The 246,286-nt window shown below is 40.4% G+C and overlaps 6 protein-coding genes across 26 annotated transcripts; 3 read left to right on the top strand and 3 right to left on the bottom strand.

The window, feature by feature from the left end:
* Positions 1–14,019: 14,019 nt before the first annotated feature.
* On the bottom strand, positions 14,020–131,185 carry LIN52 (lin-52 DREAM MuvB core complex component). Of its 4 annotated transcripts, XR_011258354.1 has the most exons (7): positions 130,791–131,170; positions 125,624–125,698; positions 124,418–124,455; positions 119,680–119,746; positions 117,098–117,181; positions 32,817–33,626; positions 30,058–30,716 (listed from the first exon to the last, which is right to left on the bottom strand). XR_011258354.1 is itself a non-coding variant. In XM_069597058.1 (6 exons), the coding sequence occupies exons 1-6, from the start codon at positions 130,894–130,896 to the stop codon at positions 16,003–16,005; spliced, it is 426 nt and encodes a 141-aa protein (XP_069453159.1). In that variant the 5' UTR covers positions 130,897–131,185; the 3' UTR covers positions 14,020–16,002. The 4 variants fall into 4 exon arrangements, 3 of the variants coding, with proteins under 3 accessions (XP_069453159.1, XP_069453158.1, XP_069453160.1); XM_069597058.1 differs by lacking the exons at positions 30,058–30,716; positions 32,817–33,626 and adding an exon at positions 14,020–16,058 and having other exon boundaries at positions 130,791–131,185; XM_069597057.1 differs by lacking the exons at positions 30,058–30,716; positions 32,817–33,626 and adding an exon at positions 85,918–87,286 and having other exon boundaries at positions 117,144–117,181; positions 130,791–130,989.
* Positions 131,104–151,750, top strand: ALDH6A1 (aldehyde dehydrogenase 6 family member A1). 2 transcript variants are annotated; one of them, XM_069597035.1, is made up of 12 exons: positions 131,104–131,463; positions 139,201–139,260; positions 140,846–140,920; positions 141,092–141,253; positions 141,482–141,560; positions 141,951–142,253; positions 143,634–143,755; positions 145,125–145,314; positions 145,511–145,692; positions 147,005–147,184; positions 147,451–147,549; positions 149,441–151,750. In XM_069597035.1, exons 1-12 carry the CDS (start codon positions 131,410–131,412, stop codon positions 149,543–149,545), a joined length of 1,611 nt encoding a protein of 536 aa, XP_069453136.1. In that variant the 5' UTR covers positions 131,104–131,409; the 3' UTR covers positions 149,546–151,750. The 2 variants fall into 2 exon arrangements, with proteins under 2 accessions (XP_069453136.1, XP_069453138.1); XM_069597037.1 differs by lacking the exon at positions 131,104–131,463 and adding an exon at positions 134,726–135,987.
* Positions 146,212–181,955, bottom strand: BBOF1 (basal body orientation factor 1). Its single transcript, XM_069597038.1, has 12 exons — positions 181,083–181,955; positions 178,599–178,827; positions 173,837–173,902; positions 170,858–171,001; positions 164,349–164,429; positions 163,557–163,627; positions 162,323–162,467; positions 160,788–161,281; positions 158,551–158,652; positions 152,441–152,515; positions 152,177–152,291; positions 146,212–147,690 (listed from the first exon to the last, which is right to left on the bottom strand). Exons 1-12 carry the CDS (start codon positions 181,154–181,156, stop codon positions 147,679–147,681), a joined length of 1,608 nt encoding a protein of 535 aa, XP_069453139.1. The 5' UTR covers positions 181,157–181,955; the 3' UTR covers positions 146,212–147,678.
* ENTPD5 (ectonucleoside triphosphate diphosphohydrolase 5 (inactive)) lies at positions 181,346–213,347 on the top strand. Of its 14 annotated transcripts, none has more exons than XM_069597046.1 (17): positions 181,346–181,413; positions 183,520–183,587; positions 188,346–188,411; positions 200,124–200,196; positions 201,784–202,063; positions 202,684–202,763; positions 203,919–204,062; positions 204,263–204,338; positions 204,602–204,637; positions 204,979–205,067; positions 205,375–205,454; positions 206,153–206,214; positions 207,153–207,254; positions 207,953–208,093; positions 208,825–208,881; positions 209,590–209,705; positions 212,495–213,347. In XM_069597046.1, the coding sequence occupies exons 5-17, from the start codon at positions 201,847–201,849 to the stop codon at positions 212,579–212,581; spliced, it is 1,287 nt and encodes a 428-aa protein (XP_069453147.1). In that variant the 5' UTR covers positions 181,346–181,413; positions 183,520–183,587; positions 188,346–188,411; positions 200,124–200,196; positions 201,784–201,846; the 3' UTR covers positions 212,582–213,347. The 14 variants fall into 14 exon arrangements, with proteins under 14 accessions (XP_069453147.1, XP_069453153.1, XP_069453150.1 ...); XM_069597052.1 differs by having other exon boundaries at positions 201,781–202,063; XM_069597049.1 differs by having other exon boundaries at positions 199,931–200,196.
* Positions 213,348–216,413: 3,066 nt separating this feature from the next.
* COQ6 (coenzyme Q6, monooxygenase) lies at positions 216,414–230,177 on the bottom strand. Of its 4 annotated transcripts, none has more exons than XR_011258353.1 (12): positions 229,907–230,143; positions 223,918–224,052; positions 222,551–222,609; positions 222,122–222,245; positions 219,930–220,060; positions 219,126–219,233; positions 218,973–219,035; positions 218,676–218,783; positions 217,504–217,706; positions 217,314–217,421; positions 216,979–217,145; positions 216,414–216,546 (listed from the first exon to the last, which is right to left on the bottom strand). XR_011258353.1 is itself a non-coding variant. In XM_069597040.1 (12 exons), exons 1-12 carry the CDS (start codon positions 230,070–230,072, stop codon positions 216,480–216,482), a joined length of 1,347 nt encoding a protein of 448 aa, XP_069453141.1. In that variant the 5' UTR covers positions 230,073–230,177; the 3' UTR covers positions 216,414–216,479. The 4 variants fall into 4 exon arrangements, 3 of the variants coding, with proteins under 3 accessions (XP_069453141.1, XP_069453140.1, XP_069453142.1); XM_069597040.1 differs by having other exon boundaries at positions 216,979–217,045; positions 217,314–217,429; positions 229,907–230,177; XM_069597039.1 differs by having other exon boundaries at positions 217,314–217,429; positions 229,907–230,160.
* Positions 230,178–230,275: 98 nt separating this feature from the next.
* Positions 230,276–243,472, top strand: FAM161B (FAM161 centrosomal protein B). Its single transcript, XM_069597026.1, has 9 exons — positions 230,276–230,483; positions 233,224–233,543; positions 234,500–235,053; positions 236,797–237,143; positions 237,609–237,736; positions 239,574–239,738; positions 239,956–240,055; positions 241,444–241,586; positions 242,264–243,472. Exons 1-9 carry the CDS (start codon positions 230,280–230,282, stop codon positions 242,400–242,402), a joined length of 2,100 nt encoding a protein of 699 aa, XP_069453127.1. The 5' UTR covers positions 230,276–230,279; the 3' UTR covers positions 242,403–243,472.
* Positions 243,473–246,286: the final 2,814 nt, after the last annotated feature.

Below are 246,286 nucleotides of genomic sequence, written 5' to 3'. Positions count from 1 at the left end.
GCCTGGCAGGCCTTCACCGGCACAATCTCATTTAATCCTCACAGAGGCCCGAGAAGATCTAACAAAGTTATTCTCTCTCTCTTTTTTTTTTTTAGTGATGGAAACTGTGGCTCACCGAAGCGAAGTCACTTCCTGGGGTCACAGAGCCCAGAGGGGCAGGGCCAGGATTGTCGGAAGTGGAGCTGCCCGCCCACCCAGGCCTGAACTCTGGGCTTGACCTGGCCTGCAGTCTGCCCAGCTCTGGGCCCAGCCCTCGCCTTGGCTCCAGCGAACGCCAGGAGCTTGTCACTTGGCCCTGCTACCCGCTGTTCCTTTGCCGTGGCCTTCCCCTGCCCGGTCACACGGCTCCCGCTGCCCCACGTCCCCGCAGACATCCCTCCGGCCTCCAGGCTCTACACCTCCCTCTCACGACGCGCGGTCCACCCCGCCGCCCAGGAGGTGCCCGGGGCCTCGGTGCCGGGGGGCAGCGGTGGGCAGAGGGCCCCCGTGCTACGCAGTGGGGGGGCAGGCGTGGTGCACCGCGCTGATCCTAACCAAGTTTGCCAGCCGGGCCTTTCTCAGGGATCCCACACAATGGTCTGCTTTGTGCCCACCTGCCGATAATGCTTAATTAGGCGAGGAGTTGATTAATTTGAGGTAATTGACAGCTAATTAGAGGCCCACAGGCTCATTAACTTGACATCTTGTCTTCGTGAATTGGCTGAGCAGGGTCAGGTGATGGAAGCCGTTGCTTTCTCCCTCCCCGGCCCCCCAGTAGGCCAAGGTGATCACCTGGGGGCCTGGGCGGACCCTGCTGGTCAGGTGCGACAGTCCCAAGGCCAAGGGTGCAGGAAACTGCACCGTTTCTTGGTGGAAGAGGAAGGGTCACAGGGAGAGCTGTGTGCCTTGACCCCAGGGAGGAGGGAGTGAGCGGGGCTGGAGGGCTCAGGGCACAGGGGCAAAGGCGCTGGAGAGAGGCGGGTGTCTACCCACACGGGGAGGGGAGCCCACAGTGTCAGGGGAGGGGTTTGGGGAAGCATTTAGTTCCCAAGAAGCACCGACTTTGAAGTGAGACGGTCCGGGGGTTACACCCCAGCTCTGCTACTAACCAGCTAGGTGACCATGCACAAGTTAGTGATCTCTAAGTCTCAGGCTGCTCATCTGGAAGATGGGAGTCATGATAGTAGCTACCTCACGAGAGGGTGGCAAAGAGTCCACGAGGTGTGAGTCACTGAAGCAAAAGACTTTAGGCCGGTACCTGGGGGGTGGGTGAATGCTGGGGTAAATGCCAACCACTTCTGGCAGCAAGCAGTGAGAAAAAAAGAGAAAAATAAAAAAAAGGAGTGAGAAGGAGAGGTAGGTGGGGTGGGCTGTGTGGAGGCAATGGAGCCCCCTTGCAAGAGGAGCCACTGTTACTCTGCAGGAAACCTGTATGCCTGATAACAGCACTGCTAAGGGGGTGGGGAGAAGACCACTTTAGGGGGCAGTACAGAAACATATTACATTATATATCAAGTGAAAGATACTCAGTATAGTAAATATTAAATATATGTACATATACATATATATAATATTGAGGCTTCCCCAGTGGCTCAGTGGTAAAGAATCTGCCTGCAATGCAGAAGACACAGGAGACATGGATTTGATCCCAGGGTCAGGAAGATCCCCTGGAGGAGGGAATTGGCAACCTACTCCAGTATTCTTGCTGGGAAAAATCCCATGGACAGAGAAGGCTGGTGGGCTATACAATCCATGGGGTCACAAGGAGTTGGACATGACTGAAGCGACTGAATACACACATTCATACACAATATTAAAATTTAAAATGCACGTGGCCTTTGAGCAAGCACTTCCCTCCCTAGACATCTAGTCTAAGGATACATTTGTACAGTCACAAAGATTTAAATACAACAATATTTGTTCATCACATCGTTTGTAGTAGAAGAAGATTAGAAGCAACCTAAATGTCCATCACAGGCACTTGTTAAATAAATTATGGCACATCCATAGAGTGGGATAATATATAGCTGTGAAAACTGTATGTACCAGTCTGAACAAGATCCAAGGTAAATTAAGTGGGAAAATAAGATGTCAGACAGGTTCTAGCTCCCACAAGCTGATAACCAGTAGCTTGAGGCTGGGAAGAAAATGTGGTTTTCAAAATGTGCTTATTTATTTATTGGCCATGCTACACAGTTGCAGGGTGTTAGTTCCTCAACCAGTGATTGAACCCACACCCTTGACAGTGAAAACATGGAGTCCTAACCACTGGACCACCAGAGAATTCCCTGGAAAAAAAATTTTGACCCCATCCCTTGGCATGTGGGATCTTAGTTCCCCGACCAGGGATCAAACCCTGGGATCAGCCCCATGTCTCCTGCAGTGGAAGTGTGGGGACTTCACCACAGGACTGCCAGGGAAGCCCCTTCCTGGATTTTAAGTTTTGTTTATTTTTAATTTAAATAGAAGAGCTACATGTGGCTAATGGCTATGTATTTGGATGGCACAGAAATCTCTTCAAGGAACCAAACAACCCAGCATTTCCAACCTTCATCTAAGGGAAGACCAAACCCAGAGAGACTGCCATCAACACCACTGAGAACTCCAGTTACCTGCGGTAGAAGCCTCTTTGTCCAGGGTGGATGCTGCTGGAAAACTTGGTTAGAGAGAGAACTGGAGGACTTTTCTAGCAGAACCGGAACCGTCCTGGATGAAAGCGTGTCAGGGATGCCTGTAGCTTACCTGGATGCCAGCTCTTTTAGGGAAGATCACCTGAATAACCACGTATCAGAAAGCACATCTTTGGCTTTGAGCTCAGGGTCACTTCCAGCTGGGAAGAGTTTAATAATGCCGTAGGTGATTGGAGGCAATGGATTTGGGCATCCACTTGGCAGCGGCACCCTGAAAGCCTAAGATGTGTCAGGGTCTGGTGCAACAGCGATGCACAGACCAGGTCCTGGCCCTGGAGCAGCCCACAGTCTCTGGACTGAATCCACAGACAGGGCTGTAGAGCAGCAGTTCCCAACCTTTTTGGCACTGAGTTCATGGAAGACAGTTTTTCCATGGACCAGGGTGGAGCCAAGGAGTGCTTTCAGCATAATTTAAACACATACATTTATTGTGAACTTTATTTCTATTTTTATTACATAAGCTCCCCCTCAGATCATCGGGCATTAGATCCCAGAGGTTGGGGTCCTGTGCCATAGACAATGATGCTCCTTCACAAAAGAGCCCAAGCAACGAGGTGTCAGGGACCCTAGGAACTTGATTGACAGCCTTCCCCTGTCTCAAAGGCGCAGATGAGGCTTCCAGACCACAGCCTCAAAGCCCTATGCTCAGCTGCTGGTGGAGCGTCGAAGGCAGCTGCCAAAGGAACACTTTGACCATCTTCTATCATTCCTTATGCCTCCATAGCCCAGAAGTCAGATAATTCGCCTGTGTTATTGCACAAATCACCTCCCTAGGGCTAGGGTAACTTTCATCAGTTTTCCTTTAGAGGCTCAGATGACCCTAAATTCATTTGTTTAAATTGAGTTTACACACAGTAAAGCACATAACTATTAAAATGTACAGCTTGATGAGTGTTCACACACACACATGGTCACACATCTACTCCTATGCAACCACTACTCAGATCAAAATAGAGAATATTTCCAACACCCTAGAAGGTTCCTCATAACCCTTCCCAGTCAATACCCCAGGTAACCACTATTCTGACCTCTCCCACCGTAAGTTAGTTTTACCAGTTCTAGAACTTCATACAAGTAGAATCATACACTATGCACTTCTGTGCCTGCCTTAATTGGGTCCTCATTCTCGTTGGCAAGAACCATCTATGTGATTCTGTGAGGCAATACAGTACTTTGTTCTTATCATCAGTGGCATTCCATTATAGGGATATATGACGATTTATTCATTCTCCTACTGATGGACATTCAGGTGTCTGCCAGTTTTTGACTCACGTGAAGAAAGTTGCTGCCAACATTCTTGCACATCTTTTGGTGCAAGAAAGCACTCACTTCTGTTGGGTGTATCCTGAGAGTGGAGTTAGCAAAGCCTGTGTTTTCCTGAAGGTCACAGGACTTGGTGACTCCAGTTTCCCAGCAGTGGGAAACCTTTGAGGTAGGGGTAGGGAGTCAGCTTTGAGAGTTCTCTTGAGAAACTGTGCCCTCACTGGCTGTGGAGAGGACAGAAGCTCATATCAGAAAAGAAGGAATTCCCTGACGGTCCAGTGGTTAGGGCTCCACACTTCCACTGCAGAGAGCACAGTTTTGATCCTTGGTTGGGGAAATAAGATCCCGTGGCATGTCCCCCCCCGCCCCAAAAAAAAGGAGGGGGAGGAGGCAGGGAGAGAGTCAAGCAAAGAATCACAACATGGTTTTCAAATCAAGGCCATATGATAATGACATCAGAAATGTGTCTACATGAATGAAGGCTGGGAAGACAGCGGAGCCTAGGGAAACAGAAGCCTTTGGTTTGTAAGGTGGAGAAGGTATAAGGAAGAGGGAAGAAGAAGTAAAGTTCCCAGGGTTTTTTGGTTTAATTTACCCCATAGAAAATAAAATTTTTTAAATTTCTTATCTTCTTGGTAACCCAAATATCATGCCTGCTTCAAACAGACTATAAACTCAGTATTTGCCTCCAAGGATGTTTCCAGCCTTGCAGAAGCCTCCCTTTAGCTCTTGACATGAGTAACCACTCTTTTGATTTCTACCATCGTAGATTTGTTTGTGCCTATTTTAAACTTTATTTACACATATTCTGACAGTTTATGTCAACTTTTACCAGGCTTTTATTATGCATCAAACACATTGCTAATACTATCAAATGGTACCTCATTTGATCCTTCCAACAATTTGTTCCCCCTTTAACTGGAGAGAAAACCAAGTTCAACAAGGCTAAGACTCCTACCCAAGGCCACAAACCTATCAAGAAGCAGAGCCTGGATTCAAACTTGAGTCAACACCCATCACATTAGCGGGACTGTCCCTTGTCCTGGGAAACCCCAGAGTCCCAAGCAAACTGGATGGTTAGCCACCCTAGTTCAAACTCGACTGGAGTCTTAATCATCAGCCTGGGATCTCTTCCTTTGGCTTAAAATTTCACCAGACACTGTACGTGTTGTTAGCACAATCTCATGGGGGAATGTTTTGTCTCAAAAAACCTCTGTGATATCAGAATTTTACTTGGTTTTGTTTGTTTCTTTCTTTCCTTTTTTGTGGGGGGGGGGCGGTTACTCCATTTTGAAGAAAGAGATTTCATTGAAAGTAAATCTGAGTTGGGTAAAAATAAAATTATTCATATTCAAAGAGAATTCTAGGACTTCCCTGGCGGTCCAGTGGTGAAGACTCTTGCACTTCTGGTCCAGGGAGCGCAGGTTTGATCCCTGGTTGGGGGACTAAGATCCCACATGCTGTGCAGCGGAGCAAAAGGAAAAACAACAGTCAGAGGATTCTAGCATTTCAATCTCCCAAAGACGGTTTTATTGCTTTGCCCAGTATCCATGCACTGGAAAATAATTTAAGACAGTCCCTGATTTCAAGAAGTTTATCTTTTCTCTGGGCAGTGAAGAGTAAAACTTAGGGAATAAAATTGGAGGGTAACAAACAATAATAATAATCACCAATATCTGAGTGCTTACTGTGTACCAGAGGCCTTACCTCTTCTATCTCATTTAATCTTCACAAGACAGCTGTGACATATATAACTCCAGTTATACCCATTTGAGGGAGGGAAGGAAGACTTGGTGAGGCTAAGTGATTTGCTCAAGGGGAAAAAAAACCTCATTGAATTGTATGCATATAGCCTTAAGATTTTTGTCCTTAATATAAGCGAATTATACCTCCAAGCTGTGTTTATTGAATGGGAAACAGTTGAAGATGGGGGACATTTTTCTTTCCTCTGCTCTTGAATATCCTATTCCCAATCATTCTGGGCAAAGTGGAAAAATGTGTCTTGGCTTGTCTCATTTCAGTCATCATTCAGGTCAGAATGGCACTGCTAGCCTCAGTGACAAGTGCAAATAAGCACAGCTCCTGGCTGTGAAGTCAGAGCCCAGCTTTGCAGGAGACACAGGAGCGGTCACAGGTCAACCTGCCTGGCCCCCACGCTGCACACAGCGTTGGCCCATCTTCTTGCTGTAGTCAGTCCTGCCAGGAACACACAAGGGAACCCATCTCCTGAGTCCTCAAGGCCCGCTTCTCAGTTTCCCCAGCACCCCCAGACCTCATCCCCTCTCAGCCCACCTGACCCTGCCACCCACCCATCTCTGCTCTTCGTGTTTGTGGTCCCCCACCCAGAGGTGCCTTCATCATCCCTTCTTGACATGTCGACTTTCATTTTCCTAGGGCGAATCTCATTTGACAATCTCCTGCCCATATTTCTAAGCTCTCTGGGTCTTGCCGTGCTATTTCTCTGTCCTCTCTGGGATTTGTAACACCAATCATCTGTAGGTTTCATTAACATGCTGTTTACCCCTGTCTTTCAGATCATTAATGAAGATGCAGAGTGAGACACCAATTCTCCCGGCCCCCACCATGTGCCCCCTCCCCTGCCTGGCGCTGCTAGAATCATTATCCTTCCTGGTGTGACAGGGTCAGAACCAAACCAATTTGCATCAATCTTTGGTGATGTTGTGAAGTGTCGCCTGCCCTGCAATCCTCACGTTGTAACAAGGGCTTCAGCTGTCTGTTCTGGAGTGCTCCTCCTCTCCTTCAGAGGGCTATTAGGTCTGGCCCACACAGCTGAAAGCCCCAGCGCTAACGGAACGCTTAGGCAGGGTTCACAGCTGCACGAGGCTGACATTTTCCCTTTGTTTTGCATCCCAAGATAGACAGAAAGTAGCCCCTCTTTTGGGAAACAGGATGGACAAGTGTACATACCGGCAAAGTGGAGGAGGACGTGGGTGTGGCAGGCACAACATTTTTCATTCTCATCATGACATCTATTTCTGCTGAAGGAAAATGAGGAGCAAGGCTCCTTTGGACACTCCAAGGCTTAGTCAGGTGCCTGGGCTTGTACAGTCCGGCTGCCAGAGGCTGGGATGAGTGAGTCATTTCTCAGAGACAAAGTCTGTTCTTCTCCATGATTTTTAAAAGGTAATTAGTTAATTAGGCTTTGCTGGGTCTTAGTTGCAGCATGCAGGATCTCTGATCTTTGTTGTGGTACGTGGGATCTAGTTCCTTGACCAGGGATTGAGCTTGGGCCCCCCTGTTTCTGGAGCACAGAATCTTAGCCACTGGATGGACCATCAGGGAAGTCCCTCTCTACGATTTTTCTATATCCTCTGGCCCTGATGCTTTCATCTTTTATCAATTCCATGACTCTGAATCTCATCTTGTAGAGAAACTGACTTTATGTACACACTTGTCTGCCCATAAAGGTGAGAACCACCTCCTACACATCCCTTGAGTCCCTCAGATCCCACCTTGCAGAAAGATTTCATTCCCTTTCTCAATGGAGCAGTACCTCGGTCTGCTGTGAACATGGGTGTCACTCCAGACTCTTTCCTGACCCACACCTACTCATCTGACTCCTAAATCATCTTTTTTTTATGTTCTCTCCCAATTGGGAACAGGAAAGTGAACAGAAAGAAAGCAGTGAACGAAACGCTCACAAACGCAACATCTGAAGTAGTGTTTTGTGTGCCCCAGAAATGGGAAAATTCAGCTTAAAGGGTCTACAACAAAATTAGATCAGATGTAGTTTTCTCAGTGTAAGAAGGGACTGAAGAAAAAATCATTTTGCAGTTCTGATCAAACACCTATTGAGTGAAGCTCTTTCTGTTCCAAAGCAAAAGCTCTGTGGTGTAATGAGAGGGGATGGGGTCATGGGACAGGGATGGGTCATGGCACAGAGCTGGTTAGGGAAAACGTCGTTCTACACACTCTAAATGTGATGGAGTGGACAGTCTAGGGCAGGACTGGATGCTCGGTAGGTGCCTAGTAAATACTTAGAGGTTTACAAATCGACATTTTCAAAAACAAGATTTAATATAACTACCATAAAGAAATCTCATTAATGAATTGAGTGTGTGTGTGTGTATACATGTGCACACATGCTTGTTAGTAGCCTGAACTGATAAGGCATTTTAAACTGTACACCCAGCTCTAGAGGTTTTTTCCTTCCTATACTATGGAAACAATACAAGCTTCTGGGAAGGAGTTTGGAAAACAGAGAAGAAAATGAAAATTACTCATAACCCTCCAACCAGACAGCAAGCACTGTTACCAACCTCGGTCTATTTTCTTCCCCCACACACTCAATACCATGCCACATTTATAATTTTATATCATGCTATTTCACTTCTTTGGATGAATCATTTCTCCCATGATACCATAACATCTTTGCAAACCTACTAAGTGGCTGCCAACTAGTTCATTATGTGAACAGACCATACATACTTGATAGAGACAGGTTTGAGGGATCTTCGGGCCAGCTGGTTTGGGTGAGCAAGGCTGGTGACAGTCAGCAGTTAATGTTGATGGAGGTGGCGGCAGCAGAGACAGAGGAGGGGGTCAGGAGCCAAGGAAGACGTACTCGGGGCTTGCTTTCCCACACGCCCCCCGTCCCTCAGACACCACTTCAGGCTCTGACCCCCACATACCCTCCTGGCCCTGCCCGCGGCTTCTCATTTCCACTGTCTCGAGTCACTGACTTTTCCAACTTGACTCTTCTCAGCTGCTCCTTTGTGTGGAGCCGCTGGCTTGGGCCAGCTTGCGTGCATCTGGGAAGGCCCTGGGATGTGACCTTTAGCCCTGCTTGACCCTGAGGCCTCGGGCCATGCAGTCAGGCCAGGCTGTTTGCTCTCTATAGACTCCCAGAGGCTGCTGGGGAGCTCAGGCCCAAGAGGACCTGGCTCAGCTCTGGGTAGGGAGCCTCTGGAGAAAGGGCGGTAGAATGGGGGCAGAGGCGACAAGGACGGAGCAGAATGGGGAGGAGCACCCCTGTGCGGTGACTAGAGTCCCACGGCTGCTTAGTTTACATTCGGCCCACCAAGCCTGGTGAGACATGGGACTCAGGGCTTATGCCAGGCTCAGCATCCGCTCGGAAATCCGCCAGGGTCACAAAGAATACCCTCCCCTCCCTTGCTTATCGGCAACATCTGGTCCTTAGGGGCCACTGTCTGTGCAGTCAACAGTGGTATTTCCTGCAGGAACACGCTGGCACAGGCTTTTTCAGAGAGCTGAAGGATGGAGCAGGAGAGGTGTGAACCATCTGTTCTCCCGAAGAGTTGAGAAGTGGGTTTTCAGCTTAGCTGGCTATTCAAGGTAATCAAAAGTAATCATATTTCCCCCGCAAGAATGATCACTTTTTTTTCTAAAAAAAGTATTTCTTTGGTTGTGCCAGATCTTAGTTCCTTAGTTGTGGGATGTAAACTCTTCGTGGCGGCATGCGGGATCTAGTTCCCCAACCTGGGATCGAACCCAGGGACCACCTGCATTGGTAGCAGGGATTCTTAGCTAGTGGACCACCAGGGAAGTCCCAGGATGATCAATTTCTAACATCTACAGGTATAATAAAAAAATTAAACATGGGTAAGATGTGCCATGCACTGTTCTAAATACTCACAGGTACTAATTTAGTCTCCACAATAATCCGAGGAGTTAGGTGCACTGGACCCATTACATAAATGAGTAAATGGAGACACAGACAGCTTAAGCAATTTACCCAAAGCGACATAGACAGCAGATGGCAGAAATAAAACTTGGACCCAGGCAACCTGACATCCACGTCTTGCCCTTATCCATGATGCTAGCCTGCTTCTTTAAAATGGAAGCGGTCCCGAGGACACTGAGGCTCAGAAAGAAGTGACTTGATAAGCTCATTTTTCCTCTCTCAAATCCAAGCTCTTACTATACTTTATTTATTTTTTTTCCCAAGAATTTATGCATGAATAATTTTATTAGGGAAAAAGCTCCTATGTAACATTTGGTTATGAATTTAGGATTTCCTCCAGTTGTTAATTCGATAAATAATAGAAGTTGATTGAATATTTTTTTTTAATTTTAAAATCTTTAATTCTTACATGCATTCCCAAACATGAACCCCCCTCCCACCTCCCTCCCCATAACATCTCTCTGGGTCATCCCCATGCACCAGCCCCAAGCATGCTGTATCCTGCGTCAGACATAGACTGGCGATTTAATTCTTACATGATAGTATACATGTTAGAATGCCATTCTCCCAAATCATCCCACCCTCTCCCTCTCCCTCTGAGTCCAAAAGTCCGTTATACACATCTGTGTCTTTTAGACCAGCAACAAGGCTGTGAACACTGAGCATCATAGCAGATCATTCCTTCAACAGATTCTTATTAAGTATCTATTATGTGCCAGATGCTGTTCTCAGTTCTGTTTATAGCCAAAGAAACTATAGGAGACTGAACAAATCTGCATCAATCCTTTGACATCTCTCAAAAGTTAAATAGTCAAATCATCTCATTACCTGTTTCTGGGATAGAAACAATGGGGAAAAACAACAAAGCAACTTTGATTCTTTGAGTTTTCTGGCTCCTTGGATTCTAGATAATTCAATGTTTTCTGGTTTTGGAGGTCACTTTCAGAAGCATGAAGTATAGATCAAAACAGAACGCAGAGGGCAGGATAAAGATGAAAACGTGTGTGAGTCCAACTCAACTCAGAGCTTGAGTTTAATTGAGATTCCAACTGCCACTCTGCCCCACATTCCTTTGTCCCTGACCAAGTTCATGGCTGTATCACCCCCCAGTAATCCCTGTAATGGGCTGCAGTCCTGGGGGAACTGTTTCTGGTTATTAAATGGCCAACCTCTGAGCCACATGGAGTATGGCCAGTCGTGGCTTCCTGCCCTGGCAGCCGATGGGCCACTTTCCTGTTTTAAAAACCAGAGACCTTCCACCAGAGCGAATGGGGATAGCAGGCGGGAGTGGGGAAACAGGCAATGGTTGCTGGAAGGGAAGGCCCCTTCCAGGTCTTGAGCTGAGAGTGGAATGGTAACTAACTTGCATAAGGCTTCAACATTCTGGGAACGGTGCCAGTTATAGCTGCCCATGAGGCCACCATTGAGAAGGGATGAGAAGCCCAAATGGGGACCAAAGGCAGAAGGTGGGGAATAAACAGGGCAGAATGGGCATCACCTGAGGGTCAGGAGTTCTCAGTGCTTGAGACCCCAGTTCAGGGACCAGGCAGGCCCCACGGCTGTTCTCTCAAAGGCAACTCCCTCTGTGAAGCCCCAGTGTCTGCTTCTAGGAGCTGGGGAAACTGTGGCAGCTGCTCGTTTAGAGCCCCTATCCCCTCCCTGTGCCCCCTCCCCTTGAATCTGTCTTCTGGCTAGAGTTGTGTGAAGCGGAAGACAATTTGGGGCTTATTAGTGTCCCAGGGAGACATGTAACTTGTGTTGCTGGGACCCAAACAGCAAGAGTCTTAGCGGCAAACTCCAGCCGAGAAAAGACTGAGGAATTGTCTCACCTAATTACGGGGAATGGCCCTCTTTGTGTTTGTGATTCGGTACGGTTGTCCGATCGCTTTTGATCGCTTTTCTCCGTTTGCTGGCTCAGGCTATGCTGGAATTGTGCTAATTAGAAGAGAAATGGACAGAGTGATCCTGTCAGCCCTGGTTACTGGTGGGGACAAAGCGGAATATTATTCTGAGGCAGTGTTTTGTGAGGGTCCTTCTTCCAGCTCTCATTAGGAGGAAGGGGCCACAGGAGGGGAAGGTTCCAAATGCCTGGCCTGGCTAATGGAGCATTGGGGTGTTCATGTACTAATTAACAGGCTCTGCCAGCGCTTGGGAGCCTCCCCCATGCACCTGGTGCCACCTGAAGCCCCCAACCAGCCCTGCTCGGGAAGAAAGTTTGGGCAAAGGGTGGGAAGGCTGGTGGCCTTTCAGAGTCAGGTTCATATCCTTAAAGTGCCCTGAAGCCTAAATAGATAGGAAAAGTCAGTTACTGGCCAGTCAGAGCTTCACGCACCAGGAGAGACCGCTGATTGCCCACCCTTTGGGGGTGGAGGGTACAAGGTCCTCCTATGAAATGAAGCCCATGCAAGGCAAGGTAGTCCGGTAGCTCTCAGAGTAGGAAAAAAACAGACACTGTAGAACATAACCAAATGCTTGGAGATGGAGTTTGTGCAGAAGTTGAAAGCTGGTAAGAAACCCTGTCACCTGACCCCCTGGGACCATCCACCTTGGCCCACTGCCTGTGTCCTCCCTTCCTGCGCCACATTACCTCCCCGTGATGCCTGAATCCTGCTGGAAACAGAAGAGACTGGAGCATCCCTCTGGAAATGCACTTTCTTGGCTTTATCATAAAGCCTCAATGGAAGTCCAAATACCCTGCAGAAGCCCCACGGGCAACGGAAAGACTTTCACCAGCTCCATTTCCGCTGCTCAGAAGGCAGAGGGCCAAAAACAAGGAGCAATTAGCAACTGTTCGTTAAAAAAATACAACACAATGAAAATAGGTAACAAAAAGATAAAGAAAAATTCATCACAGCATTTTGATAGCAATGCAGTTGATATCCTTGAACTTCTACCGCTCCAACAAAGGAAAGAAAGTCAAGCAAATCAGCTGTGGCCTGAAGCCTCAGAGACTGAAGACAGCAAGCAGCAATGAGACTCTTAGTGGGAAAAGAGTATTTGAAAATAAATGTCTCCAGGCACCAATGCTATGCTTCTGCTCACAGCCAAGAGATGCGAGGCATGGATGGTGTTTGGAACAGCAAAAGGAAAGGGAAAACAAATCTGTAGGCAAATAATCATTTATGAGAAAAATCATCTCTGAAGATTTAAAGCAACATATTTGTCACGCTGTACCTTTTCAGTCGGTCAATCAGCCATGCTTTTCTTTTTTTAAAAAATAATTTATTTTTAGTTGTGCTAGGCCTCCATTGCTCCGGGGGCCTTTCTCTAGCCGCGGCAAGTAGGGGCTACCTTTGAGTTGCGGTTCGAGGGCTTCTCATTGCGGTGGCTTCAGCGGTTGTGGCTCCCAGGCTCTAGAGCGCAGGCTCAGCAGCTGCAGTACATGGTGTTAGCTGCTCTGACGCAGATGGTATCTGCATAGACCAGGGATCCCACCCATGTCTCCTGCATTGGCAGGCAGATTCTCTACCACTGAGCCACCAGGGAAGCCCCAGTCCTGCTTTTCTAGATCAGAGAAATTGACTGTCCACCCAGATGTATTCTTGGGAATCAGTGATGAACCAATGATGCAAAGCAACTTGCTTTCCTTAAAAGGGAATGTTTTCTCTAAAAGGGCATGCTCTGGTCTGGAGCAGGTAAACCATCAATGAGTGAGAGCGGTAGTACTGGTTAAATCAGTACTTCTGTTTTTGAACAGAGTTGTAAAGGAAGGTATAATAAGGGTTTATGGCAGGTGGCAGAGAAATATTTGCTTTTGATATGTCATGTTTAACTGGAAGCATGCAAACAAACAGGTCATGAACCTCCAGTTCAAAGAAGCCACTGAAGAGAACTTAGATGTGTGGGAGACAGCCACAGTCTCGGGGAGCAGATAAATTAGTGGGGCTAATAAGAGTCATAAGGATGGCATGACTCTCACAGCATTTATGATATACATAAATTTATGATATATATAAATGCTGTGAGAACGCAGGGGGAAGGGTTATGCCCAGTTGGATCATGGGGTTTTACAGGAAGAACAGGCTGATGGGCAGGGAAAGGATCCAAGGCTTCTAGGAACTCAATGGCATCCACAAAGGCATGTAAGTGAAGGAACTGGGAACTGTTCAGATTAACTGGGATAGAGGCTTCATGTATTGGAGAGAAAGGAAACCAAACTGGAGGGTTATTTAGGGTTACATGTAGAGAGTTTTAAATGCCAGGAGGACGGATCTAGACTTTACTAGCAGACGGGAGTATGAAACAATGAGTGGGTGGCTGGTAGCTGGAGACCACGTGGTAGATGATCACAAAGCCCCACAGCGCCCAGCGTGGTATTAAAGGGAAGACGGTGGGTCGTCTGCTGTTATAGCTGTCCTTTCTGATGAGGTCTGTGCTTTAAATATGCAAGTTGGCCTTTTGAGGAAAAACTCACTCTCCTAATAAAAGGTGAATATTTATTATGATGACACAGAAACCACCATACACAAAGTACAATCCTCTAACACCCTAAAATACATACATGCGCACATTATACATAAATTTATATTATCAATATAAAAATACATCAATAACATTTCTAAGGACAGCAAATACAAAACCAATAAATATTGCAATTCTAAAACATCTACGTATATTAAGTGCTGGTGGATAAGATGACAGTAAAAGGAAGAGGCCAAAGCAGACCCCAAAACCAGTTTACAGACTGGAGTTGGTTTCAGGGAGGTACCCCAATGTTCTCCATCTATTTCTCAATTTCCCTAAGCACTTACAAGTGCCTGACACCATCAACTCTCAAAAAACAGAGCAAAGTTAGAATCTGACATTGTGGCATAATTTTTTTGCACAGCCCTCCTTCCTTCTCTCTCCCCATCTTTTTTACATTCTTTAACCGCATTTAAGACAAAGGAATGTCAATGATAAGCTTTACTTAAAATCAACACCTCTATAGCCTAACCTTATATATCGCATCCAAACAGAATGTTTGCCTTCTCATACTCTCTTTTAATGTCTTGTGTTAAATTCCACCCACCCTAATCAATAAGTAAAACTGCATGGATGGTCAAAGGAAGCAAATGAAAGAAAAACCCAACCTTAATTCTAGCATGGGAAACAAGGCACAAGTGTCAGAAAATGGCCAATGGACCAGCTATTAAACTGAGCAGTGCTGTGCCCTAGCCAGACAGTCAGCATCCAGACCTTGACCACAATATCCCTAGTGTCTAAACACTAACACACTACTGCCACATGGATCTTCTTTTCATAAAGTTTATGAAAGCCCATGAACTTCTCAAAATAACAGAAGCTGGGGGCTAACTTACAAGACAAAATAAGGAGAATACTTATAATCAATTTTAAACATGGGCTAGATTTTCAGGTCTTAATATAGATAATGGACAAAGAGCTCCATAAGAATTGTAGAGTCAAGAAATTCTTTCTCTTGTGTGTGTGTATTTCTGTTATATGAGTGAACTATTTAATCTGTGCTATGAGATGGGATAGCGGGGCAGGCAAAACATGGCCACCATTCCACAGCACATTCCCTTAAGGTCAATCACAATTTCTAGTTTTTAATCAAATGGGAACTCCTGCACTCAATCCCCTTCTCCTATCTTTCAGGCCATAACTACTTTCTCACTTGAATCTGTAACAGATTAAGCAGAACTCAAAAGTCCTTTCCATCATCTTTAAGCTAGTCTTGATATCTAGAACCCAATGCAACCCTGCATGCGCCTTTCACTGCAAGCTAATCCCAGGAGGGACTTGGTACATAGGGATCCCGCTCTCTGGAGTCAGACACATGGTGGGGCCTTGGAGGTGGGGAACAGAAGGCATTGGGGGATGCAACTACCATGAGAGGTGCAGAATTTCAAAAGCATTTCTCTAGCTGGGGATTCCTGGAACCTAGTATACACTGGTGGGTTTGCAGGTCAAACTGCACCCTGATCTGAATCTAACTGGTCCAGAATCTAACTGGCCTCTGGTCTCCTAGCATCATAAATACTTCCTAAGAGATGAAGTACAATTCAAAGGAACTCATCCAATCAACATGTCTCAACTGACTTTGCCATCACTGAATCAAATCAACTGTAAGATCCTGGAGCTCCTGAATCACTTCTGGAAATGAGAAAGCAGGACTTTGACCTTTAAGAATGATATGCTCTCTGGTGTCACCAGCATCCGAGGTTGAGACGGTCAAAGTCTGGAAGCTGATGGAATAACTGCACCGATCCTTGGGTAGAACAGATTCTTCTCTTGCTGCCGAACATCCTCAGAGGCGCAGAGTGCCAGAAGCAGGGGAGAGGGTGAATTCTGGAGTGCACCCTCCGGCCTCTGGTCAGGAAGCAGTGAGGTGTGCATCTTCAGAGCTGCACTGGGAAGGACGCATGGTTCCAGGCCCCAGGACATCCTGTCCACAAGCAGCTGCTACTTCTTGGGCTTCTCTAGAATGTTGAGGAATTTCCCCCGTGTCATCTCTCTGGCTGGAATCACAAAGTACATGAAAGGTCAATGAACACCTAAACTCTGAAAAAGAGTTCACAGGAAGACTTGAGAATGCACAATGACATAAATTGTATACAAAGTTGCTATCCTAACAGATTCCATCCCTACTAACTTCCAAAAAGAGGGAAACACAAACCACTCTTGACAACTATAGTAATTACCAACACTATCCTGAAGTTGGTAATTACTATAAGGTGCAGGCCAACTGGGGAAAATCTTTATCATTTACCCTGTTAAAAAAAATCACCAGGGAGCTCCCCCCAAATCCCCCTCTCCCTCAAGAATGTAACCTAAGACTCATGTTCACTGTCTCAGGAGGTTTGCTTCTGGAGGCTAAAATCCAACCAAGATCACAGTCTTTTCTAGATCGTTGGTCTCTGGACATTTATAATCTCAAATCAAAATTAGAGATCATTTACCCCATCTCTCAGGAGTGGTAGTCCCTGGACACTGTAATATAACAAGGTTTATATTCCCTCAGTGCAGTTCATCTGTGGATGGAGTAATAAAGTAGGGTTTATAGAGCTTTGGTCTTCTCTCTCTTGGCATTGTCAGTCCTTAGATATTTAATATAGCCAGGCAAGGTTTATGTGTCTTTCTCTGACTTTCAGTACCATCAATCTTTGAATGCTGTAGTTACAAGAGGGTTTATACAGCTACTTTCCTACATATGAGGCTCTGAAAATGAAAGTAAAACATTTCTCAATTACAAGACCCACTCCAGAAGCCCCCAGTTTTAGCTCGGTCAAGCAAATTCTCAAAAATCATATGTGGCATAATCCCCTTCATCCTTATCCCTATGTCTCTTAAATGGATCCTCTTTTTATGTCTCTTAAATGGATGTAACCATGCTGAAAGTTTTCTATAGCTGGCCGTGGAGGTCGGAAGTCTGGAACCACACAGTGGACACACAGCAGGCTGCAGTGCCCTCTGGCCTCCCAGGGACATGTCTCCATCTTGGCCAAAGGAGAGAGATGACTAGGGAGGCACATGCTGAAGGACCTTTACCCTAGGCTCCGTGCTTTCCTTCCCAGCAGAGCAAATGCTGCTAGATGACAGGTGCCCACTTCCCACCCCTACCACCCATATTGAATAGCTCTTGGTTTAGTTCTACAAGAAATAAATAAAACAGTACAAACTTTGTAACCACAGGAAAGTTTTAGGTAACTGTAGTCTACTCATTCCCCATCTTTCTCAGGTTCAAAGCTCCAACAAAGGAAAAGGAAATCCCATTAACTAGGAATGGAAGCCCCAGTGCTGGGTCTTATCTCATGTGCCCACAACCCTACCCTGGCCAAAATCAAACTGACCATTCCTTCAGTGGGTTTATGCCGAACTTCATACATACAAAGTTCCTGTGAGACTTGCAATTACTTGTTGATATGATTGTCTTCCTTCATGGAAATGTAAGAACTGAGGGCAGAGGTAGTATTTTACTATTGTTTATATCCCCAGCACCTAGCACAGCACTGAACCCAGTATCTGCTGATAAATGCTGGCTAGATGACTGATGATACACAAAAGAACTAGAACCAAGTAGGCACACAGTAAAGTCAGTTTCCTTCCTTTTCACAGACAAACAGTAAGACTTGTTAAGTGACCCTCACTGCTCCACTCTCTACATTGTGGGACTCTTTTAAAATTTACCTTGCTTGTTTGGCAGGAAAAGTCATTTCCCTTGATGAAAGTAATACCAGATTTATGGAGAGATCCAGGCACAGGACTAACTACTCTAGTGGAAATCCAAACAAGTGTTTTCTTGACCAAGGGAGGCAGCATGGACTTCTTTCAGAGAATACAGGCTCTGAATTAAGTTCCAACTCTAGTATTTGGCAGCTGGATGACACCTTGAATTGGGTAGGATCTCTGAGCCTCAGTTTCCTCATCTGTAAAATGAGTAGCATATTATTGCCACCTACTCTGCATTCTTGGGTATTCAGCCATGATCACGCTTAGTGCAGTGGTAGTATTATTAACACATCACCTTTCAGAGGAAGTTGGCAGTCTGCTTCTTCCCCTGTATGCAGTATTTCCTGAGTGAATAAGTGAGGGGATTGTGATAAGGCAGACTAGCAATCTCAAACATCCCAATTCTTGGAATCTTCCCCTCAGCCTGATCCTGTAGGAAATGACTACTTATACTTTTGTTCAGAGTGGGTCTCATCATTTATTCTTCCTTGGATAGGTTTTCTGTCTATTCTCCAGTGCTTACTAATGACCTTAAACACAGCATCCAATGATCCTGCAGCACGGCTAGAAGCAGGTGCTTTAGAAATCAGACTTGGGTAATAAAACAAACTCAGTGGGTAGAACTGAGCCTTATTCCAAAAATCCTAGGCTCAGAGCACTGTACTGATCTTACTAATTACTTCTGCCTCTTGCACTTCATATAACCCAATTCTTTACTGTTTTTTCCCCAAATGGGAAAATGACCAATATTTTAAGACCTAAAATTCTACAAGATCCAATCTATTCGAGGGATCAAAAGGATTTAAACAGAGAAATAAACAGATATTCCAAAGTCTCTCAGTGGCAAGCTCTCCTTGAATTTAACCAATCCTTTTTAACAACCCCCTTTCCACTCAATCATTCCTCCCCCTTCAACCTAATCTAAGTACACAGAGCTGCAGCAAAACCACCGTAAAAGTAGAAGTAATTCAAAAGACATCATCTTCTACATGGGAGGGGAGAAAGTTTTCCTACTCGCTGGTCCTATATAGGAGATATACGAATTCCTGACATAGCTGCTCCCTAAAAGAGGGCTGTACCCTATAAATCACACCCTAAGCACCAACCCCTTTCTGTGCACAGAGAAATTGCTGTGGGTCAGCGGCTGCTCCAGAGCACGTGCCCGCCTGTTCTCTTGTCATCAGCGATGTTAACATCTCTGATTAATTCATATACCCCTGGTTTTATTCCTCATCTCTTTATCCTTGGCTATCCTGTTCTACTGCAGTATGAAGATTCTTACCGACCTGCTACAGTAATCACTGCCCGCTAACCGCACCCCCCAAACCTAGTGAAATTGTTTAGTGATGCCAACCGCGCTTTTAATTTGCAAGACAGCAGACACAGAGGTAATTTATACCAACATCTGTTCATTTTTGACTTCTGAAACAAACTCGCACATGCTGCTACAAAATCCCATTAGGAGTAGAGAGAGAGCCTTCTGCTACTATTCCGTATTCCTCTTATACACACACACGCACACACCTTCCAGTACGATTTTATATGTAAATATATTTTACTACTCCCACCAAGGATCTCAAATCCCGTTGGGGAAAAAACTTTAGAGAAGACGACAGCTTGCTGACAGAGGAGATGAAGGTATTTCTAGGTCCTCCTGCCTAGTTCCATCCCTTCTTCTCAGTATAATCCTTGCATTAATAGTCAGGGTAAGATTATCCGCTCCTCAGCTTGGCAATTCTGATTTCTGCCTTCTCTCCTGCTTCTTTTTCCCCCACAATGTTTCAGAAGACTGTCCTGGGGACAATAAAATTGCTAGAATTTTATCTGGAGTCAACACCATTTCTTAACTATCTTCTAGTTCCAGATTAATTCTCTAGGATTATAAGACTCAACAGAAAGGCAACACTGCTACCACAGTCTAATCACTAAGCCAAGAGGGATGCATTGGTCCTTAGCCACCACAGTATATGCTGTGCAGAAGAGAAGCACGACCTCCACATCAAGTTGTGATTTATGGGCCCTGCTAGGCTGGGCACAGACCATAAACTGAGAAAGCCACAATCAAGACTCTCACCAAAGGGTGAACATGTGAACTGCTGCGGAGTGAGCGACAGGGGACAACGTGTACACATTTAAAGACAACAAATGGATAAACTAAAATCAACTTCCAGGTTGATGTCGGTTCTATTACCCTTTCACAGGTTCCCTAGGGCTGTCAGGTTCGTGGCAGTTGTAAATACCTGGGTACACGTTAGGAGAGGTCAGGGCTGAAGGGAGGGCTCCATCCTGCTTGCGGTGAAGGTGGTGTGTGCTTGAATGTAATCTCTTCTCTAGACTCTCCAATTCTTCCAGCCTACACTCAGCCTTGCCTCTGGCTCCCTTTCCACAATGACTATCCCCAAACTGCCTTCTCTGCAATAAATTTTCTGGTGGCTGGTTGAAAAAGATTTCAGTGGTACAGATTGATTTCTCACCGGTGAGGGGATGAGGGATTACCAGAGGCACCCTGGTTAACGAGACTGGGTGCACAAGCTCTCACGAGACCAGCCCTCTCTGCCAGGGCTCTGCACCTTTCACCCATGACATATGGGTTTCATTACGGAAAGATTTTCCAGATTATAACTTTGAGGCAATTGCCTGATAAAATTCTGCTTGGCTTTAAGACAGGAAACAATCGAAAGATTAAGTAACTTTTAATGAAATGGAAGAAACTCACAGCATTTGGTTTTCAGTTCTAATGCAAACTACTTTAAATATTTCTGTGCCTCAATATAATTAAAAATATTAGTGAGGTGGAAGAGAGTTACTTTTCACTGGTTCTCTCACATCCTGAAGAGCAACAATAGACTGTTCAGGAGACTCTAATATGAGTGGCCAGGAAACAAAGGGGACAGCATAGTGTTGTGAAAAGAGCAGGGCTTTTATTTGTTTTAATTTTTTGGCTGCACCATGCAGCTTTCGGGACTAGTTCCCTGACCAGGGACTGAACCCAGGCTCCCAGCAGTGCAAGCATGGAGTCCTAACCATTGGACTGCCAGGGAATTCCCAACAGCAGGGTTTTTAGCATTCGCCAGGCTAGGATTCAAAATCCCAGCTCCCATACTGAGCCTGAGCCACCGTGGGCAAGTCGCCAGAGTCATCTCTCTGTGTTTCAAACACCTCATCTGTTCAAGGTGGGGTTAATACAAGGGTCACACAGGCATTTGGTAAATGCTAGCTACTATATGACTCTTTCTTTCATCTCAAACAGGAAGTTTATTTAAGCTACAAGATGCTTAATGGGAAAATTATCAAGGATTCATTTCTCTTAGAGCAATTTATCCCTGCTTTAAGACAGATTGCCCTACACATAACAGCTAATGTACAAAAAAGTTAAAAACCACCTTGGGTTTTACAGTGATAAAGTGAAAAATATTTAAAAAATTCTCCAATTGAACAGGAGAATTGTATGCAAGGATTTTTGTTTGTTTTCTGTTAAACAGTAAGAGCAAAATAACTTACTGGAATATGAAAGACAAGGGCTGAATGAGCACGCCACTGATGGAGGATAGGAGGGGGACTGTCACAGAACCAGAATTCTGCTCCAGTTGTTGTCCATCAAAACATAATATTGTATATATATATATATTTTTAAAGGGGGTGGGTAATATGCTCATCTACATCACCAGTTAATTGAAGTACAGTAAAGAGTGAGGAAGGCATACAGGAAAAAATAGAAAAAGCCATTCTGTAGCAGTGAGGACGTGGGAGAACCGAACTGCAGTCTTCTAGCTGAGCATGTCTTCTTGGTCTGAGGGAACTGACTTCTGGAGTAAAGAGCAAGTTCCCTTCAAAGCAGACACCTCCTGTCTGCTGCTGGAACACACCGACTACATCTTGGCTAGTACAGTATGGATTTCTCTGTTCTTTCGTGTACTCCTTTCTCACTTCTCTATTGCACTTCAAGTAACTGGTGATGTACAAGAGCATATTCCTTTAAAACAAAAAAAAAAAACCCTAAATGACCAATGTTAGGTTTTGTTTTGTTTTTTCAATGTTATGTTTTGATTGACAACAAACGGGGCAGAATTCTGGTTCTGTGACAGTCCCCCCTTCCTCCTCAGTGGCGTGCTCATTCAGCTCTTGTCTTTCCTATTCCTGTAAGTTATTTTGCTCTTACAGTGTGTCTGCTTCATGAATTGGCTGCCCATTAAATCGGAATCTAATCTACCTGATTGACAAACCCTATCTTTCATAGTAAACCTTCATCAGTTAACTAAGCAGTATATGCTTAATCTGTGTGCCACAGAACTGTCCTGCCCTGCCACCTTCAAATTAACACGATGACTGTTCTTAGTTTTCATTAATATGATGACTCCTTCCTTGGGCATCCATCGGCCACAAGGAACAATGGCATCTCCTCAGCTGCCATGTCACAAAAGAGGGACCAGGTCAGTCCCGACTGAGCATACAGGCAGCACCAGGAGTGGCAAAAACGGGAAGAACTATTTATTTTTTAAAAGATCTCGAACGTGAAAGGAAACACAACTGTCTTGCATTTGTGTAACAGGTTTACTCTGGAGGCTCAAACCTGGGTACTAGTTGGGGCAGCAACCTTCCTTAACTGTATGAGCAGCTCCTTCTAGTAAAAAGGAGCACATAAAACCCTAGTTAGTTTGGTTTAAATCAATGTGTTAAATGGTTATCTATTTAACTAGATTTATAGAAGATACTTTGTGGAAATGATGTGCCATTGGTTTTGATTACAGTTTTGACTTTTCTTTAACATATTTTTTGGTTGACAGTGTTCTAACAATGAAGAGGGACCTGGTAGTCATCAGTGTGCACTGTGCAGGAGAGAAGCATGAAGGCGGTGGATCAACAGCTTAGTCATGTAGAGACCCAACCTACAAGGTTCTAGGTATGAGGGAAAATTCACATAAACGAGAAGTGGCCTTGGAGACAGTTAGCTAGCAGTTCACGGGTATCTTGGTACATCAGAGGAGAACAAAGGAAACCGATGTGATTCATAGAGCCGACGTCTCTCTCACAGGAATGGGGAGGGGAGGGTTTCCTGTCACTCTGGCATAGAGCTGGCATACAGCAGAGCAGTGCCCGAGCAGGCTGTGAGGCTGAGATACCTCACCATGCTCCAGTCAGACCTCCATACAAAACCTACCACTAAGTGATCGATAATTCAAGTCAAGGACTAAGTACTTTATAATGCCTCTGATGGGAGAGCAGCAAGGGCTGGGGCCACTGTCAAGAACAGAAGGTGCTATGAACTGGGCATGAAGTCCCTGGATGAGAAGGGCTCCTGGGACCTCATTAGAACACTGGTGGCCCTCAGAAAATGGTAGAATTGTAATAAAGTCCACAGACCATCCTCAATCAACTCATGGGAGAGTCAACCCAAGTAACAGTATGTGGTAGAAATCTCTCTTTTCTCTATATAAAAGCAGCCTTTGAAAGCAGACAGAGGCCTTTGCCCAAAATTCCCTGGGCATAAGCATTTCAAAATGACAATGAAATACATATCTAAGCAAAGAAGAGCCTGGGTGCCTCTGTGACCAAACTTATCATTGACTATGAAAATCTTCATCCTAAGAATTCTCAAAAAATTCTTTTGGGGGCACAATTTCCAGATTCTGTTTCTATAGAGTGTTCTGTCTCTCTAACAGGACTTTTTCTTCCAAAAAGGGTGGCTTGGGTAAGAAGCGTGTTCTCTCCACTGAATTCAGAAAAAGATAATTTTATGTCAAACCTTTTTTTTTTTTCCAACTCAATAAGGGTCATTTCCAGAGACTGTTTTATCTAAGAAGTATTGTAAAAAAGAAAAGCCAGGACTCAACATATAGGTAAACGCATTTGGACAGCTCCAATATGGAAAATAATTTTAATACCTTTTCACAACGGAGGAAAAAAAAGACAGAAATATCCAGCCAACAGATTTATTCTCAGAATATAAAACATCAGGCAGGAACATAAAATATGGGAAGTGTCAGCCATGATGCCTGGAGATTGAAAGCAGAAGTAGAAGAATCTTAATTGTCAGGTATTTGAAAAATGTATTCAAGCAAAAGCCTGTGTTTCTCCATCAACTCTCCCTGTACTGCCCTCTTTCAAAAGCAAAACAAGACAAGATTTCAAATATTCAATCCTTTTTATCGTCCTTCTCCCTACTAAACAATAAACCAAAACAACAAGCGGCCCCAAAGACCCGTGTTCAAGAAATGAGACCTAACAACTTCTTGTTTGTGGTGTTTCCCCTCCAGAGGGCCCACAGGCCTATTTCACTTGGTTCCCTTTCCAAGGGCGAACTCCACTGAGTAAAAGGCAATGAGATCAAAACAATGGATTAATACTCTTGGGGCAAACTTTTATTAAATGCTCATAAATTTTCACAGAACATTCACACTTCAGGGCCTGTATTTAATATAGATTGTGGTGAAACACTTACTATGACCAAAGGCTAGTAGATTCACACAGCCTTAATTTCCTCATTCATAAAGTAAGTATAGCAATAATAATCTATCATGTAAAGGTTAAGAAAGAGTGACTAGTCAAAGTGACTTCATCAGGACACAAAATATTTTGCCCCAAGTTAGAGTAATTTATTCACAGGCAATATCCCACTCTCAGGAAAATCGGACCAGGATCCCAGCGTAGATAAATTTCAAAGGGCTTGGACATTAAGAAACTTTCCTACTCATCCCCACCTCAGGGTGCTGGCAGTAGCAAATGTCTACAGAGGATGCAGGCCCCAGTCTTCCTGACCCCCAGGCCAGGGAAAGAGTTACATCTTCACACTGCGAGGCCAATAAAAACCTCTCTTGATTATAATTTAGATAAGAACCACTGGATTGAATAATAATGTCTGAAACTCCCCTAGCTGTTTCACCTTGAGACGTCCATCACTGGGTTAAACATGATGCTAATTGCATTTGGATTGATTAATTTCTCTCACTCCTGTCTATTCGAATAACGCTTAACAAAATAATCATAGCACCCAGAGCCAAATCTTTTCCGTCAAAGGAATGAAGCCATCAGAACAGGCAGAGATGAAAGAAATGAAGATGACCCGTAATTACTGCTACGGTGATATCATTACCATATTATACAAAATGAGTGTGGGGGGAGGGGGAGGAGGGAGGAGGGGCTGATATTATTTATATTTTTTAATGGAACGCTACCATCTAAGAATACAGATTTAACATCAAGTGGGACACATAGAAATATAGAACTTTAAAAAAATACAAATCTTGCTCATGAAATTGCAAAATCCAACAAACACTGAGGTCCAAGATACATCAAGTGTCTTGGGCTGTGAGCAGGTATTATTCACGCCACTATTTTTTCACCGCAATAACACTTTGTGTATGACTTACATGGAGATTTAAGATGCTGTCTTCATACCACAGCACTTCTGTAGTTACTGGAGAATTTTTCTTTAAGCCAGGGGATAATGTAATTTTATTTTAATTTTGTTAGAGGTGGCCTTGTTTGTAGAATTAGAATCTTGAGTTTTAACTGCAGGTAGTTTCAGTTTAAGACACCAAAGAAAATGTCTATGTATCTTCATGCATGGTTCATAGGATGGTAGTATGGACTTAACTCACCAGCAAGGAAAAATATATTTCCCTACTTCCTTGTTGTTTGATAGGACTTTTTAATATATTATATATGATACAGAAAAACTTACGATAGCAAAGGATTTGAACTTTAGGTCTGAATCTATCACTTATTAGATAGTGATCTCAGGTAATTATGTAGCCTCTCTATGCCTCAGTTTCTTCATCTGTAAAATGGGGGTTTAGTACCTACCTGAGTCAGTTGTTATAAGACTTAAGATGGTACATTTAGGTGCTCACTAAGTGCTGGTAAAAGAAAAAACTTCCCCCTAAAATTTAATGGCTATTTACAGAACCTCGCATGTTTTGGTTATTTCATTTAGTGAAGTTATTTCAAATATACACTATAAAATACCTTGAATATAGATTTTAACAAATATTTGTGAAATAAATAAATAGGATACTTAGAAGGGGCATCATTTTAATAGGCTAGAAATATCTGGGGGATATTTTTGTTACAGTATTTTAAACAGAGAACCATAATTAAATTGAAAACAATAAAAAGATACTGAAATTGTTTTACTTAACTTAGACGAGAAGACATGTTTTTCTATTTTCTTACATAAAAAATACTCCCACAGAAAATAAGCACATGTATTTTGATTACATGTATTTGTAGTCATTCAGTAGTAAATGTAAACAGGAAAAAAAAGACAACAAAACATTGTATTTCTGCCAGTGAAAACAAGAGATTAAACCATTTACAATGTTAACTCGGTGTTCTCTGCTTTTTTTCTGGTAAAGAGAGACAATGTATACAGTAAAAAGGATTTCTCTTGTCTGGCTTTGGAATTAGATGGGTCTAGCCTTGATTCAAATCCCAGCTCCCCATTTACAAGTTTTAAGATCTTGAGCAAATTATTTTTCTGAGCATCAATTCTCTCATTCATAAAATGGGAATTATAAAATAGACACTGCAGAGTCTTGTGAGACAAAATGAGGTAAGAAAAGCCTTTATATTGTCTGGCACATAGTAGGAAAGTCTATAAATGGCAATGTTACTCATTTTTTTAATGTCCAATCTCAGTTCAAATGTCACCTTTTAAGGAGGCCTTCCGTGGCCACCTTATCCAAAGTGAGTACTCTTGGTTACTCTCTTTCATGTCAACACATTTACTTCCTTCACAGCACTTACCAAAATTTGAAATTAACTTTATTTACCTTCATGCTCCATGAAGTTCTATGGAGACTCCTCTATCTTGTTCGGTAACCAGAACAATACCAGGCACATGGTAGGTGGTCAGCTATATATATCTACTGAAATAATCTATTCATATATGAGGAAAGAGGAACTCTACTTCCATTTCAACTCTTAATTCAACACTGTGTATAAGAAATTTTGCCCCAGTAAAATTACCTATGTTTTTTATACCCTTTAACTCAGCAATTTTACTTCTAGGTAGCTATCCAAAGGTAAACCAACAAAAGTATTAAATAGGGTATTCATATTCCTATTCATTCCAGCACTATCTGCAATAATTGAAGACTGGAAACAACCCAAATGTCCATCTTACAGAGGGGACTCCTTATTATAGAGTACTGTTCAGCTGTAAAAATGAAGAAGAGACTATACATTGCTATGGAGCCATCTCCAGAACATGTTGCTCTGGAAATATGCAGGAAAAAACCAAGGTGTGTATAGTAGATTACCTTATGTGGAAAATTAGGACATGGGGAAATACATAGGTATATTTACTTACATTTTCAAAAGAAGTAATGGAAAGATAAAGTTTAGTATTACTTTTTACTAATAAAGATGGTTACCTAGGAGAGGAAAAAGACCAGAGGGCAGGACAGAGGTAGAAGCAGACACTTTGTACTTTATTTTATACATTTTACTTTTGGACACTATATAAATATTTTATACATTAAAAAAATTCATTAGGGACTTCCCTAGTGGTCCAGCAGTTAAGATCCTGTGCTTCCACTGCTGGGGGCACAGGTTAGTTTTCTGGTCAGGGAATGAGATCCACAAGCCATGTGGCATGGCCAAAAAAAAAAAAAAAATCATTAAATAGAAAAAAAGCAATCTCTAAAAATGGAAATAAATTAGAAATAACTCGAATCTCTGAAATTTGGCATAACCACACAGTGCAAGTTTAAATAATTCTAAAAGAAATATTCTGACTATATCCCTACAAGTAGATATCCTAAAGATACAAATGAGGCACAAAGAAATCTTAAATTGCAGGCTTCCCTGGTGGCTCAGCATTCAGAAAACTAAGATCATGGCATCCGGTCCCATCACTTCATGGGAAATAGATGGGGAAACAGTGGAAACAGTGGCTGACTTTATTTTTCTGGGCTCCAAAATAACTGCAGATGGTGATTGCAGCAATGAAATTAAAAGACGCTACTCCTTGGAAGGAAACTCATGACCAACCTAGACAGCATATTAAAAAGCAGAGACATTACTTTGCCAACAAAGGTCCGTCTAGTCAAGGCTATGGTTTTTCCAGTAGTCATGTATGGATGTGAGAGTTGGACTATAAAGAAAGCTGAGCGTCGAAGAATTGATGCTTTTGAACTGTGGCGTTGCAGAAGACTCTTGATTGTCCCTTGAACTTCAAGGAGATCCAACCAGTCCATCCTAAAAGAGATCAGTCCTGGGTATTCACTGGAAGGACTGATGTTGAAGCTGAAACTCCAATACTTTGGCCACCTGATGTGAAGAGCTGACTCATTGGAAAAGAACCTGATGTTGGGAAAGATTGAGGGCAGGAAGAAAAGGGGATGACAGAGGATGAGATGGTTGGATGGCATCACCAACTCAATGGACATGGGTTTGGGTGAATTCTGGGAGTTGGTGATGGACAGGGAGGCCTGGTGTGCTGCAGTTCATGGGGTCGAAAAGAGTCGGACGCAACTGAATTGAACTGAACTGGTGGCTCAGTGGTAAAGAATCCACCTGCCAATGCAGGAGACATGGGTTCAATTCTTGATCCAGGAAGATCCGACATGCTATGGAGCAACTAAGCCTGTTCACCACAACTATTGAGCCTCGGAGCTGCAACTACTAAGACGACATGCCCTAGAGCCCGTGCTCTGCAACAAGAGAAGCCACCGCAATGAGAAGCCCGCACATTTCAAAAAAATCAAAGTCAAAAATGTTATAAAAGCAAGAATCTACAGAAGAAAGTATAACTGAATCGCTTCGCTATACACTTGAAACTAACACACTGTATGTTAATCAACCATACTTCAATATAATTAAAAATTTTAAAAATCAATTAATACCCTTAAACATTTTAAATCTGAACTAGGCATATTAGTAGGAATACAACTTCTTCTTTTAAAAAACAAAACAACACTCATTTACCAACTCTGTCCATGGAAAAGGCCCAGAAGCCTGACAGTTCAGTGCTAATGAATACTATATTAATACTTAGATTTCTACTAAAAGGAACCAAGGTTACTTGGAGATATGGATGAGATTCTAAGTCTGAAGAAGTAAATGAACACAGAATATCTTGACGTGCTAAAAGGAAGGAAGTTACCAAATATTACTAAAGTCACGTCAAACAACACAGGAGTCAACAAAAAGGGGTGTCCACTAACTAAAGATGGGACAGTTCTGACTGTCAGAAAGAATAATTATTATAGTAGTTAGAAATATGTTAAATATAAATACCTACAATGTTTCTTAAAAGTCCTTAGTTATTTCAACTCATGTTCTGAAAATCAGTAAGTAAAAGAGGGGAAAAACCAATCTTTTTTTCCTGCCTTTACTCTCTGGACTATATTTCAGGAAAACCAAATAGCTTCTGATGATAACTACCATTTTTATTTTACCACCTAAACCCAATGATCCTCATTGAAACTGGAGCAAATGAAGGTCTTATGCTTTCTGATATGCAGCAATAGCAAGTACATGTATGAACCATACTTTCCAAAAAGACTGATTCCAAAATCACTTCATTCTCTAACTCTACTAGACTGCATGAAATTTGGGAGAAAAAAAGGAAAGTGTGAAATGCTACAACTAGGATAAAACTCATCCAAATTTAAAATGCAGGAGATCTTCCCAGACAAACAACCTAGTTTCTTCAACAATTAAATAGCACTGGCGGGGTTGGGGGAGCTCTAGAAGAACAGGGAGTGCCTATTTATAGAGAAGATTAAGAGGCTGAAGTCTGATGTCAACCATATGCAAATGTGCAGACCTTCTCCAGATACCAACTCACACAAACCAATTGTGAAAAACAGTTTTTAGCCAAACTGGACAAGGATTATGTTATTAAGGAATTATTATTTTATTTTGTTTAGTGTAATAATTGTGTGTGTTTTTAAAAGGGCTTCTTGGTTAGAGATACATACTTAAAGTACTTAGGAATGCCATGGCACTAGGATTTGCTTTGAAATACTCCAGCCAACAACACAACAACAACAAAAGTGTGATATAAGAGGGCAGTCATAAAACAAGAATAGCAGAAAGCTGACGGAAGTTGGGGATGGGTATGTGGAATTCATTATAGCATTCTCACTACTTTAGTAACGTTTGCAAAATCTTCATAATAAAAAGCAAACTTCACCAACTGCTTTTCTGGAAATATAGCCTTTTCTCATTATCACTGCATATCATAATACAATGAAGAGTAGGCCAGGGAACAGAGATGACGACAATTAATTATACAGAGGGCTTGGAAATGGATAGACAGAAAAAGCTTGAGAAAGGGGGTGAGTTTTTATGTCATGAATGTTTATTTCCATCATTAAATTCCTTGGATGAGGAACAAATTACACATGACCAAACAATCAAAAGCAGATAACATTTTTTAAAGTCCACCAAATCTTCCTCAGGTTAAGCCTAATGATACGAACCTGCTGCCTTCTAACCTTTCTTAATTATTTAAGGAGCCACACTGACAAATCTAAGAGCACAATTTTCAATTTATTCATAAAATAGCTACAAGTGCAGCTCTCTTGCTCAACATTTTGCTCCTACAAAATTCTTTGGGAGGTAGAAAGAATAAGTCCTTGGTTACTCATTTATTGAATTCTGAATTGAAACTTTTTGATTTGAAAAAGCTTTAGGGTCACTACAGCAGAAATTAACATAGTATTGTAAATCAACTACACTTCAATAAAATAAAAACAAAGCTTTAGGGTCAGTAGTAAGAGTAACTTTAAGGTCTAGACCAGTCCAATAGCTAACAAGTTACAAAAATGAATAGCTTAATCTAAACATTCATTAGAGTGTTTGTTAGTGGCCAAGTCATATCTGAGTGTTTGGGACCCATGGACTATATAGACCATCAGGCTCCTCTGTCCATGGAATTCTCTAGGCAAGAATACTGGAGTGGGTTGCCATTTCCTTCTCTAGGGGATCTTCCCAACCTAGGGATTGAACCCAGGTCTCATGTATTGCAAGCAGATTCTTTACTGTCTGAGCCACCAGGGAAGCCTATTCACTGCTGCTGCTGCTAAGTCGCTTCAGTTGTGTCCAACTCTGTGCGACCCCATAGACAGCAGCCCACCAGGCTCCCCCGTCCCTGGGATTCTCCAGGCAAGAACACTGGAGTGGGCTGCCATTTCCTTCTCCAGTGCATGAAAGTGAAAAGTGAAAGGAAAGTCGCTCAGTCGTGTCTGACTCTTCACGACCCCATGGACCGCAGCCTACAAGGCTCCTCTGTCCATGGGATTTTCCAGGCAAGAGTACTGGAGTGGGGTGCCATCGCCTTCTCTGGCTTATTCTAGTCCAGCTAAATTTCAGCTAGTCTGCCCTCACACCATCAACAGCTGTGAATATAAATGATGACCTCCCTAATCCTACTTTAATTGGATCACTCTTACTTCACAGATGATGATTTATCCAATTTAAAACAAACTACTTGTTCTGATAATTTGATTTTAACTGTTTGCAATGTAGTTTCATATATGTATGGTTCATGTTCTCAACTTGACCAGACAATAAATTCATCAGTGGAAGAGACTTTTAAAGATATTTTCCCTAAATGACTTGTAAAAAATACCCAATACATAGTATTTGCTTCCCTGATAACCCAGTTGGTAAAGAATCCACCTGCAATGCAGGAGACCTGGGTTCAATTCTTGGGTTAAGAAGATCCCCTGGAGAAGGGAAAGGCTACCCACTTCAGTATTCTGGCCTGGAGAATTCCATGGGGTCGCAAAGAATCGGACACGACCAAGCGAATTTCACGGATAATATTCATGCAGCAAGGCTTAAAAATCTTTTTCCTTTAAAATCATATAGTAGTACAAATGTACAACAATTACTGTTTTTACTTGATTATGAATTTAAAAAAACATTATTTATTTATTTGGCTGCATCAGGTCTTAAGTTGTGGCAAGCAGGATCTCTGATCTTCACTGCAGCATGAGGGATCTTTAGTTGTGGTGCACGGGCTTAGTATATCCATGGCATGCAGGATCTTAGTTCCCCAATTAGGAATCGAACCTGAGTCCCCTACATTACAAAGTGGATTCTTGGCCACTGGACCACCAGGAAAACCCCTGAATTTCTTACAAAAGAAGATTACATCAAGGTGAGAACTTGATTGTATGATGTGTCTACCTAGGCAGTCATGTTAAAGGGACCTGGGACCTTTAACCAGAGTGCTTGCACCTGGACTAACATCTCTCTGAGCAACAGAATACAAAGAAACAATAATGGACTGAAAACAATTGCAGGAGTGCACAGCTGGGGCAGTTATGAACAAGAGGATACAAAAAGGACCTGGGACCAAGTGCCATTTCTGAGGGGCTGAGAGCAAAAGCAGGGTATTGTGCAGGATCCCTGCACACAGCGTCACCAGGGAGTGGGCAGATCACCTAAGCTATGCCTCCTGCCCAGTCCACAGACCTGCCCCTGCTGTTATCCCCTTTAAGGACCCAAGCAGTTCCTCTGGGGAGAGAGCAAGAGTACCTGCTCCTTGCTTCCCCCCGACCTCGTGCTACAGCACAGCCCTAATGACGCCCTGACTAGAATTCTTATCTGGCCTTGTATCAATTTCTGTTGATTAAAGGGGTCAAAGGCCCAGGTCCCTAACAATATGGTAGTTTTTAGTTTACTTGTGAGTTGAAATTACAGCTAGTTAACCTTCTGTGTTTTTCAAATATCCAGTTTTGATATTTCTGAAAAATCTTATTTACATTTGTGAATTAGAACATAAAAATATCCTCAGCCAGAAAATTACATTATACTGTGTATAGTAGTCCACTTCATGGAAACTCCAGAGTTTAATCTATATATAATAACTATATATATAGTTTAATATATAGATTATATATAACTATATACAGAGTTTAATCTATATATAGTTAACATAATAAGCATGTTGTTTAATCACTCAGTTGTGTCTGACTCTTTTGTGACTCCATGGACTATAGTCCACCAGGCTCCTCTGTCCATGGGATTTCCCAGGCAAGAATACTGGAGTGGGTTTGCCATTTCCTTCTCCAAGGAATCTTCCCAACCCAGGGATCGAACCCACGTCTCCTGCATTTGAAGGTGGATTCTTTACCACTGATCCACCAGGGAAGCCCTATAGTAAGCATATACTGAATGAAAAAACACTCTTTCATTGACAATCCAGGTGATAATTTAAGATTTTAAAAACAACTTATGTGTGATCAACATGGCAAAATATAAGGGGAAATCTGGTTAGACAGTATATAAACATTTACTATAATGTTTAATAATTAAATTTAAAACAGATTTTTCATTTACTTTATTTGCACTCAAGCAAATAAGGAAGTGAAAGAGAAAAGACGCATTTTATAGGTACTAGACCACTGCCACAAAAATCAAAGGTCAGAGTTCTAAACTTGTTTCCTCAACTAATCAACAAGTTCTTATGACATGCTCATTATTATCATTTTTTTAAGATTATTTGTTAACTTTTGGCTGTGTTGGGTCATCCTTGCTGTGTGCAGGCTGTCTCTGGTTGTAGGGCTACTCTTCCTTGCGGTGTGACGGCTTCTCACGGCAGTGACTTCTCTCGTCTCAGCTCATGAGCTCTAGGGTGTGTGGGCTTCAGTAGTTGTGGCAGCTCTTTTGTAGTAAGTCGGCTCTTCTCCTTATGTGGCCAAAGGATTGGAGCTTCAGTTTCAGCACCAGTCCTTCCAATGAATATTCAAGACTGATTTCCTTTAGGATGGACTGGTTGGATCTCCTTGCAGTCCAAGGGACTCTCAAGAGTCTCCTCCAACACCACAGTTCAAAAGCATCAATTCCTCGGCGCTCAGCTTTCTTTATGGTCCAACTCTCACATCCATTGATGATTACTGGAAAAACCATAGCTTTGATTAGACAGACCTTTGTCGGCAAAGTAATGTCTCTGCTTTTTAATATTCTGTCTAGGTTTGTCATAGCTTTTCTTCTAAGGAGCAAGCATCTTTTAATTTCATGGGTGCAGCCACCATCTACAGTGATTTTGGAGCCCAAGAAAATAAAATATGTCACTGTTTCCATTGTTTCCCCATCTATTTTTGCCATGAAGTGACAGGACTGGATGCCATTGATCTTAGTTTTCTAAATGTGATTCTGATGCAAGCTCAAAGTTTGAGGACCACTAACCTATCTTACCTGGGATTCCCCGGTGGCTCAGTGATAAAGAATCTGCCTGTCTAATGCAGGAGATACCAGAGATGCAGGTTCGATACCTGGGTCTGGAAGATCCCCTGAAGAAATGGCAACCCACTCAAGTATTCTTGCCAGAAAAACTCCATGGACAGAAGAGCCTGGTGGACCGCAGCCCATGGGATTGCAAAGAATCAGACACAACTGAATACAACAGCAACCTATCTTACCCAGGCTCTTTGATTTTGTCTCCAGTTCTAATTCATTACTAAAAGAATTATTAATAAAATTTTAATTGGTTAAAATTATGATCATAAAGCATACTTCTTACCATAAAACTAAATGCAGAAAAGTGACACTATCTTCTCTATGAGCCACAAAGGGAAAAATTAAAATTCAGCCAAGGATTAGAATTTTTTATCAAAACTTCAGCTAAATTTCTAGTGCCATGCATTATACTTAGTGTTAAGGTTATAATACAATCCTTAAATTTGAGAATCTGACAGAAGACAGACTGGAAAATAAGTAATTATCAAGTAATGTCATCCAAGCTATAAAAGGAGTATACAATACATTACAGAGACAGACATGGGGTCAATCAAAGCTGCAGAAGGTTTGGGTTGGATGGACAGGAAAAGCTTTAGAAAAGGAGTGATATTTGAACTGATCCTTTAGGAATACAGTATCTAGGAACAACTTGGCAAACTAAGGACAGCTCTTTTTAAATGCTTTCCACTAAGCCACTGGGGTAAAAATGCAAGTGAACATTATGAAATAAATCTTAGAATAAATTCTAAGTACTTTCTTAATTCCCAAGACCGTTTGGGATTTCTTGTGGCTACCAAAGTAGTAAAAGAAATGGCCCTGCTTTAAGAAATTAAACAAGTCACAAATTTGATCTATGCAAATCTGGCAGAAACAAACCAATTATAACTATTCACCATATTTGGTTAAGCAAAAGTCGTGACCATCAACAACCAAACCACAATTAAGTCAAGTGATTTGTTCCCAAGTTGAGTTTTAAGACTGATGTTTTCACAAGATTTTTGAAAAAATGGAAACATTTACTATGCATTTATTTTAAAAGTTTTATTTGGTAAAGTTTTTTTTGGCTGATTTTAGTTCCCTGATCAAAGTTCGAACCTGGGCCGTCACTAACAAGATTGTGAAGTCCTAACCATTGGATCGCCAGGGAATTCCCTTAAAATTTATTAAAAATTTTTTTTGCAGCTTTGCTGAGGTATAGTTGACAAATACAACTGTAAGATATTTTAAGCACAGTACATTGTGAAAGAATTCCTCCCCACCAAATTAACTAACAGATATTGTTGTTTAGTTGCTACGTCATGTTGGACTCTTTGTGACTCCATGGACTGTAGACTGCCAGGCTTCTCTGTCCATGGGATTTTCCAGGCAAGAATACTGGAGTGGGTTGTCATTTCCTTCTCCTCTCTTTAAAGTTTTAAACGTTTTTATTTCTTATTCAAAAGACATAATTTATGAAATCCAGGGTGGAGGATACTACCTTAATGAGTTAAAAATTCTGTGCTTCTAAGATCAATCTGAACTAATTCCACCTAAAAACCACATTTTAGATTAGTCTTTTCCTCTCTATTCATGTTGGTTCTAATAAACTAGCATTCCTTTAACCAAACAAACCTAACACTTATTTTTTTAGACAGTAGAGAAGCATGCTAAAAAGTTTATTTTAAATAAAGACTATTTATTAAGTCCCTCGTAATCTAGTTCTGATTTGATTGAGGAGTATTATTTCTAATAAATCCAGAGTTGAGTCAAAGGCCAGAAGACAATGTGAATAAAACACTTAAATATTTCTAACATTAATCACATTCTTTGAATTACCTTCTTAATGATTGCCCAAGTTCAGCTTGAGTTACTGGGTACATTCACTTCATCTGTATAATCAATGATGTATCTATCTCTGAGGTTAAATGTCAATAAAGAAATGAATCTCTATGTGCCAGAAGCATTCTATTCTTTCAAAGTTTTACTCTATGCAAAAACAAAATAAGAATATATAACCAAGGTTAAAAATAACAACAAAACATGGGACTTCTTTGGTGCTCTAAGAGGTGAGGAGTTTGCTTTCCAATACAGGGGACGCGAGTTTGACTCCTGGTTGGGGGACTAAGATTCCACATGCCATTGTGCAACTAAGTCCATGAGGCGCTACTTCTGAGCCCACACTCTCTAGAGCCCATGCTCCATAACGAGAGAAACCTACATGCTGCAACTAGTGAAAAAACTCATGCGCAGCAAGAAAGACCTGGCACAGGAAAAACAAAGAAACAAAAAAGAGGGTATGACCTATTGCTGTCAGTTAGCCATTATAGTCAGCCAACTGCAAACAGATTCACAAAATGCTATTCTCCATCCTAGCTCAAGATATGAAATATCCAACTCTAGAGTCCTTTGAAATGGAATCCAATACTGAGAATAATGAAATCAAAAAGACTTATATAAGTTTTTGCTTACTCAGTTTCTGAGTGACTCAAGAATACAAAGGAGAGATCAATAAATTGTTAAGTTATCTCTAAGTTTAAGCAAAATTTTAGATATTACTGGACTATAAAGAAGGCTGAATGCTGAAGAATCGATGCTTTGAACTGTGTTGTTGGAGAAGACTCTTGAGAGTCCCTTGGACTGCAAAGAGATCAAACTAGTCAATCCTAAAGGAAATCAGTCCTGAATATTCATTGGAAGGACTGATGCTAAACCTGAAACTCCAGTACTTTGGCCACCTGACTTGAAGAACTGACTTATTGGAAAAGACCCTGATGCAGGGAAAGATTGAAGGCAGGAGAAGAAGGGGACAACAGAGGATAAGATTGTATCACCATTGTCAGCTGAGGATGATATCACTGACTCGATGGACATGAGTTTGAGCAAGCTCCAGGAGTTGGTGATGGACAGGGAAGGTTAGTGTGCTGCAGTCCATGTGGTCGCAGAGTCGGACATGACTGAATGACCGAACTGAACTGAACTGATTTACATATTGGGTGATATATATTGTACTTACACCTAGTTAGGAGAGATGATATGGGGTGGGAGGTGGGAGGGGGTTTCATGTTTGGGAACTCAAGTACACCAGTGGTGGATTCATGTCAATGTATGGCAAAACCAATACAGTACTGTAAAGTAAAATAAAGTAAAAAAAATAATAATAAAATAAAAGTTACTTGAAAAAAAAAGTATATCCAGAGTCCAGTGCAAAACTTACACAAACACATCCCACATCAAAAGAAAGTTTAAAATGATGGCACAAAAACTTGCACATGAATGTTCATAGCTGCATTTTCATAATAGCCAAAAAGTGGACATACCCAAATGTCCACCAACTGATGAATAATGTGACATAGCCATATAATGGAATATTATTTGGCAATAAAAAGGAATGAGATCCAGAGGCAAAAAGTAGGTTAACAATCACTTGGGGCTGAATGGAGAGAGGCACTGCGGGAATGGGAGTAACAGCTAATGGTTATGTGGCTTCTTTTTAGGGTGATGGAAATATTCCAAAATTAGACTGTCACAGCAGTTGCATACTTCTGTGAATATACTATTAGGTTGTACAAAAGTAATTGTGGTTTTGGACTATGAATTTTAAATCATTATAACTAGGCTCAAACATGTCTTTATTAATCAAAATAGGAACCATTATAATCAACACATTCTTGCCAATGAGAAATAAATTTGTTCATTACTGTAGCATAAAAATCCATGCTTTGAGAGTCAATGAACTCTTGGAAAGAATTTTCTGCATTCTGCTGGTTGTGGAAGCATTTTCTCTGCAAAAAGTTTTGAGATGCTTAAAGAAGTACGTGGTAGTCAGTTGCTGAGAGGTCAGGTGAATATGCTGGATGAGGAAAAACTTCATAGCCCAATTTGTTCAACTTTTGAAGTGTTGGTTGTATGATGTTGGGCTCTTTCTGTTGACCAAAGCCGGCTGTAGGCACTGCAATTTTTGGTGCATCTTGTCAATTTGATGAGCATACTTCTTAGACATAATGGTTTTGCCAGGATTCAGAAAGCTGTAGTGGATCAGATGGGCAGCGAGTCCACCAAACAGTGACCATGACCTTTTTTTGGTGCAGGTTTGGCTTTCGGAAGTGCTTTGGAACTTCTTTTCTGTCCAACCACTGAGCTGGTTGTTGCCTGTTATTGTATAAAATCTACTTTTCATCTCACATTAAAATCTGATTGAGAAACTGTTCATTGTCGCGTAGAATAAGAGAACACAACACTTTTAAACGACGATTTTTTTTTTTTAAATTTCCAGTCAGCTCATGAGGCATACATTTACCAAGCTTTTTCACCTTTCAAGTTTGCTCCAAGTGCCAAATGACCATAGAATTGATGTTGAGTTCTTTGGCAACTTCTCCTGTAGGTTTAAGAGGATCAGCTTTGATGATCCTCTCGGATGTGGTCAACTTCTGATGGCCAGCCACTACACTCCTCATCTTCAAGGCTCTCATCTCCTTTGCAAAATGTCTTGAACCACCACTGCGCTGAACATTCATTAGCAGTTCCTGGGCCAAATGCGCTGTTGATGTTGTGAGTTGTCTTTGCTGCTTTATCACCCATTTTAAACTTGAATAAGAAAACTGCTTGATGTAGTAGAAAACCTTTTGTATATACATATATACATAAATAGTATGTATAATACATATACTTTAGAAAACTTATGAATTTTGGCCCAACTAAAAAAATCTATAACATTTTGATTCCATTTAGTTGACTTAGTATAACAGAATGCTAGATTTCTAATTAAAAAAATAGATATGCAACAAGCAGCAAAGGTTTGCTGTATAGCACATGGAACTATAGTCAATACCTTACAATAATCTGTAATGGAAAATAATCTGAAAAATAATATATGTGTATGTGTATGACTGAATCACCGAGGCATGCACCTGAAACACTGTAAGTCAACTACACTTCAGTAAAATATATATATTAAGAAAAGAAAAAGAAAACTGCTCGAATTTGCTATTTGTCTAACATCTTTTCCCTAGTCTAAAATAAATAGAAAATAAACAGCAAGTGATAAGTCAGCAAAAAAACACAAAGCGAGAAATATATATTAAAATGATGTATAACATAACTACATTTATTTAGAATGTATTTCAATATCAAAGGCCAAATTGCAACAATGTAAAAATTAAAATTACTTTTGTGCCAACCTAATAAAAACTCACTGTACACTTCAAATGGACGAATTTTACAGTCTGTGTAAAATATCTCAATAATGCTGTTTTCATTAAAATCAGTGGTGTGTAAGATTTGCAAAAATTAAATTCAGAAGTATAAAAAGCCCCTTGAATTCAAGTGAAACTCATGATAAAGAGACTCCACACAGTGAAGAAACAAGGTAACAGAAACTGGGTTTCTCTACTAAAGGCTCCGGCATCCAGTTTTTACCTCTACCCTGAGGCACAAAGGAAAATAACCCTTTCCTCCTGGCTTTGTTCTTGGTAAAGAACTGACTGAAAATCTAACCAATAATTGTTCCTGATTTTTAAAAATCAAATATACTTCAAGAAAAAATATACTTCATTAAATTCAACTGTTTAATTTCAGATTAATATCAGAATTTGTATTTATGATGTACTTTTGAAAGCAAAGACACTGTATATATTTTGAATTAAAATGGTACTTGGATTACTTATATATTATGAATAACTATTTGAAAAATATTCCTTTTGTTTAATGACTAAATATTCATCCCAGGAAGTCAGAATGCAATTAAATTTAATGTAAGTACATTAGATTAATGCAAATGCATTAAATGCAGAAATATTTAACAAAGCTATATATTTAAATCTATTAAAATTCATGGACTGAAAGATTAAGATTTCTATGAAAACTAAGCAATCCTCAGTACATGTAAATAACTGGTTAAATGCAACAACTACATTAGCAATCCTAACACAGATCAAGAACAATGTAGATAATTTCATTTACACAAAAGCATTTAATTGTAGACTTTTCATGTGCCTACTACTGTGCTAGTCTCTCAAGGTAAGAAGAATACTGATTTTTTAAATCTAAGGAATCTAGAAAAATGGTACTGATGAATCTATTTGCAGGGCAGGATTGGAGATGCAAATGTGGATAATGGACTTCACACACAATGGACATTCTAGTGGAAAGAGGGTGGGGCAAATTGAGAGAGCAGCATCGAAATACATACATTACCATGTGTAAAATAGACAGCTAGTGGGAAGTTGCTGTATAACAGAGGGAGCTCAGCCTGCTGCTCTGTGACAACCTAGATGGGTAGAATCAGAGGGTGGTGGTGGGACGAAGGCTCAAGAGGCAGAGGATATGTGTATACTTATGGTTGATTCACATTATTGTACAGCAGAAACCAACACAACATTGTAAAGTAATTATCCTCCAAATAAAAATTTTAAAAATAAATTTAAAAAAGAAATCAATAAAAAAGGTAAGTAACACAAAGATATACTGCTTAGCATAGGAAATTATATACATTATAACAACCTACATTGGAATATAATCTACAAAAATATTGCATCACTATGCTGTACACCTGAAGCTAACACAATACTATAAATCAACTATACTTCAATAAATAAATAATAGTAAGCAAACAAAAATGTTTAAATTCATTTTGTTCTTTTGGTCATGCCATGTGGCATGTGGGATCTTAGTTCTCTGACCAGGGGCTGAACCTGCATTCCCTGTGTTGGAAACACAGTCTTAACCACTGGATCACCAGGGAAGTCAACTGGTTCATTCAATATGTATTTATTAAATACAACTTCATACAGGATTAGTAACGCTCACTTTTTTGCAGTCTCATCTTTTGAAGAGATTAAAAAATTCAGAAAATCAGTACACGAGTGATGTGTATAGCATAATTTCTCACAGAGATCGTAAAAGTCTCCATAATTGTCTCACTACTTACTTTGCTGCCCTTCAGTCCTGTGTAGCCATTTGAGTAGGATCATTTTCTGATCTGAACACATCCTTACATTCTTACTATATCTGCAAAGCAAAGTTCTTACTTGTTCTAATTAGTGCCATCTTTCCTTGGTACTGACTTGATGTTACACTTCTCACCTCTTGCTCAAAAAGAACTGTAACCTATTCCACACTTTACTAGAACCTGCTCAGCCCTAAATTCCACCTAACTGGGCATCACTGTAATGTTAACATGTTTATTCTACATCGTTCAAAATTTAGAGCACCCAGTGAAGAGTCTGTGCTGAACCACAATAGCTAACATTTCTTAACGGTGATTATATGTTGGGTGCTATTCAAAGCACTTAACCCATTATTATTTAAAATCATCACAATATCCTATAAATGGGTGCCATTTACCATTCCCATTTTACAAATGAGGCACAGTCAGTCAGTCAGTTCAGTCGCTCAGTCGTGTTCAACTCCCTGGGACCCCATGAATTGTAGCACACCAGGCCTCCCTGTTCATCATCATCTCCCGGAATTCACTCAGACTCATGTCCATCGAGTCACTGATGCCATCCAGCCATCTCATCCTCTCTCGTCCCCTTTTCCTCCTGCCCCCAATTCCTCCCAGCATCAGAGTCTTTTTCAATGAATCAACTCTTCGCATGAGGTGGCCAAAGTACTGGAGTTTCAGCTTTAGCATCATTCCTTCCAAAGAAATCCCAGGGTTGATCTCCTTCAGAGTGGACTGGTTGGATCTCCTTGCAGTCCAAGGGACTCTCAAGAGTCTTCTCCAACACCACAGTTCAAAAGCATCAATTCTACGGCGCTCAGCTTTCTTCACAGTCCAACTCTCACATCCATACGTGACCACTGGAAAAACCATAGCCTTGACTAGACGGACCTTTGTTGGCAAAGTAATGTCTCTGTTTTACAATATGCTATCTAGGTTGGTCATAACTTTTCTTCCAAGGAGTAAGAGTCTTTTAATTTCATGGCTGCAGTCACCACCTGCAGTGATTTTGGAGCCCCCAAAAATAAAGTCTGACACTGTTTCCCCATCTCTTTCCCATGAAGTGATGGGACCGGATGCCATGATCTTCGTTTTCTAAATGCTGAGCTTTAGGCCAACTTTTTCGCTCTCCTCTTTCACTTTCATCAAGAGGCTTTTTAGCTCCTCTTCACTTTCTGCCATAAGGGTGGTGTCATCTGCATATCTGAGGTTATTGATATTTCTCCTGGCAATCTTGATTCCAGCTTGCGCTTCATCCAGTCCAGCGTTTCTCATGATGTACTCTGCATATAAGTTAAATAAGCAGGGTGACAATATACAGCCTTGAGGTACTCCTTTTCCTATTTGGAACCAGTCTGTTGTTCCATGTCCAGTTCTAACTGTTGCTTCCTGACCTGCATACAGATTTCTCAAGAGGCAGGTCAGGTGGTCTGGTATTCCCATCTCTTGCAGAATTGTCCACAGTTTATTGTGATCCACACAGTCAAAGGCTTTGGCATAGTCAATAAAACAGAAATAGATGTTTTTCTGGAACTCTCTTGCTTTTTCCATGATCCAGCGGATGTTGGCAATTTGATCTCTGGTTCCTCTGCCTTTTCTAAAACCAGCTTGAACATCAGGAAGTTCACGGTTCATGTATTGCTGAAGCCTGGCTTGGAGAATTTTGAGCATTACTTTACTAGCGTATGAGATGAGTGCAATTGTGCCATAGTTTGAGCATTCTTTGGCATTGCCTTTCTTTGGGATTGGAATGAAAACTGACCTTTTTCGGTCCTGTGGCCATTGCTGCGTTTTCCAAATTTGCTAACATACTGAGTGCAGCACTTTCACAGCATCATCTTTTGGGATCTGAAATAGCTCCACTGGAATTCCATCACCTCCACTAGCTTTGTTCATAGTGATGCTTCCTAAGGCCCACTTGACTTCACATTCCAGGATGTCTGGCTCTAGATGAGTGATCACACCATCGTGATTATCTGGGTCTTGAAGATCTTTTCTGTACAGTTCTTCTGTGTATTCTTGCCACCTCTTCTTAATATCTTCTGCTTCTGTTAGGTCCAAACCATTTCTGTCCTTTATCGAGCCCATCTTTGCATGAAATGTTCCCTTGGTATCTCTAATTTCCTTGAAGAGATCTCTAGTGTTTCCCATTCTGTTGTTTTCCTCTATTTCTTTGCATTGATCGCTGAGGAAGGCTTTCTTATCTCTTCTTGCTATTCTTTGGAACTCTGCATTCAGATGCTTATATCTTTCCTTTTCTCCTTTGCTTTTCGCTTCTCTTCTTTTCACAGCTATTTCTAAGGCCTCCCCAGACAGCCATTTTACTTTTTTGCATTTCTTTTCCATGGGGATGGTCTCGATCCCTGTCTCCTGTACAATGTCACGAACCTCCGTCCATAGTTCACCAGGCACTCTATCTATCAGATCTAGGCCCTTAAATCTATTTTTCACTTCCACTGTGACCTAAATCAAATCCCTTATGATTATACAGTGGAAGTGAGCTTATGGTATGTACTATTAATTATTCATTTTTATTATCAAGTCTTATGTTATCAAAAAGAAAAACTTCACCACTCTGTAACTTTTCAATCTCTTCTGTATTTAATCAGAAAGACAATGGAACATTTAAACTCCAAAGTAACTTCTAAAATGTTAAACAGGATACTTTAGAGTTTATCTCACCGAAAATTACTTTTTTCTTTTGCTTTGAGGTTCGTAATTTGGCAAGAAAAGCGCTATAAATTCTGACAGGTAATCAAATCAATTTATATTCACCACAGATAAGCACAAAAAAGAAAAGCTCATCAGTAATTACACTTGAAAATCTGTAGAAGATATAAAAATTCTAAAAATGTGAAATGGGCTGATCTTAGTGTAATTTAGATGAAAAATACTTAAATTTTCTGAGGAGTGTTAATTGGCCGTATTACCTAGCTTTTCACAAGAGGGCAGCAAGAAGCTTTCTAATGTAATGAAAGTCCTAGTTGAAAGGTACAATGGAATTTCAAACTATTACATAATAGCTACATATATAAATATACACATACAATTTCAAGTTTTGTATTTTATAGTTTGGGAAAAATGTATAAAAATCTCAAGAACACAAAGTTTTCTGGAGGTTCTTTAAGCTATTCACCTATCTTTATCAAAACTTATTAAGTTATCAAGGCAAATAACCTATAACATAAAAACTTGATTCTCTCCTACAAAGACTAATTTTGATAATACAGAAGATATTTTAAGAATGTTTATAGTAGACCAAAATAAACAACCATTAAGACAACGTATGACAAGTGCCATAGACGGGAAAAGATTAAGTATTAATACTACAGGAGTCCAAAGATGGAAACAGCACTAGTAAGGACTAAAAATTCACAGCATTAAGCTTGAGTTGGGTTTCAAGTGTGAAGGAGATGTGCACAAGTGGAAAGGAGGGGCCAAGGCACTCCATACAGCAGCCAAGAAATGGACAAAGTCACATGGTGCTTTGGGAAAAAGAAATGAGGTACCATCTTCAGAAATACTCACAACTGAAGATTCAAAGGAAAGCATACAGCCTAGAAGCACAGGTTCCCAAAAGTCAGAGAAATGTACAAAAATTAATGAGGCTAGAAAAGGCTGTTGGACAAATCTAAAATCAGATATTTAATTTTAAAGAAACTGTGCAGGACAGGAGGGACACATGATTTGCTAACTGAAAAACCTGAGGTTTTTGGTTGATTTTCGAGTTCATTTTGAGATAATCCAGGAGATGCAAATGCTAACCAAGAAATAAAAATCTTAGTTTCTATTATTAGATGCAGATTCCAGATCAAAGGAAACAATACTGCTCAGGGATCAGTCCACAAATAGAGTGCTGTATTCAATTTTCATTGCTATAAGAAAAATGTTGGTGACCTGGAAGCTATACTAAAAGAAAAAAAGGAAATCAGAGTAGTATCTCAAAACTGCCACAACAGGAAGTTAAAGACTGGTTTTATTTATCTTTCCCCTTCAAATCTCCTTTATCTTCTGTACCTCAGTTCTAGGCAATGGGAGCAAATGTACCAAGTCACCCACATTAGAAACCTGGGAAGGTCATGCTGGATCCATTCACTCCCATCTTCAACTTGTCACCAGATCTTGCTCAGTCTCTAACTCAAAAGTCTCATTTCAGTCACATTTATTGCCTCACCACTGCTTTAGGTTTTCTCCATCTCATCCCTGCATTATTACTGATAACTTAACTGATCTCCCAATCTCAACTTTACTCTCTTACAAAATCACTCGCCACATGACAGCTAAAGTAACTTTTCTATAGCCAAATCTAACCATATTATTCCTGGTTTAAAAAGAAATATTCAGTTACTTCCAACAATCTTCAGAATAGTCCTTAAGTCCTCCTTCATGTTTACAAGGTCCCTGTCTACCTCTTTATTTCTTTGTTCATCAGATTTTTACTAAGCATTTATTAACATTATATGTTAGGTAATATGGATACAATGATGACTAATTCAGAACAGGTACTGTCACTCATGGAGCTTGGTCATGGACACTGTCATTTCCTGCTAGTCTCTTAGCACTCCAGGTACACAGGGACACTGGCATTTCCTTAAGTGTACCATTTGAATTCATACCTCTGTGCCTAGGTACATTATTCAAATTACTTAGGCCGGCCCACAATTTCTTCTGTATTCCTATATTGCTTTATATCCATTTGGCAAATTTTTAAGCACTCTTCAAGACTCAGATTCAAGTGTCTCTCTTCTGTGAAACCACACACAGGCAGAGTTGTTTATTCCCTTCTTCATGTCAGCCATGAACCACAAACTTCTTTTACACTGAACTATAATTATTTAATTACATGCATGTCATTCCCTGGGAGATGACTTACTCACAGATGTCTACTTTATTTTTGAGGCCCTAGAATGGCTCAGAGGTTAAAGCGTCTGCCTGGAATGCGGGAGACCAGGGTTCAATCCCTGGGTTGGGAAGATCCCCTGGAGAAGGAAATGGCAACCCACTCCAGTACTCTTGCCTGGAGAATTCCATGGAGGGAGGAGCCTGGTAGGCTATAGTCCATGGGGTCACAAAGAGTCAGACACGACTGAGCGATTTCACTTCACTCACTTAGAATCCAACAGTGTCCAAAGCATAGAGCATAGCAAAAGCTCAACTGATAACTGTGAACAGAATCCTTAATTCTTAACTGTTGAAAAGAATAGAGATCACCTAATTCTAAACAGTATCTGGTAATATTCTTGAGCTGGTTGCGGAGCTCTGCCTGAGAGTTCCCCATGATGGGAAACTTGCTACTTCTTAAGAGTCCATTTAATTTCTGGACATTTGGAAAGTACATCCTTTAATACTGTGGCAAAAACAAAGCTAAAAAACCTCTAACTTTTCCCCATTGTTCCTAACTCTGTCCTCTGGAACAGGACGTGGATAAATGCCCTTGTTTAGACAATGCAGACTAAATGGGATTTAATGAACCTAATCAAAAGTAAGGAAAAATAGGTGTATTATTTGTTGTTGTTTTAGGAAAGACTATGACAGCTGTTCCTTGAATACTTTAAGAGCAATAAAACTAACACCTTATCTTTCTTGACACTAAGGTTCTGTTCAAACCCAAGAGGTTTATAGAAATTGTGCCATTCTTTTGTACTTGCAGATATTCAGTAATTCTTCAGATGAAACACACAATAAGGAGAAACAGCATGTGATTCTATAGCCAAACATGGATGATCCATTAAGAAGACAACTGACAGCTCAACTCTCTCTCCAGGAACATTTGTCACCTATGCCTTTATCCTTCAGGGATTTGAGTTGAATGACATTTGCTGTAGGTTGATAATTAGTTTTTCTTTCTTTCTTTTTCATTTTTTTTTTAAAGCATAGGAAGCCAACGTTGGCTTCTTCCCCATGAGAGACACTAGCCTGAGTGGTTTTGGAAATATACGCCTTGATCAGATTTGCACTATGGCTCCTGGATACATGAGCCATCCGAGCAACACCTGCTCTCCTGACAGGTCATCAGGGACTGACAGGAAAAGGATCCATCAATTCCATTCTCTCCAGAGAGATCACCCAGACCTAGTGTTAATGTACAGTTCAATGACATGTTAAAAAGTAAAATTCCACCCACCAAAGCCTACCAGTTACCAGAGATCAATATTTAAAATGAAGACCCTAATAATGGAAATTAGCATAAAATTTATTTTTTTTCCCCAACTGGACTGTAATCCAACTAAATACTCAGAAAAGTACCACATATATCAAGGGGAGAAAGATGGAAAGGAGTGAAACTCCTAATTAAATTGTGTCACCAATTTATTGCTAAGGGTGTGAGTTTTGGGTTCTATTTCTTATGATGGGATAGAAATATAATTGCTTCCTACCCTAAAACTGTGAATTACTTATTTTGGATTATAGTAAGTTTGGGCATGTGTTTTTATAACACAAAAACTGAAAATATGTAAGCAATCATATTTTCATTCAAAGTAATTAGCTTCCTTTTCATCAGCAAACGGAAGTATAGATCCTTTATATTTGGCCTATTCATATACATTTCCTGTTTTGGTTCCCACTTATTTTCCTATTAAACATTACTTAGCTTTCTCTCTCTAAATGTTACAAGATAGTCTCTGTCCTTTCTACTACATATTTCATCTATTTTTAGTGATTAAGCTATTTTTTAAAAAAACTGAAGTTATACATGTACATATCTCAAAAAATTAAATAAAATTCTATAAAGTTTGTTATGAAAACCTGTAGTCCTCAGTGGGAACCATTTTTACGCTATTTAGCTGATTATATTACCCTTGTTTTACATAACTGAATAATATGCTTGTATTACTATTTCTTGATTTTTCAATTTGGGGCACTATCTATAGAATTCTCCCAATATAGAAAGTGATGATTGACTTCCTTTTCCCATCCTTCCACCTTAACTCCTCACAATACAAGCATCTATCTCCTACCTTCTGAAAGTTATATACTGTACTTCACTTAGATCAACATTTACTTTCTACCTTATGATTATATGAAAGCTACTTAAAGCTAAGCCATAAAATCAACTATGATTACCTTTCCTTTCTTGCATATTTTTTGTTTTCTCTGAGTTTTTAAGGCTGCTTCGTTTTCTGTATATTTATCTCAAGTTCAACCACAGACTCTATCACTGCCTGTTGTTGCAATCTTAAGATATTGAGATGTATCACGTAATTTATCAATTTCATCTTCCTGAAGAAGTCTCCAAGACGACCAGACCTCTAGGCCTGGTGCACAGCAACCACCCTCGATTCCTCCTCTCTCATCAGTTTTCTGTGTCTTCTGTCACTTTCTTTCTTGGCTTATTCCCTTGTTTGGCTGGTGCATGACTTCCAATACTGCGTAAGAATTTTGGGGAGGTCGGTTTTTTTATATCTTCCATATGGAAAAATGTCTTTATTTCATAAACTTTTCATTTGATTTGGTATTCAAAGTTGAAAATAATTTTCTCTCAGAATTTTGAAGATATTGCCCCAATGGTCTCTAATGTTGAAGACACTGACTTCTACCCCTTTGTATACAACCTGCTTTTTGTCTTCTCTAGAAGCTTTTAGGATTTTCTCTTTTCCCTCAGAGTTCTGAAATCATGAAATGATGTCCCCTGGGTTATTTTCATCTATTTTGGTGGTACCTGTCACAACCTTTCAGACCAGAAATGTATTGTCCTTCAATTTGGGGAAAATTATTTTTGAAGTACTTCATTAGCAATTTCCTTTGTCTTTTTCTTTCTAGAATTTTTATTATTCAGATTTTGGGCTCTGATAGATTGGTTATCTTTTCTCTTTCATTCATGTATTCTTGCTCTATTTTTTGAAGATCTCCTTAACTTTAACTCCAAAAATTCTTGGGTTTTTCATTTCTATCATATTTTTAAATTTCCATGAGCTCTTTCCTAGTCTCTGTATGGTCCTTTTAATAGCATTTGTTCTTACTACATTTGCAATATCTTATCTGTCTGAGAATATTAATTAGACAGATACAGTTCAGTTCAGTCGCTCAGTCATGTCCGACTCTTTGAGACCCTATGAATCGCAGCACGCCAGGCCTCCCTGTCTATCACCAACTCCCAGAGTTCACTCAGATTCACGTCCATTGAGTCAGTGATGCCATCCAGCCATTTCATCCTCTGTCATCCCCTTCTCCTCCTGCCCCCAATCCCTCCCAGCATCAGAGTCTTTTCCAATGAGTCAACTCTTCGCATGAGGTGGCCAAAGTACTGGAGTTTCAGCTCTAGCATCATTCCTTCCAAAGAAATCCCAGGGTTGATCTCCTTCAGAATGGACTGATTGGATCTCCTCGCAGTCCAAGGGACACTCAAGAGTCTTCTCCAACACCACAGTTCAAAAGCATCAATTCTTCGGCGCTCAGCCTTCTTCACAGTCCAACTCTCACATCCATACATGACCACTGGAAAAACCATAGCCTTGACTAGACAGACCTTAGTCGGCAAAGTAATGTCTCTGCTTTTGAATATGCTATCTAGGTTGGTCATAACTTTTCTTCCAAGGAGTAAGCGTCTTTTAATTTCATGGCTGCAGTCACCACCTGCAGTGATTTTGGAGCCCCCCAAAATAAAGTCTGACACTGTTTCCACTGTTTCCCCATCTATTTGCCATGAAGTGATGGGACCGGATGCCATGATCTTCGTTTTCTGAATGTTGAGCTTTAAGCCAACTTTTTCGCTCTCCTCTTTCACTTTCATCAAGAGGCTTTTTAGTTTCTCTTCACTTTCTGCCATAAGGGTGGTATCATCTGCATATCTGAGGTTATTGATACTTCTCCCAGCAATCTTGATTTCAGCTTGTGTTTCTTCCAGTCCAGCATTTCTCATGATGTACTCTGCATATAAGTTAAATAAGCAGGGTGACAATATACAGCCTTGACATTCTCCTTTTCCTATCTGGTTCTCTTAGTTGATTTTTTCCATTTGCGGTCTCAGGTCTTTTTTAAAAATGTTAGGGGCTTTTCTCCAATGTTGATAATCTTTCCTTGTTTTTTCACATGTAAGAACAAAAAACTAAAAAGCTGCTTGAAAAGTCTGAGTGTAGGAGTTGGGCATGTCAACTGAGCTTCAGTGCAGTGTGACCAGACTTTTTAGTTGTAGAACTTTTGATATCAGTGCTTTTATTCTTCTTGGGCTGGTCAGATTTCCCAGCAGTCTCTTCTAACCATCAGACTGAAGGGTGAAAGCCTGGCTGTGGAGGGGGTGGGGAACCTCAGCCTACATTGGGCATAGGAGAACCTCCATCCTTGGTTGGTTCTAGTTGAGGAACCACTTTGTTTTATCATCTCTAGAAAATAAAGCTTTTACCTGCTGTGGGGTAGAATAAAGCAGGTGACGTAGGCATTGGACTCCTTCTTAATCAGACTTTAATTAATCGCCATATTTAAACTATCCCTCTCTCCACCTGGTACCAATCTTTAGCCCCTTGGAATATTGTGAAGTGTAGACTGGCTTCATTTCTGGCTTTTCTCACTTTAGAATTGTTTTTTTAGGTCTCCTAGGTTCACATGCCTACCAGCTCCCAAAATTTTGCTGTTGTTGACCTCTATTCTCTTTATGGGATTGCATCTTTTTTTGGAGGGTTTGGGAGGGGAAGGACAACAAATGTGTGCATTAAAACCATTATTAACCTATAAGCACTCTTTCCACTATTTATTTTCCACTATAGATACTTCCAGTTTTCTCCATGATTCCAACTGTTTTGTCAAGCTCCCCACTCCTACCTCAGTTCTGTCTTTACATTCCTAGTGTTAGTTACAGTCCTTCTAAAGAGCAAGGATAGCTTCTGAAAAAGTAGCAATGAAGACGAAATGGGGAAGTATCCATTTGACGGCTATGTTTCTGTTTCTCATTTGTAAATAAAAGATTCCATCTATTCAACAGGCTTTTGGACACTATTTGTTTGTAATATACAAAAGTAACATAAAGTATGGTCCCAGACAGCAAGGTTCTTACAATTCAGCTGGGACAACAAGCATCAATAATAATTGGTTGCTAAAGGAAGTCACTCAATATGTCAGCAAATTTGGAAAACTCAGCAGTGGCCACAGGACTGGAAAAGGTCAGTTTTCATTCCAATCCCAAAGAAAGGCAATGCCAAAGAATGCTCAAACTACTGCCCAATTGCACTCATCTCACATGCTAGTAAAGTAATGATCAAAATTCTCCAAGCCAGGCTTCAGCAATACGTGAACCGTGAACTCCCTGACGTTCAAGCTGGTTTTAGAAAAGGCAGAGGAACCAGAGATCAAACTGCCAACATCCGCTGGATCATGGAAAAAGCAAGAGAGTTCCAGAAAAACATCTATTTCTGTTTTATTGACTATGCCAAAGCCTTTGACTGTGTGGATCACAATAAACTGGACAATTCTGCAAGAGATGGGAATACCAGACCACCTGACCTGCCTCTTGAGAAATCTGTATGCAGGTCAGGAAGCAACAGTTAGAACTGGACATGGAACAACAGACTGGTTCCAAATAGAAAAAGGAGTACCTCAAGGCTGTATATTGTCACCCTGCTTATTTAACTTCTATGCAGAGTACATCATGAGAAACGCTGGACTGGATGAAGCGCAAGCTGGAATCAAGACTGCCAAGAGAAATATCAATAACCTCAGATATGTAGATGACAGACACCACCCTTATGGCAGAAAGTGAAGAGGAGCTAAAAAGCCTCTTGATGAAAGTGAAAGAGGAGAGCGAAAAAGTTGGCTTAAAGCTCAACATTCAGAAAACGAAGATCGTGGCATCCGGTCCCATCACTTCATGGCAAATAGATAGGGAAACAGTGGAAACAGTGTCAGACTTTATTTTGGGGGGCTCCAAAATCACTGCAGGTGGCGACTGCAGCCATGAAATTAAAAGACGCTTACTCCTTGGAAGAAAAGTTATGACCAACCTAGATAGCATATTCAAAAGCAGAGACATTACTTTGCCGACTAAGGTCTGTCTAGTCAAGGCTATGGTTTTTCCAGTGGTCATGTATGGATGTGAGAGTTGGACTGTGAAGAAGGCTGAGCGCCGAAGAATTGATGCTTTTGAACTGTGGTGTTGGAGAAGACTCTTGAGAGTCCCTTGGACTGCAAGGAGATCCAACCAGTCCATTCTGAAGGAGATCAACCCTGGGATTTCTTTGGAAGGAATGATGCTAGAGCTGAAACTCCAGTACTTTGGCCACCTCATGCGAAGAGTTGACTCATTGGAAAAGACTCTGATGCTGGGAGGGATTGGGGGCAGGAGGAGAAGGGGATGACAGAGGATGAGATGGCTGGATGGCATCACAGACTCGATGGACGAGGAAGGCCTGGCGTGCTGCGATTCATGTGGTCGCAAAGAGTAGGACATGACTGAGCGACTGAACTGAACTGAAAGGAGGTCAAGAACAGGAGGGCTCAATGTGGCTAGAAACAACTGGGAGAGAATTCTAAGAACTCAAGAAAAATGAAATGATTAGAAGATAATCATAAAAGAAATTAGGAAAATTCAAAGTGGTTAAAAGGTTAAAAGTCATCTTCTGTTCACATTCATGATTTGTCTTCCAATTACTATTAGATTCTTTTGGGGGGGAAAGTTTGTTAAAACCTATTGATAAATATTCATTAAACGCCTTTGTAAAAGGTAGCCAACAGGACATTTATAGCTAGGTGAATCATTGGCTCACATGGCACTGTCTAGGTGGTAAGCGCTACCCAGCCAACTGCAAAAATTACAGGTGTACTCTACTTTGAGAGAAATTAATATCTATGAACTGTGGTGTTGGAGAAGACTCATGAGAGTCCCTTGGACTACAAGGAGATCCAACCAGTCCATTCTGAAGGAGATCGGTCCTGGGTGTTCTTTGGAAGGAATGATGCTAAAGCTGAAAACTCCAGTACTTTGGCCACCTCATGAGAAGAGTTGACTCATTGGAAAAGACTGATGCTGGGAGGGATTGGGGCCAGGAAGAAAAGGGGACGACAGAGGATGAGATGGCTGGATGGCATCACTGACTCGATGGACGTGAGTTTGAGTGAATTGCGGGAGTTGGTGATAGACAGGGAGGCCTGGCGTGTTGCGATTCATAGAGTCACAAAGAGTCAGTGCGATTCATGAGGCTGCAAAGAGTAGGACATGACTGAGCGACTGAACTGAAGTGAAGAACACAAAAACTATTCATGAGGCAAAATGAAATCATTTAGTTTGTTAGATTTAACTCTCCACAAAGCTTTCACTCTCCATGCCAGTTATTCACTTACTGCCGCTAGGCTCCTAACTCCCCTTCTTTGCCCTGCTTTGTAATACTGGTGCTGGACTCTAGCAGGCTACATGCTTCCTGTCAGGTGGTTTGATATTCAGCTTGCCAACAGAGGTGAGAGACTGCAAGAAGGAACTTTTCTTCCTTATTATGCTCAGTCACTCAGTCGTGTGCGACTCTTTGCAGCCCCATGGACTGTAGTCTGCTGGGCTTCTCTGTCCATGGAATTTTCCAGGCAAGAATACTGGAGCAGATTGCCACTTCCTACTCTAAGGGATCTTCCCGACCCAGGGATCGAACTCATTCCTCATGCATTTTGTGCACTGGCAGGCAGATTCTTTACCACTAGTGCCACCAGGGAAGCCACTTCCTTCTTGTAATGTGTGGTTTTTCTGTGCAGGACAAGCAGGTTGGCATGGAGGCGGGGGGTGTCCCAGAAATATTCATCTTGCTAATGGCTGCCCTCAGTTCAGTGCCCCCAAGCTAAGATTCTTCACCACCTCCTGGGCAGCTGCTTCTGCATTCACCAGCAGGGTACCCTCTGGCAGTAGGCAGAAGGTCCTTTCCTCAGAGGGCTGAATCTCTGCCTTGAGGACATCTCTCTAAGTTCTTCTATGTTCACTATCCTTGCACCTGGGGTAAGAGGGCAATGGAGGTAGAGTAGGAGTTTTCTTGCTCACCTTAGTCTTCTTTTACCCCTTTAAGTGAACTACCTTTCAACTAGTTAATAATTCGTTATTTAAAAATTTCCCTATTCAAATTACTCCTCACTAGATTCTGGCTGATACAATTACCCCAAAAGACCAAATAAACAGAATGCATATGATGCCAAGCAAAGCGAAGTGAAGTGAAGTGAAGTGAAGTTGCTCAGTTGTGTCTGACTCTGCGACCCCATGGACTGTAGCCTATCAGGCTCCTCAGTTCATGGAATTTTCCAGGCTAGAGTACTGGAGTGGGTTGCCATTTCCTTCTCCATGGGATCTTCCTGACCCAGGGATGGAACCCAGGTCTCCTGCATTGCGGGCAGACACTTTACCGTCTGAGCCACCTGCTGTTACAAATCTAGAGACATTCCCCAACATCAATTCTGAGCAGTTCAGTTCAGTTCATTCGCTCAGTCGTGTCCGACTCTTTGCGACCCCATGAATCGCAGCACACCAGGCCTCCCTGTCCATCATCATCTCCCGGAGTTCACTCAGACTCACGTCCATCAAGACAACCATAAATATAAGGTTCCCCAAACCATGAGTACCAAGCGCTGAAGAGCAAGAGTAAAGAACAAACTATTGCAGAAAAACTTTTGGATTTTGTTGTGATAAAATTACAAGATTAGTGGCTGACAAGAACCCAATAGATGAAAGAACCTGATTATAAGAAAGCATTTAATACTGCTTCTCCTGGCATCTTCCTTGCAAAATTAATTAAAACTAGCCAGGATATATGAGTCTCATGAATTGAAAACTGGCCTCAAGACCGCAAGGAGTGATTATAAACTGCTTTAAATCACATTGAGGAAAGTGTCTGGTAGAATGTCTGGAGAGTATTAGATTGGTTATAATCCAGTATTTCCATTAGTGCTTGGGAAACTAAAGAGTAAGTTAATTAATACTTAGTAGACTAGAAGGGATTTGTATAAACCAGTATGGCCTAAAGTCTAAAAGATTTAGAAAAGTGAGAAAGATGTACAAAAGGTAAACTCTTTCTCTTTACTATGAATAATTAATATAAAAAATAAATTTCACTTAGTGATCTCAAGACCTCCATACGCATATGGGCTATATGAAGTTAACAGTGAAGAGACAAAGATTTTTATCTGAGCTAACAACAGCAGCCACCTTGGGGGACCTAATTCCTTTCCTTCTATAGAGGTTATAAACTCAGAGAGAGAAGAGTGTTTGGATCTATAAACAGTCCTTCGCACAGCTATTCTCATCCAGCAGTTAAGAATACCAGAACTTCCTTTATATGTGGATTTGTACATTTACAAATACACAGAGCGACTTTCCTGGTGGCCCAGTGGTCTCTGTCTTCATCTCCTGTTTTACTCAGCTGTGCACCAAATGTGGCATACCTCAGGCCTTTGCATTTACTGCTGCTTAGGCCCAGACTCAATCACCACCCTCACCCCCACCTACTCCCTCCTTAAAGACTATTTAGGATTACTTTCTCTGATCCTGTCTGAGATAAGTAACTTTCCCTAGTGCTCTCTAATAAAGTGTTATCTCAAGACCAGAATGTTCTTCTTTATAACCCTGTGCTCAGCAGAGTACATCTACATAGTAGGTACAAAATAATCATACTGAATGATTAAGAGGAAAAAAAAGAAAAAAAACCCAGCCCTTTCAGTTACTATTAACTTAGAAATTCTTAAACATGGATCAGTACTCTGATACTTGAACTGCGTTTAACTCTGATTATGTATCTCACTTTAGGAAGATATGTATCTCATTGCCTTAAAACCAGCCAGTGGTTTTTAACTTTTCGGGGGTCACAGACTGGCAGACGTAGCTGTCTACTCATAACCATTGCCCCCATTTTTGTTATTAAAATCCTGGTTTTATTCAGGTACAGGGTGATCATGTGCTTAGGGGAGACTGGGTTCCTTCCCAGTCCCCAAGGGTGAACCATTACTGGTCCATCCAAACCAATCGTGCTAACAGATTCTCCTGACAGAAATTCGTTAAGGCACAGGAATGTGACTAATGCCATTCAGCAGCATGTGAGGGGAAATATCCTTCAAAGCTTCTGGGGTGTTTCTCAGTGATAAGACTGGGGGCCAGAGGGACATAATTCCCTTTTCTACCTTAGGATACTATTGTTGGTGCGCACGTATATGCTAAGTCACTTCAGTCATGTTCAGCTCTTCATGACCCCATGGACAGCAGCTCCTCTGTCCATGGGATTTTCTAGCCAAGAATACTGGAGTGGGTTGCCATGCCCTCCTCTAGGCGATCTTGCAGACCCAGGGATTCAAACCAGTGTCTCCTATGTCTCCTGTACTGGCAGACAGGTTCTCTACCACTAGTACCACCTAGGAAGCCCCTATTGTTGGTACATGTCAAAAACTGTAGTAGCCATCTAGTAAATATGATGGAAGCCAAACTTAGAAGGAATCCAACACATCAAAGATGGCACAGCAGAAAGATGGAATGAACAGTGGTCTCATGCTAATGATGAGTCAGTGAACTAACCAACCATAAAAGTGACGCATCTCTGGAGTTCTTGTTACACAGAACACCTTTATCCTTTAAACCATTGTAATTGGGTTTTCTGTAATTTGCAGACAAAAGCAACCTGACTCACAGTACGTTGGTTTGCTGGGGCTGTGGTAACCAACTACCACACAAAGAGTGGCTTAACTACTGTCTCACAGTTCTGAAGGCTGGACGTCCCTGATCAAGGGGGCAGCAGGGTAGCTTCCTTCAGAGGGCTGCGAGGAAAGGGTCTGCTCCAGGCCTTTCTCCTTAGTTTTTAGATGGCTGTCACCTCCCTGTGTTTCTTCACATCATCTTCTCTCTATATATGTCTGTCTCTGTTTAAATTTCCCCCCTTTATAAGGACACTAATCAAACTGGATTAGGACCTACCCTAGGGATCTCATTTTAACTTGATTACCTCTGTAAAGATCCTGTGTTCAAGTAAATTCATACTTGGAGATACTGAACAGAGGATGAGATGGTAGGATGGCATCACTGACTCAGTGGATATGAGTTTGAGCAGACTCTGGGAGTTGGTGATGGACAGGGAAACCTGGCGTGCTGCATTCCCTGGGGTCACAAAGAGTTGGACATGACTGAATGACTACTGAACTGAACTGAGATACTAGAGGTTTTAGGACTCTGGTGCACCTTTTTTAGCAGAAGACAATTCAACCCATAATGGAGATTTTTTTAAAAATCTAGTGAAAGTCATGGATACTTTCTGCAGAAAAATATACATGTATATGTGCACACATCCAATTTTGTTTATAATTTCAGGAGATTCGTGGACTCTTAGGTTAAAATCCACAGCTAAAGTATCTTCCTGAACAAGAGAGACACTTGAGCATTACCTACACACACACAGAAGCTTAAATCAGTAACTGCCTAAGTAGCAACATTATACTGCAGGTAATTCTAAGGGTACTGTGCTATGTATGGTCATCAAGGGGTATCATTGAGGAATTGGTTCCAGGACCCCCTTAGGACACCAAAATACATGGATGCTCAAGCTTTTATATAAAATGGTTTAGTATCTGCATAAAACCTATGCACATTCTCTTGTATACTTTAAGTCACCTCTAGATATAAATATCTAATATAGTATGAATGCTATGTAAATAGTTGTGAATACAATATAAATACTATATAAACAGTTGCAGCAAATTCAAGTTTTACTTTCTAGAACTTCCTAGAAAAAATTTAAAAAAAATATTTTCAATCTGTGGTTGATTGAATCTGCACATATGGAACCCAGGGATATGGAGGGCTGATCGTATACATAAAAGAGGAAAGAAATAATTTATTAAATGAAGATTACGCTAAGATCACCAGAAAGCTTTAGAAAAGGGAGTTATCAAGATAGTCTTCTCTTAAAGGCATAAAGTCAATAACGTTCTTTATTTTACTTGAAAATTTTGGGCATAATTTGGGTGAGACTGTTTTACCTCAGAATTCCTAGCATTAAATTATTCTTACAGGGACTTCCCTAGAAGTCCAGTGGTTAGGACTTCACCTTTCACTGTTAAGGGCATTTCTTTTAAGAAAAAAGAAATATTTCTTATAATTAACTGAAAATATATAATATACACTGAAAAGTATTAGTACAAAGAGAAAATACACTTAATTTACATTAATCTGTTAATATTATATAAGTCTTAAAACCTAAAATAGTTGAGATCTAACCACCAGGAATGAAGAGCCTTTAAATGCTCACTTCTATGGCCCAACAAGCCTGTGTTGTCAGTAAGGTTGGAAGGAACGCTGGGGCCAAACAAACTGGCAGGAAGCAAAGGTGAGAGAGAAATGGAAGGAAAACTGTAATCATTTGGGTACAGTATCAATGTAATTTCCAATGTGTGAAGAGCTAAAAAATTCTGAAACTTTGTGCTATTTGGCTTTGGGGAACAGCATTCAAAATCATTAAGGGCCATTTGTAAACTGTAGCAATCAGGTTAAATAAGTTTGATTTCTGTTCTCTAGAGATGGTGGTGTTGTTCAGCAGCTAAGTCATGCCTGACTCTTTGTGACCCAACGGACTGCAGCACACCAGGCTTCCCTGTCCTTCACCATCTCCCGGAGCTTGCTCAAACTCATGTCCATTGAGATGGTGATGTCATTCAACCATCTCATCCTCTGTAGCGCCCTTCTCCTCCTGCGCTCAATCTTTCCCAGCATCAGGTGGCCAAAGTATTGGAGCTTCAGCTTCAGCATCAGTCATGCCAACACCGAAGCTTAGTAATGGTAAGAACGGGCTTCCCTGGTGGCTCAGTGGTAAAGAATCCGCCTGCCAATACAGACAATGCAAGTTTGATCCCTGAGTCGGGAAGATCCCCTGGAGAAGGAAATGGCAACCCACTCTAGTATTCTTGCCTAGGAAATCCCCTGGGCAGAAGAGCCTGGTGGGCTAGTCCATGGGGCTGCAAAAGAGACATGAATTAGCAGCTAAACAACAACAACAATGATAAGAACAGCAAACAGACATTTTCCTTCCTCTTTACCATTACAAATTGGTGCTAAACTAAGTTAAATTATAAGGTGAAGTGTCTTAAGAACAAATCATTGAAAACTTGATCATTAAGATACCTCTGAAGTTGAAACAAAGAACTGGGAACATTTGCGAAACCACATGGCAAATGACACACAAAATCCTTAATTACTGAGTCTAAGAAGTTATACACTTTTTCTTCCATAGGAAATCCTAAGTTATGGAACTCACACTGAGTGATAACAAAAACTAACTCTGCCTGAGGGAACAGGGAGACATTATAAGGAGAGGGTGGGCTTTGAAATGGCCTTAAAGGATATGTAGTTTTCCAGATAAAACTGGAAAAACCAGGTTGATGTTAGAGTCTTTCTGTGAAGGCTCAAGGAATGTGAATTTTATCTTATAAGACCCAAGGAGCCAAAGAACAAAGAATAAGTAGAAGTATGACATGACTGGCTTTGTTTTTTAAGAAGTATCTGCAATAGTAGCAGATACTTTTTCACCACTGACCGTGGCAACTAACAAGGTCACACACCTAACAGATGCTCAATTAATAGTTGTTGACTGATTGACTGAAGCCTTAGGAAAGGGTTATCAGAACTGAAGACTGACACGTAAATAAGGGTTAGTCCAAAAAGGCAATCCTGGGTAGTCACATAAAGAAACAGCAGTATTTAAGGCTTAATGTTTGTTTTTTGTTATTGCTCAAAATGGGGTAAGTATTATGATCTGTAACCAAATAATGCCAATTCTTTTTCCACATTAAGATGACTTTATCTGGCTTAAAATAGGAGGACAAAGCAAATCAATAACCTTATCTAGAGGAAGAAATAAAGCCAAGTAAAATCGCATCTAAAACATTAATGTTTATTTCAGTCTGTAAGCCTTTTTTTTTTTTTTTGGCTTGTCTGTACAGTCTCCAATCATCCCTGAGATACAAGCGACTGGGCTCTTCTGGACCCACCAGTTAAGGGGAGGGAACATTTATCTACCGTCAATTCACGGGACACTAATCTCCTTCCCACTCCTCTGATTACAAGCAAGCAGGATGCTAGAGGAAAAGCCTCAACTGAAGCTTTAAAAATAAATAAATAAACCCAGCCCCTTCTGCTCCAGGAATACAGAAAAGACTGGCATTAATACAAGAGAAAGTGATCTACCCAAACAAAAGCCAATCTGAAGGAGGCACCAGCGCCTCAAGCTAGCCTGGCATTATTGCTAGGAAGAGGGCACCCTTGTTAAAAATGTATATTTTAATTTTCTGTATTGCAAAAGGCCCCAATTTGCCCAGGGATCTAGCTAAGCTGCCATTTTCTACTACGACAGAGTCTAATCTTTATTTAATGGATTTAGCATCTATCTTCACTAGAGTGGTCTCTAAGGAAAAGGGGAGGGGAGAATGAAGGGGCAGAAAAGAGATGCTCAGATCCCCCTCCCCCTTTCATCCATCCGGCACTCATGTTTGTGTTCAAAATTCAATTACCTCCTTATTGATACTTCACAGAGATATTTAAGCTGCAAACATGAAGCCCTGATTTCCCAAGGGGCCATGCCCCTCTCTATTTCACTGCTCTGCTTCCCCCTGGGTGAATTCCTGAGGCGTCCATATTAATAGGTAATCAGTCACAATTCATTTATTAAACAGCAAGCAAGGTTTATCAGCCTGCCCTGATTAGCCCGAAGAAACCACTGAATTCCTAATTTATTTATGGAAATGTAAGTGTCTTTTTGAATTCCATTCAGGAGCTGCAGGAGCGCTGTGGTCTTAGCACACTGCAGTCTTACCGGCAGCACGAGCTGTGCCTTCAGGACCACGGCCGCTGGCCATCAGAAGGCAAAGAGCCAGGGACATACACGCAGAGACTCTTCTCTTGGCCACGGGATTTGGATCCACGTAATCCTTGGATTAGTACTTATTTGATTGCTTTCTGTTTACATAAAAGAGTTGGAATTGTTGTCACTAGGCAGCCATTACAATCCACCATAACAAAAATCAATCCCTGGGACGCTGCTTGTTGATTGGCAGAAAAATGGCCCTTAATGGAGTAGAACTGAGGACCTCAGTGAGCTAAAAGACAATCCTTCTTCTCAGAGTTAAAACCAACACCAGACTGGAATACAAACCAAAACCACTAAAGTAATACTTCTTGAACATTCCTTTTAGATTAGTAGCTAAACCAGATCCTATTTTAATTTTGCGCTGTTCTAGGCTGCAGTGACAAAACAGCTTTGTGTGTAATCTCCACAATTCTAATCAATTAGCAATTCATACAAAATTGCCCATTACTAATTAAAAGGCCAATACAGATTAAATAAAGCTCTTACGAGTAGCATTAAAACCCACGCTAACTGTCCCAATAGGTGCAATTAGAAAAGACACTGTTTATGGGACATGAGCAGATTATATAAACTAGACTTGTTTTCTGCTAGAATTATAGGACTGTTTCTTCTGAAAAATAATTTTAAAAATTTAAAATGTAAAAAATGTAGCCAGTGTTTCAATGCCAATGAAGAAGGCTGTTAATGCTATCTTTCTATGGGTTACCCACAGCCAATATTTTCAAATCCTGCTCTGCTTTCTTCACATAGTTCACTATGATTAAGAGCAACCTCCCCACATAATCTGCTCTATGAAGTGAAAGGCAAACCATAATCATGAGAACAATATCAAATTCCGACTGACAGACATTCTACAATGTACCTGACCAGTATTCCTTAAAACTGCCAAGGTCATCAACAACAAAAAATCTGATAAACTGTCATAGCCAAGAGGAACCAACGAAGAGATATGATGAAATGTAATTATGACATCCTAGAGGAGACCCTGGAACAGAAAAATATTAGGGAAAAGCTAGGGAAATCTGAATTAAAGTATGGGGAAAAGTGAAAAAGGAAAGTTCATTACTTGTAATAAATGTACCACAATAACCATAATAGGGAAAACTAGGTATGGGCTAATGGGAACTGTCTTTTATGATTTTCATATCTAAAACTGCTCTAAACTTTTAAATTAATTAAAAAAACAGAAATTGGCAACTTATAAACTAAATTAGAAAGTGGCTAAAACATAAGTAACTTTTATATTTTTATAAGAGAAAATTTTAAAAGATCATTTTTCATTAATAATATCTTTGAAATATAAACACATTAATAAATTAAAATTTTTCATATACATTTATTTGTTTCTACTTGACAGAAATGGCAAAAATATATTTAGTATATATTTAGCTATTAAACATATTCTCCAGAAAATGTCATCTCCATTCAAGATGTTAATAACTATTATAATTACAATGGGAAACTCCCCCCTGCCCCTCCCATACAAATACACAAAAAAGAAAAAGGTAAACCAGTTGTAATATTAAACTAAAATATAATTAGGAGACTATTTGTAAAGAAAATCAATATTCCCTCAGTTCAATATTAACACTCTTCAGATTGTGTTGATGTTCCTCTCCTTGAGTTTGAACCATCAAGAAATGACTTGCATGTGCTTTGGCTAGAGATGAAACACAAGGTCAAGTCAAAAGCACTAGCTCTCCCCACTCTCAAATAAATAATCGTATGCAATAGGATTCTGTTAATAATTCTAAAGTGAAACATAATAAAATTTTCTTTAAAGGTCCAAGGTCTTTATTTCAACTGTCCAACACCTAAAAATACTATGTGTGGCTCGGACTTCTATCATACTTGGAGAAAAGCAAAAAATGCATCATGGCAGGCATGTTTGTAAGAACTGCCTCAGAGTCAGAGAATTTGAGTCACAGCTCTTGGGCTATCCTAGACATTTGTGGACTATAAAATGAGGTCATGGTCCAACTTATTCAACTCTAGTTGTCAGGCTTTGGATACTATGCACTTAAAGCACTTAGCATAGTATTATTATTAGCTATTTATATACCCTGGAGATTCAATGTTTCTCAGTAGGTACCTGATGACTCTAGGCAGAAAACCTGAGAAAACAAAAAGTTAACTGAAGAATCTAAACACAACCCATCTGTTGAATCCACTAATACAGCACCCTTGAAAAGTCAATGCTCCTACTTGACCTACTTAACAACCTATATGGAAGACAAAGCAACTATTTATTACCTATATGGCATGGATGAGAAAAAGGAAAAATTAGGCAGGTAAGTGATTCACTCAAGGTCAATAGATAATATAAGCAAAGCCAAGACTTGAATACTTCTGACTCCAAATGTCTCCCATTCTACACCACAGGCATGTTTTGTCCCCTGGCAGATAACTCTGACTTCTCTGGCATATCACTCTGAAGTGAAGTGAAGTGAAGTGCAGTCGCTCAGTCATGTCCAACTCTTTGCGACCCCGTGGACTGTAGCCTACCAGGCTTCTCTGTCCATGGGATTCTCCAGGCAAGAGTACTGGAGTGGGTTGCCATTTCCTTCTCCAGGGGATCTTCCCAACCTAGGGATTGAACCCAGGTCTCCCGCATTGCGGGCAGACGCTTTAACCTCTGAGCCACCAGCTTAGGCAGGCATATCACTCTAACCCATGTCAAATTCCTTACAACAAAACCCCCTGTAATGTCACAAGATTTCCTAAACCCCGACGCTTTCTTCAGGCACTACAATGTTAAGGAAATTTCAAAATAAAAAAAGAACTACTCAAATAGCATTCTATTTGTATTAAATTATCAACACAAACAGATTGGTCAATCACTTTAATTTTTCTTTTAATTTATGCTCATGTACAACCTAATTTCCTCACCAATAAATTTCACTGACATCTCTGTCCAAAGCAGTATGTTATCTCACTCCTGACATACGCATTTCCAAATATAAGACAGAATAAAGACAGGCTCAAATCCTTCCTGAATACTCTGTCCATTATTACCCCAAAAAAGAATTAGTATATTAAGCAACATCTTATCACAAGCTATCATTCTAGTGCTTTAGGTGGGAAAATATGTCTTATAGATTTATGGACTCTAAATGTTTTGTTTCATTCAAAACAGTAATACATGAAACACATACAGAAAAAATATTAAAGTGTTCTTTCTGATGTTTGTCCCAACGTGTGACCCTTTATCAGTCCTACTAAAAAAGTTTCCAAGAGTTATCCCCTATGTACCCACATTTTAACTAAAAACTTTAAAGGGAACACTGCCATCTACTGAACCACATTCATCACCATTCTCTATTACAGTGATACCTAATTTAATGGCTCTTTGGGACCAAAAATTTTAATACTAAGGATGTTTATGTTTAAAGTAAACTTTTCTATGTCCCGGCTATTATAAACAGTGCTGCAGTGAACACTGGGGTACACGTGTCTCTTTCAATTCTGATTTCCTCGGTGTGTCTGCCCAGCAGTGGGACTGCTGGGTCATAAGGCAGTTCTATTTGCAATTTTTTAAGGAATCTCCACACTGTTCTCCATAGTGGCTGTACTAGTTTGCATTCCCACCAACAGTGTAAGAGGGTTCCCTTTTCTCCACACCCTCTCCAGCATTTATTGCTTGTAGACTTTTGGATCGCCGCCGTTCTGGCTGGTGTGAAATGGTACCTCATTGTGGTTTTGATTTGCATTTCTCTGACAATGAGTGATGTTGAGCATCTTTTCATGTGTTTGTTAGCCATCCGTATGTCTTCTTTGGAGAAATGTCTATTTAGTTCTTTGGCCCATTTTTTGATTGGCTCATTTATTTTCCTGGACTTAAGCTGCATAAGTTGCTTGTATATTTTTGAGATTAGATGTTCATCAGCAGATGAATGGGTAAGAAAGCTGTGGTACATATACACAATGGAGTATTACTCAGCCATTAAAAAGAATACATTTGAATCAGTTCTAATGAGGTGGATGCAACTGGAGCCGATTATACAGAGTGAAGTAAGCCAGAAAGAAAAACACCAATACAGTATACTAACACATATATATGGAATTTAGAAAGATGGCAATGATAACCCTCTATGTGAGACAGCAAAAGAGACACAGATGCACAGAATGGACTTTTAGACTCTGAGGGAGAGGGAGAGGGTGGGATGATTTGGGAGAATGGCATTGAAACATGTATACTATCAGGTAAGAAACGAATTGCCAGTCTATGTTCAATACAGTATACAGGATGCTTGGGGCTGGTGCACGAGGATGATCCAGAGAGATGATACGGGGTAGGAGGTGGGAGGGGGGTTCAGGATTGGGAACTCATGTACACCCGTGGCTGATTCAATGTATGGCAAAACCAATACAGTATTGTAAAGCAAACTAAAGTAAAACAACAACAACAACAACAACAAAAAAAAAACCCAGCTCACCAAAGAAAAAGTAAACTTTTAAGGCATAAAAAGTTGTATACATTCACAGCTACCCTGACAAAGATGCCCCAGGAAACAATTCCTATTACTCTCATCTAATATATAAGGCCTGCTCTAAGCAATACTTTGAAATCTGGGGGGTTGGTTCCCTTCCTCTTCAACATCCTTTTTCCTACCTGACTGGAAAACTACTAATGCTTGATACTCTTTCATGAGCTTCCCATATGAAACCATATGGATGTGAGAGCTATCATTTCCATTTAAGGATAGACTGGCAATAAGACTTGAGTGAATTAGTTTCAATTTTTATCTTACTCACTAATTTTAAATTAAGAAAATTTAAGTATAATATATATATAGAAAAAAGAACAAATCTTAAGAATACATATGAGGAATTTCACAAAATGAACACATCTGTGTAGGAACCACATACATATGAATATACAGAGAACTACTGCCAGCAGCCCAGAAGACTCTCTCCTCATGCCTATTCCAGCCATCACTATAACCCAAATGCAACCATTATTTTTATTTATATCACCATTAATGATCTTTGCTTGTTTTTGAACTTTATATAAATGATATAGTATAATATATATTGTTTTGTGTCAAGTTTTATTTACTCAAGGTTAAGTTTCTGATGCCAAAGAATGCTCAAACTACCGCACAACTGCACTCATCTCACATGCTAGTAAAGTAATGCTCAAAATTCTCCAGGCAAGACTTCAGCAATACGTGAACCGTGAACTTACAGATGTTCAAGCTGGTTTTAGAAAAGGGAGAAGAACCAGAGATCAAACTGCCAACAACCACTGGATCATCGAAAAAGCAAGAGAGTTCCAGAAAAACATCTGCTTTATTGACTATGCCAAAGCCTTTGATTGTGTGGATCATAATAAACTGTGGAAAATTCTGAAAGAGATGGGCATACCAGACCACCTGACCTGCCTCTTGAGAAATCTGTATGCAGGTCAGGCAGGAAGCAACAGTTAGAATTGGACATGGAACAACAGACTGGTTCCAAATAAGAAAAGGAGGACATCAAGGCTGTATATTGTCACCCTGCTTATTTAACTTATATGCAGAGTCATGCGAAATGCTGGACTGGATGAAGCACAAGCTGGAATCAAGATTGCCGAGAGAAATATCAATAACATCAGATATGCAGATGACACCACTCTTAGGGCAGAAAGTGAAGAAGATTTAAAGAGCCACTTGATGAAAGTGAAAGAGGAGAGTGGAAAAAGTTGGCTAAAAGCTCAACATTTAGAAAACGAAGATCATGGCATCCCGTCCCATCACTTCATGGCAAATAGATGGGGAAACAGTGTAAACAGTGGCTGATTTTACTTTTGGGGGCTACAAAATCACTGCAGATGGTGACTGCAGCCATGAAATTAAGACTCTTACTCCTTAGAAGGAAAGTTATGACCACCAACCTAGACAGTGTGTTAAAAAGCGGAGATATTACTTTGCCAGCAAAGGTCCGTCTAGTCAAGGCTATGGTTTTTTCCAGTAGTCATGTATGGCTGTGAGAGGTGGATGATAAAGAAAGCTGAGAGCCGAAGAATTGATGCTTTTGAACTGTGGTGCTGGAGGAGACTCTTGAGAGTCCCTTGGACTGCAAGGAGATCCAACCAGTCCATCCTAGAGGAGATCAGTCCTGAGTGTTCATTGGAAGGACTGATGCTGAAACTGAAACTCCAATACTTTGGCCACCTGATGTGAACAGTTGACTCATTTGAAAAGACCCTGATGCTGGAAAAGATTGAAGGCAAAAGGAGAAGGGGACGGCAGAGGATGAGATGGTTGGATGGCATCACCAACTCAATGGACATGAGTTTGAGTAGACTCCAGGGGTTGGTGATGGACAGGGAGGCCTGGCGTGCTGTGGTCATGGTGTCACAAAGAGTCGGACACGACTGAGCGACTGAACTGAACTGAAGTTTCTGAGACTCATTCATGTTGGTTGCTTCATACAGCGAGAGTTTGTTCATTTTCAAAGCTGTGTAGTATCCTTCAGGGCTTCTGGGGTAGCTCGACTGGTAAAGAATCTGCCTGAAATGCAGGAGATTCCAGTTCGATTCCTGGGTCAGGAAGATCCCCAGGAGAAGGGATAGGCTACCCTCTCCAGTATTCCTGGGCTTCCCCAGTGGCTCAGATGGTAAAGAATCAGCCTGCAATGTGGGAGACCTGGGTTCTATCCCTGGGTTGGAAAGATCCCCTGGAAGAGGGCATGGCAACCCACTCCAGTATTCTTGCCTGGAGAATCCCCATGGACAGAGGAGCCTGGTGGGCTACAGTCCATTGTGTCACAAAGCGTCAGACACAAATGAGCGACTAAGCACACACAGCACATAGTATCCTAGAAATATGCCCTAATTTATCTACTGATTATCATCACAGAATTTTTGGACTGTTATAGTTTGGGTCTAATATGACTCATTCGAGTATTTTCATATGCATCTTTTGTTATACAATTTCTGGGATATATATCTAGCACTGGAATTATTAAGTTATAGGCTATTAAGTATAATCAGCCTTAGAAGACACTGCCTAACAGCTTTCCAAAATGTTGTACTGAAAGTCACATGCCATTTAAAGTCTCATACATTTCTCAGCCAGTCTTTCAATTATAAACTGTCCCCATTTACAAGAATCTGAGACACTTGGAAGCAAGTAGAGAGTACTTTGGGGAAGGGAGGTCAGAGTTTCTGAACTCATAATCTGAGACCTTCCCAGACTCTCAGTTTCCTGTGGAAGACTATAACCTATAGTTCAGGATCCCTAGAAGCCTATTTTGAGAACAGAAGAGTCTGTCTCCCATGTAACTGTACCCCAATATCAATTTATCAGGTTTCTCCTATCCAGGTTCTCCTAAACACTCTTTGAACTCTGATCAATAACCTCAAACTCCCAGATAAAGATACTATATGTTTCTGAGCACAAGCTAAGTTGTCTTAGTTAGAATTTAGACATTTTTCCTTCCTATCAGATTATATGGAATGCATTTTGAAGTAAAGAGGTTTCAGAAAATAAAAGAAGAACAAAAAAACCTAACAATATTACTGGAATTGAATTGGAATTACTATAATGGGAATCTCTCCTCCAAGATTTCCCCTATTTATTGTGACAAAGACTTGTCAATAATGTAAGAATCCCATGCCTAACTTCATTCATGTACCGATCAGTCCTGGTGCAGTCTTATCTCATCATGATGTCTCAACTTAAAGGCAAAAAGGAGACAGCTGCCAGAATATTTTAATACCTATGAATTTAGAGAATTGCTCTATGTCAGTCTAATCATGTTGTAGAGTTATAAAAATATCTGCTACAAAAGTGGTGCTATAAGGATGAGTCCTTATGTAGCTGAGGGTAATAAAACACTGCCCAGCCCTGGGTCACAGTCTGCCAAACCAGAGCCGATGCACATCAGCGCGGCTGTGAATTTTTAAAACTGTTCTGGCTAATCTTTTTGAAGGACTCCTGTTTGTTTATTTAAATAAGAATTAGCTGCAATAGTAACCAACTGCTTCAGGGCTTCAACAATGAGCTGTGCCTAATGAAAATTCAGAATTAATCACTGCATGTCACGAGGAGGTTAACATTTAATATGTAGACTTTTTAAAAAAGGAAAAAAAATCAGTATTTTTTAAAAATTAAGGATCTTTGAGACTCTGATAGGCAGTAAACCCATTCAGCATAGAAAGTAGAAATAATCAAAATCATCGCCTAGGTACAGGTCAAACTCAGCTCACTCCAGAAATGCTTGACGGTGACTACTTACCTCTCTTTGTTGCCACTTCACAGGCTTAACGGGGTAAACCCGGAGAGGCTGCTACATGGTTTGGTGGCCAAATTATAATGTAAGGTTATTCTGCCTCCCTAACTGTTTGACTACTAGACAAATAAGGCAAATAGTTTGTTGAGTTGCTAAGTCGTGTCTGACTCTTTGTGACTCAGTGGACTGCAGCACTCCAGGCTGCCCTGTCCCTGATGCCTTTTTACTATACCAGCACACTGCAAGCAAGGGAAATGATATGAGAAAGAAGGATCTGTGCAGGTTAATCAAACAGTAACTGCTGCATGGAATGCTACATTTCACATGAAATCTCACAGTGAGATGGAAACCAATTTGCCAAAGATGATATACAGTGTTTCTTTCACTCCAGTTTAAATGTCATTATTTAAAAAAGACTCTACCCAACCACCTTCAGCCCACTATGATCTCTCATTGTTGAATTCCTGTGGTAGTCAAGTGGCACTTAGTGTACGCTCTCTTGTACACATTTGTCTTGCCATCCTAATCAGATTATAAGCACCTTGAGAGGAGTTTATGCTTTGTTTTTGACAACCAAACTTGAGAACACTGTTTTTCACAGCTGGTCAGTTTATTTATTATGATAATATCTAAATCCTAAGAAATAGATGTGAACCCTTGGTAAGGTCAGGATATTAAAATAAATACCAAGGATGATCAGGCTATTTCAAATCTACTTTGGGAAAGAATGAAGGGAAGAGTAGAGGCCAGATTCATTGATGAATTGAAGAAAGTGGAATACAAAATCGAGATGCAGCTGAGCTTTGAACAATATAGGGGTTAGGGTCAAAAATTTGTGTATAACTTCACATCGGGCCACCAGCATCTGCAGTTCCGTATCTGCATTCAACCAGATATGGATTATGTGGTATACTATACAGTGTGCGTACTCAGTCATGTCCAGCTCTTTTTTGTGACCCCATGGACTGTAGCCTGCCAGGCTCCTCTGTCCATGGGATTTCCAAGGCAAGAATACTGGACTGCGTTGCCATTTCCTTTTCCAGGGGATCTTCCAGACCCAGCGATCAAACCCACATTGCTTGAGTCTCCTGCCTTGGTAGGAGGGTTCCTTACCACTAGCGCCACCCGGGAAGCCTTTACAAGGTATGTAGTACTATAGTACGTATTTACTGAAACAAACTAACTGACGGTATAAGTAGACTCACACGGTTTGAACCTGTGTTGTTTAAGGACCAACAACACTTCAAAAAAGACCGTTCAGTTAGGAGTAGGCCTGAAATGGACTTCTTTACATCCTTTTGGGCTTCCTCGACTGGTTTCATTTCTGTGTTTTCTTCTTTTTCTCATACAATTCATTTTAAAATTGATAATACAATCCACATACCATAAAATTCACCCCTTAAATTGTGCTAAAATACCGATAACATACATTTTACTATCCTAACCATTTTTACATTTCAGTGGCATTAAGTATATTCATGTTATTGTGCAACCAGTGTCCAGACCTTCTTTGAGTAAAACTGAATAAATTACATTTAATTAAATCCCCATCTAAATAATAACCTCCCATTCTCCCCTCCCCCAGCTCCTGGCAATCGTAGTTCTACTTTCTGTCTCTATGAATCTGACTACTCTGTCAGTTTCTAAATAAGACTCTACCCAACCACCTCCAGGCCACTATGATCTCTCACTTCAATGAACTCCTGTGGTATGAAAGTGGCACTTACTACATGCTCGCTTGTACACATCTGTCTTGCCATCCTAATCAGATTAATCAGCACCTTGAAAGGAGTTTATGTTTTATTTTTGTTTTCATATAAGTGGGCACCTTATATAAGTAGAATCGCACATATTTTTCTTTTTGTGACTCACTTATCTCACTTAGCATGTCCTCAAGTTCATCTGTGTTGTAGTATATATCAAAAGTTTCTTCCTTTTAAAGGCTAAATAATATTCCACTCTATGAATACACCACATTTTGTTTATCCATTCATCCATCAATAGACACTCAGGTTGTTCCCACCTTTTGGCAATTACAAATAATGCTGCTATGAACATGTATGTACAAATATCTCTTCCAGTCCTTGCTTTTAATTCTTTGGGGTATTTGCCCAGAATTGGAATTGCTGGGTCATGCAATTAATTCTTTTTTTTTTTTTTTTTTAGGAACCACCATACTGTTTTCCATAATGGCTGAACAATTTTTACAGTCTCACCAACAATGCAAAAGGGTTCCAATTTTTCCCCATCCTCACCAATACGTGTTACTGTCCATCTTTTTATTATAGTCATCTTAGTGGGTGTAAAGTAGTATCTCTTGGTTGTGATTTGCATTTCCCTAATGATTAATGATGTTTAGCATGTTTGCATATGCTTATTGGCCACCTGTGTATCTTCTCTGGAGAAATGTCAATTAAATCCTTTGCCCACTTTAAAAATGGGACTGTCTTTTATTATTGTGCTGTAAGAAGTCTTTATATATTCTGGATATCAAACAATACAGAAATGATTTGCAAAAATCTCTCATTCTGTGTGCTGTCTTTTTATTTTCTTGATGGTATCTTTGAAACATAAAACTCCAATTTATTATTTTCTTTTTCAGTTTATGCTTTTGGTATCATATCTAAGAAATACTGCCTGGACTAAGACAACAAAGATTTATGCCTATGTTTTCTTTTAAGAGTATTATAGTTTTAGCTCTTACGTTTAGGTCCATAATCCATTTTTGAATTAACATTTGTATATGGTGTAAGGTAGGGGGTTTAACTTGAGGTTTTTGCATGTGGATATCCCATTTTCCCAGCACCATTTGTTAAAGAGACCATGTAGTTTTCCCCACTGAATGATCTGGCACCCTTGTCAAAAACTGACTATAAATGTGAGGATTTATTTCTGGACTTTCAGTTCTATTCCAGTGATCAATATAGCTAACCTTACGCCAGTACTATACCTCTTGATTATTTGTAGTTCTGTACTAAGTTTTGAGACTGAGAAGTGTGAGACTTCACTTTCGTTCTTTTTCAACATAATTTAGCTCTTCTGGGTCTCTTGTATTTCCATGTGAATTTTAAGATTTACTTGTTAATTTCTGCAAAACCAGCTTCATTCTTGACCTAAATAAAGTACAAGGGTAGTTCCTGTATGGAAGGATCCATAATCCTCCCAAGGTTAATCATGCAAACTGGAATATAACGGGATCTCCTCTGTTTACACTCACCTAACACCAAAGTTAATGTAGGTGGGAACAACCTATACTGGCATAGACTCAATTTACACAATGGTGCTGAACAATGAAAACAGAATCCAATATAATTTCTAATGGTAGAATTCTTAACTAAAGAAAATAATCATTAGATCTCATCTGTGGCCAAAAACCATTTATTTCCTTCTAACAGTGCCACAAAAATTCCAGAGAGAATGAGACTGCTACCTTAAACACAAGGCTAAATAATGCCATTACAAAAAAAACTCTGAATTTTTCTATGCTTTATATTTAAAGAGGAAAACAAGTTATTCCGAACAACTCAGTATCTAAATTCAAGTCTTTTAATACCTGTGACATTTCAACCGTGAAAGCATGAAAGTCAATATAACACTGGTGTTTACCTGCAATTTTGTTGAGGAACTACTCTCAACACACTGAAGGAGCAAAGTCATTCAGCTACTGAGTGAGCCTAGCAGCCCACTCACCACCTGCATCTTACCATGACACTGACATTCCCTAGTGGTACTCATTTACATAATAAAAATAACACTATTGGAAACCAGAAAGGACTAAAAGCTTCCACAAATTTGGAATAAAGGATGGATGGAATACTTCTCTTGGGGCTGGCTCAGACCTGGAAATGAATAGTTCCATCACATATCCAGAGGCGTGTAGAAATGTTAACAGAAAGTCCACCAGCTTTTATTGAAACATTCTTCAGTACACAGAGAGAGGAAAACAGAACTTTAATGAAAGCTGATAAGGCACTGAGAATGATACTGGAAAATGGAACTCATGAGCACAATGTGATTTAGGAGAAATGTAAAGGGTTCATAAACAGGAAGGATTAGTAAGTCATAACAAGAAATTGTTGAACATAGATAAAATTGACTTACACTAAAATAAAATGCCTTTATAAACATAAATCATGACAGAGAAAAGGTAAGCTCCTATTAGACAATTAGATATTTGTCATGTCCAAATTATGTAAGTGTGGGGAACTGAGTGGTGAAAAACTCAGATGCTCACATATCCTTATAGAGTTTACAGAGTTTAAGATCAGGCTGACTTATCTACTGGGTAGTAACTGTGCAGACTTTATGGAAAAATTATGTTTGCCCTATTAATCTGAGAGCCTCCGGACATAAAAAGAACTCCCTTCCAAATACCAATATGCTAATAAAAAAACCTCAGATACAAGGCAATGTTTTTTTGGACTGGTTTTATAAATACTTTATGCCAGAAACAGAGAAGTATCTAATTTCTAAAAAGCTGGAATTTCAGTTCTCCCCATCATGGACAATGTGCAAGGTTGTCCTTAATGACTATAGTTTACAACTCTAAGTCAAGGTGATGCTCCTTGCACTTAATGCTTCTGACTTTTCAAGTGGAGTGTAAAATACAAGCTCAAGGTATATGACTTTGCTATACTTTCACTGGCATCATAAAGTGATGTGAACAAAGATTTCAAATTTGGTAACGTCCAGCTTTAGAAGAGGTACACCCTTAATTATGTAAGAAATATCATGGAATCTCTTACTGGAGATTGGGTGATCCAAAAGGGTAAATGTTTATTTGTGTGCCTTATGAAAGACGGCAGTGTATGACTTCAAGGAGATTACTGTCACAGGTAATAAAGAGAACAGCACTAATGCTGACAAGACAAGAGGGTGGTAAAGGTTTGGTGGGCAAACATAAAAGTGACATGGAAGAATCAGAAGAGCAAGAAGACTTAGAGATGATTTTGCAAAGAATGACAAAGAGGATGACATCGAAGATGTAGAAGAAATCTGGGAGGGGGGGGTTTCATAAATTTAATCATAAAGTTCCTCCATGAGTGTCCTACCCTGAAAGCAACAAGTTGACTCTAATTTACCACAGAAATGCCAGATGCTCATTTTACAGGCAGATTTCATAAGCTTTATATTTAATGAGAAATTGTTCGCAAGGGAAGATTCTCTCAGATGCTGAGAAAAACCAGCAGAAGCATCCTAGGAGAAATTGACTGAAATAATTTGACAGTCAAAAGATAAATTGAACAGTTAAAAATATTCATGGTAAATTCTTTGTTGAAAGGTCAAACACATCTGCTGAAATGTATTCATATTCATTCCATTTCTTTCAGAGTAAGATAACACAGTACTTAAAAGACACAAAACAGTGTATAAAATCAGAATGATGTTCTGTTACACTGTAGGTATTATTCACAAAGCTGTTTGTTGCAAGTCGGTCATTTATAGTACAAAGAATTTTACCTATTTCGAATCTCACCTCACTCGTATTGTCTGTAATAAGAAATTCTGTTCCAAACTTGCCTAATTTGCTTAATAGATTCACAATCGTCCGGTAGCTTAGGGAAACCCCTAATTTAACTTGATCAGAAAACTGAAATGTTATCAAGAGAAGTGGACACGGGTTCAAATGTCAGCGAACTTTTCATGTAAAGGGCTAGACAGTTAATATGCTAGGTTTTGTGGGCCACATTCAGTCTGTCTCATACTCTTCCAGTTTTTGTTTTATTTTTATAATTCTTTAGAAATGTAAAAATGATTCTTGGTTCACAGGGAATACACAATTAGCCAACATTTAGAGTAGTGCCACTGGATGCAACTGCCCTATGTCTATGCCGTCCAAAGTGGTAGATACCAGCTGCTCTTGGTAAATGCTTACCAAGAGCATTTACTAAGGAATGCAACTGAGCAGTTACATTCTAAATTTTGTTTAACTTTAAGTAATTTAACTTTAAACAGTCACATGCAGCTAGTGGCTACCATTTTGAACAGCACAGGTCTAGAGGATCTCCAACAGCACACAGGAGCCCCAGAAATCACTGGATACCTATGTCTCCCAAGAATCTACTGAAGAAGACTTGGACAATACATAAGCTGGGTATCAACAGTAATTGTTACTAATAATGGCCTCCAAGTATTAAGCATTGTATAACAATTCAAATGACTAACATCAAGGAGGAAAAATACGGTGTAAGAAATTTGAAACAAAACTCGTTGGCACTTCACAATTTATTAGAATGACATCTCTTCCATACTTGGGCAAATCAGAACTTTGAAGTGTTGACAGAATTAATCTAAAGAGCTTTGAGTTTAAAAGACCTACACTGTTCTACTTTTGATGGAAATGAAAATTTTTACCACTCAATTTGCATAGATTCTATTGAAGATGGATGTAACTAAAATTAGGTTTCTGTTAGCCTGAGAAGACAACTGATTTCTCCCATCACTGCCCTGAAATGCTCCTAGAAAATTGCTTTGCTTCATTCATAGCACTGCCACTCCCAGCAAGGGCCCTAAAGTTCATGAGGCCCAAACTTCCTTTGTTAGCCAAGCTGTTACACAAGAAACCTAAGTCCTCATTTTCACGTGCTGACAACATTTTCCAAGTCCATTACTGCATTCATAACTTGATTCTTGGAACTTGTGAGGTAGAAAATTAGGGGAGAAAACACTCATTCAACTTCAGAGGAAGCCTCCAGTCAATGCCTTAGACAACATCTACTAAAGGCTATTTGTTTTCCCCACCTATCTGGGACAGAACACGTCTCATTTAACTAAGCAAAGAATTTAAAACAAACAGTTCAGTCACTCAGTCGTGTCCTACTCTTTGCGACCCCATGAATCGCAGCACACCAGGCCTCTCTGTCCATCATCGTCTCCCGGAGTTCACTCAGACTCATGTCCATCGAGTCCGTGATGCCATCCAGCCATCTCATCCTCTGTCGTCCCCTTCTCCTCCTGCCCCCAATCTCTCCCAGCATCAGAGTCTTTTCCAATGAGTCAACTCTTCGCATGAGGTGGCCAAAATACTGGAGCTTCAGCTTTAGCATCATTCCTTCCAAAGAAATCCCAGGGTTGATCTCCTTCAGAATGGACTGGCAGGGTGCAAATCATTACATTATGTCCAGCTGATGATCGATGACTAGACTCACACCATTCCTCCAAAAAAGTCTGGCCTCTAATATTTCTAATTTAAAACAGTCCTGCAAGTAAAGGCAACATTCCTGAAGAGGGGAAATCACTTCATGTAAAATCGTAGATTGAACCATGGAACACAAGCGCAATCAATTAGTAAGCACAATCAATCAGTAAGTGCAACCAATTGGTTCAGTATTCACTCATAGGTCCAAGTCAAACTGTCTACAAAGAGTCCAGCATTAGGACTTCCCTGGGGGTCCAATGATTAAGAACCTATCTGTCAACGCAGGGGACAAGGGTTCGATCCCTGGTCTGGGACGATTCTACATGCCGTGGGGCAACTAACCCCAAGCACCACAACTACTAAGCCCATGCACCCTGCAGCTCATGTTCCACAATGAGAAGCTACTACAATGAGAAGCCTGTGCGCCACCACTAGCGTAACCCCTGCTCGCCTCAACGAGAGAAAAGTCGGCACAGCAACAAAGCCCTAGCACAGCCAAAAATAAATGAATTTTTTTTAATAAAAGAGCACAGTATAGGTATACCCACACTATGAAATTCCATGAAGCAACTGAGAAACAATGAGGTAGATCTATCTGTACTGCTGTGGAAAGATATCCAAGATAATTGTGAGGAGGAAAAAACAAGTTATAAAACATGTATACGTATTATGATCTCATCTGTGTGGGGGAACATATGTAAACTTCATTAATACATAGAAATGTCTCGAAATGTTCATGGAGAAACCATTGATGGTTAACTTGAATAAGTTCAGCAGGTTAAGGTCTTTACTTTTCACTTCATATCCTCCCTGGAGAAGGAAATAGCAACCCACTCCGTACTGCCTGGAGAATTCCATGGACAGAGGAACTTGGTGGGCTGCAGTCCATGGGGTCACAAAGAGTCAGACACAACTGAGTGACTAACACTTTCATATCCTCCCATACTGTGAAAAAAATTTTTTTTAAATCAAGAGCCTGAATTACTTGTATAAGTTTAAAATGTTTTTTTAAAAGTTTGGTGACATCTCTGCAGTGCTTCCCCAAAAGACTTCTTTACTACTGGAGTGTTGATAATTTGAATGAAAACTCATGTCAAAGCTGTTCCTTTTGTACCTAAAGCCACTATAACATTCCTAAAATTGCCTCGGTCAATAACCTTCTATAGCAGGAAGGAGAGAAAAAAAAAAAGACAACATTATTATGAAACTGGAAAAAAAAAAGGCACACTCCATATAGGGCCTTGGTAGGACAAGACAATCCACAAGTGCCAATCAGCTGTAGGCTATAAAGATCCCAGGAGAATCATCACATTTCAATTACCATCACTAACATTACTTATTATTTGGCCTGCTCCAGTCCCTAAGGAAGCCAGCTTGTGATGACAATACCCAGCCTCTTCTTGTAAAACAATTCATTAGGCAAAGCAGAACAGCTGGGGCAGCCACGTGCGCGTACTTAAAGCACCACCCCACTGGGACCTCTGGCCCAGATTTCCCTTTTGGTGAGGGACAGCCACCACCCTTGTGACAGCTGTAGAGTCCTCCAGGGACACTTCAGGTTTAATCAGTACTTCCCGCAGTGGAGAGGGCCATTTGATTTCTAACATAAACTAATGGCACCCCGCTCTCAGCAGGTTACACCAGACATCAGATAAGAGGCTTTAGGGCATTTTTATCTTGTTCTAATGCTCCAGAGTTAATGAGGCAGCAAAAGATACTGTCATAGAGCCCCAGCGTAGCTATATTATCCAATAAACAGACTCTTCCCAAGACAGGTTTAATATGGATCGAGGAGGTAAAGAAGGTTGCCTTAACACCGATGCCACTGAGAGGATGAGAATCCAGGCACCAGAAGTAGGCCAAAATCATGCACACTCTGCAGTAGACAGTGCTGCAAGGAAAGCAAGGAGTTGTCTCTAAACATGAAGAGTTAAAATGCTGATTTTTACCATCTTAAGCAGCATAAGTCTAATAGCTTTATCTGGCATTTGGGGCCAAGATTTCAAAAAATGCTTCTAAATGAATCTATTTATGTATTTTGCCAAAAAGTATTCTTAGGAGTTAAGATTATTTTTTAAACTAGCAATATAGTCATTATGAAAATAGCTTATTACATTAATATCACATTTATTATAATAATATTACATTAACCACGTAATATATTAATAAAGGGTATTATAGGCTGTTTTTTTTTTTACTGGCTATAAAGCAAATTCTATTATGTTAAACAGTAATATCCCCAGAATCTACATAATATCAAGCTTTAGAAATAATTCAATCAAAAAAAGAAATAATTCAATCATTCATTCAATAATAGTGATAGCCTATTATAATCAAGGCTATGTAAGGCACAGTGAAAATAGCAATTAGCCCTTGGATTCCCTAGTCCAGGTTAACTATATAAAACAAAATTTTACTTAACCTTTTTTTTGTTGTTGTATCTTAGAATCCTGGTAAATATATGGAAAGTGTTTCTCTTCATAACTAGAAATATCTACTCAGAACCTGCTGAATGCACATAAATATTAAAAGCTGACTATTAAAAAATGGTCAGTATTAAATGCTGACCATTTCTTGAGTGATTTCCCTCCTAAAGATTAAAGAAAAGTTGAGATCTTCTATTTAGTTCCTTGGAAACCACCCCTCAGAAAGACAAAAAGGTCTGCAAGATCTCTTAGAAAGACTTGCTGGGCATGCGTTCACTCATTTCTAGAATATCAAACATACAGTAAAGAAAACAGAATCACTCTCTAAACTTTGATTATAATTTACACAAGATAATCAACAAATTATAAGAATGAAGTCCAATTCACAGATTAACATCCATCCATACAAAAAAAGTGATTCTGAGCTTTTTCTATATAACCATCACCTTGCGTTCTTCTACATCTACTGACCAATCATCATTCTTCTACAGGTCTCTTGTTTCCTGTGGCAGAGAATGTTGGTTGCTTATTCCAATACTTCTCCCTTTCCTTCTTATTAAAAGAACCCCAATTTTTACTTTGAATCTGCCTGCAATTCAGGAGACCCCGGTTTGATTCCTGGGTTGGGAAGATCCGCTGGAGAAGGGATAGGCTACCCACTCCAGTATTCCTGCGCTTCCCTGGTGGCTCAGCTGGTAAAGAATCCGCCTGCTATGCGGGAGACCTGCGTTCGATCCCTGGGTTGGGAAGATCCCCTGAAGAAGGGAAAGGCTACCCACTCCAGTATTCTGTCCTGGAGAATTCCATGGACTGTATAGTCCATGGGGTTGAAAAGAGTCAGACGTGACTTTCACTTTCATTCTTTCCATTATTACCCAGCAAAATTTCAGCCCAGGATAAAAGAGTACATTTTTTGCAGCTAGTCACATCAGTTAGTTCAAATACTAAATTCTGTGGGATTTCCAGGAAGGCTGCTTAAGAGGGAAGGAGATAGTTGTATGATACTCCTTCTTGTCTTTCTCGCTTCTCACATTCTTCTGGCCTACAGCTCAAGCCCAATGGCTAGATCTCTAGCAATCATCTTTGACCATGAGGAAGTGAAGTCGCTCAGTCATGTCCGACTCTTTGTGACTCCATGGACTGTAGCCCACCAGGCTCCTTCATCCATGGAATTTTCTAGGATGGAAGCCAGAATTTCCTATAGGATGGAAGCCAGGTACTAATAAAGTGGAGTGAAAAGAAAGAAGCCTTAGTTTTATGTAGCTGAACTTCATCCTAACAAATAGACTTGATATCCACAATCTTTTAGCCTATAACCCTGATAGCTAAGTCATTCATTTCAGTGATGCCTTAATGGTACTTTGGCAAACAAAGCTGAAGTTTTATAATGCATACTCCACTTCCACCCTAAATTGTATTCTCCTGGTCACAGTGGCGTAAAATTTGGACATTGTTTTTACTTTTATGTCTCTCCAGTTTTTTACTACAATTTCATATCTAGTTCCCCCTCCCCACAAATATCTCTTGTAAGTCCCCTCCTTTGCATTCACACCATCCCATCTAGTATAAGCAGTTACTGCATTCCTGAACTGCAACAGCTTCCTAGCTGGTCTCTCAGCCCCATCACCACACCCTTCAATTCTCTATGGAGGTGACTGCTAGACTTTTGAAAATGATTCCTCAGGCTTTCCATAGTTTAGATACTTCTCACTTTTCCAACCACAGTCCTCGTATCCCCAGATTGCTTCTCAGTCCAAGTGACTTCTTTCTTACCATATACTACAAATATTAGCCATTAACTTCTACTTAAGTTTCATCTCTTCCAAGAAGTATTCCTTGAATTCTTATCTCACTTTTTCCTCTTTAGGAGTTTCCTTCGGACAGGGAAGAATCATGTGACATGAACGTGGTGTGAAAAAGGCCAAGCCATGCAGAGCTATAACACGAATGTAAAGATTTGTTGTTGTTGTTGTTTTTTATTTTATTCCAAGAGCAGTGAAAAGTCATTGATGGGTTTTAAGAAGAGAATAAGGCCATGTAATTTGTGTTTAAAAAATATTACTCTGACTGTGGAGTAAGGTAGTTATTGGAGAAAAGATCAATTCTACAGCTAATTCTGCTAGGAGAAGGGGAAAATACCAGAAACAGATTAAAGAAGCTGGATAAAGCAGGCTTAATGTAGATGAAGAACTTGAAACTCAATATTCTAGAGGAAAATGATAAGTCAGTTGAGTAAATACATGTTCATTATAGAAAAAGAAAAACTAATGTTTTTTTAAAAAGCTGGTGTGCAGAACTTAGTATTAAATGTTCTTCTATCAAGAATGTATTGGCATTTATAGTACCTTAACTTTCATTGAATCTTGGTTAAAAAAAGAAAGCTACACAAAATTTTGAGACAATTGAGAAATTCTGAATGTGGAAGGATATGAGGTATTTTGCAATTACTGTTAATTTTTCTTGGGTGTGATAACAGGAAACTGTCCTTATTCTTAGGAAATGAATCCTGAAGTATTTAGGGGTAAAGTGCCTGATGTCAGAAACTTATTTCAAAATAGTTCAAGGAGAGGGGAAAAAAAACCATACACACATATACACATCGATATTCATATCTACGGCTATGGTGAGCTCATGGATGCTTAAAATTTTTTCATGATGAACCAGTGGAGGAAAAGAAGACAGTGTAATTTCTTCTTAAGCTAGTGGACAGGGGCTTTTTTTCCAATATATTCATGATATTGACATTCATTTATTTGCTAATTTGAAATAAGTTATTTTTAACTTACATCTCTAAGGAAGTCTGGGATCTTAAAATGTAAACCACCACAGGATAGTCACCTAAGAATTATTCTTTCTACAAACAGTTAACAGATCAATCATGCTCCAGCCCTCCCTTTAGTTTCAAGCCTGGCTACTCCTGGATTCCTGATTAAGGAAAGGGAGGAAGACACTGCTTGTGCTTTTTCAAGTGGAAGACAGTTACTGAACCATGCTATCCAGTGCCTATGTTTACTAAACATTTAAGATAATGTTACCAATCCCTGCTGTGGACCCCCTTCAGAGAATGGCAGGTATACAACTTATTATTCAAGTAATCTTTTATTGTGTTGCTCTCTTCTTTGTTAATATCATTATGTTCCAACACTGAGATTGTTGGCTAATTAAAACCCTTGTTTTTACCGAACTTGACAGCTGACAGCAGCAGAAATAGAAGCAGACAACCATAAACTATTTTCTCTTCAACCAGGAGAAAAATGCTTCCTCTGCAAAGTTCCAGGAAGAACTTTAGAATTCTACACCTATAAAACTAAGTATTTTCAGGAAGGAGCTACTGTTAGCAATAATAAGCCTTTCAACCTGAGCTATCAGAAAGCTTATTTCTATGGTCAGATCTAGCTAGACATCTCATTCTTCCTTTGACTAACTGGGCAGGCATAGGAATGAAGCTCCTTATCTTAGTCCAAACTCAATGTGTTTATAGTCAGACTCTACAAAATGGATAAAAGATAAAATAAAAAATAAAGGTCAACAGCAAAATGGATGTCAAACACCTCCAATATTGCATTCACCAAAGAAAATAATTCTTTACACTCATAAAACAAAATAGGATGTTACAGCACCAAGTTGGGCTTCCCTGGTGGCTCAGACAGTAAAGAATCTACCTGGAATGCAGGAGACTCTGATTCAATCCCTGGGTAGGAGAGATCCCCTGGAGAAGGGAATGGCAACCCACTCTAGTATTCTTGCCTGGAGAATGGGCCTGGTGGGCCACAGTCCATGGGGCTGCAAAGAGTCTGACATGACTGAGCGACTAAGCACAGCACACAACACCAAGTTAAGGGGATAACTGGAAGTTTTGTTTGGTCAGTTGTTTTGGGTTATTGTGAGTGTGTTTGTTAAGTTGAAATGAGTAAGCCATATACTAGATGTTTTCCCAAACTAGAATTAGTTAACAATGTAACTTCACAAGCTTATTCCATGAAGAACACGGCTTGGCATGATGAGAAAGACAAAAATGAGTGGTAAAGGGTCTTTGTTCTAAAGGAGGGCAAGTTCACTAATAGTAACTAAAGGGTCTGAGTAGCTTATTCCTCTCACTCAAAGATGTTTCTTCCTATTGAGTAAGAAGAAACCCTATCATGGCAAGAGGACAGAGAAAGAATTAAACCCACAAATAATTTCAAATTTCATTTCAGCCATAGTTTTCTCTAACCATACTTTCCCCCTATGCTGCTGCTGCTAAGTCGCGTCAGTAGTGTCCAACTCTGTGTGACCCCCGGCAGACAACCAGGCTCCTCTGCCCCTGGGATTCTCCAGGCAAGAATATTGGAGTGGTCTGTCATTGGTTTCCTTCTCCAATGCATGAAAGTGAAAAGTGAAAATGAAGTTGTTCGGTTGTATCCAACTCTTCACGATCCCATGGACTGTAGCCTACCAGACTCCTCCGTCCATGGGATTTTCCAGGCAAGAGTAATGGAGTGGGTTGCCATTGTCTTCAGCTTCTGGAAAAAAGCCAAATAATTACGTATAGCATCTCCTTTAATCTTCCTCTCCCACTTGCTGGTAGAAAGATAGCAAAAAGAATGCAAGCAGAAGGAAGAGAAATTAAAGGCGATAAAAGTTATCAACAAGATAACGTTCCATATTATTTGGGCTCATGGGCTGACTGGAGCTTGAGCTTTATTATGCATCTTATCCTCTCTTTGTTAAACTGTACTGTCACCTGCTACTCAAAGTTTCATAGAAGGTTCAGGATATGCAAGGACAGTTTTATTTTTGAGGGATCTGCTCAAATATAAAAAAGAAAAGTATATGTTTGAGTCTCCATCTATTTTAAAAGAGCTTCGCTTAACTTCAGTTTCTTTTCACAACTGCTATAACAAAGAAAACACTACAGCGTTCCTGAAGGGTCTTTGAAGACAGGAATATGAAGAATTCCTCTCTATTTTAAGACTTCCTCTCTCACAGCAAATGGTCACAGGCACACCACTTTAAGCCATCAAGAAGGAACCATCAACAGTTGAGTATTAAGACATGGCAGATGTAGTCATCATCCAGATTCTGGCTAGTCTCACTCTTGGAGGGGAATGAATGTTCTAAGAGAGAAACCCCATGTTTTAACTCAAAGTAAAGGAAAATGGAAAGATGAAAAAAGACCCAAGTTTAATTATCAGTAGTGACAGAAAAAGAAAAGCACATTAAATGCATTGTGTAAAATGAAGTTAGAAAGGATTTTTCATACCGTACCCAAAAATAAGTGCACTTGCACTTAGTAAATAAACATTGTCCATGTTCTATTTTCAACACACAGTTTTATCTAACACAAAGTCATTTCACCTTAAACAAACACACAAACATACAAACAAACAAACAAGAGAGGCCAAGATCCAATATCAATTCCTACCCCACCATTCCTACCTAATCTGCCAGCAAGTTAATGCAAATCAAAGCAAGCACTTCACTGCTGCTGGTAGTGAAGCCGGTTCCCTTCCCAAGAGAGGCCTGTAAAACAGGACAGTCACTGACAGCAGTACAATTACTGACACAGATACAGACTTTATGGACATGTTTATCTCTGCTGTAAATCCACACTCTCTCTCCACTCCGATTCACGAGTCATAAAGAAATTGCAGATAATGAAAAAGTTGGGGAAATTTACAGCATGTCGGAAACCTCAGACAGCCAGAAGAAATTAAAGAGCTGACTAGGGATAAATCACACAGGTACAATTAAAACTTCCCACATACCTCCTTCATTTCCAAACTGAGGCACAATCCAATGGAGCTGATGAAAAGTTGAGGTCATGACTCCTCAGGCTGTAATCATTTCTTAACTAACTGCATGTTAAAAATTAGCCAATTCACAGGACGCGTGTAAATGCTTTCTTGCTGCTTGCTACCTTGATTCCCTTCACTCTCCACTGGAAGCACCCACACAGCAATTCCGTCTGTAAACAGGCCAAACTGCAACAAGCAATAAATGGAAAGGTGATGTCCCCTCTCCCACTGCCATCTCTGCAGGTGCAGGACATCTTTTACCATCGCCACTGTGGACTGAGCATTAAAATGAGAAAGTGGAGCTACAATGGGTGAATGAAATTGGAGTTTTCTTCTTCCCCTATAAATAATCATTCTGAAGGTTTCATTTGATTTCTTTTCAACATTCCAAAAGAGATTTTAAAGGATCATTATGTTTGATACTAGAAAAAGAATTACTTCTGGTGATACTTGCTTGTCAATAGACTCAACCAAAGCTCTATACTCTTTATGTAACCACCTCTGCATAAGCTTCAAAGTGGTCTAGTTTTAGCTTTACCACTCCCTCGACTACCCAGCTCTTTGCTTTTATATTTGCCTAATGACAAAGGTTATAAGAGGGGAGGGAAAAACAAAACAAAAAGCTGAAACAAAACCAAATCTCCAAACTTTATCAGAATCTAGAAGTCTTAATTAATGTTTAACTCTTATTCCAATAAAGTAAATCAGAAAAATACCAAAGACAAGAAATAATGTCTGTTTCTTAAATAATAAGCTTAACAGATCTAGTACTGAAGACTAGAATACTGTGAGTTAATTGCTGGCCTCTCTATTCTATAAGCCTATAAAATTCTCTGTGAAGGAAAAAATGACTTTATCACATGCTATACTCTTCTACTTTCCCCAAATTACTTACATGAAACTAGCAGGTTTTAAAAACACCAACCTAAACACAACATCTGTCTGGAAAGCAGAAGCAAAGAACACAGATTTACTAGCTAACTTCTACATAACTGAATGATTCAAGAGTGTCAACAAAGTTATACACAAGTCAATACTCATCTCTGTGCATCTCTATGGGACGAAGCCCTACCAAATTAGCTCCAATATGATTTTGAAATTCTGAGCCCTGTCAAGAAATGAAGGTTAACAGATCTTTTTAGAGATATGGAGGATGCAATTGACAAGGTTTCGATTTTGTTCCTGTTTGACCCCTTGATGATTTGAGATCCATTTTACACTTCAGAGAACCCAAATGTCATTTTCAATTTATATATTAAGATTTTATTCTCTATGGAATAAAAATAATTCTAAGATAATACTAAGACTTTCAACCCAGATATCACTACCATACAAAACTTAGGTCATATCTAGCTCAGAGATCTCAATTCTAGCCAGTCAGTAAGCATTAGACATGGTTTCTGATTAGCTTTTGCTTACAATGATCAGTTCCTTTAGTTCGTTGTCAGATTGGTGTCCAGTACCAATTAAGAATTACTAAATACAGGCCGAATTTTATTTAAAAGCTCCTAAGAGGCAAATAATATTTTATCAAATGAGTATTTGAATGAAACCAAGAAACATATCTATTGTTACTACTCTATGAGGCAACAGTACCCCTGGATTAAAAATCAGAAGACCTGGATTCTAGGTCCAGCTTGGCAAATAACTAAGTGTGTGACTGAACAAATCATTGAAGTTCTTTGAATCTCAGTTACCTCATTTATTCAAATGGGAGTAACAGAAGAATAGTAAAAAGATTTAAATGAGAAAGTACACGTAAGAAACATGGCAGGCTAGGGACTTCTCTGGTGGTCTAGTGGTTAAAAATCTGTCTTCCAGTGCAGGGGATGCGGGTTTGATTCCTGGTTGGGAAACTAAGATCCGACATGCATGGGACAACTAAGCCCTCAGGCAACAACCACGGGGCCTGCAAGCCACAACTAAGACCCAATGCAGCCATATACATTTTTAAAAATAGAAATAGCAGGCTCAAAAATGTTACTTGCCTTTCCCTCTTCATGAGACATGGTTCAAATTTCTGGTTCTGTCCCCAATGAGCTGTGTGGTTTTCCCTAGGCAAGTGACCAGTATCTTTAGGCCTCTGTTTTTGCATCTGCAACATTAGAGGGTTGAGACTCAACGATCTCTAAGATTCCCTTTCAACTCTAACAAGCTATGATTACCAATCCTGTCACTAAATTCCTGGATGATCGAGGTCTAAGTCACTTCATTTCTTTCGACCTCAGTTTCCTCACCTTTAAATGGGAAACTTGTAAGAGGAGGAAAAACAAGCTGCCAGTAAACATAACTTTACTTATTAGCAATCAAAGAAATACATATAAAAAACAATGAAATAACTTTGGGCAGCCTGTGTATTGGAGCTCAGGGCTGTGTTCCTGTGTTGCTGGAGAATTTGCATGGTATGTCTTGCTCTGGAACTTGTTGGCTCTTGGGTGGTGCTTGGTTTCAGTGTAGGTATGGAGGTGTTTGATGAGCTCCTGTCAATTAATGTTCCCTGGAGTCAGGAGTTCTCCGGTTTTCTCAGGGTTTGGACTTAAGCCTCCTGCTTCTGGTTTTCAGTCTTATTTTTACAGTAGTCTCAAGACTTCTCCTTCTATACAGCACCGCTGATAAAACAGGAGGGAGGGGGGTTCAGGATGGGGAACACGTGTATACCTGTGGCGGATTCATGTTGATGTATGGCAGAACCAATACAGTACTGTGAAGTAATTAACCTCCATTAAAATAAATAAATTTATATTAGAAAAAACAATGAAACAAAATTTTTCACCTATAAAATGGGCAAGTACTAAAAAGTTTCATGATATCTAGAGTTGGCTCTTTGTGTGTGTATGTGTTAGTCACTCATCCATCTCCGACTCTTTGCGACCCCATGGACTGTAGTCTGTCAGGCTCCTCCTGTCCACGGAATTCTCTGAGCAAGAATACTGGAGTGGGGTAGCCAATCCCTTCTCCAGAGGATCTTCCCAACCCAGGGATCAAACCTGGGTCTCCGCACTGCAGGCAGATTCTTTACCGTCTGAGTCACCAGGGAAAACCAGAGTTGGCTGTAAGATATAGGAATACAAGTACTTTCATTTACTGTTCTTAGAAATATGATTTGGACAAGTCTTTCCAGAGGTCACTTTGGCAAAATGTAAAAGATTTTAATGTGCCATTCACTTTATCTAGAGTAAAGGATGCTTATCACAGCATGATTTACTTTTAGTAAAGCACTGGAAACAGCCTAAATGTCCATTAAGAAAGAATTAATGAAAAAACAGAAAGAATTAACGAAATACATTATGTGTGACATGAAAGTCACTCAGTCATGCCCAACTCTTTGCAACCCCATAGACTATAGAGTCCATGGAATTCTCTACACCAGAATACTGGAATGGGTAGCCTTCTCCAGGGGATCTTCCCAACCCAGGGATCGAACCCAGCTCTCCCACAATGCAGGCAGATTCTTTACCAGCTGAGCCATATTATAACGGTATTCTTCACAGTCACAAAACTGATGATTTTGCTGTTTTCATGGGTACTGAAAGAAGTTCACAATGCACTAAGTCAAAAAGGCAGGTTGTAGAACAGAAATAGCACGACACCATGTATGTTTGAAAAAAATATGTATGTATATGCGTGCATGTGTGTGTGTGTAATACCTCTTAGCAAGAAATGTTTGCAGGATTTGGAGAAGTGTTCATCAAAAAGTTAAAAGCGATTACTATTTTAGGATGCTGTGATTTGGGGTGATTTTTACTTTCTTTATATCTTCTACAATGAATATGTACTGTTTTATAATAGAAAAAAATAAGAAAGTTCATATTTAACTTTTAAAATGGATATTACAAAAAAGATTCTATGACTGTTTAACAATTCTTTTCAATTACTAAGCAGTATCCCTGTTCTTATAGTCCATGACATAAACCATGTACACAGTTGCAACTTTACACCACAATCTGGCTGCTTACCTAGATATACTAAGCACTTCTCACATACCATTTCTAATCTTCTCTACAATGCTGTAAGACCAATTTCACTCTAAAGAAAACCTAGCAGAGCTTTTACATTTTAGAAGTTGTTTTCCCCCACATTAGATGTTATTTTGAAAAGATACTCCAAACTGAGATCTTTAAGGCCAGAAAATTCTCTTTACTTTAAAAAAGAGTGTAAATACAAACAGATTTTATTCTTGGTTATCCTTTAAATCTCAATTAGAAGCACTCCTGCATACAGGAATTCTAAACTGACATTAGGAATATTCTCAAGATTGCTGAAACCACGGGAGGCACCATTGTTTGTAACCAAGTACACTGGACAATGAGGGGTGAGATTTGGACTGGTTATTTGCTGCAGGATGGCCTGCATAAGCAAACAAGAAACCAGAGTACTTAAAAATAAAAAATGTCTAAATCATGTTAAAGTTTTTGGATGCCATCCAGCATTAACTAAAAGCATATTAAAGGACTTACCTGGTGGCAGAGTGGATAAGAATCCACCTGCCAATGCAGGGGACAAGGGCTGGATCCCTGGTTTGGGAAGATTTCACATGCTGTGAAGCAACTAAAGCTGGTGCGCCACAACTAAGCCCATGTGCTGCACCTAAGGAAACCTGTGTGCCTAGAGCCTGTGCTCTGCAACAAGAGAAGTCACCGCGATGTGAAGTCCGTGCACCAAAAAGAGGAGCAGCCCCCGCTCACTGCAACTAGAGAAAGCCTAAGCACAGCAATGAACAATCAGCACAACCGAAAATAAATAAGCAATATTTTAAAAACCTAATTAATTACTCTTCATTTCTTGACATATAAAGTGGAGAGAGAAAGAAAAGAAATGTCTGTGATCTAAACATAGAGGCACTCTCTCACCTTCCCACCAGTGAAGAAATCTGCATCTCTCTTTCCTCTTGTTATGATCCAGTCATATGATCAATCTAAGACCGGTGCACCTGTGCTCTAAACCCTAACACTTCAAGCCCTCTCAGGGACCTTGCTTACTCTTTATCCCTTTTCACCTCTCTCTGCCATCTTTTCATCTTTGCCACTAGAATTTAAACACATCTAAGTCCACTGTCCTAAAGTAAACAAGAAACTTTGACCACTTCTTCCTCTTGCGAATACCCTTTCTTCCTCTTAATAGCCAAACTCCTATTTCCATCTCCTATTTCACTGGTTCCTCCCTCACCCTTGCATTCAACAGCCTACACAATGGAGAATTCACACCCAAAGCCAAACCTCATGTCAAAAATCCAACTCAATAAAGATCTAAATGTAAGACATGACACCATAAAACTCTTAGAAAAGAACATAGGTGAAACATTCTTTGACATAAATCGTAGCAATATTTTCTGAGATTACTCTCCCAGGGCAAAAGAAATAAAAACAAAAATAAATAAATGGGACCTAATAATACTTTAAAACTTTTGCACAGTAAACTATCAACAAAATAAATAGACAAGCTATGAAATGGGAGAAAATATTGCAAAAGATGCAACTGACAAGGGCTTAATTTCCAAAACATGCAGATAGCTCATACAACTCAACAGCAGAGAAACAAACAACCTAATTGAAAGTGGACTGTTGTTGCTGTTTAGTTGATAAGTTGCATCTCTTTTGCGACCCCATGGACTGTAGCCCGCCAGGCTCCCTCGTCCACAGGATTTCCTAGGCAAGAATACTGAAGTGGGTTGCCATTTCCTTCTCCAGAGGATCTTTCCTTCCCAGGCATGGAATCTGTGTCTCCTGCATTGCAGGTGGGTTCTTTACCGCTGAGCCACCAGGGAAGCCCCCCAAATGGGCAGAAGACCTGATAAACATTTTTCCAAAGGAGACAAAGAGACAGACAACAGGCACATGAAAGACACTCAACATTGCTAATTATTAGAGAAATGCAAATCAAAACTACAACGAGGTATCACCTCACACCAGATGGAATGGCTATCATCAAAAAGTCTACAAATAATAAATGCTGGAGAGGATGTATAGAAAAGGAAACCCTACACACTGTAAGTGGGAATGTAAATTGGTTCAGCCACTATGGAAAACAGTGTGTGCTGTGCTTAGCTGCTTAGTCATGTCCGACTCTGTGACCACATGGACTGCAGCCCGCCAATTTCCTCTGTCCATGGGTATTCTCCAGGCAAGAATACTGGAGTGGATTGCCTTGCCCTCCTCCAGGGGATCTTCCCAACCCAGGGGCCAAACCCAGGTCTCCCGCACTGCAGGCGGATTATTTACTGACTGAGCTAGCAGGGAAGCCCCAAAATACTGGAGTGGGTAGTCTATCCCTTCTCCAGGGGATCTTCCTGACGCAAGAATCAAACTATGGTCTCCTGCACTGCAGGTGGATTCTTTACCAGATGAGCTATCAGGGAAGTCCATGGAAAATAGTATAGAGGTTCCTTAAAAAACTAAAAATAGAGCTACCATATATCAGGAATCCCATGCCTCGGTATATATCCAGAAAAAAACAAAAACTCTAATTCAAAAAGATACATGCACTTTAATGTTTACAGCAGCACTATTTATAACAGTCAAGACATGGAAGCAACCCCAGTGCCCATAATATATATGTGTGTAATGCAATATTAATCAGACATAAAAAATAAGAAATATTGTCATTTGCAGCAACATGGATGGACCTAGAGAATGTTATCCAAGTGAAGTCAGAGAAAGACAAAAAGTGCACGATAGCACTCATTTGTGGAATCTAAAAATTAATGCAAATGAATCTGTATAAAAAACAGAAACAGACTCATAGACATAGAAGACAAACTTGTGGCTACCACCAAAGGGGAGGGAGGGAGGGGGAAATTAGGAGTCTGTGATTAACAGATACAAACTACTATATAAAAGAGATAAGAAACAAGGATTTATAGTATGGCACATAAAACTAGACAGTATCTTATAACAACCTATAATGAAATATACTCTGAAAAAAAAACAAAACAAAACCCTGAATCACTATTAGTTTTGGTACACCCCAAACTAATACAATTATATCAACTGTATCAATTGATACAATTGTATCAATTATACTTCAAATAAAAAAAAAATAACAAACTCATTGTCTTCCCTTACAAACTCATTCCTCCACTACTGTTCTTTCTAAAAAAGCTTTAGTGACAGATTGTAGCATCCTTTTGTCTCATCCTCAGAAAAGACTTCCTTCTCTGATCACCCCTTACAGATCAGAAGAGGTCTCACAGAGATTTGTTGTTACGGAATCTTATACTTCTTCACAGCACTCATCACAACCCTCTCACCACAGATTATTTCTGTTAACTGTCTGATGTGTGTCTTCCTCATGACTGCTTCGCTTACTGATGCAGCCTCAATTTTTATCACAGTGATTGGCTCATTTTAGTTACTTTAAATTACTTTTGTTGAAGAGACCCTTAAGAGAAGAGGGGAAAAACTTCAATCAATTGATTGACAGATCAGTCCTTAGTGAGGTATAATTCATATAGGATGAACTGCACATACTTGAGGTGTCCAGTCTGGTAAGATTTTCTTTTTAATATATTTGGTTGCATCGGGTCTTAGTTGCAGCACACGGACGCTGGCTCTAGGGCTCAGGGGTTGCAGCACGCAGGCTGTTTAGTTGTGGCACGTGTCCAGTTTGGAAGGGAAGACAAATGCTTTCACCACTACTGAGGCAAACCCTTCTGAGTCCTATGACTGATGAGAATTTTGTAGTCTGATTGGTGGGAGCAGGCACTATTACTGGCCCTGTGGTGCCAGCCAGTGTTCCTTCCTGTAATCCTTTCGAGGGGCTCTCTCCTCAGCCTCATGTATAACCGCTTCCTCACAAGACTGCACTGGCGAGTACTCAGCTAATTCCTTTAGCAGAGCCCTCTGTGGATCTCCAGGGTTCTCTCCATGCTGCCCTCGCCCCTCTGGTACTCTATCCTCTGGCCTCTTGCTGCCTTGGTCTCTCCAGACTCCTAGCTCTGTTTCTTCAACACGGGGAGTCTGCTGCTTTCTGCCTGAGCTCCCCCTCCCAGCACTGCAGCCTGGAAACTGTCTCAAAACAGTAAACTGAGACAGTCACAGTGCTGACCTCCTTTACTTCCTAACTCTCAGGGATCACTGTCTTTTATTGCCTGACATCCAGTGTGCTAAAAACCACTGTTTGTATCTTTTGTAGTTTTTTAAAAAACTGTCTCAGGTGGGAAGGTGAAGCTAGTCCCTGATATTTCATCTCAGTCAAAAGCAAAAGTGCTTCCATTGTTGTCTGCGTGCCACTAACTTACACGCCCAGAGGAGAAATCTAGGAGTCATCCTTGACACCCTCTCCCTCCCCACCTCTGTTGATCTTCTATAGCCAATCAATCAAGATTTATTCTTTGTCCTAAATTGCTCTCAAATTCAAGGACATCGCTCCTTGTTCACTATCAGCATCCTAGTTCAAGGCACTGTGGTCTTTTTTTTCCAATTTATTTGGCTACATGGCATGCGGAATATTCATTGTATCATGTGGGGTCTTTCATTGCGGTACATGGACTCCATGCACTGTGTGTGTCTCATGGGTTCCAGAGTGCACAGGTCAGTAGTTTGAGCATGCATGCTTGGTTGCCCTGAGGCATGCGAGATCTTTGACCAGGGGTCAAACCTGCGTCCCCTGCATTGCAAGACAGATTCTCAGCCAATGGACCACGACGAAAGTCCCAGCACCACAGTCTGGGTGACCATAGACTATTGCAATGACCTCCTACTTGGTCTCCCTAGTTCTTCTCACGTCCCCATCCAAACCAGTCTCTACACGGCCAAAACCTGAATATTCCTTGCCTATGCCCTCCATTGACTTGTCAGAGATCTTAGAATATCATCCAATATCCTTAATATAACCAAGAAGTCTTACATGATTCAGTCTTTTTTTTTAAATATTTAATTATCTATTTGGCTGCTCTGGGTCTTAGCTGTGGCATGTGGGATCCAGTTCCCTGATCAGGGATCGAAGTTGGGCCCCTGCATTGGGAGCTCGAAGTCTTAGCCACTGGACCACCAGGGAAGTCCCCATGATTCAGCCTTTGTCAAGAATTAAATACTATGCCTTAAAATACTGAATTTTAATGCTGTAAGGATCTGAGAGGTCTTTTAGTCCAACAGCTTCATTTTTCAACTGAAGAAACTGATGCTCAGTGTCACACAGCTAAATTCCTGATAAAGGTGCACTAGGCAGTAATAAAGTTTAAGATTTATCGACAGCTTTCTAGGTGTCAAATATCATACTATGCATTTTTAAAAACTGAATCGAATCTGCATTTTTTAAAGTGAGTTTTCAAAGTGTACAATTCAATGGCATTTAGTAAATTCACAATATTTTTCAACTACCACCTATATAAGTTATAAAACATTTTTATCACCCACCAAAAAATCCTTCACCCATTACTCAGATAGCCCCCATTTCCTCTTTCTCTTGCCCCTGGCAATCACCAATCTCCCTTCTGTCTCTATGAATTTACATACCTAGGATGGTTCATATAAGTGGAATAATATAATATGTGATTGTTCATGTCTGGCTTCCTTTATTGAATATAATGTTTTTGAGATTCACCCATGTTGTGAGACTTGCACCGTAAAGAAGACTAAGCACCAAAGAACTGATGCTTTTGAACTGTGGTGCTGGAGAAGACTCTTGTGAGTCCCTTGGAGATCAAACTAGTCAATCCCTTAGGAAACCAATCCTGAATATTCACTGAAGGACTGATGCTGAAGCACTAATACTTTGGCCACCTGATGCAAAGAGCTGACTTGCTAAAAAATGGGACAAGAGGGAGGGGACTTAGGTATACCTATGACTGATTCATATTGATGTTTGGCAGAAACCAATACAATACTGTGAAGCAATTATCCTTCAATTAAAAATTTAATTTAAAAAAGAAAAATCTAACTTGCCTCCCATGTTACCACTTTTTTTATTACTACCCCACTGTCTACCATGTTGGCAAAGTGAGTCTTTTAAGAAAATACATATGATTATACACTTACTATGCTTAAAATTTCTCATATGCTGCCCATGATGATAACAACAGTTAATAGCTTTTAAGCACTTATTAAGTACTAATATACTACGTGAAGATTTTATAAATAACATTGTATTAAATTATCAAAACAATATTCTAAGGTAACATCTCAAAGTGAATGGTCAGGAAGACCTTGAGGATCCTGGGGATCACTAAGCCCCTTTCAGAGGGTCCATGAGTTCAAAATTACATGTACGATACTAAGATGGCTTTTTCACTTATTCTCTCAGAAGTGAACATTGAAGTTATCTAGAGCCTACCTAACAAAAGGTATCATAACATACTGAAAGAAGCAGCAGATATGAAAACTTAGCTCTTTATCAATCCAAACATTAAGGGTACTTGAAAAATGTAAGAACTGCCATTCTTATCAATATTTTTTGTTTGGAAAATAGTTACTCTTCATAATAATATTTATATTAACATGTAATGGGTTTGTTCCTATTTTTAAACTAGTAAGTTATTTTTTAATTTTGTTTTAAATTCTGAATTAAATTCAGAAATTAAATATACATAAAATACACATATAATCCACATAAACAAGAGCTTTTAGGTGATCAACATTAACTTCTAAGAGTGGAAAGGAGTCCTGACACCAAAAAGTTTGAGAACCACTATTCTAAGATTTTCATCTCCATTTCACAAATGAAGGAATCAGGGCTAAGAAAGTCAAGTTACTGCCTAAGTGGTAGATCAAGATTCATAATAAGGCTGTAATAAAGCCTTCAAAACCCAAGCTCTTAATTACTATTTTGTCTCTTCCTATTAATATTAGCTATTTATCACCTGGCTCCTATCCACTTATCTTCAGGTAATTGTTCTTTCCCTTATGTTATCTTCAGGTCATCAATTTCCCCACTAGCCTGAGTTTCATCAGACAGAGATATTTCTTAAGCTATACTGCAATTCCTATAAGTTAATATACTACAAGATTCAAAAATTAGAATCAAGATTGCAGGGAGAAATATCAATAACCTCAGATACACAGATGACACTACCCTTATGGCAGAAAGCAAAGAATAGCTAAAGAGCCTCTTGAAAGTAAAAGAGAAGAGTGAAAAAGTTAGCTTAAAACTCAACATTCAAAAAAATAAGATCACGGCATCTGGTCCCCATCACTTCATGGCAAATAGATGGGGAAACAGTAGAAACAGTGACAGACTTTATTTTTCTGGGCTCCAAAATCACTGCAGATGGTGACTGCAGCCATGAAATTATAAGAAACCTGCTCCTTGGAAGAAAAGCTATAACCAATCTAGACAGCATATTAAAAAGCAGAGACATTACTTTGCCAACAAAGGTCCGTCCAGTCAAAGCTATGGTTTTTCCAGTAGTCATGTATGGATGTGAGAGCTGGACTATAAAAAAAGCTGAGTGCCAAAGAACTGATACTTTTGAATTGTGGTGTTGGAGAAGACTCTTCATTGTCCCTTGAAATACAAGGAGATCAAACCAGTCCATCCTAAAGGAAATCAGTCCTGAATATTCATTGGAAGGACTGATGCTGAAGCTGAAACTCCAACAATACTCTGGCCACCTGATGCAAAGAAGTAACTCTGTGGAAAAGATCCTGATGCTGGGTAAGACTGAAGGCGGGATGAGAAAGGGACGACAGAGGATGAGATGGTTAGATGGCATCACCGACTCGATGGATGTGAGTTTGAGCAAGCTCCAGGAGTTGGTGATGGACAGGGAAGCCTGGTGTGCTGCAGTCTATGGGGTTGCCGAGAGTCGGACACGAGTGAACAATTGAAGTGAATTGAACTGAATATACTATAATAAGGTAGTATACTCTTCCAAAGCTTTCTTTAAACCAGACAAACACGTTTTGCATCCTACCAATTATACATAAGATATAATTCCTTGGTTCTGGTACCTTAAGAGTTTTGTCTTAAAAACAAGTCTCCCAAAATGTCCAGTTACCAACAATTAACTAGTCTTCCAGTGGACATGTTTGAACCATGAAATCCATCCATAAAGTCACTGCTCACGTGTTCATTAGGTACAATGTACTCATTTCTACAAAGCGTCTATGAACTGAAAAACTATGCTAAACAGTAAGCCACTAAAGATCATGTACAGTACTAAGGCTGATTTCCTAAACCATCACAGCAAAGATGCCCAAACAAGCTCTTTTTTCCGCAGGCACTTTCTTCTTCATGCTGCCTTTCCTTTCTAGTTGACTGGGGAAGTGAACACATTGATTTTCACAAGATGTAGCTCCAGTCCTCATGAAGTTGCTTCGTCTTTTTTAACACCTAAAACTATTCCTCAGAAGAAGCCTATCTAGCAGGCTCAACTGTTTCTAAACATAATCCACTGCACAAGGTGGATTTCTCACTCCAGGGCAAATTGTTAGGTCTATAAGCACAGCACTTAACTAAGTCATTAATAATCTATCTGAAATCAATGGCTCCCGGGTAATTCCCTGTGGTTTTCCCATCCCATCCAAACAACTTTTCTCTGTTCTAACAATTGTCTATTGCTTAGATCTTCTGTTTCCATTTTATATTACTCACTCTGTATTTCTTATACCACTAGCCATACTGGTGTCCAAACACATACAAAAAGATCTGTCCTCTGTTTTTATAATTAAGGGATGGAAATTTTAGTAACTAATACGAAACTAGGAAAGTTATGACCTACCTAGACCAACCTAGACAGCATGTTAAAAAGCAGAGACATTACTTTGCCAACAAAGGTCCGTCTAGTCAAGGCTATTGTTTTTCCAATAGTCATGTATGGATGTGAGAGTTGGACTATAAAGAAAGCTGAGCGCCGAAGAACTGATGCTTTTAAACTGTGGTGTTGGAGAAGACTCTTGAGAGTCTCTTGGACTGCCAGGCGATCCAACAAGTCCATCCTAAAGGAAATCAGTCCTGAATACTCACTGGAAGGACTGATGTTGAAGCTGAAACTCCAATACTTTGGCCACTTGATGTGAAGAGAGCTGACTCACTTGAAAAGACCCTGATGCTGGAGGAGGAGAAGGGGACGACAGAGGATGAGATGATTGGATGGCATCACCAACACAATGGACGTGAGTTTGAGTAAATTCTGGGAGTTGGTGATAAATAGGGAGGCCTGGCGTGCTGCAGTCTGTGGGGTCGCAAAGAGTTGGACACAACTTAGCGAGTGAACTGAACTGAATATGAAACTATAATCTTCCTTATTCTTTCTATTCCTATTCTAAAATATGTATCAACTGTGTATCAATATGTATCAAAATATGCATCAACTGTGTTATTAGTTCATTATGCAAGTTCTTTTCTTATGTAATGCCCAAGTTAGTCAACAAAGAAAACAGTTGAAGATGCTTCAACAGGCCTCCTTAGTGGTCTAGTAGTTAAGATTTCGTGCTCCCAAGGCACGGGGCACAGGCTCATTCCCTGGTAGGGGAACCAAGAGCCCAGATGCGACACAGTGAGGGGAAAAAAAGTGCTTTGTCTTTTCTAGGAAAGTAGTTTCCAAGGATCTGCAAATGACAAAATGGTAATATACATAAAAATGCATCACTCAACAAGGGTGTCAGAAAAGTTACACATCAAATCAGAAAATCAGTGAGTTGAGGAAAACATACCTTCATTGTCTCAATGTGAATTTTTTCATTCAATACCAATAATGATATTCTGATATTTCCATGGAGGAGAAGTGGGAGAAGAAATCAACCACCTCTAGTTACGGAAATAATTTACTATTTATTTCTAAAATACTAAAGCTGTGACATTATTACAACCTAAATTAAAATGACAGAGGTAGCATTAACACAAAAGGAAAATATTGCCAAACTAAAATTCAAAAACAGCAAATGACTGCTAAAGACAATGACATCCATGAATGTCATAATCAAAATGTTGAGCAAAAGAAGCCAGCCACAAAAAATATATAGTTGGCGATTCCACTTAAAGTTCAAAAACAAGCAAAATTCCTTTATATTGTAAGTCATAACAGTGCTTGACTTTGAGCCAAGGGCAGGTAGTGACTGAGAGGGGCATGAAGGAGGTATTATATATTGGAAAGGTTCTATTTTTTCATCTGTTCAAGGTCACAGTTATATGGGAGTGTTGTTTTATGAAAATCCATTGAGCTGTACATAATCTGTGTACTTTTCTCCATGTACACCTTCCATTTTTAAAAATGTATTCAAGAACAAAAAATTATAGAACAGTGGAATATTTTTATATCCTGAATCTAAAGTTTCATTTTAGTTCTTTTTGTATTTAGTATCCAAAACTTTAACCTGGCAAACTCAACTATTCTCTCAAAGGATTTCTTCACTATTATCCAACCAATTTTAAATGTATTCTCCTACAACAGTCAATCAAATGTAACAGTTCTTCCTTTAAAAATACCGTTCTTTTTTCTATTTCTCAAGTCTTTTTCAGTTACACCAAACACTGGTAACTTTGGCCAAGCTTTTAATTTAGACTTAATGGTTAGAGATTAAGACTTCTAGATACCATAAGTCATTATTTTTCTAGACTTCCCACAGCAAAGTACTCTATCATCACCTATAAATTCTCATGTAACATCACCACCCTCCCAGATCATATTTCCAACACAAAACAGTGTTGAGAATTAAGAAAAAAAGAAAAGGAACTGATATTACATTAAAACAAAACAACAACAACAAAAAACTCTTCATTTTGTTGAAATCTCTAGAGTATCAAAAATGAAAGAGTCAAACAAAAATATCAGGAAGTGTCAGTTTACTTCCCCAGAAGCAGAAACAGTCATTCTTATACCCAAAGCCTGGAAAGAAACTCAACATGCACGCATACCTAATAACTGCAATTATTCAGTCTTTCTCTCCTCTTTGTCATAACAAAACCATATACAGTATTTCAAGCCAAAGGGAAGAAAAATTATCAGGACCATTTTACTTCTCAAACAGCTGCAATTCCATTTAAGACTAATAGACACTCTACATGGTGCTTTGCTCCTACTGAGCAGCTTATGACTTGAGTTCAGTTCTTCAGCTACAAAGAAGAAAGGCTGAAAACATAAAGCTGAACAAAATCTTGGCCAATGTTTGCTTCTGAAAAGATGCCTCTTTCACAAACTGAATCATCTCTTGCCACTGACTCAAGAGCTTACCACTCCTTTTGTTACCCAACTTCTACTTCTGGAAGGCTGTGGTAAGGATGGGAAATGAAGTATTAATATCATTAACTTTTACTTTGCTATTCATCACTTGCTTAAAATGATCAATTTTTGTTAATGGATCTAGTAATTTTTATTTAGAAAGCAAATAACTCTTTTCTTTAATGGAAAAGAGTTTAAAATTTTAACCGTGCAGGAAATTAAGAACACAGATCTTTCAAGAAACTAAAATTTTGTTTCTAGAATGGCACATAATTTTTCTTTTTTTTAAGATAGCTTTTCCCTACTCAGAACAAAATGTGGTCACTGTTGATGATTTAGAAATTTCGGAAAAAACTTTTAAAAAAATCACTCAAGACAGCCATCAAAACATACTAGTATTAATTTCTCATTTAAATGCTTTCTTCTCTGCAATCACCCTCTGTGGTTTTTTTTTTTTCAGTCTAACTTTATTGAGACATTTGATGGCTAAGTTGAAGACATCTCTTAGTAAATGTCGCATTACACTCGAAAATATGTGAGTTATTTTCAAATATCTTTTGATATTGATTTCTAACATAATCCACAGTGATAAGAGAACAGACTCTGTATGGTTTCAATACCTTTATAGACTATGAAATTTTTGTGCCTTGTTTTATGTCCCTGGATATGTTCCAGTGCCTTTTAGTTTACAGTCTATGGGAACTTGAATAGAATTTGTATCCTACTGTTGTGTGAAAATTGTATAAATCTTAATTATGTTGAATTGGTTCACAGTGTTTTCCAGGTCTACTATATTCTTCTGCTTCTCTGTATATTCGTTCTATTAATTTTGAGAGTTTGATATTAAAATTCCAACCAAAAATCTTAATTTATCTACTTAAAAAACAACTGTAATATATAGTGGGAACTAATGTAACTTTGCTCTGTATTTTCCAAGTCTCCCGTAATGTGTTATCATACTTTCATAATTTAAAAGACAAAAACTAAAAAAAAAAAATACTAGTATTTTTCCTTCCAGTCATGTCTACTACACCCATGCTCTCAAAACAAGGAAAAAAACTGATGACTTTGTGTCCTGCAATTTTTCACTTGCATTTTCACTTGTAATTATCTTTACATATAATGAGCATTTTTCTGTCCTTAAATGCTCTTTATTGCTTTAACATGATTTTTACTGGCGACATTGTCATCTACTATACAAATATAGAATACTATACAAATATAGAATACAGTATCTACTGTACTGGGTTATTCACTGCTAAACTTTAAATTCTTTGACTATGTACATCCCTTTACCTATCACACATTTTGTAGAACTATGCAGAATACTACTTTGAAACAAACCTCAAAAAAATTAATTTAAGCCCTGCATGCTTACCTCTATCTTTCCCTTCCCCACCCCAAAGTCAGAAGAGAATGAAACACCACAAGCATTTTATGGTAAAATCCTCTTTGTGAGTAAAACCACTGCAGAGGCAATGTTGGGTTTATGAAATAACTCGACTAATGGATAAAAGATATGAATGCTTATAAGCCTTAAAGGTAATTTGAGGCTCTGTGTATCCTAATTTGTTAACCAAGGGAAAAATGAGAAATAATGGCATGTATTTTTCCCCATTATCATAATACATTTTTGAAAACAAAATACTTAAGGCTAAATTGACAATTTCTAATTATGAGGAATATCTCTGATCCCTTCAAAGTGGGATTTCTGGATTTTATACTGTATTACTACCTAAATAGGATGAAATGCTAATGACTATGGCGAGATGGTATGGTAATGCAGAAAACAAAGATAAGTTTCATTTGGTATTTGAAAAATGCAGATTACAATATTGCCCATAAAGTCCTTTTGAATCAAGTTTGCTAGCTTAATTTTTCACGTTAGAATAAGTTAAATTTATATTTTCTGCAATTTCTAGTGCTTGTAAATGGAGAGGGTCAAGAAACATGAAAAAGTTCATTATCACAAGTGAAGAAAAACAAACATTAACACAAGGTATTAATATTCTGCCCATAAAGTTAGCAATGATTTTTGAAAAATGATATTTGGTGTTAGCAAGGGGGTAAGGGTAGGAAATACTTTTCTGGAAGACAATTTTGGCAGTATGCTGCTGCTAAGTTGCTTTAGTCGTGTCCAACTCTGTGGGACCCCATAGACAGCAGCCCACCAGGCTCCCCCGTCCCTGGGATTCTCCAGGCAAGAACACTGGAGTGGGTTGCCATTTCCTTCTCCAATGCATGAAAGTGAAAAGTGAAAGTGAAGTCGCTCAGTCGTGTCCGACTGTTCGTGACCCCATGGACTGCAGCCTACCAGGCTCCTCCGCCCGTGGGACTTTCCAGTCAAGAGTACTTCCCTCTTAATTAGAGATCCCACAGTTCTCCAACTACATGTAAAATGCAATCTTCACTCACAGGAAGACTTAACCCTGATGCAGACACAATCAAAACTTTGCTATTAATTAATAGATGCATCAAATAATTTCCTGGGCTCCAAAATCACTGTGAATAGTGATTGCAGCCATGAAATTAAAAGATGCTTGCTCCTTGGAAGGAAAGTTATGACAAACCTAGACAGTGTATCAAAAAGCAGACATCACTTTGCTGACAAAGGTTCGTAGTCAAAGCTATGGTTCTTCCAGTAGTCATGTATAGATGTGAGAGCTCGACCACAAAGAAGGCTGAGTGCTAAAGAATGAATGCTTTCGAACTGTGGTGTTGGAGAAGACTGTTGAGAGTCCCTTGGACCGCAAGGAGATCAAACCAGTCAATTCTAAACGAAATCAACCCTGAATATTCATTGGCAGGACTGATGCTAAACCTGAAGCTCCAATACTTTGGCCACCTGACGCGAAGAGCTGACTCACTGGAAAAGACTGATGCTGGGAAAGATTGAAGGTAAAAGGAAAAGGGGGCAGCAGAGGATGAAATGATTAGATAGCATCATCAATTCAATGGACATGAATCTGAGCAAACTCTGGGAGATAGTGAAGGACAGGGAAGTCTGACATGCTGCAAATCCATGGGTCTGCAAAGAGTCAGACACAACTTAGTGACTGAAAAACAACAACAACAAAATAGACGCATCAACATCAAATATTTTGGGCCAATTGCCATTATTCAAGTTTAAACTGTTGATATTTTTTTCCAGTTAACAAAGATTTGGATGTCTATCATATACAAAGAACATAACAGTTTCCTTCATAGCTCTAGGTAGCTAACCGAATGGAAAAGCACTACTATGCAAGAAAACTATGCAAAACTAATCTATTCAATTGAGAGGTGTAATGATCTGCCAAAGGTTATAGAGACCCCAAAAACCCATTCTGAAGTTATGGATGTCTTATTTCACACATGTATTTCCCTGAGAAAACAAATAACTAAAACATTACTTGTTACCTAAGTAATGTAACTAACCTAGGCAAAAGCATTGTTTTCATCCTATTAATAACACTAACCTATACAAACAGCTTTTACTTATTTCTAAAACAATTAAGATGCCCATCTACTAAGTGAAAGTGAAGTCTCTCAGTCATGTCCAACTCTTTGCAACCCCATGGATTGTAGCCTACCAGGCTCCTCTGTCCATGGGATTTTCCAGGCAAGAGTACTGGAGTGGGTTGCCATTTCCATCTCCAGGGATCTTCCCAACCCAGGGTTCGAACTCAGGTCTCCTGCATCCCAGGCAGACACTTCACCCTCTGAGCTACCCGGGAAGCCCACCTACTAGGAAATAATACGTAAAAGAGGTGACTTTTTAGTTTAACCAAATCTTTCTTCTCTTTCTGACTTCCCTGTCCTTAAGCAGGCTCAAAACATCATGGTAAACTCTAATTACAGTTTACTCCCCAAGATTCATCGAGACAGTTTACCCATCTAGTACTGAAAATGATATACCTGAAACATCTATAGTTGGTACGCTTCTTTCCATTAACACTGCCACTATTCATTCAAGCCCTCAATCGTTCTTGGTGGACTCACAGTCCTTGCTAGCTTCCAGCCTCCTGTCTCTATGATTACATTCTATCCTATGCATTTTGCCTCTTAAAGGTGCATGACTTCCCTACTCAGAAATCTTCACTGGTAGAATTTTTAATGAAGCAGAAAAATGCTTAAGGTAGAAAGAATGGGAGGGGGAGCACAGACAAAAACTTAAAGCGTCTGTCTACAATGTGAGAGACCTGGGTTTGATCCCTGGGTTGGGAAGATTCCCTGGAGAAGGAATTGGCAACCCACTCCAGTACTCTTGCCTTGAAAATCCCATGGATGGAGGAGCTTGGTTCAGGCTACTATCCACAGGGTCGCAAAGAGTCGGACACAACTGAGTGACCTGACTTTCACTTGACTTTCATACATACAGTATAGCCTCAGTTATGTTAAAAAGCATGCCTGTGTATACATATGGGTCCAAGTAGAAATGTAAACTACACACACCCCTACACAAATAGAAAAGGGAGGGCCAGGACGAGGAAATACATCAACAGTGGCCATCTCTTACTGGTAAGGCTGTGGTTATCTTTACTTTCTTCTTTATCTTTACAGTAAACAAATTTGTGGCAAATGGTCTTTTAGTAAATAAAGTATCTCTACAAACCATCTATAACAAAAATTAGTTAACGTCACAGTCATTAAAATACATTTTAAAGAAATTTCACATGCTCTCCATTACCTATGAGTCTAATTCCTCATCCCTCAGCCCAGCTCCTATTTCCCTCCATTTAGTTCTTATGAGCCCTAATATAAACTGGTCTTCTTAAAGACCGTATTAAATCACTCACACTGTTCCTTAAGCATAACTGTTCTTTCAAACTCTGCTTGCTTTAGATATTCATTCCACCTGGAATATGGTCCGTTTCCATTTCCACATCAAAAACCTGTGTTCTTTAAAAAGTTTATCTTCAATGATCCAGAAATAGTAAATACTACCACACCCCTTTCCCTGATCCACAGCCGACCATACTAATGGACTTCTCTGAATCAAGACTCCTCAAAATTCTCAGCTCAACAGCCCTAGGAAATCCTCACTAATCAATCTGTGTTGACATACAATATGAAACTTATCTGCCATTTCTGTAGCAATCAAATGTAATTGCCACTTCTCCCCTATCCCCAGCGTTCTTAGTACTCTTACAGAGCTACCTCCTCTACCTTCCATTAAGAATCATTTACTTAACTGTCTTATCTCCATTTTCTACTAGATTTTAATCTACACAGGGCAGTAATTATGTCTTATTCATCTCCATATCCCCTACAGAGCCTTGTAGGAAGTAGGCACTCAAACAGTTGCTAAATTGAACACTTTCTTCTTTTGCTATTATCTCATCACTCAAAATGGCTAAGCACTTGAAAACTTTATTTTAAAACAAGCTATCCTTGAAAATCTAGGTTTATTTCATCAATTTTAGCTTACATTCCTACTTTAATAAGGCACTGTTTGATACCACTTGATAACCAGGAGAGTTGAAGGACAGAAGAAGACAATCTGAGATGAGAGAGCTGAAGCCATTTTGAGGGTCTTAGATCCAGGTATGGAAGTTACTGAATTAAATTACCACATTTTTGGTTTTTTTCTACCAATCTCCTTAATCAAAAGTAAAATGTTATTTCTGACAACAGGGAAACTGAGCATCAAAAATACACACTGCTTAAGAAAAGAATCTTTTTTTAAATACGGAGAGATGAAAAGGAAAAACAAAAAGCTAAAACTCAAGTAAGGCATCAACAAAGTTAGGCATCAACAAAGTTAGGCATCAACAAAGTTAGGCATCAACAAAGTTAGGCAAGTAGTCCAGTAAAGTCATAAGAATTTGTATCTCCATAAGAAACCCAGTTTATGAGATAAGGGTAGAGAAAAAGCCAGAAGTACAGTAAGACTCATGCTGCCATCTAGCGGTTAAAGGCTAGTGAAAAATCATTTTTCTCCTTAATCAATCAAGTACAATTAATTTAACTTTTAACTATTATAGATAGAAGTACAGGAATTATAAAGTAAGTTTGATATCAGGCCACAAAGAAGACCACCTAGGGTATAAGAATCCCAGTTATTCTCTCCCTGCCCTTCTTCATGGATTAAAATAAGAAATTATCAAAGGTAACAGTTCTTTTTCGATGATCCAATGGATGTCGGCAATTTGATTTCTGGTTCCTCTGCCTTTTCTAAATCCAGCTTGAACTTCTGGAAATTCACGGTTCACATACTGTTGAAGCCTGCCTTGGAGAATTTTGAGCATTACTTTGCTAGCATGTGAGATAAGTGCAAATGTGCAGTAGTTTGAACATTCCTAAAGAGATGGGAATACCAGACCACCTTACCAGCCTTCTGAGAAATCTGTATGCAGGTCAAGAAGCAACAGTTAGAACTGGACATGGCACAACAGACTGGTTCCAAATTGGGAAAGGAGTACGTCAAGGCTGTATATTGTCACCCTGCTTATTTAACTTATATGCAGAGTACATCAATCGAAATGTCGGGCTGGATGAAGCACAACCTGGAATCAAGATTCCCAGGAGAAATATCAATAACCTCAGATACGCAGATGACACCACCCTTACGGTAGAAAGTGAAGAAGAACTGAAGAGCCTCTTGATGAAAGTGAAAGAGGAGAGTGAAAGAGCTGGCTTAAAACTCAATATTCAAAAAACTAAGATCGTGGCATCTGGTCCCATCACTTCATGGCAAATAGATGGGGAAACAATGGAAACAGTGACAGACTTTATTTTCTTGGGCTCCAAGATCACTGTGGATGGTGACTGCAGCCATGCAATTAAAAGACGCTTGCTCCTTGGGAGAAAAGCTATGACAAACCTGCTGCTACTGCTAAGTCGCTTCAGTCGTGTCTGACTCTGCGACCCCATAGACGGCAGCCCGCCAGGCTCCCCGTCCCTGGGATTCTCCAGGCAAGAACACTGAAATGGGTTGCCATTTCCTTCTCCAATGCATGCAAGTGAAAAGTGAAAGTGAAGTCGCTCAGTTGTGTTCGACTGTTAGAGACCCCATGGACTGTGGCCCACCAGGCTCCTCCATCCATGGGATTTTCCAGGCAAGAGTGCTGGAGTGGGGTGCCATTGTCTTCTCCGATGACAAACCTAGGCAGTATATTAAAAAGCAGAGACGTTACTTTGCCAACAAAGGTCCATCTAGTCAAAGCTATGGTTTTTCCAGTAGTCATGTATGGATGTGAGTGTTGGATAGCACCAAAGAATTGATGCTTTTGAACTGTGGTGTTGGAGAAGACTCTTGAGAGTCCCTTGGACTACAAGGAAAACAAACCAGTCCATCCTAAGGGAGATTAGTCCTGAATATTCATTGGAAGGACTGATGCTGAAGCTGAAATTCCAATACTTTGGCCACCTGATGTGAAGAGCTGACTCATCTGAAAAGACCCTGAGGCTGGGAAAGATTGAAGGCGGGAGGAAAAGGGGACGACAGAGGATGAGATCGTTGGATGGCATCACCGACTCAATGGATAGGAGTTTGGATAAACTCTAGGAGTTGGTGATGGACAGGGAGGCCTGGTGTGCTGTGGTCCATGGGGTTGGAAAGAGTCTGACACAACTGAGCAAATGAACTGAACTTTGTGTGTGAAGTCACTTCAGTCATGTTCAACCCTTTGTGACCCTATGGACTGCGTGTGTCTGTGTGTGTGTGTCTGTGTGTGTGTGTGTGTGTATGAAGTCGCTTCAGTCATGTTTGACTCTCTGCGACCCTATGGACTGTAGTCTGCTTGTGCACAAACCTGTGTGTGTATGTGCATGTGTGTGTGTATGCGTGTGTGTTAAGTTGCCTCAGTCATGTTCGATTCTTTGAGACCCTAAGGACTGTAGTCTGCCCCCGGGGTTCCTCTGTCCATGGAATTCTCCAGGTAAGAATACTGGAGTGGATTCCCATGCCCTTCTCCATCCACCAAAAAACGTTGCATCATCGATTTCCCTGGCAGTCCAGTGGTTAGGGCTCTGTGCTTCCACTGCATGGGGCACAGATGTGATCCCTGATTGGGGAACTAGGATCCCATATCCCACAATGCATGGTCAAAAAATAAAGAAAAGAAAGAAAGAAAAGCTGCACCAAATAATCTGTAGTGCAAAAACAACTTCATCAGTGCAGACTACCAGAATGAAGTACCAGGTTTGAATGGGGAAGTCTCAATCTTATTTTACCATTAATGTTACTTTTAAAACTGGTAACTGATTAAATTTAGCCTAAGCACAGTCCTGGATTTAGAAAAGGCAGAAGGAATTTCAAAAAAAATCTACTTCTGCTTCACTGACTATGCTAAAGCCTTTGACTGTGTGGATCACAACAAACTGTGGAATATTCTTAATGAGATGGGAATACCAGACCACATTACTTGCCTCCTGAGAAACCTGTACACAGGACAAGAAGCAACAGTTAAAACTGGACATGGAACAACAGACTGGTTCAAAATTGGCAAAGGAGTATGTCAAGGCTATATATTATCACTCTGCTTATTTAACTTATATGCAGAGTACATCATGTGAAATGCTGGGCTGGATGAATCACAAGCTGGAATCAAGACTGCCGGGAGAAATATCAACAACCTCAGATATGCAGATGACACTACTTTTAATGGTAGAAAGTGAAGAGGAACTAAAGAGCCTCTTGATGAAGGTGAAAGAGGAGAGTCAAAAAGCTGGCTTAAAACTCAATATTCAAAAAATGAAGATCATGGCATCCAGTCCTATCACTTTGTGGCAAATAGATGGGGAAAACGTGGAAACTGTCAGATTTCATTTTCTTTGCCTCCAAGATCAATGCAGATGGTGATTGCAGCCATGAAATTAAAAGACACCTGCTCCTTGGAAGAAAAGCTATGACAAACCTAGACAGTGTATTAAAAAGCAGAGACATTACTTTGCCAACAAAGGTCCATATAGTCAAAGCTATGGTTTTTCCAGTAGTCATGTATGGATGTCAGAGTTGGACTATAAAGAAGGCTGGGTGTCGAAGAATTGATGCTTTTGAACTGTGGTGCTGGAGAACACTCTTGAGAGTCCCTTGGATGACAAGGAGAGCAAACCAGTCAATCCTAAAGGAAATCAACCTTAAATAATCATTGGAAGGACTGGTGATGAAGCTGAAGCTCCAATACCTTAGCCACAAGATGCAAAGAGTTGACTCATTGGAAAAGACCCTGATGCTGGGAAAGACTGAGGACAAGAAGAGAAGTGAGTGACACAGGATGAGATGGTTCAATGGCATCACTGACTCAGTGACATGAGTTTGAGCAAACTCCAGGAGATAGTGAAGGGCAGGGAAGCCTGGTGTGCTGCAGTTCATGAGTTGGACACGACTTAGCGATTGAACAACAACAAGAATCCTTCCTGAAATAGCTAAATGAACATACAGGATTAGCAGAAGCAACTACTTGTAGTAAAATAAGCTAAATTTCTTAAAGCTTTTTAGACAGTAATATACTCAATGTGGTCTTCTTTACTTAACAATTTTTTAGCCAGTCTTTCCTGTATAGTACAAGGTAATTTCAAACCAGTACAAGTAAATGAATATAAATCAAACTGAGATTTCTATTATATGGTTTATGGTGAAGTGTAATTAAGAACAAATGCATCAAATTCAACCTCTTCATGATAAAAACACTCAATAAACTAAGAATAAAAGATAATATCCTCAGGCAATTCCCCAGTGGTCTAATGTTTAGGACTCTATGATTCTCCCAAGGGCCTGGGTTCAATTGCTGCTTGGGGAACTAAGATCCTACAAGCTGAATGGTATGCCCTCTCCAGCACCCTGCCTCCCAAAAAAGATAACATCCTCAAACTGACGAAGGGCATGTACAAAAAACCCAATATCATACTTAATGTTTTCTCCCTAAGATCAAGAGGAAGACAAGGATGTCCATTCTTGCCACTTCTATTCAACACCATAGTGGAATTTCTAGCTAGGGCAATTAGATAAAAATGAAATAAGAAGAAAGAAAAGGAAAGAAAGGAAAGAAAAGGAAGGAATGAAAAAAGAGAGAAAGAAAAGACATCCAGATTGGAAATGAAGAAGTAAAATATCTCTATTTGCATATGACAATTACTTAGAAAATCTTAAGTAATCTACTAAAATACAATTAGAAATAATAATTAAGTTCAGTAAACTTGCAGGATATAATATCAATATACAAAAATTGATTGTATTTCTCTACAGTAGCAATGTGCAAACTGAAAATGAAATTAGAAAAACAATTCCATTTATAATAGCATCAAAAATTTAAAACACTTAGGAATAAATTTTAACAAATGAAACACAAAACTTATACTTTGCAAACTACAAAATACTGTTCAAAGAAATGGAAGGAGGCTTGAATAAACAGAAAGATATACCACATTCATGAATGACCTTAATTTCATTAAGATGGGAATACTCTCCCTGAAACTGATCTACAGATTCAATGCAATTCCTACTCAAATGTCATCTTACCTTGTTGCAACAACTGACAAGTTAACATTCCTATGGAAATTTGTGAGACCCAGAACATAAGAAAAAAAAAAGAGAAAAATCTTGAAACAGAAAAACAAAGTTGGAAAACTCACAAATCCAAATTTCAAAACTTATTACAAAGTTACAGTAATCAAAACAGTGAGGTACTGCTGTAAGCATAGATATACAAGTCAGTAGAATAGAACTGAGAGTCCAGAAGTAAAACTTCATGGTTATGGTCAATTGATTTTTTACAAAAATGCCAATACAATTCAGTGGGAAAGGATAGTCTTTTCAACAAATGGTGCTGAAACAACTGGATATCCATACTCAAAAGAATTAATTTGCATCCCTACCCTCATACCATATATAAAAAATTAACTTAAAATGGATCAAATACCTAACTATAAGAGCTAAAGAATAAAACTCTTAGAAGAAAACACAGGTATAAATCTTTATAATTAGGCAATAGTTTCTTAGGTATGACATCAAAACACAATCAACCAAAGAAATAACTGATAAATTGGACTTCATTAAAATTAAATTTCTGTGTCTCAAAAAATACCATAAGAAAGAAGATAACTCACAACTGTAAGAAAACCCTCTACAAATTACATATCAAAAAAGCAACCTGTTTCTAGAATACATAAAGAACTCTTAAAACTCAATAATTTTTTTTAAAAAATTCAATTTTTAACTGGGCAAAGGACCTGAATACAGTTCTCTAAAAAAGACATACAACAAGTCAATAGGTACATGAAAATATGCTCAACATCACTAGTTATTAGGAAAAATGCAAATCCAAACCACAGTGAAATATCACTCTCCATAATACATCCACTAGGACAGATTTTGTAATAATTTTTAAAAAATAAATAGTAAATATTGGCAAGGTGTTGAGAAATTGTAACATTCATACCCTACTGATGGGAATGTAAAATGGTGCAGCCAGTAAGGAAAATATTCTGACAGTTCCTCAAAAGATTAGATATAGAGTTACCATATGACCCAGAAATTCCATTCCTAGTCATAAACTAAAGAGGATGAAAACATATGTCCACATAAAAACTAGTACATGAATGTTCACAGCAGCATTATTCATACTAGCCAAATAAAGGAAATAACCCAAGTGTCCACTAACTAGTGGATAAATATAATGTAAATAACTAGTAGATAAATACACTTAAACAGTGGAATATTACTCAATTCCAAAAAGAAATGAAGTCATGATACATGCTACAACACAGATGAACATTGAAAATACTATGATAAGTGAAAGAAACCAGTCACAAAAGACACATAATATGATTTCATTTATATGACATGTCTACATGAGATATTCATAGAGACAGGAAGTATACTAGTAGTGGCCTAGGCCTATGGAGTTTAGCGGAAAATGAGGAGTGCCTGCTAACGAGTATAGGATTTCTTTGAGGGGTGACGAAAATGTTTTAAAATTGATTGTGGTAATGGCTGCACATCTCTGAAAATACTAAAAATCACTGAATTGTACACTATAAATAAGTGAATTGTAGGGTATGTGAGTTACATCTCAGTAAAGCTGTCATTGGACTTCCCCGGTGGCTCAGACGGTAAAGCGTCTGCCTACAATGCGGAAGACCTGGGTTCAATCCCTGGGACAGGAAGATCCTCTGGAGAAGGCAATGGCAACCCACTCCAGTACTCTTGCCTGGAAAATCTCATGGATGGAGGAGCCTGGTAGGCTGCCATAGTCCATGGGGTTGTAAAGAGTCGGACACGACTGAGCGACTTCACTCACTCACTCAAAGCTGTCATAAAAAAAGAAAAAGGAAGAAATGAATCAGAACTCCAAGCTTTAGCTCTAGTTTCAAATGGCATGATCTGCTGCTTTCCCAATCTTCACATTCCATTTAAAATTATTTTGAATATCACCGGCAAGCAGGTCATCCACATAATTACTAAAATGTTTGCAGCCTTCAAAGACAGGGGTAAAATTTTTTTTATAGGACAAAAACTGTTGAGAATCAATATTCAATAAGATTTATGACAGTTCAATGGGTCTGAGGAATAAAATAAGAGATGTGCTGCTGCAACTTACATGACTAAATCATGACCACTGCCCAGGTCATAATAACGCTGGAGTAGGGGTCAGATAGAAGGAAAAATCAAACCATTATCAACAAGCTTCACACTATATTTACTATGTGTGGTTGATCATCCACTGTCATAAAAGAAAAATTTCAGACATTATGAGATCTTCAAATGTTACTATTCATCATTAAAACACAAACTATCCAGGAAAAGAACAATTTCCAGAAGCTCCACGTTTTCATTTTTAAGTGAATGGGTTTCATTAAAAAAAAAATCTGTTCATTTCGTCGAAAGGCATCAAGAAGTTGCATCATTCAGTCATCCAATCAGCAAATACATACTGCACAGCTACCATATGGCAGGTACTCTGTGGGTTACGAAGACAGCTCCAAAATATGATTCTTACCTTCAAGAGCTACAATTAATCTAAGAGATAAGACACAAACCAAAAGTCTTCCAGAATGGTAAAAGTGACAAAAAATGAAACAAATGAACTGCTCTAGGAGCTATCTCGGAGGTCAGAAAAGTGAGTTTACTTTCTAGATCAAGTTTGAAAAGGAAAGGCTGATGAAAGAGGTAGATTCTGGCTAAATAATGAAGGACAAATAAAATTCCTATATTAGAAATAGGTCAAGGAGGGCTTCCTGAGAAAAGGAGCAACATGAATCAAATTAAGAAGATGGGGAAGTGTCCCAGGAAGAGAATTTCCAATGCAGATGATGCATGGTATTCTGTATGGGAGCAGTAAGAAGGCTAGACATTAGGCTCAGCCCAGAGTAAGGGGATTTTGAAAGCCATGTTAAGGAATCTGAATTTTATTGTATGGGTAATGAAATACTACTAATGACTTAAGAGTAAAGGACAAACAGAAAGCAAACACTACTTTAGAAAAATTAACCTCATATTGGTAAACAAGATGGACTGATATGAGGTAGCTGAGACACAAGGAGGGCAGTTAGAAGGTGACTACAATAGTTTTGGTAAGACAAGGACACAGAACTCAGACAGAAGTAACAGAAATGGAATTCTTCATACATTAAAGGTAGTTTTTTTATAATTCTATATATTTCATGGGAATTTCACGTAAATTAACTGCCCATATAAAGTCTGAGGGCCCCAATCATGAAAAGCTATAAATACTTATAGAAAACATTATTGCATTCTAAAACCTGCACACCAAAAGGGTTATCTGAGATATAATCATGTGCTAAATCAAGAGGCAGGGTTGATCTTCCAAAAGATACAATCTAGTCACTATTAGCCCTAGAAGGCTCACATTTTTTCTATACTAACACTTAACAATGCTCCAGGGAAGTGACAAACAATCATGTTTTGAGGACAAATTTTTTTTGCGTTTTTTTTCTTTTCATCATCTTTATCAGTTACAGATATTTGCATGAAAACAGGATCAGGGTCCTTGGGGATTCATCAGTTCGTACTGCTTATTTTTCATCCATGTCATCCTCTCAATTAATGCAGGAAGGAGGATTGAGATATCGAAACACCAGATTAGGGTGTCAAGTAAATGTCAACCCCTAGAGTAGATGAATAATCTGTAAGGACAAAAAGGATCTTGTTTTTATGCAAATATCCTATACACAATAAAACAAAGAGGTTATAGCCAAGAAATCCACTACATATCAATGTGATTCTTACCAATTCTAAATCAAAAAACTATTTTCTGCATGTCAACTAATTATTATGATCAGGGAAAATGACAATCAGTAGCAAAGCACTGCTACAGAAATTGAAAGAAAAATGTATTTTGAACTAGAAAATAATTTTGAGAAATCTCAGCTGTGCTCATAGAACTCATCTGGCAGAAACAAGCATTTCTACTGCAGAATTTTGGTTCCCTGCTTAAGGTCACTGAGTTAGGTGACTTCAAACCCCTACCTCCAAAAGCCTTAAGTTTTAGAAATATAAATAATTAATAATAATGATGATCTTAGCCGTGTGGAATAAAAACTGAAACAAACCATACCAAGTTTCTGTTTTTGTGCAAAGACATTAAAATACATTTACTGATGCTCAGAGAACCAACTCATTATCCTAAACTGATAAAGAATCATTTATCCAGTAAGAACAGCATTCAAGGTAATAAATAATGAAGAGTTGGTTAAGATAAAGTTCTTCACAGAAAAATCCTAGCTAATAAGAAGGAATGATAGAATTAGTATAATACCATTTCACAGCCTATAATAAAATAGTGAATCTAGGCAGTTTTCAATGGCTGTTAAAACTCTGGTTGTAAGGCTGATAGAGAATTTTATGAGTAACAGATCAGGCAAACAATACCTTTATCAATGAATTAATCTTAACATCACAAAGAGAGACAAGCAGACAGGATGTACCCTTCTGAAGGATGTGTACAACACCATTTATGAAATATTCTTGTCAAAATAAAAATAAAAATCAATCCTGTGTCTGTATGAGCTTCTAAATTTAATTACTGGGAAATAAAAAGGGATAGATGGACATATTAACCACTACCACAGGGATAAAAGCAACAAAATCCAGAGTGGGGAAAATTCCACAGAAAAAGTAACAATAATAAATGGCAAAGGAAAATAATAGGGAGGTGGAACTATGCCAGATTAAAAGAAACTTAAAGTGAAAGTGAAGTCGCTCAGTCGTGTCCGACTCTTTGCGACCCCATGGACTGTAGCCTACCAGGCTCCTCCCTCCATGGGATTCTCCTGGCAAGAGTACTGGAGTGGGTTGCTATTTCCTTCTCCAGGGGACCTTCCCGACCCAGGGATCGAACCAGGGTCTCCCACATTCCAGGCAGACACTTTAACCTCTGAGCCACCAGGGAAGCTTAAGAGACTTATTAATCAAATATAGTACCTTACTTAAATCCTGATTCAAACCAACCAACTATATAAAGACAATTACGAGTGAACCAGGGAAATATGAATTCTGATTGGCTATCTGATATTAAACAAGTCTGTTAAAATTCTTTAGGCATAATTAATGGAATCACAATTATACTTAAGAAAAAAAAGGAAAGAAAGTCCTTGTCTTTTGGACTCACATATGAAGTTATTTAGTAGTGAGACAATACGATGCCTGAGATTTGCTTTAATTATGTAGGTTGGCAGAGGCTGAAACAGATTGGCCAGATGCTAACTATAAAACCAAATCATCAGTATATAAGGTCAATATTCTACTTTCTCTCCTTTGGTATATGTTTGAAATTTTTCATAATAAAAAGTAGAGAAAAAACTACTTCATTATCTTTCTCAGCAGGAAGATAGGAAAAGAAAAACTAATCAGAGGGAATATAGTAATTTCATCTACAACTAACTAGAGACAACACTGTTGATAAATACATTCAGTAATATAGCATCTTTCTGATATAATAAAGTTTTGAAAAAATTTTATTCCATAAGAAAAACTGACATAGATAAAGCGATCACTGTGATCATTACAGCATGTATTATCCAGAGCTAGAAACAGAATCAAGTTCTACACTGTATAAGTCTCATATTTATGAATTTAATAATCATGGGGTTTTCATTATAAACCCTTGAGGTCTATGATATACATGGTAAAGAGTAATTCTGCCAAGACAAGCTTCAATCATGAGAAATAAATGACTAGTATACAGAGGAGTCAGGCACATCGCAGACCACCTAGCAACCATGTCTCAGAGCAGCCTGTGGCTCTCTGCTCCTTGATCCATGAAGTGATTTTAAAATGTTTTCTTGGGAAACAAACATCAACTGCTAATGATAGTAATGGAAATAAAGAAAACAAAAACAGGACTAAGGAAGTGCTATTAGCCAAAAATTGGTAGTTTTAAATTAAATTTTAAAGTGAAATGTTGAATTGGTAGTAAAATCAATGATGTGGACAAATCCACTGCATGTTCTATAAACAAGAGAAACAATTTGTTAAACTGCTGTTGGGAATTATATTAATCAGTACAAAACAGTTTTGAAGAAAGTTATAAGCTATAGTAGTCTCTCAAAATTGTGCATTTATCAAGGTCTCAGGAAGTACCTACCCAATGAGAATGAAGTTCTAACACTCTACATTGAGTATTTCTTTCAATTACAAAGTGAAAATCTATAATTCCTTTTCTAGTTTTATAATAAACAGAGTATGGAAAGAAATATAGTTAAAAATCATTTTAAACTGAAAGACTGGAGAGTAGACAGCAATACAGAATTTTAAAAGCATTTCTCGTACTGGCAGATTACATTTTTGGTGTGTTACAATACCCTTCCTTTGGGGAAGCAATCCTCCTCAAATGCATTCTACATGATCTGAGTCAGACTTAGGGTTCCAACCTGCATGTGCATCCCGCCCCCAGGCTGGCCCATCTCAGTGCTCTATGCTACTTGGCTAAAGGACTGGTTCCAGGAAAGGTATGTAAGCCAAGATGGAATAGTCAGAGGCCTCCCAAGGACCTTTTCTGGGCAATTTTCAGAAAACATCTTCTTCCTTTGGGGATTACAAGATTTAAAGACATATAAACTGGAGCTCCTATTGGTCACCTGCCTGAGTGCAAGGTCAAAGAATAATAATAATGCATGAGTGAAGCAGAACTCTGAAATGTAAAACAAAAGCAAGAACAAGAGCACATTCCTAAGACATAACTAAGCGTCATGAATCTGGGGAGGGATGGACTGGGAGTTTGGGGTTAGCAGATGCAAACTATTACATTTAGAATGGATAAACAAGGTCCTATTATATAGCACACGGGACTATATTGAACATCCTGTGATAAACCATAATGAAAAAGAATATAAAAGAGAATGTATATAACTGAGTCACTTTGCTGTACAGCAGAAATTAACACAACACTGTAAATCAACTCTACGTCAATAAAAAGTCAGTCAGTAAGAGTCAAGGATCAAGATATGCTCAAAACTATTTCTACTCCTAGAATTTTGATGTATGTGAATAAAATCCTTTTGCTTAAGCTAGTTTGATTTGACATTCTATCACTTAAAACTCAAAGAGTTTCCAATATACTTTCACTGTACAGAGAAAAATAACTTGCAACCTAGTAAACTCAGTAATTATTCCAGCACACTCTATTGTAAAAGGCTTACTTCATGGATTACAGTGGCTTCTTACCTTTCAGTTCAGTTCAGTTCAGTCACTCAGTCATGTCTGACTCTTTGCGACCCCATGAATCACTTTAGAACACCTAACAAAGATACTTCCTGAATTATGCCCGAACGCATCATGAAATACACAGCATGGCCCCTAAATAAATGTGATCTGGGTACTCACACTCATCCAGCCCCAACTGATAGGCCAGGTTTTGAAGGCCTCGTACCTTCTCCATCAGGTTAGCTGTGGTGAGGCTCCCCAGTTCTGAAACAGAATCATTCATTTGAATACCATTTCTCTCCTTCTTTCTAGTAACAACTCACATGGGTTGCAAACCCTTGCTATAAAAGTTTTCAAACTTAATTACTATTGAGTAAATAGAAAATGGATCCATATCTCTTCTTATCCAATAACTCACTCTAAACACACAGACATACAAATCAGTGAATTTTTCCACCACTGCAAATGCCTCATATGAACTTACCCACTTAACAAGAAGAGAGTTAGCATAAATACAATAGCAATTATGTGTTTTATCCTAAGGATCCTTTTATAACATTCGCTTTGCTATCATACAAAATGAATACACTACTAAAATATGGAACCTTGTGATTGGACACAGCATTGAGAAAGCCTACAGACAGATCTTTGACTTGCAGTATGGACCCCATCTCCACCATCATTCACAAGTCCTCACTGGTCCAGCTGGTACCTCCCAGGTGAAAAGAAGGTAAGTGTGAAAGTCACTCAGTCATGTCCGACTCTTTGCAACCCTATGGACTATACAGTTCATGGAATTGGCCAGGCCAGAATACTGGAGTGGGTAGCTGTTCCCAACCTAGGTAGATCTTCCCAACACAGGGATTGAACCCAGGTTTCCCACATTACAGGCAGATTCTTTACTTGCTGACCACCAGGGAAGCCCAAGAATATAGGAGTGGGTAACCTATCCCTTCTCCAGGGGATATTCCCGATGTACCCAGGAACAACCGGGATCTCCTACATTGCAGGCGGATTCTTCACCAGCTGAGCTACCAGGGAAGCCCTTCCCAGGTGCATAGTGATAAAGAATCTGCCAGCCAGTACTGGAGACCCAGGAGAGGTGTGTTCAATCCCTAGGTCAGGAAGATCCTCTGGAGTAGAAAATGGCAACCTGCTCCAATATTCTTGACTGGAAAATCCCATTGACAGAGGAGCCTGGCAGGCTACAGTTCACGGGGTCTCAAAGAGTTATACATGACTGAGCACACATACACAATATTTCAATTAACAATAAAATAGCAATAAAACACTAAATAAAATAGCGATAAAAAGTAAATAAGTAAGAGTCAAGGATCAAGATATGCTCAAAGCTATTTCTACTTCTAGAATTTTTATTTATGTGAATAATACCCTTTTGCTTAAGCTAGTTTGATTTGACATTCTATCACTTAAATCTCTTAACAGTTTCCAATATACTTGCACTGTACAGAGAAAAATAACTCATAACCTAGTAAACTCAGTAATTATTCCAGCACACTCTATCATAAAAGGCATACTTTGTTAAGAAAAAAAAAGACTAAATATTAATCCAAACTTTTCCTTCAAATCAAATGCCTATAAAAATTGCTAAAGTTTACCAGAAAAGAAGATAGTAGACTTAAAGTAAAAACTTACTTTCCAAGATTTTCATTTAAATAGCACCCAATTACTTTTAGGTTTAAGACATAGGTCAATTTGCATAAAACATAATACTCTGATCCTTTACTAAAACTTTGAGGTTTCCTTAGAAAATACATGCTGATGGAATATTATATAAATGTCTGTTTGGAACATTAAAGCAATGAACCTGAGATGCCCTTGAGACTTAATTTTCCCCTGGCTGGAGGAGGGGATCTGCTTTTAAGTATTTCACGCAGAACAATGAATTACTTCTGAGATCAAATAGAGGTGTTATTTTCTGCAACTTATCATGCCACAATTATTATCTATATCTGGCATAAGTAGACTTTCTCGATCTGTTCAGCTGCTTAAATAGCTTAAGAATCCTGGATTTTCTACCTTAACTTCAGTCTATTACTTCACCACCATCATGAATCTTACCACTAGAAGGACGATAAAAAATTAAATAAAGAAGGGCAAAATCAAGGAAAATTAATGTTTTTTAATTTAAATTTCTACTTTGGGTTGAGTTCCAAGTCATTTATCAAATATTCACTACTTACAGTATTCTTTGTTGGAGAAATTGATGAGACAGAAAGAACTAAAAGACAGAGTCTTAACCCACTCCGGGGTTGTCAATTAATAGTACTGGCAACAATAGATGGCAGTAAATCCTAAATAAGCCACTTGAGTTATAGCAGTAACAGACTAGTCTTAAAAAGATCAGAGTTTAAATTTTAACTCTTTCTAATAAAACTTGGTTTAAGTTAACCTCTGAAACTTAGATATCATACTTAACTCAAAGAACCTTTATGAGAATTAGAATGAGAAAATTTACATGAGAGCTTTTGATTAACTCTGAGCATCATACAAAATAAAGTCAATATTATAGGAACTTAGCAGCAGCAGCAATCATTATGATTGAGTCTTGAATTGGTAAGATTTCTGCACATGAAAAAGTAGAGAAGGGCATTTAGATATGAAAATCATGAGTATGATGGCTAAATAGGCAATTTGAAGCCAAGAATACTTGTAAGGGAATAGTGAGAGAAAAACTGTTAAGGTGGTACGTGGAGGAACAAATATCAGGCCAAAAGTTAAAGGTCACCAGCACTGCTTACCTTTCAACATGTCGATGTCATCACGTTCTATTTCAGCCATCCATTTGGGTGGAGAGCTAGTAATAGGCTGTCAGAAAATAATACATCCATTCAGACAAATGCAAAGTATGAAGAGACCCTATTCTTCTTTCTTATAAGAAAAAGAGCTTTTCACATAGCTGTCTGACTCTGTAACTCCATGGCCTATAGCATACCAACCAGGCTCCTCTGTCCATGGAATAATCCAGGCAAGAATACTGGAATGGATAGCTATTCCCTTCTCCAGGGGAGCTTCTCAACCCAGGGATCAAACCTGGGTCTTCCACATTGCAGGCCGATTCATTACCACCTGAGCCACCAGGGAAACCCTTGAAAACACTGGAAAATTGTAATTTCAAATACCTAGACTTCTCCAGGTTCAGATATGGCCTACAGAGAACCCTTACAAAACAATACTCTTCAATCTTTAAAAGCTGGTTTTAAAGAAATGATCTTAGAAAATTAGGTCTGACTACTGTTACTGCTATATGTATAACAGATTGGTATAGTCGTGAAAGAAACTACTGGAAATTCACGACTAGTGAAAGCCTCTAACTGAACTGTTTGAAACAATAATCAGGAAGTAACATTTGCTGACAGAGAAGATTTTCAAAGAAAAACAAAGAATGAGAAAATCTTCAATCTGAAGAAGAGAATACTGGAATACTCATCACTTAAAATTTCATTTTATTGTAAATGTTATAGAGAACTTTAGAATTTTAAGTTTCTTCTCATTCCTGATAATGAACTTACAAAATATGAAAGAGAGCTCATTCTTAGAACTGCTTTGGCATACCAGCCTTCAATCCAGGCTACACATGAGAACCAGCTGTATAACTTTAAAAATATAAAATAACTAGGCCATAACCCAGATGCACTGATTCAGAATATCAGAGTGTAGGAGAGGGTCCAGTGGGAAGAACTGAGCAAGGGCATTACGTATTTATTTTTTAAAAGCTCCACAGTTGGTATATGAACAATTCTGATGAGATTTCCCTTCAACTTTGAGCCCTTTTCCTTTTCCTTTTCTTAAACTGAAGTATAACTGACACATACCATTATATTAGTTTTGGGTGTACAGCATAAAAACTCAGTATTTGTGCATATTGGGAAATGACTGCCACAAGAAGTCTAGTTGACATTCATCACCATATATGGCTACAAAAGTTTTTTTCTTGTAATAGGTGAGCTACCAGGGAAGCCCTAAGATCTCTTAGCAACTTTCAAACAGGCAATACAGTATTATTAACTACAGTTATATTATTAACTGTAGTTACCATGCCGTATATTCTATCTCCAGGACTCATTTATGCTTTTCTTTTTCAAAAAATTCACTTTTACTTGGTACTATGTGATAAGTAAAACACTTTACATGCATCATGTCATTTACTTTCCAAATAAACCCTATGAAAAAAGTATTATTACCCTCCTCATTTCACAAATTAAAAAAACAACAGATGTTTAGGAAGATTATAAATCACTCGCCTCAAGTCATAGAGCTACTGGAACCATGATTCAAAACCCATGAAGTCTGAGTTCCAAAACCACTACTCTACCTTCCCTTGAAGGTTTTAGGTCAAATTCACTACTTTTACCCCTAATAGGGAATCAGAATATTCCAGGAGATCTTAACCTGAGGCCCTGGGATGGCCCTGAACCCATAGAAACAAAACTCAATACGTATGTCCATACTTCTAGGGAAAAGGTATAGATATTTCATCAGATTTTCAAAATACACCATGCTCTAATAAAAGTTTTAAAAACCACTTATTTATGTTTACAACTCAAAGTAGTTAGTTGTAACAAATATAATTAACTAAAAATTCAGTATGAATGAGAATTTACGAAAACTAAATCTATTTACTCTACTAGACAAAAGCTGATCTAATACTAGCTACTGTGTATTGCTTATTAGTTCTTGGTACTATGCAAAGCATTTTACATCCATTATGCCATTTTATACTAAGAAGCCTATGAGATAGTATTAGATGAGAAAACTAAGGCTGAAAGATGTTAGGAAGCTTGCTCAGGTCACAGATAGTGAAATAACAGATTCAAGATTCAAATCCAAGTGTATCTGCCTTTAAAACCCTATGCTATCCTTCACCCCATGCTCAGGCCTTCCTGGATGTTAAAGTCACACACTCCAGCTTTCATACAACCCTACCTTCTGGAAAAATAGAAGCTACAAAAAAGTCCCTTTGAACAAATATGTTCATGTTACCTGAAAGCCACAGGCCTTAATGTTTAACTCAGTATCTTTAACCCTAAGTTAACCTTTAACCTAATGAGTAGAGAATGTAAAGCATATGGTAAGGTACTAAGAGAGTTAATTACAAATCCCTAATCTGTTAATAGAAACAGCATGAGCTTTGGAATCAGACAGATCTCTGCTCAAATCCTAGCCTGTCACTCACTAGGACTTGGGCAAGTAACTTAACTTCTAAGCTTCTCTGCTAGTCAGTGCTTCTAACTTTGGGCACAAACGCTTCTGCTGCTGCTGCTGCTAAGTCGCTTCAGTCATGTCCAACTCTGTGCGACCCCATAGACGGCAGCCCACCAGGCTCCCCCGTCCCTGGGATTCGCCAGCCAAGAACACTGGAGTGGGTCGCCATTTCCTTCTCCAATGCATGAAAGTGAAAAGTGAAAGTGAAGTCGCTCAGTCGTGTCTGACTCTTCGTGACCCCATGGACTGCAGCCTACCAGGCTCCTCCATCCATGGGATTTTCCAGGCAAGAGTACTGGAGTGGGTTGCCATTGCCTTCTCCGACAAACGCTTCTAAGTATGTATAATAAGAATGGATGCTAGTAAGTAGACTTACGGGTTGAAAGCCTGGTTTTGCCATTTATAGCCTATAATCTTGGGTAAACTGCTTAACATCTTTGTGCCTATCTGTCTGTAAAATATGGATAATAATAGTACCTATATGTCATATGGGTTTGTTTGTTTGTTTGTTTCCTGGCCACATCACACAGCTTGCAGGATATTAGTTTCCCAACCAGGGATTGAATCTAGGGCCAGGACCGTGACAGCACTGAGTCCTAACAACTGGACTGCCAGGGAAATCCCCCTCATATGGTTTCAGTTCAGTACAGTTCAGTCCACTCACTCGGTCGTGTCCAGCTCTTTGCGACCCCATGAATCGCAGCATGCCAGGCCTCCCTGTCCATCATCAACTCCCGGAATTCACTCAGACTCACATCCACTGAGTCGGTGATGCCATCCAACCATCTTATCCTCTGTCGTCCCCTCTTCCTCCTGCCCTCAATCCCTCCAAGCATCAGAGTCTTTTCCAATGAGTCAACTCTTCGCATGAGGAGGCCACAGTACTGGAGTTTCAGCTTTAGCATCATTCCTTTTCCAAATGAACTTTTCCAAAGTTCATTTTCCAAAGTTCATTTCCAAAGAACACCCAGGGCTGATCTCCTTTAGAATGGACTGGTTGGATCTCCTTGCGGTCCAAGGGACTCTCAAGAGTATTTTCCAACACCACAGTTCAAAACCATCAATTCTTCAGTGCTCAGCTTTCTTCACAGTCCAACTCTCGCATCCATACATGACCACTGGAAAAACCATAGCCTTGACTAGACGGATCTTTGTTGGCAAAGTAATGTCTCTGCTTTTCAATATGCTATCTAGGCTGGTCATAACTTTTCTTCCAAGGAGTAAGCGTCTTTTAATTTCATGGCTGTAGTCACCATCTGCAGTGATTTTGGAGCCCCCAAAAATAAAGTATGACACTGTTTCCACTGTTTCCCCATCGATTTCCCATGAAGTGATGGGACCAGATGCCATGATCTTCGTTTTCTGAATGTTGAGCTTTAAGCCAACTTTTTCACTCTCCTCTTTCACTCTCATCAAGAGGCTTTTTAGTTCCTCTTCACTTTCTGCCCATAAGGGTGGTGTCATCTGCATATCTGAGGTTATTGGTATTTCTCCCGGCAATCTTGATTCCAGCTTGTGCTTCTTCCAGCCCAGCGTTTCTCATGATGTACTCTGCACAGAAGTTAAATAAGCAGGTTGACAATATACAGCCTTGACGTACTCCTTTTCCTATTTGGAACCAGTCTGTTGTTCCATGTCCAGTTGTAACTGTTGCTTCCTGACCTGCATATAGGTTTCTCATATGGTTTGGTAAAGACTAAATAATGTACGTAAAGTGCTTAGAACAGTGCCTGGCATATGGTACGCACCATGTACATGCTAGCTAACATCATAACCATCCTATCTTCCTGGTTGTGGGAATACGTAAGAGAACATATCTAGAGCATCCAGCACAATGGCTGCTGCCCCAGGAAATGGAAAAGCTGTAGCTCTAATGAACATCTTTCTTTAGTTTCCGATGAGCCACTGAGAAACTTCAAAATCCTTCAAGGAGGTATAAGTTAAAGTCATAATGCATCACATAAACAAAAGAGAAACACTTCAAAATCATAGTTTGGGCCAAAAGAATATTGGCGCTACGTTAAATATTTCAATTGCTTTACCTTAAAATCTTTTAAGCTGAGAGAAGAGGCAAATAGCCAAAGGTCAAAATATCAAAATAGAGCATTAACATCATTAACATGATGATGATATAAACAGACTTTCAGGGTTGCAGTTACAAAATACTATGAAGGCAATAACATTATTCTTGACAATAAAGAAATTAAAAGATACTTGAGATTTTACCCAGAAGCAAAAAATTGGAAAAACTTCATTATGTGAGATATTACTTACACTTTTGAAGGAAGCTGCAAATTCAGCAACACCTGGTACTAAAAAGAAAAAACAGAACATTAATCATTCAATATTGGCTACTATGTAAGGAAATGGGCACTTCCATACACAGTCATCCTCTTTCATGTGCACAAAGATATACATTGTGAAATCATTTATACTATCAAAACTTGTATATTATTAGGTTTTCAAATAGGGTATGAGTTCATAAGCTATAGTAAATCTAGACAATAAAATTTAAAAATGAAGTAAATCTATACCTATCAACATGGGAAGATCCACTGATAAATTACTAGGCATTAAATTAAGTTAAGCTGTAGATCACTAATACAGCTCAGTTCAGTTTAGTTCAGTCGCTCAGTCGTGTCTGACTCTTTGCGACCCATGAATTGCAGCACGCCCGGCCTCCCTGTCCATCACCAACTCCCAGAGTTCACTCAGACTCATGTCCATTGAGTCTGTGATGCCATCCAGCCATCTCATCCTCTGTCGTCCCCTTCTCCTCCTGCCCCCAATCCCTCCCAGCATCAGAGTCTTTTCCAATGAGTCAAATTTTCGCATGAGGTGGCCAAAGCACTAGAGTTTCAGCTTTAGCATCATTCCTTCCAAAGAACACCCAGGACTGATCTGCTATACAACCCCATAACAAAACAAAGCAAAAAAAACCTCTATATACTTTAAAATATTTATTTGCTTACTTGTGTAAGCATTAAAAAAAAATACACAATTTCTGTACTGAACTACAACAGCAGTTAACTTTATCAGCACTTAAAGGACGCAAGGAATTACTTGATACATTTCACACTGTCTGAGTTATTACAGATATAGCTTTTAAAAATAATTCTTTTGAGTGGGAGGTGGGAGGGGGGTTCATGTTTGGGAACTCATGTACACCGGTGGTAGATTCATGTCAATGTATGGCAAAACCAATACAGTATTGTAAAGTAAAATACAGTAAAAATAAAAATTAAAATAAACAAATAAATAATTCTTTTTTAAAGGTTCTCTATCATTTTCTGAGTCACACTGTGCTCTGAAAGAACTGAACTACTAAACAGCTATTCTTACTACCAGACCACAGAATTCAGTCTTTTCCTCTGAAATAAAATTTTAATCATTACAGTTAAATGATAACTCTTCAAAAATGTTCCTCAAAGTAGCACTGGTTTTCCCATTGATTTTGATATCAAGAAACCAAAAACTTACATTGTTCTGGCCAAAGGTCTGGTGAAGCCCTGTCAAGTTTTTCAAAACTTAGCAAAGATGCTTCTAGATCTGCCCCTAGAACAAAACACCCAGATAAGCCAAGAAGGAACAAAACACATTATTTTACATGTTATGACATATCAATCTCAAAGAACATAAACTGGAACACTCACTCACCTGGAAGTCTAGAGATCTGAGTTCTATGATTACTGATGCTACTGTGCCATGATGTTACACAAACAAATGATTTCCTTACTCTCCCCGTCTTTAAAAAGGGAAACAATATTTTAGTAGGGTGTTGGGAAAAATGAATGTTCAAAACCACCTGTATCTTTACTCGTGTGTGTGTGTGTGAGTGTCTGTGTGTGTATTAAGTCGTTCAGTTGTGTCCAACTCTTTGTGACGCTATGGACTGTAGCCCCCTCAGGCTCCTCTGTCCGAGGAACTCTCCAGACAAGAATACTGGAGTGGGTTGCCATTCCCTATTCCAGGGAATCTTCCAGACCCAGGGTTCAAACCCTGGTCTCCTACATTGCAGGAGGATTTTTTTTACCACATGAACCACCAGGGAAGCCCATCTTTACTCATACTCAGACTCTCCTTCCAGTCACTGAAGTCCCTGCTATCAGAAAAAACAAACTCCTCTGCTCAGGCTCTGGATTCCACTGGATTTCTCTTGCTTTGTCAAAGACATCATAGTGAATAATCTATTGCACAACCAGTTTCTACCCTCTCTACCGGCTCATACTCAACAAGTAAGTCTGCTCTGGAATTTACCTTCTTTGAAGAAACTCTTGACCCCATGACTTCCTCACTACTTCATAGCAAAAGTTTTTTAGCTGTCCATCCTGTTGTCTCCTCTTCCTTACCTCACAGTCTTTCTTTAGCCTACCACAAACAGGCTTCTACCCCTACATGCATGGAAACAGCTGTCACAGAGGTCACTGATGACCTGTGTTGCTAAACCCAGTGGTCACTTCTTTGTTCTTTCTTATATGACCCCTCTGCAGCATCCAATCACTGACTACTCTCCTTCAAACACTCCAGCTTCTACAAAAGCACTATGCTGGTTCTTCCCCTTCCTCACGGATTCCTTCAGTCTCCCCTTCCACTCAGGGCCCACCGTAGGCTGGCTTCACTCTCGATTGAAAGTCTCCCAAGGAAATCTCATCTAGTCCCATACCCTTTACCACCATTTATTTGCCAAGGACTCCATACTTCTCTTTCCAGCCCCAATATTTTCCCGAACTTCAGCGCTGTATATCTAAGTGGCTATGTGACATCTCTATGTGTGAAAAACTTTTTAATCCCCATCTTCTCCATCTCAGTAAACAGCACCACCATCAACTCCAGTTCTCAATCCAAGAACCCAGGGGTCATCCTTCATGCCTCCCTTTCTTTCATCCTTCCATTACCAATCTATTCGTAAATCCAGTAGTTTCTATCTAAACCACACTCTGAAATTTCATTAATTAAGCAAGAAACTATCGTTTCTCTCCTGTACCACTTCAATAGGCTCTTACCATCTCCCTGCTCCCATTCTTACCCCTCCCCATCCCTACTCTCAAACCTACTTTCCAAAAAAGTTAAATGTCAATCAGTTCAAGCCACTCTCCAGCTTAAAAGACTTCTTCCCAGCTAAATTCATGAATGCATATCTATTGTGACCTATAAAATCCTATATGACCCAGCCCCTGCCTAATTTTTTGACACCATTTCTTTTCCACTCTTGCCCTGGAACACAGAAGGTGTTTAATATTAACAACAACAGTTAACATTTGTTAAGTACATTACTTTGTGCTCAGTATACATATTAGCTGCATAAATTAGCTAATTTAATGATATAAACAGTGGTTCCTAACATGTTCTGGGTAAGCCAAATTTTTGAAAATCTGAAAAAAAAAGCTATGAACCCAGAAAATGTACATATTTATAAAATCTTTCAACATGTCCTTTTTTCTAACCAAAATTTCCTCCCAAGAGTCTAAGGAACTCCCAAGTTCACATCAGGATTATCTACAATAGCCAAGACATGGGAACAACCTAACTGTTCACTGATGGATAAAGTTTGAACATACACACACACACACACACACACACACACACACACACACAAATGGAATATTATTCAGCCATATATAAATGAGGAAATCCTGTCATTTGTGACAACCTATATGGACGTTGAAGGCATTATGATAAATGAAATAAAACAAATAAAATACAGCCTCACTTATGAGTGCAATCTAAAATAAGCAAACAGGCAAACTCACAGAAAAAGAGATCATACTCATGGTTATGAGAAGTGGGGGTAACAAGGGGGGTAATTAGAGGAAAGTGGTCAAAAGGTACAAACTTTAGGTTACAAGGTAAGTAAGTATTAGGGGTGTAATGATGACTATAGCTAACACTGCTATATGACAGACAGGAAAGTTAAGAGTAAATCCTAAGTGTGTTCATCAAAAGGAGAAAAATTTTTGCCTTTATTCTTCTTTCCTTTTTACTGTACTGCTGTGAGAAGAGGGACGTTAGCTGAACCAATCTATTTACTCTAAGGAAATTTCCATTGGCATTCTAATTGGTAAAGAACTAAACTCTAAAAAACTGCCTTAACTAGATATGTGAAACACAAAATCCCAATTTTCAAACTTCCAAGGAATGCTACTTATGGAAAGTTCAAGCATAACAAAAATAAACTTATTGAGGGTAGGATTCAATAACCAACAAGCATGACCTTATGATACCACAGTCTAGGGTATAACTTGACTCTACTGTGTTATTCTCATACATTAAGTAACAAATGACTTTAGATTTCAATTTTCTTCTTTTCAAGGAGGTCCCAGCAAATTAAGCATTGAAAAGAGAAAGAGTGGAAAGATCTAAACTTTTTTTCATAGCAAGATAATTTTAATTAAATCTTATAGACAGAAACAGGTGGAACTCTAAAAATAGAAGTGAGAGAGCTAGGCAGTAGTATATTTTAGGATAAGACATTTATTTAGATGCAAAATTTAAGTTCACAGTGCTCAACCTGTTTTTGTCAGATTAAAAAGATTAGAGGGAAAAGGATAAAGCTATGCAAAAGATGAGCATGAAAACTTTTAAAGTCAAGTGTGCAAATAGAGTGAGAGTGGACATGGTTAAAAGGCAAAAGGAAAAAAAAAACATTTCCAATATTCTTCCTGGCCAAAGGAAGGAAAAGAAATTGAGAGAAGACAGGGAAAATCAAATATAAGGAACAAAAATATAAAGACAACTTAGTTATAAACTAAAAATTTTCATAGCCATTACTTCTATCACTTGGTTGATTTTTTTCCAACTGTGGTAAAATATACATAAAACATACCATCTTAGCCAGTATTAAGTGTACAGTTCAGGGGCATTAAGTACATTTACACTGCTTTGCAACCATCATCACCATCCATTGCTACAACTTTTTCATGTTCCCTATCTGAAAGTCTATACCCATTAAATAAATAACAACTCCACATTCCCTTGGCTAACTTTTTAAATGCTCTTTATTTTTTTCCTGGCCAAAAAAAAGAAAAAGACATTTCATTTTTAACAAGAGAGCACTCAGGCAGGATCAAGAATCTCTTTTGACTTTCAATACCCATAATTTCTTATACAGTATATGGTTGCTTGTCGTTGTTTAGTAGCTAAATCATGTCCAACTCTTTGCGACCCCATGGATGGTAGCCTGCCAGGCTCCTCTGTCCATGGGATCTCCCAGGCAAGAATACTGGAGCGTGTTGCCATCTCCTTCTCCAGGGGATATTCCTGACTCAGGGACCCATGTCTCCTGCATTGGCAGGCAGATTCTTTACTGCTGAGCCACCAGGGGAGCCCCATACAGTATGTACCCATGCTCAAAAACCTTAAAATATTATTTAAGCATATATCTAATCATTCTTTCAATAAACATGAATTGAAGACCTACTGCTTGCCAGTAGGCGAGGCACTGTGTTAAGCCCTGAGACCCAACTACCAACGAAACAGACTTAGAATTTTCAATCTGGACTGAAAGGGGCAAACTTGACATAATAAACTGTTCTGTCTATGAAGGTACTGAGAAAGTGAGTGGTGAAGAGGGGCAAGTTCAGCTCCTGTGCTCTGTGAAAGCCTCTCTGGGAGGTGACATTTAAATGAGACCTGAAACTGCCAAAGTGTTTACATGTTTGATTAATCTTCTTCTCTCCCAATGCACCTAGTAAAACGCCTTTCATAAAGCAGGATCTCAATATAGCTTTTCTGGCCACAAGTTCCTCATTCCTGAAATGAACTTTCAAGATTCCTTCCAAACACAAAAGGAGAGAAAACTACATATCAGTGAAATGGACGTGGAGATGGAATAGTCGAAGCAAAAACAGTTCAGAAATGACTGCAAAACTTTAATCCTAAAACAGAACGGAGAGCAAAAGCCTGGGAGTATACCAAAACCACTCAATTGCTATCTGAGATGAGTTGCATCTTCGACAACATATAAGCAGAAATCGTTCAATCACTCAGCCTTAAGAAACAATTCATAAAGCAGAAACAAGAGAGGTAGAGACGTGTACATGACTACGCTAAAAAGCTCAGTTCTATTTTCCTCGGGACTCTCACAGTTAGGGACCCGAGAGGGTCTCCTGCTTCTGTAGCTGCCAGGGCAACGGTCCCAATCTAAGGAGACGGGAGAGAATTATTTTTCTCTTGTGGTTCAATCCCAGGATGAGGTCAGCCACTAACCCTAGCTAGCGCTTAAGAGAATCAAAAAATCGTTCCAGATGCTCAAAGAGAAAAGAACTGACCTTTTTCAGTGAGGCGCCCGGAGGAGAAAGCTACACTAAGGCGCCTCCTTTCCTCATCAGTATCTCTTCCTCGGCCATCAGTCTCACCCAAATGAGGCTAAAGGAGGACAAGGGCGACCCTCGTCCTTTTGCCCAGAAAAGGTCCCAAGCGGGCGCCCTCCTCCATCTGCCTGGTACACTGAGAAGAAACCAGGCACCTCTGGAGCCGCTGTGAAGAACCGGCGAGCTTAAGAAGCAGCCACATCGCTTAGAAAAGAAGTGGAAGGGAAAGGATAGGAGCCCATGAAAGAAATGTAAATTCGAGTGGTAGATGGAAACGGAAGTTCCCAGGAGAGCGCAGAAGGATGTAGCAGGCGAAAGGTCTCTAAGCCGGTTCTTACCGTCCGTGGGAGACGCCATCTTCCAACCCATGTCACGTGACGTGGCCAACTGTCGGCGGGAAAGCTTGGATCCGTAAGCCACGCCCCCAAAGAGAAACCCTTCCATCAAACCCTGGAGCCCGGTTCGTCTCCCCGCCCCTATAGGGACAATCTTTACATAGGCCCGCCCCCCGGTGCTAGCCACATCTCCCCTCGCGCAGTGGATGAGGCGGAGCTACTGCAAAAATTCTTGCATGAACTTATTTACTTCCCTCAGTGAGTGGGCGGGGCCGCGGTTGTGCCTTTGGCCAATCGCAGTTCCGGGTTCGGGGGCGTCTTCCTCATGTGCTCGATATAGAACATCGCGAGTCGCGCCGTGCCTTCCCTACCCCTCCGCCAACAGAATTTGTTGAGGTAGCGCAGGGCGAGAACGCTATCACTTCTGACCAATCGTATTCCCCCAGGGCTGGGACTGAGGGGCGGAGTCAGGCGTTAGGGCGAGTAATTGGCTAGGGGAGATTGTCCTTTCCGCCAGTGAGGAGGTGCGGCAGGATGGAGGGGCGAGGCCTGGCCGCAGTAGAGCTTCTGGACAGTCTCAGACCGTAGAGGTGCGGGGCCTGAGAAGAGGCAACCCAGAGCCATGGCGGTGGTGGCGGCGGCGGCGGCGGCGGCATTGCGGGCCCGAATCCTCCAGGCGAGTGAGGGTAGCGCCAAGGGGTTGCGAAGCTCGAAATTCGTCCTTTCCATCCGCTCTCGGAACCATCCCCTTCATGGCTGACCCTTCTCTGTGCCCATCGGACCTGTGCGGCCCTGTCCCACACCTCACTCAGTACCCGCCTTCGTTGGATTCAGCCCTGGCCCTTTTATTCTTGAGCCTCCCCCCTTTTATGGCTCTGGCCCACTCTCCTCTTCGAGGCTTGCCCGATCCCTGCCGACACTCTCTTGCCCCACCTCTGTCGGTCTGCCCAACGTCTTCCCTTTCACCTCTGCGCCAGCCACCTCTCTGCCCTAGAAACTCCCCTTCTGGTCACCTCTCTTAGCATTGGGCCGAGAACCTCCAAATTGTCCCCTTCCCCCACCCTTCTTCACGGTTTGCAATCCGAGGTAAAGGCCGGGGGGCGAGGGGCAGGAAGCACACGAGGGGCGAGGGTCAGTGAATGAACTTTGAATCCCCTTCTCGGAATGTTCACTCCGTTTTCCCAAAAGCAGTCATTTGCTGAGCTGTTTTCCCCAGCTACGGCTCTTTGCATGTTCCACAGGCTGTGGACTGTTGTGCCTTTGCTTGCCAAGACTTTGTTTAACTTTCTGGCAGAGTTACAGTGTTTTGTTGGCGTTGAATAAGGACACATAGTTAATGATCCCAGTTTGTTCCAGGCACGTGCAAAGAATTAAACATCTCTAAAATAGGTGATAGAAAATGGGAACCAAGGAAGACAAGAAGTGTAAGTTCCAAGTTCCCACCCCAGAGTCAGCTTGTGCTGTGCTGTGCTTAGTCGCTCAGCAGTGTTCCACTGTCCTATCCCATGGACTGTAGCCTGCCAGGCCCCTTTGTCCATGGGGATTTTCCAGGCAAGAATACTGGAGTGAGTTGCCATGCCCTCTTCCAGGGGATCTTCCCAATGCAGAGATCGAACCCAGGTCTGCCGCATTGCAGGTGGATTCTTTACCGTCTGAGCTAGCAGCGAAGCCCCAACTCAGCTCTGCCCCTGGGGTTGGAGTGGGGTGGGGGTGTTCAGGTCTTCTCTGAAGTTAGCCTAAGGACAAGTGGTTGAGCTACAGGAGCTACATGCCTGAGGCCTGTAGCTGTTTCCAGCTGTTCATAGCCTTTCCCCGTTGTTCAAGCCTAGCAAGGACTTATAATATTATGAGGCAACATTATCGAACCTGCAAGAAACAGCTTTGTTTTTCTTACTCATGTTCAGCTTGGGAACTTCTTCCTCTGTATTTCTGGGCTTATAGATAACATTGGTATTTATCAGGTTCAGTGAGTTCTACTCCAGAGACTATGCATTTTTAAGATTCTTAGCAGAGTCTGCAAAGGTTCCTGTTTAAATATGCTATTTAATGGGACAGTGTGAATGGGTTGGAAGGATTTGTCAAATGATCTGTCCTAACTCATATTTCTTGCTGTAATCCTGGTTCTGTTTTTCTAGGTTTTGTTTTGTAGTCAGAAAACAAAATTTCCACCCTATATTTTCCATTACCAACTTCTCCTGGAAATCTTTTATTAAATTGGCTTTTTTCCCTTTGCCTTTCCACCATCACAAGTCATTGAGAGACTTAAAAAACTATATTGTCCTTTGTATCAAGGAAAAGAATCTCCTTCCCCAAGTGCTTTATTTTGGAAATAAGCACTTTTTTCTGATTCATTTGCAGAAACTTCTGCATTGACCTGAAAAAGAACAGAGATAATAATTCTAAGCCAATTAGGAGTTACTGTAACATGATAGTTTGAGAGTAGTCTAGAGTCTGGCAATCCAGATATTATCACTCCCATTTAAAGAAAACTAGTCTTAATATGACTCAGTGACTTTCTTCAGTGATACAGTGGAAAGAACACAGGCTTCACAATCATACTTGGATTCTATTCCAGCTCCACCACTTCCTAGTTTTGAGAATATTTGTGAAGATTAGAATTAATGAAGTAAGTTGTTGTTGTTGTTCAGTCGCTAAGTCGTGTCTGACTCTCTGTGACCCCATGGACTGCAGCATGCCAGGCTTTCCTGTCCTTCACCACCTCCCAGAGTTTGCTCAAACTCGTGTCCATTAAGTCAGTGATGCCATTTAACCATTTCATCCTGTCCTCTCCTCCTGCCTTCAGTCTTTCCCAGCATCAGAGTTTTTTCCAATGAGTTGGCTCTTCACATCAGGTGGCCAAAGTATTGAAACTTCAGTTTCAGCATCAGTCGTTCCAATGAATATTCAATACTGATTTCCTTTAGGATTGACTGGAGTTTGATCTCCTTGCAGTCCAAGGGACTCAAAGGAGTCTTCTCCAACACCACAGTTTTAAGGCATCAATTCTTCAGCGCTCAGCATTTGTTATTGCCCAACTGTCACATCCATACATGACTACTATAGCTTTGACTAGATGGACCTATGTCAGCATAGTAGTGTCTCTGCTTTTTAATACGCTGTCTAGGTTTGTCATACCTTTTCTTCCAAGGAGCAAGCATCTTTTAATTTCATGGCTGCAGTCACCTGTCCACAGTGATTTTGGAGCACAAGAAAATAAAGTCTCACTGTTTCCATTTTTTTCCCCATCTATTTGCTATGAAGTGATAGGACCAGATGCCATCTTCTTAGTTTTTTGAATGTTAGTTTTAGGCTAGCTTTTTCACTCTCTTTCACTTTCATTAAGAGGCTCTTTAGTTCCTCTCTACTTTCTGCCATTAAGGTGGTATCATCTGTGTATCTGAGGTTGTTGATATTTCTCCCAGCAATCTTAAAGGTCATCCAAGGTTTCCCACCTAGTAACTCTTGAGAAGACTCTTAGAGAGTCCCTTGGACTGCAAGGAGATCCAACCAATCCATTCTGAAGGAGATAAGCCCTGGGATTTCTTTGGAAGGAATGATGCTAAAGCTGAAACTCCAGTACTTTGGCCACCTCATGCGAAGAGTTGACTCATTGGGAAAGACTCTGATGCTGGGAGGGATTGGGGGCAGGAGGAGAAGGGGACGACAGAGGATGAGATGGCTGGACGGCATCACTGACTCGATGGACATGAGTCTGAGTGAACTCTGGTAGTTGGTGATGGACAGGGAGGCCTGGTGTGCTGCGATTCATGGGGTCGCAAAGAGTCGGACACGACTGAGCGACTGAACTGAACTGATGTTGCTGAGAATTCAGGACTTAAGTCTAAGCCTCTCTTTCTGTGTCAGACACTGGCCCAAACTTTGGGAAAGGAGAGATGAGTAAAATATTCACTGAAAGCTTTCCTATTGCAATGCAATAAGTGCCAAACAGTAAGACTGCACACAGTACTGCAGGAACCTATGGAAAGAGCCCCAAACTCAACCTGTGCAATTCTAGAAAAGCTTCCAAAAGGAGTTGATCTCTGTTTGAGTACTGCAAGAGTAGTACTTTAGCCAGAGGCCTTTAGCCAAAGAAGGGAGTTCCTGTCAAGGAAAATAGCAAGTGTGAAATAAACATCTAGAGAACAAGAAGTTCGATGTGACTGGACACAGGATAGTTCTTTTCAGTAACGGTACTAATGATTGTGTCTTGGAAAATGAAGAAAAGACTAAATGACTATCATTTAGTCAAAAACTAAATGATTATGTTTTATTATGCCCTCTCAACAGCAGGGAGGCTATGTGCATGTGGCAGAATGAAATCAAGTGGCCTAGAATGCGCTCCTTGGCTGATCTGTACATTTTCTGCCCTATAAGAGAGTTTGCGTGTGTGTTAAGTCACTTCAGCCATGTCCAGCGTTTTGCGAACCTATGAACTGTAGCCCCCCAGGCTCCCCTGTCCATGGGATTCTCCAGGCAAGAATACTGGAGTGGGTCGCCATGCCCTGCTCCAAGGAATCTTCCCAAGCCAGGGATTGAACCCATGTCTCTTAAGTCTCCTGCATTGGCAGGCGAGTTCGTTACCATTAGCACCATCTGAGAAGCCAATAAGAGAGTTTACATAAAACAAAATTAATATCCCACAATTGCTTGGGTGTATGCTTTCATTTTGCAGAATATTACTGAGTACTTACTCTAGTCCAGGAATGCTACCAGGTGATGAGGACACAACTCTCTAGTGTTCTAAGGGAAGACAGACTTAATAATGCTGTTCTCTAGTGTGATAAGAGAACTAGAGGAATTCAGGTGTTTTATGAACCCCAGAATCAGGTACTTAGCCTCGACTTGATATTGAGATTTAAAAACTCTGCTACTGTACCACTCACTCACAGGAGTTAACCTTGTTTTTTCTACTTCAGAGGAAACTAAAACCATTAGATGAGAACGTCCTCAACTTCCTACTAGCAAGCCTACAGAACTGAGCCGTACCTGTACCCAAAGTGATAGGGAGCTCAAGAATAGACGTGAGCCAAGCAAATGGGATGAAACAACTCCAGGCAAGAGGGAGCAGCACGTGCAAGGGCAGTGTGAGCACAAAACATGTGGTGAATGCCCGGAGCATAGAGAGAGCAAGGAGGAGAGCAGCACACTAGGAAACTAGAGAAGTGAGGATACTATGTAGAATCTTCTAAGCAACACCGAGGTGAGTCTATCCCAAGGACAATGGAAAGCCATTGGTGGGTTTTAAACAAAGGAATGATCTGACCAAGTTTGTGTTTTAAAAAGACCCTTTGGCTCTGGAGTGGAAACAAGAATAAGAGGTTTAAGATTGAAGGCTGAGAGACCTGTTAGGAATCATTACCTGTTCAGAAACCCAGGTAAGAGACAATGATGGTGTAGAATGGGAAGAGGAAACAAGAAAAGGGTTGCATTCCCAAGACTTCTGGGAGGACAGATTGCCAGGACTTGTTTGATTCACTGAGAAGAGAGGGAGAGAAGTTAGGGTGACATTTAAGTTTCTGGTTGGGCACCTAGGTGGATATTAGCCCCATTCACTGAAAGGTGGGTTGTAGGAAACAGAGCTGATTGATAGGACGATGAGGAAGTCAGCTTTTTCCAACATGGACCTAAATAATATCCAAGTAGAGATGTGGTGAAGACAGTTATGTAAGTATTACCTGATGAGGATTCTGGTGAAAAATTAAAGATTTGGGCATCACCAGGATCTAGCTAATTAAGCCATTGGAGTTAATGAAATCACCCAAGGAGAGTTGGGACCTCTCCTTGTCCAGAAACTCAAGCAGTTAGAGGCCAGGTATGGGAGAAGCAATCAATGAAGAAGGCAGAGAAAATGTGGCCCAAGAGATAGAAAAGATACCAGGGCATCACAGAATATAAGCGGAAAGGGGATTTGGGACAGAAGGTCTGGTTAACTCTTCACCTCTGCTGAGAGGTCAAGTACAAGAAGGACTGGGAAGAGTCCACGGTCTGGAGGAAGTCTCTGGTGTTCTGGTGTTCCGTCATAAAGGTAGGAGTTGATTGAGGAGCTAGTGGGAGATGAAGAAATAACGGTAATTCATATATAGAACCCTTTCTATTGGATGGAGAGAGGTTTTAAGATACAGGAAAGAAAGGATAATTGGTGGAAGGGTCTGAGGCAGGAGGAACAGTTGATTTCAGAGCACAGATTCAGAGATTAGCCTTAAATTGGAAGACATACTTCTTCAGTCAGACATTGACTGTGTACCTCTGTCTCCCAGTTACTCTGTCTTTATGAACCTTGGTAGCTGCCTTCTCTGTAAGAGGTAAAAGGAAAAGATGATGAGTATTGGTCAGTTTGGTAGGCTTGCTAGTAGGAAGTTGAGGAAGTTTCCATCTCGTGATTTCTGTTTCCCCTGAAGTAGAAAAAATAAGATCAGCTCAGTGAGAGGGAAAGGAACAGAGTTGAAAATTTTAAGAAAATTGGTATGTTTTGAAACAGCAAGGAATGTGAGCAAATAATATTTATAGTAATACAATAATAGCAGTGTTTAATGAGTACCAACTACCTGCTAATCTGTTTTTCATACCTGAACAGTCTTGATCTAGTAATGTTATAAAGTAGGTAAATAAGATGCAGTACCTGTCCCTGTGGAATTTATAATCTTGGGGTAAAAAACAAGTACCTAGGCTATTACAACACATGCAAATAAACTCGATAGGGAAATACTGACTGCTAGGTGTCCCAGGAACGGGGGAGCCTGGTGGGCCGCCGTCTCTGGGGTCACACAGAGTCGGACACGACTGAAGTGACTTAGCAGGTATACAGAAAAATACACGTAACCAAGTCTGGTGTGGGGAACAACAGGCAATATAGCTTTTGAACACCTGTTGTATACCCGGTACTATGTTGGTATTGGGAATGTGGCTATAAGACATGGTGGTCTCCAGGAGGGTGTTGCTGGTTTGAAATAGCTTTTGTGGTGAAAGGAGAAGCCGCAGACTAGGCATTTTGACAGACTACTGGCCCAAAGGACCAGCAGCTTTTCCTCTGGATAGTGCTGTCAGCACACAAACAAGTTCTTGTACGTTATGCATCCCTAAACTCTTTGGTTAACATGGTCTCTCTTCAGATAAGGTAATAGGTTATTAGACTGCACCTTCCTTTTATATTCCAGTCTTGAGTATTTTAGTTTGCTCACTTCGATTAGACTTCTGTCTTTCTTAAATCAACTTCCTTAGCATATATACAAACTTTTTTTGAGAGTGACTTTATTTTAACTGATCCCGCCACCCTAACCATTTGCTGATTAAATTCTATTAAATATAACACATAGGTTATATGGCATTAGGGGTATGTGGCATTTTAAAAACCAGCTTTATTAAAATAAGTTGATCTAAGATAAAGTGTATAATTTAATGTTTAAATATTTGTATACACCTGTGAAAACATCACAATCAAGATAATGAATGTATTAATTGCCCCAAAGTTTCCCTCTGACCTTCATCTTTTCTTCCACCATCATCTCTAGGTAACCACTAATCTGCTTTCTGACACTATGGTTTACATTTTCTAGTTTTATATAGGTACTCTTCTTAAGTCTAACTTCTTTTACTCAGTATAATAATTATAATTATCCATGTTGCATTATCAATAGTTGATTCCTTTTCATTGCTGAGTAGTATTCTAATATCTGAATATACCGTACTAGTTTCCCTATTCACCCAGCCAACCTTTAAGTTGCTCCCAAATTTTACACTATTACCAGCAAAACTACTATGAACACTCATGTTTAAGTATTTGTATGGGCATATTATACATATATTTGACACTTGGTTATATACTGTCTTATAGTCAACACCTATTGTGTTAGACACCATCTTAGTGAAGTGAAGTTGCTCAGTCGTGTCCGACTCTGCAATCCCATGGACTGTAGCTCACCAGGCTCCTTCCATCCATGGAATTTTCTAGGCAAGAGTACTGGAGTGGGTTGCCATTTCCTTCTCCAGGGGAATCTTCCCGACCTGGGGATCGAACCCTGGTCTCCCGCATTGCAGGCAGACGCTTTACTGTCTGAGCCACCAGGGAATCCCACCTTAGGTGTTTTCTTATTTTTAGATTTAAGGTGACTACATTTATCAGGCCAAAACTAGAAAAATACAGTCTAATGACCAAAAAACATCTTTTTTAGATCAGGACTATCCTAGAAATTGAACACGTGATGGTTATGAGTTTTTGTTCTGTCATAGTTTGCTGTGTCCCACAGCCTCACAGCTTTTCTCTTTAAAGACTATATGACCCTTGAGAGCAAACACCGAGTCCTTCTTCATATACTCATGGTAACTAGTAGAATACTGAGCAGATAGTGGCCATTCACTAAGTTTTTAGTAATTTTCTGCTCTCATTTATCAAAATAATCCTTCTTTTACTTCCCAGGTCTCTTCCAAGGTGAATTCCAGTTGGCAGCCAGCATCCTCCTTCTCTTCATCTTCAGTGGTGAGTTTATTTGGTAATAAAGGTTGACTTCTGAAAAGGAATCCAGTACAGTTTGGGAATATTTTCTTTACATCATGGTGATCAGAGTTTATCTGAAATTTTCTATCTTGATTTTCTTATCTTGTATTATGTCTGTTATGTTGTAAGCACTTCCAGTATTGCAAAGTGATCTTTATGACTCTGATTTTTTTTTAATAATTTTATTTATTGGGGGCTTTGCTGGTCTTCATTGCCACACAGTCTTTTCTCTAGTGCAGCCAGTAGGGGCACCTCTCCAGTTGCAGGGTGCAGGCTTCTTATTGCCATGGTTTCTCTTATTGAGGAGCACGGACTTTAGGCACTCAGGCTTCGTAGTTGTGGCACAAGGGCCCAGTAGTTGCGGCTCCCAGGCTCTAGAGTGCAGGTTCAATAGTTGTGGCACACAGGCTTAGTTGCTCCATGGCGTGTGGGATCTTCCTAGACCAGGGATCAAACCCATGTCTCTTGCATTGGCAGGTGGATTCTTTACCCCTGAGCTACCATGACTATGACTTTTAATGCCTATGTAATATTCTATCAAGTAGATACTGTGTGAATTAACTAATAATTTTCACAAATAATGTTTAAATTTATTCCTTTTTTTTCAGTATTATAAAACTAACATTTATTTATATCTTTTTTGGTTATTTTTGCTTCTTTTATATTATTTCCCTTCTGAACTGGGATTACTGTGTCAAAAGATACAAACATTTTCATGACTTCTACAGGTTTTCTTGACCCTGCCTCAAAGGTTGTCTTCTTTACAACCTTTAGAGTTGTTTTTACAGACCTACTGTCTGTTATCCATTTGCAATAACTAAACCTGATCTGTAAGGACTGGTGCTCAAAATCCTGTTTAGGTAGAAGCATGCACATATTATAACATAGTAGTCTTTCACCTTTTTTGGCCTACAGACCACATTTGAAAATTTAATGGAAACAAGCTGCTTCTTAGAAAAGCTACACATAGAAATGTTTTTAAAAATATTTTGATCATAAAGATAAGGCACGCTCATGGTAATGTGCCAGAAAGTCAGCTGGGCCAACAAATCATAATAGTTAACATTTGTTAACACAGAGTCTGCTGCTTTTTTAGTATAAGCTTGTCCGTGACATAGGTTTCCTTGGTGGCTCAGATGGTAAAGAATCTGCCTGTAGTGCAGGAGACCCGGGTTCAGTCCTTGGGTCAGGAAGATCCCCTGGAGAAGGGAATGGCTACCCACTCTAGTGTTCTTGCCTGAAGAATTCCATGGACAGAGGAGTTTGGTGGGCTACAGTCCATGGAGTTGACTTTCACTTTCTCAGTGACATATGTTTTTTATGAAGTTCCACTGTATGATTACAGGGAATTTTCCATTTACAGAGAGATCATAGTATTGAGAGGTTCCGCCCTATCTTAATATCTCTACAGAAGAGTATATTGTGTATCTCTTTCCTAGTGGTGACATAGCTAGAAAGCAGAAAATTCAGTTATCAACCCCAGTTCTTTTCTCCTTGTGAAAGAGAAAGAGAGAAGTAAAGCAGTTAACTAATAAAAAGTATTGTGTTTATTTTTTTTCTCCCCCAGCCAACTGTGAAACTCTTCATTGATGGGAAATTTGTTGAATCCAAAAGTGACAAATGGATCGACATCCACAATCCCGTAAGGAAAGCTGCTTTGGGGCCTAAACTCACTAGCCTAGAATTCTGGGAACACAGTGGGAAAAATAAGGACCTGGGTCTCTATTGTGAAGCACGTATCACTACCCCTGTGACTAAATGAAGAGGGTGGGGCGGGGACAAAGGATGATTGATGTGCTGCCTTTTCCATCAGGCCACCAATGAGGTCATTGGTCGGGTCCCTCAGTCCACCAAGGCTGAAATGGAGGCAGCAGTTTCTTCCTGCAAACGTACTTTTCCCGCCTGGGCAGACACTTCAATATTAAGCCGTCAGCAGGTCCTGCTCCGCTATCAACAACTCATTAAAGAAAACTTGGTAAGAAAGCTGAATGGTATAATTTCCCAAAGTGTTATTTAGGTGCTACTTGTCACTCTCATAGAGGCCCTGTTTGCTGCCCTCCCTAACTGTACAATCCAGAGAGACATAGATCATGGCTTTCTCCCTCCAACAACTTCTCCTTGACTTTTCTTCTTTTCTGGCTGCCTGAGAACTAAAGGGAGGCACATCCTTGTGTTGGTTTCTATTTGTGTGTTTTCTCTCTAGAAAGAAGTTGCCAGGTTGATCACGCTGGAACAAGGGAAGACCCTGGCAGATGCTGAAGGAGATGTTTTTCGAGGCCTCCGTAAGCAGGGAGTCCCTCTAGGGGAGTTCAGGGACACTGGGAAGAAGCAAAGGAAGATAAGGGTCCCCCAGAGTGGGGGACTTCCGCTTCCTTTATGTAGGTTTTGCTATCCCATGATATCCTAATACTTGTGGGAAATGACAGTACCTGGGTATCTGTGCTGTTGGCTTACTTCGTTATTGCACTCCAATAATCTTCCAGTTGGTTTATGCATTTCACTGCCTTCTTTCCATTCAGATGATCTCGCTTCATGCAACATCTTCACATAGCGAATCAGTACTTTTTCCACCTGTCATTGGCCTTGCCACTCAGGGCTGACTAGAGCATGACGAAGCTAAGTACTGGGCAGTGTGAAGAGTTGCTCGCCTGACTGCTGCTTCTCTGTTCCAGAGGTGGTTGAGCATGCCTGCAGTGTGACGTCCCTCATGCTGGGGGAGACCATGCCATCCATCACCAAAGACATGGACCTTTATTCCTACCGTCTGCCTCTGGGGGTGTGCGCAGGCATTGCTCCGTTCAATTTTCCTGCCATGATCCCCCTTTGGATGTTTCCCATGGCCATGGTGTGTGGAAATACCTTCCTGATGAAACCATCAGAGCGAGTCCCTGGAGCAACTATGCTTCTCGCCAAACTGTTTCAGGACTCTGGTGCCCCTGATGGAACACTGAATATCATCCATGGACAACATGAAGGTACCTGCCCCTCTGGACCTGGCACTTAATCTGGCTACCAAACCAAGGTGTTGAGTCAGTGATGGGGTGTTTTAGGGATAAAGGGATTTACTAATAATAAGTAACCTCCGTTTTTGAAGAAAATGTTTGTTGACTGTTTTGCCATCTCTGTGCTAAGGTAACTAAATGGGGAGTAGCAGTGCTTCTTGCCCTACAGAATATATTAGGACAAAGAACTGTGGTTGGGGCAAGATAGGTAAAATTAAAGAGTAAGTTTTCATTTCAATACTGAAGGGACTTAACATTATTTAACTCAGAATTTATAGACCACAGAGGTACCGAAGTCCTTCTGATTCATATAATAATGGCTAATACTTAAAAAGTGCTTCCTTGTTTCAAGCACTGTTCCAATGCCTTCCATCTGTTCTCTCATTTAATCTTTACAATCACTCTTTCAGGTAGGTACTATTATCTTCCCATTTTACAGATGAGAAAATTGGGGCATAATGAAATCAGCTGATTTTGCCCAAAGTCTTGTTGCTGGAAACTGTCACAAGTTGCGATGTGTATATTTAAACAGGCCAACCAGGGACTTCCCTGGTGGTCCAGTGGCTAAGACTCTGAGCTCCCAGTGCAGGGGGCCCAGGTTCGATCCCTGGTCAGGGAGCTAGATCCCACATGCTACAACTAAGACCCAGAGCAGCCAAATAAATAAATAAAATTTTATTTAAAAAAATAAAATAAAATTCACAGGCCAACCATGGTTTTTACTTTTAAATACTGTGCTCTATTGCCTCTCATATGAGGGCACAGTAATATCTGAGAGTTCCAATACAAGTGACAGTTGAGGAAATATCATATTCGTAAAAGACAAAAGGAGGAGTCGAGTATTGAAAGGCTTTTATTTTGAAGGAAAATAGGAGCTGTAGCCTTCAGAGTTTTTTTTAATATAAATTTATTTATTTTAATTGGAGACTAATTACTTTACAATATTGTATTGGGTAGCCTTCAGAGTTAAAGTAAAAATTCTGGACTAGCAATTGGGAAAAACGATGAAAGAGAACACGTTAAATAGAATTTGTAGTTTAAAGAATTTAAGAGAGGGACTTCTCTCGCGGTCCCATGGTTAAGACTCCACACTTCCACTGGAGGAGGGGGCACAGGTTCAGTCCCAGGTTGGGGAACTAAGATCCAATTAATGGTGCTTCCTGACCAAAAAAAAAAAAAAAAACCGAAAGAATTTAAGAGAACAAGGGCAGAACTCTAAAAGGGGATTCCAGGGCAAGAAAACAAAAGTATGAAACTTCTCTTTCATAGCAGTGCGAAAAGGACAAATTTGCTATTCTGAGAAGCCCATAGCCCTTTCTTCCTTTGTGATACTCATTTATTTTCTTCTTAAAGCTGTAAATTTTATTTGCGATCATCCGGATATCAAAGCAATCAGCTTTGTGGGATCCAACCAGGCAGGAGAGTACATCTTCGAGCGAGGGTCAAGACATGGCAAGAGAGTTCAAGCCAATATGGTGACTTCTTATTCCTTTTTCCCCCAAATTCTGTTGTATGTATTAAAATTACCTGGAAAAAGCCCTTCAGCAGAGGAACCACTCATCTCACCCTAATGCCAGTGTTTCTTTATTCACAGTTCATCCTGGTTATCTTCCCTTTAACCGCAAACCTTGTGATGAGTTTTATTCTCAGTCACTTTAATTACCTTTTAGTTTATCCAGGTAATCTCGGTGATAAAGTCACATTTCTCCTTAAGAAAGATATTCAGATTCTTTGGGCTTCAGCCCAAAATTCTGTTTCTGGCCCTATTTCTTCCTTCATCCCGTGCTTTCAGCTAGCCCTCATCCTTCCTGCCTTTAAGGCAAATCCTAACTACTAATGTTAAAGATGTGATCTTCCCTAAGAGTCCAGGCTATTTAAGGCACTGTGGTGGTGGTGGTTTAGTAAAGAGCCAGATATCCCTGTATGATATCTGAGTGTGGTTTACTTGACTGCACAGTTTTTTTGTCCCTTAGTGACTAGATCCTTGCCAAATACTTTGTGGTCATTTGATACTAAATATAATGTCCAGTTGCCATTCTTACTGTTCCACTAATAGCAGAAAGGGGAGCCACCTATCCACAGGCTTAGAAACTATTCATGATATGCCCGTTTATTTCTTTTCATGGCTGGATGTGTTTTGGCCAATTTGATTTATGCCCCTACATATTTCATCGATGTGTTTTGTATCTAACATTAATGCTCTGTGTAATGTGATATAGTTAAGTAGCAGACAAGGTATCTATTCAAGTATTCAACTATAGTATATCTGTAAATATATGGAAAATGACCCTGTGTCATCCTACATAGAAATTTATGAGGCTGTGTATCTAGAAGCAAGTCAATTAGGGTAACTTCTTTCTACAAATTATCTGTCAGGAGGTCTCCCTCCTGTTTTGCCTTTCAGCTGGCTACTGGAAACCCTTTGTTTACATTGCTCTTCATATAACTGGAAACCCTAACAAACAACAGATTCTTTCCTACCTAACTTAGAAAAGAGAAGGGAGTTCTCCTTGGTTCCTAGATGAAGTGTTTGTCAATCTGAATGTGATTGAGACAGTATTTTGTTTGGGGTGGGTTTGTTTTTTTTTAAATAATAGTTTTGATCTAAATAAACACCTGTCAGCTTTTCAGCTGAGAAAGTGAAGAGAAAGTAACTCAGAGACTTACTCAGTGTTGCCAGGACTTAAACAATATCAAAGTGATAATAAATCTCCTTTCAAAGCAGCATAGGATAAATTCTCAAGTCCTTTTCTTAAATTCTCATCTGAAAACTTAGATTCTTTAGTTTATTAGCCTAATTGTATTTTACCAAGGAAGATTCATGTACTTTCTGTATTTCCTTAGGGAGCCAAGAACCATGGAGTAGTCATGCCAGATGCGAATAAGGAAAATACCCTGAACCAGTTGGTTGGGGCAGCATTTGGAGCTGCTGGTCAGCGCTGCATGGCTCTTTCAACAGCAATCCTTGTGGGAGAAGCTAAGAAGTGGCTGCCAGAGCTGGTAGAACGTGCCAAAAAACTAAGAGTCAATGCAGGTAACCAATTTTTAGACTTTGCAACTCTGGCACTAAGCTCTGGGTTTTGCATTGGCCTTGTCCAGTGGGAGCGGTCATGTTTATTCTTACCACTGTCTCTCTTTGTACTGGACTACTTGTCATTCAGATTCATCTTTAATTATCACTCATCGTTTATGTTCATAAAGACCTTAAATACTTCTGTGTTGTTTTACAGGAGACCAGCCTGGAGCTGATCTTGGCCCTCTGATCACTCCCCAGGCAAAAGAGCGTGTCTGTAACCTGATTGATAGTGGAACAAAGGAAGGAGCTTCCATCCTTCTTGACGGGCGAAGTATTAAAGTCAAAGGTTATGAAAATGGGAACTTTGTTGGGCCAACCATCATTTCAAATGTCAAGGTGAACAACTGTGAATTATTTAGTTCACAAACATATGAGCTGAAGGCACCACTGGAGACAATGGAATCTCATTCCTCTAATTTATAAATGAAGACATTTAATGACTAGAGACCTCATCTCTTGCCAGAATTACTCAATTATTTTATCATTAAGTCCGAATGAGTCACCCCTCCTGACTCCCAACCTCTTTCCACTATATCAGTGGTTGGAAAACTTCCGTTAAGGGATAAAAAGTAAATATTTTTGGCTTTGCAGAGATAAATAGCCTCTGTCACAAATACAGTATATCAACCACCCAGTGTTTATTGAGCCCCCCCAGTACTGGCTCAGCAGTAAAGAATCCACCTGCAATGAAGGAGACCCAGGTTGAATCCTTGGGTTGGGAAGAGCCTCTGGAGGAAGAATGGCAGCCCACTCTAGTATTCTTGCCTGAAGAATTCCATGGACAGATGGACCTGGCAGGGTAGAGTCCATGGGGTTGCAAAGAGTCGGACACGACTGAGTGACTGACACTTTCACTTCACTTTCAATGTTTATTGAATACGTGCATCTTCACCAGAAAGCAATGAAAGAAAAAGAACTGGTTTCAATTTTTATTTATCAAAACTCTGAAAGTTGCTTATCTAAAATTAATGACTACATTGAGGGTTGTTTTTTTTTAAGTTCATATATCGTCACTATTCCTATTATAATCCTGAATAATCAAGAGTTGAATCTAAGTATAATAGAAATTGAGATTTTTTTGCCACAGAATCACTGAGGAAAAATCCACTTATCCAGCTACAAACACAGCTACAGTGGTGAAAGATGTTTTGAATGTTTAATGTGACCTGATACCAAAATAAAAATGGACAGACTCATTTAGGAGGCAAAGGAATGAAGAAGAAGGGATTATTTATGTTACAGAAAACTTACCACAGGATTTCTTTAAATAGAAAAATTCTCATTATGTTTTTAATGTATATTTGATTTCTAAAATGAATTTTCAAGTAGCTTTTCAGTAACATAACAGTTGTGTAAACAAGTAATACAGGCATAAATCAAGAAGCTAGTGATGGGTCATGAGATCAAAAAATACAGTGCATAAAGGAAAGGAGTGTAGTTATGTCGTTATAGAAATACGAGTTTCAAGTTACTTATGATTGGTAGCTTGGAAGATGGAGCATGGAAAGAAAGGACTTTTTTTTTTTTACAGGTGATTTGAAATGAAAAGAGATCACTAACCTAAAAATTGTGCATGTAAGCTGTGGGTAATAAAATACCAAATACGCAAAAAATACTGACTACTTTTCCGATGCATCACTCTTGGCAGCCAAACATGACCTGTTACAAGGAGGAGATTTTTGGCCCAGTTCTTGTAGTTCTGGAAACAGACACTTTGGATGAAGCCATCAAGATTGTAAATGACAACCCATATGGAAATGGAACAGCCATCTTCACCACCAATGGAGCCACTGCTCGGAAATATTCCCACTTGGTGGATGTTGGGCAGGTTTGTGAACAGAATTTTTAGGAGATTCTTGCAGCCATTTACAGTTTCCTGTGTAAGGGGAGAAGGTAAACAGGGGTCAGTCACTGCTCTCTGCTCTCCCTTGATGCCCCATTTCTTCCTCAGGAATAAAAGTTCATGGGATGGAGGATCAGGTGGAAGGTGGGTAGTTAAATTGGTCTCTCTGATGCCCAGCACTTGTGCTTCTAAACGGAGAGTTCCTTCGCGGAGTCTTTCTTAGTGGTTGATGTGGCTTTGTTCTGCTTTAGGTTGGGGTGAATGTGCCCATTCCAGTGCCTTTGCCAATGTTCTCATTCACCGGCTCTCGCGCTTCCTTCAGGGGAGACACCAATTTCTATGGCAAACAGGTAACTTCAAGTTTTAAAAAAATATTTTTCCTCTAAGAAACTCTCTTGAACATATTCAGGAACAAGGATTCTGCAAGAAAGGAACTGCCTGCAGCTTCTGTGAGGTTATATGTTGTTCAGCAGTACTTGTCAGTAGGTTCCCTAGAAAAGATATAAAAGTTAATAAAACTTTGCTATTTACTGAATAACTCAAGGCAACAGAGTTTTGGGGGAAGAGCTTGAGTAAGTCCAAGCTTTTGTATATGCCCCCTCCTCTGCCTATGACCCTCTCTTCCTACATCCTATTTCTACCCTCCTTCATGGCTGTTAACCACGTTTAAAGTGTGGATTTGCTAAAGAAAGGCACCTTTCACCACCATCCCCTCCAGTGCTGGCTTGGGTATGTCCCTCAAGTGCTCCCACCACACATTTCCTGTTAGTCACTCATTTACTAAAACTTTTATTGAGTACCTTCTGTATATTAAACAATATTCTAAATATAATAAATGCTATAAGTATAGCATCAAATAAAAAATACATAAAGCAGATCTGGAACCAAGTTACCATGATTGTCACATCCTTCAACTTGTGCATATACCCTAAAGCAAGACCAGGCATGGCATGATCAAACAGTAGAAATGGGTTGGAGCCCAGTGAGTGAATGAGGGAGAGAGTAGCAAGAGATGAGGTTAGAGAGGTAGACAGAGGCAAGTCAATGGGACTCTAACTCATGTTAAGAAGCCCTTGTCACACTGTAATTATTATTTACTTATCTGCAGGATATAGTACCAGAGTAGGTAACTAAATACATGTTGGACAAATGGCCTGGTGAAAAGTGCTTTGTAGTCCCACAGAAATACAGCTGTTTTGGAACCTTCAGTAAAAAATTACTTGTTTTCTATACAGGTCTCCCTTTGTAGGTTAATGATAAATTAACAGTGGGATTACATAGCAGAGTATGACAGTGTGGCCAGCTGGTTAAGACAACACTCGTTGACTTGTTTTCTATACAGGTCTCCCTTTATAGGTTAATAATAAATTAACGGTGGGATTACATAGCAGAGTATGACAGTGTTGCCAACTGGTTAAGACAACACTCGTTGTTTCAAGATGGATTATCCAATTTGTGCATTAGTCACAGCTTTTGTAAAAATGATTAATTTGATACAATTAAACATTTCTTTCAAGGGAAGCAGAGTAAAACTGTTGCTTAAAAGTTTGTTGGTCTGGGGTTTTTTTTCAACCCCCATGCCTGTTTAATTACTAAGTTACTCTAGTAAGTGAAGCAGTAAGTGAGGCTTCCTAGAGTAAAAGACTAACCAGAGTTTGAAGTCTTAAATCCTTAGGCAATTAAATTGCTATTTTGCATTCTGTAAAGAAGACATAAAGGTATCATTCTTACATAATAAAATGTAAACTTGTATCTTATATTGAAAGTATGTAATAATCTCTAAAAAAATTGTTTTCTGTATTAACATGGCCCAGATTTTGTCTGTTAATTCTAGAGGTATATTTTAATCAAGCTAGTGAGTTGTGTTCTAACAGTACTCTTCTAGCTTGCTAGTAATTTTGTGTGTTAAATTTGTACACTCTATTCTCTTTTGCTCGAGCCTATTCTTATAAAATAAATACAAGTTTAACGGTTTACATTATCCAGTTTTTACATTTAGATATTCTTGGCTAGTTTTAGCATAATGATAGCTAAGATTTGACTCTACTATGTGCCAGGTAATATTTTAAGTGTTTTACATAGATTATCTCATGAATAATATATTGAATTCTGGTTGCACCTGTTCTGCAAGTAGGAACATGAATAGCATTTCACATTACCTCCTTCAAAAGTTGATTAAAAGAAGAATCATGAAACCCCCAGGCATGTATGATAACTCTTTTTTTCCTTTGTTCTCTGTAGGGCATCCAATTCTATACTCAGCTAAAGACTATCACTTCTCAGTGGAAAGAAGAAGATGCTTCTCTTTCCTCACCTGCTGTAGTCATGCCTACCATGGGCCGTTAGAAACAAGTCTGTTCCAGACTCGGTGCATACTGAGTAATCACTGTTTATTTTTGACCAATTCCAACTGCCTACTTTACTCAGATCCCTCGGATTGGAATACCTTGTAACTAAAATCTTTCTCAGGACCATTGACCCCTGTTAAGTTGCTAATAGGGAGACTCCTAGAGTAACTCTGAAACCAGATTTTCACTTGCTTTTCATAATTTTATTTTTGAGGTCACTGTTCTAACTGTGAAATGCTTATCTGGAATAAGAGCTTAGACCTGTTTTCTAAAAATTGTCCCCATTTCTGATGAATGACGTGGAGGGAACATTAGTGTGTGTAAAGAAGATCTCCCAAGGAAGAGGAGCTCTTGGATGGAGACATAGGTCATAATTCACCCTTTGGTTGATCCTCACACAGTCCTACATAAATGCCAGTGGGTCAAACCCCTCTGCCAGGCTTTTCGGAGCCTCTCATTTATCCCACATTACAAAGACATAATCCATCTCTGCTTATCCCACAGTTGTGACAACTGCTGCTTTCTTTCCTGCTGAATGCCACTTTGTCCTAGTGATTCATGATCACAAATTCTACCATTGTCACTGTTCCTGCTTCTTAAAACCACTTACTATGGATACCTCAACTTTTTGGATAAATCAACTTTTTGTTGTTTGTGCCAAGTGTTAAATTTCAGGGTTTGCTTCAGTAATCATTAATTAGTGCGTCAGTCATTAATTTAGATGCCAGCAGGTTTTGTTTTATTTTTAAGAAAACTATTTCAGAAGTTATATTAGGCCCAGAAATCAAGAGGTGTTCCGACCATGAAAGTCAGCTAGACTCTTTTTTTTTTTATGTTCAATAGGATCTCACATTTATTGAGAAATGATTAATGGTTAAAAAAAAGGCAATGCCCTTTTCTCATTAGTTGAACAAGAAACTGAAGAAACATTACCTATATGTTTTATAATATTTTTCTCTTCCAAAATTTATTTCTGAAAACAAGTTTTAACCACTGTTCTGCACTTTGAAATAAAATTAATCCAGACTAAATCAGTATAATGGACAAGGACAGAAGATTTCTTAGGACTCCTGGTACTCTACTTTGAGTAACAAAGGGTCAGAGAAAATGAACCACCCTCGAAGATACAACCTTGGGTAACACTGTTAAATCTCCAAACAAAAATTCTTCCTGAAAATATCTGGACTAGAGACCCCAAACCTTCAAACTCAAGTGTTCTCCAAGTGTGAGTAAGATTCTTACCTAAAGTAAGTCTAACCTGATACTACTTGCTGCATTTTTTATATTGTGCTTTTCTCTTGCCTGCATTTCTCATTTGTAATACTTTTAATGAAAGACCCCTTAATGTAAAGTAATTGATTAGGGCCTAAGAAATTTCAAAGCTCTCTATGTGTGAGGTAGTAGAAGAAGTGCGTTGACAGCTCTTCTGCAAACGTCTTTATGCTTTTTGTTTCTTTGCTATAGCTCAACTTTAAGTCAGAACAGAAATTTATGTATTAAACAGAATAGATTGTTTCTGCTCTACCATGCTGGCTGTTAAACAGAATAGATTGTTTCTGTTCTACCATGCTGCCTGAATCCTGTCTTTCTGATATGGTCTTCACCCACTGAACTAGGGAAAGGCTTCTCATTTCTGATAAGAGTTCTGGTTGTCAGGCAGATGATAGAAAGTCACAACCTTCAATCATTTAAGGTGACTGAACTTTAATATGTTTTATGACCCTGCTGGCCCATTTTTTTTTTAGGGGGGGAAGTCTGCCTTCCTAAAGGTGAGGCAATAGAAATTTATAATTTTGTAATAGAATGCTCCTTGTTTTATCTCTTATTACAGCTGGTAACTGATAGTAATACTTAATTCAGTCCAACAACTACAGGCTGGGTTGAATAAAAGGTCATTTTTGTCTAAATTCCAAGTGGAATTAAATATAATCCCAGAGACACCTAAGTTTTCCTTACATATAAGGGAAATAACTCTTTAAGAAATACTAACTCATCAGAACTGTGTTGCTATAATTAGAATCAACTCATTTGGCTAGCTATTTGCTGCTCAGAAGAGTTTCTTATTTCTTAGATGGAAAAAAAATCTGTACAGTTCATGCTAGTAGCAGCTAAAAAAGTGGCCTCATTTGAAATTTCTCAGATTCTACATTGTACTAATTGATTATGTACAACAAATTACAAGTAAAAAGCTCTTGAAAAGAAACCCTGTTTTTGTTTTGTTGTTTTTTTATGGTATCATACTTCCTTATAATGCCTTTATCTGCTAGCCTGTAGTGACTCAGCTTCCCAGCTCTGCACAAACGCAAGAGGTACATGGTCATTATGTTTATTCTTACATAAATGATAGTACATATTTTAGCTGGGCTATATATTTCAAAAGGCAATTTGTAGGTTTTCCACACTAAAAGCACAAATATGCATTTGTATTAAATATATGCTTTCCTTAATATGGACATTGTTATTAAAATGTCCACAATCCAAAAAAAGTCCACAATCTCATACTAATGTTATTATTTGTCTCACTGATCCCTGAGAACTGGCTAGTAGAGAAAAGAACTGTGACTTTGAAGAAGCTACATGAGGAAGAGGAAGAATTACACGTATTGTTGGTTAGATTACAGCTCCTTACCGTGTCAGACTCTTGTGATCCTTTCTGAATATTGCGTATCAACAGTTCACCAGTAGAATTTAAGATTGGCACTTGCTGGGTGATGAACGTTTGATCTTGAAGCTTACTTTCATCCCTACAATAATGATAAAGTGAGACTTGTCAACAACTGTACACACATGGAACTTGGTTCAAAAAACAGACTTTTGTTATTCTCACTCAAGTCTTGTATGTCTAAGATGTGCACAACCACCACTGTGATCATTGACTGTCAAGAGAGCTTACCCAAACTCCTTTGTTGTTTCATCGTCAGGAACAACATAGTCTGGAACTGGAGGTCTAGAACTCTGGCTGTATTTCCTATAGTGGGGATATGTTAACAATGAGGCAACATCGTCACATGCCATGTGTTTCAACTACACTTTTAAAACTGCTAAAGGGAAATGTTTCAGTTGGATGGGTTTCTAATTTTCAAAAATGCTGTTATACACACATAGAGGCAAGTATATTAGGCAAGTTAGTTAAAACTTACATTCTCCTAAAGTTGAGACACTGACTTTAAGAAATGGAAATATTTATGAAGATAAATCATGATATTCATACAATAGATATTAATTGTAATGGGCAAGGTTGAACCAGAGTACTGACCAAAAGCAAGCCCCCAAAATTCCCTTCCCACAAAAAGAATCTCAAAACACAAGAAAGTTACCCAATGGAGATAGACCCAGTATGAAAATTTTTCCTAATACTTTGGGAAATCTAGTTTAAGAACAGGAAAATAGGCCCTCTCACCTTCTGAGATGGCCCACATTCTGTCTGTTGATTATCTCTCTGAGTATTCTGTTTCTCCCTGAATGAATCTGCTTTATTTTTGGATTATTTAATATAGTCAGATTATGAATGGGGTTATGCTGCTTTCATATGCACCTAATTGAAGACAAGTTTTAGGAGTGGGGTGTGTCTTATTTGCTTGCAAATCAACCTACTAAAACTGTAACTCTGTGAAGCCCACTTTCAAATTAGGATGATGTTGATTTCCAGTTCATCACTGAAAATACTACGTGTATTTCTTCTGTCTAGAATGCTTTTTCCACCTCCCTTTTGTTCTTGTTTCCCTTTAGAGATCAGCTCAAGCTTTTACTTCCTCAGAGACTTTTCCTGATCTCAATTAGGTCAGACTCCCCTAATCTAGGCTCAGTTCAGTTCAGTTCAGTTCAGTTCAGTCGCTCAGTCGTGTCCGACTCTTTGCAACCCCATGGATCACAGCACGCCAGGTATCCCTGTCCATCACCAACTCTCGGAGTTCACTCAGACTCATGCCCATTGAGTCTGTGATGCCATCCAGCCATCTCATCCTTGGTTGTCCCCTTCTCCTCCTGCCCCTAATCCCTCCCAGCATCAGAGTCTTTTCCAATGAGTCAACTCTTCCCATGAGGTGGCCAAAGTATTGGAGTTTCAGCTTTAGCATCATTCCTTCCAAAGAAATCCCAGGGTTGATCTTCAGAATGGACTGGTTGGATCTCCTTGCAGTCCAAGGGACTCTCAAGAGTCTTCTCCAACACCACAGTTCAAACGCATCAATTCTTTGGCGCTCAGCCTTCTTCACAGTCCAACTCTCACATCCATACATGACCACTGGAAAAACCATAGCCTTGACTAGATGGACCTTAGTCGGCAAAGAAATGTCTCTGCTTTTGAATATGCTATCTAGGTTGGTCATAACTTTTCTTCCAAGGAGTAAGCGTCTTAATTTCATGGCTGCAATCACCATCTGCAGTGATTTTGGAGCCCCCAAAAATAAAGTCTGCCACTGTTTCCACTGTTGCCCCATCTATTTGCCATGACGTGATGGGACCGGATGCCATGATCTTCGTTTTCTGAATGTTGAGCTTTAAGCCAACTTTGTCACTCCACTTTCACTATCTGGGCTCTCTTACCATTAAATACCACTCCTTTGAACCTATGTCAGAGTGGTATTTTTCTTTGTGTGATGACTTGAACAATATTTTTCTTCCCGTGTAGATCATAACTCCCTGAAATCAAGCATGATGTCTTTATTTGCTTAACACTATATCCTCAATAAATTGTCGTTTAGTCGCTCAGTCGTGTCTGACTCTTTTTTGACCCCATGAACCATAGCCGCCAAGCTCCCCTGTCCGTGGGATTTCCCAGGCATGAATACTGGAGTGGATTGTCATTTCCTTCTCCAGTATAGATGACATTCAGTATGTATTATGGTAAATGAATTGATGGATTAAATAAAAATTTAAATATCTCCATAAATGTTTATGGAAATGTTTCCATATTTTTCATATGGAAAGTATGGTTTTCCATATTTTTCATTTGCCTTTCATACCACCTTCACTTCTTAAACAAAAAATCATTTTTTTTATTAATTTTTTTCTTTAGGCTGTGCTGCTCTTCGTTGCTGTGCTGTATGGGCTTTCTCTAGTTGTGGCAAGTTGAGGTTACTCTGTAGTTGCAGTATGCAGGCCTCTCATTGCAGTGGCTTCTCTTATTGTGGAGCACGGACTCTAGGGCACAGCAGCTTTGGTAGTTGGGGCACATGGACTCAGCAGTTGCAGCTTCCAGGCTCTAGAGCACAGGCTCTATAGCTGTGGTGCACAGGTTTATTTGCTCCAAGACGTGGGATCTTCCTGGCTGAGCCACCAAGGAAGCCCTCTTAAGCTAAAAATCTTAAACATTTACTTTCTTCTCTATATTCCTTTTATTCTTTATCACCACATCCTGTGCTTCTCCTTCCTTAGTGTGTCGGTTTCTTTTCTTTATTCCAACTGCCTCCACTCTTGCTTAAACACCACACATGCCCAGAGTTGTGCAGCAGCTTCTGCTGGTCCCAGTTGTATGTATGTCCTTCAATCTGTCATACATGTCACTGTGCTAGGTTAAGGTCAGCTCAGAACAATGACGCAAACCCTTCCAATAGAAGAATCTAAGAGTATGGCTTATTGTTCTTTGTATTCCTCCAAGGCAGAGAAGAAAAATATGCTGCATTACTCCAGAATCTATATTACAAAGTTCAGAATTTTCTGCATGGTTTTTAAGGCTCATCATAATTCAACCCGTAGATTAGACTTTATTTCTAATTACTAATTACTCTTACAAATAGCTGTGAAGAGAAGCAAAAGAAAAAAGGAAAGCTATACCCATTTGAATGCAGAGTTGCAAAGAATAGCAAGGAGAGATAAGAAAGCCTTCCTCAGTGATCAGCGCAAAGAAATAGAGGAAAACAATAGGATGGGAAAGACTAGCGATCTCTTCAAGAAAATTAGAGATACCAAGGCAACATTTCATGCAAAGATGGGCTCAATAAGGACAGAAATGGTATGGACCTAACAGAAGCAGAAGATATTAAGAAGAGGTGGCAAGAATACACAGAACTATACAAAAAAAGATCTTCCACAACCCAGATAATCACGATGGTGTGATCACTCATCTAGAGCCAGACATCCTGGAATGTGAAGTCAGGTGGGCCTTAGAAAGCATCACTACGAACAAAGCTAGTGGAGGTGATGGAATTCCAGTTGAGCTATTTCACATCCTAAAAGATGATGCTGGGAAGGTGCTGCACTCAATATATCAGCAAATTTGGAAAACTCAGCAATGGCCACAGGACTGGAAAAGGTCAGTTTTCATTCCAACCCCTAAGAAAGGCAATGCGAAAGAATGCTCAAACTACTGCACAATTGCACTCATCTCACCCGCTAGAAAAGTAATGCTCAAAATTCTTCAAGCCAGGCTTCAGCAATACGCGAATCATGAACTTCCAGATGTTCAAGCTGGTTTTCAAAAAGGCAGAGGAACCAGAGATCAAATTGCCAACATTTGCTGGATCATGGAAAAAGCAAGAGAGTTCCAGAAAAACATCTATTTCTGCTTTATTGACTATGCCAAAGCCTTTGACTGTGTGGATCACAATAAACTGGAAAATTCTGAAAGAGATGGGAATACCAGATCCCCTGACCTGCCTCCTGAGAAATCTGTATGCAAGTCAGGAAGCAACAGTTAGAACTGGACATGGAACAACAGACTGATTCCAAATAGGAAAAGGAGTACATCAAGGCTGTATATTGTCACCCTGCTTATTTAACTTATATGCAGAGTACATCATGAGAAACACTGGGCTAGAGGAAGCACAAGCTGGAATCAAGATTGCCAGGAGAAATATTAATAACCTCAGATATGCAGGTGACACCACCCTTATGGCAGAAAGTGAAGAAGAACTAAAGAGCCTCTTGATGAAAGTGAAGGAGGAGAGTGGAAAAAGTTGGCTTAAAGCTCAACATTCAGAAAACTAAGATCATGCCATCCTGTCCCATCACTTCATGGGAAATAGATGGGGAAACAGTGGCTGATTTTACTTTTTTGGGCTCCAAAATCACTGCAGATGGTGACTGCAGCCATGAAATTAAGATGCTTACTCCTTGAAAGGAAAGTTATGACTGACCTAGACAGCATGTTCAAAAGCAGAGACATTACTTTGCCAACAAAGGTCCGTCTAGTCAAGGCTATGGTTTCTCAGTAGTCATGTATGGATGTGAGAGGTGGACTATAAAGAAAGCTGAATGCCGAAGAATTTATGCTTTTGAACTGTGGTGTTGGAAAAGACTCTTGAGAGTCCCTTGGACTGCAAGGAGATCCAACCAGTCCATCCTAAAGGAGATCAGTCCTGAGTGTCCCCTGGAAGGACTGATGTTGAAGCTGAAACTCCAATACTTTGGCCACCTGATGCGAAGAGCTGACTCATTTGAAAAGACCTTGATGCTGAGAAAGTTTGAAGGCAGGAGGAGAAGGGGATGACAGAGGATGAGACGGTTGGATGGCATCACTGACTCAATGGACATGAGTTTGAGTAAACTCCAGTAGTTCGTGATGGACAGGAAGGCCTGGCGTGCTGTGGTCCATGGGATTGCAAAGAGTCGGACACAACTGAGTGACTGAACTGAACTGAATTACCCTCTATCATCACCAAATTTCCTCAAGCCAGGAAGTTTCTCCTTAGTGTTGCCTAAATATCCTCTGGACAAAGGTCCATATAGTCAAGGCTATGGTTTTTCCAGTAGTCATGTATGGATGTGACAGTTGGACCATAAAGAAAGCTGAGCACTGAAGAATTGATGCTTTTGAACTGTGTCATTGGAGAAGACTCTTGAGAGTCCCTTGGACTGCAAGGGTATCAAACCAGTCAATCCTAAAGGAAATCGGCCCTGAATATTCATTGGAAGGACTGATGCTAAAGCTGAAGCTCCAATAGTTTGGCCACATGATGTGAAGAACTGACTCATTGGAAAAGACCCTGATGCTGGGAAAGATTGAACACAGGAGGAGAACGAGATGACAGAGGATGAGATGGTTGGATCTCATCACCAACTCAATGAACATGAGTTTGAGTAAACTCTGGGAGTCGGTGATGGACAGGGAGGCCTGGCATGCTGCAGTCCATGGGATCACAAAGAATTAGACTGAGCTACTGAACTGAACTGAAATACCCTCCACCCAGTCCTCCCTCTGGGCTTTTTCTCATGGTGTCTACTAAGTCCTAGCCTGATGTGCCCTCCTCACTCTCTCTACCCTTCTCACTCTTTACCACTATCCTGTAAGGCACCCACAAAGTTGCCCTCTCAGTCTTCCCTGACTACTCCAGCCCACTGACAAATTGTCTGCACTTCAATTACACTTTATTGTGCCATCTAATTTTCCTTTTTATGCTTGGCTTTGGGAAATCAAACTGTAAGCTCTTGAAATCAAAGGCAATGTCCTTTCATTCTTTTGAATCCCTACAGTACCATGGTGCGAAGCATTTAACAATCAGTTGATAAGTGGTTGATTTTATTCACTTTATAGTTCATTACCAGGGTTACAGTCACTGATAAAACATGTGAAGAAAGAGAGTAAAACTAATCATTAAAAATAATTATTTGGAGTAACTGTGGTTTTCTGTTTTCCTTTCTAGGTCTTTGTTTTTGTTTTTGTTTTTGTTTGGTATTAAAGAGTCCCATGGTTAACATTCAGCTTTGTAATCATTTACTTATCTTTGCAGACCAACAGAATCTTAACAATTGCTATGCTTCTCTTTAGTTACCACTTATTCAGCTGAGCAATGTTATACCTTCTTAGGAAGCATTAGCTTAAACACCTAAGATTAATCAATTTTTCTCTCCCCTTTAATTCTAATTCCTCTTTTGTTTTGGTGCTCACTTACACATTTCCCATTCTTTATCTCTGGGAGTTGCAGTAGCTATGCAATATGACCTTGTTTTATTTTCTGCTTGTTTCCCATTCTCTTAATTCTAATTAAGAATATATTCACTGTTTCTATATGGTTTCTAGGTTTGATAGAAAACTAGTATTTCACTACTGAAATAGGGAGTTACCTGGGAACAAAGCCATTCATTTTTGCAAAGAGCAATCTCAAGACTTTCTCCTTCTGCTCCCAGGTCAAATCTCCAATATCCACATTTCCTTCAATATCTGTCCTAAAGAATTTCAAAGAAAAAAATGGAAAAAAGTATGATCAATGTAAGCATCTCTTTTAAAAAAATATAAAATATGTAAACATGAAAAAAGAACATTTCCAAATCATAACTGAATATTACGATGTTTCCAAATGTAATGACTACAAAGCAAACTATGTCTATTACAAAACCATAGTTGAAAAGCATATCAATATGCTAGCCAGTTTGAAGTTTTATATAGTCATTAAAATGAAATAAAAATAACAACATGAAAAAAAAAATCTGTGCCCAAACGTTAAGCAAATAAGCAGAACAGAAAGTTGTGAGGCAAAATTACGTATCCAGATAACACAAAGACAAAAGAAGTAAGAAAAAATAGTTGTTTGGTGCAATTACTGATAAATTCCTTTTAGCATGTCTTTAGTATTAGATATTTTGTTATATGAAAATAGAGTGATGAGAGGTAAATATATAAAATAACATGTAACTTATCTAGTCTATTTCTTACCTTCAAATAAGGTTATAGCTAAGCTTTCCAGGCAAGTATTTATCTATACCATAACTTTTCTAAAGGATTTATAGTCTACTTGCTATTTACAGAAGTTGGCTAACATGTAGATAGAGTATAGATGTAGAATGTAAGAAACATTTGCATATATGTCAGTTGGGTTAGTTTAGATTTTGCCTTGTGATCACCATATACTTTGTCCTTCCCAATCTGCCTCTTCAGCAGATACTGTAACATTTTAACTACAATTTCTGCTTTCCTGGTAGGTGCAATAGAACACTAGGGTTAAGGTGATTAATTGCTCAGAAGGCAGAATAAGAAGAGTCTAGTTTCTGCAATAATAATGTAGAGAGTCATTTTATGTACCTTCCTCCCAAAACCTATATACCACTTAATATACAGTAGATTTAAAAATGAAAAGAAATTGCCTTATATACAGTGGGGATTCAACTTGCTTGATTTATTAAATAAAAAATAGAAAAAAGTATAGTAAACCTCTGGTAGTAGTTATTATAATAAGTCTATTATTGTAATAGTAATAGTGTTATTAATAGACTTCCGAATATGGGAAGAAAATAAAAAAATTATAGTATGGACATTTTTGAAGAAGAGTTGCTGGCCATGTCCAACCTTCCTGACAGCTATATAATTTAAAAGAACTTTCATATTAGCCCATTAAAAAATAATTTAAAACAAAATACATCTGGAAGCCCCTCTTAATAAGATGTTAAGTGCATGGTAGTAGGGATTTTTTTTTAATTTCTTAAGGCCCTTGAAGAATCTAACTGCATAAGGATATAAAACAATTTTTTCAGAACAATATTTAAAATGTACTATAATCCATGGTTTATAGGGTGAAAATATTCAAACAGATATTAATGCTAACAGGAAACAATTATTGTATATAGCCTGTGCATGTTAGTCACTCAGTCGTGTCCAACTCTTTGTGGCCCACCAAGCTCCTCTGTCCATGGAATTCTCCAGGCAAGAATACTAGAATGGGTTGCCATTTCCTTCTCCAGGGGTATACAGTCTGCAACTGTCTCAGTCATTCTACTGCCTTCATCATGGGGGCAGCAGATCTCTTCAGTGTCCTTTAGACACGTGTAGGGACTTTCGGTTACAACAGTGGTGGAAGGGGCACTACTGGGTGTCCTCCAATCCACAGGACAGTTCTGTACAACAAAGAATTATGTTGATTTTTTAAATTAGAGGTTTGGTTAGATATTATTACCTACAAATTTCATCTCAGAATAGTAAGGGGAATATTACAAAATATTTGTGAAAGTATGTTTATCAAAAATGTTTGACCTGAATCTAATCAAACCTTTGAAACAAATTTACAGGAAATGGAAGAAAGGAACATGTTAAAAGATATTACAATGACATTCAAAATGGAACAAACAATCCCTCTGACAAGTCTCTGTCATACAAAACAGGGAGACAATTACTAAGAAGACCCCACACATTATGCTAAGCATAAGGGTTACAAAGATGAGAAAGACAGTTTCTCTTCTCAAGTAACGTACTGAGTAATCTATTTAATACTTAGATACTGTCAAACTGAACTTGTCAGGATTTTTATTTCTCTAAAGGGCAAAAAAAAAAAAGCAGTACAAAAGACAAAATATTAAAGCATCATTAGTACCATTTATCAGCCTCCATAAGATCCTGATTCACGCTATTGGTGCTGTGTTCTCTGCCATCAAACGTTCGGATTTTGGGATATTCCATTCTTCCTGCACATGCCTCTCTCATTTTAAGATTGAAAGCAGTTTGTGCTACCTGTTTATAATGCTTTCTGCTAAATAGGATCTGTTTCTTTACTTGGTGTAGAGCATCTAAAAAGAATCTTTCCACTTCTGTTCTCTCATCTAGTATGTTCTTGGCCAGCTTCTTTATTCGATTCATTTCCTTGTCCTTCATCTGAAGAAGCTGCTGCAGCTTGAAAATTTCAACCTGACCTGCTTGGTTCTCTACCATTGCCTGTTGCTGCAGTTTTAAAACTTCAGTCTCAAACTCTTTGGTCATGCAAACCAGAGCATTCTCCAGGCTTACTACCTTCTTCTGAAGAGTTTGGATTTGTAATTTCTGCTGGGTAAGTTGCATTATCTTTTCTTTAACCAACAGATCATTGATCTCCTAAAACAGAAAGATGAGGGAGGTGTGAGTTTTTTTTAATTAATTTCAGAACATAAAATTTACTCACTAATTTCCATTACTTTAAGAGGTTTGAGTTTGAGGCCAGGTTGCAATGGTGATATTTTTGCTCTTCTGTGCATAAAGAGTAAGAAACATCAAGAGTCCTTTTCTGGACTTAACGAAGACCACAAATTTTACTAATCAAGGCATTTTCCTTCTTCTAAAATTATGAAAGCTTCAGTATTTTATATTATCAAAAGAATATCCCAATAAGACTATACAGTAAAATTACTATAGTAATTTAACAACTACATACTGCCAACTGAGGCAATCTGCTAGTTGCCTGTCCCAGTGTCCATTTTCCATTTTATACTTCATAATAAAGCCCTAATTTTATTCAGAAAAACACTAAACCCAGATGAAAACTTCCAGTTTCCCTAGTAGTTCAGCAAAGCCATGTGAATAAGCTCTGATGAAACAGCTGCAAGTAGAAATGTGTATAGGACTTTCAGGAAAACCTCTGAAGGGAGGAGCATACTGTCTTCCTTCTTGTTCTTCTCCCTCCTTGTTGTGAGAGCTCCAGCAGCTGCTGGGGGCCATGGAGTGACTCTGTGGAGATAAGCCATGTGCTGCAGAACAAAGTTAAGGAACCCGAGTGTCTGCTAACTTTGTGGCATTCCAGCTCTGGACTGCTTACCTCCAGACTTCCTTTAGGGAGAGAATATACCCTTACATGGGGAAACCACTGTAGTCACAGCTAAGAACCTATTCCTAAGTGATTCAGGGACCAACTCTAAGCAACATAAAATGAATACAAATGTATTAGAGCACAGGAGTTACATTTATGTTTCAGAGATATTCTTTATAAAGCCAAATCTAAAGTTTCTTATAAATTATTCAGTAATTAACTTTTCAGGTAAGAAAAACACATCAACCAGACAGAAGAAAAATGGCCCTATTGTCCTATTACTATACTCAGTTCTTACTATTCACCAACCCAGTCTTTAAAACAAACAAGAAAGTTTAAGTGAGAATGGGAACCTTTTGCTGTGAAAGGAAAGTCTGAGTCTCTTGCAACTTCTGGGAGTTTTTTTGTAGAGCATCAGCTTCCTTCAGATGGTATGTGAGAGCTTTCTGGAGATAAATATTCTCTTTAAAAACACTTCTTCCAGCGTTGTTCAATTGCCTAAAAGACCCCAAAACACAGACCTAAGTTTTAAATATTACCAAGTAGATCAGTGACTGCTTTATCCCCTAATATTAATAGTAATGATCATTGGGAATTCCCTAGCAGTTCAGTGATTAGAACTCAGAGCTTTCACTGCCATGGCCCAGGTTCACTCCCTGGTCAGGGAACTAAGATCCTGTAAGGCACGTGGGCAACAAAAAATAATAATAAATAATAATAATGACCAACACTTATTTAGCTTATGGTGGTTACTCTATACTTGGGTGGGGATCTTAAAAACTAAATTCTCACCAATGGAAAAGTGAAGAGTGATATGTTACTTCTAGTCCAAGAGAGTTAAGGGCAGGTATGTGTTTCCCATACTCTCTCGTTGTCCATGTGACTGGACATAAAGAACAAAATGGAAGCAGCCCAGGTTCCTGAACCACCCCTGGAGTACAGCTGTCAGATCCACATTAGATTAGAAATAAACCACTGAGACCTGGTGGCTTACCAGGTGGCACAGTGGCAAAAAATCTGCCTGCCAATGCAGGAGACGCAAGAGACTCAGGTTTGATCCCTGGGTCAGGAAGATTCCCTGGAGTAGGAAATGGCAACCCATTCGAGTAGTCGTGCCTGGTAAATTCCTTGGACAGAGGAGCCTGGCTGGCTATAGTTCATGTAAAGAGTCAGACATAACTGAGCGACTGAACACATTAACACATTGAGACCTAATTTATGCATTAACACAATGCAGTTACTTCCACTAATATACCTCATGATAACCATGCACAGTTGGCATTATTAATACCATTTTTAGATGAAGAAATTAAATTTCAAAAAATTTAAGAAATCTTCCTACAGTCAGCATACATGTTGAGAACTAAAGCGTAACTTCAAAGCCCAAGTTCTCCCCTCCACACTCTGCTGCTACAAAGAGGATGTGAGGAAAAGAGGTGGAGACACAGAGAGAAAGAAAGTAAACTAGAAAATGTGAAGGAAGCAAACCTGGAGAGAAGAGGGTAGAAAACATGATAAGTGCAAAAAAGGCTAGCAAAGAGCTGAAGAGAGGCTACTGGAAAGAAAAAGGAGGCAGTGGTCTCTTACACAACAGCTTCATGGTGGGCTCTGTCTGCCAGCATTATTATCTTCTTTTCGGCCTCTTTCTCTAGTCTATGCTAAAAGAAAATAGGCTCTTTTAATACAGTTATATCTAGATTCTGCTTCTATCCCACTCCCAGGTTATTCAGTACACAAACTAGAAACTGAGAGCCACTTTTTAAAGCAAATCCTTTTATATAAACCTGACATGAGTACTTATTTGCCTCACCTTCACTTCCCTACATGCCCAGCAATTTGTGAAAAAATCTACTTAATTCTTTCCTAAGGATGAAAAATTAAAGAAAAATTAAAAGAATTAAAGTAAAACCATAGGGACTCTGAGAAGATTCTGTAGAAGAGAAGTGTTCCAAAGTACTTCTCATAATTTGGAGAATTAACTTTAGATGCACAGAGAAATGTGGAAACTTGCGATGCTAAAGAATACTTTTGAGCCCCTTTTATTAATATCCTTAGTTAACTTGACTAAGGGAAGGCCTTCACATGTGCCACAGGAACCTCTCCAAGCCCACCTCTCCTACAGAAAGTGGTACCTGCAGCTTTAGTTCCACCAGGGGACACCAAGCTGGGGTGGGGGGGAATGTGTCCTGAAGCCTTGCTCAGATGACAATCCCTCTTGAAGATTTCAAGAATGTCTAACTAAGAGTGAGATAATCTGGGGTAGATAATCTTCTTATAATAAAATGCCCAAATGAAAAGTTATGTCTCAGAATACATACAAATACACTTATGTTGTTCTAGTACACACAATATTTACTAATTAATGCAAATATGTTGTACCTTTTCTTCAAAAAACTTGCCTTCCAGTCTTCTAAGAGTCTCCTGATGTTTCCGCTCTGTGTTCCTTAAATCCTCCTTTAGCTAAAATTAAAATAACCAAAAAAACACAGAATGGTCAATAGGAAATGGGGTGGACTGGGGTATGCTGTGGCTGCTGCTCAGTCGCGTCTGACTATGCGACCCCATGGACTGTAGCCCACCAGGCTCCACTGTCCACAGGGTTCTCCAAGCCAGAATACTGGAGTGGGTTGCCATTTCCTTCTCCAGGGGATCTTCCCAACCCAGGGATTGAACCCATGTCTCCTGCATTTCCTGCATTGGCAGGTATCTTCTTTACCACTGAGCCACCTGGGAAGCCCCAGATTGGGGCATATTCCTGGAACATTCTCAGTCAAGAAACATTCTCTGTCACACATTTACCTCTTAATCTTGAACACACAGAAAAACCTCATGCCCTCCCTCCGAGTACCATATTTCTCATAAATGTCTATAGATTGGGAAGATCCCCTGGAGAAGGGAAAGGCTATACCCACTCCAGTATTCTAGCCTGGAGAATTCCATGGACTGTATAGTCCATGGGGTTGCAAAGAATTGGACACGACTGAGCAACTTATACTTTCACTTACAAGATTAGTACTGAGTTTCTAAAAAGCTTTTCATGAATAACAGTTCTCAGAACATTCAAATAAGTTATTATAATACTCATCCCCACCAAATATCTTCATTTTAAACACATGAACTCACAGAATCATAATTTTCAGAGCTGGATGGAATCTTAGGAGTCAGACTATACAAATCTCCCACTTAACAGTAATCTTTCCTATGAGAAAAATATCTAGAGACAGAAGTGCCAATAATTCAAATCATATGAATTTCCTAGGCTGCCCTTTAAGAGTTCTCATTTTAAGAAAATTCTTCCTAGTATAAATCTAAAAAGTATCTCCCTATGATTCTCATAGATAGATCCTTCTATCCTCTAAAACTACATAGACTAAAAAGAACATAAAATTCTTCTGGGCAAAAGAAAAAAAATTGAGCTAAATAACTCTGATTCTGAAGGCTATATTTACTGGTAAGCACCAATCAGATGAAATAGGTATGCTCAATCTAACATTCATGCCACAAAAAAAAGGCAATAGAGAAGGACTTTCCATCAGACAGACCCAAGGTTCAACTGTTACCTCTCTCACCAGCTGTTTTGGCAAATCATTATCTTCTCTAAGTCTCAGGTCTCCAGGGTAGAAAAAAGATAATAATAGAAGCTATCTTATAGAGACGTGGCAAGGATTAAATAACAAATAATATACATAAAATACTTAGAATAGTAATAACCATTTAATACAGAGGTTATTGTTGTTGTTGTTCATCACTAAGTTGTGTCTAACTCTTTGCGACACCATGAACTGCAGCTTCATTGTCCTTCACCATCTCCCATAGCTTGTTCAAACTCATGTCCATTGAGACAGTGATACCATCCATATCCATTTCATCCTCTGTCGCCCCCTTCTGCTCTTGCCCTCAATCTTTCCCAGCATCTGAGTCTCTTCCAATGAGTAGGCTCTTTGCATCAAGTGACCAAAGTATTGGAGCTTAAGCTTCAGCATCAGTCCTTCCAATGAATATTCAGGGTTGATTTCTTTTAGGATTGACTGGTTTGATCTCCTTGCTGACCAAGGGACTCTCAAGTTTTCTACAGTACCACAGTTTGAAAGCATCAGTTCTTCTGCACTCAGCCTTCTTTATGGTCCAACTCTCACATCTGTACACGACTACTGGAAAAACCATAGCTTTGACTAGACAGACCTTTGTCGGCAAAGTGACGTCTCTGCTTTTTAATATATTGTCTATGTTTGTCACAGCTTTCCTTCCAAGGAACAAGCATCTTTTAATTTTGTGGCTGCAGTCACAGTCCACAGTGATTGTGGAGCCCAAGAAAATGAAATCTGACACTGTTTCCACTTTTTCCCCATCTATTTCCCATGAAGTGATGGGACCAGGTGCCATGATCTTCATTTTTTGAATATAGAGTTTTAAGCCAGCTTTTTTATTCTCCTCTTTCGCCTTCATCAAGAGGCTCTTTAGTTCCTCCTCACTTTCTGCTATTAAAGTGGTATCATCTGCATATCTGAGGTTATTGATATTTCTCCCAGAAATCTTGATTCCAACTTGTGAGTCATCCAGCCCAGCATTTCATATGAAATACTCTGCATATAAGTTAAATAAGCAGGGTGACAGTAACTCAGCTGGAATTTCATTACCTCTACTAGCTTTGTTCGTAGTGATGCTTCTTAAGGCCCACTTGACTTCACACTCCAGGATGTTTGGTTCTAGGTCAGTGACCATACCATAGTGGTTATCTGGGTCATTAAGAGCTTTTTTTTATAGTTCTTCTGTGTATTCTTGCCGCCTCTTCTTAATCTCTTCTGCTTCTGTTAGGTCCTTGCTGTTTTTGTCCTTTACTTTTTTTTGTCTTTTACTGCCTATCTTTGAATAAAATGTTCCCTTGATAGCTCCAATTTTCTTAGACCCTCTAGTCTTTCCATTCTATTGTTTTCCTCTATTTCTTTGCATTGTTCACTTAAGACAGCTTTTTTTAAAAAATCTCTCCTTGCTATTCTCTGGAACTCTGCATTCAGTTGGGTATATTTTTCCCTTTCTCCTTTGTCTTTCACTTCTCTTATCTCAGCTATTTGTAAGGCCTCCTCAGACAAACACCTTACCTTGCATTTCTTTTTCTTGGGGATGGTCTTCGTCACCACCTCCTGTACAATGTTATAAACTTCTGTCCATAGTTCTTCAGGCACTCTGTGTCTATCAGATCTGGTCCCTATCAGATCTATTCATCACCTCCTGTATAATCATAAGGGATTTGATTTAGGTCATACCTGAATGGCCTAGTAGTTTTCCCACTTTCTTCAATTTGAGTCTGAATTTTACATTAAAGAGCTGATGATCTGAGCCACAGTCAGCTCCAGGTCTTATTTTTCCTGACTGTACAGAGCTTCTCCATCTTCGGCTACAAAGAATGTAATCAATCAGATTTCAGTATTAACCATCTGGTGATGTCCATGTGTAGAGTCATCTCTTGTGTTGTTGGAAGAGGGTGTTTGCTATTACCAGTGTGTTCTCTTGGCAAAACTCTGTTAGCCTTTGCCCTACTTCACTTTGTACTCCAAGGCCAAACTTGCCTGTTACTCTGGGAATCTCTTGACTTCCTACTTTTGCATTCCAGTTCCCTAGGATGAAAGGACATCTTTTTTTGGTGTTAGTTCTAGGAGGTCTTGTGGATTTTCACAGAATCATTATTATTGTTTCTAATATTGTCCTTCCTTATACTTAACAATTTTCCTTACTGTGATCTCTGTCGTAACAGTATTAAATCTCCATTTGATCCATATCATATGATCTTTCAGATATTCTTCTTTCTTCTTGTATTTTTTATACATTTATAAAAGGCCTCATACTGTGAAAGACTTTCAGAATTACTGTCAATATATAAATGTGTGGAGAAGTCTACTGTCTAAGTAGGGTAGGGTGCAGTAAACCTTTTATTTGCCATTGGACTCTCCCCAAATCTGTAAATTAATAAAGAAATCTTTTGAAAGATGATTAGGCAATACATATTAAAAACCTTAAAGTTCATGTTGTAATTTAATCTATAAATCTCACTGTAACTTCCAAGAAGTTATCCTAAAACCAATTAAAAATATAGAAAAATATTTTGTTATTCAGATGTTCCTTGGTTTATAATAGTGAAAAATTAGAAAAACAATCCAAATATCCAACAAGGAACCAATTAATAAATCATGGTATATCTACCCAATGGAAATCCATGCATCCAGTCAAAAGGTTTTATAGAAAAATACATAATAGCATTGAAAAATGTTCACAATATGTAAGTGAAGAAATAAGGTTAATGCTCCTTTTGTTAATCAGGTAGATGGAAATTGCTTTTTCTTTAAATTTATGCTTTGAATACATTTAGCAATCTAAAGTTAATTAGCCTCTTTTAAATTTGTATATTGAATTCTATATGCACAGTATAATTTTCCCCCCTTGAGTTGTGAGCCCCACACCTGCCTTAATTCTTCCATATTTGGGATTCCACAGAACCACCCTATGATTCACACTAGCAAGGATCTTTTATTTTTGAATTTTAAGTTTTCCTGGCCCATCCTCTTTCGAAAGGTCCAAAATCCATTTCTCCACTAGGTGGCAACATTGTTCTTTAAAAAAAAAATTCACACCAAGACCCAATCAAACATGAACAACTAGTTCTTCCTTCACTTTGATTCAGAATGTATACCTACACCTCAGGATGGCTATTTTGAGAGTTCCTGAAAAGTTAAGGAACTTGGTTCAGTTTTATATTTTCATATAAAACAAAACTAGATATTCTTTCTAGAAATCTTTGCAGCTTTATCGAGGAGTGAGTGAGTGAAAGTCGCTCAGTCGTGTCTGACACTTTGCGACCCCGTGGACTATACAGTCCATGAAATTCTCCAGGCCAGAATACTGGAGTGGGTAGCCTTTCTCTTCTCCAGGGGATCTTCCTAACCCATTGTTGACAAATGTATGCTATTTCAAGTATACAGCACAATGATTTGATATATATATACACTGTGAAAGGATTCTTCCCATCTAGTTAGTAGAAAACTTGATATTCCTTCAATTACATTTTAAATGAAAGACCCACTTAGTATTTAACACAGATTTATTGAGCATTACTCTGTATCTTGTACTTCAATAAATACAAAGTACAATACTATTCATGCCTCAAAAAATTTACCATCTAGCAGGGGAGATAAGACAAATGATAAATATAATATCAAGATAGATTGGACTAAGTGGTATAAAAGAAATACAAAATACTATGTGCTGTGCTTATTCGCTCAGTCATGTCTGATGCTTTTCGACCCCATGGACTATAGCCGGCCAGGCTCCTCTGTCCATGGGGATTCTCCAGGCAAGAATACTGGAGTGGGTTGCCATGTCTTTCTCCAGGGGATCTTCCGAGCCCAGGGTTCAAACCCAGGTCTTCCGCATTGCAGGCAGACATGGAAACACAGAAAAAAATCACTTTTTTGCTAATCTTTTTTTTTCCTTTTTCTAGCTTAATTTAAATATAATTGACATATTAACAGCATGTACATTTAAGCTGTACAATCTGCTAATTTGATACACTATATTGCAAAATGAATACTACCGTAGCATTAGCTAACACCTCCATCATGTCACAAAACTACCATTACTTTTTTTGTGGTAAGAACTCTTAAGATCTACTCTCTTAGCAAGTTTCAAGTATATAATACAGTATTATTAAGGTCAATATATTATACTTTAGATTCCTAAAAACTTGTCAATCTTATAACTGAAAGTTTGTACCCTTTGACCAACATCTCCCCATTTCTCCTTCCCCTCCCCTCCAGCACAAGTAACCACTCTGAGTTCAGTTTCTTTCTTTTTTTTTTTGCCCGCATTGTGGCTTTGTTGAAATTGGCCATAGTATAAGTATTTATACCAAGGAAATCAGTAAATGTTACAAATAAGAATATTTTTTTTTTTGCGAAGAGCTATATACCACTGTTAATTCCATGTGACATACACTATTTTAAGCACTGGTGGCTCAGACAGTAAAGAGTCTGCCTGCAGTGCAGGAGACACAGGTTTGATCCATGGGTAGGGAAGATCCTCTGGAGAAGGAAATGCAACCCACTCCAGTAGACTTACCTGGAAAATCCCATGGATGGAGGAATCTGGCAGGCTACAGTCCATAGGGCTGCAAGGAGTCAGACAAGACTGACCAACTTCACTTTACATATATGAACTCATTTAATCCTTCAACAACGCTATGAGCCAGTAACTCTTACCACCCTCAATTTTTACAGATGAGGAAACCTAGGTATAGAGAAGGTAACTTGCCCAAACCTCAAAGCTGATTTCAGCTGCTTGTGTCCAGCCCTCATCTATGCTATTTATTGCACTGTCATTAAAGTAATAATACTATATTCTGAACTGAGGGGACAGAAAGAGTATGCAATGTCAGAGAAAGTACTGACATTTCTGTCAGTACTGTCAGTACATTTCTGAAAGTACACAGGTTTCCTCACTCCATCCACCCCTACCCAGGGTGTCTTAAAATTTTCTGAAGTTATCATTCATCAGTCTATACATATTTTCTTTTAGGACTTTGCTACTTTGCCACCATTGTTTTCTACAGCCATAGTAGTTCCAAAGGTTTAACTGGTGATAAATGCAAGAGGGTGTGTTGCCTAAGATCTGGTGAATTCACAAAGAAATCAATGCTTAAAAAAACAAAAGTCTATTAAGACTTTCTGCATTCAGTCCTACACTGATATATCTTCCCTGTTTTTCTCAGATAATCTCTACAATGTCAGAGGGAATCCTTTACCATCTCACAGGAGTCAATGTCTATGAAGGCCTTTGCAGACATAAATAGTTAATTCTAATGTCTTTTTTTAAAGAAAGAAAGAATGAAAGAAACTTACATCATCTAATTCTTTCTCCACTTGGATTTTTCTCTTCTGGAATTGTTTTATTGTTTTGAGCTCTGTCTGAATCATGCCAATTTCTTTGGCCTTCTGATGGAACTGTCCCTCCAGCTCACTTACTTGCATAGTAAATTTTTGTTCCTGTATTAACAACAAAACAACATAAAAGGTAAATGACTTAGGAAAAAGAACAGAGGTCACACAAAGTCCTGTTCCATTTGAAGCCTTAAGCCATTTGTCTTTCTTCTTTGAAGAAAAATCTCCCTTTTTACCTTCACATAAAGTTTTAATTTTTATTAAAAGAGACCAAGTGCCTTGAATAAGGAGAAAATTCTAAAACGACCTGATTGTGTATAGAAAAGTAGATGTTATTAAAAAGAGGTATGAGAAGATTGCATGCATGCTCATTTCCTTCAGTTGTGTCTGACTCTGTGTGACCCTATGGACTATATGGGTGAGGCTCCTCTGTCCATGGAATTCTCCAGGCAAGAATACTGGAGTAGGTTGCCATGCCCTTCTCCAGGGGCTCTCTGCAACCCAGGGATCAAACACATGTCTCTTATGTCTTCTCCATTGGCAGGTGGGTTCTTTACCACTAGCACCACCTGGGAAATCCTCATGAGAAGACTAAACAAATCTTTAATCTATAAGAGAGCTAAATAACATCCCTGATCCTAAATTAAAATCAGTAAGCAAAGAGACAAGGCGAGGGCCAATATCTCTTAAATAAATAGAGAAGAAGGTGAGAGAAAGAGGAAGGAAGCAGGAAGACAGAGGAGAAGGAAAAAGAGAGATGAGGAGAAAGGGAAGAAGAGAGAGTAAAGAGAAAAAAAAGGTGGGGAGGGAAATGGAGGAGGAAAAGGGCCAGTAACACAACTAACAAATGAAAAGAGCTATCAAACTGCAAAAAACACTTAACCACATGAAAAAAATGCTCAATCTAGCTCAGAATAAGAGAAATGCAAATTGAAATACACTAAAATATCATTTCTTACCTATCATGTTGACAGAAACCCATTTTGACAATATACTCTGGTATATTATGGAGACATGGACAGAAGTTACATTTCTCAGAATAGACCGTGTTTGACAGATTTTTACTTTGGAAACACATCAATATTTTACATAATTGCTGCTGCTGTTTAGTTGCTCAGTCACGTCCAACTCTTTTGTGACCTCATGGTAGCCCACCAGGCTCCTCTGACCATGGGATTTACCAGGCAAGAATACTGGAGTGGGTTGCCATTTCCTTCTCCAGGGAATCTTCCTGACCCAGGGATCAAATTGGTGTCTCCTACTTGGCAGGTGGATTCTTTACCACAGAATCACCAGGGAAGACTATTTTAAATAATTATAATTATATAGTTACATTATTTCACATTAATTTCTTAAAGCAACTCCTAAAAGATCAAAAGCAAAATGTATTGCAGAGTTGGTGCCATAGCCTTACAGAAAGGAATTATTTCAAATTGTTTTTAGACCTTGTTAATTTGATCAGAAGCAACAGTTAGAACTGGACATGGAAAAACTGACTGGTTCCAAATCGGGAAAGAAGTACATCAAGGCTGTATATTGTTACCTTGCTTATTAAACTTATATGCAGAGTACATCGTGAGGAATTCTGGACTGCATGAAGCACAAGCTGGAATCAAGACTGCCAGGAGAAATATCAACCTTAGATACTACCCTTATGGCAGAAAGCAAAGAGGAACTGAAGAACCTCTTGATGAAAGTGAAAGAGGAGAGTGAAAAAGTTGGCTTAAAACAACATTCAGAAAACTAAGATCATGGGATCTGGTGCTATCACTTCATGGCAAATAGATGGGGAAACAGTGACAAACTTTATTTTGGGGGGCTCCAAAATCACTGCAGATGGTGACTGCAGCCATGAAATTAAAAGATCCTTGCTCCTTGGAAGAAAAATTATGACCAACTTAGACAGCTTATTAAAAAGCAGAGACATTATTTTACCAACAAAGGTCCATCTAGTCAAAGCTATGGTTTTTCCAGTAGTCATGTATGGATGTGACAGTTGGACTATAAAGAAAGCTGAGCACAGAAGAATTGATGCTTTAGAACTGTGGTGTTGGAGAAGACTTTTGAGAGTCCCTTGGACAGCAAGAAGATCCAACCAGTCCATTCTAAAGGAAATCAGTCCTGAATATTCATTGGAAGGACTGATGTTGAAGCTGAAACTTCAATATTTGGCCACATGATGTGAAGAACTGACTCATTTGGAAAGATCCTGATGCTGGAAAAGATTGAAGGTGGGAGGAGAAGGAGACGACAGAGGATGAGATGGTTGGATGGTATTACCGACTCAATGGCCATGAGTTTGAGTAAACTCTGGGAATTGGTGATGGACAGGGAGTCCTGGCATGCTGCAGTCCATGGGTCACAAACAGTCAGACACGACAGAGCAACTGAACTAAACTGAACTGAATTTGACTGTAGATCACTATTGGTATATATCCTAATGGGAAAAGTACCCCCTGCCAACTCAAATCCTAAACTGTATCTACCAGTTTATGTGGGTAGTGGTATTAATATTAGTATTCTGTGCCTATTGATGTATTGAGGTTTGAAGAAAATACACAGTTACATTGGTATCATTAAGAACCAGGATTTTGGGTGAGGGAGAAAGAAGACACAGATAGGGTTAAGTAAAAATCCTGTACTCTTGCATCTGAATTTAAACTATTAGCATGAGCTCATGATATATTTTATTCTTCAAAAAATATGTTTCCCAGCGCTGTCCACTGAAAAGCCCTAGAGCTCAAGATTAGTAAGCTACCACTACTACGAGATGATTTTCGACAATAACATAATTTTATGTTATTTTTGTGCATCTGGACAATCAAGTGTATGAGCTTTAAGATGACTGAGTTCTCAAGAGGAGTTACTTATTCTCGTGTCGTAAATATCTGAACTTGCCAGAAACCTGACCACCAGTAAGTGAGGAATCAGTGTACATACCAATTTTTCCTTCTCCTCTTGGGCTTTTTCCTTTGTTTCATTCAATTGCTGTTTCAGTTTTTCAATCTGTAGAAAATGAAAATAAAGAGGAAGGCAAAGACATTTCTCTGTATCCTAACTTAATTACATAGCCCAGTTTTCATGTGATATTAAAACCAGTAGGGAGTACTTCCCTGGTAGTCCAGTGGTTAAGACTGTATATTCCCAGTGCAGGGAGCATGGGTTCAATTCCTGGTTAGGGAACTAAGATGCCACACGCTGCACAGCATAGCCAGTAGAACAGAACAGAATGGAATAAAATAAACCAGTAGTCTTGGAGAGGTGGAGTAAGGTGGGAAGATGAGAAGAGAGGACATTATTTATACTGTTAACTTGCTGTTGCCAGTTTTCAAAACTCGGCTATCATCATAATTGCCTGGGTAACGTGTATGGTTAAAAAATTTCTCTTAATTTACCATCTTAACCATTTTTAATTCACATTGTTGGGCAGCAGATCTCCGGAACTTTTTCACCTTACAAAGCTGAAACTCTGTTTATGAGATACTAACTCCTTCTCCTCCCTCCCCCAGCCTTTCTACATTGTTTGTATGATTTTGACTACTTCAGGTATGTCCACGGAAGACAAACCACACAACCTAAAAGTTGTGAATGAAGTTTTGTTTCAGGATTATACTGAGGGTTATATAGCCTGGGAAACAGCCTCTCAGAAAGCTCTGAGGAACTGCTCAGAAGAATTAAGAGAGCAGGCAGAATATATAGCAGATTCTTGCTGGAAAAAACATGTAGTCAGACATCAAAATGTTACCAGTAATCACAAGGAAAAGGTATTCTGAGTTAATGATTTTAGTGCATTTCTGTGTCAGGGAAGATGTAAAGATCTGGGCTTGTTGAAATTATTCCTTAGATATACGTGTGTTAATTATCTAGGGCCAAGTATCCAAAGCTCAGAATGCTTCCTGTTTTGCTCCAGCCTGAATTTCCTCGCCTCAGGACACACTGTGGAAGGAGGCAGATGGCAGGCGAGGGTAGGGGGCTGCAATGGCTGATGGCTTGATCCTTGTAGAATTGGAATGGTAGGTGACATTCTTTGTTTACTGGAATGTGAGGCAACACTCTCTGTCCACAGATACTTGATATGAGTAGGATCATACAGTATTTGTCCTTTTGTAACTGGCTTATTTCACTTAGCATAATGGCCTTGAGGTTCATTCATGTTGTAGCACAGGACAGGATTTCCTTCCCTTTTAGAGCTGCATAATATTCTTGTATTTGTATACCACACTTTGTTTATTCACTCATCAATCAACAGACATTTGGGTTGTTTCCACTTCTCAACTATATGAATAGGGTTTCATGAACACTGGGTGTGCAGTTACCTCGTCAAGATCTTGCTTTACATTCTCTTGGAAATATACTCCAAAGTGGGATTGTTGCATCATATGATAATTCTATTTTTAATTTTTTGATGAATCTCTGTTTTCCATAAAGGCTATACCATTTCACATTGCCACCAAATTGCACAAGGATTCCAATTTCTCTACATCCTCACCAACACTTGCTATTTTCTGTTCTTCTGACAGTAGCCATCTTAATAAGTGTGAAGTGATAACTTGGAGTTTTGATTCGCATTTCTTTTAAATGAGTAAATTTTTAAAGGAAAGTTTCAAGGAAAGTACAAAGAATTCTCATATACTCTTCACTCAATTTTGCCACATTTGTTTTCCCTTTATGATAGGTCTATATACATATATACGTGTGTGTATATACATACATATATAAATATGATGTAGACTTGAAGCTGTTTCTTCTGGAGCATGTGAGAATAAGTTTAGGACATCATACTCCTGTACTAAATATTTCATTATGTGTTTCCTAAGGAATAGAACAATCTCTTAGTAGTACAATGATCAAAATTGGGAAATTTAACATTGATAAAATACTATTATTTAATCTATACTCCATATTCAACTTTAGCATCAACTGTACCAATGATGTCCTTTCACTGTAACTTTTCTTTTTCTGGTCTAGGATATAATGCCTGACTATGATTACACTTAGTTGTCATCTATTCTAGTTTTAAACTGGAGCTGTTTCTCGGTCTTTGTCTTTTATGATACCAACGTTTTTGAAGAATACTGGCCAGGGCTGGAGTTGTCTGAGATGTTTCTTCATCAGAAGATTCAGGTTATGGCTTTCCAGCAAGCATACACTGCCTAAGTGATGATGTATCCTTGTCACTGCATCACAGCATGAGGTGACTGACATTAAGTGTAATCAACTGGTTAAGACTGTGTCTGCCAGGTTTCTCCAGTTGAAAGTTACAATTTTTCCTTTTATAATTATTAATAAATTTGGAGGACTATATTTTAAGACTATGCAAATATGTTTTTGCTCATTAAACTTTCACCCACTAGTTTTAGCATCCACTCTTGTTCTTGACTGAATCAATTATTACTCTGACTCCAAATGGTGATTTTTTTTATTGCATCATTCCTTGGAAATTTAATAACTTACTACATTCTACTTTAAGGAAAAGCATTCTATTCTCCAATATTTATTAAGGTATATACTTATCAGTTATATATACTCATGAACTTATTTTATTCAATAAGCTGTAACTGATTACTGTCATTTATTTTGATGGTCCCAGATTTGGCCAGTGGGAGCCCCTTCAAGTTACCCTCTGTGTCCTTTAATTTTTTGTTACTTACTTCCTGTCACAATAAGATATTAAAGTTCATCTCTTACTCTCCTTGCTCCAGTCTTATAATCAATCATTTCTCCAAGGATGCTGGCATGTTTTAGTAGGAAATCTGACTAGCTTTTTGTTGTTGCTGTTGTTCAGTCACTAAATCATGTCCAAATCTTTGTGACCATATGGACTGCAGCATGCCAGGCTTCCCTGTCCTTCACTATTTCTCGGAGTTTGTTCAAACTCGTGTCCATTGATTCAGTGATGCCATTCAACCATATTGTTTTCTTTCTCCTGCTTTCAATCTTTCCCAGCATCAGGGTCTTTTCCAATGAGTTAGCTCTTCAGGTGGCCAAAGTACTGTAGCTTTTTAAGGTAAACCTTCCTTGACATGGTTAAAAAATCAGAAGATACAGAAGTGAAATATTGTTGTAAATAATCTTAGAATAGCTCAAGGGAAACCTAAAAATGTTTTAAAAGAAATACAGACAGACCTAAGTCATGTAGAACAGGTGTAAAATAGATTTATTTTGAGCTGACTGAACAAAGCCTTAAATACAAAAACCATAAGGGAAATCCCCTAATTCTGTCTAAAATATGATAGTTTTTAAAACACATTTCACTTCTAATATTTCTATAATTAACATGAAGACTGCAAACAGTTTAAATAAAGTTTAAGCAAATAATGCATTTCTAGGATATAGTAGCATGTATGGAGGAACAAAATTATAAGAGAGCTAGTTAACCAGGGTATATTGAATAATTTATTTTACTTTTTCCTCCCAAAGAAGTTTCTTTGGTTTTAATGAGTATCCATGTCTATGAGAAAATTATGTATTTGCTACAGTCAGATGCTGGCCTGTGATACATGGAGGCAGATGAAATCAGGAAATACAAGTGATACTGATAAAGGCAGACCAACATCAATTAGCTAATGCAGTCCACAAATCTTTTATACAATGAATTTTGAAAATTATTTGCATGGCTGGCCTAAAGGCTTATTTTAGAATAATAATTTATAGCAGATAATTTTGATAATGCATGCTATTATCAAAGAGTAATTTTAAAAATGGAAGTTGCCTAGGAAAGGTTAAAAAAAAATACTGTGCCAAAAAATTACTTTAATAAAATATAAAATCCACACAAGTGTTCAATTGTCTGATTTCTCTAATATGCTTCCAAATCATCTTGAATTCAAGTTTTGATTACTTTTTCAAAGCATCAGTGGAATCACAACCCATTCATTCGTTCTTGCATGCAAAAATATTTTAATAAGTGCCTACTATGTATATTTGTATTTTTATAGTAAAAATACAAAAAACATACATAGGAATGAAACATGATACAAATTTCCTTGGGTCACCAAGGGACACAAAGAGGCAGCTAGGAAAGAGATGACTTTAAGTCACACCTAAATTCACACGTTAACACCCACTAGCTGTGAGACTCTGGCAAGTTACCTGCCCTGAGAGTCAATTTCTTTATCTGTAAAATGGGAATGACAATTTGTGGGTTATTAAAAGCACTAAATGAGATAGCAGAGGTAAAGTACCCAACATGGTGCCTGGCACAAACAGGAGTCCCAAAATGTTAGTTCCTTTCCTTTTTGCCACAAATCTAAAATGATAGCTCTATGCCCAACATTTCAACAAGGTTCAGTAAAATAAAGATTCAACAGGTCCAACAGAAGAGAGTCAATTTGCTGGATTCATAACCATGTAATCATGGATTATCAATAAATTGCTTTATAGATTATTACTCATAGTTATCAATATCAAAAAATATATAGATCATGCACCATGCTCTTGTTCTTCAAGTTGATCATAATGTTCCATTAGCATCATCTTTGTTTCATCCAAGAAAACATGGGACAAGGATGAAAATAAAAGGCAGTTCTGACTTTAAGCCGTTCTGAAATAACATGTTGCTTCAAAGGAGAGTTAAGAGTCAACTGAAATGTCTTAACTGTGGGATGAGGTTTCAAGGAATTAAAATACTGGAAATACATAGCCACCTCAGTATAACAAAAGAGATAGTTACTAAGGCTTGGGAGGGTTTCTACCTACCTACCAGATTATCTTTCTCCTGATCCTGTTTCTTCAGATAGTTCAATACAGACATCGTGTCTTTCTCCATTTTATACTGCTGTCTCTTTAATTCTTCATTACATCTTGCCAGTCTCCGGGAAGTATCACGATACTCAATCCTAGAAAGTTCTGTGACTTCCAGCCTGGCCTCCCAAAGGGAGGCATTGGCCTTGGCTCTCTCCACAACAGATTCCTCAAGTTTTATGATCTTCCTGCACAGGAAGAGGACATCAACAGCATATAACTATTTCTCTACTATATTAGTATTACACCTTTCTCTTTATTATAATTTATTTTGCTTGGCATTTGCCTGGCACACATGAGCAAATATTGTTGGATGAATGAGTTAGTAAGAAATATATATGGTCTATTGCCCTCAGTGTTTCTCATTGTTGATATGTGCACTGTAGATGGGCAAAAATAGAAAACATATGCTAGTGAGTTCTAGGAATGTGACAAGCCATTGGCACTTCCAGAAAATGAAAGACTAACCATGCAGTTATTTTTTTTAATCACACTGTAGTATACTTATATTAATACACTAGGGGGAAAATTGCAAATAAATTTGTATATTGGGCTGTTATCTTAGGAAGAAGAAAAAGAATATTCCAAAATGATAGTAGTGGTTATCTCTGGATAATGGGATTACAAGTGGTTTTGTTCCATTTGACTTACCAGATTTCCTAAACTCTCTGTACTGAGCAGGCTTTACTCTCTTAAACAAATTACTGTATAAACTTTTCAAAGATCCCTTGTGGTCCCATATATAATGCTGTTGGACAAGATGTATGATTCCAGTGTGTCTAGGAACCACTAGGGTCATCCAATAAATGTAGTAGCAATCTAGCAGCAACTCCAAACCTGTGAAGCTTTAATGCTAGAGCAATCTTATCCACTTCAGAAATTCTCATCATTTGGGGAAATCTGAATACTCAAATCCTTTATGTTTTCCTTTGAACCAAAAGGAATCCTTGAAAAGGCCCAAGGAATTACTTCAATCACTCAGACATCCTTCAGGATGTTTAAGTGCCTCTCAACCACACAGCTGAGATGATCAGGTTACAGGCAAAAAATAACGAAAACAGAGCACTACAGGACAGTTCTTGCGGGGACTGGGTGGGGTGTGGGGAAAGATCCAAGCTGAAGCATACAGGAGCAGACATCTTAATTTAACAAATATTAAGCTTCTTCTATGATTCCGACACTCTTCCAGGTGCTGGAGATAAGGTGAATAACGCTTAGTGCATTATTTGGGTCTTGAGGAGGATTTCCCAACTACTAATATTCTGAGCCACATGATTCTTTATCTGGAGTGGAGCTGGAGGTTGTTAATGTGCACTGTAGGATATTTAACAGTATCCTTGGTCTGACAGCTTAAGTGGTAAAAAAAATCGCCAGGAATGCAGGACACGCCGGTTCGATTCCTGGGTCAGGAAGATCCGCTGGAGAAGGGATCTTCTCCACTCCAGTATTCTGGCCTGGAGAATTCCGTAGACTGTATCATCCACGGGGTCGCAGAGAGTGGGACACGACTGAGCGACTTTCACTCGGTCTCTTATCCGCTAGAGGTCCCCAGATGTGACAACCAAAAATGTCTCCTTGACAAACGTCCTCAGGGAGTCAAAAATTAACCCCCTCCCAGCTAAGAATCACTGGTGGCGAACAGTGCTGTCCAATAGAACTTTGTGACGTTAACACTATCTAGACTGTCCAATACAGCCACCACTAGCCACACAGGCCTACTGAGTACACGCAATGTAGCCGGCACAAACGAGGATCTGAATTTTTAGTTTAATTTTAACGAATCTTAATAGCCACACATGACCGGTGACGACACTATTGGACAGCACAGGTCTAGAGGATCTCCGACCTTCAGTTCCAGTGTCAGAACTAACCCTTCCTCCTCACTTTTAGATCTTTTCCCCTCCACTTATTTTATTCGGTCCTCAGTCAGTCAGTTCAGTCGCTCAGTCGTATCCGACTCTTTGCGACCCGGTGGGCTGCAGCACGCCGGGCCTCCCTGCCCATCACCGACTCCCGGAGTTTACTCAAACGAACGGCCGTTGAGTCGGTGATGCCATCCAACCATCTCATCCTCTGTCGTCCCCTTCTTCTCCGGCCTCAACCTTTCTCAGCATCAGAGTCTTCAAATGAGTCAGTTCGGTCCTATGTTACTTCAATTCTTGGGGAACTTATCTGCCTCCTCGTTAGTACACTCCACATGGGCAGGGGCTGTGTCTAAAAGATTTCAGGGTCCCAAATCTCAACACTCCGGTCTTAGTTGAAGCGGTGGGGGTATGGCATGCTTTTGGGTAATTTCTGGGCAACGGAGCCGTCCTTCTCAGAAGCTGGGAGAGCAAGGGGAGGGTCCGGGAGGGTAGCGGGGAAAGGGCGCCAGTTGGCCGGGACCTGCGAATCTCCAGAGGGCAGGCCCCGGAGCAGGGACCCCAGCGTGGCTTCCCCTTACTTCTTCTTCTTGTCTTTATCTTTGCCTTTGTCTTTGCCCTTCCCTTTCTTTTTGTCCTTCCCCTTAGCCGGCATCCTGGCTTCTCCGGGGGCTCAGCTGCCGTGGTCTTGTCTCCGCGCCGCCCAGGCCCGGCTTTGTCTCCAAGGACACCACCAAGCCGCGCAAATAACGATCAGCTCGAGCCGTTGCCGGCGCGCAGAGAGCGCACGCGCCCGTGACGTAGCCCCGCCCCTGCCCCGCCCCCGGGGCCCAGTCCACTGGCCAGGCGCGGGGGGCGGGGCGGAGACCGGCTGAGGGCGGCGGGCGGCCGCGCCGTGGTGGCGCGCGCCCGGTGAGTGTGCGAGCGCGGGCGCGCCGGTGCATGACTGGGGTCGGGGCTGGGCGGGAGAGGAGGCCGGAGCCGGCCGGCCACTGGCCGCCGGCGGCGGCGCGACCGTAGAGGCGCTCTCCCGTGAGGAGGCTGGACCCGCCGCGCCCCTTTCGTCGGAGCGTCGCCCCCGCCGGGTTCACAACGTTTCCTTGTCTTGCCCGCGCGTCCTCTCCTTCCCTCGCGCCGCAGCCAGCGTGGCCGTGGCCGCCCAGCTCTCGTCCCGGCTCCGCCCCTCCCGAGGCCACCTGGCTCTTTTGGTTTCCTTCTCCCTCTCCTGGCTCCTAACCCTTGCTGGTTCTGTAAGGGATGGCGCAGCCAGCGGGCTTCCCAGGCCAAACATGTTTCGATGAGGCAGTTGAGGACTTGTCCGAGGGTGGTGGGTGGTTTGGAGGGTGAGGCGGGCGGCGCGCGGGTATCGGGGAGCCTGGGGGTCGGAGAGGCTCCGGGGCCTCGTGGAGAGCCCTTGAAGAGGAGTATCCCGGTGTCAGGTCCCGTTCTGTCCTGTCGCTGCCGTCCCCAGATTCCCATTTGCTAATAACCTGCGCGTGCTGCCCTCCCTTTTCCGCGAGTCGCGTGAAGTTGAAAGCTCTGGCCTTTTGCTGTGTTGTTTTTGTTTTGGTGTCGTCAACTCCCCTCGCCCCAACCAACACCGCGCACACCTGTGAAAAGGAGTAGTACTCAGAAGGATGGTTTGCGTTTTTTCAGAGGAGGAGCTCTGTGATCATGCCTTCTTCATTCAATGAGTTTGTCCGTGAGTCATCGAGAAAGACAGGGGATTCTGGGGACCGAGACAACAGTTAGGAAACTTGGGATTGAAGCTCTGCTGTGCATTAGTCTCCCTTTCAAATTGAATGTAAAAATTTCCTTAAAAACTTCATTGTGCATCTTCTCCATTTCTCTAAGGAGAAAATCCCTGCAACCTTTCTAGATGTCTCTGATTCAAACCTTCCCCCCTCCCCCGCTTTTTTTCCCAGCTACGTCGTTGATGTTTCTGAATTGAGTGGTTAAGAGGGAACTTGCTGATTGTTAATATTAATAAGCACTGAAAATCTTAGCCATGCCATCTGCTGGCATGATAGTGGCTTACTGTATTCCTGGTGCTTCCCCCTCGCCCCAATTTGCATGACACACTTCCGTGGGTCCATGATGGAATTACCATACATTGAAGAGGTTTATTCTGATATAGAATCTATAAAGTTATGATTGATTTTATATGTCTGCGTGTTAAGTCACTTCAGCCGTGTCCAACTCTTTGCGACCCCATGGACTGGAGCCGGCCAGGCTCCTCTGTCCATGGGATTCTCTAGGCAAGAATACTGGAGTGAGTGCCCTTCTCCAGGGGATCTTCCCCACCCAGGGATGGAACCCACCTTCTCTAATGTCTCCTGCATTGGCAGGCGAGTTCTTTACCAATTTCTTTACCACTTGATATGTGCAGGGTTCTGAAAATATACCCTACTGATAACTTGCAGAAAAGAGAGTGTAGGATATCTCCTATTAGAGGCTTTATATTTAGAATTCATTCTAAAAAATTGGTTACTGTGAACCTGAAATTCAGTCCAAGTCATCTGTTGTCTGTAGACTCATTTATAAACACGAAAACTTGACTGTAGTAAGATTATTTCTTAATAAATGTGCATAATACTTTAGTTGCATGTACTTCTTAGTTATTTTATCATACAAAATATATTTTGTTTTACTTTAAGTTTGACTTTGCAGTTAAAACTGTTGTGACTTGAATATGGCTAAGAGAAATGCCCAGATTCACACTATAGTAGAGGTAGTTCTAGAATCTACAGTCTTCTGAACCTCTGCATTCTCTGCCAAAGAACTGGATGTTATTATTCAATCATCCATTTGTAAAAGTAGGAAGTATTTAGCAGTTCATCTGGTAGTGTTTCCTTTCATACATTCTTGTAGTTTTACTATGAGGTTTATTTCATTGAATAAATTTGCTTTGTTTTATTGTTTAGAATGCTAATGCTTTTAAAAGTTGGGATAAGCACTTGGTACTTTTTTGACTTGGTTTTGTAATTTTTTTTTTCTTTTTCCGCCCAATGTGCTTAGTTCCTGGTTAACATAGAAATGCGGAGTCTTGGCCGAATCCTCACGCAGACAAGATCATTATGGTCCTGGTAGGTAGGGCAGGAATCTGAATGTAAGGTAACATCTCTGCTGTCTTAAAGCTGTAAATGTGCTTCTTTTGCTCTGGGGTTGTTTTGTTATCGTTTTTGTTTTTCCCAAATTGGATTTTCTGTCTTTGCCAAATAATATCAACTTTTCTATTGTCCCATTGATTCTCATATCATCAAGTGTGGAGTTGCTCAAAAAGCCAAATAAGAACTTAAGACTATATCTCAAAATTATTTTAAAACTACATTTTTTTTTTTTCTTCCAGTAGCTCCAAAATGAGGTTTACTCTGTAAAGGCATCTGTAGCTTTATTCTGGTTTAGCTTGGAGACCGAGTTTCTGACACCAGATTCTCAGCTTCTCTGTCCACCTGTGCAAATCAGATCTCAGAGACAGAATTTTGGGTGAAGTAAAAAAGAAGAGCTTGTTGCTTTGCCAGGCAAAGGGGGGCACAGCAGGCTCGTGCTCTTGAAACTGTGTTCCAACGTGAGGAAGATAGTGACAAGTTTTATAGTAAAAGAGGATGTGATCAGCTCGTGGACATTCTTCTGATGGTTTGGTGGTGAGTTGGTAAGTAGGAGTCAACATCCGTCAGCCTCAGGTCTAACCGATCTGGCTTCTACATGCTCGTGGGCAGCATATCATAACTTCTCCCACCTGGAGGGAGTTTCAGTATCTGCAGAATAGCTCAAAGATATCTTTGCGTATATCCATTGATGGGAAAAAAGACTTTGACCCACAGCTGCTTCTGGCTGTTTAACTCTGGTCTCATGTTCTCTCCCTTCCCTAATTAACAACTTCTTGAATCTGCCCCTTGAAACTCAGGGAACGTCAAGGAGGGTGAATGAAGGCTGTTTCTTATAATCAAAGAAATGGGGAACACAGAAAGGCCTTGTGCCCAGGAGCCTTATAGGGCCCTGCACAATACCATTTCTACTCGTAAGTCATCCTTGAAATTGCCTGATAGCACTGATGCTGTTCTATAAGTTGGAGAAGCTAGGTGAACCATTTCTGATCTTGTTTTTACACAGCCTTTAGAATCTTGAATAAATATATTGTCATCCAAACTCTAACTGAAGGAGACTCATCAATATTTCTGAATATTATGGAGGATTAGTTAATTTCATCCTACTTTTTCATTGTATTTTGTTTTTGCGTGCGTACATAGTCAGTCATGTCCAACTCTTTGCAACCCCAAGGACTACATTCTGCCAGGCTCTTCTGTCCATGGGATTTTCCAGGCAAGAATATTGGAGTGGGTTGCCATTTCCTACTCCAGGGGATCCTCCGGACCCAGGGATTGAACCCATGTCTCCTGCATCTTGTAGCAATGACAGGCAGATTCTTTACCACTGAGCCACCAGGGAAGCCATATGGTACAAATAAAAGATTTAATCTTACAAATTTTCAGGGTTTTTTTAAACATTCACTGTTTTATTTACATACAATATCTGTTGCCACAGATAATTATTATCTATTGACAATTTATTTGCAAAATGTTTAGTTTTTATTGTCCATTCTGAAAAACCATTACACAATACTTAAATTCAGTTTTTTTAAGAAAGGTTATATACCCAAATTTCAGATCCACTTATCTGCATTTTTCATTTGATGGGTCTGTCCAATTTTCATTCGTTTAAAAAATATTTAGTAAATAACAACTGAATACCAGGCTCTGATAGCTCGAAGGGTACAGTGGGAACCAAGACAGGGCCCCAGCCTTCAAATGGCCTACAGTCAGGTGTATAAGATGCTGACCTGATCATTGATCTCTGAGACTATACAACCTCAATTGGAAGCTATGCATCTCCACCAAGCAGTGATGAATTAGGGGAGATGGTATGAACTTTAAATGCTACAGCATTTTGGAAGCATGAAAGACTGTCACAGGAAGTTTACAGGAGGAGGTAGGCTGAAAGTAAAAAGAAAGACTTTCTGGGAAGGTGAAACAAATGAGCAGAATCTGTGTGTTTGAGACAGAGTGTAATTTAACCAGAGCAGTGGTCCCCACAGGATGGTCCACACACCGGTAAGTGTCAGCATCATCTGGTAACTTGTTAGAAATGCACATTCTCAGCCCCCACTTGAGACCTATTGTTGAACTGGAAATCCTGACAGTGAAGTCTGCAATCAAGTTACATATTTTAACAAGCCCCACAGGTGATTCTGATGCTTGCTTAGAGCAAAGTGTTCTTGTGTGAAAGTAGTGGGCAAAAACTTTGGCAGAATAGCCTGGGACTTAGAAGGACTTAGAATGTTAGGCAAGTTTTTTATCCTACAGAGCAAGGAGTCACCAACTGGATTAAGGACTGGATTCAGCCCATAGATATGTTTCATTTTGCCTGCATGGTGTTTTGTGTTTTTTTTTTAATGGTATTAGTTGTCACTGGCATCTCACTCCAGTATTCTTGCCTGGAGAATTCTGTGGACAGGAGCCTGGTGGGCTGCAGTCCATGGGGTCACAAGGAGTCAGACACTGAGCAACGAATACACACGTAAAAACCGAATTCTACATAGAAATCTGTGCTCTTGGCTTGTCTTGAAAAAATCAGAAGACCTGGCAACATACTAGGCCTGTATTTCATCATGGCAGCAATTTGTGGGAACAGCAAGTAACTTACCCTTTAGACGGGACATGTGCTTTCCAGTTTGCACAGTCCCTACCACTTCCTGTTGATTACACACATCTTTACTCACTTATATTTTCCGCCTGGCCCCAGTAGGTATTTTAGTATTTGAGTTTGTAACTTCTGTTATGGGCAGTGGAAAATTGAAAGTTTTAGAAGGAAAGTGTTTACGATTTCATTAATTCATTCAATAAACACTGATGAATTAAAAATGTATTACATGCCAGATTGTTCAGTGTTGAAAGGTGAATGAATCCCTACCATGATATAGTTACAGTCTAGTGGGAAAAACGATACAAATAACATTTTAGAAACAGTCGTGTATAGGTTTGAGAAGAGAGACTTTGGTGACTGGAAGACCAGTTAAAAGGCTACAGTGGTCTAAAGTCTGAAGTTGATAAAGGCCAGACTTTAGATAATCAGTAAGAGGCTAGGAGGGAAGAAAGAGAAAGAGATGGGAAAGATACTGCAAAGCAAAACTCTCTTGATAAGAGATTGGGTGTGAGAGAGGAGAATGCAAAGATGATGAAAATTTTGCATCATAAATTAGGAAACCTGTGGTACCATTAACAGCAATAGGAAATTAGGGAATCCATTTAACCCTCTCTTAACTGGGCAGGGGCACTGAGGAAGGGGGTTGTTTGGAGATACCAATTTGAGGTGTCTCTTGTTTTGAGTTCGGGTATTGGCATGTACACAATATGAGTGTTTTTAAAAAGAAAACTTAATAGAACTGTGGTCAAAATTGCATGAGTAGGGTTAGATGTCACTCATTACGTTCTGGGAAACCAAGAGAATACCTGGAGAAGTGTTAAAGTTGTTTAATAAAGGTCTTGTAAGAGGACCTGTATTAAAAATAATTGCTTTGGAGGCCCTATAGTTAAAATTTATTACATTATTTACATCCTCTTTTGAATGTACAGTTTTCAGGTTTATGTTGCATTGTTAAGTTTAACTTTCTATTTCTGAGAGAATAGAAGATACTGTATAAACTCAGTGCTTAAAGACATTTTCTGAGTATCAGAATTTAAGTCATAATTGGCTTATGAGGTAGTTCAGGGGTGAGGATTGTCATAACTGTTGCTATGTTGAGATAATAGCCCAAGTCTTTCCTCTTATGATCTTATGTTTGCAGTACTTGATTCCCTCTGCTTTTACTGTGGTAAAATATATGTAACATAAAAATTGTCATTTTAGCCGTTCCGTGGTGTAATTACTTTCACGGTGTTGTACAGCTATCACTATTCTCTATTTACATTTTTCATCACCCCAGCAGAAACTCTGGACCTGTTAAGCAATAGCTCGCATTCTCCCCTCACAACCCCTGGTAAACTCTAATCTACTTTCTGTTTCTACAGATTTGCCTTTTCTAGATAGTTCATGTAAGTGGAATCATATTTTTGTATGTCCCAGCATAACATTTTCAAGGTTCATGTTGTAGCATGTATCAGAAAGTCTTTGCTTTTTATAGCTAAATAATATTCCATTGTATTTGTGTGTGTGTCCTATTTTGTTTATCTGTGCATCTGTTAATGAACACTTGGGTTTTTTCCACTTCTGGCCCTTGTGAATAATGCTGCAGTGAACGTTGATGTAAAAATACTGTTTGAGTCCCTGTTGATTGAATTCAAATACCAGTTGTGTCTTCCACAATATGACTGAGAGTGGCACTCTATTACAAAATGAATATGTGCTCAAAAGGGACCTAGTCAATCCCAGTCACAGGTACATACCTACAAGACAAGTCCTGTTGATTACACACATCTTTACTCACTTATATTTTTGTGAATTCTTCACAGCAAAAAAAAAAAAAAAACTCACAAAGTGCATAAACTCAAAAATATACTCTAGCTTTTACAGGAAGTGTAACTTGCATTCTCTTGTTATCGCTGATTTTATAAGCAAGTAGTTTTATTAGAGTGGCTGCAGTTGTAGTTTGTATGAAAAGAAATTTTAAAAGAAGAGAAAGATGCCAAGAGTAGTAGATTACAAGTTAGGAAATTAGGTTGATGATCCACTTTCCAAAGCCTAAATAGATTGGAAATAGAAATACAGAAAGAGAAAATTGTATCAAAAATAGGAAAAAAAGGAAAAAGAACTTTGCTCTTATGAGTATCTGTATCCATCTTCTACAGGTTGAAAAAGTGATACATTAGTTAAAAGAGACAAAGTGGAAAGCCCAGAAGGAAAAGAAAATATTGGTAAGTAACTTATATAAAGTAATACCCTCTTTTTCCTTAGGTTAGATTTCCTTTTATTTATTTGACCATGCTAGGTCTTCATTGCTACATGCAGGCACTTTCTTTCTCTGCTTGCAGCGAGCGGGATCTTCTCCCTAGTTGCGATGAGTGGGCTTCTCATTGTGATGGCTTCTCTTGTTGAGGAGCACAAGCTGTGGGCTTCAGTAGTTGCCGCTCACAGACCCTAGAGCAAGGGCTCAGTAGTTGTGCTACACGGGTTTAGTTGCCCTGAGGCATGTGGAGTATTCCTGGACCAGGGATCAAACCCATACCCCCTGCCTTAGCAGGCAGATTTTCAGCCACTGGACCAGGGAAGTCCCATAGGTCAGATTTCTGCTTTTTTATTCCTAGCTGAGAGCTCACAGTAAATGGAAAGAGATTAGTGAGCCAGTAAAAGCTGTCACAAATTCCACAGTCCTTGTTGGAGAGCTCCTCATTTGTGCAAGTTGACATAAAAGTCTAGTAATCGTGACTCTTTGATTCATGTCCCACAAAAGAGTTTTCAAAATTAGATGGTGGCAGCTTACCAAAGGAGACAGGGACATGACGGCACTGATCAGTGATAACAGACAGCATGATGTTGAGGAAAACTAGCTCAAAAGCATAGCAATCTGGGACTGTTTGTTGACAGAAGGGCAAACAGTCCTCTAGTCCCCAAAGGCATCCCAAGTTTACAGAAAAATATACCTGATGGTCATAATCTTAACTCTGGACCATGAATAAAATATGTCACTTTAGGAATGTTTTTACCAAACACTATTAAAATAAAAATGTTATGGTATTTAGAGAAGACGTATCATAAAGACATATTTGAGGAAATGTACATATGTGGAGCCCCTGTTCTTGGTTTTATACATGAGATGTTATTGTAATATTTACCTTTCTCAAGTTGTTCGTTTGGATTCAACATGTTTGAAGGAGTAGCTGTTTTTCACTTAATAACAAGAGAGGGAAAATACGTTTTCACTTCTCACAAACTCCAGTGACATATAACCAGTGTCTCATATAACCAGTGACAAATGGCACTGATCCTTGTAATTACTCTTCTGCAAATAAGTGCTTCCCACGGTGGATATGGGTTTGGAGGCAGAGATAGTTTATCACTGTAGATATTCATTATATTTGCTTATTGGGGCAGTATTAATCCCCTCCTGATTAATAGTATCTTCTTACCTAAAGGACTTTCTACTTTTAATGAATGGGTGAAAAAAGGCCTTGTGACTTGTGAAGAAAGTGAGGCAGCAATAGCAAGAGCTTTCCCCGTACAGTGATTATTGTAGCTAAGTCAGGCCTGAAACAATGAAGAATGAGGTCATGCACTGCCTCGTCTCATTTCAGTATAAGACTCAGATGGTTCATTGTACAGAGTGGCTCTTCTTGACACATGTCTAGTAATGTTTTGATTAAGATGGAATAAAGTATAGAAAGAACTAATCTGTTCATAGGAAATAAGTTTATATTTGTTGGTAACTACCAGTGTGTGAATTCTAGTTCCTTTTTGGGAGAGTATTTGATCTTAGTGTTGGAGGGACTTTAAAAGAACTCTCATTCCACCAGCCTTCTGATCTGTGAATCCATTTGGACAATGTGATCAGATGTGGGTTGAGCCCTTGGGTCAAAATTCTCCTCTCCCCATCACATGAGACAGCGCAAATTGCTGGGAAATTCTTTTTACTGTTCAGTCTCTACCTTGCAGCTTCCATGCTCACAGGTCTTATTATAGCTCCTTGGCAATGATCTAACAAAAGTTGTTTTTTTAAGAAACCTTCTTTTATCTAGTTAATATTTTTAAAATGCTGGTTATAAAATTTTTCTGTGGTTTTCAAATCTATGCTAGTTGTCAGTCTTAACCTTTTCTACCAAGTACCTAAGTATTAATAACTAATGCTACCATTGTGTTAGGATTTTTTTCTCTGTAAAAGTTGCTATTCTGTTAGTATAATTATTTTCACTCTTTATTTTCCTTGATTCAGTATTTAATTTTTATTATTCAGTTATTAACTGATGTCTGCAATCTGAAATGTAGTGACTCTTTTCTTCCTACTTGTTTCTAAAATGATCTTTTATTTGAAGTATTTAAATTTCGTGAAAACAAATTTACTCTTAGGAATAAGCAGGACATTGTTTGAGTTGTAGTTTTTCTGACTTTAATTCTTTTCCTTAAGTAAAATATTGGAACTGTAACATAAATGGATGGCTTCAACTGGTGGGATATGATATTTTCAGAGCAGTTAAAAGTCCATGACATTTTAAATTTTCAACGGTTCATATCATTGGAATAACATAGTTTCTAAAGCAAGAAGAATGTAAGTTGTGTTAATAGAAATATATATAAACTGTAAAAAAAGAAGCTGAACACAAAGTATTATACAGATACTGGTTATAATTGGAAGTAGCCAGTCTCCAAGATGGCCTCCACTGAGCCTCATCTCCAGTATTTATACGTTTGTGTACTTCCTTGCACACTGTATCGGCATTAGTCTGTATGACCAATGAAATACAGGGAAGTGATAGTTTATGACCTGCAGGGTCATACAAAGTATTGCTGCCTTTGCATTGCCCTCTCTTGGATTGCCCACTGGAGGAAGCCAGCCACCATATTATGAAGACATTTAAAGCCCTATGGAGAGTCCACGTGGGAAGCAACTGAGGTGTTTTTCTAACAGCAAAAAAATCAGCTTGCCAGCCACCGAGGTGGGTCCTCAGCTTTAGCCAAACCTTCAGATGACTGCAATCCCAGCCTGCATCTTGACTACAATATCATGAGAGACCCTGAACCAGAACTGTCCAATTATACCACTCCCAAATTCCTGAACTACAGAAACTATGAAATAATAAATGTCTGTTGTCATTCTAAGCAACTAAGTTTTGGAGTTCTTTGTTGTGCAGCAATAGATAACTAAGGTACAGTATTCTGAAATACTTACTGGTTTTATATGTGGAAGAGAATCTGGACAGTGTAAAGAGTGCTTACTATCATCTGTGTCAGGTGGCTTCAGTCATGTTTGACTCTGCAATCCAGTGGACTATAGCCCGCCAGGCTCCTCTGTCCGTGGGATTCTCCAGGCAAGAATACTGGAGTGGGTTGCCATTTCCTTCTCCAGGGGATCTTCTTGATAGAATCCATGCCTCTTAGGTCTCCTGCATTGACAGGCAGGTTCTTTACCACTAGCACCACCTTATAACAGTTTCAACAATTGAATGTGTTTGGTTAAAGAAGTTCAGTTTAGCTATCAAACTTACAGATTCAGAAAAAGAAAATTATAGTTTCTCCTAATACAAATTGAAGATATTCATTAATCATTATATTACCTCTTAAATGTTCATTTACTTATGAAAGTATTCTCCTTTTTTATGTCACTTTGCAGTTTATTACTATGTCACTTTTTTTTTTAATTGGAGGATGATTGCTTTACAGTGTTGTGTTAGTTTCTGCCATACAACAGCTTAAGTCAGTTATATCCCTCTCAGTCATCACAGAGAGCCTGGCTGGGCTCCCTGAATATACAGTAGCTTCCCACTAGTTAATCTGTTTTAGACATGATAGTGTTTATGTGTCAGTGCTACCTATTGTTATTTCTGATTGAACACCTTCTTGGATACCCTTCTAGGTGCTTGGGTTATATCAAAACAAAACAAAAAAAAGATTTCTGCTCTTAAGAAGTTTATATCAGAGAAACACAGATAGCAAGCATAGTAAATAAGCCATCTAGTGTGTTAGAATTGATGGCTCAAATGGTAAAGCGTCTGTCTACAATGTGAGAGACCTGGGTTTGATCCCTGGGTTGGGAAGATTCCCTGGAGAAGGAAATGGCAACCCACTCCAGTACTCTTGCCTTGAAAATCCCATGGACGGAGGAGTTTGGTGCAGGCTACTATCCATGGGGTTGGAAAGAGTCGGACACGACTGAGAAAGGAGGTGGAAGTAGGGGACACCTGAGGGAGGTGGTTATAGGAGATGTCTGTAAGGAAACAGCATCTGGACAATAAGTTGATCAAGTGAAGGTTTGGGAAAAGATGGTTCCAGAGAGTGGGGACAGCTAGAGCAAGGCCCTAAGGCAGGAGCATGTGTGACATTTAAGCACAGAGGTCAGTGTGGGTGGCGGAGTGAGATGAAAACCATTAATAGTGAGGTCAGAGATAATGAGATGGGAGGCAGAGCAGGTAGATCCATGAATCCTGTTTGGACCTTGCTGCTCTGAGGGAAATGGGAAGTGATTGCTGGACTTTGCAATAGAAAGGTGTGTTAGACTCTAGGGGAGTGAGGGTAAAAGCAGAGATCCAATAGGAGAATGTTAGAATAAATTGCATGAAAGATGATGGTGGCTTGGGCCAAGACAGTGGTGGTGGAAGTAGTCAGAAACGGTTAGATTCTGGAAACGTAATAAAGATGGAGCAGCAGTACATAGATTCAGAAGTTCTTGGTCATACAGAGGAGAGAGACCAAGCTGCTGTGAGATTTTCACATCCTAGTGCCAGTCTAACTTCCAGCTAATCTCTGACTATCCTTCTCAGCCCTGTGCTCTCCCCCACCGGACAGCCACCTTTCCCTGGTGCCATATCAGCTGACCCTCCTGTGACCTAGCAGGTGCCATATCGGCTGACCCTCCTGTGACCTAGCAGGTAACACTGCAGCCTCTAGAATTAGACCATCTGAGTTTGATTACTGACTCTTAATTGCTGCGTGGTCTTGAATTACTTAAGCCTCAGTTTTCTTATTTCTAGAATGGGCATGTTAATTATAAAATCTGCCTCACAGAATGGTATTGTGAGATTAAATGAGATAACCCATGTGAAATACTTCACATAGTGCTTGGCGGATGTTAAGATCTCAATAAACGAAAGCTGTTACCACCTCAGGTTGTTTTCCTTTGGCTAGTCTTTCCTCTGCATTAAGTGCTAACCTCCCTGTAATCTCTTCCTTTCTAATCTATTCTTTGTTTTCATTTTGTTTCTCAAGCTTTGACAAGAAATTCTTTTTTTTTTTTTAATTTTAAAATCTTTAATTCTTACATGCGTTCCCAAACATGAACCCTTGAGGAAATTCTTGAGGAAATTTAAAAATGAAATCAAACTGTCCATAATTTCCTTGCCGTTTTCATCTTTCTATAGTCCCTCTGTTCTTTGTCCACATGTCTCTCTTATTTATGTAGTTACTTCTGTTCACTTTTTGTAATCAGTTCAAATGTCATCTCATGATGCCTTTCCTAATCCTCTACGTAGATTTAGTCATCTGTGCATTGGGCTCCTTTACCATTTTAATGATTCACTTAAAAAGATGTGGTTATTAGATAAGTGAGTGGAAGCTACCAAGGCTCCCCACCCTGATTCTTACATGTAACTGCCAGATTCATATTTGTGACACTCCCTTGCTTAGAATTTTCAGTGGCTTCACATCGCCTGCAAAGTCAAGTCTGAATTCCTTAGCTGAGTATTTGGTGAATTCTACTATCTGATCTCAGTTTGCCTTTCCAATTTTGTTTTCTACAACAGTCTGGTCTATTTGCTGTCCCTTGGGGTTCTTCCATCCTCTGTACATCCAGGTCTTGATTCATATTTTATTTTTTTCCTGAAAAGCACTCCTCCCATGCCCTAATTCCCCTCTTCATTACCCTTCTCAGAAGCTTCCCCTTTCACAAAGATTTCTCTGACCATGCCAGCTCGAAATAATCTCTCCCTGCTTTGAAATCTCAGAGCATAGAACTGTGCTGCTTGTCACATTTTAACTTCACAAAGGTGATTAAATTTTTCCTGTTTAGTCTCTTAAAGGGCAGATCTAAGATGTTTCATCTTTGCATTCTGTACTTATAAGTAGCATTAGGCAACTGATCATTTCTGGAATGGCTGAATGATTACATATGTGAATAAATAGACTTCTAGAACAGTGCTCCTGTGGGCTGCCTTGGAGGGAATAAAGTTGGGGATGTGATACATAGCCATAGTAAGACACGGGGAAAAGTGGTACTCCCTGCCCCAGTGCTCCTGTCTGCAGATACCATCAGGCCAATTGTCCCAGGTCCGTTCAGAATGTATTTACTGAAGTCTGACATGTTCCAGGCTCAGTAATTGGCTTTAGGAGTACGAAAGCTATTTCTTTCCTTCCCCTATACACCCTTCAGATAGCAAGGTGTTCTGGGGCTGTGGCCCTTGGCCCTTGGTATTGGATCTGTAAGTCCTAAGTTATATTCTCAAATGAGGCATTGCTCACTGTGCCGAGATCTGTCCCAGACTTACCCAATTAGACCCACTTTGGTTTTGTTTTGCCTAACTTATAGTCTAGGTGTTTGGGCTAATTTATTCCCATCAGCTTACTGTTGAAAATTTTCATTCAGTTACATTTTAAGTTTGTTTTATGTTCAATTTTTACTTTGTTAAAGTCAACTTTGCTGTGGAACTCAGAAGAATTGGCAGTGGGAGCTTCTACATCTCAGTGTTTTCAGACTTTTTTGGTAGACCTTCCTAATCGCCTCTCTCATTCCATTATTTTACACTGTTGGGAAATACGTTAGTCAATAGTGATATTTGCTTAAGGAGGGAATAGAAAGACATTAATAGCGTCAGGTGTCACCAGGAAAACAAGTCCACTCATTTGGAAATCTGATTTGATACCTCCAGAAAAATTCTTTCTCACGCCTGTCCTCTGTTCTGTTACACCTCTCCATTCCAGCCATACTGAACTTGTAGTAGCTGAAGTTCTCAGAATTCTCCTGTGTCACTTCCATCGTAATTCCTGCCTCTGATTCAGGGCTGAGCTTATACCTCTCATCCCTTAAAAAGCTTCCCACTCCCATTCTTCTCCTTCTGTGATGAGTTACTTGTCCCTTACATCCACTCCTGCCATAAGCACAGAACTATACTTGTGCATAGTTCTGTCAGAGAACTTGCCACGGTAGAGTACAGCTATTGGTTTATCTGTCTGTTTCTTCTAGTAAGCTGAAATCTTCCCCAGGAGCTGGGTCTGTATTTGAATTGTCTTTTGTATCTAGACTTAAATTGAAGAAGGTAGAGGAAACCACTAGACCATTCAGGTATGACCTAAATCAAATCCCTTATGATTATACAGTGGAAGTGAGAAATAGATTTAAGGGACTAGATCTGATACACAGAGTATCTGATGAACTATGGATGGAGGTTCATGACATTGTAGAGGAAACAGGGATCAAGACCATCCCCAAGAAAAAGAAATGCAAAAAAGCAAAATGGCTGTCTGAGGAGGCCTTAAAAATAGCTGTGAAAAGAAGAGAAGCAAAAAGCAAAAGACAAAAGGAAAGATATACCCATTTGAATGCAGAGTTCCAAAGAATAGCAAGGAGAGAGAAGAAGGCCTTCCTCAGGGATCAAGGCAAAGAAATAGAGGAAAACAATAGAATAGGAAAGACTAGAGATCTCTTCGGAGAAGGCAATGGCACCCCACTCCAGTACTCTTGCCTGGAAAATCCCATGGATGGAGGAGCCTGGTGGGCTGCAGTCCATGGGGTCCCTGAGAGTTGGACATGACTCGGTGACTTCACTTTCACTTTTCACTTTCATGCATTGGAGAAGGAAATGGCAACCCACTCCAGTGTTCTTGCCTGGAGAATCCCAGGGACAGCAGACCCTGGTGGGCTGCCATCTATGGGATCGCACTGAGTCGAACATGACTGAAGCGACTTAGCAGCAAAGATCTCTCCAAGAAAATTAGAGATAGCAAGGGAACATTTCATGCAAAGATGGACTTGATAAAGGACAGAAATGGTATGGACCTAACAGAAGCAGAAGATATTAAGAAGAGGTGGCAACAATACACAGAACTATACAAAAAAGATCTTCATGACCCAGATAATCACGATGGTATGATCACTACCCTAGAGCCAGACATCCTGGAATGTGAGGTCAAGTGGCCCTTCGGAAGCATCACTACAAACAAAGCTAGTGGAGGTGATGGAATTCCAGAGCTATTTCAAATCCTAAAAAATGATGCTGTGAAAGTGCTGCACTCAATATGTCAGCAAATTTGGAAAACTCAGCAATGGCCACAGGACTGGAAAAGGTCAGTTTTCATTCCAATCCCAAAGAAAGGCAATGCCAAAGAATGCTCAAACTACCACACAATTGCACTCATCTTACACACTAGTAAAGTAATGCTCAAAATTCTCCAAGCCAGGCTTCAGCAATACGTGAACTATGAACTTCCAGATGTTCAAGCTGGTTTTCAGAAAGGCAGAGGAACCAGAGATCAAATTGCCAACATTTGCTGGATCATGGAAAAAGCAAGAGAGTTCCAGAAAAACATCTATTTCTGCTTTATTGACTATGCCAAAGCCTTTGACTGTGTGGATCACAATAAACTGTGGAAAATTCTGAAAGAGATGGGAATACCAGACCACCTGACCTGCCTCTTGAGAAACCTATATGCAGGTCAGGAAGCAACAGTTAGAACTGGACATGGAACAACAGACTGGTTTCAAATAGGAAAAGGAGTACGTCAAGGCTGTATATTGTCACCCTGCTTATTTAACTTATATGCAGAGTACATCATGAGAAATGCTGGGCTGGAAGAAATCAGGCTGGAATCAAGATTGCCGGGAGGAATATCAATAACCTCAGATATGCAGATGATACCATCCTTATGGCAGAAAGTGAAAAAGAACTAAAGAGCCTCTTGATGAAAGTGAAAGAGAGTGAAAAAGTTGGCTTAAAGCTTAACATTCAGAAAACGAAGATCATGGTATCCGGTCCCATCACTTCATGGTAAATAGATGGGGAAACAGTGGCTGACTTTATTTTGGGGGGCTCCAAAATAACTGCAGATGGTGATTGCAGCCATGAAATTAAGATGCTTACTCCTTGGAAGAAAAGTTATGACCAACCTAGACAGCATGTTAAAAAGCAGAGCCATTACTTTGCCAACAAAGGTCCGTCTAGTCAAGGCTATGGTTTTTCCAGTAGTCATGTATGGATGTGAGAGGTGGACTATAAAGAAAGCTGAGTGCAGAAGAATTGATGGTTTTGAACTGTGGTGTTGGAGAAGACTCTTGAGAGTCCTTTGGACTGCAAGGAGATCCAACCAGTCCATTCTAAAGGAGATCAGTCCTGGGTGTTCATTGGAAGGACTGATGTTGAAGCTGAAACTCCAATACTTTGGCCACCTGATGTGAAGAGCTGACTCACTTGAAAAGACCCTGATGTTGGGAAAGATTGAAGGCAGGAGGAGAAGGGGATGACAGAGGATGAGATGGTTAGATGGCGTCACCAACTCAATGGACGTGAGTTTGAGTAAACTCCAGGAGTTGGTGATGGACAGGGAGGCCTGGTGTGCTATGGTTCATGGGGTCGCAAAGAATTGGACACGATTGAGCTACTGAACTGGACTTTGTATCTAGAAGCTAGCACAGTGTCTGGTATGCTGGGAGGGGTTGGGGGCAGGAGGAGAAGACGACAGAGGATGAGATGGCTGGATGGCATCACTGACTTGATGGACGTGACTCAGTGAACTCTGGGAGATGGTGATGGACAGGGAGGTCTGGTCATGCTGTGATTCATGGGGTCGCAAAGAGTCAGACACGACTGAGTGACTGAACTGAACTGATGCTTATAAATTAGACAATCCAATGCTAGTCTCCTAAGTTCATCACAGAGATGGAAGGTTTTGAGGAGTGCTATTCACTTCTCAACTATTGGGCTAATGTTGTAAAAACATGATTAGTAGGGATGGGTAATATTCTTACAAGGCTACATGTTTTCTAAGTGTAACATAACTAAATAATGTTGTAAAAACATTAATTTTGATCTCCTGTGTAAAAGCAACACAGAATTCAGTTCCTTGGCAACTTAAGCCCTATAAGCAGTAATTCTGCCAGTTGGCACTTAACTATCATAAAAGTAGATGAATCAGACGATCATGTATACTCAGAATAAAGGTGGATAAGGGAGGAGTGAAGAATAAAGAAGGGAGTGAGTTAGCAAAATGCCACATGGTTGCAAAGTAGCACAAAGGTGAAAGTGATTCAAATGAAACTAGCTAGAGTCAAAAAGGCTGAAATAGGGGCAAAGAGCAAAAGGCAATCAACAGTGCAAGCAAGGAATCACAGGGACTGGGCAGACACGAGCAGGTGCGTACCCAGTGTGGGGGGCCCAGGCGCTGTGGGATTGTGGTCTCTAAAACTCTGGGGGACATAGAAGAAGGGAATCGAGTATCATGCTCCAGGGAGGTGAGTTGGGGGGGACTGGTGTTTACTACAGAGACAAAGATGCACTGAAAAGACCTTCAAAGGAGATGGGCATAGTGACTGACCCTAGCTGGCACCAAAGTCTCAAAAGAATTGAAGAGAGCTTTGTTGGGGGTAAATAAGGAGATAGCAAGAGAGGTTGAGAAGACTAATTCTGAAGGAGTGAATTTAAATACACTGATGTATTCTCTCCAGTCTATGTACATTATTTTGAGTAGCATATAGAACTTGTTATATAATTGACACATTTGGAGAAACCATCCATCCTGGAAGTTTGGAATCATGATTTTCCAGTGGGTGGATAATGAATCTCCTTTAGGAAAGAAGTCACTTGTTATATATTCTTATTAAATGGATGAGATCCAGTCCTTGAATCACTGGATCACTATTCATCCCTTCAGAGACTATATTCAACACCTACTATGTGGCAGTATCATTCCAGCGCCAGGAACACATTCATGAACAGACAAAATTATCTGCCCATGTATAGCTCATGAAAGGTGGGGGAATCAGGAGCAGGGAGTATGAGAAACCACCCCAGAAGTAGTAAATTATATAGTATATTAGAAGACGAGGAGTGCTGCGGAGAAAAACAAACAGGGAAGGAAGGTATTGATAGAAGATGCATGTGACTAGGTGGGTTGCGATTTTAAATATAGTAGACAAGGAAGGACTCTCTGAGAAGGTGACACCTGAGCAGAGACTGGCAGTGAGTGAGCAAGCCTGGTAGGCTGGTGTCATGTGAAATAGGGCTTCCCTGGTGGCTCAGAGGTTAAAGCATCTGCCTGCAATGTGAGAGACCTGGGTTCGATCCCTCGGTTGGGAAGATCCCCTGGAGAAGGAAATGGCAGCCCACTCCAGTATTCTTGCCTGGAGAATCCCATGGACGGGGGAGCCTGGTGGGCTACAGACCACAGGGTCACAAAAATTCAGACACGACTGGGCGACTTCACTTCACTTCTTCTGTATGCTCTAAGCCGTTTGTTGTAAGCCTTGCTAATGCCATCCTTAAAGTAGCTAATCTTAAAGAAAAGTGAGAAATGGTGTTAGAGGTAATTGTTGAGAGCGGATGGTGCGGTCTGTGTGTTTACTCTTTGCTTTCTCTGACATCTACTGTTTACCTTTACACTGAACACCTGGTATGACGCTGCAGTTTTCACTTTGTGAAAAGGGATACCTGGTATGCATTTTTTCCCCTTAATTTCTTTTGGAAGAAAAACAAAGTTTTGCTTAATGGAAATAGAAGCTGGAGAGTTGTTTGTTTTTTCCCAGAAATCACAATAATAGAAAAAAATACGAGTGAGCCCTGGAGAAGCTGCTGTGCAGTCAGTCACAGCGGTGGAAGCAGGCTGATGTCTGGAGAGCCCCTAAATACACTTCCGGAGAGTGTGGAATGTGGTCTGGGCTTTGGACAAGGCCACAGTCTGTTAACACTCAGAATCTGAAAGGTGGTTTTTGTCTTCAGTTCTTCTGGTTGATCTACATGACCAGCCTGGCTGCTGCAAAGGAAGATTCCACCAAAGGGAGTGACTGAAGACGTGAGTATGAATCTGGCCCGGCAGCTGACCTGTTGCAGTGGTTTCCTTTAAGATTCTAGAGACGAGTTTCCTTTGAGATTCTACAATTTGCTGTCCTTAGCCAATAGCTTTCATTCTTCACTGAAGGATAGAAGTTCAGTCTTGAAGAGTGTTCAGTCTTAAAGAGTGTTCAAACTGGTAATTCTCACTCTGTCTTTGAGATACTTCAGAACAACTCCAGCTACTTCAAAGAGCTTTATTCCAGATGCAGTTAACTTGAATTTGCTTTATTTTATGTAGTATGTTACCTAGGGAGGGAGAGAGACATTTTGATAAAACGCATCCTGGCAGATCAACAAATCTGAGAATGATACAGTCCTCATCTGTACTCCAAGCATACTGAGCATTCTATTGCGATTAGAGGGCTGGGGAATGAGGACTTTGGAGTTAGATCTTGTTTAACTAGTAACCATGACTTACATAAGGAGAAGTTCAGAGGTGAAAGGTGAATCAGAAGACCCAGAATTGTTTTGAGCAAAGTACATAAGAGGCAACTAAGGAAGCCTGAAATGTTGGAGGATATAGATGTGACCTTCCTCAGTAACACCAGGAGAAAATGCACCCTATGCAGGAGACATTTTTCCATGAAACCTTACTCTAGTTTTTCTGCATCATTTGTATCTAAAATCCGAAGTAGATAACGCTGAGCACTTAATAAGTTTTTGTCTTTGTTATAAGCAGATTAAGAAATACAGGCAGTAACTTGCCATAATGCACCACTTTATGACTCAGCAGGTCATTGAGCCTTTCTGTCTTTATTTGCCCTTCTGCTCTTAAGTGCTTATGGAGATAACATAGCCTGAAACCTGTGAAGCATGTTTTAAAAACCATAATGGTCTATTTAAGTGTTTTTGAATTAAGTTGATTTATTTCCGTAAAATGTGGTTGCAAGCCACTGGCAATATTGGTCACAGGTGGCCTGATTTTTAAAGGCTGTGAACACCCCAATGCCAGGGACTTTGTAACTTTTTTGTAACTTTATAACTTTAATTCAGAAATTGAAGCTTCTATTTATCAATCAAAAAGAAGAAAGAGGGAATTCTTTGGTGTTCCCCTGGCTAAGATTCCACACTTCCACTGCAGGGGACACCTGGTTGGGGAACTAAGATCCTGCAAGGCACATGGTTCATGATCTAAAGACAAAATTGTCAAAATGGAAAGAAAAAAATAACATGCAACATTAGGAACAGCGTGACAGAGAGAGCCTTTGCGTATGTGTGATCCACCCTACTATTAAAAGCAGGGCAAGGGATGCAGGTTTGATCCCTGGTTGAGGAACTAAGAATTTTTGTGGCCAAAAAAATAGATGGAAAAAGAAAGAGCATGGAGAAATAAATTTTAAATCCCAGTTTCCTCTTGCAACCAGACACCCTTCAGGAAAGGTGCTCAGAGCCTCTGTCACCCTAGTCTAGCTTGTTATGCAGGTGTTTAGGAACAGAAGGACCAGCCTGGGGAAAGGGGTGGGATTTCTGTTGTGGGTGTTTCATCTTTTACAAGTGTAAACAAAGAGGCCAGTTGGTCTAACCTTGCATGTCTTTGTCCCAGAAGTCACTGCAGGTGTGTTAGCAGCACTGCTTCTGGAACAAAAGACTCACCACGTCTTGGAAGAGAATGGCCCTTTCCCAGGGAATAGCCTTTTTCGTGCTGGTAGCGTCCTGTGTGTGCAGCACTGTCTTCCACAGACAGCAGCAGACTTGGTTTGAGGGGGTCTTCCTGTCCTCCATGTGCCCGGTCAGCGTCAGCGCCAGCACCTTGTATGGAATTATGTTTGACGCAGGGAGCACTGGGACACGAATTCATGTTTACACCTTCGTGCAGAAGATGCCAGGTGAGTGCAGCTGGCGCTCTCACCAGCATCGTGAAACCCACACTTGAGCATCTCCTCCTCCTAGAAACAGATGTGCTGAGAGTGTGTGATGCCAGCTACAGAATCTTACAGTCTCTAAATGTCTTTCTTCAGAGAAAACTCTGGACTATAACTGAACACATATGGTTTAATTTGGTGTAAAATTAAAAGCGATCAGGACTGCCTGTAGTCTGAACCCATGTGTCTAAGAAGTGTAGTTATAATTTGTCTTTACTTTTCTCCAAAGGTGAATCAATACTCCAGGGTTCAGAATATTGAGAGTGGTCTTGAGAAGAAGACCACCACCACCCTTGGAAAAGGGAATGAGGGGACCCTGAAGATTAATGTTTTCTGAATATTCAGTCTTCTCAAGTTACACATAGAGTCTAGGGAAAGGAGTAGAAGCGAGGTGCCCACCAGAGAAATGGCAGAGGGACCCTTGGTGATTACTTTTCATCCTCTCCCCCCCTATCCAATACTCCTTCAAGCCATTCCTCGCAGGTGGGATGACTTGGAATCGCTGGGGGAGATAGCCAGATCAGGAAGAGTCTGACTTTTAATAATCGGCTCTCTCTCTTCTGTTTTGCTCATGGACAACATAGGACAGCTTCCAGTTCTGGAAGGGGAGATTTTTGATTCTGTGAAGCCAGGACTTTCTGCTTTTGTAGATCAACCTAAGCAGGTGAGTTTTTTACAATAGATGTTTAGATTCTCAAATGCCTTGATAGCTTGACCACACCACTGCTGTTAAATATTTTATGCTGTTCTCTGCTGATACTGAGGTCATGTGTGAGATCAGTTTTCTGTCCTCAGCTAATCTCCTGGATAACAGTAATTGTATAACCTGGGTTCACCAGGGCTTAGGGGGAAGGAGGTGTGAAAATAGCTTGTCACCCTGCTGGGAGAGCACCATCTTTCAGGAGATTGTGCTATGTGTATTGACTGTTTAAGATTTTGATTTGAAGCCATCAACTGCGTTAATTAATGTAGATGCAGAAAATGGTTGTGAAGTTCTATAAAGTAGAAGGTATACACATGGCAATTGAGGTGAACTCCATTTCAGAATGCCCTTGTACAGCACCATGATTATATTCTAGAAATTGGGCAAAACCCATGACAAAAAGTCTTCAGTAATAGAAGATGAATGTAGAGTTCTGTCATAGCTGTATTTCACATGTGAGCTCTCAGAGGATACAACACCCCACGTGTCAGGGGCCACACTGATATAAAATAGAGTAAGGCAGAATGTTGAACTTTGGTAGCATATATTAAAGATATTGTCCAGTGTCACAAGTGTAATCATTAACCAGAGGAAAACCTGATGTTAAAAATGGCTTGAACTTGAAGAACCAAGAGGATGTTTATTTTCTCAGCTTGCCGTTATGAAATGGCAAATGTGCTATAGAAAATTAGGAGCTGTTGAAAACAATTGCATTGTTAGAAATTGATTTGACATTTGGAGAGTAAAATTGTGTTGTGGCTATAATGTTTAAGAGGCAATATGTTGTCAGAACAGATGCTTACTCAGAAAAACAATGGATTTAAAATAATGGATTCTAACATAATTTGAACATGTGTACCTTACATGTCGGTGCTGGTAATACAAAAATGAACCTTATATGTCCTATTGTGCCAGAACTCGTAAAAGGTGTAGCATAATGACAGCTGCAGCTAGCATTTGTGTGGCAGCTCTGCACAGTCTGCCCCCTCCCCTTTTTTTTTTTATAAAACCCTTGGGAGCCCTTGGCCCCCTTGCTCCTGATACTGTCCCAGAGCATGCTGCGGGAGCAGACACGCTCCACTAAATGCACTGTTCACCAGGTGTTCTCTTTTGAAGGGTGCTGAGACTGTTCAAGAGCTCTTAGAGGTGGCCAAAGACTCAATCCCTCCAAGTCACTGGAAGAGAACGCCAGTGGTCCTAAAGGCAACAGCGGGGCTGCGCTTACTGCCAGAAGAGAAAGCTGATGCACTGCTCTTTGAGGTACATTGTTGTTTTGTTTGTTTGCTTGTTTTTACAAGAAACCGATGATGGCTTACTTAGTTTCTTAGGGAAAAGGAATGAGTTCTATTAAAACTTTATCTGGGGAAAATGAAGAGTGTGGTTTTCTAAGTATTATAGGATATGTTTGGAATCTGTTCTGTTGCCTTAGGGAATCTAGATTTCTTTCCTTTTTTTGCTAGGTAAAAGAGATCTTCAAGAAATCACCTTTCCTGGTACCAGATGACAGTGTTAGCATCATGGATGGATCCTATGAAGGTGGGCAAGGTGTTGATGTATGGTGGGGGAGAGGGCCGGGGTTAATGAATATCTGATTAAAGGCACTGGGGAGACAGGGTAGGGGTGCTGAAGAGAAAGGAACAAATAAGCAAGGAGGAAGGGGATAGCAGGAAATGGAAAGATGGGGAGCAGGGAATGTGTAATTTTGACACGAAATTTAGAGATAAGAGAACAAAGGTGGGGCCTAGGAAGAAGGGAAAAAATGCTCTGGATGTAATCTTTGTCTTTCTCTCCTTTTTTAGGCATATTAGCTTGGGTTACTGTGAATTTTCTGACAGGTAACACATTCTCACATTTACCTAAGAACTTAACTGGGTTTCACACATGGTCAGGGAGCAAAATATCAATACCTTTTCTCTTCATATTGTTCTTTCGTTTTTTAAAAAAAAGGAGGATGGGGAGGAAAGACAGGAAGTTAATGTTTATTACCTGCCTTCAGGACCTCAGCTGCAGCAAGAGTCCTTCCTGGTTAGCCCTTGCTTACAGCCTTAGGTGCTGAGGAGCATGGAGTGTTTACAGAATGCCTCCAGTATATGCCAGGAGTAGGAGAGAAATTGCAGACGGGAGTGTTGGGCTGTCCAGGAAGCCCAGGATGCTCAGAGCTGACTGTCATTCACAGGTCAGCTGCACGGCCACAACCAGGAGACTGTTGGGACCCTGGACCTGGGAGGGGCCTCCACCCAAATTACGTTCCTGCCTCAGTTCGAGGTGAGTCAGATACATACAAGGGTCTGGTTACCAACCCGCTTGGCAGACATTTCATGGTGCTAAGAAAGGGCCCCGTTTCAGACAGCCGCTCCACCGTGAGCAGGCCGAGTAGTGTCAATTACTGACTGACTGAACTTGCTCTCACTGTTCAGAGTCCCTTTGATTCCTCAAGCCTTGTGAGATGAGCAGTGTAATCTGTCTTCTTCATCTCTGATTTTGGAGGGGAGGAGAGAGAGGGGATACTGAGGATAACATCTTCAGACTACTGTGGATCCTGAATAGTCTTTTTGCTTTTTCTGTTTTGCAGAAAACCCTGGAACAAACCCCTAGGGGCTACCTCACTTCCTTTGAGATGTTTAACAGCACTTATAAGCTCTATACACATAGGTGAGGGAGAGGGACATGGAGAAATAATATTTTGCATTGTCTGATTCTCCTAACTTTTCAAAGCATTTTCACATTTCGTTGCAACTGACAAGCCTTACGAAATCTTTGCCAGTCCCCGAAGGCTTGATAACTGAAACCCACTTATCAGCCACTTACCAAAGCCCAGGGGACCCAAGATTCTCTATTCTTGGCCTAAAAACATGTAATAGTAATAAAATAAAAAGTAATATAAGATTTTTTTTAAATAATGTAAAAGAGTAAAAAAGATAAGTAATATAAAAGTGAAAGTAATATGTCAAGTTTTCTCTAGACAGAACACTCAAAGAAGGTTCAGCCAAAGCTCTGTGTCAGCTTCTTTTAAACTGACCTCAGATGCTCAAAATCCAGCCCAGAATTTGATCACAGTTGGGCTAGAAGCTAAGATAATGAGAGCTTTTCTGCGGATGGTTCCCAGGGTGGGACCCTAGGAAGTGTCACCATCTCTGGCCTTTAAATCATGGAAAGTTCTTACTGCACAGCCCTGATCTGAACTGTGCAGGAATTACTGTGTGTTGTCTGCATGAGATGAATAGGTCACGGAGAGCAAGGTTTTCCTCCCTCCAGAGGGAGACGGAGAAACCATATTACTTTTGGAAGAAGGAGCTTTAAGCTGGAGAATTCAGGACCAGCATGAAATTAGTCAATCCTGTATTTTACAGTTACTTGGGATTTGGATTGAAAGCTGCAAGACTAGCAACCCTGGGAGCCCTGGAGACAGAAGGTTTGTCTGGGTGCCTGTGCTGGTCGGGGTGTGGTGAGAGCGACACCAGTACTCAGCTTGCCTTTTCCCTACCTTGGCAGTGATTCTGTGGCAGAAGGGGTTATGCTGAAGTAGGAGGCATATGTTGTATAATGGCAAATTCCTTTTCTAATTTATGAGCTCAGATATTTTTATAGATATATTATTAACCATTTCCAGCATGATATCTGTTGGTATAGGGGGTCTGTGGCCAGAAGGCTGAAGCATCTGCAGAAATTAAGACTCAAGGAGCAAATCTGGCAGAAGCTCGCTCAGGCCCTTACGTTTTATGTGGGAGGTGCAGGCAGCAGTCCACTTACAGATAGAATAACCGAACCGCTCCATTCCTCTGTTCATAGGCAGAAAGGGGTCAAAAGTTCAGGCAGAACCAGGTTCAGTACTAGTCTTGTGATTTAGGGCCAGTTAGCTTAACTTCTTATGCCCCTTTTCTTCGCCTTAAAAGAGATTTTGCATTTAATTAAATCTGTGTGGCCTGTGGTTCACAGTAAGCTATAATTGTGATGATGATTTGACATTTCAGAGTTTACATTTTCAGGTGTATTAAGTCTTAAAACAACCAATGAGAAGAGTAGACCAGTATTTTTTCCCTTTTTTAGAAATGAGGGAACTTTATTCCATTATCAGTTTTAGATTTAATATATGATGAAAGCCAACAACCCCTCTGCCAAATAGACATAAGCATGAAAATTTGCCTGGAGTTTCAGGGGGTTCACCAAGCCCATCTGTGAACCCCAAGTAAGAATTCATATCGTAGGATGCAGTCACGGAATTAATTCCATATGATTTTAGGGCCCAGCCACCTTGATAATACCTTTTAACCTTACTGGCTTCTTGTTTGCCTTTCTTTCTGTCTCTCCCTCACACCCTTGCCTCTTACTTTGTGGTCTGGTTTCTTCTAGGAATTGATGGACACACTTTCCGAAGTGCCTGTCTGCCGAGATGGTTGGAAGCAGAGTGGATCTTTGGGGGTGTGAAATACCAGTATGGTGGCAATCAAGAAGGCAAGTGGTGTTTTTTCCACTGGTTGAAATTATGTTTATAGTAGAAGTCTGGAAAAGTCCCATGGGAAACTTCTTCCGGAGCTCAAGAGAAGAGAAGCTTTTTTTTTACAGGAGCTAATTCCGAGGAGATGTTGGTGTGCCTCCAGGAGTAGTGTAGCATGACCGTGAACACGGCAGCTGTCACTCTCTGTGCAGCTCTTTCCTGCCCAAGTGTTGCGGATCCATTAGAAACCTCTTAGCTGGCCTCTTAGCTGGCATCTAACGTATTAACGGTCTCAGCCCTCAGCAGGGTGAAACTGTCTCAGATTCAATTAATGTTTAGCTATTTCAGTTAGAGAATTGAGACGATAAAACAGTAATTGATCTTAGGTATTATAAAAGGCATAGACGTTCAACTCAAGGGAGCAACTTAATTTTTCCAGTGAAGAAGCAGGTGAGCCTCTGCATACTTATCATAACTACGGTGAAACACAGTGCTGGGCGGCAGCTCAAGGTGGGCCGTGGCTTCTTTGGTGAACGCAGGTTAGGGAAGGAGCCTCCGTGGAGAAGCAAGTACCAGTTTTCCAGAGGGATGAAGCTGCAGAAGTTTGCTCATCTTTGTCCCGAGCCTCAGCGCGCCTTGGTCCTCCTGGTGTTCCTCCCTCAGCAGCCTGCCTCTCACTTTCCCACCTTGCCCCTGTGCACCTTTGCCCCAACAGGAGAGGTGGGCTTTGAGCCCTGCTATGCGGAAGTGCTGAGGGTGGTGCAAGGAAAACTTCATCAACCAGATGAGGTCCAGAGAGGCTCCTTCTACGCTTTCTCTTACTACTATGACCGAGCCGTGGACACAGACATGATTGGTAAGTTCATGCCAGGTGTCAGTGCAGGGGGGAGCTGGGCAAGCCTGTGGTGGGGAAGGGAGGGGACAAAGGAGTATTTGCAATGCTTTGTTGAGCTGCTCACCCTGCTTTGCTCCCACGTCACTCAAGTGGGAGAGTATGGTTTAGAATCTTTTGGGGCTAGAAGGTGGCCTAAACCAGTATACATGAAGTATATACTAAACAAGTATACATGAAGTCTTTTCTTTCTTTTTTTTACATCTTAATGGAGGTATAATTGACATAAAATAAAACGCACATATTTCAAGTATATGATTGGGTAAGTTTTGACATGTGTAAACATCCACGAAACCATCACCAAATTCAAGATAATGAATATACTCATCACCCCAAAATGTTTCCTCTCTCTGCTTTATAACTGTTTTTCTTATCATAATAGTAACACATTTTGTTTAGCTGTGAGAATGTATATATGTGATCAGTCATGGCCTGAGATATGAATTTTTTATTTTCTACTGTATTTAATGGCCCCTTTTTAATGGGCCAGTTTTTTAGCTGTAGTTAAGCATACATAAGATTATAAATAAAATAAATGGCATAGATTATATTGTAGGGATATGTCATGTTTGTTTATCTCATTTTTAATATTGGAAATTTTTTACTTTTTCATTATTATAAATATCACTAGGGTAAATTTTCTTATGCTTCCTGGAAGGCCTTTTGACTTCAACTGCTGTTCTGTTTCATTTCAGATTATGAAAAGGGGGGTGTTTTAAAAGTTGAAGATTTTGAGAGAAAAGCAAGGGAAGGTAAGTGTCAGTGGAAATCACTGAAGGCAAGCCTGTGAGGCTGTGCCTGCCAACCCCAGTGACCTTAAGGTCACCTGATGCACCTCAGCCAGCAGAAAGCCACTCAGCAGGTTGGTTTCCTATCTTTGCCAGCAGTTAAAAGCATTAAGTGGCAAAGAAAAAATGAGAATATAAGAGTTTGGACAAATAGTGAAAACCTTTTCTTCTTACTACATTTCTTTCTTTCTTTTTTAAAAGAAGTTGAAATAGTGTTATCAGTAGTAATGAAACTAACCACCAGAATATACGAGAAATAGTTGCAGAGGCTTCGTTGAAGGAGTCCATCGTAAATGCAAATAACTGATCTCATCCAGAGGCCATGAAATAGGACTAACTGGTATTTCCCTGTCTTCTGGGTCTCAGCATTAACACTGTATAAGGGACTTAGTTGAATTAAGCCCCAACATTAGGTCATAGCAAATGAACTAGGTAGGACCCACGCACCTTTGGGTATATGAGATGTCACGTCAAAAATGTGCAGGTTCTTGATGAGCTGGAGTCCTCCAGAGGCTGTCAGTGCACAGTTCTAAAGCCCCTGAGACTCCCAAGCATCTGGAGAGGAAGAATGAGGATTCTGCTGTGCTTATTCTCAGTCCGTATTTAGAGAAAATCACACCTCTCAGATGGCTGCAGACTTGCATTGCACTCTCTTCTTTCTCTCACTGCCAGTGTGTGATAACCTGGAAAACTTCACCTCAGGCAGTCCCTTCCTGTGCATGGATCTCAGTTACATCACAGCCTTGTTGAAGGATGGCTTTGGCTTTGCGAGCAGCACCGTCTTACGGGTAAGAGAGAGGACACCAGTGTCACGTAACAGCCCTCTCACTCCACGGAATGTTGAGATAATTTCATTCAGGCTATGGACAAGGCAGTGTGCAAGGCACCATGAATATGGGAAATCAGCTTGATGGAGTAGCAGCTTCTAAGTACAGTTGACCCTTGAATAATACAGGCTGAATAACACGGATTCTTTTCAATAATAAGTATTACAGTACTACACAGTCTGTGGTTTGTTGCATCCACAGATACGGAGGCCCGACTGTAGTTATATGCAGGTTTTCGACTACACGGGTTGGCACCTATAACCCCCTGTTGTTCAAAGGTCGACTCTATATTACCAGGCAAGCTATCCCAGAGGTCATAGAGCAGAGTGGTTTGCGGCCCAAGTTAAGATGCCCAAGTCACATGGTTTATTAAATCAATTTCAAAAGTCAGAGTAAGAAGCAAGGGGAACACACAGGATGGGGTGCAAGCAGTGCTGTACTTCCTGAATTCTGGGTTCATACGTCCTGCCTGTCTTTGCTGCTGACAACGTGGTTTCAAGTACTGTAGGTAAAGTTTGGTCAAGGGAGCACAAGGACAGAGGGTGCCTGGGGCAAAGCTGCTCTTTTTGAAGGGGCATGGGGCAGGTACACTGGCCAGTAGCATCAGCTCACTCATTAGTCCATTTGATGATTTTGTTTGGCAGAGGACATGACGGACCTCTGCCAAAGGGCATCACCAGTGAGTGGCTTTCTAAGACCTCATGAGTATTGAATGCCTTACGTAGTATGTTGTATGTATTTTGTGTGTGCCTCATATATTTAGTGCCTCTTCAGTTTTGAGTCCCTCTTTGTCTTCCTTACTTCATCTGTAGTAGCTTGTTATCTATTCCAAACAGTAAGTTTCATCCATCCCCTATTTTTTTATATTCTATACCATAACTTAGTAATTGCACATTTTAGTTACAAAGGTGATTAAGATGTAATCTTTGTCCTCAAAGATGAAAAGTATACAGACCATTAGAGGAGATGTAACAAACATAAAACTATGCCACAAGGCAACTTTGAATTTTAAGGTCAAGTACATAGATTGTACTTTGTGAAGTTCCCTCCTCTTGTGTCACTTCCCCTTCCTGTTTCTTCATTTCCAGATCAGTTTATAGTGCCTCATTTCTTATGTTATACAGATTTCATAAATTTATTTGTACAAAGGTATTTGGATTTAATGTGGTGTTATACCTGCCGAGAATATTGGCATTTGTTACTTGCCCATAGTCAGTAAAGTGTAGTGTTAAAAGCATGCCTCTGTTCTCTATCAGATCTGGGCTCAAGCTCTGATTCTACAAGCTTACTAGCTCTGTAGCCTTAGATGACTTACTTCCCCTCTCTTTAAGTTCCTCATTCAAAACACGGGGGTCCTTAGAGTACCCATATCTTAGGGCTGTTATGAAAATGGAGATAAAGTACAGTGCCTGGCACATAGTAAGTTATTAATATTGTTAGTGTAGGCAATTCACACCAGTGGGAGGCTTGGGGTCATCCTAAGCCCTCAATACTAAGTTAACTACTACCTGTACTTAAGCATCAACAGTAACCAAATCATTTAAGGACAATTTTCTGCCATTTCCATTTCTGGCATCCTTTACGTCTTCATTTCAGTGGCAGCAGAATTTGCATCAGGGGTGGGCAGTCCCCAATTCCAGAGATCGCTTCACTTTGGCATCGAGGTCCTGAGGACAGAGGGACATTTCAGGGTGGTGGGGCTAGGGGGCACTCCCAGTGTGACTTGGGTATCACAGACTAAATCTCAAGATAATGATTCACATGCCATTCTTCTCAGCTTTTGGCACATTGACTGTTGACTTCATTTTATTAAGTTAACACAAAAGAATTGTGTCATAAGAAGTTAGAAGATTAAAAGCAGTCCACTGATTTGCAAACCTGGGCATAGCATCTTTATAATAGCTTATGCAGAATTCCAGTAAAACTGATAAAAATGGAGTTATCTGGTTGAAGCAGAGGTAGGGGGCCTGGAACACCACCATCTGCCTCCTTTCTCCTTTGAAGCACTTCTAAGGAACCCCTAGGATTCTGAAGAAACAATTTGATAAATGCTGATCTGATGCTGGGAGGGATTGAGGGCAGGAGACGGGGACAACAGAGGATGAGATGGCTGGATGGCATCACTGACTCGATGGACGTGAGTCTGAGTGAACTCCGGGAATTGGTGATGGACAGGGAGGCCTGGCGTGCTGCGATTCATGGGGTCACAAAGAGTCGGATACGACTGAGCAACTGAACTGAACTGAATCTAATCCTGTTATGTAATTGAGAAAATTAACTTTTGCCCAAAGTCACGGAACCAACTGAAGCACAATCTGGCCTAGAATGCCTAAAATCCCTTGGTTGGTTATTAACGAGTGCTTAAGAGGAGGAGGTTAATTACAAAGTATGAATTGAGAAGCTTAGTATGTTCTTTCCTACCCCTAAATCTACTAACACCTGCTATATATTTAGTTTCAGGACTAGGGAGAGTTCAGAAGCCTATCTAAAAGGTCCTTTTCAGAAGTCCTGAGTTGAGACCACTTCCTGGGCCAGAAGATTCAGGGATCAGATGGGCAGGCGTAGGGGCGCTAGGCAGTAGCGGGGGGGAACTTACAGGGAGTGTTGGGAGAAGCCTCCAGAGACTGGCTACTCCCACTGCTGCCTTGGTTTAGCTATGTAGATGATCTGGGAAGATATTATCTGCTTGTTATACTTGCTAGAGTTGAAAATGGAATAAAAATGTGAAGACTTTTTCTCCTTCCCAACAGCTCACGAAGAAAGTGAACAACATCGAGACCGGCTGGGCCTTGGGGGCCACCTTTCACCTGCTGCAGTCTCTGGGCATCTCCCACTAAGGCGATGCCATTCCTCTGAGGCCTGCATTTGCCAACATTTTTAAAGGGAGAACGAGAGAGGAGAGGATTCTGTTGTGTTCTGAGCTAGTCTGGGGGGCCCAGCAGCTGTTTTCATCAAGAGGAACGGGCTTTTGTAAACAAGTCTTGCCCTTGGGTCTAGAGATTTGGGTTTAATTAATTTTACACATCAAATGTGAACTGTTTCCTAACCACTCTTCATGCACAGCTGGTACCAGAATCTAAATCTTTGAGGTTCCTTGTGTATCAGAGAGCCAAAAGTAACAGCTTTGGAACTTATAACTTTGGGGAACCCAGGGATGGAACCGTGGCAACCAAAGAAAAATCTCATTTCAGCCCTTTTAGTGCCTCATCCCTTTGAACATTTTAATTATCCTCTTAGATGTTAAACTGATGACAGTCCCATGACCTTTTGACACTGGTATTTTTCCTACACTTTGCCCTGTCCCACCTTTACTTCCACTTACCTGCCCTTAAAGAAAAAGGTTTTGCTTTCCATGTGTAATTCAGAGAAAAACACCATATCTGAAGTTACACGATCCCACTTTGTGTTAGCGCCAACCCAGCAGCTGAGAGCAGCCATTCTAAATCTCAGCAGGATGGAGAGCAACTCCTCATTGGCCAGAAGGGGGACATCTAGTTAAGGGGACACGTTTTGGGAGGGTGTGGCTGCCTTGTACAGACCACCTTTTAATCAACTTTTTATCAGTCAACCCTCGGATTAATGAACACATCCAATCTTATATAAGGAGTATGTGTGTTTCCACTGCAAATACCTCCTCCTACACTTGTGTTTATATTGTCATCTTAAATTTTATTTCTTTGTATTTCTAATACAGCTATACCCTGGCTTCTGGTAAGAGGCCTGTGGGTATGCTTTCCAAGGACCTAGATTTTGGTAATAGCCTCTTTCAGCTTGCCCTTTTAGTCTCTTCATAGCAGTGTCTCTTTCTGCCCTGCCCCCTGATCATTTCATTCTCTACATAGCTGTCTAGTCCCAGGGTTTCTGATACCCTTCCTGGTGATACATTTGACTTGGTTGGCCATCTTGGCCCACTTCCATATAGTTGATGCTCACTTTGAATATTCAGCATCTGATTTTGTGAATTATTTCCCCTAAAGTCCATTATCTTGTTCTCTCCCACATGACCAGCATTTGCTTGTCTACCCACTTGATTGTTCTTGGACTTGGAAGATCTTCCTGTAGTCTGGCTCTTTACCTCCAGCTGCCTTCCAGCAGAATTGTATCTCTACACACTTGTAGCTTCCACAGTAGACTCAGCTTTTTCACATAAATATACTCGGCCCTCACACCAGTTCCTGGAGAACCTTATTTTTAAAGATAGTCCATTGAGTCAAGAAATATTTAATATCTGACATGTGCAAATAACTAGGCAAATTTCTATATACTTATCCCCCCAAATTTGTTTTTTCAATTCTATGTGGCATTTTTGCATTCTTCACACTAATGTTTAATTATACTGAGGTCACCTTTATACCTACTCCTTCTTCCAAAAATGCTAAAACAGAATGAAATAATAGAATCTTTAGAGTTGGAAACAGCTAAAAAATGTAATCCAGTCTTCTATCCATTGCAGTCCCTTAATGCTTCTAACTCGTTATCACTGTTTCTGTTTAGGCATGTTTCCAGACAACTCATTCCACTTTGGGACTGCACTGATGTTAAAAAAAAATCCCTCCTCCATAGTCACTTCTGCTCTAATCCCTCCTTCCAGTCTTTTGGGGCTTCCCTGGTGGCTCAGATGGTAAAGTGCCTGCCTGCAAAGCAGGAGACCTGGGTTCCCCTAGGTCGGGAAGATCCCCTGGAGGAAATGGCAACCCACTCCAGTACTCTTGCCTGGAAAATTCCATGGATAGAGGAGCCTGATAGGCTACGGTCCATGGGGTCACAGAGTCAGATATGACTTCACTTTCACTTTCATAGTCTTGGTGTTTTGAAGAAAACACCTCCTAAATCCCTTACATTCTCTTTAACATACTACTTGACCTCTCGACCTTCCCATCTTTGACAAAGAGAAGGCCATTAGAACCAGTCTTCATACACTAAATGTTCTTCAAGATTAGGGACAGGGAATCCCCTGGTGGTCCAGTGGTTAGGACTCTATGCTCACTGGTGAGGGCCCAGGTTCAATTCCTGGTTTGAGAACTGAAATCCCATAAACTTCACTGGGGGAGACCGTTTCCCATTAGAAACCATGTTTTCCCAAGAGATAAGCTGTGTTCAGTAAAGACTCCTCCAGCTTGATGGGTTCAGAGAAGTAAGATTTCCTGGTCTTTAATCACCACAGTTTATCTCTGAAACATTTTTTATAAAAGCCACACGTTGTTCAGCTGACTCCTTTAGTCATCCCAAATACTTTCAGAACTCTTGGGCAGATGCATTATAACTCCAGAAATGTAGCTACATATTTTCTGATAATCTTGATTAGAACATCTGGAGAATTAACCAGTTTATCCATTATAAGAACAATTTAGAATGAGAATTTTTATTTCTTACAAAAGTTTGTCTATAATATTCTTTCTGCTGCTAGTATACTTTTGGGGCCTCTTACTAAGAGGTCCTACAGGGTCTACTATTGGTGATTAGGTTTCCTTTCTGTAAATATGTTATATATTTCAAATACTTAGGACAAGGCCTGCCACATAGTGGATGTTGTGTGTGTGTTTTCATCAAAACATCCTCTGTGGGTCATGGAGGTCCTTGCAAGGTGTGCCTTAAAATTCATGTCTTGCCTGATTTTGTTTGTGTACTTTTGTAGAATCCATGTTCTTTTTACCTATTTTCTTATGAAAGATGACCTTTTTTCCCTACAGTGACCTTTCTGGACTTTGCCAGTAGTCACCCAGCTTTTCCCAGAGCTGCCATCTTTCATTCTGGGCACATTTTTCCTGAGATTCCAGGAAGACTTGCAACATTCACGTTTTTACTCTAGGATCTTATAAATTTTCTGCATTTACCTGAAAAGCTCCCCTGTGGTAACACATTTCCCACTCCTTGAAAAATATTTCCCAAGAAAAGCTTACCTTGGGTCAAAAGCAGACTGTTATCTTCTCCTTTCATCTTCAAATCAGACTTCTGGGCAAGATATTCTTTATGGCATACAAATCCAAAGGATCCATAAATCTCTTCAATAGGCATCTTGGGTACTGTGAGGTAGGCACTTCAAAACTGCAGAGTAAAGCTACCCACCCCACGCCCAGGTCTGCCAGCAGTCTGCAATCAAACGTGAACAAATTCTGCTGCTAATCAGACTCTTTTCTTTTGACCTGGTTCCTGAGGTCTTTTAACCTGTGCAATGAAATTATTTATTGTTTTATGACAGAATACAGTGGTGTCCCACAGAGGAGCCATTGATGAAAAATGGTGCTGTGATAAGGAAGTAATAACTAGCATTTTAAAATTTGGTTTCAAGAAAGTCTAATATTACCTATAATAAAGGTTAAAGCAATTTGTCTTATTCTGCATTCTAGCATTAATTTTAAAATAGCAGTTCTAACAAAAATGTATCAATTGACTTTCTAATTCTTATCTTTATAAAAAAAAACTATAAATTTACAACCAGCATTTTTTAAAAGTTGTATAATTCTTTTTCAAAAAAACTGTTAACAAGTGAAAATGAATGAGATGGCACCTAAGCAATTTTTGTTTTAATAAAAATTTCTTTTCAACCAAGTCATAGTCTTCCTTTGTTTTTTTTCCCTTGGCTTGGTTGATATGCCCTCCTCACCATAAATTATCACTCATTATTTGGGCTCCAAAAGTTCATTAAGCAGAGGAGAAAAAGAGACAGAAGAATTCTAATGTAAATTTATTAAATTTTGAAATGACGTTATGGTCTTGGCAAAAGATGTTCAATATTCATTTTTCATCAACATAATCTCCAGAAGAAGAGTATTCATTTGCTTGCAAAGGCCATAATCTGTTCCTAGAGATAAAATGAAATCAAGTGAGTGATACTCTTGACATTTTAACATATGAAGGCAGGTGAAGATAATACTTTAAAATATTTAAAGTGATTGAAGCAAAAATTGGTGAACGTTCCAGATAGATTGTCCTTCCAGGTCCCTCCAAAGTAACTTTTAATGGAGGTTTCTCAGGAAAGAAGCTGGACAGCAGCAAAAGGAGTTTAAGCATCTTTAAGAACCCCTATTCACTATTTTATATCAAGTTACTGCTTGCATGTGGGCTAATGCCTAAAAGCGCATCAGGGACATTTCTGCTCATAACCACTGGGGAAGGTATTCAGATAAAGATTATAATTTAATAGCCAAGAAAAAATCCAAAGAAATTAAAGAGTCATTGGCCGAGTCATTCCTCAGTGAGCAAGATTCTTGGAGATCCGGGAGAGCTCTCTTACTTTGAGTGGAGGCACTGCATTTGTAGCCTGCAAGCCCCAGGTCCTGAGCAGCACGAGGAGGGTAGCCCTGGTGGAATAGAGCCTTTTCAGTAGGTCCGTAGCAGCCAGAAGAGCAGTGTTGTGACGCTGTCTGTCTGTTTCATAACTTGTGAGGTGGCTCATGGAGCCTGGAGGGAAAAGGCAAGGTTACCTCCCTAATTCTGTAGTACTATTTTCCTTCCTAGCAATCCAGATGCATTTATGCCCACTATATCTGGCTCCTGAGGAGCCATTTTCGCAGTCTTCCCATATTATATGAGCTTGGGATACTTCTCCAAGGTACACTGAATCCTTACCTAAGTCTTTGCCATTGAAGGCTGCAGTACTGAGGTGATGAAGCAAGCTGGAGATATCCCCAAAGCCCATGTTGACACCTTGCCCTGCAAGTGGATGGACCCTGTGGGCTGCATCCCTAAGAATAAAGCAGAGTTCAGGTGTGGCCTCCAGCCAGAGGGAAAAGGGAGCGCTGTGTTGTTACTGTCTTACCCAATGAGGGCCAGCCGAGGCCGGACGTACTCGGCAGCATGTCCCAACCCAAGAGGAAACAGGACTCGGCTTTTGGCGTCCACCCTGGCTACACTGGGGGGCAGCTGGCGAGCTGAGACTCTAGTGGGCTTCAGAAAGGCAACCGCGGACTGCAGCATGGAGCCAGCTGAGTCGATGAAGTCTGTGTGGTTCACATCACTCCACTGAGTAGTATCGACCACAAAACAAAGTGAAAGTTCATCAGCGATTCCAGTGGGGAGTTAAAACATTCAACAAGGCAACCATTTTATAACCACAGCCATGGGTAGTGGTACCACAAGTTGCAACTCCTCAAATGAATGCAAAATGCAATTCCCTATCACTCCCCACAAGCTGTAGGATCAAGCCAAATTGCTCATGAGCTGCCCCTGCCTACCTCTGAGCTTCATCTTTCAACCATTCCTAACCCTCAAAATGCATGTGCCAGCCACAAAGCAGCTCTCTCTACAGCATGCTCTTGATTCCACACTCCCCTCTGCTTAGAATGTCCCCTCAATTCTAGCTCATCAGGAGTATCCAGAAGCTACCATCGCTTTGTAAACCTACCTCCAAACCGTCCTCTGTGTCTGTTGTTCTCCTTCAAGCTCCATAGTATAGCACCCTATGCAAACTCTACACTGGACCCTAACTCATGTCTGTGTCCTTCCTCACTCTGTACTTCCTGAAAGCAGGGACTATATCTCACTTGTCTAACTCCAGCGCCATCTACATAGCAGCACTCCTAACTTCCTGAACGAATGTACTGCAAAGGCCTTATGCCAGGAACATATACTAAGTGACCCAGAAAGGGTCCTCATTTATCTTGGAAGCCCCTTTAGTACATTTAGTTCCTTTTGTTCTTGCTGGCTTCTGTTAAAATTGATCAAAGTATTATCACTTCAAAAAAAGTTACTTATCCAAGTAACTTCCACCCAGGCAGCTGTTTCAGTCAGCAGAGCAGCAGCCCACAACCCTCAGAAGGGCACACAAGCCAATTTCTGTGGTTTTACATTTTCCTGAAGCCTCTCCCCCACGTAACCTAGATCAAGTGGTACAAGTCCAAAGGGGCAGTGTATTCATTATTACTTTCTTCTTACTCAGAACTATCTTTCTGTATCTATCCCCGCAACGCATCATTGGCAGGTGATACTCACAAAGGCAGAGTTAATGGCATCCACAAACTCCTCCTCCTCCATGCTGACCAGCTCTGCTGCATGTTCATGGGATGTGGACCAAACCAAGGAACTCAAAGTGTCTGAGAGCTGTGTCAAAAGAACATCAATGCCAAGGGCTGACACTTCGGTTCCTAAGAGCTCTCAGGGACGATAAGAAGGGGTAACAAAGCTAGTGTGGGCATAGCCCCTTGCAACCAGCAAAAGGCTGAGTGAAGTGAGGTTCTAAAAGGCGAAGGGTTGACATGTTTAAGAAGACAAGCCAGAAGGACATCTTACCGGAAGCAGAGCAATGGGCCCGGAGGGGAGAAATCTCTGCCAAGCTACATTGTTTTCGGTGGCCTACAACACACAGGAGAAAAGTCCTTGTCAGGAGTGCCCAGTCCCAGTTAGGCATGAGCAGGGCTGCCGATGGTAGGCTCAGGATCTTACCTCTGATAAATGCAGAGTAGCCACAACAGCGGATTGGTCATAGTTCCAGCTAACATTCCGGATTCCCGCAGCCTGCCGCACTCCTGAGTTGTGACCGTCTGCACCAATCTGTGTGCAGACAAGAGCCTGCTGAGTCTGCCAACCTCTTAATTAACAAAACTATTCCAGAAGGTTGTCCCTGCCTCCTAAAAGTTTTCTCTAGTTCCAACTGTTGGCAACCCCATCTGGGGCAGGCAACTCTTTATCACACCTACCTCACTCCCAGCCCCTAGAGGAGAAGCCCTACATAAGTGATCCCAGCTTCAATGAAGAGACCACAGCTGGACATCTGACCCAAGAAGGGCCAGCCATAGGTTAAACTCAGCCAAAGTCTCTTCATACTGAACTAGAAAGCAGCAAGGCAGACACTGGAGCCAAACAGTCCTGATATAAGGCTGAGAATGGCTGCCATGTAAAAGGGGAAGCTGATGAGCAGAAAGAAAGAAAATGGGAGATGCAAGATGAGTGACTGCAGGATTCCCGAGAGGTAGGGAAAGGGCTCATTTTCTGACCCTCTGATTCCTGTCCCTGTAAGGCCAGCTATCCTTTACTTCAAGATATATGGTGGTCTGAGAGATTGCCTTCTGTGCAGCACTTACAATAGGGCCATCCCAACTGGAGCTGGTCTGAGTGGGTCCAGGTCCTTATAGCCAAAAGCTTTGCCTCAAATCAACTTCAACTAGAGCTAAGATCTAAAACAAGAGACCACAGACTAATAAGATGCGGATATGAAAGACCCCTGGCAAAATAAGAATCTTCAACTACCAACAATTTGGTCTGGAGGGTTCTGCCATCACCTAGGGTAATATGAACCCAAGGGCTGGAGTCTGCCATGGAAAATGGATAAGGCCAGGTATAGCTGATTGCTTTGCTCTTGTAGAGAACGGTCACTCGGTCTAGGGAGGTCAGAAGAGAGAAAACAAAACATTAGACAGTTGGCCCAGAGGCTGAGGAAAAAACTCAGTAACTAAATAAAGCAAGGTTGCAAGACAGCTTATCTTTATCTTATCATTGACTCCTAAATAAGAAAGGTAAAGACCTTAAAAAAAAAACCCATGTGATCAATGTTATGGTCTAAGAGCTAATAAAAGACAGAGATCACAGGGCTGAATCAGTGTGTGTGTGAGGGGAGAATCTCTCACTGACTTATCACCTGACCAGGCGCTCTTTTTTCCCCTACTCCTGCTCCTCTAGTTTCTTTTTCACTCTGTGTCCAAATGAACCCACATGTGCTTTCAGACAAACAGGGTGGGGAATACCACAGGCTCAAACAGGTTCTAGATTTCATAAGGTTTTCCTTTCCCCGAAAGACATTTTACTTTTCTGATCATAAAAATTATATGTTTATTACTTTTACTTGGTGTAAAAGTCTGAACTACAAATAAAGGTTTAAAAGGGGGGGAGGGCAGGGAGAATCACCTTTAATCATACCACTCAGATATAGCTACAGTTAAAGCTTTGTTCTATTGCTTTCCAGGTAATTTCCTATGTTTGTACATGCACACACACCATTCCCCCTCATACACACACATACAAGTGGGATCATGCAACACAGACTTTTTTTCACCAGTATATTGTGGGACATGTTTCTAAGTGACTGTTAGATCTAAGTTATCTTTTAAAACTACATGGAAGTTCATTCCATGGATGAACAATTCTCTCATATCAAAAAGCATTTAAGTTGCTTCCAATTTTTCTCCCTCCAGAACCCTGAAATATCTATAAAACATATATATATATATACACACACATATATGTATATAAAGGGAATTTATAGCCAGACTACACAAAGAACCCTTACAACTAAAAAAATAAAGACAATCTAGTTCTAGATGGGCAAAAGGTTTTGCATAGACACTTCTCAAAAAATATACACAAACAGCCAACAAGCATCTGAAAAGATACTCAACATGATTAGTCATCAGGTAAATACAATCAAAACTATGAGACACCACCTAACAGTTACTGCTGCTAAGCTGCTAAGTCACTTCAGTCGTGTCCGACTCTGTGCGACCCCACAGACGGCAGCCCACCAGGCTCCCCCATCCCTGGGATTCTCCAGGCAAGAACACTGGAGTGGGTTGCCATTTCCTTCTCCAATGCATGAAAGTGAAAAGTGAAAGGGAAGTTGCTCAGTCGTGTCCGACTCTTCCCGACCCCATGGACTGCAGCCTACTAGACTCCTCCATCCATGGGATTTTTCCAGGCAAGAGTACTGGAGTGGGCTGCCATTGCCTTCACCACAGTTACTAGAATGGCTATTTAAAAAAAAAAGAAAGAAAGTCTAAGGGGAGTAAGTTTTGGCAAGGGGTGGAGAAATTGGAATTCTTAAATTTGTTGGCAGTAAAGTTACATGGTGCAGCCTCTTTCAAGTTTGGCAATTTATGAAAATGTTAAACATAGAATTATTACATGACCCAGCAATTCTAGTCCTAAGAATCCACCCAGAAGAAATAAACCATATATCCACACAAAAACTTGTACACAAATGTCCCTAGCTGTATTCACAACCACTAAAAAGTGGAAACAACCCAATGTCCATCAGCTGATGATGGATAAACAAGGTGTGATACATGCACACGAGACTGGAGCATTGACTCATGCTACAACATGAATAAATCTCAGAAATATATTCAGGGAGAGAAGTCAGACACAAAAAATACACATCGTATAAGTCTACTTAAATGAAATGTCCAGAAGAGGCAAATTCTGAAAAACGCAAAGTCACTGAATTGTACACTTAGAATGGGTGTACACTTACTGGTATGTAAGTCATACCTGGGTAAAGCTGTTTTAAAAAGAGAGAGGAAGAACAACCCTGAAATAACCCTCAGAGGGCTTCTTTATGGTGAACATCAGTATCTGTAGGAAAGATCCTTTCAGTAAGTCCTAGAATAATTCCAGGCCAGTTCTCCTTCCAAAGAGTGACTGGAAGATGGCAGAGTCAGGGGCCTCACCTGACACAGCCTCCAGCTGCTTAGTGAGAGCATGCATGATGACATCGTTCTCCACTATATAGCCCATGTCATCTAAATTATCCTTATCGAACATTATCAGGGCCTCTGAGCAGGCATCCCACACCTGGAAACACAAAGGGAAAGCATGTATTACAACCCAGGGTAAAGGAGGTATTGCTCTAATCAGAAACTGAGCACCGCTTTCCCAAGGGACTGAAGCAGAACAACCCCAAGGTGTCAGTCCCTCTGGCAGGAGATGTACAGTAAGAAGAAAATTCTCTTGTGAATGCTTCCCTCCTACTTCCTGAGATGGAGTGTAAACTCTGCCTGAATTCTTCCCACATTTACAGAAAACCTGGAGAACGTGTACTCTATTATTTTAACTCAAGACAGACTGAGATATCTTGCCAAAAGTGATAAAGGAGGCACCTGCATTCGCCGAAAGGCTCTGTATCTCATGTTGCAGATGTGGTCCCAGGCACCAAAACCTAGGAGAGAAAAGAGCTACATACAGACCAGAGCAATCTCACGGGACCTCCCTCCCTTCTGGGTCTCCCTTTGTGAGCGATTGTTCTCAGTGTTCAATAATAGAGAAATACTCACGACTTCTACCCTGTTTGGTGCTAGGAGCTAAGCTACTCTGTTTCCCAGTTCTGATTACACAGCATGAAAAAAGACCCAGCTTTCATGATCAAGGTCAAATCACATTGAAAGAGAGAAATAATAAAGGAAATTAGATCCATATTGTACTTTCTCTTCACCATCCTACTAAGGTTACAAAGTCATCCTACTGAGTTACAAAATCCTACTGAGTTACTAAAAAAGTGTTACAAAAATCAACCTACTGAGGTTACAAAGTGTTAGTCACTCAGTCCTGTCTGACTCTTTGTGACCTCATGGACTTTAGCCCATCAGGCTCCTCTGTCCATGGAATTCTCCAGGCAAGAATAATGACGTGGACTGCCATCTTCAGGGGACTCTTCCCAAGGATTGAACCCAGGTCTCCCTTACTGCAGGCAGATTCTTTACTGTCCGAGGCACCAGGGAAGCCCACTGAGGTTACAAACTCCCTGGATAAAGATGGTTTTTTTGTTTAAATCTAGAGAACCAAAGCAATTCATTCATTGAAATATTTATTGAGCACTTACTATGTGCCAGATACACTTCTAGGTACTGAGCACAAAGTGGGAAACCACACAAATCTCAGCCCTTCAGCAGCTGACATTCTAGCTGGAAAGATAGACCCTCCCACAAAATCAGGTACTAAGTGTCATAAAGAAAAATAAAGCAGTATAAGGGGCTAGAGAATGATGCAAGAGTCTCATTTTAGATGGGATGGTTCCACATAGGCTGGCTTGAGGGAGCAACATCTGGCAGAGACCTGAAGACCATGTGCTAACCGTGCACGCATCCACCTACACCCTAGAAGCACTTAGCATTCAGGCTCCCCAGCCCCACAGACGGCTGACTCTGGGAATAAAGAGGATGCTGGCACTAAGTGAAGGGTCACAGTTAGTTCATATAGTTTCAATTCCACCAATTTATAATGACCCAACATCACAAACGATGCCCATATGGACCCACATGTCTGCTGGAAGTCTTCCTCAGACCGGAAGTGGACACATGAACAATTCTTGGGACCTTCAGCCATGTACAGACTTACCACCCCCACCCACCTCTCCCAGGCACCTCGGTGAGCTCCCTCCTGGCCAGGTGCCCCGCTGACTCTGCCTTAAGAGACATTCTAGAGAGTCAAGACAGGAGGCTGGCACTATGACAGAAGATCTTCTACTCACTACTGAGAAGAGTTGCAGAGCCAGGGGAGATGGAGCTGACCCTGTTGCTGTAAGTTTCTGGCAATTTCTCCAGCACTTTCTTTGGACCTGCTTCTAACAACAGGATTTTCTTGTCACAAAAGTGAATATCATGTCCTAAAAAAAAAGAAGAAACAAAATGCTATATCATTTTAGAAAAATCAATTTATTCTCTCATTTCCAAGAGAAGTATCATATTAACTAATTCCTTAGTGCTTAGGATACAAATTTATTACAGGGCACATAAAAAGGGAACATCATACGGAGTCCTAAGCAGTAACACACAGCACCTTTTCAGTCATGTAAACCACCCTGCTCGCGGCAATAAGAACTCTCCAGACCAACCCCTGCCATGTGCAAAGAAGCAAATAATGGCATAACCCGTAACAAGGGACTAGAATGCCCTAGAAAAGAAAAAAGAAGGCAGGCAGCAGTATTTAGATACCAGATAGTTACAACCTTAAAAGTATTAAGTCACTAAAAATGACAAATCCTGTTCAACAGAAGAATAAAGCTAACAAACAAAATTCACTGTGGTCTCAAGATTAAGTCAAAAATAAAAGAGCTTATAAAAGAAAAGAGAGCCAAGAAAATATACCAGTGGTGCCGAAAACTCTGGTCCTAAAACATCTGTATAGTGAAGTAAAAAGAGGACTTGGAGACTTTGGTACTGGGTAACTAGCACAGACACAGACCCTCCACAGTGTCTCAGAAAAAGGTGCAGGGAAAAAGATAAACAGTGAGCTGCCACTACCAAGAAAGGAGAAAACACCTGTGATGGAATTACCAGAGAGAAGAAACACTGCAGGTTTTACTTAGTAATGGTCAGGGAAACCCCACAAACCTTGACCCCTCTTTTTATTTTGGAATGTAAATGACAAAAAAAGGCGCTATTGTAACATACAACAAAGAAAGGGTGAAAATCAAGGGCAGCTCCAGTGGGAAAGGAAGTGAGTAGCGCTGAACCCACCAGCTAGGCATAGCGCCCCCTGCCGTGCGGCAGCGGTTCTGCTCTGAAGGATGGGAGCCCCGGCCTTGGCCACGCTCAGCAGAGCGGGTGATTTCCGGTCCATCACTTCTCTGGCCTTGACCTAACAGTAGCCGCTCCCGCACTGAAAGCCGCAGCCCCCTGCTCCCTGTGGAGCCTACTCGCTGAAGCCTCGCCTCCACAGCAGTGTTCTTCATACCGTGCCCGCACACCTCCGCCCCCAGGAGAAGTCAGTTCCTTGTTCCTCTAGGGTAGCTTTCATTTCAATCTTCCCTTCTGTTCGTTATTTACAGATCGTTCCCCTTTGCTGGATTCTAAACTCCTTGGGGGCTAGGAATTCTTTTCTTATTGCAATAATGTCCCAGTAGTATATGCTGTTATCTCCTCAACCCACAAAGAGATACTCAATGTCTTAACAGACATTTTTGTTCAATGACAGACCAAGAAACATTTAGGAAGAGTCAGATTTCCATCCCATACTTGTCCAGGGGAACAGAAATAGAAAAAAAAAATAATAATACGTATTTTAGGCTATAATATCATTTAGCCTCTATAATGTTTATGTTGAAGCACAAACATATATAACTTAGCTGTTGATTGAATTAAATGAAACTATGAATTATAGGTGAATATCTAAATTTTAACCTTGAAATCATTTCATTCTATAAAGAATCCAAGTTAGTTTTATCAAATGACAACCTAGTGCCATAGTAATTTGTCACTTTTATGACTAACAAGATTATTATATTAATAGTTTACTTTTTCCTGCATATCTAAAAGCAAAGTTCCATAGAATCACTATTATCATTATCATCACTGCTAATGTTTACTAACTCCTATATGCCTAGTGCATATAGTTTACTATGGTATCTTCTGATATAATCCATAATATAATTTTATGAAGAATAAAAAGCTATTCTGTCCTAATTTTAGAGATGAGAAAAATCAATGTACAGAAATTGTGAGTAATTTATACAGTTCTACCTAGATAGAATTAGAGACAAGACCGAGGATTTAAACACATGCAATCTCATATAGAGACCTGTCACTTCATCATTTAACTTCCTTTAAAGGAAGTTTCCTTCTTATTTAAAACAATCATTGGACTGGAAATGAAAACCAGAAACTCTGGATTTTAATCCTAGCTCTCACAGTTTCTAGCTTTCATCACCTACAAATGCATACATAACACTATGTACTTTATAAATTTCCTTTGGTCAAAAAAAAAAATAGATCTCCAAGCACATAAAATAGTCAGGGTCAATACTTTATTTTTCAGTATTTTATTTTTAGCTATTTAATATCATTGTTTTAGGAAACTCTCTTGGAAAAAAATTACTGGAGAATATCATTGACAAGTAACAATGCTGAGAGGGAAATAGACATTTCAAGCCTAAAACATAAACTAATGTGAGTTTAAAGAAGAAAAGAATCAAGGAAAACATAAACTGGTCTATAGGGAAATGTGAAGAGGCCACGGACAATTTTCATTTTTAAAGCAGCTATCCAAGATTAAGTGGATGTCAAAATGTAAAAGCTGATCACCATATAAACTATTAGCAAAGAATACTTTTGGGAATACAGGCCATGATGATCAAGGGGAGACACTAGCAAGCACAAAATCTCAAGCAGGTTGTTTACTTGACTCAGCAGGACCTGCCCAAGGGCAGAGTCTCCTTACTTTGTTTATATCTTATATGAAAAAAGCAGAGACTTGCTCACTGAATAAATTGTACCAAAGACTTACAAATCTCCCACCAAGCTTCAATTTTCATGTTTTAACATTCACTATTTTCTCTGAGCTTTTAAAACAAGAAATTAGCTGGTATGTGAATTTTTTAGGGAAAACCTACACTTGGCAGGTTTGACTTACTTAGAGGCAGCGACTCATAACCTGGTGTACTCAGCCTATGACCTCTCTTTCATAAACTTACACAGAGAATTGTTTTGCAAGTATCTGCTTATAGTCAGCCTTGAATTAAGGAATTTATACTTCTATGGAAAAAAAAAAACAGAAAAATGAACAATTACAATACAGAATTCTCTACGCTTGTAAAAACTTTCCATCCTTGGGATGGGGCAAATGGGGTGAGAAAGAGAACAAAACAGGAAGGAAAAAACTGCTAAACAAAGAAAATAGCACACCACCAAATATTAATGAAATTAGCAAAAACTCAGTAAGACAAAAACTTTTCAAGTACATATCATAGAAAATTGTATAAACAGTTAAGAGGTAAAGTCACTACAAGACAATTAAGCTCTTCTCTGTTTCTTGTTCTCAAACTGTGGGAATATAGGGAATCCCCTGGCAGTCCAATAGTTAGGACTTGGTGCTCTCACTGCCAGGCCCAGGTTTCAACCTTTGGTCGGGATCTAAGATTCCACAAGCTGCTTGGCACAGAGGAAAAAAAAGTATACACAAGATACTTTTAAAAGATGCCTATAGCAAGTGCTGATAACTGTATTTTACAAAATGATTTTGAGACTCAAGCCCATTAGCTTATATAAAGCACTGTTTGCCACCAGTCACCTAGAAAAGGAAACTTCCCTACTTTCTAGGGAAAATGTGACTATCAGCCCACACCAAAATCAACAAAGACTTTCTCATTATTGAAAAATGAAAGTGTTAGCTGTTCAGTCGTGTATGATTCGTGATCCCATGGACTATAGCCCGCCAGGCTCCTCTGTCCATGAATTCGCTAGGCAAGAATACTGGTGGTGGTGGTTTATTTTTTTTTTTTTTTTTTTTTTTTTTTTTTTGGTGGTGGTGGTTTAGTCACTAAGTCGTGTCTGACTCTTATGACCCCATGGACTGTAGCCCACCAGGCTCCTCTGTCAATGGGATTCTCCAGGCAAGAATACTTAAGTGGGTTGCCATTTCCTTCTCCAGGGGATCTTCCCAACTTAGGAATCAAGCCCAGGTCTCCTACGTTGCAGGCAGTTTCTTTACCATCTGAGCCACCATGGAAGCCAGAAAACTCAAATCCAGTTTCTGAAAGTCACTGTACAATTGTTAAAAGCAAAAGAATTTGTTGGTCTAGGTTCAAACTCTGTCTCTGCCTGGTGTGAGACTTTGGTCATTACCTAACCTTGCTAAGCAAGTTTCTTCATATAAAAGATGAAAATATCTACTTCACAAGGTAAGAGCAGTCTAAATTAAACGTGGAAAAGCAAAAGTTGGACTCAAAGTAGATCACAGGCTGAAAGGTAACAACTTAAACTATAAAACTCTTAGAAGAAAACACAGGAGCGAATCTTCCTGATTGGAGGTTAGATAATGAATGCTTAGACATGATACCAGAAGTACAAGTGATAAGAGGCTGATAAGCTGGACTTCATCAAAATCAAAAACTTCTGTGCTTCCTAGGACACCATCAAGAACGTGAGAAAACAATTCACAAAATGGGAGAATACATCTGCAAATCATTTATCTGATAAGGGGCTTGTGCCCAGAATATACTGCCTTGGCCAAAAGAATCATTCAGGTTTTTCCATAACATGTTATGGAAAACCCTAAATGAACTTTTTGGCCAATCCAATATAAAAAACACAACTCAATAATAAAAAGACAAATAATCCAATTTAGAAATGGGCAAAGGTTCTGAACAGACATTTCTCCAAAGAAGATACACAAATAACCAATAAACACATGAAAGAATAGTCATCATTAGTCATTAGGGAAATACAAATCAAAACCAGGAGATGTTACCTCACACTCACTATTATAACTATAACAAAACGACAATACAGTGCTGTCCAGGATGTGGAGAAATGAGACCTCTCATTTATTGCTGGTGGGAATGTAAAATGGTGCAGCCACTCTAGAACACTGGTAGTTCTTCAAAACGTTAAGCAGAGTTTACCAAATGACCCAGAAAATCCACTTCTAAGATTATATCCAAGACAACCAAAAATACATGTTTACACGAACAAAAGCATGTACAAGAAATGATTAGTAGCATTATTTGTTATAGCTCCAAAGTGAAAATGACTCAAATGTCTATCACTTGGTGAATGAATAAACAAAATATGCTATGTATAGCCACCAAAAATATTATTTACTATTTGGCAATAAAAAGAAAGTACCGGCTGGGCTCCCCCCGCCCCCCCCGCCCCCCCCCCTCGATCCCCCACGGTGGCTCAGCGGCAAAGAATCCGCCTGCAATGCAAGAGACTCCGGTTCGATCTATCCCTGGGTTGGGAAGATCCGATGGAGGGCATGGCGACCCACTCCAGTATTCTTGCCAGGAAAATCCCAGGGACAAAGGAGCCTAGCAGGCGACAGTTCACGGGGTCGCAAAGACTAGGAGGCGACTGAGCACGCACACACTGGCATATGCTGCAACCTGGATGATTCCTGAAAACATTAAGCAGATTTCACGTATATGAAAAAGTCCTGAAAAAGCCAATCTATAGAGATGAAAAAGTACATGAGTGGTTGCCTAGGGTACTAGGCTGGAGGAGTCGGGGGAAAGGGCGGGCTGCATGGGCAGTGACTACTAACGGGTTCGCGTTTCTTTGGGGGGGGGGTGATAAAAATGTTCTAAGATTCATTGTGGCGATGGCTGCACAGCTCTACGAATAAACTAAAATCATTACATTATATGCTTTTAAGTGGGTGAAGTTTACGGTATGCAAACTATATCTCAATGAAGCGGTCTAAAAAACATCAACAAGAAAACCGCCTAACCTAGCTCAGTAGACAACTGCCGGATGACTTCGGTGTCCAGACCGAAATAACCCTGGGCGGGTCTGTGTCCCCACGTGTTGGAAGGACTCTTACGGTCCCTCCCTCTTTTGACCCTTCGGAATTCTGAAGGAACAAACGTTTGCCCCTGGGGTCCTGGGGTTCCTCTGGGCAGGGAATGGACCACAAGATGTGCAAGACTCAGGCTTTGGGCAAACAGTGCCAAGGCTCCCACACTCCTCATCGTTCCTTCACGGCCTCGCTCCCCGCAAATGCCGGCCTGGAGATGCGCTTACCTAAGGCACAAGCCATAGCGGCGCCTACCAGGCCTCCCCCTGACACCACCACATCGTACACGTTGTCCGCAGAGGCGCCAGCCCACCTCCGGCAGGAGACCCGCGGGCCCTTCTGGGCAGCGGCAAAGACAGCGCCCCACCGGACCCTAGCCAGCTGGGCCGCCATGGCGCTGACCTGCGCCTTATCCGAGCGACTGAACTGAACTCAACAGGACCGCCTAAGGCAGCACTTCCGGAGACGAGCCGTCCAATCACCGGCCGCTAGAGCGACGATCTTAAAACCGGAAGTATAAATTACGAAGAGAATAGGCCAATCAGAAAGCGAGGCCTCCCTGACTGGGCCGGATAGAAGAGAGGCTGCCTGGGGAGGGGAATGGTTCGAGTATCCGCCTGGGAGCCAATCAGAGGCCTACGCTGGAAAGGGGCGGAACCTGAGCCGCCTCGCTTGCGCCTCCACCGCCGCTGTCACCGCGGCTGTCACCGCGGCTGTCACTGCCGTTTGTCTCTCTACCCGGCTGAGGAGATGACCGTGGGGAGGTCTGCAGGAGCCTCCGGCGGCGCTCAGTGGAGCCATCAGGTGAGGAGAGAAAAAGAAGGAGAGGGATCAGGTTTGCACCCCGGAAAGGAAACCCTGAGAGAGGAACTGTTTGAAACGTTGCCTTGGAGACAGACGACCCGGGCGTGGGATTCTAGCCCGCACTGTTTGCAGACGCGAAGGCGGCCTCTAAACTCCGGGACTTGAACCTCTTGCTCCTTGCGTCAGGCTCTTCATAGAATCGTAGCAGTGACCCTGTTTTCGCTTATCGTTTCAACCACCTCCAGGATTGTTGTCTCCATTTTGTATTATAGAAGAGAAAACAGGCACAGAGAGATTAAGAAATTTGCCCCCAAATTCAGAAGTGAAGTGAAGTGAAAGTAGTTCGGTCGTGTCCGACTCTTTACGACCCCATGGACTTTACAGTCCATGGAATTCTCCAGGCCAGAATACTGGAGTGGGTAGCCTATCCGTCCTCCAGGGGATCTTCCCAACCCAGGAATTGAACCGGGGTCTCCTGCATTGCAGGCGGATTTTTTTACCAACTGAGCTTTCAGGGAAGCCCTCCAAATTCAGAGACAGAAAGTAAATTGGTGGTCTCAGGGCTTGAGGAGTGGGGATGGGTTAGGGAAAATAGGAAGTGACTGCTAAATGGAATGAGGTGTTTTGAGAGTTGATTAAAAATTGACTGTGGTGATGGTTGCACAACTGAACATACTGAAACCCACTGAATTGTACACTGAGTTGTATGAATTGTATGATATGTATGAATTATATCAATAAAGTCATTTTTTAGAAAAGAATTTTCCTAAAGTTAAATGCTTTTCAGTAGCAAAATGAGGGCTAGGGCACACATACCTTTGACTCAAAATCCAGTGTTCTTTTCCAGTATGAGAGCCAGATCTTTGAGCACCCAGTTCAGCCGTTACCAGGTGTCCATTTGGAGACCAGAAACAGCCCTTCCCCCAACTGCAGCCAGTCAACCTGTGCTGTCCCCTCATGGCCCCAGCCTGCCTCTCTAAGGATTTCTCTAGTACTGTCCTCCAACCACATTGACCCTCTTTCAATTTCTCCAAGAGTCATTTGTTCCAGCCTCAGGTCCCTGCCTCAAGGCCTTTGCACTTGTTCTTTTTTTTTTTTTTTTGAACCCCAAACCCTCTTTCCCCACATCTTGGCAAGTCTGACATTTTTCTCACTGATGAGGTGTCAACCTGAAAGTCCTCCACAGTGAGAAAGTGAAAATCATCCCAGGACTGAGAAAGTACAACTCAGACTGTAATAAACCCAGATGAGGCCAGCAGCAAGATCAGCAGAAATCAGTATTTCTCACAGGGCCACTTTGTACCTGCAAAACAACTAGTACCACATACTTCTAAATGATTATGCTTACTTACCAACTGCTTATCCAGCCCTACTTTGTTCTTGCCACCTTTTGAATAAAAATGGCTCATTCACCCACTTACTAAACTGCCCTCTTCATGATAGCATCCATCCAGAGTTGATCCCTGCTTCCCCGAATCCTCCTCAGAATCATTCAGGACAAACCAACCCTAGAAAAAGCCCTCAACCCCCACCCCAACCAAGTTTCCTAATTTCCCAAAGTGTGTGCTAAACCACTTCAGTCATGTCCAACTCTTTACAATGCTATGGACTATATAGGTCACCAGGCTGCTCTGTACATGGCATTCTCCAGGCAAGAATACTGGAGTGGGTTGCCATGCCCTCCTCCATGGGATCTTCCCCACCCAGGGATCAAACCCACGTCTCTTACGTCTCCAGCACTGGCAGGCTGATTCTTTCCCACTAGTGCCACCTGGGAAGCCCCTTTAGAAGGTATTCTGTAACAAGTTAATAAACCTAGTTCTGATTACAGGTACATTCCTAGTGGTCTTTATCTGATGGACTTTTATCAACAGAGAAGCTTCCCATAGCCATTCCATCAGTCTATCACAGTTTTGTGGCTTTTATTGAATTATTACCATCTTACATTGTCTTTCTCCCTTCACTAGGATGTAAGCTTCATAAGTAGGGACCTTGTTTGTCTTGTTCTCAACCCAGTGCCCAACGCACATTCAGTTCAGCCGCTCAGTCGTGTCCGACTCTTTGCGACCCCATGGACTGCAGCATGCCAGGCTTCCCTGTTCATCACCAACTCCCAGAGCCTACTCAAACTCATGTCCATTACGTCGGTGATGCCATCCAACCATCTCATCCTCTGTCGTCCCCTTCTCCTACCGCTTTCAATCTTTCCCAGCATTGCACATTAGACACCAGTAAATATTTTCTGAATGAAAGGAGTGTTTAAACCCAGTTAGATTTCCCACTTTCTAGGACTATTTCAGCTAAACCACACTGTCTCTCCTGTTAATTACTCATTCCTAGTAAGAGGGTGGGAATTAACTAGCATATGAGAAAAGCAGAGGTGTAGACAGGGGAAGCCTGAAAGGGAGATTGGCAACTAATAGGTAAAACCCCCAAAGGGCGGGTCCCAGAGTGTGGCCAAGGTCACAGGTCGGATTCCTAGAGCGCAGGGTTGCATGGTGAAGGGAGGTACTCCACAAATGCTCACCACACTGCATGAACCAACTCAGCTCTGATTCCCTTTCCTGTCCTCCAACCAATCACAGCCTATATCCTGAGAAATGAAATTTCTTTAAAGCAAGTAACACATTTTCCTTGGTCCCCTACCCCAGTCCTTAATGTATAGATTTATTTAACATGAAATTAATAGTTACGTGTTGAAATCATAGTTTGACCCACAGTCTGTTCTATTTTGTTTTAGATATTTTTCCCCAAATCCTCCTCAGACACAGACGCAGACAACGAGCTGCAGGAGGATGGGCTGGTTTTGCCCAGGGCTGGCAAACTCAGTGAGTTCCTCAGTCCAGAGGAGGAGACAGACTCTACTTCTGACTCAACTGGGAGTTTTTTCGAGACTCTGCAGGCACTGAGGCAGAAAGACAGGTGGTGCCTATTGGAATCCCTTTCCCCGTCTGACCCAGACAGTAATGAGAGCCTCTCTGAAGAGGATGAGGACCCGGAGCGTTTCTTCCAAGACAAAGGCAGTGGGAAGCCACAGGTGCAGTACCCCTCATCTGCGAGGTAAGGCAGTGCACAGCTCTGGCCAAGCCACGTTGTGACTCTAGGCCTCATCTTCCTCCTCAGTAAAACAAAGACCTCCTTCTGCAAGTGCCACTTACCCATGCTCCAGCTCAGCGTCAGCCAAACGTGTTCTGATTCCTACCCAGTCCTTAATCACACTGGGTAACCCTTAGTCAACTGAAACTTTGGGATCAATTAAAGAGATGCCTTTCCCAAATATGCTATCTCCCTGAGAATGGCACCAAGGTCCATTTACCTTGCCAAGCCCTGCTCTATGCCTTTATACTTTATCTCTCATAGTATTTCTTTTCTCCCCCAATAATCCTGTAAGCAGATATCATTTTTGCTATTCTGCAGTTGAGGAAATTGAGATTCCAGGAGAACCTTGCTGGAGGCCACACAGCTGGTAATTGTTTGAAGCAAGTTTTGAACCTGGGCCTGACTCTAAAGCCCTCCTCCTAATCACTGCCCTCTTCTCTCTACCAAATGAAAAGATTAGAGTGCAAAGTGGAAAACTCTTAGATCAATTCTAAGAAGAGACTTCCTTCCTAGGGCTGCCGGGTTGGCCTGTGGGAAGGAGAGAGGCTGGGTTGAGAAAAGCGCAGGCCTAGAGGCAGTCAGTAAGTCATCTGCCTACAATGCAGGAGACCTGGGTTCAGTTCCTGGGTCGGGAAGATCCCCTGGTGAAGGAAATGGCAACCCACTCCAGTATTCTTGCCTGGAGAATTCCATGGACAGAGGAGCCTGGCGGGCTACAGTCCATGGGGTCGCAAGAGTCGGACATGACTTAGCAACTAAAACCACCAGCCACCAAACCAGAGGCCTGTGGGGCTGTGACGTGAGGCTGAGAAACTAGGTGTGACCTGCTGGAAGTGGGGGGGAAGGCGGAGGATCTTGGAGGAGCCGGGCATCCTGGCCGTCCCATCCTCCACTCACACAGCTGCTCTGTCCCCCAGGTGTGGCTCCATGAGGCGCTGCAGCTCCTGGGGCACCCTGCCCTCCCATACTCCCAAGGCTCAGCCACAGCCACCGTCCAGCTCCAGGCCTCCCTCCCAGCACAGAAGCATCAGCTCCTGGGTGTCGTCCATCACCGTCCCTCAACCATTCCGCATGACGCTGCGCGAGGCCAGGAAGAAGGCACAGTGGCTGGCCTCCCCTGCCTCCTTCGAGCCCGAGAGGCGGCAGGCCGAGAAGCAGGGCCGGGAGGAGGCCGAGTGCCACCGGCAGTTCCGGGCCCAGCCCGTGCCCGCCCACGTCTACCTGCCCCTCTACCAGGAGGTCATGGAGCACAATGAGGCGCGCAGGCGGGCGGGGATCCAGAAGAGGAAGGAGCTGCTCCTCTCTTCCTTGAAGCCCTTCAGCTTCCTGGAGAAGGAGGAGCGGAGAAAGCAAGCTACTCTGCAGAGGGACCTGGCCGCCACCGCCACTACAGCCAAAGTCCCCAAGCAAAAGGCCACCAGGAGGATCCCCAAGTCCGTTCTGGAGCCAGCCCTCGGGGACAAACTCCAGGGTAAAGACATCTTTAACCTCCCGGCCCCCTCCCGCCCGGAGGTGCTGAGCGGGTGCTGTGGGGGAGAGTCGGGCTCAGGGGTCAGCCTGGCTATGGAGATGGGCTGTGTGGGGGTGGCCCTGTCAGAGACCTTGTTCATTGCAGGCCCAGGCCATGGGTGGGGTTGCGTCGGCTGGTACAGTGGGGGCACCTCGTTGGCAGAAGGGTGGGGAGGCCCCAGGTTCATCCCGATGACCTCGTCTGTCTCAGTGAGTGGATGCCAAAACCTCTGTGGCAGCACAGGCACCAGAGAAGAGAGCCGCTGAGATATCTGGGGGCCAGCCTAGGCCAGTACCACCGCTAGCCAGCTGCCCCTAAGGGAAGGCCCCCTCCCACCTCCTGTGAGGTACTTATTTCAAGAAGCGAAGCTTCTCGACTCTGGCTTTATTCACTCATTCAGTAACACATGCCAGACCCCAGGTGTGAAGAAACAGATGTGGAGTTTGTGGACAAGGGAGGGAGGCAGACAAATCATTACAAATGTGACAAGTCACTTGCAGAGTATAAAGGGGGAAGCCTGGGGGAGCCTGTGGAACATGTAACAGAGGGACCTGACTTAGAGTGTGGTGAGGCGTGGGAACAGTGAGGGAAGGTCCCCAGAGAAAAGTGAGCGTGGGGGCTGACCCTAAAGGAGGAGCCGTGGGGAAGTAGAAGAAAAGGAATGAAGAGTGTATCAGGAAGAGACAGTACATTGAAGGTAAGAAATCTGAGCGCATTTGAGGCATGGAAAGGTAGAGGGGAAAGAGAAAGGAGAGAAGGGTGGCACAGACAGGCACAAGCTGGGCCTGGGCCCTTGCAGGGCATGGGAGGGAGTTTGGCCTTCATCTCAAGGGCAGCAGCAGGGAGACACTGAAGGGGTTGGGTTTTGTTTTGTCTTCCAGATTTTATTTATTTATTTGGCTGTGCAGGATCTTCATTGCGGCATGTGGGATCTAGTTCCGCAACCTAGATCTGTTATCTGGATTGAACCTGGGCCTCCTGCATTGGGAGCGTGGAGTCTTAGCCATTGGGGAAGTCCCCACTGAGGGGTTTTAGGGTGGCTCGGGGTCAGATACACAGTTCAGAAAGCTCACTCTGCTCTGGGGATAATAAAGAGGGATGGGCGAGCCCAGAGGGATTGTGATCTACAAATCTATTTTAGTGACCTGAGAAATTATGAAGCAGAGAGGATGAAAAGAGGCTGGCCCAGAGAGAGGTTAAAGAGAAGGAGATGGCAGAACCTGCGACTGATTGAAATGAGACAGGAGGCAGCAAGAGTGATGTGGGCTTGGGCAGTTGAGTGGACAGTGGGGCCTCTGCCCGAGAAGGGAGACCTGGGAGAGGAGCTGGGGTCTGGCCCATCCCTCCCGCTTCATCTCTGAAGAAGGCGCTGCAGAAAGTGCTCAGTAAGTGTAAATGGTAGCTGCTTCTGCAGCCTGATTGGCACAGAGCAGTAGTGTCCTAGTCAACATTCATTAGGGCACTCTCTAGAAAGAAAAGGAGGTTATAGTGTTTGCCATTTTCATGGAATAAATACTATCCTGGCCAACTTCAAGCTTTCCACATGGTGCCAACTGGCTTGCAAAATTCCTGGAAAGTTAATCACGGGTTCCAGCCTCATTACACTCCATCATTGCAAGTATTTAAGAGGGAAAGCTCTCCAAACCTTTTGGTATGAAGCTTGGTCCCTTCTCACCCACTGCCACCCTGACTTCTCTTCCACAGAAGCTGAGCTCCTTAGGAAAATTCGCATCCACATGAGAGCCCTAGACACGCTCCAGAAGGCCTCCTCCCCCATTGCCCCCTCCAGTAGCCAGGCTGACGCACAGCCTCGAACAGCCACACGGACCCGGGAGGAAAAGCTTGGGTTTCTGCACACTGATTTTGGATTCCAGCCTCGGGTGAATCCTGCTGTCCCTGATTACGAAGAACTTTACAAGGCCTTCCAGAAGCAAGCTGCCAAGAGAAGAGACACCCGGGAGGCAACACGCAACAAGCCCTTCTTGCTGAGAACCGCCAGCCTGTGTCACACTCGGAGGCCCTGTGATGTCGCCACCTCTGAAGGGAGAAAGGTGAGAGCTCAGGCAGGAGGGCCAGGGCTGAGGCCCAAAACACAGGAGGGGCCAAGTCTCAATGGAAGGCACTTCTCTCAACATTTTTCTATCTTAAAAAAAAAAAAGACACTGGCTCAGCTGTAAGCAGATTCACAGATCCTAAACATTTTTGACCACAGGAATACTTCCCTTCCTTTCTTCTTGGTAGAGGGACTTTGCAGAAAGAAGTCCAAGCAAGTCTGGAAGCCAGGGAGTTGGGATCCATTAGCCATGTCCCAGTACCAATTCCAAAGAACTCTTCTCCTCTAATTAAAAACTTTGGGATTGATAGCCAAGTTTTGGCCCTTAGATCTCATTACCCTTGTTTTAATCCCAAGAGAGAAATGAAGACTCTGACTAGTACTTCACCACAGTTGAATCCCAGTGAAGACAGAAACTAATTGCACATGCTGTCCCACTAACATCAGCCTTTGTTTCTTCTAGGAATCTCCACAGCCACCTGCCACACGCCTGTTGAGGAGTCGTTCTCTGAATGGGCTTGCTTCCCTCTCTGCCAACACGCTCCCCATACATATCACAGATGCCACCAGGAAGCGGGAATCTGTGGTCCGGTGAGTGGCCAGAATGCACAAGGCTCATGGTGCTCGATCTTGTCCCAAATGCTGGAACTCACCCATCTGCCGAGCCTCCTCTCCTGTTATCAGAGAGACCGAGAAAGTGGTGGAAGGGGAGCCTCTGATCAAGACAGGAATTCATGTGACCCTCACACACTGAGTGCTGTAGAATGCTGAGCCATCACTCAGCTAGTATCCTTGGGGGAGTGACTTTGTGCTGGGCACAGTGTTAAAGTTGAAGATACCTTATGGAACCTATAGTTTAATATCTAGTCTGAAATACAGAAAAGCAAAGAAACAACTATTATATCTTGTGAGTAGTATAATGATGGGGGAATATGGGGAACTGTAGGGGCACTGGGCAGCCTGGGTCTCTTGTAATAGATGTCTAAGGTGAAACCTGAAGAATGAGGAGTCAGCCAGACAAAGGCTGGAAAGAAAGAAGTTTCCAAACAGATGGAGATCCATTGGTGAGAGGAAGCTATAGGAACAGGAATTCAGAGAAGCCTGAACCTGTGTGTGTAACCCTGCCATAAAGATGAGATATCCATGGCAGAGATTTGAGATTTTCTGACTCATCTTGGGGAACTATTTTAAGTCAATTGGGAAACAGGAGCCTCCTCATTTTTAACTATTTAACTGACCTGACTGTCCTGGTGGTGGTCTCATCCAGCCAGTGCCCCCAGCATGAGTTCCTCCAGCAGGCCTCTGAGTTGAAGACAGCAGGTGCGGTCACGGTGTAACAGGTGGCTTAGCCCTGGGAGGACTGGCATCTCAGTGCCCTCCTGTGGGGCTCACAGGAGTGCACAGAATCTCTGTGGCTGCTGAAGATCCACAACAGGGATTTTAGAAATGTATTTAGACTCTAAAGGATACTCCCTTCTTCCTCAAATTTCAGTCAGAGCTGCTAAATCAAGGCTCAGTGCATCAATATTCTGAGGTCTCACTACGATAGATCTCATGAACCAGAGGGTGGCCCACCTGCAGAGGATGTCCACGTCTGCGTTCTGGCAATAGGGAGTTTGACGTATTAGCAGATTAAACTTTCCCACCCTCCTTCCTAGTATGTCCATTTGAATATAAACATCCAACTGTAAGAGTCTTGACTTTTTTGGTAGAATTCTCTTTAGTACCTTGTAGAATGATATTTACACAAACTAAATGCTGCAAGTTGACCCCAAATTGTCTGTGCGTTGAAGGAGACCCATTTCCAGGTCTCTGTGGAAACGCAGATATGTATTTCCAAAGGACCGTGAATTCAGGCACCTTCCGATCTACCATTTACAGCACAGTTGTCAAGGGCAGAGGCTTGGGAGTCAGATATCCTGGTTCTAACCTTGGCTTTCACTTGCATGCTGGGTAGCATTGAGCAAGTAGCTTACCCTCGAGGCCCAATCTGGTTGCCTATGAACAGGGAGACTTACTGTCCTTACCTCAGATGGCAGCTGTTAGGATTACAAAAGCTAATGGCTATAAAGTACTTATTGGTGCCTGTTTGTACTTGGGTCAGTGTAGGCAGCTCAGCAAATGGTGGTTATTAGTATTACTGTTTCCAGATAGCAGGAAGCCTGAGTGTAAGAGTATTTTATCTCATGTTTTCCAGTTCAACTGATGAACTTCTCCTAGGGTAGAAACTCACTGTTCATGGTGCTGGAAAGGCTTCGTCTGCCAGTGCATTTAACCACAGAATCTTATTCTTTCTGAAATCCCAGTGTGGTAAATTAGTCACCTGTTCATAGAAAAAAACAACTGACTTTCCAGAGAGGTTACTAAGATTGCTTTAAATTATACCCAGGTTGGTCATCTGTATTTCTTCCTTGCCTCTTCCCTTTAGATGTTCACTTGAGAAAAAGGAAAAAGCCGATGAAAGTACTCAGTGGTTGGAGATGCACAAAAAGAAGTGTCAGGCGATATCTAAATCTGTCACCTTGCGTGCCAAAGCCATGGATCCCCATAAAAGCCTGGAGGAGGTGTTCAGAGCAAAGCTGAAAGAGAATCGGTCAGTGTCCTCCATGTGTCAAAGAGATAACTATCTTGGGAGCCATTAGCCTTGAAAATGGGGTTATTACAGTAGGCTCCTGTAATCATAGTCAAGAATTTTGCTAGGCACATTTAGGAATTTCCAATGTCTATGGGAGTTATTCCATTTAACTGGAATGAAAGGTATTCCAGTTGGAAAAACCTGGAATTCACTCTAAAAGTCTTGTTAATTTCAGGAACAATGACCGTAAAAGAGCAAAAGAGTATAAGAAAGAACTGGAGGAAATGAAGAAAAGAATACAAAGGCGGCCATATCTCTTCGAACAGGTTCCCAAGGTAAATCTAAAGTATCATTTATTTTCTGTCTTGGATGAGACAGCTCTTAGAAATTATGAAACAGTTTAATATCTGGGTATTAAACACTTCCTTTAGGCTCGGAAAGATTCTAAATTTGGCTAATTTTATTACTACTATCTTTCCCAAAGTAAGTAGTGCATTGGTGAACACTGTTTGACTGATTTCATCCAAGACTGGATTCCAAAGGCATCTATAAAGGGATATTTCTCTTCCTGGGGTTTTCACTGTAGTTTACAGTTTGAATCAGAATGGAGATTAGATCCTAGACATACAATTAGTCTGGCACTCTCTAACTTGCTAATGTCACCTCTCCTCCTGTAGTGCTGGTGCCTTGGGCATCCCCAGCCTCTAGAGCTGTGGCACATTTATAGGTCCTCAGGGGTTGGGATGCTTGCAAGTACCCCACAAGGCCTCTTCCAGGTTATGTGGCTTTCTGACTGCAAGATTCTCTTTAAGATGTTCTCTAGACTTTTAGGGAAGTTGGACTCAGTTGAGATTTCCCTAAGGAAGCTCTGGGGTTACTTGAAGAGCCTTAGAAAGGCTACCATCCCAGACAGCTTTGAGATGCATCAGGCCCTGCAGATCTCTCTCCTCTCCAGAGTTTCAAACAAAAGTTGGCATTCTGTAATGACCTGGTTCCAAATGCTGGGCATTATCAGTGCATTTCTGAGGCATTTCCTGGGTCCAGTCCTCCCCAGCTCCCTGCGTATTACACATACACACATACACACACTGGACTGTCTTGGATTTACTTAGCAACTTAGATTTCTAAGTAAAAATTTCCCATAATGACTTTTGCTCTTTATGTTAGCTTTTTCCTAGGAAGCTCACTCTCAGATCTCAAAAGATCTTTCACCACTCTGAGAAAAATATCACTTTATCAAATAAGCAAAAAATAACCCTTTTCTGGTCTACGTACAGACCATCCATCCTGTTAAGAATGTTACTAGTGCAGCTTATTTTCAGTCTGTTATATGTAAGTGTTCCTGATGATGGTCTGGTTGCTTTTGAATCTTATATGTTTTTAGTCCATCTTTTTCATTGTTGTCTCACTTGGTCTTCCAAAAATCTGAATCCTTGGCTGGCAAAGGTATGGTTCCCAAAACAGCAACTGGCATCTCCTCAGAGTATTAGAAATACAGAATTGCAGACCCCATCTGAGAACTACCAAATGAGTGTCTGCATTATAATCCGATCTTCAGGTAGTTCCTATGTACTTTGAAGCTTGAAAACGAGGCTCTAAGTAATTTTCATGCAAATCTGTGTACAGCATTAACGGTGGGGCGGTGGGATAGGGAAAGAAGTATTAAAGCATATTATAATTAATCTGGTAATTCAGCTATAGCAGATTCATTTCTATTCCACAGGACCTTGCCAGGAAGGAAGCAGAAAAGCGGTATCGAGACACCCTGAAGCAGGCTGGGCTGGATGAAGATTTTGTGAGGAACAAGGGTCAGGGCAGCCAGGCTCTACAGTGGAAGGAGCAGTGGGAAGTCAGTGATTGTCCCAGGTGATTGGGGTCATCCTGCAGCTCTCAAGCTGCATCTATAGCAGTGCCGCTGGGAGGAAGCTTTAGAACACTCATTCATATTCTGAGGTCACAATCCTATACTATCATTATACTAAACCAGGGATCTCCAAGTAACACATTTAAATTTGGTGCATAGTACAGTTGTGAATAAAATATAATCATTGTATATTAGGTCTAGATTCCTTCAATATGAAACAGATCATTTTTCCAATTTCAGTCCAATGCCTTCACTTTTGAAGAAAAATCATGTACTCTTTTACTTCCTATTAAATGTTAAATTACACTCTTTGACAAGTGAAGGCAGAAGCCTTTATAGAGCCCAATAAAAGCTGTAAAATCTTGATCAAAGCCTTTCTTTTCCCTTTAGCATGGTCCCCATGACTTTTTCAAATCTAGCATTTTTAAAAAGTAACTCATTAGCACCAACTCCTCCATTGATATCATCTAATAAGTCAAAGAGAAAAAAGTACAGTATTCATTACTCTCAAATTTTGTTAAGTCCTAGCAGCCCTTCCCCTAATTCCTATCTGTTTTCCCCCTAGAAATTTGCCTTTCTACCCCATACAGAATAATAATAATGCTGAAACCATGCTTATGCCTTACATGATGGTACCTTTAAAACTTAAAATTGTATAATGCTTTAATTTATTCTGCAGCACTCATGAAACTACAAAACTTGGCATCAGGAATCCACAGCAGGATTTAGAAGAATCTCTGGATCAGCTTTCAAGTCCCAAAAAAGAACTGGAGGAGCTGTCTTATGAATTACCAGATAATCTCAGAACACTTGCTTAATAAGGATACTTACAATACTGCTTTTGAATAATATCAAGCAGCAAACTTGGGGCTGAGTCAAGGCGGGCAAAACTTGGATTTTGAGTCATGGTTACTTCTGGAGAATGGAGGAAACAAAAGTAGATAACAGAGAATGATCCAAGTTAAATCAAAGTGAGAAGTTCAAGATGGAGAGATCAGAGCTGATTAATGCTTCTTTCTTTGTGCCTCACACATAAGCATATGTACAGAAAAAAGGTGTTAAGTCTTCCTGGTCAGGAAACAAATGGGTCATATGGGCTAGCTGTAAGACAGCAGGAGATAGAAAAGAGACTTGAAAATATGGTCCTGCTGGACTATCGGCCTAGAATTGCCAGGTAAACCACATTTTCAACAGGAACAAGAAATTTGCATGTTGGCAACTAATTTAAAAATTACTGGGAATCCGCTGGTGGTCCAGTGGTTAGGACTCTGCTTTCACTGCCAAGGTGTGGGTTCATTTCCTGGTCAGGGAATTAAGATCCCACAAGCTGCATGGCCTGCCCTCCCCCCCAAAAAAATTATTTGGAAATAATGTGTGGGCAAAACAATTCACATTTGTGTATCAGATTTAGCCCATGGGGGATGACACCTTTGCAACCCAAAATACAGGGTTTCTGTCTCAACACTATTGACATTTTGGGCCAGATGACACTTTCAGGTGAGGGAGCTATACACTGTAGAATGTTTAGCAGCACCCCTGGCCTGTACTCACTAGATGCCAATAGCATCCCTCTCCTGTTTTGACAACCAAAAATGTCTCCAGATATTGCGAAAAGTCCCCTGGGTGGCAAAATGTCCTTGGTTGAAGATCATTGTTCCAATATAAAAATAAGTGTAGGTTCTAGTATAAAATTGGCATTTTAAAAACAGAAGTATGAACTCAGGGTAATTATGCATGTCATTAACAAACTAAGAACTATCACTGTAATTACTTTATTTAAAACAGTAGTTAATTCTTTGCTGTATCTGCTCAGAATGTGCCACTGTGTGCATGTATGTACTGTGTCCGCATGAGGTTCATTTTAATAAATTTGAAACTTCTTCTGACAGCCATGATGTCCTACTAATAGGTGATCTTTGGATGCTTTTCTTCTCAGCAATAATAATTAGATATTCTCTCTCAGTAACTGTAAAGACAGGATGATAGCAAGAGTGCCTGCTCTAACAGGAGAACTTTGATCATGTTTTTAAAACTACCTTTCTGCAAAGATTCAAGAATATCTTGATACTCTTGATATTACAGTGATACTCTAATAACTACTAGTTGGAGATGAAGATGCTCCTGTGAGGTGCTCCAAGACTTCTGAACTCAGTTTTACCTGCATGGACTCCTAAGGGTAGATCAGTGCCCCATCTTAAAAGGAAAGGCTGAATTATTTTCTCAATCTACTCTCTAAGAAAACAAATTTGTTTAAAACAAGGAGCCGTAGAGGATCCTGCTGTGATTTATGTTGGAAAGTCTTTTGCCTATGTTCTCCTCTAGGAGTTTTATAGTTTCTGGTCTTACGTTTAGATCTTTAATCCATTTTGAGTTTATTTTCGTGTATGGTGTTAGAAAATGTTCTAGTTTCATTCTTTTACAAGTGGTTGACCAGTTTTCCCGGCACCACTTGTTAGAGATTGTCTTTAATCCATTGTATATTCTTGACTCTTTTGTCAAAGATAAGGTAACCATAGGTGTGTGGATTTATCTCTGGGCTTTCTGTTTTGTTCCATTGATCTATATTTCTGTCTTTGTGCCAGTACCATACTGTCTTGATGACTGTGGCTCTGTAGTAGAGCCTGAAGTCAGGCAGGTTGATTCCTCCAGTTCCATTCTTCTTTCTCAAGATTGCTTTGGCTATTTGAGGTTTTTTGTATTTCCATACAAATTGTGAAATTATTTGTTCTAGCTCTGTGAAAAATACCGTTGGTAACTTGATAGGTATTGCATTGAATCTATAAATTGCTTTGGGTAGTATACTCATTTTCACTATATTGATTCTTCCGAACCAAGAACATGGTATATTTCTCCATCTATTAGTGTCCTCTTTTGATTTCTTTCACCAGTGTTTTATAGTTTTCTATATATAGGTCTTTAGTTTCTTTAGGTAGATATATTCCTAAGTATTTTATTCTTTTTGTAGCAATGAATGGAATTGTTTCCTTAATTCCTCTATTTTCTCATTATTGGTGTACAGGAATGCAAGGGATTTGTGTGTTGATTTTATATCCTGCAACTTTACTATATTCATTGATTAGCTCTAGTAATTTTCTGGTGGAGTCTTTAGGGTTTTCTATGTAGAGGATCATGTCATCTGCAAACAGATGGCAGTTTGCATCTTGCAGTACAGATGAGAGTTTTACTTCTTTTCCAATTTGGATTCCTTTTATTTCTTTTTCTGCTCTGATTGCTATGGCCAAAACTATGTTGAATAGTAGTGGTGAAAAAGTTCCTGACTTTAGGGGACATGCTTTCAATTTTTCACCATTTAGGATAATGTTTGCTGTGGGTTTATCATATATAGCTTTTATTATGTTGAGGTATGTTCCTTCTATTCCTGCTTTCTGGAGAGTTTTTATCATAAATGGATGTTGAATTTTGTCAAAGGCTTTCTCTGTATCTATTGAGATAATCATATGGCTTTTATTTTTCAATTTGTTAATGTGGTGTATTACATGGATTGACTTGTGGATATTGAAGAATCCTTGTATCCCTGGGATAAACCCCACTTGCTCATGGTGTATGGTCTTTTTAATGTGTTGTTGGATTCTGATTACTAGAATTTTGTTAAGGATTTCTGCATCTATGTTCATCAGTGATATAAATCACAGCAGGAAAATAAATAAATAAATAAATAAATCACAGCAGGATCCTCTATGACCCACCTCCCAGAATACAGGAAATAGAAGCAAAAATAAACAAATGGGACCTAATTAAACTTAAAAGCTTCTGCACAACAAAGGAAACTATAAGCAAGGTGAAAAGACAGCCTTCAGAATGGGAGAAAATAATAGCAAATGAAGCAACTGACAAACAACTAATCTCAAAAATATACAAGCAACTCCTGCAGCTCAATTCCAGAAAAATAAACGACCCAATCAAAAAATGGGCCAAAGAACTAAATAGACATTTCTCCAAAGAAGACATACTGATGGCTAACAAACACATGAAAAGATACTCACCTGCACTCATTATCAGAGAAATGCAAATCAAAACCACAATGAGGTACCATTTCACGCCAGTCAGAATGGCTGCCATCCAAAAGTCTACAATCAATAAATGCTGGAGAGGGTGCGGGAAAAAGGGAACCCTCTTACACTGTTGGTGAGAATGCAAACTAGTACAGCCACTATGGAGAACAGTGTGGAGATTCCTTAAAAAACTGGAAACAGAACTGCCTTATGACCCAGCAATCCCACTGCTGGTCATATACACCAAGGAAACCAGAATTGAAAGAGACACGGGTACCCCAATATTCATCGCAGCACTGTTTATAACAGCCAGGACATGGAAGCAACCTAGATGTCCATCAGCAGATGAATGGATAAGAAAGCTGTGGTACATATACACAATGGAGTATTACTCAGCCATTAAAAAGAATACATTTGAATCAGTTCTAATGAGGTGGATGAAACTGGAGCCTATTATAGAGTGAAGTAAGCCAGAAAGAAAAACACCAATACAGTATACTAACGCATATATATGGAATTTAGAAAGATGGCAACGATAACCCTGTATGTAAGACAGCAAAAGAGACACAGATGTATAGAACAGTCTTTTGGACTCTGTGAGAGAGGGAGAGGGTGGGATGATTTGGGAGAATGGCATGGAAACATGTATAATATAAGAAACGAATCGCCAGTCCAGGTTTGATGCAAGA

This window comes from Ovis canadensis, chromosome 7 (assembly GCF_042477335.2).
Source record: "Ovis canadensis isolate MfBH-ARS-UI-01 breed Bighorn chromosome 7, ARS-UI_OviCan_v2, whole genome shotgun sequence".
Lineage (NCBI taxonomy): Eukaryota > Metazoa > Chordata > Mammalia > Artiodactyla > Bovidae > Ovis > Ovis canadensis.
This window is presented reverse-complemented; position numbering and strand designations above follow the sequence as displayed.

What these genes read in the sequence shown, in the direction of transcription:
- LIN52 (XM_069597058.1), bottom strand. Translation starts at nt 130,896, where the DNA reads ATGGAAGGGTTTCTCTTTGGGGGCGTGGCTTACGGATCCAAGCTTTCC. An exon ending in TTGCAGCTTCCTTCAAAAGT is followed by an intron (nt 119,747 to 124,417) that starts GTAAGTAATATC and finishes ATTTTCTGACAG; the next exon opens with CCTATTACTAGCTCTCCACC. An exon ending in TCAGTTGGGGCTGGATGAGT is followed by an intron (nt 16,059 to 117,097) that starts GTGAGTACCCAG and finishes TTGTGATTCCAG; the next exon opens with CCAGAGAGATGACACGGGGG.
- ALDH6A1 (XM_069597035.1), top strand. Translation starts at nt 131,410, where the DNA reads ATGGCGGTGGTGGCGGCGGCGGCGGCGGCGGCATTGCGGGCCCGAATC. An exon ending in CATCCATGGACAACATGAAG is followed by an intron (nt 142,254 to 143,633) that starts GTACCTGCCCCT and finishes TTCTTCTTAAAG; the next exon opens with CTGTAAATTTTATTTGCGAT. An exon ending in CCAATTTCTATGGCAAACAG is followed by an intron (nt 147,550 to 149,440) that starts GTAACTTCAAGT and finishes TGTTCTCTGTAG; the next exon opens with GGCATCCAATTCTATACTCA.
- BBOF1 (XM_069597038.1), bottom strand. Translation starts at nt 181,156, where the DNA reads ATGCCGGCTAAGGGGAAGGACAAAAAGAAAGGGAAGGGCAAAGACAAA. An exon ending in TGGAGAAAGAATTAGATGAT is followed by an intron (nt 164,430 to 170,857) that starts GTAAGTTTCTTT and finishes TTTTAATTTTAG; the next exon opens with CTAAAGGAGGATTTAAGGAA. An exon ending in GCAAGTTTTTTGAAGAAAAG is followed by an intron (nt 163,628 to 164,348) that starts GTACAACATATT and finishes ATTTTCTTTTAG; the next exon opens with CATAGACTAGAGAAAGAGGC.
- ENTPD5 (XM_069597046.1), top strand. Translation starts at nt 201,847, where the DNA reads ATGGCCCTTTCCCAGGGAATAGCCTTTTTCGTGCTGGTAGCGTCCTGT. An exon ending in TTGTAGATCAACCTAAGCAG is followed by an intron (nt 202,764 to 203,918) that starts GTGAGTTTTTTA and finishes TCTCTTTTGAAG; the next exon opens with GGTGCTGAGACTGTTCAAGA. An exon ending in GTATGGTGGCAATCAAGAAG is followed by an intron (nt 207,255 to 207,952) that starts GCAAGTGGTGTT and finishes TTGCCCCAACAG; the next exon opens with GAGAGGTGGGCTTTGAGCCC.
- COQ6 (XM_069597039.1), bottom strand. Translation starts at nt 230,072, where the DNA reads ATGGCGGCCCAGCTGGCTAGGGTCCGGTGGGGCGCTGTCTTTGCCGCT. An exon ending in CGCTATGGCTTGTGCCTTAG is followed by an intron (nt 224,053 to 229,906) that starts GTAAGCGCATCT and finishes CTTTTTTTTTAG; the next exon opens with GACATGATATTCACTTTTGT. An exon ending in CTTCAATGGCAAAGACTTAG is followed by an intron (nt 217,146 to 217,313) that starts GTAAGGATTCAG and finishes TTTTCCCTCCAG; the next exon opens with GCTCCATGAGCCACCTCACA.
- FAM161B (XM_069597026.1), top strand. Translation starts at nt 230,280, where the DNA reads ATGGTTCGAGTATCCGCCTGGGAGCCAATCAGAGGCCTACGCTGGAAA. An exon ending in CCTCGGGGACAAACTCCAGG is followed by an intron (nt 235,054 to 236,796) that starts GTAAAGACATCT and finishes TCTCTTCCACAG; the next exon opens with AAGCTGAGCTCCTTAGGAAA. An exon ending in GAAGTCAGTGATTGTCCCAG is followed by an intron (nt 241,587 to 242,263) that starts GTGATTGGGGTC and finishes TTTATTCTGCAG; the next exon opens with CACTCATGAAACTACAAAAC.